Source organism: Cimex lectularius, unplaced genomic scaffold (assembly GCF_000648675.2).
Source record: "Cimex lectularius strain Harlan isolate CLEC.00 unplaced genomic scaffold, Clec_2.1 scaffold139, whole genome shotgun sequence".
NCBI classification, from domain to species: Eukaryota; Metazoa; Arthropoda; class Insecta; order Hemiptera; family Cimicidae; genus Cimex; species Cimex lectularius.
This window is the reverse complement of record NW_019392832.1, coordinates 1-241,988: the sequence shown is the minus strand read 5'-3', so window position 1 is coordinate 241,988 and position 241,988 is coordinate 1. Positions and strand designations below refer to the sequence as shown.

The 241,988-nt window shown below is 34.8% G+C and overlaps 13 protein-coding genes and 2 long non-coding RNA genes across 28 annotated transcripts; 8 read left to right on the top strand and 7 right to left on the bottom strand.

Annotated features, from left to right (window-relative positions):
- Positions 1–1,553: 1,553 nt before the first annotated feature.
- Positions 1,554–65,806, bottom strand: LOC106672569 (rab3 GTPase-activating protein catalytic subunit). Its single transcript, XM_014404095.2, has 17 exons — positions 65,373–65,806; positions 62,247–62,550; positions 62,053–62,189; positions 61,791–61,992; positions 61,318–61,547; positions 61,088–61,263; positions 60,984–61,031; positions 60,760–60,917; positions 5,027–5,081; positions 4,693–4,762; positions 4,210–4,412; positions 3,997–4,134; positions 3,680–3,779; positions 3,448–3,617; positions 3,231–3,383; positions 2,784–2,978; positions 1,554–2,698 (listed from the first exon to the last, which is right to left on the bottom strand). The coding sequence occupies exons 1-17, from the start codon at positions 65,599–65,601 to the stop codon at positions 2,471–2,473; spliced, it is 2,796 nt and encodes a 931-aa protein (XP_014259581.1). The 5' UTR covers positions 65,602–65,806; the 3' UTR covers positions 1,554–2,470.
- LOC106672570 (leucine-rich repeat and fibronectin type III domain-containing protein 1-like protein) lies at positions 10,199–58,792 on the top strand. 4 transcript variants are annotated; one of them, XM_014404098.2, is made up of 10 exons: positions 10,199–10,355; positions 35,826–35,854; positions 53,126–53,602; positions 53,676–53,895; positions 53,965–54,471; positions 54,527–54,869; positions 54,935–55,127; positions 56,070–56,502; positions 58,002–58,175; positions 58,364–58,789. In XM_014404098.2, the coding sequence occupies exons 3-10, from the start codon at positions 53,132–53,134 to the stop codon at positions 58,639–58,641; spliced, it is 2,619 nt and encodes an 872-aa protein (XP_014259584.1). In that variant the 5' UTR covers positions 10,199–10,355; positions 35,826–35,854; positions 53,126–53,131; the 3' UTR covers positions 58,642–58,789. The 4 variants fall into 4 exon arrangements, with proteins under 4 accessions (XP_014259584.1, XP_014259585.1, XP_014259583.2 ...); XM_014404099.2 differs by lacking the exon at positions 10,199–10,355 and adding an exon at positions 30,699–30,880 and having other exon boundaries at positions 58,364–58,792; XM_014404097.2 differs by lacking the exons at positions 10,199–10,355; positions 35,826–35,854 and adding an exon at positions 39,783–40,025 and having other exon boundaries at positions 58,364–58,790.
- A 1,908-nt stretch (positions 65,807–67,714) lies between the features above and the next one.
- LOC106672577 (protein CWC15 homolog B) lies at positions 67,715–70,953 on the top strand. 2 transcript variants are annotated; one of them, XM_014404112.2, is made up of 6 exons: positions 67,715–67,824; positions 67,893–68,025; positions 70,105–70,215; positions 70,278–70,440; positions 70,510–70,614; positions 70,702–70,953. In XM_014404112.2, the coding sequence occupies exons 2-6, from the start codon at positions 67,895–67,897 to the stop codon at positions 70,834–70,836; spliced, it is 645 nt and encodes a 214-aa protein (XP_014259598.1). In that variant the 5' UTR covers positions 67,715–67,824; positions 67,893–67,894; the 3' UTR covers positions 70,837–70,953. The 2 variants fall into 2 exon arrangements, with proteins under 2 accessions (XP_014259598.1, XP_014259596.1); XM_014404110.2 differs by having other exon boundaries at positions 67,716–67,824; positions 70,275–70,440.
- A 59-nt stretch (positions 70,954–71,012) lies between these two features.
- On the bottom strand, positions 71,013–77,101 carry LOC106672576 (conserved oligomeric Golgi complex subunit 4). Its single transcript, XM_014404108.2, has 12 exons — positions 76,912–77,101; positions 74,868–75,065; positions 74,630–74,807; positions 74,366–74,562; positions 74,152–74,308; positions 73,837–74,084; positions 72,367–72,599; positions 72,084–72,297; positions 71,763–72,017; positions 71,509–71,694; positions 71,231–71,442; positions 71,013–71,165 (listed from the first exon to the last, which is right to left on the bottom strand). The coding sequence occupies exons 1-12, from the start codon at positions 76,993–76,995 to the stop codon at positions 71,123–71,125; spliced, it is 2,205 nt and encodes a 734-aa protein (XP_014259594.1). The 5' UTR covers positions 76,996–77,101; the 3' UTR covers positions 71,013–71,122.
- Positions 77,102–77,192: 91 nt separating this feature from the next.
- LOC106672578 lies at positions 77,193–80,416 on the top strand. Its single transcript, XR_001341280.2, has 3 exons — positions 77,193–77,455; positions 77,534–77,610; positions 80,287–80,416. It is a non-coding gene; the product is annotated as an uncharacterized LOC106672578 (long non-coding RNA).
- A 1,055-nt stretch (positions 80,417–81,471) lies between these two features.
- LOC106672596 (phosphoinositide 3-kinase regulatory subunit 4) lies at positions 81,472–92,909 on the bottom strand. Its single transcript, XM_014404142.2, has 24 exons — positions 92,535–92,909; positions 92,296–92,476; positions 90,235–90,384; positions 89,988–90,160; positions 89,803–89,901; positions 89,439–89,741; positions 89,136–89,376; positions 88,935–89,075; positions 88,798–88,874; positions 88,493–88,683; positions 88,278–88,426; positions 88,066–88,218; positions 87,685–87,996; positions 87,501–87,629; positions 87,345–87,442; positions 87,121–87,290; positions 86,790–86,976; positions 86,493–86,705; positions 86,341–86,432; positions 86,177–86,281; positions 85,989–86,114; positions 84,308–84,465; positions 84,074–84,249; positions 81,472–82,063 (listed from the first exon to the last, which is right to left on the bottom strand). The coding sequence occupies exons 1-24, from the start codon at positions 92,624–92,626 to the stop codon at positions 81,850–81,852; spliced, it is 3,930 nt and encodes a 1,309-aa protein (XP_014259628.1). The 5' UTR covers positions 92,627–92,909; the 3' UTR covers positions 81,472–81,849.
- A 3,194-nt stretch (positions 92,910–96,103) lies between these two features.
- Positions 96,104–101,628, top strand: LOC106672603 (transmembrane channel-like protein 7). Its single transcript, XM_014404151.2, has 5 exons — positions 96,104–96,381; positions 97,851–98,023; positions 98,086–98,226; positions 98,296–98,396; positions 98,571–101,628. The coding sequence occupies exons 2-5, from the start codon at positions 97,855–97,857 to the stop codon at positions 100,482–100,484; spliced, it is 2,325 nt and encodes a 774-aa protein (XP_014259637.1). The 5' UTR covers positions 96,104–96,381; positions 97,851–97,854; the 3' UTR covers positions 100,485–101,628.
- Positions 101,629–102,923: 1,295 nt separating this feature from the next.
- LOC106672604 lies at positions 102,924–108,571 on the bottom strand. Its single transcript, XM_014404152.2, has 3 exons — positions 108,291–108,571; positions 103,520–103,740; positions 102,924–103,462 (listed from the first exon to the last, which is right to left on the bottom strand). The coding sequence occupies exons 1-3, from the start codon at positions 108,418–108,420 to the stop codon at positions 103,430–103,432; spliced, it is 384 nt and encodes a 127-aa protein (XP_014259638.1). The 5' UTR covers positions 108,421–108,571; the 3' UTR covers positions 102,924–103,429.
- Positions 108,572–110,685: 2,114 nt separating this feature from the next.
- LOC106672595 (calpain-A) lies at positions 110,686–171,586 on the top strand. Of its 8 annotated transcripts, XM_024228532.1 has the most exons (16): positions 110,686–110,874; positions 115,238–115,358; positions 162,909–163,088; positions 163,463–163,532; positions 163,965–164,217; positions 164,274–164,442; positions 164,500–164,681; positions 164,812–165,050; positions 165,109–165,272; positions 167,411–167,628; positions 167,692–167,734; positions 167,804–167,951; positions 169,490–169,582; positions 170,907–171,034; positions 171,116–171,311; positions 171,374–171,586. In XM_024228532.1, exons 1-16 carry the CDS (start codon positions 110,714–110,716, stop codon positions 171,457–171,459), a joined length of 2,451 nt encoding a protein of 816 aa, XP_024084300.1. In that variant the 5' UTR covers positions 110,686–110,713; the 3' UTR covers positions 171,460–171,586. The 8 variants fall into 8 exon arrangements, with proteins under 8 accessions (XP_024084300.1, XP_024084301.1, XP_024084302.1 ...); XM_024228533.1 differs by lacking the exon at positions 169,490–169,582; XM_024228534.1 differs by lacking the exons at positions 110,686–110,874; positions 115,238–115,358 and adding an exon at positions 121,939–121,974.
- A 16,186-nt stretch (positions 171,587–187,772) lies between these two features.
- LOC106672560 (aromatic-L-amino-acid decarboxylase-like) lies at positions 187,773–197,822 on the top strand. The gene is made up of 12 exons (XM_014404083.2): positions 187,773–187,828; positions 195,312–195,424; positions 195,487–195,607; positions 195,690–195,803; positions 195,866–195,985; positions 196,054–196,183; positions 196,252–196,400; positions 196,469–196,580; positions 196,720–196,837; positions 196,901–197,000; positions 197,063–197,263; positions 197,322–197,822. The coding sequence occupies exons 2-12, from the start codon at positions 195,345–195,347 to the stop codon at positions 197,607–197,609; spliced, it is 1,533 nt and encodes a 510-aa protein (XP_014259569.1). The 5' UTR covers positions 187,773–187,828; positions 195,312–195,344; the 3' UTR covers positions 197,610–197,822.
- A 3,593-nt stretch (positions 197,823–201,415) lies between these two features.
- Positions 201,416–219,872, bottom strand: LOC106672583 (interleukin-1 receptor-associated kinase 4-like). Of its 2 annotated transcripts, none has more exons than XM_014404118.2 (8): positions 218,992–219,872; positions 205,528–205,697; positions 205,314–205,470; positions 204,822–205,149; positions 202,059–202,214; positions 201,842–201,997; positions 201,723–201,785; positions 201,416–201,654 (listed from the first exon to the last, which is right to left on the bottom strand). In XM_014404118.2, exons 2-8 carry the CDS (start codon positions 205,694–205,696, stop codon positions 201,466–201,468), a joined length of 1,218 nt encoding a protein of 405 aa, XP_014259604.1. In that variant the 5' UTR covers position 205,697; positions 218,992–219,872; the 3' UTR covers positions 201,416–201,465. The 2 variants fall into 2 exon arrangements, with proteins under 2 accessions (XP_014259604.1, XP_014259602.1); XM_014404116.2 differs by lacking the exon at positions 218,992–219,872 and adding an exon at positions 209,166–209,441.
- LOC106672582 (elongation factor G, mitochondrial) lies at positions 209,441–220,606 on the top strand. Its single transcript, XM_014404115.1, has 15 exons — positions 209,441–209,622; positions 212,134–212,286; positions 212,346–212,478; positions 212,597–212,801; positions 212,865–212,981; positions 213,049–213,167; positions 213,227–213,419; positions 213,478–213,649; positions 215,763–215,909; positions 215,972–216,166; positions 216,227–216,379; positions 216,458–216,575; positions 219,900–220,019; positions 220,089–220,249; positions 220,311–220,606. The coding sequence occupies exons 1-15, from the start codon at positions 209,554–209,556 to the stop codon at positions 220,494–220,496; spliced, it is 2,241 nt and encodes a 746-aa protein (XP_014259601.1). The 5' UTR covers positions 209,441–209,553; the 3' UTR covers positions 220,497–220,606.
- Positions 220,607–222,183: 1,577 nt separating this feature from the next.
- On the bottom strand, positions 222,184–228,252 carry LOC106672597 (integral membrane protein 2C). 2 transcript variants are annotated; one of them, XM_014404143.1, is made up of 7 exons: positions 227,793–228,252; positions 224,072–224,263; positions 223,930–224,001; positions 223,732–223,857; positions 223,519–223,633; positions 223,312–223,458; positions 222,184–223,237 (listed from the first exon to the last, which is right to left on the bottom strand). In XM_014404143.1, the coding sequence occupies exons 1-7, from the start codon at positions 227,877–227,879 to the stop codon at positions 223,107–223,109; spliced, it is 870 nt and encodes a 289-aa protein (XP_014259629.1). In that variant the 5' UTR covers positions 227,880–228,252; the 3' UTR covers positions 222,184–223,106. The 2 variants fall into 2 exon arrangements, with proteins under 2 accessions (XP_014259629.1, XP_014259630.1); XM_014404144.1 differs by having other exon boundaries at positions 223,930–223,995.
- Positions 228,253–229,440: 1,188 nt separating this feature from the next.
- LOC106672608 (protein 60A) lies at positions 229,441–236,261 on the top strand. The gene is made up of 6 exons (XM_014404159.2): positions 229,441–230,019; positions 234,848–235,031; positions 235,104–235,258; positions 235,329–235,529; positions 235,636–235,718; positions 235,784–236,261. The coding sequence occupies exons 1-6, from the start codon at positions 229,656–229,658 to the stop codon at positions 236,042–236,044; spliced, it is 1,248 nt and encodes a 415-aa protein (XP_014259645.1). The 5' UTR covers positions 229,441–229,655; the 3' UTR covers positions 236,045–236,261.
- Positions 236,262–237,931: 1,670 nt separating this feature from the next.
- Positions 237,932–239,952, bottom strand: LOC112127478. Its single transcript, XR_002910590.1, has 2 exons — positions 238,754–239,952; positions 237,932–238,670 (listed from the first exon to the last, which is right to left on the bottom strand). It is a non-coding gene; the product is annotated as an uncharacterized LOC112127478 (long non-coding RNA).
- Positions 239,953–241,988: the final 2,036 nt, after the last annotated feature.

The following is a 241,988-nucleotide window of genomic DNA, read 5'->3' as shown; positions in this document are numbered from 1 at the left end:
AAATTTTTAAACATTAATTTAGGAAAGCAAATATATTCTTCTGTCCAGCCTTTTATCTATTTCTATAAAACTGATCTTTTTTTTATCTTTATACGTGGAAATATGTGTTTCCAACAAAAGTCACATGGTAACGTAATATAATTTACTACTTTGTTTACATATCCAGTATTGGAGTTTAATGTAAGTTGATATTTTTACGTATTTCTCCCTGATCAATATTTTTCCAATTTCCGGGTCTTAAACAATTCAAGGAATATTGAATCATTAATGTTATTTTTATTTCACATATTTTAAGAAAAATGAAATATTTTTAGCACAAATTTCTGTAATTTTTTAAACTTTTTTTAAAAAATATGACAGGGCAATGGGCAACCCCTTCTCCGCTGACTCCTGGTTAGGCTGAATTTGTGCAATTATCTGAAGATCTCTCCATCCAGGGTTTTTTGTCCAAACAGTCCTTCAATTTGGTCGATTAATGGTTCAATATTTACCATTAACCATCAACAAAACCTTTAATTGTTATGTATAGGGGACCATCAGCGAACAGACAAAAATAACCAAACTTTGTCAAGTAAAATGCCAGTTCCTTGCTAATATTTAGAAACTGACGTGAGCAAAATGCTACATTAGGGAGCTGCTGGCAAGATTATGTAGATTGATTAAAACACCCTTTAACTAGCCAGAGAGTTATACAAATAGATGAGGCAAAATAGATCTACTCAAGTCGAGTGCAGTAGGTTTTGCGGCCACCTCTTTTATTCCTTGTAAAATACCACTTGGCCCAAAGATGACCAACCACCCATTGGGTTTTGCGAACAAGGGGTCAGAACTCTTACAGGATATATGAAAAAGAGAGTTGGTGTTATAACACCATAACTTGGCTGGAGACAGGAAAAGAAATAAGTAGGATAAAAACATGAAAAGGTAGGAAAAGAAAGCAAATAATTGAGGGCTTCGGCGATGCCATGCACCAAGGTGGTTAATATAACTCGACAAGCATTGAAGTATCAATAACTTCCTACTTATCAATTATATCAAACAATGCTTTCCTACAAGTTTAAATTCACTTTTTAGTATGTAAGGATAATTGTAATGATAAAAACAAAAACCATATTCAGTTTTATTTTTTCGCAAAAATATATTCAATAAAATATAAATCTTTGAAAGTGATGCAATGCAAATTAGTAAAATAAAAAAAACATAAATCAGATATTTCATAATAAGCACAAACTTAGAAATAAGTTTTATTTGAGGAAAAAAGAAAACAATACAATGAAAGTCATGTGAAATCAGTAAAAAGTAACACTATTATTACAATAATAAATTATGATACACCTTATTTCGTATATACTTTGAGATTGAACTTGTAATAATATGAACATCTAATTTAAGCCTTTTCCATACAACATTTTTTTATTTAGACTAATTAAGGTTATAATAATATACGATTACCCTGCAAAATTTCCACTGAATTTCAATTTAGAACCAGATTACGTTTAGCAAAAAGACAAGTTTTTTAAACTTTTTGGGACTCGTGATGAGTTTTCTCCTTCTTTTTTTTTTTTTTGCACTTAAGACCTTTAGCTGGACACTTTTAGGCTGAGGTTGTATCCAATGTGTAGCAGAGACCTTGTATAAATTGACACCTCTCCTTTCTTACCCATCCTCATTATCCACAAACCACCATTTTTATCCCTTCTGTTCACAATCTGACCTCTCTCTCAAACTTTTGTGATGAATTGTGACACATTCTTTTTTTCTGTAAAATAATTCGGCCACAATATCTACATGTTGAGGGGAATGTTTCTTTTACCACTGCCCTTCCTAACCTTCTACTAATCCCTAACATCTACTGTATTGTCTTTCTGCATTTTCGCCTCTTGTCTGCCAAGTGGCCGCAGTTTTAGTTTTACTTGAATTAACATTCATAGTCATTTTTGAAATATATATTTTTTTTGTCCTTATTTATATTACTTTTTTTTCCCAACTCTGTACTCATGTGTAGCGCTCAGAGTTGAGATAAATAAACTTGTAATCAGCATTTATTTGGTTTTTTTCGTTATTATGTTTATAAATATGTAATTAATGCTTTTTGTGAAAAATACATTTTCAATAAAATACAACTTTTTTCCCCTTCCATTTATTTACTTCTACTAAAAACTATAAAAACTGAGGAATGTACTGTCAAATTTTGAACGGAATTGGTGCTCTTCAAAAGGAGCAAGAGTGATTCAAAATGGACGTAAAAATAAATTGCTACAGTTCACAACTGATATAGAGATTAAAGAGTTACTGAGCACATTAAAATATATATTTGTATATTATTATTATTATTATATAATACATAACTATAACATTAATAAACTCTAATGATATAGACCTTTTAAAACGAAACAACCTTTTTTTATGCAAATATGCAACACATAAACAACAGATATTTTAATAGGATACATTTGTATTGTACTAAAACTTAGAAAAAAGTTGTATCTTGAGAAAAGAGAGAAGCCATTGTGATATCAGACTTGGTTATTTTGGCAAAAAGACGTTGGGGACAGAGTTTCGACTGTTTTGTGGGTCTGGGAGTCAATGTTCTGAGTATGAACTCCTTCTCGTTGGCCTCTTTTAATATCCCCTGGTGGATGTTTTCCTTTTCAGGATTTCGTTTGGCATCTCCACTCTCTGACGGTACTTCATTATTCTAAAAGTGTTAATTTATTACTAAACGTGCGATTATGTCTGTTTGATTAAATCTGATGTAGTAGATTTTGTTTTGAATGGCTAACCTTCAAGGCATGGCTGAAAAGTAGTTTGATCCGTGTAGCAGTCAATGCGGCCGGCCCACCTGGAAGGGTGACTTCTGGTTCAGATACAAGGCTCCATGCAATCGATGGATCGACTCCTTCACAACAAACTTTGTGTTCCAGAGAATGCACTTGTGATATAAGAGTCTCAATTTGGCCTATTTCCCATGTTAATTCCTGAAATTATACTTTTTATACTATCTACTAGCAGTATTTATAATTTACAATCAGAATTTTTATATTTACTTATTATAAATTCATAGGATTTTGGAGTATAGGGCCAAATTTCAATTAGGAAATTAATAATATTTGAATTTTTTATAATTACATTGAATGTTTTGGCAATTTTAAGGTAGTTAGAAATTTGAAAATTTGTTTCTTATAGATGGGAGAGCATTCATCTAAAAAAAGCATTAAATGAAAACATACCTGATATCTTTTGGTGTCTTGGGGTGCTTGTCTGGTTATAACTTCAAGCTTTTTAGTAACATGCAGGACTGCAGTCTGCAGTGTCGGCAAAGGAATTGCAGCTGATTCTTCAGATATTTTCTTGATAGCTGCATGTGCAAGAGCTGGAAGCAGCTGTTCAATAAATTTAATTTATTTGTATTATATAAATATTTTTTTTTTTCAATTTAAGATTTACCATTGAAATGGCATCACCAGGGTCACAAGATTCTATCAGATGAAGCGCCTTTTCACCTTCAGTCGTTTCATCAAATAGCCGCTTCTGCCTATTTGCCGGGATGCCCCGAGCACTTGCCCAGACTTCAAGCCATGTGTTTCCTGGTAGCTTCATTCGTGCACTAAGTTGGCCTGATAACATTTTTTTAAATTATTTCATATGAAATAGAATTTCGATTATGATTGTACGATACCTTTTTTTTGACCAAACTCATCATCTGCATCCTCTTCGATCCAATCTCTAGGTGAACACCAACGGATAAAATCCTCGAACACAGCGCCTGGATTTGCAGCCTGTAAATTTGTGTTGAATTGAGGAAATTCAAGTTCAATAAAAGAAAATGGTAAACAAATTCCTTGGGATGATACTCAAGGAATGTGTTTACCTTTTTCTTATTTTTTATTATCAAGTGGTAGTATGTGGAATTAATATTTTTATATCATAAATTAAATAAACATTTTTAAAAGTTGGTTTATATATTATTATTATTAAAATGAATTGAAACTTTACTTTGAATGACTCCATGTCTGAGAGTAATGAAGCACTCATAAGTTTTGCTCTCAGCTGAGAACCTTCAGCATCGGTGCCCAATTGGATCAACACTTTAGCATCTTCTTCTGATTGATCTTCGGTTTTTGGTGTTGCACCCTTGCATTAAAAAATAAATAAATAAAATAAAAAATGTATTTATTACTAATTAACATTCATTAGGCAAAGCCTTACTTGAGTAATTGGTATGTACAGAGGCTGACCAGTCTTTAAAAGCTTCAGGGTTTCATGTTGAGCAAGCCGCCCACTTGGGGCATCTACGGATTTTGAGGATCTTCTGCTGGTAGAGTCGCCTTTTGCCCCTGGGTCACCACCGCCTTTCGTTTCACTTTCTTGATCAGATTCATCACAGTCAAAAAACTCATCTTCCGACTCGTCTGTAATCATTGGATTGAAAAATGACAAAATGTTCAGTTAAATGATGCAGAGAGTAAATTAACGCTGTGGTGGTCAGGTAGAGTGATTTGTTTAACAAAAGACGGAGAAACCACATTAGTTTTTTTTTTTTTTTTTTTGACACTGCACAACAGGAAATCAATTTAAAGTGGAAATTTATAATAATTATCTTGGATTTGTTAATTAGTTAATGCAAAATGCATGCAATAAGAATGACTAAATCTATAATTGTTTTAACTAGAATTATGTATATTCACACACCGGATTCTTTAGACCTTCTCAACAATTCCTCATGTCGCTTAATTCTTCTCTCAATACAACAGTTGATCATCTAAAGGACAAAAAATATTGTAGCAAATATCAGACACTAACAAACAATAAACAGACACTTATAACTGACTTAACCTGTAAGAAATAAAAGAAAGCTACTAAAATTATATTTTATAATGATTATGAATTGGACCAATCTGTAAATAATTTATAAAGCTTTTGGTTAATATGTTTTTATTGGTTAATTTAAAACAAAACATATTTTTATTTTATATGGCATGAAAGGGAATTAAAGATAAATTCATGTTGTAAATTTTTGTTATACCTGAAGTTTTTGATGTAGTAGACATGTCTTGGGGTCTGGGAAACCGGGTGCAACCCTGAAACATAAAAAACGATTAATTGTTATCATTTTGATCCTTTTTTTTAAATATATTTTAGATTTTACATATGTGAACATGCATGAGGGTGGGTGATTCTCAGGGAAGCATGGCCCATCATTTTTTCAATGTACACTGCAGATGATCATGCAAAATCAATCATGCTGCAAATACAATGATTCTTACATGTAATTCAGGCCCCTCCATAACACTCAACAGTTACAACAACACCTAAATGATTACAGTACGGTTCACTACGTAGAGAATAAAAATAACCTAACAAAGCGCGTATAGATAAATTTTTCTTGTGTAAAAAAAGCCCTCTCAGGGTGGTACAGTCGTGAATTGTGGGGCTCAACCAACGATTCCAATTCATGATGTCTCCAATCAGTTCAGTCAAAAATTTTCCGTCAAATAATAAATGCTTCTTTTATGTTTCAAATCATACTATTCATAATTACCTTCAAATCTTCCTTGTACATGATCTCATCAAAATCCACTATATAATTTCATAAATCAGTGAGCATCCACAATAATCTACAAGTATGATCGTTATTACTTCCAACCCTACCAGAAAATCCTACAAGGCAAGTGAAGCGAAAGTGGTCCCGAGGCTTTTCAGTGAGTGACTAATGACGAGGTTTCAGTGTGAGGAGTGATAGCCAATAAATGAATTTTGAATGACACAACCAGCATATATAGAAAATATTTACTTAATTTGAATTTGAATTTATATAGGCTCCAATCCACACGTTTTGTATATATATACACACACACACACATTGAGCCTAGCACTTCTTGCAGTCCACAGGCAATTCCAATTTTTGTAGTTTACTATAAATTACGAGCGCCCTTGAAAATCACCAACCGCGGGTGTTGGCAGTTGGGGTGAAACCTTAGTTTTATCCGTCCAACCACCATCTGATTCTCTCAACAGCTAGGTCCAATTCTTGCAGTTCTTATATCCAAACCTACTCACACTCTCATTCATTCTTAAATACATTCTGACAGCAAAAGTTCATGGAGTTCTCGATACACTACACCTATTGTATAAGTTACCTAATTAAGGGTTGATGGGGTACTCAATATTCTGTCATCAGCCCTCTCATACTACACATTCACGCTAATAAATACATTCCCTCAACACATACTAGGGACAAAAACTATATACAATAAAACAACCCAGTTTCCTCCAAGAATTGGAATAGAGGACTCAGATAATCGCTGCCGTGCTCAACCACAATTTTCATACTGGGTAGCATTCCTTCATGTATTTATTTAATACAATATTTGTAGATGTGAATAACAAATAATGTAAAAATATATGCAATTTAAGAAATTTAAGGGGGAAAACAATAGATCAGAAATTAATTTCTAGTAATTATTAGCAGTTATTTTTTATATTTATATATATATTTAATATATTTTTTTTTAAAAGAAACACTGAAGGCAAGAATTTAAAAAAAGTTTCTGCATTGGTGAATACACAGGTTGTTTGCAGTGATTGGTAAGGAAAAGAAGTGGCTGGATATGTCATAAATAGTTTAGGCCATGTTTAGAAGAGTTACTCCGTGATTAAGAGGAAAGCATAACTTAAAGCTCTAACGGAAAATAAAAGAGAAATTATACCATTGGAGAAATGACAGATGTTGCCACAATACAGAAGTTATAAAGACAAGACATCAAAGATTTTTTGTAACATTTAGAGATGATGGGTGGAAAAAGAATTCCATCCCAATATCTTGTACATCAGCAATATTGGTAAAGATTACAAAAGGTAAACTCTTGAAGCTGCTCATCATCATCTATATCATTTTTGGGAGAGGAGGAATCATCATAGGTGTTTACATATATATATAATAATTTAACATATTGATTGTCAATTTAGTCCATACATTTTATCGTGATTGTAACTGGCATTTTTGAAATAAAAATCTCGTTCACGTATAAAAATATTGTCACTTTACTGGAAGAAAGACTTTACAGCCGCCAAAACCACGATGATTTGAATTGGAAGATAAATGGGTGGTCCGTGAAGAGGTAGTTTATATAAATGGAAAACGGCGATGCAAATTCTGCGAAGGGAACAAGGTTCAGGAGATAATCTGTAGTAAACAGCGGGGCTCTACGAGCCTCTATTGAGCAAATCCTATAAAAAGTGCTCGTCGACTGCCATATCGACCAGGTTTGTCAGTCGAGCGTGAATCGCAAGTTATACAAGCCAGGGAAGTGAAAAGAGAAAATGCACAAAAATACCACATGTTGAACTTCGCGTGAAAACATTCTGATTCATTTTACTAACTACCAAGTGATCGTTGCCTGCGAAAGAAATGCAATAGGGCATAGATTGAATTTAGACTGCTCTTTTAGTCTATTAGAAAAAAACTCATCTTATTTTTGTGCATAAATTTTGAAAGAGTATCATTTCGAGTTTCTTTCAGATGGGTGTTCTGTCAATTTTTAATTTCCGCTAGAATAAATGATAATTATGAAAAGTAATACCAAATTTGTGACAAATTAACTCAAATTTTCGGCGAATTAAGCTCGATGGGTTATACTTTCATAACTGAAAAAATTGTAGATTTAAAATAAACTTAACATTAATGATATTCAGTAATTGATAATTTTAACTTTTGGGAGAAAGTTACAGCTCATATCTAGAGATAATAAAAATTATGCAACACATTTTACAAGTAAAAAAAAAAAATTAAAATTTCCCGTCGAATTATTTTCCGCCAGATTGAGAAAGTCTTGTCGTATCAAAACAAAACACCATTAAAAGGACCATCAGCGTCAAAAAGTTTTGACACGGTTTTCTAATTGATCTCAATTTTCGTTTTTTCCCCCCTGGAACCGCTAAATTAGATCAACCTTTGTAGAGTGAAATCGGGAAAATCGACTGGCCAAGGTGCTAATAAATAGTTAATGTGTCAATTCTTCGTCGAAACGTGACCTGTTTTGTTTTCAGGCGGCATAAAAGGATCCTCGTCCTCCTTTTAAAAAAAAAAGAAAAAAGACGAATGCCTATAAGGTATTATCAGCCTTCTATTTATCAATAGCTATTTGGGATATATCGAGTTTTTAAAAATTACGACTCTTGTCTGGATATTCTTTAATTAATACCATTAAGAGGAAATTAATCTTTAAGTGTGCAAAAGTAAGGGCTTAACATTCTTTTATATTTTATATGTTATGTTTTTTTTCAACTGTCACTGTCAAATCAGTGTTCTCTTCCTAACCAGAACTTCGGTACTCCGAACATTCCATTAATCCGATTTTGGAAAAACTTAAGAAGTGATTACTTGGAGATTGTGATGCGGTCTGGTGTGACGTAGGTTTTATAAAAACATATTCTTTATCGTGCCAACGTTTCGATCTTTACTGAGATCATCTTCAGAGCCTGGGATTTATAAACATTGTTTAAATTTTACAAATACATGTAGGATGTGGAAGAAAATATTAATTTTTACAATGCTAGACATTTTAAATGCAATCAAAGTATTTGTACTCACTCTTCACCAAATACTTTGATAGAATTTAAAATTTCTAGCATTGTATAAATTGATATTTTTTTCTACATCCTACATGTATTTGTAAAATTAAAACAATGTTTATAAATCCCAGGCCCTGAAGATGATCTCTAAAGATCGAACGTTGTCACGATAAAGAAAATGTTTTTCTAAAACCTACGTCACACCAGACCGCATTTCATTGGCTAACGGTCACTAAACACCACACAAAATTAAGAAGTCAAAATTTTAAAGAATACAAATGAATCTTTATTTAGGAGGACGAGGGAGAGAGACAGAGAAAAAGAAAGGTAGAAAAATAGAGAGAGAGAGAGAGAGAGAGAGAGAGAGAGAGAGAGAGAGAGAGAGAGAGAGAGAGAGAGAGTGTGTGTGTGTGTGTGTGAGAGAGAGAGAGAGAGAGGGGGGGGAGAATGTCTGTAGGGTTTGTTTTTATTTAAAAAGAAGGATAAAATAGTATTCTTTCCTTAATCCAACCATTCCCGTAATCCGAATTGTAAAAAATTCAAGAAGTCAAAAATTTAAAGAATACAAATGAAACTTTATTTAGGAGGACGAGGGAGAGAGACAGAGAGAAAGAAACGCAGTAAGAAAGAAAGAACGAGAGAGAATGGCTGTAGGTTTTTTTTAAATTAAAAAAGGATAAAACAGTACTCGTTCCCTAATCTGACTACGCCAGTAATCCGAATTGAAAAAAAAAAATTCACAATAAGTGTGATAAGTAAGTGATAAGTGAGGAGGGAGGGAGAGGAGAGAGAATGAGTGAGTGAGAGTGAGTGAAAGAGAGAAATACAAAAAGAGTGTGAGAGTGAGGGGAGAGAGTGAGAGAGAGGGAAATGAGTGAATGTGTGAGAGTAGGTGGGGGAGTGAATGGGTGGATGAGAGAGAGAGAGAGAGAGAGTGAGAGTGTGAGTGAGGAGGAGAGTGAAAGTGAGTGAGTAATGGAGCGAGTTATATGAAAGATCAAATCAGCCAAACCAAATTGTCGAGAATGTCTTTTGTTCAGTGTATCTCCCACTTCTTTCACTACTAAAAAATGAAAAATTAGAGCAATCTACGTTTTTCTTGGATAAGTATATACCTACTGCTTAAAAATGCGAGAACGTTAAATAAATTAAAAAAAACACTGATGTTTTAATGAAAAATTGACAGTATATATATGCATTCTAACAGGTTTACTGTTTTGTGCATGCAATAATTTTGCATGCAATTTTTTTTTTTTTTTACATATGTATGTATTTTTTAACACCCTCGCTAATCCGAATACAACCTTTTAGCAATTAATTCGGATTATCGAGAGAGCACTGTACATAAATTGAAAATATCGTCAACTTGTTAGTTACAGTTTTAGTAAAACAGTTAACGTGTAATTTATTTAAAGGAACCTCCTAGGTAGGAGGAGGTAGGCTGGTCCGTTTCGAAATTTGATACACCGTGTAATGGTCTAAATACCGGTACCCGATGTGACTTCTAGGACAGAACGTTCCTGAAAGGGTTGAAAGATGTAGTGGGAGAGAAAAACTGAGAGCAGGTCATCGGCCGACGGACACCTCCCTCTTGAGAACCTTTCGAATCTCTTTCAGTCTTTCAAAGAACGTCACCTGTGTTTGTGCGTCCCGGTGGACATAAAGAAATTAAAAGTCAATTAGCGCGCTGGCACACACGTGAATCCGTCCTTCCATGGCAAGTTAAGAAGACCAGGAATTTTAATTTCTATGAAAGCACCCGAACACTTTTAGTCTGGAGGGTAAGTTTTAATCAATTGTACTCTCAATCGTTTACAAATTTAAACTTAAAATGAATAATGTTTTAATCTGTTACTTTCATTCATTCATAGCAATATTGATTGATATATTTCCATTCAAAACAATGGATTCGGTCAATAAATGTTTTCCAGAAGAATATCAAATTGACCCTTAGTTAAACATATTTCGTCATTGTAATATAATTCCAAGGTGTTTTTAATTTATCAGGTTAAGCGAAGCCTGATCCTTTAGTATATTTCCTTGCTTGATTTGTTTTTTGTTTTTATTTGAGTATTTTTATTTTTGCTGTCAAATGAAATCACTTTGTTTCTGTTCTTTATCGACCAAAACTTCATAAACGAAAGGAAAACATGGCTATAATACAAAACGCAAGGGCTTGTGGAAGCACAAAACATGAATAGTTAAGGGCCATCTACACTACGTGGGCATAGTCAGCTCATTAGTGAAGTACACCTCGGCCTTTCAAGCTGAACTACATGCCATCAATGGTTGTGCCATAGAAAATTTTAAAAGAGGTTACACTGTCAAAAAATCCTCACATAATATCAGATAGCCAAACAGCTATTAAGTATTAACACGTAAAATAATCACATCCAAACCAGTAAGTCACTGGATCCAAAATCTCAATAACCTGAGGATGTCTTGGGTAACAGGACACACTGGCCAGAGGAGGATCTTCAAGACCACATATAGGCCCTAAACCTACTCTTGGGATAACAAAAACAAACATAAAATCCTCCATCACAGAATGAATCCAACAAAGTGAAAAGGAGAAGTGGATGTACTCTAGAAGTGCTAAACACTACGTAGCTAGAAGCTAAACAACCTTCACAAAGAATGGCAGTTAGAGAGGACTGAACTCATAAGAGTGATAGTACTATTTACCGGTCATCTGGGAAAACATCTACACTACATGGGCATAGTCAATGATGATCGCAACTGCAAATTATGCAACGAGGAGGAAGAAACAGCCACCCATATCATCTTCGAATGCGAAACAACGGCTCAATGGAGACATTACCTGGGGTACAAAGAAAACCCAGGAAAAGGAATTGAAGCAACGACCTAGTACTTATTAGGAGAAGGATCGAGTCGATGGCACTGAACTAAGTAACTAGGAAAGTACAATAAGCCAGAAGAAAAACTCCAAAAACTCCCCCTAGTATCCATCATCATCATTATCAATGCAGGCTAGAAAAACACCAATAGATATTTTTATTAGCTTGGTGGTAAAAAAGATGACAATCCAATCATTCACGGATGAAACAAACAAAAATTAAATTGTCTAGACCAGTTCTACTCTCGAAAAAAAAGTAACGGGTAACAAAAGACGGTTTTTTTACACAGATATACAAAGAAACTGCTCAATGAGTTTACAAATCTAAGATAAAGAATTTACAGTTACACAATGTTTATACATATTTATACAGGTAAAAGCCGAAGGACTATCTTTATACTGTGAGAAGTCCTTGTTCTACTGATTCGGATATTGCATTATAGGCTTTCCAAAGGTTGAGGAAGTCATTTCCTTAGATAAAACAGATTGACGAGAATCAAAGGATGTCATTCCGTTTTTATCTTACTTTACGCAATATATAATATATATAAAAAACCTCATTTACTACACTGCTATTGTACTAGTTAAAAAATAAATAAATAAAGTTTAGGCGAAAATATGAGGGCATATTTTTCATTGATAACTATTTTCAGTAAAGTACGCTAGATAATTAATAAATGTTTAAATTTTACAGGGGTTCAAGTTCAGAGGTTATACCAACGTCTGTTTTTGTTTGTTGAGTTTGTCTTTGGATTCAAATTCAGGGCCGCTGAGATTCGAACCCAGGACGATTCCAGTTGTCTATACAGTTGGACACGAGGTTCCATTTAAGTTGTTTTTATAGCGGTGGAAACGAAAGCCAGCAAGAAGGAAACAAGAAATTCTCACTGCACATTGTGCTGTTCGTAGCTGCCGGCTGTTAAATATTTATAAGTTATATAAATCTAACGGCACACGGCCGATTTCCTCGCCGCAATTCTTAAAATACACATAACAATGCCTTGTAAGAGTAAATACTCAGACACGAGGAATTCACAATTACTTTCTATTAGGTTAGGAATTTTACAGCTTAAATAATTAAAAATGAATTGTTTTTAAAAAAAAGGCAAAATTGTTTAAAGGAATGACATGTTGTTGCACAGCCGGGCGAACAATGGCATTGCAAATCAATTACGAAGACTTGAAAAGTTGTTTTGAATACCTTGCAATAATAAATAGGTCAAAAAATCTGCCCGTCAAGAATCAAAACTATGCACTTAATTAAAACCGGATATTGTATTATTGTACAAGAATTTTCCTTGTTTTTTTACATGAGAAAGAAACGAAAACATTGAGTAACAAATAACATATACAGTAGGACAGATAACTATCAAACAATAGGTTCATCCCCCAGACAGCATTGAAATACATGACGGGAAGACTAAAATCAATCCCAATGACAAATACGAAAATGAATTAAAAAGAAAAAATTAACAGCTAAAACATAAACACAATCAACAAAATAATAAACAAAACACGCACATAAAAACAAAACATCACCTTAAAAACAGACTCTACATGGGCGACATTCGCATATATTAGGAAATACACATACAAACTAACTTTTACAACAAATTAGACATAAAAACAGCCTTAAAAACACAAACAAGATAGGATGTTACTAAGACAAAACATGGACAAGAAAGACTAGAAGAAAACGGAATGTATACACTAACATGCGAATACGAGACAAATACATCGGAATATACTACAAACATACATACATACAGATCAAATCATTTAACATACAGATCAAATCATTTAGGGACGATAGAAATCAAATTACGCGAATCTGCTAATATAATAAAACAACCAAGAACCATCGACAATTCAAACAAGTATGAAACTACTGCACAACAAAAAGGACAGAAAATGAACATACTCAGAAGCATAGAAATGTATAACACATTCAACACACACTCATAAATGCACGAATTAACAAACATAATTAATCCAATTTAAAAAAGGAAAAGGGCCGAAAACCAAAAAGACTAACTAGAACAATCAAAAAGCCCCGACTTAATGCATGGAACAAACCTAAAAGCATTGCTAATACCTACCCAATATTGTACATTAAACATTAAACAACTCATAAGTAAATAAATTAACGATAACTCACAAACGGTTTACCCTATTAAAAACATTCCAAAAATTAAAAAGAAAAATGACCGACTAGGACAAACAATCAAAAAGACCCCGATTATTTCATCAAACACACCAACAAACAAAACTAATACTAACACTGCCCCCCACACGTTCCACGACCTCGTAACCAAAACCTTACAGAAATCACCCAAACATTGAAGATGGCGAAATACCGAAACGCGTCTGAATTAACAAAACTAAGCGAGGATTGGCAGTCCAGAATGATAGGTAACTGTGAAACAATAGATATACAGGGAGAATTTAACTTCTGTTTTCATTTTTTCGGTATTTTTCTGGAAAACTGAGGCACGTAAACTTTTATTTTTTGTCTAGTTTTTCATGAGGCAAAACGTTGTGATCTCTCTCTCTATTATTGGATAGCTGGATAGGAATAAGGACGTACTATTTCAACTAGCAAAGAGTTAGTTTAGAGCAAGAAAGTTTATTATAAAAAAAAATCGATTTTCGGAAAAACGAAATTTTCTCAGCTTTAACAACCAAGAATGTATTATTTTATTTTTTAATTGATAGTAAATTAATTGTTTCGCATGTTTCCAAACTTAGCAACAATTTCTTCGTATATCATTGACTACCAGCGATTCAGCCTGGTGTAACTTCTTAATTTAAAAGATTTAATGTTTGACAAACAAAATGTAAATGAAAGATTTTTTTGACACTTGAGACTGTTGAGTAGTCAATAATAAAATGATAACTAAATAAAATGGTTCATGGTTGAATGAAAAGTTAATTGCATGTAAATTAGGTACAGGTTGAACCTGGCGTACCCTCATAAAAATGATCGTTTTCGTCCTTTATTTAAATGCAACATATGTGTTTGATTCTTGGAGCAGAACAGCATCGGGACACAAGTATGGGGCTATAGGAAACACTGCAGTAGAGAAATTACAAAAATATTTTATACAAATACCGTTCTCTCTTCCAAGATGTACACCCGTTTACATAGTTTATTTGAAAACAGATCGACTACCTCTCTTTTATCACACCTTCCAGCTTCACATGTAAATAAAGTACTAACACAGACACTAAAAACACTAACACTAAAAAATATTTAACAGATTGTAACTAGGAAAATCGGCTGGTTTAAGGAAATGTAGGGTGTCCTTTTTGGATGGTCCGTCTGAATTTATTTGGAATTAATTCAAACAAATGGCAAAACAAAAACTTCGTGTTTAATATTTTTTAGTTTAGTTTCAAGTTTTTACCTTTTTTGGAGAAAAATTATGCAGAGTACGTCGGGCCCAGTTTAACTTCAAAATTTCAATTACGACCCCCTTAGTCCCTGGACAAGATCAGAGCGGTACGGCTTAAAATTTTTACTTAAAATACTTTAATTTTTTTAAACCTAAATCTCCTCGTCGAAATTACACTGCCGGTTTCTTTTTGTCATAACTTCGGGACTCTGGTTATGACAGGCATCTAACGTTCCTTGCACAAATGTCGATTTGGGAGCTGAAGAATACGTTTTTCCATAAATCCTATGGACTGATGAATCCAAGTTCACCTCTAATGGCATACTAAACTATTGCAATTGCCAAACATGGGCAGAGAAAAAAAAAAGAATTTCGTACTCTTGCCATCATTAGGAAGTTCACAGTATCAACGTTTAGTGAGGACATTTCGTAAATAAATAAATTGGGACTTATTTCTACATAAGTACATACCAAAATAATTTAAATGGTGCTCAGTTCCTCAATATTTTGAGGGAAGTTTTACCAACACTATTGGTTGTAGAGATGATGTTGCTCTACAACAACGAGAAAGAATGATTCTCAAGTTTGATGGATGCCCCGCATACAATTCTTTGCAGGTGAGTCGTTATTTGAATCGTAACATCCGGGATAGGTGGATAGGACCTCAGGGCCCGTTCTGTTGTTCTCCTCAGTCACCATATTTAACTCCACTTGACTATTTTCTGTGGGGGGCCATTTATAAAAACAATGTCTACGCCAAACAAAACCCAGCAACCTCAGTTGAAGAACTGTGGCAAAGGAGTTTGTCAATCCATCTCCCCAGACTCTACTGCTCTGAGCACTGGTGAATAGTGGTTGAAAAGAAGAAGTCTTTGCATCTGTACGCAAAGCACGCAGTTCAAACATGAAATGTGATTAATAAATAACAAACTAAATGACTGGTTTTTTCAAACTTTTTGCCATAACTTTGTCATTTTTTGGCCAATTTAAAATCCGATTGCACTATTGCTTTAAGCGTAAAAAACCTTTAAAATGATGTGTCAGAATGTATATATAGGATTATGTATAGGATAGTATTTACAATTTTGAAGTTGAACTGGGCTTTAGGTGCCATGTACAATTGTTCTCCAAAACAAGGTAAAAATTTCAAACTATACTAAAAATATTAAACTTTTTTTTTATAGCGTCATTGGTTCAACAGGAAGACAGCCGGGCCATCTAAAAAGACACCCTGTATATGAGTTATGCTGCAAATTCAATTTTAGCCGTATTTACGAAAAAGATAGTAATTATGTATATGATTTACTCGAAAAAAATTGTGGAGTCCACAAAAATTAGGGAGGATAGGCATACGACGATGATAGGTAATTATCAACCAATAAAAATAGATTGTATTTTTTTCTGTTGCTTTTTATTGAAAAAAACATACATTTTGTTTATGACTGTCCGATATATATATATATATATATAAAGCAATATTCGCAATGAAGTTGGAATCTTTGCTTTGACAACAGTTACGAAATCTTATATACTAATGTAAGAATAGAAAAAAAAAAAAAACGAGCCACTATGGAGAAATGTAAGTGAATTCCACTTTTTATTTAACGGTATCTGTAGGGAGTAGCCAGTTTATAATATTACGAGTAAAATACCCACGAAAATAATTTTACATAACGCCCTTCCGCCTCGGTGCCCGTGGAACGACCGGGGCTCAAGACGCGTGGTTGCTTTCACGCATCATCGGCACAAGTGAATTGCCGGTACAATTCTGGCATTTTGGATTCGGCCGAAAGAAACCGGCCGAATCGATCGGAACTCTATTAGAATGTCATTGGCATTTTCATCGTCATGTTTTACTAAATCCAGTTCAACTCCGTAACTGTTTTTGTTTGTCGTAAAGCGGATGAAAAAGGAGGGTTTCAAGTCAGGAAAAGAAAGTCGGACGTTGGATCAAAGGACGCCTCGCGCTTTTGTTATCGAAGGCCTTTTACAACACGATCCCGATGTTATATGCATGAAAATATTTTTGTCTGTTCTACAAAGCGAGCCTTAACTTGAGGTAATAAACGATTATTTTGTTTCAACTACTGAGAAAGCTAGTTATGTTCAGATGGCAATGGATTTAGGTAAAATCCTGTTCTTGAGAAGCCCCTGACACCATAAACCATTATCTTCTTTCTAAACTATTCCCTTTCCTTCTCATACTATTCTTCGATGGTTTCATCCCTTTCTCTCAACCTGTTCGCAAATAGTCACATATCCCAGACAAGACATTTTCCTCTCCCCTGCCCGTCATTAATGGTGTTCATCAAGGCTCCAGTTTATCTGCCTCCCTCTTTTGTTGTTATATTAATGATCTTCCTAATACCCTTAACACTTGCACCCCTACCCGGATGACTTCTACATCTATGCCTCCTTTTTACCTCATTTTAACACCGAGATCTTCCTTGATCAAACCCTATCTTCGAAATCCCGAATTTCCCAAATCTCACGCCGTAGTTTCTCCATCTCTGCCAATTCCGTCAGCAAGCCAACTCTTCCCTATCAGCAGCCCCAATCTCCTGGTGGTCTCCTCACCTGTGCTTTCTCATTTTGATTACAACTGTCGGTCTACCGTGGACCCACTCAAGATAATCTTGAACTGCTTGCTTCGGTTTATAATCAGCTCACCATCTTTCATTTGTGTAACATATATCGTGGCTTGAAATGGCTGTACCCCTCCTATCGCAGGAAATAGATTCTTGGCTCTTCCTGCATCAAACAATTTTTCCTATTTGTAATCTGTTACATCTTGTATATTCCCTCGCCACCTCGTTCCAGCCCTTCTGATCTCATACAAATCTACCGCTAGTAGTTGCTCCTTCCTTATCCGGTCCTTCAAACTCTGGAATTCCCTACCTAACTCCATTAGCTGTGCCTTCTAATTTAAGTCCCGTCTTTTTACCCCCCACTACCCCAGTACAATTCAACACCGAGGATGGTTAATTTACTGTTAATTTTTCCCCTTCTTATTTAATTAAATAAAATCCCTTATTTAATTTAATTTATTTTTATGCTATTACATTTAAATCTATATTTTTTCATGTGATATGCGATGTGCTAAATTTTGTACTTTTTTGTTATTCAAGGGGGTCTACACCCCAGAATAAAATTTGTTTTATTCTTCTGCTTGTTAAGTTAACGTGCCAATCAATAGCGATTACAGGCTAAATGGGGCTCATCATTGTACGTTCAAATATTTTAGTAGGTCTTTTACTAAAAAACATTCGTGAGAATCAGATGAACGGTTTTCCAATTATAACATATTTGCTATTGTAAATTATGTTTACATCCTAAAAGTCTAAAACCTGACGTTAATACCGATTTCCCCATCATTTAGTTAATAATTCTATTGCCGTGACAGTGTACCTTCCCACGCCGTTACAATTATGGTAATTAATGCGAATCTATGTCCATTAGTCCAATTTATGTGTCGAAAGTAAACATTTCTTTTTCTGAAATGTTAACGTTTTTTAAACAGAAATTGTATTATCGCTTAACTAACGCTTGATGAATTTATTATAAAGGCTTGGCAAAAATGACAAAGATTTTAAAAAAAATTTCATGTTTGTTACAATCTGTACCTTTTTTACATTATGTAACGAGCTGGATTTACAATATTTACAAATGGTATAGAACATGTACTATGACGGAAGTTAACAAATTGTTGTTCTCCCAATTTTACGCGAGGACTAATCACTGTTTAGTAGGTCGCAAGGCCTTCTCTTCAGTCGACTTGGGGATTTCAGAGGTGGTTTCTATCGAATGAGTATCGGGTAACTCGATAGGGGTAAAAGGAGAGAGGTTTACTGTGATAAGTGGAAAATGTTTTTGGGATTATTTTTTACACGAGGGAATTTTGAGGTCATTGCGAACGGTGATGTTGAGGACATAGTAAGGAGCATTGACCATGGTTCTGAGGACATTGGATTAACTGTATTTTTTGTAAGTTGGAAGGTAGCCCGTACGTCCAGATTGGTTTTAGTATTGTCTTGTAGATTATCGGTACCTTTTTTGTTGAAACGTTAGATTTACGTGCCCGTTGCTGTAGAATAGTCTGAAACGTAATTTTTGTCTGTCGTTTTAGTCGTGTGTGTTGATTCCAGGTGAGCCATAAGTCTAAATGGAAAATGGTATCGGACGCAGTCTGGTTTTGGGATGGGAGTATTATTGAGGAATATTGTATGAGGGGTTTTGCTTAGAAAGTTGAATGATGCATGGGTGTTTTTGCTTCCACTAAATTTTGTTTGTCCATTTGGCTATTTGCAGTACATGTGCCTGCAGCTCCTCCAAAACAATTATGGGACGGGATTAGACGAGAGCATAGTTTTTGTCGGGATATCTACGTTGTTGAGGAGGAAAAGAATCTGTGCCACTACGCTGCCCTATGGTATTACTCCTCCTAGAGGACAATAGTCGGAATAGGCCAACCTTTGGCGGACTCAGAAGAATTTGTTCGGTTTGGCGAAGATGTACGCTTATGACTCATGAACAATGCATCGCAAAAATATCGGTTTCAACAAATAACAGAATTTATGTAGTGTATAACCAAAGCTGACACACACGTAGAGAATATTCTCACAAAATTAATTCAAATCTTTGACTTTTTCAATTCGTCAAACTTAAAGCAACCCTGCTTATAGAGTGGATGACGCCTATGGGTTTTTCTTCAAGAAACAATCCCATGGTATAACATTTTTTAAAAAAATCTATAAATAAACTTTTATAGCTGCTTGGCAAAGCAGCTTTTTAGGCAAACACAATTAATTAAGTTATCAAACTTATCGTATACGTTACCAAAGTATAATGTGGGATTATTCACACGGACTAAAGACGGTAGATTAATTTTGTTTTTGGAGGGGGAATAATAAAAGATCATCTCGTCCAAACTTAAAATTACAATCATTGAAATATTTTACGCTATTTTTCTTTCCCGGATTAATTCGTGTGATAGAGAAAGGTAAAATATTTCACTTTTGAGTTCCTCTTCATATGCCAAGGATTTAATTCAGCACGAATAAAACAATATGAAATTTGTCAAGGATCAGAAAATCTTAGTTAAATTATTTAAAACATCCTTTGTGACATTAGTAACTAATTTAAAATAAGTAAGATAAACTGTATATTATTTCACTATATAGTTTTTCATTTGAACCTATCATGCTAAAACAGCGTGTGTGCAAAGGTGTGTGTGTGTTTTTTAATAGTTTACATAAGTTTCTTTTAGAGGAATGCATTTTAGATGAGAATACGTCGACTTATTTTATACAAAAAATGGAAAAATGCTAAAAGTTCTTTTGCTAGGTGATTTTAACATGAATTTTTTGAAATATTGACATGAAAACGTCAACGAACATAAATTTTCCGTGGTTTTCACCCAGAATACAATGAAAACAATTCAGAGCCAAGAACTTGGAATGGCTTTGATAGTATTTTCCTCTTCCGGATATTTTCTAAGACGTTCATCTTTTTACTTTCCTTTGAGACGTCGAGAAGAGGGACAGTGCAATTTCCCCTTCATCCTCGAATAATGAGACGATAACCGGCAGAAAGTGAAGAAAAACCAAAAAACCAACCTAATTTAGAATGGCCAGCGTGCTCATACAAATAATCATTTGAGTTCATCACGATTCATTTATCAGGAGTAAAAGTTGTATTTTCGTGTAAACTATACCTCTCTCGTAGAATGATTCCACAGAAACTGTAATTTTGGTGAAATCATCAAACTAAAGTTAAACTAATAATGAAATCAAGGAGTAAACAGCTGAACTTAAATTTTAAACCTTTTAGACCAGATTTGTGCCATCTTTGTTCTTTGTGTAACCTAAACAGACTTAACCGACCTTTAACATACTCTGAAAGTTGTAATTATCTAAACGGTAGAGACAGGGGTTTACTATGCAATTATTTCAAAGTTGCACTATATTATAGAAATTTACATGTCAGAGAATTTAATTATTAATAGGAATTCATTTTATTTATTTTTTTACCCTGTGCTTTCTTTCTTTTTCTTTTTATTGTAGTAATAAAAAAATAAAATTAAAATAATTAAATTGTAAAAAAATGTATTGCAACGCTGCTGACGTATTAGTATCCAAGCGAAAAAAAATTCGAGATATTGTTTTTTATTTTGTAAACAGTTGTATTAATCAACATTATTATTATGCTTATGGTGTATAAACTGTTGAACATTAAGTTGGATTAAATTGGTGACATTGGTACATGTCAATCCATTATCGCTGTTTGATACATTCCCAATGACAAAGATTTCATCGAGGAACGACGGACCACAATAAAGAAATCTTTTACTCGCCCATAAATTAATTATAATTTGAAAGCTTTGGACCGGATAATGACGTTGAACTTATCAACAGGAGGCACGACCCAGTTTTGATGATTGACTTATTTGAGTTCAAGAGCAAAAGGAAAATTACTTTCTATCGACACGTACAAATAAGAATCTTTTGTCTTTCCAACATTTTTTCTGTCTATTTTGGTCTTTGTGGCTAATTATAATGGAAGTGAAATTAGTACGTTTTTTCAGACAAATATTTTTTTTACAAACTGCAAACTTTCGACGACTTCTAAACAACAACCGTTAAATCACAAAGTTCAGAACAAAGAAAAGATCGAACAAGCCACGCGCTTAACACCAAGAAACTTATCTCCTCCTCCTCTCATTCGCATCATTCTGCCGTAGCTATCTATTTCTTCGTACTGCCCCCATGCTGTCATCATATCAAAGGCAAAATAACCCATGAACCGTAGTGGCACTTTTGTGTACCTTCTTTCTCTTCTACGCGGGTATCGTGGTCCTCTTGGTTTTCCCTTCCTGTCTGCTAAGGATGTGTTATAGTCATAGTTCACCTCAACATTGATTCCTCATTACCGTTTCCCTATTTATTCCATTCTTGGGTTGAAGCTGTCCACCTTATGTCAGCTATACGATGCGCAAGGCATCTACCCAAATAACTGGCGATAGTATTGTTGTTATGAGGCCCTATTACCATCTGGAGGTACATTTGTATTATCAAGCTTTACGTACATGCCTGGCAATTTATAAAAGTCCCAACATTTTATTGATATTGCTCTTCCTCTCTGCCAGATTCTTAGGGCATCTCCATTCATACTTGTTAATGTAGACTCTCATTGTAGTCTCCTCGTCTGTGCCCCTTGGAGTAAATTTATGCCAAAACACAATTTCTGGCTGAGAAGAAGAAGATTCTGTACCAACATGGGTCACTCTTCTTGCTTACTATGCTCTTCTTCGCTTCACTTTGCCGTTGTCATTTTTATCTTCAAAATCATTAATCTCGTCTTTTAGACAGCCTCAGTGGTGGGTTTGGGTAGGCATGACTGAAAAAATATAATAGACAGCGCAAAGACGAAAAGGAAAAACAGGAAAGACTGGCATAACCAACGATAATAGGCAGACTTCGGTGATCACAGATCATAAGAAGAAACTCTACAACAAAAATTGTTCTGTTTGCTTATTTATTTATTGAATATTTGTTGTTTTCCCATTTTGTTGTATTTAATTGCTTGTATTAAACTAAATTCATTACATTATTGCTTAAATTATTTTTGTTTACCATTAAAAAGACCTAGGCAATTGAACTTGTTTCATATAAATTGATGTTTCCCATTCTTGTCTCGTGTACTTTCCCCAAACGACTTAAATTGACTTTAACTTGTTTCAATTGCTAATTCAATCAGAACACGTCCCGATTTTAGCCTAAATAAAAATCCAAGAGAATTGCCAAGTAATACTAGAATTCAATTACCTAATTACCAAAAGAACTAGTTTAGCACTTCTATTTGCTACGAAGAATTTTATTATTTTTGCTCGGTTTAATATAAACGATGGGATGATTGTTGTATAGAAATGTTCGGCCGGTAAAATGCTTCGAATTCTTGTATCCAATGATTGCCTCTCTCAACCGGTTTTAGGTAACCCGAGCACCTGAGTACTCATCATACTGTTGCTTAAAGACTTAGATTTAATTTATTCAGCCAGAACTAGTTGAAACATTTTGCTATAAACATCTTTTGATAAACGATTTTCCAAACAAGACAAAAAATCGAGAATCTATTTTCACCAACTATGGATTAACTATGGAATATCAATAAATCATTTTCACTTTTCTAAAACCGAACTCGCAACAACTGTCAGGGGGTTTATTATAAATGAACCAAATATAAGAAATAAAAATACACGATAAGAAATTCAGTTGATAAAAACAGAACTAAAGTTGGTGAGCCAAGAAAGAAGTACGTACTATATTTAAGATTGAGACGATGAAGATAAAATAAACCTGCATCGTCTTTTGGAAAAAAAACTTTTTTAAATGAACAGAGATACTAAATCCCTACTATAAGTTGTGACCGTGGTGTTCGGTAACGGATCTGGAATCCTTCGGGAACTGGTCGCCGGTTCAATGATTCAACATGGCTTAAGTGGGCCAGTGGTATAACCCGGCAAGGTGAAGGCCTCGAGCACGACTTCGCCTTTCTAGCTCGGCCTAAAACTGCACAAAGGCAAAAAAAAAAAAAAAAAAAAAAAAACAGATAGTCTTTTCATAGTCGGGATTTTCACTGGGCTCCTGTCGTTTAGGGTTAAGGTTTAGACTTTAGACGGTTGAATCGTTTTCTCAGATTTCCGCGGGATTGTATTCAAAAATCCATTGTCCGCCGGGGTCTTCGGGTAAGAAAAGGGAAAGTTAACTTTGTACCTAAAACATCGCTTTTGGCTTTGTCTCGAACGATTACAAAAAGATGCATACAAAACTCGACCGGAGAAAAGATCGGAAAAAACAAAGGGTCCGTTAATTTCTATTATTCCAGATGAAATGGCGTCCTATTTTCTAAACCCCTCCTAACTCCTCTTCTAAATTACTGCTTAATATAACTAGAATAAGTTATTTTGAACTTAGCACTTTGGATCTGACTCGATATTTTTTTAATGTAAAATCTCAAGGAAGTTGCTCAAAACATTTTGTGAAATTTAATACCATACAGAATTAGAACAAAATAAAGTCCAATGTGTTAAACCGTATTAGATATTTAAACAATCATAATAATTTTAGTATTAGGTTGATTATAATTAATTGTTAATTTTACGGAGATCATGAGATGCGGTCTGGTGTGGCGTAGGTTTTAGAAAAACGTTTTCTTTATCGTGCCAACGTTCGATCTTTATTGCGATCATCTTCAGGGCTGAAAGTGTTTGTTTTCCGTTTAGATGTGTCATTCTTGTCTGTCGTGTTGAGAATAATCATTACCTAACGGTCACTAAACACCACATATTAATTATTAATTGATTACTTGATCTTGAACCCAAACCCTTAATTTTTTAAATTTGATATGGCTCGACAACTCTATCTTACAAGGGGACGATCATGTTGGTGGGTCACGGATATGGACCAAACTTTTTTTTGTGTCTACACTCCAAAATGTCGTACACGTATACCCCATTTTTGTGATTAGGGAAAAAAATTGAAAGTTGAAATTTTCAGTTTTTCAGTATTTTAATTTCGGCTTTTTAATTCCTCAAATCAACTTTGTGAATATATCAATTTATAGTATTTTATATGTAGATGTCCATAAAAATATAGTAAAAGCTATTTAAGTTTATAAATAACACATAAGATTTTTAAAAACCAAACTAGACCATCATTTTTTTTCGTGAAACTAATGTGAAATTTCGTTTTAGCACTTCTAGAAATCCCGAGACCCCTAAATATAATTTTTTTTTAATTTACATTTAATGATTTTTTTGATCATTGATTATTGATTTTTTGATCATAAAATTTTTCCGATTTTGGAAAAGTAGTTAACGGAATATCATTAAAAAACGAAAGGATTTACGTCAGATCATTTGAAAGAAGGAACTTTTTAACGACGTATGGACCATTAAAATACATAAAATATTTCTATAAGAAAACACAAAATAACAAATTATTTGTCAAAAATTAACCTACTTTTTGTAAAGGTAAATAATAGTCCGATTTTAATGTTTTATACATTACAAAATGCAATTGACAATTTTTTTTAAAACGACTTGTCAACCATGAAAATCGCTCCTAGTTTTTTCCCCTTTTTTACGAGGGTTCGCAACAGCAGAGGTCATATATCAGGGTGCCGGTGTTTTTGAAAAAAAGCCCATTTGTATGTCCGGGTTCGAATGCAGGGCCGATGGATTCGAACCCGGGACCTTTACCTTACAGTGGTGAGCGCCATATCAACGCCTAAACCGTTGCGGTCACCGACGCGCCTCTTGCACTTGTTGGCCGATATATGTAAATTGTACTTCCAAATCGCCCTAGAACGACGACCATTGAGTACGGTGAGACCGAGATCAGTGCAAAAATCCAAAACCGGAATAGCAAGTTTCAACATCAACGAGGAACTCGCCCAAGCTTTTCTCAGAAGATTCGTACGTTAAAGTCACCAGTTAGCATAATATTTATTTCACCGTGATAAGGTAAATAATTACAGGAAAATCAACTCCCAATTGGTACAATTTATTATTTACTCGAAGCTGGAAAAGAAACAGTCACATTTTGATTGTGTAGAAAACTATCCACTTGCATTGAACAAAATTTAATTCATATAGAATATTAAACTCAGAAACGAATAATGGTTGAATGGACGTAACTTTAAGCTAATTTTAAGATATGTCTAAAATTATACTTAACAGTTTATAAATTTTGTTGTTGTTAATTAACTGTAAATATCTGACACTTTGGTGACATTACACTATAACATAAGCAGTTAAATTCCATGTTATTTAGAAGGAAGAATATGTACACATCTGTGTAAGCAATGATAGAAACGTAAAATTGTAAAACGAACATAATGATTACCTTATTATAGTGTGAACAATCTCAATTACAAACAAATTTGCTACTAGTACTAAAAGGAACCTTGTTGAATGTTAGAGTGTATTATTTGAATAGAAAACTTCAAGAGAAACTCCATCAATTCGCTAGTTATGATTAATGATTACACACCTTTCTCTCTTAGCCCTGTCAAATACAAATGATAACGCAGTAAAGGAAAAAAAATAATACACAAGAGAAGGGCTGATGACTCCTTATTTTGGCGTACGTGATAGCCGACGGTCACTTTCTCGTTAACCACATCCAGGACCTTTTGGAACCGCAAAGACAAAGAAAACAACGGCATAATTTTGTCTAGTTAGGATCGGCTATTGGTCGGTGGGGTGCTGCTTTTCTTTTCCCTTGGAACGAACCGGCTTTTTCTGTCTTTGGCACGTCTGTAAACGCTAGATTGGCTGACAATAAAATCAGAATTTTTGCGACCAAAGCAATTGTGCAACTAAAAATGGGATTGGGGCGAACACAGTTGTAAACATTGTAAAACAAAAAATTAGGTTTTTTAAAATATAAAGTCAAGGTTTCAAGGTAACAAGTCATTTATACGTTAACTATGCCGTCCAATTTTGAATGAATAAACGCCGCGAATGGTCACCTTTCAACGGACAGAAAGACACCATCGGTTTGGTGACCCAGGAAGTCAAAGGTTGTGAAAATTGTGTTTGTCTATTCCTGCATTTTTCCTAACGTATAAATAACTTTATTCTATGAGAATTTTATGTTAAATGTCCTATGTTAAAACTGCTTTACCTGATCTCTCATAAGATCTTACTGTCAAAGTAAATCGATGGTTATAGATGACAAATTTTGTCATTTGATTCTTCTTTAATTGACCTTAAATTGGATAACCTCGGATGGATGGCTTTTCTCTTCACGCTTTCCACCTCTTTCTTCATTTGTTAATTAGCATTCTTCGAATACGCGCAAATGACGAACGAGGTCAGATCGAGCCTCGGACAGCAGTTTTCAAGGGCGGCATGGTAATCCCAGATTATTTATACCCGGGGGAATTCTGACACATCAGTGGAAAACTGTCTTTTTTTAATTAAAAAACAAAATCTGAGGGACGAGACATAGACTTACGAATGGGACGAGCTGGATTGACTTGCAGTCCTTGTGCACCTCTATGACGGATGAAACTTCAGTTCGCTTCAGAACGAAATACGGCTTCGTTCAATTTTAAATTGATAAGACAGATCAAAACGAAAACAAAGATTCCGAGTTCTAAGAAGCACGAGCTTTTCAGTCTTTTTTCATAAATCGTATAAAAAATGTCTTAATTGTGGGTAAAAACTTCGGAAGAATCCGAGAAAAGGGTGAATGTTCTGCACCTGCCGGACGGAACTGCTTCGGCTCCGTAAGAGAATTTCCTGTCTCTAATCTCTTCATCAAAATAAACTTGCCGTCCTTTTCGCATTATGTGGTACATCATGTCTTCTTTGATCTTCAGCACATGCATACCTTTTAAGACAATAGTAAAATGACTTTCTTGTGTATATATTTCAATTCGTATATTCAGCGTTACAATGACGAGCAATACGACGCTACCGTTGTACAGTTGTAAATATTATGCTATTAAGAATACGATTATAATAATACGACCTTCCAAGATTTTCACGTGAAGTGTTAACGTGTCCAGAAAAGTTTTCGAAAAGATTTTGTGACTTTGTTCGTGATTATTGTCAATTAATTGATTTTTTATATATATTTTAAAAGGCAAAGATAAGTAAAAAGAGTTGCTAAATTATCTGTTTCAAAGTTTCTCGTTACAAATCGTATGATCAAATTGAATTTTAACCTGCTTTTATGGAACTTTTTCCACACATCACCGACAATAAGCACATAGTAACATGGCAGCGTCGAGTATACTAATAATTCAGAAACATCCCAAAGCTTATAGATTTTAGCTAATTTTGTCTTGTTTACTGAACTTTTGTTTCAATTTATACATTTCCTATGTCTGCAGGGTCCTAAACCTTCATAACTACCGCCTTCACAAGAATACAGCTCTGGAATACATTGGCTCGACAATTTCAGCTGAATGACAATTTTTCCCTGGACAATTTTAAAGAGTGGCCACTTTTACACTCAAAATTGATTAACAATATCCGCACCTCTCACACAGTGAAATGTGTCCTTCATGCTCAAAATTCCTCTAGGTATTTGCTGTAAAAGACCTTCATATCAATCAACCTATCTTGAACATAGAGCAAATTTCTAAAATTCCGTCCGTTCCGCTAGCTCGCTGGTTTTTCAAAATTAGGTGCGAGTTACTTTATCCTAATTATAACCCCACAAGAGTCAATAGTTCCAGTAAGTGCTCTCTTTGCAACAGGTAGGCTCGAGAAGATTGTTTTCATTTTCCAGCAAAACGCCTAGTTTTAGCGGAATTCTGAGCAGGCATATAGCTTGCCCACGTTGACAGGAGAGCACCTAACCTCTTTATTAAATAACCCCGAGTCCTTAAATCTAGTAAAGTTGGCGATGGAAGCCTGGAAGTACAGGAAAATGCTTGTTTTTTATTTCAATTTTTAAATGTTCATTGTATATATCAGAGACACCCTGGTTATTTATATGTGCATAAGTGTTTGTAAATATATATAGATATGTAGTTTTTTGAATTTACTTTTTAGTTTTTTCTCTCTCTCTCTCTCTCTTTTGTTTATGCCTTGAGAAAAAATGTGTTCTTTGTTTATTAAAAATTTATAGTCCGACTCCGGCAGACGGTTGATAATCATTGCCGTTATGTGCTTTTTGGTTATGCACAATTTTTTACTCTCTTTTGTTTATCTAATAAAGTACTTTTTTCATTCATTCATTCATTGTCTTGTTTACTGTATCTCGGACAAGGTGAGCTCAAAATCTCGGAAATTATTCCTCGAGAGGGATTGTCTTGGGATAGGCGGTCGATACGTCCGACCTTGAACAGGACTCTCCTACCTCTTTTATCCACCCAGAAGCTCCATACCGCTTTTCATTTTGGGGATCACGGAGATACTGCGACGTGGGGCGCAACCTAAAAAGGTGAGCTTCATATTTGCGGGCTATTCCGTTCTCAATCTTTTGCGTCCTAAGATTATTCCTGAAACTGTTATCCAACCCCTTGGAAAGAGGGGTTTCCAGGCACTAAATAATGGTTTAGCGTGATGACCTCGCTAAAGCATAAGCTGCATTCGAATACTGGCGGTTGAAGAAACCGTCAGTGGAAGAACGGCGGGTGCGCTATTTGTCTCAAAATAAATCTTTACCGAACGTCTGGGCTGTCCTATGGGCGGTTAGCAGTCCACTTAAATCTAAAGCAAATGCCGTCCTGTCTGCCGGAAGCTCTTAGCTAGAACTCTCTCTCTTGTCGGGAGCAATGGAACGACAAATCCATCATCGGGAGTACGCCAAGAATGCCGGACGTCAATTATTTCAGCCCTTTGAGTTTCATATCGTGCGTAAATTTTGACCCGCCCAATCGGAAGGGGCAAGTGGGGAAGAAACTCGTCTTGATCCTTAGAGATTGAGACTATCTGTGTATGGAACTACACTCGTGTCTACGTACGTGATGATCTAAGTGTCCCAAGATATGTGTATGTCATCAAGTATTTCTCGCCATTTTCCCTGCAAAGTTAATCCTACTTTTAACCATGTCAATTAACAAGAGATTGTATTTTGACATTTCCCCTCCGCTATTTTGAAAAACACCTTCGGTATCACAAACTGAGATAATTGAAAATAAGTGTATTCCCATTCCCGATGGTGTGTTATTTAGAACATTTGTCAATAATTGGAGGTATAAATAGTATTTGTACTTGTCAGGTTAGATTATTAGGAGCAAACCTCATTACGATCTCCATCATTATTCAGAGTTCTTCGTTCAGCTTAAACCTTTTAATAGATCCAAAGTTTTATTAAAGGTTTTTGTGTTTTTTTACACGCTTTGGATTTTCCTCTCTTAAGAGGAATCTCAGCTTGCTTAGGCTTGCACAGCAACAGAAGACGTGTTCTTCTGTTTCTTCTTCTACCCGGCAATAACTGCACCGGATTATTTCTGCTATTGCGAGTCCATACATATGCCTCCGGAGTTAGCAGCAGTTTTACTATTTTTATATTCCTAACAGGTACATAGTTGAGTTGTCATTCCGTTAGTTTCTTCGATGGCCTTTTTAGAAACATTTTTTACACCACTGTCCACAACACCGAGGACTTATTTTTCACCCTTTGCCCGATTGATCTGCTATGTTAGTAATGTATGAAACGAAAGTGATTCAGGGTTGATAGGTGCCCTGACGGAACTCTTTTTGCCCTTGTACGTCCTGGTACGCCGACAAGGGTAATTTTGTACAGGTACAAGATGTGTTTTCTCACTTACAGAATAATTCAACGTTAAATCGGTTTCCTTGTTTTTAGAAATAGAAACTTACTGATTAATCGTCAAGAATAGGCTCAATAGTACGGAACAGACTCATTTCCATTTACAATTAAAATTTCCACTTCGAATCGGTCTATTTTATAAGGAAACGATTTCTAAACATCTTAACAACTCTTTCCTTCGTGTTTAATAACAATAATTGACTATTATATGAGTAAATCCACTTTCCTCGAACGCACGAGACTCGGTTAAATACAAAAGCGAGGAGAAATTAGTCGGTAAACAGAGCGAATCGGAAGATTCAAATCTAGCTTGGTGCATCATCAATAATAAGTAAATAAAAACAAGAGTTTTAGCAAACAATGATGCGTCTTTGTGGTCTCGAAATCGAATGTTTTGTCAGCGATTTATTAAATGAGGTCTTCTCCTGACAACCGGCGCCCTATATCAAAGTTTCTTAAGAATGTTTTGCTCGATATTTTAACAAAATTGGCTTACAGAACTGTATAATTAATTATTTACAACATAAATTCCGATTTCAAACGGGAAGTTGTTTTGCGGAGTAACGGGTCCTAAAGTGTGGGTCGCGTGCGGTATCCACTGCAAAACCGGCGTGGGCCGGCTTTCGACTCTTCTCGGACACATTCACCACGACAATTTCCTTTTTTTTTGTACATCACAATTTCTTTTTTTCTCCTTACAGCCCGCGATATAATTGAATACATACGAAGTCTTCGAACATCAACGCAGACGGTGTCAGGTATGCTTAGCAATACTTCGTTCTGGAATGTATTAGTATGATGCCCTAGATTAACATCCTATACAGTAATGCCTTAAGAGATGTTTGGATTTATTGGTCTATTATAACCACCCTGTGAACACTCGGTTTTTGGTTATTTACTCTGTGTTTTTCTTTCGTATTTACGTATCATTTGATCCTAAACTTGTCCCTCACTGTTTTGTCAAATATTTGCTCTCACAAATCATAACCTTCTTCATACTAAAAAGAATCAAAACACGGAAGATTATTTCCCGGGTGACATACATATGTCTACGATCCAGGACGTCAAAAAAAAGGCGATTTACTCGTAGTAGATTATTTTCCAAAACATCAGCCTATTGTCTTCACAGTAAATCAGCAGACCCTTGGTTAAACTGTAACAAAACTATTCACAGAGTCGATATACACTTTTTGATGTATATATCTACCTCATGTGAATTTGGGGCAGGCGAATTCCTAAGTCTGCCTGTGACCGTATGGGCTGAATAGACGATGAGCCTAACGGCGATTCAGGATTACAATAAAAATAACAATTAAATTTAGTCCTTTTCATTGATCGTTTCTTTCTTTTTGAGAATAAAAGTTGGTTCAAAACATAGAAAGATATAATTCTATGATTATTTAGAGATCGTGCGGTCTGGTGTGATCTGTAAATAATCATTAATTATCGGTCACTAAACACCACACATAAATAATCAAAATACTATTTTGATTTCACAAAAGTTCAAAAGATACAGTCTAAGTTGAACTTTATAAATGTATCCCGAAATCCTATCTAATCAGAGTAGGGCGTGGCAACGAGTTCTCGGAAGTCAGACACAAGCCGGCGTCCCAGAAGGGAGCATTCTTTGTCCTACCTTTTATATCGTTTACACTGCTGACATACCGGCACATCCTAATACCATCATCACCACCTACACGGACGATATAAATACCTAGATACATCCAACATCCAGAACACCTTGAGCTTATGGAAGACTGGTGCAAAAAGAGAAGGACAAGTCTGAATGAATAAAATTTCACACTGAAAAAACAGTCTTGCCCTCCACGGAACACCAATAACAAAGAGATAGTGATTTCCGTTCAAGTCAAATAATTAAGACTATACCTAGACAACAGACGTGGACTTGGACAACTACCAAGACTTCTAGGACCAAAACTAAACTAACCTTATACAATATTTTACTGCGACCACTTTGGTCATACGGAGTGGAACTGTGAGGTTCTGCCAAGCCATTCAAAATACAGCCCATTCGATTCGTCCAATCAAAATTCCTTAGACAAATCGTCAAAGCACCTTACTACTTCACTTACTATCCTCACTATTCTTAACGACTTCAACATTCTGTTTGTCAACGTACTGATCCGTTCCCGATTCCAAAATTTTCAACAACCAACCTCTCGATCTGTCCTAGCCCTACTGTTCGAGCCCTTTCTACATATTCCCATCTCAAGAACCCGCCACGTCGCCTTAATCGACGATGGCCTCGATACCTCCTTGCCCCTGAGTGCCAGCAATGGATGGACTTTCTTGGCAAGGGTCCTCCGGGTGCAGCTCTGGCCTTAGTGTTAGTGCTGTGACCATGTGAAAAAACTTATTGTGACCACATGAGTAATATTTACTAATATGTATAGGGTACATATTAAAAATATAAATAAATATTTCAGTAAGTTTCTACATTTGGGATGTATATAACTTATACACATTTTAAAACATGTGCTCAAGAAAAAGAAACGAAATTCCAATGGGCTTTTCTTCTAAAAATGTATGAAACAAATACTACAATGACCCTTAACACCAAAAGTGAATGACTAGATTGTTTATTTACAATTTATTGTTGACCGGCTTGCACGTTTCAACACTTTTTCCCGTCAAACCTTATCTCAGAGGTAGTAGCCACCCAGAAGTGCTAATTTATTTTTCTCTGAAAATTTACAACAAAATAAAGAACGCGAATTGTAATTTAGCACTAATACAAAAGGAGTCGGAGGACAAAGACGAAATTACAATGATTGCAAATCTAGTTTTGTATATGGCTGAATCTCATAAAAGGCTATTGAACTGTTGAAAACCTGCCTATACGAATAACACTGGATAATTACTACCTATAAAGCAGCCATTCTTTAAATAATTATTTTGATCTTTTAAAGTGAGCCATTCGATTCGGTAAGATGTTCGGTATTAAAGACAATATTAACACTACGTATAGAGTTACAACTTAAATATCATATTAGTCGTAATTATTTAACATACATCATAATCTCCTTCCGTGCTATTTAAATTCCTTACAGTCCAAGAGAAAAAATGTATAATAGGTGAGTCATTTTCACACAGAGGACACAGTACATATCGTGGTGAAATTCTACTTTGACTTGGATAATTAATGAAAATTTTTAAATAGATAATTTTAATAAAATAATTTGATTTCCACACTCGCACGCGGTATAGTAAAGGAAAATTTGTTGAAAGTTTTTACGCCTGGTGGTTCAAACGGCAGGCGGTTTTTCAATTTTCTTTATATTTTGTTTATCCAAAATCGTTTAGTTTTGGTTAAGTACACTAATTATAAGGCAGTTTATGGTTAACTACAGTTGGTACAAGTCGATTAAAACATAAATTGGGTAATCTTTTAGTGCTCATTTCTTGTAATTTAATCCTCAAACGGAGGATAAGTTTATCTAATTGTATTTCAGTGTGAATTCTGCCGGATTAAGCGTTTTATTAAAAACATTAGGAGGACTTTTGTAATTAGTAAAGAAAGAAAGAAGGATACAAATTGATCATTGATTAATGATTCTGAAAATAGGGGCGTACGTGATTTCTTTACAATATCTCTAAAGTGTTAAACATTATGCATACTTCTATTAGGTTTTGTGGTCCGATTGACCAAATAAAATCTTTTTCAATTAATTACGGCTTTGGTTGAGATAAAAAAGTCATTATGCATACACTAAATATAAATCGATCGATATAAAAGAGGCGGGCAAAGTACTCCTAGCATCTAAACAGATAATTACCATGCCTTTCTACTTTTGTTAAAACTCAGCTTTAGGATGTTGATCAGCTTTCGCGTTTGGTCGTACGACTAAATGGCGGCTCTATCGGTCAGGCTAAGTTAACTAAAAAGACAATTGTATCAGCACGAAAAGAGTCGCTGTTCTACTTTCAAAATGGGCACAATAAGTTTCCAAATACGACTTAAGTTCTTCTCAGCAACGTGGGAGACCAGGACAACTGTGTGGAAAAAAATTAAGACTAATTCTCTGGCACAATCATAGGGAAAACTGTCAGTTTGTAATAGTGTTGCGATTCTTGCATAGTATTTTGTTATATCAGCGTTTCTTTTGCTAGAAAGTTTTGTAAGATGTTAATTATATTTTGTGTTGTTATTTTTATTCATCTGATAACTTCTGCCCAAGGGAGAAAAGAGGTGAGCAAAGTGCTCCTAGCATCTAAACAGATAATTACCATGCCTTTCTACTTTTGTTAAAACTCAGCTTTAGGATGTTGATCAGGTCCCATTGCCTAGTCAGTGGCTCTTTTGTGTCGGGGACCTTTTTCAGTTTTGCAGAGAACCTACGCCTAGATATACTCGTTGACAAAATTGTGCTACTGTCTATAGACAAATTACGGATTTTGTCTACAGATAGTCCCCAACAAATCCAAAATGATCTAAAGACTTTGTCTCGCGTCCAGACGGACACATCTCAGCTAAAAAGTTTCTGAAATAGACGGGTGAGACTGGTATCTGCACACAACACTGCTGTGGCATTGCTGCTTGTTTTTTTAGTTACAAGTGTTGATCTGAAAATAAAAACATTCATGGTTGGCACGAGGATGGGGCAAAGCCTTCAACCTTCAAGGCTTGGAGAGAGTGGTTACCCAATGTCATACCGTGTCTTGATTCCAAACAGAGAGCAAGTAGAAATGTTAACTGTGCGCTTGGAGGTCTTCTATTCCGATCGTTGGAAGAAAATAGAAGAGTTGTATTAAAACTATTTATTAGAGTGAATGTATAATGGGAGAGGGCCAATGGCGAAATATTAAGCGAAGTTAATTATGCAGTCTGTATATAGGGTGATGAAGGAGAGTTCTCCTTCACCTCTGGTATGTGCAGTACGCATATAGGAAAATGTATTTAAGAATAAGTGTGAGTTTTAATAGGTGTTTAGATACAAAACTTGCGTCCAGCTAACGATAGCACCGGAACCTAACTTGGTTAGGAGATAGAAGAGTGAAGTTAGCCCCGGACTTCCAACACAACCGAAATGAAACTTGGCACTTTCTGATCACTTTCGGTTTGCCAACCCTCGCAGTTTTGGTCTGTAAGACGAGTTTCGGTTTTTCACTATCACCAGTGGTGGATTTGTGGGAAGAAAGAAGGCCAAAAATGGTCAGAAACGACCAATCTATACGTATCACGCTAGTTTGAAATAATTGTAATCGCCAAGTTTTTCTTTTTGATTTTTGACTGTAATTTATCTTTATTAAGAAACTCCATTGCATTGTGGGAATGAGCCGTGAATTTCCTTTTGTCGGTAAAAGTGATTTTTTTTTTTTTTTGTTTATGCTTATTTACACTCATTGTCGAAACGCCCGTGGGACTCCGTGAGATAGACAGTGGCGTTTTCTCCGCCGTTTTCGGTGTGTCCATTTGCCCTGGAGATTTCTCACGTGTTATACAATAGAGAAGATAAAACAAGTGTGGATGTCCTTTCTGTTCTACACTTAAGGACCTCGTCTACTTTCTACAGTTGGGCGTAAACTTTTCTTCCTATTTCCGCAATTTTACACAAGAACGTCAGTGTGGATGATCTTTTATGGCTGGGACGAGAATAAAATTATTGTTACGTCAGTTAATTTGAATGATAGCTAAAAAATAGTAAATGCGAATTATTAATATTCAATATATTTCTGTTTCAGGTAGAGCTGCCGCTGATAATCATAAGCTGGTAAGATATAAGTTATAAACTGATAGTATTAAATAATTATAATTGAATAGAATATATATCAGGAATAAGTAAGAAGCACGAAGTTAAAAAATCTATTTTGGAAGATAGAGATCCAAGTTTGTTGTTCTTGCTCAAGGACATTCTTCCCCGTACCTACTATCTTATCAAAGCTTCCTTATTGACCGGTACTTCCGAGACATCCAAGGGTCGGCGTCATCCCCAAACTACCCTACTTCAGGGCAGTGTTCTGGCCCCCGTACTGTACCAGGTTACCATAAAGCTCACCTCTCCATCCTCTGATCTACTGGAGTCAAGGTGTGAAAAAAGAATACAAATTAACCCAGAAAAATCCACACGGAAAGAAATTATGAAACATTACATTGTTCTTTCACGACTTTTTGATAAATTACCTCTTTTAAAAGGCTGCTTCGAAACACTATTGCGAAGCCATATGGACTTACGGGCTGGAAATGTAGTATCAGCCAAACATTCCAATATCCTCCGCATCTAAAGAGCTACGAATGTCGAACACAATTACCCATATAATATTCCTTTTGTCAATGATGTAATCACTCCTGTTATCGGCAATTTCATATAAACCTCCCAACCACCATACATCACCGATTACAGAAACTCCCGACGAATTGCCTACAACCCTCCTTGCCGATTAAAAATACGATGGCCGCGCGACCTTCTTTCCAGTGATAGTGAAACTATCCTCAATTAAGTTGAGAACAACTAATACCTATAGGAGTACTGGCAATGAGTAGTTTCTCCAGAGGAAGATTGAGATGGGAGCGCGAAAAAAATGGGATTTTTCAGGGTTTTTTTTTTTTTTGCCAATTTGTAACTCTTTATAAAAAATATATTTTCCGAGTTCAAATATTATGATCATCAACAAACATTAAGCAGGTGCACAAAACTTCATTAAAATTGTTCACGGTGGTTCCGAAAATAATGGCACCGAAAGGAAGCCAATTTTTTCAATTAGATAAGGTAGAGGCAGTGACCTCCATACAACACCACTAAGAATCTACCATATTTGAATTTTATGATGTAAACAAATCTTTTATAGGTCATATCCAAGCCAGATTTTTCACAATCTAATATCTTTATTAATATATTCGATCTTTGCCGAGATATACAATGTGTTTGACAAAATTCAAAGCCTGATGATACATATTTTGATATGGTTGGCATGTTTAATGAATAATGGATATAATTCGCTCTACCCAACTAGTGAAATCGCCAATTATCCTCAGAGCAACACACTTGCATCTTATTGTACATTTTTGCAAACGTCTGCTAAAAGAGACTCAGGATGGCTCCAGTAGCTTTATCACATTGAAGTAAAATTCTTTCGGACAAAAGAAGAAGAATGTTTTTGAGGAGTTCGTAATTCAAAATTGAGAAAAGTATCTTTCCTAGTTCTATTGATCGACCGGGACTGGATTATCCACCAAATCCTACGATGAATGAGACAGCCGTTAACAATACAATGCCAAGGATAACGGATTTTGCTATCCTTCCTAGTATTTTTTTTCAAAAACTAAATATGGATGAAACAGTTAACTTTTAATAATAAATAAATTTTGAAAAGTTTTATTAGATGAATTACTGAAGAATCGAATAGAAAACAAGAAGATTTATGGGATTAGTTATCAAACCCTATTACGAACTATCGTGATCTAAGGATTCTTCGATATTTATTTTTAATGTTTAACATACATCGCATTTCTGTTGGCTGTGATACGAGAGAAAAGTTGTAAAGTAGTTCCCAAGAAAAATAATTAATTAAACGAGAAAACTAATTATTATTATTGCTTTTCAGAATACATAACAGGCGGAAGGGCGGATTTCAAAACTGAAGTATTTTCTTTATTACGATACCTGTTCTTTTTGTTTTATCCTTGCTTTATTGTATTTAATTTGTAAAAAAACCGGCAGAGTTGTGAACTAAGATCAAAAGGAGGGAAAGTAAACCTAATGAAGCATTTTATTCACTTTCTTCGATAGGCTTTTCGCTCTCATAGTTGTTAACTACGAGGAATATAAAAATCGTCTAGGGACATAAACGAAAAAGGGAAAATAATTACATATAGACATCAAACACATGCCTTACGAAATGTTTAGCTCTTTACTTAGAAGTAAGTAATGGTACGTTTTCAGATGCAATAAATAGGCTATAGTCCGGCAGACGGTTTTATCCATGCCGTTATTTTTATGTTAAGGCATATGTTTTGTTTTTTAAACATTTTTTGTACTAATCTTGAAATTGTGGGTTTTTTGATTAGCAAATCAAAATTAGATTCGTTGTCCAGCTTATTCAGGTAAAAACGTGTTTTTAAATCTAAACTAGGTGTTGGTTGAACAAGCCAACAATCAACTTCCAATCTCAACCTCATAAGGTCCCTCCTGAAAAATGGCCAAAAGGAGGGAAAACTCATAAGGTGGGATTGAGATAGGAAGTTGATGTCCGAGTGGATCGAGGTCACGATAGCTCAAGTGGTAGAGCAGCGGCATATCTAGCCGAAGATCGTGGGTTCGAATCCCGCTCGTGTCATTAACTGTTTTTCATCTCAACTAAAAACCTTAATTAATTGTAATGTATTAATTGGTCAAGCGGACCACAAAATTAGTGAATTTAGTAAACACAGTATTTAATTTCAACTTATTCATTACATAAATTTTGGAAAAGGTAGTTCTGTTCAAAGAAGTTTTAGTCAGCTATCCGGATGTCGAGAAATAAATACTCATCACGTGTTCGTATCTGCTGCCTGATGATGAGTATATTACGAGAAATCCGGCTAGCTGCCTAACACTTCTATGAGTATCACCCAATCATTTCTATACATCGGTCTATAAAACAATAAGTATATAACATAATTATGTAAGCATAACATTGTAATAGTATTAAAAAACGCTAAGCACATAAAAAAACGCATTTTCTTCACTTAACGAAAAAACACTGAGTCATGAATATGTAACTAAATCGTTCATAACCATAACCCTGACTAACCAAACCCTCACCGTAATCCATCCGTAACCCTCACAGCAATTTATCCGTAACCCTCACCGTAATCTACCCCTAACACTCGCAGGAATCCATCCCTAACTCTCGCCGTAATCCAGCTCTAACTCTTACAGCAATCCATCCCTAATCCTCTCCGTACACCATCCCTACCTTATCGTAATCTATCCCTAACCTTCACCGCAATCCATTCCTAACCCTCACCGTAATTCACCCTTAACCTTCACCGTAATCCATCCTTAACACTCACCGAAATTCACCCATAACCCACACCGTAATCTATCCCTAACCCTCACCCTATTCCATTCCTAACACTAACCTAAAACTTTTATAGTGAAGGCAAATAGTTTTCAAGTGAGCAACACGACACTCAAGACTGAAAACAAACCCTTTGAGCCCTGAAGATGATCTCAATAAAGATCGAAACGTTGACACAACAAAGAAAATGTTTTTTTAAAACCTACGTCACACCAGACCGCATCTCACGATTTCCAAATAATCTTTAGAAAACTGTTAGGGTATTTTCAACTTATTAAAATTATGATTTATTTTTGTATTGTTTTAAGAATCATAGAGATGTAAGTTTTTGAAACTGGTCCAAACACTGAAATTTTACATTGCTAAATGAAGCAATATTTCAAGATAATAAGAAGAAATGCATCCTAGCACACTAATACAAAAGAAGTTATAAAACAGCATATTAAAATGATAAGCATTAAAAAAAGCACTTGTGAGCTCTCAATTGATCCAACCCAATAACCACGACAAATAAAAAATCCTATTAAGATTTAATGTAAGCCAAAATTAAGACAAAGGGAAAGGTTTCGGCGTGTTTAGAGAGCGTCACTGATCCTTCATGCGTTGTTCTCAACGGCAAGCCGAGCCGACGAAGAAAACATACGAAAGAGAGACATGCACTCGGGTCTGAAAATCGGCACGGGTTGGAAAGCATGGAATGTGGGCGATTCAAGTGCAAGGCCGAAATTATCAGTCCGTGTTATCCCCAGGTCTTGGGCAGAATCTTTGATAATCGTCCGGGGTGGAAGGGGGCTCGTCCAGGAGGAGGTAGACGTACCGCGATCAGTCTGTGTTGACGGTTTGCACGTGGAAGACTCCCGACTCATGGGATACCGGTATAAGGTAATGCAATTTTAATATTTTATTGTCACTTTTCATAAATCGCTTCCGTTCAAACGAAATTAATAAATGAAATTTTACACCACCATACCAATCATACAACGTTTTTTATGCTTCGTATAATACGACATCAAACTCTAAAATCAATTAACCCGATATTGCCAGTAAAATCCCAACTATTTGAATAAAAGTTACACAAATTATTCAAAATGCACATTTTTTCACAATTTTAAGCGAATTTCAACGAGATATTTCCAACTTAATGAGTTTTACACCTCGGTAAGACAGTAAGTTGACTGTAACGTTTATTCTTGATAAATTCCCGACTATTTCACAAATTAGAAATGGCCAAGTATTTTTCGCTTTCTAAACATTTATAACACAGCGGAAATAGTTCTAATTAGAAATGTAAAAGTTAATTAATAACGTCTGTAGGTGCAAATAGTCCAAAATGATATCGATTAATGATCAAGTCAATTATCTAGTTCAATCAACATCAACATTAACCCATTTCTATGCTAAATAATAAACTTTTTTTATTTCTTCCTTTTTTTGCAAATCTTAATACATAAGTATAGTTAAATATATAAATGTAACGTAGTAAAACAAGAAGAGTCTTTTTAGTTTTTGTATTGTACTTTACTTTTGGAAAAACACAGATAATTACCAAAGTAAAATATAATACAAAAACTAATAACACCATTCTTGTTTTTATAAAATAAATAAATTAATTGAAGAAAGAACACAACTTTTCATTTAAAGAAAAACATTTACATATGGAATTCAGGCAGACGAAGAATGGGATTTTAGAATGGAGAAATTAAATAATGAATTGGATATGGAATTTTATGTCATAGACCTGTGCTAGGTCTCATTTTTTTAGAAAATTTGACTCTAAATAAGAAGTCATTTTAAATGTTTTCCTAGCTTCAGTCATCCATCAGTAAATTCCAAAATTCGGGAAGATGTTAATTTTTGGACTTTTTACTAAAATTTTGAATTGAACTGTGGAGCCAGGAAATCTTTGGAGCGGCGCCCTATAGCAATCGATAGGAAATTAAAAAAATAAATAAAACCAGGTGGTCGTTTATTTTATTTATTTTTTGATAGGCAGTGTATACTACGGAATATACGTATTTTCTCGTGATTCGAGATTCGCTGTATTTAAATTTTATTATTTCTTTCTTATTTTCCACATATTGGTTAGTTTATGCAGATGAATAGTTAGGACTTTTCTAAGGAGGTACGCTTTCACTACCTTTTAAGGCGAAAAAAAATGTATACGTAAAAATAAACTTTAAAAGGAAGTGATATGTATTATTTAAAAAAGCCAAAAATATTATAATTATTTATAGATGGGTTTTTGGGACCGCTTCCCATAAAACCACCACTAACTAAATACAGCCATTACACATCTTAAATAATATTTATACATGATAAGTTCATTCTAGATTAAATCGCAATATTTTCTGTCGTCTATCTTGCCCGTTTTAAATGGACATTTTAAGATTTTAAGAACGTTTTTTTTTTTTTTTTTTTTTTAATAAACCGGACTTGTTTTGAATTTGCAAATTAAACGGGAAACCCACCGTAAGTTGTGTCACGTAAACACTAATCGGCAAGGCCAAAAGGTCGTCTCAGCCAATAAACAAATCTGAGCTTTTCGAAGATTTTAACATAGACATTACTGAGTGTCTGTCGCCTTCATTTCACTGTTACTAATATACTCAAAAATTCACTTTAGAAACACAATAGTACATTAAATTCTAAATCCAATTTCTTGCCCACGAGCACAAAACGAATAACACCATATTTTTTATGGTTCGAACAATAAAATCCTTGTCTTTTATGTTTTCACTTTAATTTGGGTTCAAGTTAAGTGACTATAATTAATTCCTTTAACAATGAAAATTGTGTCGTCTCAATCGATTCAACGCTTTTGGATTGATTTCTGGAAATTCAATCAGCCAAAACAGTTGTTGCACATCGCTGGATATATAATAACAGCAAACCAACTAACCTTATTGCCCGCGTCAAATTCATTTTTTACGCACTTATATAAAAGTTGGCAAATTAGGTAAGTCTGTAAAGGGCCATTCTTAAATATCTGTAATTTAAAATTACTTTGGGAACAGATTGCAATTTTAAAATATATATATATATAAAAAATAATAATAATTCCTGTCATACAAAGAGGGTTTAACGCCCAACTACCCGGTGGATGTCCAGGGAGTCAAACCATTACTTAATACATTTATCATCTCAATTAAAACACCATGGGCAACGCCGGGATTCGAACCTAGGATCGTTAGCTTGGCAAATACGAGTCGAACGCACTAACCAATCGACCACCGCGGTACTCTAAAATTTGCAATTTATTAATCATTTAGTTTGTATTTTATGACGCTCATAAAAATTCAAGCTTAATTGACAATAAAGTATGATTAAACGGGTTTTTATAGGGTTTCATTTATTAGATAGTACGTCGAATACTTGATTCGTGTCAATATAAATTTTAAAAATCTAGCATTAGTATTAACAAGTATAAATAATTTAAATGAAATTAGTGTCTAGTAAGAGTGTAGAATATTATTAGAACAATTTATTCTATATATTTGATTATTGACTGTAGAAATTTGTAATTTTCGTCAGAATCGAAATACAAATTTCATGTCCACTAGAGGTGATTTAAGACAAACAGAAAACTGTATTTTACACTACAGTGTACATAAGCAACAATTAATTTAAAAATCTGACGAGGTTATTTTTGGCAAGTCCAATGTCGGCAGCTTTCTCAGATAAGTCGTTATGTAGAACATAACATGTCATCCATCGTTCATTCCAACTGTCCAGCCTCATGTAGAGCATAGAGGAGAATGAAGCGTCATGAAAGGGATTGTTTGACGTTGTAAAAGTATGAAATGACAATTTCGCCCAAGCGTGTAACGGGGTCAGACATCAATAGCATTATAGGAATAATTGGGGATTATCGAAAATACTTTCATGTCGAGAAACCGTTAACCTCAAAGAAAAACCCCAATTATTCAAACTATATACGCTAAACTAAAATGTTAGTCATTTATTTTTTGAGAGAAAGACAGGGAAAGGGACGAAGAGAAAGAGAAAGAGAAAAAGAGAGATAAAAAAAGATAAGAGAGTTCGTGATGGTACCCTTAGCATCAACAATAATTTGCAGATAAAAAACAAAAACACTGGCTTTATTTTATAATTAGCAGGTCTATTATATAAAACTCATTCAAGGTAGTAAACTATTGACACAAATTTCCAAGGAGCTTGGTCTTATTAAAGTTCGACAAAATTTCGTCATGGTATTTTTGGTTTGTTTATCGACGTGCAATCTATTTTACCGAATTTCTCTGAAAATCTGGTTTAAGAAGATTGAGAAGTATGTTAATTATAGTGAACGATGATGTGATCCAAATGATCTGTTTCAATTTACGTTAAAGAACCAAAAAGTTAAACATTGGAGATCACAAATCATGTCGATATTTTCCTTTTTCAAAGAATTCAATTGTCTCGTTTTTAAATTTTGAAGTTGAAGTTTGAGTTAGGTCGGTGGGCACAGCACCAAACATGATCTGACTGCAGAGTAGATGAGTGCCAGCCCTGGGGGTGTGCACGAGTCGGCCCTGATACAAGATCCGATTTATCTGAGAGTATGAATCGCTGGGTTATAAACCGGAACAGGCTCGTAAAGAATCGACAGGTCCGAAACTATGAGGCTAAAAGTATGTTGAAAATGTTTGACAAAAAAATTGTTATTTGTCGTACGTGTAATTTGACAGCACGTACAAACCAGTTCCAGGCTCTTTATCTATCCAGTCACGCTAGTTTAGGAATAGGCATTCCGATCTTTCAATTGAATAGTAATGTTACCAGAAACGCTTTTTACAATTCGAACAATGCCAACATGTGCATGAATCAATGTTACACAAATGTGAAACCAACGTGGATTTCTCTACTCTTTATGTTTATGATTCGAAAACTTTCCCATTTTTAAAAACTTTCATAACATTGAATATTTATTACGAAACCGCTTTTTTCTCTTTTTGTTTAAATTGGATTCATATATTTCTTCAAGTGCGAGGAATCTTAAACAAGAAAATTAAGAAAAGAAAAAGCGTGACGCTATAGCAAAGCTACAGGTTTTCTTTAACTAACTAGAAAGATGCCTTGGAAATTAATAAAATAATTAAAAATTATCGTCGTGTAATAAAAGGTCGAGACAGGAAAGCGGATAAGAATGTGAAAGAGTCAATGGACAGAACGGAAATTGAATGGTTTCAAATCAGTGAGCAGCCGTCGCAAGGATAATCTTCAGGACGTTAAAACCTTTTGTTTGCTTTCTGTCAAGGCTATGGGAAAAAAAGGTCATTCTCCGTGAATTTCCCACATAAGAAAACAGTTGGTCGGGATTATAATTCCGTTGTTCATCTCGATTAGGTCGGACTGGTGGGTGGAAATTTTCTGGCAGGTGTGAACGCTTTTCCCCCGGCTGCTTAAGATCCTTCGCATTAATAGCTGCGCCTCACGATCCCCCAAGAGGAGATGAGGTCAACCTAAAGATATTTTACCCGTTCAAGCTCCGTTAAAAGGAAAGTAGCACAAAATATTCGGCTCTAATCGTAGTGTTACTACACCGACTTGCTATTCTAATCCGTAAGGTATTGCAACAAAAATTACTAACCGATCAACCAGAAAGGCATTAGAAAATAAAAATGCTGAACCTTTGTCTATCTTAATATGAACGCAGATTAAGTAGGAAATGCAAAACAGAAAATAGACGTTTACCAATTACAACACTTTAAACCGAAACAATCTGATTGTACTAAATTAATCGAATTCCGATCCCCATCATTTTGCACAGTCAACATTCGCTGTTTAGGCCTTTCAGGTGGATTTAAACTTCTCCCCACGAGCCTGAGTGGACAAGATTGGACAAATGAAATAGAAGAATTAGAAATTAGAAAAAGCAAAAGACAGGCATAACCAACAAAGGCAGACCAAGATGATCATAGATGATCAAACTAAAATTCATCACCCCACAGAACCTAGAACTAATCTGACATACAAAACAGTCTCATGTTAAAATTTCAAGGCCAAGAGTTCATCCAAAAATGTAAAATGATTTTAACATATAGAGAAAATTTTAATTTAATAGTAATGAACACTAAATAGGTCATGTACTTTGGCGGTTTCGCGATCATTTTGATTGATGTTGTTTTGGTTTTTAAGAGGGTTGCGGCTTCTCATCCACTTCAGTGGTTAGTATTATATATACCTATTCAGCTTATTGTTTTTGAAACAATAAATGTACGTTGATTTAAAAAAAAAAATTATACCAAGAGGAAATTAGAATACAGAGAGTTCTTATTATTCCATAAATTTATTGGTACGAAGGGCTTATAACGGATAATCGGGCTTAACTATTGGCACATGTCTAGTAAGTTATTCTCAATACGCTGTCCTATTAGTTGTCCTAAGATGACTTGTACCCTTGAGTCACCATTGGTTGTCTTATCCTTGCGCGCGTTTCGGCTTTCTTGAGGCGACGGTGGCGAGTTGTTCCCTAGTTCGACGAGAAGATGGTTAGGATGAGCAATGATTGACGTGTGCAGACTGTAGCGTAGATGAAACGTGTGAAATGTCCAGATTTCTATGGGGTGTAAAATTACAGACAAATCAAGGGACATCCTTCGTTAATCTCATACCCGATTTTGTAGCTGTGGATGACTTGTAAAATGAGAGTCGGCTGTGAAACTTCATATTCCGCAAGGGTACATTCAGAAGGATCGATCAAGTATCAAATATAAAAGTGTTTTCATAGAGAGGGTTAGGTTTGATCGCTTTCCAAAAAAACTTCGCAGTTGGTGTATACAATTTCGAATATGGACAACCAGGAGGTATGGCCAATGTCGGCTTCTTGTCGGGTATATCCTAGGTACATTTGAACAATGCGCCAAGGAAATAAAAAAACTAGGAATACATTCCCAGAAGATAGCCATTTTCTCTGACAGCCTGGCAACACTCAGGGCGAGGCGAAGGCAGTGTTTGGAACTGCATGGAGGCCCTGAAGGAAGTCAGCGACACTAACGACCTGATCCTGACATGGGTCCCTGGACACTCGGGGCTTAAAGGCAACGAAAAGGTTGACATGTAGCCAAAAAGGGAGCCAAAATGGACTCTCTTGGCCCAGAACCTTGCTACGGCCTTGCAGCCTGCCACAAAAAAGGATACATCTTAAATTGGATCCTTTATGAGTTAAAAACCTGGTGGAACAATACCATAGTATGAGGCACGCGAAGAGATTTATAGAAGGACCATCCGCAAAACTGACAAAAGAAATACTGGAAGACAACCGCAACCGAGCCAAGATTCTGGTTGGACGCCTGACAGAGCACTGCCACTTAAGAAAGCACATGCACCGGATAGGAGTACAGCCAGAAGAAACACTTCAGATACTGCCAGGAAGAGGAGGAGACCGCAGAACACGTTTTATGTTTCTATGGAGGTCTATGTAGGTGCAGGTAGAGTAAAATCCTAGAGTAGTACTAGGAGAGTAAAATCCGCAAAAAAGATCCTACACTAAGGAGCCGCTGGCAAAGCTGTGGAGGCTGGTTAATAACTCTAGCTGGCCAGTGAGTTATAAAAAACAGGGGAGCACCACAGATCAATTAAGGTTGAGATGCAGTAGGCCTTGTGGCCGGCTTTTTTATCCCTATCCCTCCTAGGTACATAATCGTTTGCAAAGTAGGGTTAACTTCATTGTTTACTACCCCTTTAGGAGAATAGGTTGGTATAGGAAAAGAGGAATAGAATAACTCCACAAATGCACCCAATAATGATGCGGAAATTGGCTTGATAGTAAGGCAAAAGAGGCACCGGCAAAATTTCGAAAAATTACTCAATTGCTCCCACAGAATGACGACAGTGCACGAGTACAAAAGTATCTCTTCCCACGTGATTGCCGCGCTTCATTGAGTTTCGTAAACTCTGAGATTCATACCGTAAGTTATAAATAGTTGAATGAGCGAATGACAAAACGCAATTTGCCTTCTCGACCTGAAAGAACTGAAAGACGTACGTCGTCAGAAACTCTTTTCAACGAAGAACACCGGGTAATGAAATTTTTATGTTACATCACAAAATGACTGTGCGAACCTTTTTTTTTAATTAATTCACCGCCTGCAACGGGCTCGTGGTTTCTACGTTCCCACCGTTCCTCAATCAAGACCCTTTGGGCATGAAAGAACTGAAGAAGAATACACCATTAAACCGTTCACAAATTTGTTCTTTAATATTGTTTTTCTTGAGGCCATGGTATAAGATAGCAGAAGACTGGTAATAATAGTCTAGAATACTGATTTAAAAAATAAATACGAGTCAATTCAAATGACAATGAAATTACTGAAAAATAATACTGGGTGAAAAGTGGAGTCTTGTACCCATTGCTGTTACACATTTGTTAAACCTAGGAGGGAATGAAGTACATTTTCAAAATCTATTATTTTAAGAAATAATGTTCATATATCTAGGATCTTCTAGTTGGAAACATTTTCATTCAAACCAAATTAGACTTTTTATTACACTATATTTTTCCAGATTATATAGTTTTTTAAACATACACGTAGAACGAAGGTCTAATGAATGAAATTGCATACAGCTCTACTTCTAGTTCAAGAACATATTGAATAAAACAAGGCATAATTTAAAATTGGTGACTATTTTTCCTTTGTTATCGTCACTAGCTGAAACGACTCGTGGAATAACCTTATTTCAACGGATCGCCACAAAAGGCCTGTCTCGGACTGATTATTTTACAAATTCCCTTTTTCACTACGGGACGACGGCCTTCTTCAGTTCGACCAGAACTCATTGGGGACCAAGATTATCCTTTGACGATTATTCGGGGCAACTCAAAGCACGCAATGGCCTGAAGACATGGGTAGCCACTTGTTTAAAAAAATATATCCTTTCATCACAAGCACTGTCGGTTTTAATAAAACTAGTGCCTTGAATGGAATAGTCAAAAATTAAATTTCCTCCTGCGGTGGATGGATTGATGGGTCAATCAGTAGGCCATCTTGGTCTGCAATAATAAGCGTGCAATAATGCTAACCAAGAAGATAGGTAACTATTAAACCAAAAATTAGTTGTTTAAAATAACATATAAAAAAAGAAACCCACAAAACGTGCTATTTCAACTACTTCTAATATTTTTTGTTGCTATTTTTAAATTTTATATTTTATGTATTGCACCGAAACAACTGACTATAAAATGACAGCACAATGTGATCCCTGACATTGAATAAAAATAGTAGAATCAATTTATGATTATTACAAGACTTCTTTTTGACTGATTCACTTACTGATTCGTCACAGTTTGTTAGTCAGAAGCGTCTAAACCTTTTGAAAATTGCACAAAGTGCTGATAACGATTCATTCCATTACCAGAACACTTGCTTATATGCAAATTATACAATTAAAAAAGGACCCAATTTTTCAGGTCAGATCAAAGCGAACAATGTCAAAAACAAAGTTTACCGATTAAAATATTAAATACAAACGGTTTTCGATTATCATTGTTTGTAAATGCTAGAAATTAAAAAAAAAATAGTTCGGCCGGGCATTAATAAATTAGGATCGATTTCCTAGTCGGGAGTAAAGAAGGATAAGAGGCACCTGCGAGTCCGAGGTCGTTCAACCGAAGAGACGTCAGGTTGTTGGTAGGACCGTTAGGAAGACATACCGGACAAATTTCATTCCCTCGCGTTTCGGTATGTCACCAAAACACGGAACAAAAAATGGGGCACACACGATAGCATCGTTCACGGCCAAAATAAACTACTTTTTAAGACGATAAAATCCATTAAATCACTTGACCGTGAAACAAGAGGAAAAATCACGATTGACGAAACTACATATATAGGTCTCAGATCGTAAATGGAGTAGCGATTCGTTGTGTTCTCTACTTATGTCACGTGACTTAAAACAACCTAACGGTTAGGACAAATAAATATCAAATAAAAAATTAGGTCAATGAATGAAATGGGACAGCTAAAAGAATGATTACACGAATCGAAATAAGAATACGGTAAAAGATTTCAGGGAAAAGCACGTAAGCTATAAAATTGTTTACGACATGCATACGTACAACATTTATGTCAATACTGAACTTTCAACCGAAGGGTTGCCACTCCTCGGCGTGCTGACCCTAGGGTCTATTGATACTTCGTTATGCGACTGGTCGCTAGTATCACCTTTAAGCCAGATACCCAGGGGATCGTCGTTTCCCAACCAACGGGTGACTACGCCGGGGACTGTCGACTTCTAGGCCATTTGAGCCCCAAGCACATGAAAACTATAATCTAACCTAATACTAATTAAATTCCATAAGTCAGTCTTACAAATAAATACGTATAAAGTTAGCAGTAGTGTTTTTAGAAAGAATGAAGATCGTGCACGAACGATGTTATCAGAAAGAAAAATATTTAAGCAAACGTAAGATGGAGAAAAACATGAGATATACAATAACAATGGATGAAGGGTAGATTTAGAAAATACTAGAATTGTTTACTTCTCTAATACTTAATTTATGGAAGCATTAGTTTATTATGCAGGAAGATTCACTACTCTTCGAAAAGTCCGTCAGGTGCTTCTATACCTCGAAATAAAAAGAAAAATTCAAGGTAAAAAATATACAATATACATAATATAAAATATAATACAATGAAAAAGAGACAACAAACATAGCGAACAACCAAGCAGAAAAATTGGACAAAATATCTACATAAAACACAAACAAAAAAAGAATAACGTACAGAAGTTGTAAAACCAAACTTTAACCTAATTTAAAAAAACGTAATTTTTCTGCTTTAGTATGAATTTTTCTTTTTCTTTTAAGGTATGGAAGCACTTGACGAACTTTGTCGTACGAGTAGAGAATCACCCTGTATAATCAACTTATGCTTACCCATAACATACTATATATTAAATATATGTCCACAAAGACGGATATTAAAACCTGGACGAAAGTAAAAGGGATTTTTATTCTCAAAACTATTCCCTTGCTGTCGCTCTATTACAAGATTTTTATTCTCACACGCCCTCCGCATAATATTATCGTTGATATTGTTGTTTACAATACAAATTACTCTGGCAACATCGTCGCGGGAATCATTTTGGAAAGTGTACTATCAATTTCAATTAAGACAACATATTGACGAGGGTTAACTTTACATGTAACTTTGCATTTATAATTGATTTTCGAAAGGGAATGAAAGCTTTAATTCCCTATAAAATAATTTTCGCCAACGTGTAATTAGAGATGGTTGAGGTGCTTAAAAATTAACTAAAATCCGACTTTTGTGTCTGTCTGAATTGAGTCTACATATACATATAAATGATAAGAAACAATTTAATAAGTTATAAAATAATTAATGCTAACAATAATTTTACTACCGAAACAACTTCGAGTGGACCAGGTAAAAAATACTACAAAAGCCAAACAAATTAATTATAAATTTCAAAATATTCAATTTCAATATACAGGGTGATTCACTACTCGTACGACAAGGTTCGTCAGGTGGTTCTACACCTCAAATACAACAAAAAAGTTGGTTTCTACCATGGTCCGATTTTCTACTCTTTCGCAGGTATTCAACTTTTTTTCTCAACTATCTGCGATTTTTTTCATAAATCTTATCATTAATTTTTCTATTTTTTTACTTTGTTATTTTTTATTAAGTTAAAGTTAGGTTTTACAACTTCTGTTGTTCTTATTTTGTCTGTGTTTAGTTATTCAGATATCGTTCTGTGTTTAGTGTAGATATTTTGTCCAATTTTTCTGCTTTGGTTGTCTGTTATGTTTACTGTCTCTTGTTAAGTGTTTTGTTTCATTTGTCTTTCTTTTTGTGCTTTTTATTAAGTTAAAGTTGTGTTTCACCACATCTGAATTGTTCGTTTTTTTCTTTTTTTTTTTGTCTGTGTTATATGCAGATACTTTGTCTAATTCGTTAACTTTGTTGTTCGCTAAGCTTATTGTCACTTTTATACTATTTTATTACATTTTTCTCTCTTTTATTTTTTATTTTATTTTTTTTTTTTAAGTACTTTTGGAAAATACAATTTGTTCAGGAGAAAAAGTTGAATTACTATGTAGATTAACCCCACTCCCCCTTTTTCATACCTTGGATAAAATTTCTGCATTTGTTACGATGTAATTAAAGAAAAGGTTTACCGCTAGAAAGATTATTAATCGAAGAAGTTGTTATGAAATTTGCCAAGCTCTACCATGAGCGTTGAGCGAAAGATTTAGTGTTTACCAAAAATTAAATTGAAAGTGCTAGAATGGTGCCTTTGAACGCTCTTTTCCAAGCTTATTTGGATTTCACTAAAAATGAATAGTTCATGAGCTACGAGTAGCTTTATGACGAAAACCGTAGATAGTTGGAAAAAAGTCGAATATCTGGGAAAGGGTTGAGAATCGGACCGTGGTTCATACGAACTTTTTTTGATACATTCGAGGTATGGAAGCACCTGACTAACTTTGTCGTACGAGTAGTTTTTCATCCTGTACATTTTGTATATTTGGTAGATAAAACATCAATTAGACAAAACATCCAGTTTATGGTTTTATTTAAATATGTGTATTGGAAAATCTGCCTCAATAATATTGGACTCTCTTTACTGTTAATATGTCTAATCAATATCCATTAGTCATAAAAGTGTTACTTGTATTAACAGATATCTCTGTTCATAGCATTGGTATAAATAACCCGACTAAGGTACTTTCTGAAAGTTATGACGAAAATTTGTCTATGAGGAAAAAAGGTAAACGGTCATGTCAACAATAGGTACGAGCCAAGAATTTGAGTTTAACATGAGTCCACTACGGCTTGTAAAACATATAATCTGACATATTTTTAATCAATGATGTAATTTCTTTTTTTCAGTAAAACATGAATAGAGTTACGGTATTTCGTTTTACGACTGTAAAACGTTTTGATCTAACAATTGTGACTATTTTTCTCGCCTGCGTAACAATCAGTACGTGATCGCGCCCCTGAACCCGTGGTTTTTGTATGCCTGTCTCTCCAGCTCAACGGTCCGACAATAAAAAAATTAGATTAAAAAAGTTGATATATTTTCACGCCTGCGTGCGTTGGAAAACTATTGAGAGATTGGTGTCGTGCTAAATGACTAGATATGTCTCGGGGGATAATAAAAAGATAAAGATGAGAAAACTACTCTGTCAAAAAAAAAGTTGTACTTTTTGCCGATTTGCTTAAACTACCCGACTATATACATAGTTTCAAATAAAAATTAAATCAATAAAAAAAACCACTGTAAGATCTACACGAAAAAAACTAGATTTAAAAAAATTCCTCCACAAACTTATTTTTTGTCTGTTTTTGCATTGACCTTTTGTCTTCGGCCATTTGTTTTGTTTTTTTAATTTGTTCGTTATAAATTGCAACGAGTTCGATTGACAAAATCGACCAGAGCTCGATAAACGTCGAAATCTTTTGTACATATTAAGAATTTATTATTGTAAGGTTTTGCGATTTTGCACTGGTCTATCGCACCGAACATAATCTTTCTTTCTTCATCATATCTTCTGCTATGATATACTATATGTTCCGCATTTTCTATTTGGTTGCATATTACATAGATCATTGTCTTTCTTTCCTATCAGTATGCATTACAGATGCAATGGTTTGACTGTAGTCTGACTATCGTAACAATGACTTGCCTTTCATACGTTTCTTAGGTGAATCAAGGAACGTATCTGACTTTCGGAAAGATGTATTTATACCACTGTCCATTGCTTGATTACCTATATCTATTCTGCCACTCTTTTAATAACATTGATGGCATCGTAATGGGATATTTTCAACTCTTTTTCTATTTCTGATTTTTTTGTAACTGACGGCCAGTTCGTTGGCTTTCTTATTTCCTTTCAATGAACAGTGGCCTCGTACCCATAAGAATAAATTCCACAAATTTAAAATAAACACAATTTTTAAAACAATTCCCAATAATCATTAAGATTGGATTTTATTGTTGTGTCAATGTTTTAGATTGAAATGACGGGAGGCGTTTTGTTGATGGTGGTCGGGTTCTGTCTGGCAGCCCAAAGCGTTGAAGTTTCAGGGCAGTGCCCTTGGGATCATCAAGTCACTGATCTTCAGTCGTCATGTATCTGTGCTTACAACTTGCTTCAGCAGCTGTCAGTACAGTGCGACATGGTAGACTTCACTCAACTTCTGAGGTCTTTAGATAAATTCAGCAGGGCACAACCTATTGATTTACTTTATGTAAACAATAGCTCGATTAAAGCGTTAGCCTCTGGGGGGTTCAAAAATCTCAGACTGACCAATCTGCAGTTATCAAGCTGTAGGATCAAGACTATCTCAATTGGTGCATTCGAAGGCCTTCATGCGACTTTGAAGAATCTTTATCTACAAGATAATGAGATTGAAGAAATACCAATTGATGCACTTAGGCCCTTAAAAAATCTAACTACTTTAGATCTTTCAAAGAACAAAATTCTAAAAGTGAGTATTAAATAATTTAGCAAATAATAAATTTTGAACCGTTACACATTTTAATCATATAAATTATTACCAGGTGCCAGATAATGCTTTTGCAACCCTTGAAAATTTGGCGACATTAAAATTAAATGACAATAATTTAACAGTAGGAAGAAATGCATTTAATGGCCTGGAAGCATCCTTAAAAAATCTAAATTTAAAAGCGACAAGACAGAAGAAAATGCCTGAAGCTGTCAGAAATTTGAGAACACTAGCTTTCCTCGACTTAGCTCAGAACGCCATAAGAGAGCTCCCAGGTTTTATTTTTTTAATTTTTAAAAGTTAATTAATAAAAATGACACAGAATTGACAATTTTGTTATTTAGGTCCAAGTGGTGCAACAATAATGGATGGTCTTAATTCACTCACAGCCCTAAATCTTGAGAGGAATGTAATCCAAACTATTAGTGACAATGCTTTTGTGGGAATAAGCGATACTTTGAGTTCACTCAGCTTACTGAATAATTTACTAACAGACTTCCCTACAGGAGCACTTAGGCCTCTGTCAGAACTTAGAGTTTTGGACATTGGGTTCAATTTACTCACAGAACTGCCATTAGATGCTTTTGTCGGAAATCCTTCATTGACACTCTTAGCACTCGATGGCAACCCTTTATCAACAGTGCCTGGTCCAGCAATTGCACACCTTAATAACACCTTGAGAGGGCTTTCACTGGGAGGACGATTTCTGCATTGTGACTGCAGGCTACGATGGGTGTCACAGTGGATAAGAAGGGGTGATCTTCAAGTCACTTCAAGGGAAAGAAACCCTCAATTTTGTGGTTCACCTCCAGGTTTAGTCGACAAGAATTTTTACAATGTTGAACCTGAAGGTATGAATTGAGAAAGCAAAATATTTTATAATGTTCTAAAGCAATCTGTTTTTAGAACTAGTATGCTCTACGAGTAAACCAGGAATTGCCACTGCTGTTGATGATAGTGAAGAAGAAGCCATACCTTTAGAAATAGGTGTTGGTGTTGGTTATGTTGAACCAGCAACCACTACAACAACTACCACATCAACAACAACAACCACAACCATACCTACTACTACTGTTGTAACTACAACCTCGACTACTACACCAAAACCAACAACCACACAAAAATCAACAACACCAAAGCCAAGAATCACACAAACCACACCTTCAAGGAGAGGTAGTGTTGTGCTGTCGAGGGGCACTACTTGGCCACAGCAAAACAGGCCTCCACTTGTTCTCGGTCACCATCCCAGGTATGGTTATAGTCAATAGTTCCAAATAATAATCAATTAATTATTTGATATATTTATATTTACAGGGTTCCTCAAGATGTTATCGTTCGCACAGCACATCGGCAAGATAATTCTGTTATAATACAATGGGACTCAGAAACAGCAAATATTCTTGGTTTTAGAGTAGTTTACAGATTATTTGGTGATAAAAGTTTTAAACAAGGACCTCCATTAGAAGCCAGTGAAAGAGAGTTCAAAATCAAAAATGTCCCTTCTCAGGTATTAATTTTTTTTTGTTTTGTGCCGGTGTTTTTGAAAAAAAAAAGCCCATTTGTAAGTACGTGTACAGTGTGAATGCAGGGCCGCTGACTATTTGATACTGGGACCTTTTACCTTACAGTGATGAGCGCCGTGTAAACGCCTAAACCGTTGCGGCCACCCCCTATTAAATTATTATTAAAATTGTCATTATCAGATTCTTTAAATCTAAATGCAAATTTTTATTTTTGACTAAACTTATACCTGACAGTATCATAATTGATTTTTAAAAAATAATTAAGCAATTTTGTTTCAACATTTATAAGATTAAATTTAGGGTAATGAAATAGATATTATTTTCAATAATCTCAGAATAAGCAAAGTTTTTACAATTAAATCTAAACATTTTATAACATAAATACTACAAATATTTTTCGGTATTAGTTTAAAGATATCTCGTCTTGTGTTTCTTTGTGTATATTGAGACTGAATGTATTTATTTAGCGGGAATGTGTAGTGTGAGAGGGTTGGTGGTGGAATATTGGAGTACCTCAATGACCTTTAATTAGATCAGTTATAATGTATGTATAAAAGATGATGGAGGAATATCAAGTACTCTGCCACCCTAAGTGAATGGTAGATAAATAGGAAAGAATGTATTTAAGAATGAGTGAGAGTGGGATCAAGTTTAGAACTAGAAACTGATTATGTTGGGCTGAAATGACCTAGCTGTCAATAACCAACACCCTGTAGGGTGATTCTCAAGTCTTGCTGTTAATATATTATAGTTTACACAAAAATCTGGAATTTCTGATGGGCTTCGGGAAATGATTCAGCTCTGTACATTTGTTTTGGTACATACATGTGCAGAATTGAGCCCATAAATCATTAATTTTCAATGTTAAAAATTAAAGCAAACATTTGTACTAGAAATTGAATTGATATAAAAATATTTTGTTTCAGGAGTGTATTGTTGTTTGTGTAGTATCATTAGAGGAAATAAATGTGGCTCCGGACACTGTTCCGTACTCCCAGTGTAGGGAAGTGCGTACCGTCAATTTACCCACAAACAATATGGACAAAATCACGATTGCAGCGTCAGCAGCCATTTGCGGCACAGTTGTAATAGCTGTTATTATCTTTGTTGCGACATCCAGGAGGAGGACGAGAAAACTTCATACGCTAGATGGTGGAAGTGGAGGACACTCTGGGAAAATGGGTTTGCCTGTCGGTGGGCTCCCTGTCGCTTGTTGCCCGGCATCTAGTCCTGGTCCTTTGTCTTCCCTTGCAACATTAAACGCATTCACATCGCACAAAGACTGGGACCAAGTGTCTGTCTACTCCAACAGAAGTCTTTCAAGACCAAGAGGGGTCTATCATGTCACCGATAGACAAGGTACGTACAACGAGGACCTCACTGACTTCAGGCGTAAACTCTACCTTAGCCTTCATAACGCATAATTACATTCTTTACGCCTTTTCTTTTAACTACAAAAAGGAGTGTTTTCTTTATTGTAAACACTTAGTGAAATCAGTGTTCTCCTATTGCCAAAAGTACTAACATTCAAATACCAAAAATTCATAACTTTTGTAGTGGTTTAAAGTCATTTTTTTATGGTTTATAAATAAATTAACTGTATTATTTATTGTTGCACAAGGACTGGTTGACGGAGACAAAGGACTGACAACAAGACAATCTATATCTTGGGACTGTAAGAAACTGAAAAGAGACCAATATGTCAACATTTATAAAAAACAAACACACAAATACTGAACTTGGACAGCCTTAACTATTAGTACAAGTTCAAACAAATATATCAGTTTCTGGTTCAAGAGATAGATCTCTGATTAAAAAATATATATAGTTGATAAAAACCGAACTATTTGGAAATAACTAAAAAAGAGAGAAATAGTTCACATTTATAAAAACTGATATATTTGTTTTATATTTATTTTTACAAATTACCAACATAATTGTAAATAAAGTATTTTATATTGATAATGTAAATATTAGATTTTTAAACTGTTCTTGACATCTATATTTCTGGTGTTGCTTTTTTAATACTTTCCAAGCCTGAATTAATATTTATTTTTGAAATGTATTTCAAACTTCGCATGTACGAGAGATAAATTGTAGATGAAAAACCCAATTGTGTAGAGTTTGTATAAATGATAATAAAAGTAACTTTATCAATTGAATTAACATTATTACTTTCTTTTATCATGCCTTTTTATGAAATTTGGCAAAATTAACCACCTGAAGAAATATGCAAGGAAGATATGAAGGAACTTTTCTTTCTAAGCTTTGGAACTTAAAAATGCATGGAGACTTTTTAAAGCTTTACTTCTAGAATTTTTGCTCTTCCACTGTATATATGCACAGGAAAGAAGCACAAGAAGGTCAGAAGAAACACATTCTTTGTATATATACAGTGGAAATACACAAATTCTATTTCAATTTGAATCTTGGGTCTCTTAAAAAATCAAAACTACTGAAAGATATTTTATATAAATAATTTTATGTTTTTCAAGTTGAATCCAGATGTATATGCAAAAATGTTATTTTAACTTTTTTTATGATAAAAGTTCGCTCTCAAGTTGTACAAAAGTGAATTTTTATTTGTGAAATATACTTTGCAAAATTGTTAGTCCATGAATTTTATGAAGTGATAAAACAGATTTTTAAACTTCAAAGCATAAATGTTTTAATTTAAAAAGAAAAAATGGTCTCTTATTATCAAGTAGAATGAATGTTTCCCCATATTTCACTAAAATATAAACTAATTATAAAACAATTAACTTTACAATAAATCTACCTGGATTCGACTTTAAAAAAATAATTAATTAATTAATACATATCAACGAAAAACCTGGTGTGTCTATTGCCACATCCAGGATCAATTTCAAGAGGTGGGTGTGTAAATGATGAATTGAGATACGGAGGACCTGGGCATAAATCCAAACCAAGATCTGTTGCTGACGGTCAGTCCCAGCATAGTTTCTCGAATAGCTCAGGAAGATTTCTTAACAGTGGAGCTTTTACATCGGGGCTTGTCAACTCAAGGCCAGGTAAATTGTAAAAGATTCAGCACGAACTCAGTCTAATGTAAATTATTAGTGAAATAAGATTAGAATACTTGTGAAACAAAAAGACAATGACTTTAAATGATCATGACATGACATTAGACTGGCTTCGACTTTTGCACCTTCAATAACAAACTGAATGAATTGAACAATAACCTATCCATGTATTGTAGAGCTAAGGCAATCTCGCCAGTCATTGGCCGTTTCTGACAGGATGAGCCGTGTGAGCTACCCAGCCAATGCAGCACACATACACCAGCAGTCGCAGCAACAGCGCAGAAGGTCACGCAACCAAAGAGAACATACGAGACCTTCAAGCCGATACTCAACAGCAGGATCGACCCACACTCTTAACTATTGTGGTGATACTTCAGACAACTGGACTGACCATGATATGGACATTTACATGGCAAGGAATCCTACTGCCAGGGGGGGTCTTGTTCCTTTATGAAATTAAGTCATATCTAAATTGAGTGAAATTTTTTATCAAGAATTCAAATGACAAACGTACGATGAATACATCATAACTAAGCAACATTTTGTTTGAGATCATATCAATTTAAAAGAAAAATCAATGAACAATCTCAATATAATCTCATTTTATTTTATTAAAATGAGATTCAATTTGTAAATATTTTTTATTTACATGAAATCTGTAAAATATATGTACAGTTCAAACAAGCTTGTAAGTTTTAGGAAGGTGAACTTTAAAAATGAAAATAAACTACCATATAATATAGTTAGAAATAGAATTGCTCACATATCTAAACATTGCAAGCTTGTAATGTAATTTTATTAATTTATGTGGAAAAAGAAACATCGCCACAGAGCATGTACTAGGAATATTTTATTAATATACTGTGTATTTATATTTTGTATATATTTAAATTAAATAAACTTTTTATAATTAATATCTTGTTGGTTCATTCCAAAATATGATCTATTAGACTTGCTAATGGTGGAGCAATTAGCAGCATTAACATAATTTATTTTTTTAATGATTTAACCATGGCATAGATTATTCCAGATCCATGTTTAATCAATCAGTTTTTCTTAAACATAAAAAACTCAACACTGCCATTTCTTGGTTTTTGGTCACACAAACTAATATACTATTGCAATAAACCTGCAATCGTTTGGTAAAATGTAATAAAACTTTTTTGTTTATTAAAGTAAACAGTAAGGAGGACTTTTTATATCCAACTATCTACTGGGTGTAGAGGACTAGACAATTCAACCCAATCCCTACTAGGTACATATACAGGGTGACTATAAGTGTCAAAACTTTCAGCAGGTGTTTCTACTCACAAAAAATTTTCCTATAACCCCTGTCCAAATCTCAATGGTGAAGAAGTAATTTCAGGTTTTGGTTTTTTATTTTATTTTTCGACTTAGGTCCACTAAATTGCTTATAAACTTCAGAATTACTGACTTAGAATAATCTATTTGTGCCACCTGAAAGAACATTAATTTGCTGTAAGAAAACATATTTTCATTGCAGAATTGTTGAAAAAAAAATGAATTTTTTTGAAAATATTGGCTTCTAAATTTCAACTATTTTGTTTTTTCTGAATTTTGTCATCAATTCTGCAATGCTAATCAGTTTGCTTACAGCAATTCTGCAGCAGTAATTCTGAAATTTATAAGCAATTTAATGGACCTAAGTTGAAAAATAAAATAAAAAACCAAAACCTGAAATTACTTCTTTACTGTTAGGATTTGGACAGGGTTTATAGGAAGTTTTTTGTTGCATATGGTGAGTAGAAACACCTCCAGAAATTTTCAACACTTATCGCCAGTCACCCTGTATATTTGGGCAGTAGCAACTTTCATATCTGCCTAAGCAAGAATATATTTGGTACGGTGTTCCTTTTTTCCCACACTACGCCCGAATATATTCATTTTCTAAATTGCCATCTCTTGACTTTTATTTAAAATACAACTTTTCTGCATTTTCTTCTAGAATAAGCACAAGGTTCTATTTTGTTGTTTCAAGCTATGAAATGAACTTACTGAGAAATATTTTACAAAAATTAACTACTTCATTTCATATTTCAAATGTTTCAATTAAATAAAATAAAAATAAAAATAACCTTTAAACAAATTAAACGAGTTTTAATGTTTTGTAAGTAAAGCAAATAAAAATGTAACCTTATGATGAAAATCATTCATCATCATGAAATCATTCACTGTATACAATACCTGTAAGACTTCTTAGATTTGAGGGAGTGTTCAACAGTGACACGACTAGTAAAGAAAGGGTTAAATCAACTGGGAAATCGAACCCAATATGACAGTACACATAGCAATATTTTATATGCACATGAACTCAACCACTATGGTTCTGAATTTATATGTCAAAAAAAGTCTCACATTATACTTACCCTGGGGGGGGGTCAGTGGCCGCAACGGTAAGGTGAAGGTCCCGAGTTTGAATCCAGCGGCCCTGTATTCGAACCCGACATACTTACAAATGTTTTTCAAAAACACCTGCACCCTGAGGGTTTATACAACCTCTGCTGTTGCAAAACCTCGTAAAAAAAATAAAAAAATAAAATAAAATACTTACCCTGGGATAAGGTTAGATGTATTCCAACGATACCGCAGTTCTTGATAGAATTCATGCCAAAGATATACAGTAGCTTTTAAACCTCCAAGTGAAGAGAGAGCATGGGCCAACACTACTGCAAGTCTCCAAACGAGACTGTCTACAGCACAAGTTTTCATCTACTGGGCAAAATGGGAGATGAAAATAAGCACAGAAAAGTATAAAATAAATACGATTCCAATCACCTGTGAGTTGCCTTTATTTATGTCACCTTCTGATGTATAAGGATGCTTCTAAAATTAATATTTAATATAGTACAAAAACAGTTATTGTTGCTGAAATTACTTACAGGATTGTTTTCTGCATCTGGGAACAAATAATAAATAATCGGAAGAAGGAACTTCATGCTTATCGGACCTTCACTCGAAATGCTCACTTTTCTTGAAGCATATTGGGTCAGCATATTTGATAATGATGGTATTTTAGATTCTGTCAAAACACTAAGGGGCTGAAGCATATCACCAGCTAAAACTCATCAACATCAATAAACTGCAGAGAGACTATTTTTTTCCAACTTACAATCCCGCAATCCAATTTCACTTCCAACTAATTCTTCTGTTGTGCTTGTTGATGTTGAGTGGAGGACAAACTCAGAAACGTAATCTGTAAGTAAGCACGCAGGATTTTCTGTTTTCACTATAGAAAGAGCCCATATTGGAGCTTCCATAGGGTCAAAATCACTGTATGCTTCAGAATCTACGACTACGGATTCGAGGATTTCAGGCCAACATGTATGTAACGTCATTGAGCTAAAATTAAATGAAATGACATTATTTACTATTCATTTTTTTTTTTTTTTTTAATGTAGGCATTAAAAAAATAAATAAACAAGAAAACATTAGCGTGGCACATGTGAGAAGGTTTTTGTCTAGTGTCCTTCATAGTTAAATTTTGCATGCAATTAATTAAAGAATCTAAAGAATTTCATATGACCCATTAAGTTCATATGCATGTATGCTGAACATGAAGGCTCATATAATGCTAATACTAACGTGAGAGGTTCACACAATGATCCAAAAGGTACATCCAACAATGCTTCAGGGAGATCCCCATTGTTTATTTCCAAATCGGGGGATTTCGCTGTCCATTCAAATATTGACCAGTCATTTAAAACGAAAGAAAATCTTGCTGCTACATTGACAGGTTCGCCCAGGAACGTCCCCCCAATTTTGGATTTGAAGATTCCCAAAAGACCTGATAACGTGCACAAAAATCATTATTATCATTATGTAAGTATGGAGAAAGTTTAAATACCTGTGAGGTAACGGCATTGCAGTGGAATTCTTTCAAGATGCACCATTTCGAATTCCCCACGAATACCTTTTCCTTCACAAATGCCCAAATAAAAGTGTTGCCAGAAATGAAGAGCTCTCACAAATATTGGCACTTCACTGTAAAAACATTAATTAATGGACAAAAATATCAACAGAAAAATAGCAGCCAATTACCATAATTTATTGCTAAGAGCAATGCAGACAGAACTCAGCAGCAATTTGATTTTGCTTTCTTGTAAAAGCTCATTTTTAATGGGTGTTATTACAACAAAGTCCCTCAGACCATACCAACGTGCCAATATATGTGGTTTTGTATCTTCAACTCCATTCTGAAACACCGTCTCCACAGGTAGAAAATCCAACTCGGAGCTCATGATTTCCTCCAGCGCCTGAGGCAACTGGGATTTTTTTTCTCCCTGAGCAGCTTGCTCATTTTCAGTTTCTTTAACAAAGTGGTGAGTTACGGTGAAGTTGACATCTACAAAAGAAAATGAATGAGGGCAAAAAGTAAATATAACTGTATTTTGTGAAATCTGGATTAAAATATTGATGACATCAATCCGTTTATAGTTGGTTTTCTGTAGTATGGTAATACACTGTTTAACTTTAGTGAAACTTTTGTAAAATGACATAAAATTAATTAACATTTTTAATTTACATTAAGGTATTCTCATCCTCCTACATCATCCTTCATAATTGGCTTCAAACCAAGATATCTAAGCAGACGAACAATTTACCTAGAAACCACTAGACTTAAACTTAAAAACTTTGATACATGCATCAAACAACTCTATTGACTAAATGACTGTATGCTTTGTCACCATCTAGTTTCGCAATGAATTATTAACAGCCAGTGTCATCAGTGAACATCCATTGGAATGTAAAAAAAAGTTAAAAAGTGATAACAATGTCCAACTACCATTGTGTCGAGAAAGAGGATCAAACCATTTAACAATATATTTTTCATACTATTTATTAAAAATTAAAATGCCATGGGCTCTGCTGGGATTTGAACCCAGAACCGCTAGCATGGCAAATAAGAGTTGAATGCCCTAGCCCCTCAGCCTTAATTGGTCAACGGGTATGTATGTTTGTCAAGTGCACATGAACCAAAGCTAAATTCAGTAAGTATACCCTGTGCTAAATTTTTATAGTTTTAGTTATAAATGACTACATAAAGTTCATATGAATGTTCATAATTAAATGCCTGAGAAAAATATAGCAGTGGCTATAAAAGTGGCTGACATGAATTAGTAAACAATCATGTGGAATTAGGTGCAGCACTTAAACCCATAAAGCATGAACCACTATTAGGCTCTAAAATATGCTTAAAGCGAAGCTGAATGAATGGATGCATGGAAAGAGATTCTCACATGCATTACATACTGAGAGGCCAAAAAAGTGATCGCCCTTAATATTTTTAATGATCTCTTAGACAATCCTCTATTGATTACATTACAACAATATTTGGCTCGTTTTAAAGGATTAGAGGTAAAAAATACAGATAAAATCCCCCATTTATGTTAACAATTGGTAAATAAATCTTGAATAGTCAATCTCTTCTTTACCAGCTTTTTTGTAAAGCTTCTTTCTAACATTTCAGTGATTTGATTTTTTAAACTGTACCACTTTTAAGTTTCAAATTTTTTTAAAGTAATGGTTTGAATTGATACAGATTCAGTTATCAAATCAGAACATTGACAAAAGATAGAAGAAGTCAAGGGTATGTGGCCAGTGTGCTTAACATTCCCAACACAACTGTTCAAAGGGTCTTCCATCGCTACCAAGATGCTAGAGGTCACTCAATAAGGCATGGATCAGATCGCCATCGGCCACATTTCAGAGAGATGATGGTTTTATTGTTTCAAATGTACTCCTTAATTAGCATTTTGTCACTACATAGATCAAGCAATGACTTCAACATGTTAAAAATGTCAATGTCAGTTCATGCACTGTAAGGCGAAGACTTTCAAAAGCTTAATTATGTGTGAGAAGGCCTGCCACTAGTGCAGAACTTTTAAGTTTCACAAAATCACATCAATTGGTCTGAGCAAAATTGATCTGAAATCTTGTTTTTGGATAAGTCAAGGTTTTGTTTGAGGTCTTCTGATGACCAAGAAGAACAGGAAAGCGACATATCCCTTAAACATTTTCACACTGGAGAAGCTGTGGAGGTGGCAGTGTTATACTATGGGCAGGGATTTTTATGGAAGGTCGCACCAACTTGGCTTGGAAAAGTTGTTCATTATATGCTACTAATTGGTTTTAATTTTTAGCTAGGATCTTTGGTGACTGAACAGACTTCAATTCAATGTCTGGAGTGGCCAGCTTCTGACTTAAACACTACCAAACACCTTTGGGACAAGTTATCAAACAGGGTAAAAAGTCGCCAAGTGATGCCAGAAAATTTGCAGGAATTAAAACAAGTGCTGTTAGAGGAGTATGAAAATTACATTCAAAACCTCATAAAACCGTTGCCATGAGGAAGAACTGACTTGAATATTTTCTTCATTGTTACCATAGCAACATTCTGAGTAAAATTGTTTTACTCAGTTTAATTTTTATTTAGCTACTTCTTATATTTTGCTATAAATATCCAGTAAACAACAATAACAATGCAAGCATTAAAAAAAAAATCTTGCCTTTCAGTGTAGTTACTGCAAACTAAAAGTAACTGTAATTGAAGAAAATCATAATTTTTACTAGTTAAACTGGATGACACTTGATCCCTCTACCAGGTCTGTCTGTTCTCTCCAGGGTTTAGTTACTCAAATTCAGCTCACACCATCTTCAGTAAAGAACTATTAAATTACCACCTCAAAAAATGTGCTAAGAAATAGTGACATCTAAGCAACTGACTATAAAACCTTAGTTTTGATACAGTACCACCAATAACAATGCATATAACCAAATGGCACACACAAAAACACTCCACTTTTTGAACAAAAGGTCACTTTTCATGGAGTTGACATAACAAAGGGTCACAAGATAAGTATTAGCAATGTGCCCTTCTCATAGTAAATTATTATTGATGATTATAAATCTCAATCAATCAAATCTACAAAATTCATTGCTTTTAATATGACAAGGAACAACCATGTGATTCTTTAACTTGCCTTAGCATTATTGCAAAATTCACCCTAGTAAATTAGACAAATTGTGAAGTGATTTTTTTGTCATTAAACAACAATAACGTTACTTGTTTGAGCCAAATACACGTTTATGTTGAAGATTTATTCAAAAGAAACGCATTTTATTTTTTATTAATTATTTCTAAAATATCCATTTATGTTGTCATACCAGCGAATGATATATTTTCAGTGTTGCTGAGCCAGACGGGTTTCACCTTCGTTTTGACATGGTGAACTTTCCTGTTGGGAAGATTCCAGTTAAGTATAACTTCTTCCAGTCTGGCGATGAAGACTTCCCACTCAGAGGCGGTGGTGAAGTCGACGTGGTGGAGGTACTCGATGTCTTCAGAGAGCCTGCGGCTCCTGTCATCCGAGACGTCCTCGCTGTTGTCTTCCATATGTTCGATTCAAAAGTGTTTTATGAGGTGATTTTAAAATATGCGAGTAACAAGAGTTCCAAGTCTCTTTCCACAAAGCTCAACCGCTTCAGGAAAATCGTGATCAGTCGATTTCGAGTTTATTTCATCTCCGAAACAATTTTACACGTTCCTTATCATCGAGAAACAACAACAAGAGTAACCTTCAGGAGGTCATATGGACCTTATGATCTCTGATGATTCCTAGACCTTCAACAAGTTGCCAGAAAGCGCGCGAACAAATTCAACACCAAATCAGCAATGATCGTTCCGAAGAACCAAATTAAATTATGACCAGTGAAAAAACACCTTCATAAAATTTATATGATTCAGGTAATTAGAAGCAGAATTTTCTGCTGAATCAGAGGGCATAAGGAACACCATTTTTTTTATAAAATTCAAAATTTTAACTTCAAGAAATACATGGTTGTTTAATCGATATGGAGTATTTAGTATGGTCTGGCGTAAATTTTTTTTTTCATGTGTATAAAATACAATTTTTCAAGCTAAATCATCACTGTAATTCACAGCTACTTATTTACAAATAGAGTTGCATCAAATAAATGAATAGTGCTGCATCTTCAAAAACAATGGTAGATTTAGCCCTTAATAACTTAAGCAAGTCATTTAGGTATATCAAGAATTAGGGTAGGGCCTAATACCGATCCCTGTGGTAGCCAGCAATTGCATGGAGGGTCGAGTTCCCATTTTCAACAAGGACTACCTATTGCCTATTTCCCAAGAATAAGGCTATCAATTTTACTGCATAGCTTGTAAGATAACTGATTTATTATTTATATATGCTCAACTCTGCACATATGCACAAGTATACAGAGATGAGCCTAGCACTTCTGGCAGTTTATCCAAATTAAATTTTGACTAGTGAAAACATACTTTTATAAAATTTATATAATGAAAACTTTTCTGCTGAAACAATCAGTAAAATAAGGAGTACTAAAACCAACTTTAGATAGATAGATAGATATAATAATTCAGGGTATGGTATACTGCGCCCTTTAAGAGCTATTGTATCCCCTGTGCTCTGCCTAAAGCACATCGGTGAGTCCTATTTCATCAAGAAACTTGATTAATAGGCCCGGTTTCAGTGGTTGTAGTTCTTTTATGGTCACATTGTACATCCCAAAACACTTCCTCCTGCGGGCTAGTGTAGCTCCGCAGTTTGTTAGTAAGTGTGTTGGTGTCTCTTCTGCTTCTTTGCAGAATCTACATGTGCCATCTTGGATTATTCCAATTTTCTTTAGATGTCCATTTAATCTACAGTGTCCTGTCAGGAATCCTGTTAGGATTCGCAGTCTGTTCCTGCTTCCTTTAACACATTCTGTGATTTCTTTCTTGCCAAAGTTGGTTAGAAAATTCTTGGATTGTCTGTGTCCAATAAGTGAGTTCCAAAGTTCGCTCATTCTCTTTTTATCCTTCTGTCTGAGGTATTCGTTGATAAAAAAAACCAACTTTACAAAACACAAAATTTTAACTTCAAGAATTACACGGAGACGGTTTTACTCGATATGGAGTATTTTGGATGGTCTGGTGTAAAGTTTTTTATTTTTATTTATTTTTTATGTGTATGAAATACAATTTTTCAGGCTAAATCATCACGGTAATTCACAGCTATTTCTTTATAAATAGGATTGCATCAAATACATGAAGAGTGCTGCATCATCGGAAAACAATGGTAGATTTAGGCCTTAATGACTTAAGCAAGATATTTAGGTATATCAAGAATTAGGGTAGGGCCTAATAACCATTCCTGAGGTAGCCAGAAAGACTATCATTTTTATTAGATAGCTTGAAAGATAATTGATTTACTGACTTTGAACAATATAAGCGCAAATCTACACACATGTAGATGAGCCTATCACTTCTCGCAGTTCGTCAAGATTAAAATTTGCCTAGTGGAAAAACACTTTTATAAAATTTATATAATTAAAACTTTTGTGCTGAAACAATGAGTAAATTGAGCACTAAAAAAATTTACAAAACACAAATTTTAACTTCAAAAAATACATGCGTCTAGTTTTACCCGATGTGGAGTACTTTCGATACAGGCGCTTAGACTCCATTAAACTATCGATAGATCTATAGTACTATCGACTATCGCTTATCCCTACTTGAAAGTAGTAGGTACCTCCGTCTTTCCTGTTTCTAGTGTCCGCCGTTCTATAGTTGTTGTCTTTTTCCTTCTTCGTAAGTTGTTCTACACAATTCAATTCTTCATTTGTGTCAATTTAGTTCTTACTCGTGTTAAAAAAAAGAAATGACGACTGCTGCAAGGCCGACGTTTGAACCAGCTAGGGGTGGTCAGGGCCGAGGCGAAAAGGACCTGAGTGCGATCTCAAAACAATACTCGAGCAGAGATTTGCCAGGACACACCAAACTTAAATTCAGGTAACTAACTTCAGAAATGTCTACAAGATAAAACGATTGAAGAATGGTATTATTTCTTTAAAGCTAGATGTACAACATGAACATCTTGTACAGCATAAAACTATGTTCTGTTGATATGTTTGAAATTCCATGTAAAGAGGAATGACTTTCTTGAGATTAATAAATACTTTAGGTAGCTTTGTTGACAATTTGTCAGCATTGATCACTCCTGTTCAACACCCACAGATATAACTGTGTACAACAATAATCAGTGTTTGATCTTTGAAAAGCAATAGCACTACACCAATGAATGATTGTTACACTCATTTATAAACAAACATTATAAAATGGACAGTATTACAAACTTTGGGATAAAGTCAGGCAACAACTATATTGTAGGACAAATCATTAACAATTTATAGGTTCTATCAAAAGGTGTGACTTATTTAAAACTTATAACTTATACTTGTAACTTATTTCTGTTGGGTTAGAGGACATTCAGTAGTAAAAAATAATGAGATATTCAATGCAAAGAGTGGCACAAAAGAGGGAATTCTGTTAGACATTCCTATTCACCTTGGATATTCAGACATTTTTTCACACCAGAATATGGAGCAAATGGCAGAGATCCGATTAGGACTTTTCTTTTAGACAGTGATACCCCAAATCTTCAAAATTCCTTAGTTCCATCGCACAAGCATGACAAAAAATAGTGCACCGTAATCAGCTGGCTAAGATGTAATCACGGAGTTTGCGCGTTTTTTTCTGCATCGTATTAGAATTAGGGAAACCCTGTTATGCTTCGACATGTCACGTCCTTGAGGGTGTAGAACACATGATAATGAACTACAACAAATATTATTCCCACAAAACTAACTTTCAATGTCCTATAAAGAATGCGAGATGTAGAGAAGCCATATAGTTACAATCAGTCACAATGTCGGCTGTGGAAAACAATACCATTTATAAAGCCCTCCAGAAATATATGTAGACGCGGACATGTCAATTTAAATTGAGGAGTGTAATTGTTTGAAAAAATAAATAAGGAATAAATTAAAGAACAAATCAAGAAAAAAGAAGAAAAGAAAGGGAGCCCCAGCAATTTCCGATAATAGAGTTATGGCCAATTGGTAATAACAAAGGCCAAAATGGGGGGAAAATCAAAACGTTTTCTAAGCATGGTTATCTGACTGACTGCCAGTCTACAAAAAATAACTAATATTAGATGTAACACTCGGGGTGAGTAAAGGTGGCTCCAGACATGCGGTATTCACTGAATGCCGATTGCCAAGTCCCTATATGCTTGTCTTGGCATACACACATGTGGGGTTTGTACAACCTCCAAGTTTGTGCAGATACAGCGAATACATATTTTCCATGTGATGTACGATTCTTCAACTTACTACCAATCATGTTGAACAACAGTGCAACTGTCATTGCTGCACCTGCGGTTTGTTTTGTTTGTGTGTAGTGGCTACAAACTCAGCCACAAATCAATCACAGAGTACAGTTGCCCCATCTTACTTTCGATACGTTTCCGTGCATCGCAAACCTTGTTCTGATTTTTTCGATTTGGAAGAGCAGCATTCCAAATTATTGGTTCAGCGTGGTACTGATTGAGGAACTCCAAGAATGTTATGTTAGGCCAATCCTTTTCTAACCAACAGAAGCAACACTTGTTCTTTCATTAATACATCTATACAAGTTAGGAATCGTTTATTATTTAAAAATAAATAGCTCTAAAAGAAGTAAATACTTACGGTTGATTTACGTACAGTACAGACATGATTCCATATTGTGCTTTGAATTTGGCTACTTCACAAATATTTTGTGAACTTTAGAGCGGACAAGAAAACCGACAATTAGACAAGCAAGGTGAGCACTGAATATTCGGCGAATAACTGATTTTTTAAATATGGTTGGGGGATGATGTAGAAGACAATTCATATGGTGCATAAACATGCTGTTCCTTCTGTAAATCGATGTCTACAAAATAAGCATTTATGTAATCTTAACAACTGATAGTCATTGTCTTTAGATATTTCAGAAACATTACGCATTGCATAAACATTTGTATTAATAATTGGTTGTAATTTAAAGGGAACATGGTCAAGGAACAAATGAGGAACTTAGAAACCGTGACTTTAGGCGAGAACTTGAAGAAAGGGAAAGGGAAAAAACTGCCACAAGACCTCGTCTTACTGAGCCTCAGTAAGTATTGAATAATTACTTTTCTCTTTATTAATTTTTTAAAAATATTTTTATTTTAGCAGTAAAAGGCCAAAACTTGATCAAGTGCCTGCAGCGAGTCTTGATGCAGATGACCCCCTCGATGACGAAGATTCAGACGATGCAGATTCAGATGATGACACTGCAGCACTACTTATGGAACTCACTAGAATTAGGAAAGAAAGGGCCGAGGAACAAATTAGAAAGGTTAATATTTATATTTTAAAAGAAAATGGAAAAAATGTACCTAAGCTAAATTGAAATTTTTGATAATAGGAACAAGAAAAACGCCAGGAAGAAGAAAGAATCAGAATGGAAAATATTTTGAGTGGGAACCCTTTATTAAATTATTCTGCTCAAGCTACAAAAAGTGATTTAAAAGTAAGTTCTTTTCAGTTTAAATATTAAAAATTATTGTAATGTAAAAATTATTGTTGTTTAGAGAGTCTTGTAACATTGTACTTACAGGTCAAGCGGCGATGGGATGATGATGTCGTATTCAAAAATTGTGCTAGATCCGAGCCAAAGGAGAAAGGCCAGTTCATCAACGATTCCCTTAGATCTGACTTCCACAGAAAATTTATGGAAAAATACATCAAATGATTTTTTTTTTCTTTAAACCAATGCTTTATTCCAATAGTTTGTTTGGTATTACTTTAGTTTTAATTATAAATATTTTCACAATTTTGTATACTTATTAAAAAAGGGTTACCTTCGTTATATCTTTTTTTATTTATTTTCTTTTTCCTTTTGAGTGTTGTACAATTTTATATGTGATAAATAGACATAATAATTATATATATAAATAAACATTAATATAACATTAACAAATACAAGCTGATAAACAATAACCAAAAGTATTTACAAGTAAACAAGTGTAAACAATTTTTTACAATTTTATCCTTGCAATTTCATCTGAAGTAAAATCAACCCTGCAAAAGAAATTTGTTTTTATAATAAAGATTCAATTTGAAAACAACTGTTTCTTTCGATTTACCTCAATTTCATAATTTTCTTAATGTCAGACAGCGAGAGGCGCCATGTGTGACTAGACGTTAAATAATCGGAAATTTCCGACGCCCTTTCTAAATTGAGAATTGTCGCTATCTGTGTGAGCCTTGTAAATTTTTCTCTCACTGACCATGAAGTTGTCGTGCTTAAATAACTTATCAAACCCCTGACTTCCTTGTCGAGTGCAAGACCGCCCAACTGAAATTAAAAACATCATGAGACACCTTTACTTCGTAAAAATCATACTTGCGAGTCAAACCATACTCTATTAAATTCTGATTTCATTATAACTTTTTCCAGCTGGGAATTGACCTCAGTAGCTACAAGAGTGACCAAACTTTCGTAATTAGAAGGCGTCAGAGACTGTTTAAATTCAGCAAGTAAATTGTTTATGTTGCCTATCAGTCCTCTAATAAATGGTTCATTCGCTTCATAACTTGAAAATTCTTCCTAAAAATAATTAATATAAATAATTTTTAAATTTATAACAAAGAATATTAAAAAAAAAAAAAAAGTACCTCAGTTAAATTATGAGAGAGGCTTAAGAAAACATCAAGCCAAGATGTTATTCTAGGTTTGATCACTATATTTCCAAGCTGCTGCAACCCTAGCTCCTGGGCCATTCCCATAGCTGCACTTACGCTACTCAAACCTGCTAAACAGCTCTCTAATTTGTTTCTTTCTAGGTCCGTTACACATTGTACTTCTGATACAAGGCTGCTGCACAAAGTGTCGACGTATTCACTGCCGACTTCAGTATTGTTCAAATAAGCCTAAAAGGTTAAAATATTAAATAATAAACAAAGAAAAAAAATATTTTCATTAAGCTTTTGACTTACGATGAATGTGGTTTTGACTTGCTCTGAATCTGAAGACTGCAGTCGTCCCCCTTGTATCATAACATTATAAGCTTGTGTTAAATCCAAATAACCAGATGGAAATCCTTGCCCCATGCTGTTTAGAAGAGTGCTGCACAGTTCAGTTTCAATAACTGCACAGGCGTTATTTATTACAGTGCAGACTCCGTCGATATTTGATGTACCACTTGCTCTCCTGAAATTGAATAAAATTTCTGTAAAAATTTTATACAATCATGCTGTTAAAGAATCTGATTCTGGATACCTTATACACTTTTTGACAATGAAAAACACATCATCAATCATGCTAGATGTTTGTGCTCCTGGTTCAACTGTGTCCATCGATATGGCTTTTCTGACACTTTCTTCCATAAAGTAATACTCAAACAGCAAGTAGTTGCTAAGAAGATCTTGCATCAGGCGACAAACATCAGATGACGCAAGTAGAGCATCAAGTTCTTTCAACCTTGTTTCAACTTTACCATTTGTGACATCACCCTAAAAAAATGAAATGTTATCTACATGTCTTCAAATGTTACTTATTATTTATTATTTGCAATGTTATATACCAGGTAACCAGAAAAGTTCATGTGGGTTTAATAATTGTCATAAAATTGGTTATTCGGGTACCTTTCTCCCAATGAATCACTAGCACAATTATGTTCTTTGAGTAAAAGTTTAGGTCTCGGGACTTTAAATTCAGCTCATTTTCAAGCAGTTGACGATTTTTTAATTCCTAATTGGCATATGAATGTCTATTGCTAAGACAAGGTGAAAGATGGGGTCTGGAGAGTACGGAGGGTGTAGCTTTCCAATCAAGCTGCATTATTACCTCCTTTGTCGTTCTGCCTGTATGAGGTATCATGTTGTCCTGGTGAAAATGACACCTTTTCTGTTTAAAAAAGCAGTTGCTTTTGGACCAGGGAAAGAAATACTCAGTCGACTTGAGTATATTTTTGTGCTGATGGTCAGGCCAAGTGGTTCATAGTGCACAATGCCTGTCGTACTTCACCAAACAAAAAGCATCACTTTTTGTCATTTTCAGGTCAACAGGGCAGGGTCATTGATGACAGCCAATGGTACTACATCCTGCTGTTACTCTGCAGGATCCATTTTCCGGTCAAAAAACATCTACTTTTGCAGCAATGAAAGGTTTAGAAGCCGTTGGTCAATTTATGAGGAACCCATCTCATCTTCCATGTCTACAAGTCGATGTAAGCTAGAGTGAAGGGATCATTGCTTACATTGAACTCTGGCAAGCTCCTGACATGTTTGACTTGAATCAAGTTTGATAGCGTAACACAATTAGTTGTCGTTCAAGACAGGCCTACCAAACCGTGGTTCATCTTCAATCCAAGACAACACACGTAGATCAAAGAAATAAACTTTTTGAAGCACTTTTGGGCAATGCACTCACTTATTGTTTCAGACCGAACACAGTAGAAATTTTACGAGCTGCCTTGGCCACCCTAGTACTGATATTATATTATTTATTCATATAATAAGCATGAACAAATTAAGGGCTTGAAGCATGAACAAATTAAGGGCTTGAAGCATGAGAAAGAAAATATTTCATTATTTGCAGTGAACTGTTTAAGACACTTTTTCTTCATGAACTGAGGCATTATCCTCTTGGTATTACGTGATATAAATAATAAATGAAAAACCATACGAACTTTTTCGGTTACCGGGTATAAACAAAGTAATTACTTAAAAAATTATAATAGATCTTTACAGCAATTTTCCTTCTAAGAAATCTGCAGTATAAATTATATCTCGATTGAGTGAAGGTGATTTCACCTAGAAGTTGGTCAAGGTCTTTTGGGTTTGGACGGTTGACTGCAGTAGACCGGTTGCGATCCTTCACTGCAGTAATTAATTTCTCCATTTGCCTATTTCTCCACATTTCATTGACTATCGTTTTACATTGGCGATCGCATTCTTCCTGCAATACTTTTACCACCTTCAGTAAATGTCCCGGACCTGTGAATCATTGTTAAGCATTAGCAAAGTGCGACATTTGCACTATTAAGCAAATTCATAGATTTACCGTAATAAGATTCAACCAATGGCTGATGTATTTCTATAATACGTGCGATATCTTCAAAAAGTAGTGTGATCACATCAGCATAAATTACACTGGCTCTTTTGTCTGAAGGTTTAATTTCATGAGCCATTTTTAGATTGTTTTTTGAAGAAACTTGTATCTGCAATTAGGCTGTCATTAATAATTGACTCAGTTAATTATAACTGACATATATTACTTTTGATGATAAATAGTTTGAATATTTTTCTAAACCATGATCGTGCATATCAAGTAATGGAAACAACTTAAAAAATCTCTCAACCGAAGCACTGTCTTCTGCTTTGATAGCTTCAGAAAATTTTGTGCTTAGGATGTCTCTTAATTTGTTTGCTGCTTCTTGGAGCACAGATATTGAATTGTTTACTGTCGCCGAATCTTTACAAAGAAAAAAAGGATTATTGAAAAAAAAAAAAAAAAATTCCAAAGGAAACCTGTACATTACCTTGGTTAACATCATCGGCGGTTTTTTCCAGGAGTCTTTGATCCATTGACAGATATCTATGAACATGAGCAGCAGCTTTTTCAAAATCACCCGTGCTCATTGACGACTTCACCCCAGCGCAACAAAGTTGCAGGTCCAACAGGTCATGCACCCTTTTCTGACATTCAGACACCCGGCTCTTTAAACAATTGGATAATGAGTCTTTTTAAAATGGCCGTCGTTTAATCTTAAAACGCACCCTAGCCGTATCTAGCTTTCTGACTTTGTAGCTGACGTTTTCAGCTAAGTTTGAAGCAAAACCAATCATTTCTGACAACTGAACGGCGTCTGAATTTACCAGTTCAAGATTTGGTAAGATTTTCACGATATTTTTCACCTTCGCCTCTAAGTGACAATGTCGAGAAAGCAAGTTCTGCAACTCTTTTTCTACATTTTCCTTGAATTAAACAAACAATTAGTCTTCTAAAAAAATACAATTTTTATTTTAAAGATAATTAAGCTTAAAAAACAATTTAAAAATAATTTATACACATCGTCTGGTTTGTGAACAGCAATACACTTTTTAGGTGATTCTAATCAGGGAGAATTATTTATTAAGATTGTTGATTCTGAATTTATCTAAAGTTAAAAGCTTCAAAAGTAAAAAAATTACACAGACAGATCAAGCTTAGAAGTAAAATTGAACAAATGAAAACAATTGAAAACAAAATGACCTCACACTGCAATAATTAACCGGTTGGAAAAAACCAAAAGAAGTTCCTCAACACCTCACCCATGAACACAAAATTCACTCTCTCTCTCCCCCATCTTGTGCTATCCTCGCTGGGTTGGTCTGTTAGACGAGTAAAAATAAAAAGTGATGGAACACTGTAAATGGCAAAATTCCACATCGCATCTGACAGATCAATCCAGATAAGATAGGCAAACCAAGATCGTATTACAAGCCTATTTAATTACTACCTTATAAAAAATGGGAAAAATTTAAAAACCTGTTGAATCTTCCATGAAACAGCAGACATTGTACAATGCCCAATAAGGTTGCAAAGTATTATCCTAGCCTGGAGACCATAAAGCCACTTTGCAAAGAGAACATTAACACCTAGGGAAGTTAGCGAAGAGGAATACTGGAACGTTCTCAACTACTCTGGGGTTTGAAAATAAAGCAAGATCAATTCCACTATAAATTTTTTAGGTTGCAAAGGACAAAAAATATATTTATAGCTACATTTAGACATCAGAGGCAATGGGGGAGGGGGGAGTTTGTAAATTTTTCGCATCTGTACATAACTCTGATGTTTTAATAGTGAGTGATAACAATTTTTTTTTTAAATTGTCAAACGTCTTTTGTCCTCTAAGCAGAGAGGTGGTTCAGCCACATTACAAAAGCCCATTGGTACAAAGACAAACTTGAACCCCTGAATCAATGAGGGATGTGGAGGTTGTGGCACAGCTTCTGTACATTCCTTGGATGGGACTGTGGTTCCATTATGTGAGAGAAACATCTTGGAGGCCCTTGCAAGGGCAAAATTGTAGCCTTGAACATGTGAGGAATGTGGAGATGGTGGCACACTATCTGCTCATTCTTCAGAAATTAGAAAAGTAGGTAAAAGTACAGGGAAAAAATTGTCTATCTTTAGTCCTCTAAGCTGCATTTCCATTGTGACCTATCAACACTGGAAGTGCCACGAAGGGCCTTACATGATTGAAGCAATGGAACTGTGAGAGATGTGGAGGTGGTGGCACAGCATCTCACATCCCTCGAAAGGTAGAAAAAAGGTGAAAGTATGAAGAAAAAAATTGTCAAATTTTTGTTGTCCTCTGGATAAAGCAGTGGTTCCATCAAACAACAGAAATGCCTTGGAAAGCAAAAATAAAAGCCCTAGGCCTTTGAAGAATGTGAGGTGGTGGCACAGTAATAAGTAAAAATGTATATCTTCTGCCCTCTGAGAGGGACTGCAGTCTTTGGATTCCGCCTGTCTTGCGTTCTCAATTGATGTGTACAAGGCATAAAATTACCCAAGTTCAACTCCTTTATTTAATCTAAAAGAAATTTTGGTTGATTCTATGCAATTATAGATTATCAAATCAACGCAAAGGGTGAAAAATTAATATGTGGGTAACAATATGAAATTTTGTGACCCTGGAGCGGGCAAAATTCTTTTTTGGAGACTACAAATTTTAATTTGACCTTCTGACCTTTAAATAAGAATAAATTCAAGATAGATCCATGAATTCCATAATAACAAAGTTTGTTAATAAGTTTTAGAAAAATCAAATTGTACCTCATCGTCACAAATTTTTAGGTACAGAGGCTTATATTCCTCTTCGATAAACTCCAAAGAAGGAACACAACGAGGTGGCTCCATGTTATCAAATGATTTATTAGAAAATTAAAGCAAATTGTCGTTTATGGTTTTATGTGGTAGATGTTTAAACATGACAACAAAAAAACCACAGGAGCATGACAACAGCGAAGAGGTTCTACTGTCGGCAGTGTCGACGTATTCACCAGGAAAATAAAAATAACAAAAATTCGACAAAACAATTAATTTATTTTAATCGCTTATAAAAATAGTTATTTAAATAATTTGAAACGTTTTAAAAATGGGTTTTTGCAGGATTGAGAAACAATTGCTAAAAGTTTGAAGGAATTTGATCATCTGCGTTTAAAGAAGGCATGTGAAGGGTCATGAACAGTCTTCTTCCGACTGGGCGAACCGTCCTCCATTCCTTTTCTCGTCTCGCTAGTTGATAGATCGGATCAAGCCCAATCTCGTAAATCTCTAAGTTTTTCTTCGGTTAACTCAAACCGAAATGAGAGCCAAGGTAAATACAAACTAAAATATTTAATTTTGAAATTTGTATTTTGAATTTTTTCGTTTTAACGAGTTTTGAATTTTTCAGTGGAGGAAGAAGAGAATGCGCAGGTTGAAGAGGAAAAGGAGGAAGATGAGGGCGAGGTCCAAGTAGACGTCTTTAAAGTAAGAATAATATATTTAAAAAATATATAAATAACCATTTTCTCCTTATAAATTGATATTCTGCCTGGCTTGTAAACGTGTAATGACTCCACATGGATGCCCTTTTGGCTGACCTCAATGCCTTACAATAAGCGCAAAGTCTATTTCAATCCATAAAAACCAATTTTGTTTAACGTAAATTACAATTTGTGGTCAATTTTTTGTTTTTGGACACATTTAAAATGACGCGTCTAAATTTATAGGTTACGCCAGCCATGTGGATAAACTTTGTAGAGCCATGTTGGAAAGTTAAATATAAATAGTAACATTATTAGTATATAAAATATATTCAATATTTTGATTATGTGTATTGCTTTATAATTTAAAATCTGACGGTTTTTTCTGAAATGTACAACCTTTGTTTTTAAATTGGCTTAAAAAAAATTCTTGGGTTAATCGGCCGTTGGGATTATCAATTTACTGTTTTGACCTAGTTCAATTTACGGTGTTTTTTTTTTTCCTTTTTGACTGGCTAACAGTTATTCTGCATTTCACATTTTAATACTTTTTTTTATACGTCTTTGTTCATAGCTTAGTAGACACATGGGCTCTCTCCATAGACATCTCGCACATGGCGAAGTGTCCAAATTCAAACATTATTATACCAACAGCACAAGTGATAAATAAAAAGCTATTCTATTCCTAACCTAACTAGGTTGACAAGTCTGCGGGTACTGTGCATTCTGCCACAGACCAGTCCATCCACACTTAGACTTCTTTCGGATGAGGGGACTAGTACGGAAGGAGTGAACGTGGTAGCAAAATGTTTGGGAATCACCCAAACCCAGTCAACTCATACACCCAGGCACAAGTGCCGCTCATGTCCTCATCCTTGACGATTGACTATTGACTCAACTCAAGACACTGCTCAGCATTTGCCTTCACACCAGTTGCTTAGTTGAGTCAACTGAGTTCAATATGGGGTAGTTCATTGAAGATATTCATATTAGTCCCATGATATGGGACTTGAGGTGTGAGGAGTATAATGATAAAATTAAAAGAATCCAAGGTTGGAGGGAAGTAGCACAACAGTACTTGAGAGAAAGCGTCTGTTTCCCAATTTTATAACGGATAAACCAACACTTTTCAATACTGGGTTTCCTCCTTTTTTTGCTTCTCTTTTTGCAGAAGAGCAAGCACAAGAAGTGTCCTCGGGTTGTAACATTATACTGACCTCCTGTTGGGAAGAGATGTTGATTCGACAAGTTGCCTGGTGTGAAACCAGCAGAGTTCACACGGCAGTAAACTAGTTGAAAGTAAACTGGGCAACTTAGTTGAATCGACCACAAACCGCCTCATCTGAAACAGGCCTTAACTACTCATGCAAATAGATATTCTCACATATAGAGCCTTTTAAACCATTTGTACATCTCCAAATTGGGGAAGCACCAGGGTATCCCTCCAATCCCACTGCATACATTCACTATATAGGTCTGTGGGGGGACTCCATGTTGTGTCACAGACCGGTCCATTATACTTATCAACATCTAACCTAGGTCATTTCAGCCTCCAGCGCAATCCGTTTCTAAATCCAAGCCCATTCACACTCTCACTCACTCTTAACGCTTGTACTGCTACCGCCATAGCAGAGTGTATCAAAATAAACAGAATTTTTTCAATTTTTCAAAGTGAACTGCTGACGAGTTTGCATTATCATGAAATTCGAATTAACAAAGGCCTTACTACATTCTTTGTTATTTATATAGCTTCACTTAGGGTTGTAGAGTACTTGATATTCTTCAAACACTCGCCACACATATGTAACTATTCTAATTGAAGGGTACTCGGTATTCTGCCATTAGCCCTCTCACTACACATTTACGTCAATAAATATGTTAGCCTCGACAACTAAGGATACAAAATACATATGTCAGTACCATATATGATAAACTGCCTCGATTTCCTCCCAAAATTATAATATGGGACAGAGGTACTCATTTACTGTGTTAAACCACAATTCTCATCAGGTGACATTATTATGCAATCTACGGAGCCAAGGAACGACACAGTTAAATTAAGTGGAACAAGTCAAACCTTATTTCTCTGCATACTGGACATTAATTAATCTTATTAATTTTCATTTTCTTCAATTGTTAATAAAGGATTCACACAGTTTGGTCATTCCCAATTTACTTTGTCAGATCTCAGCATTTTGCAATTTCCTCTGGGCAACACGTTTACTTGAGTTAACTAAAAACACTCCCTTAACATGAAAAATTAACTAACAACTGACTAACGAAAAATATATACTTTCATCAAAAACCCTTACAGAACTCGACTGCAAGATGATAAGTGAAACACATCTAGCAGAGAAAATCAATGAAGACAGGATGATCAATGCAACTGCAGAGTTTGTAGTTCGGTTGTTTCTGATAGTCGTGGTAACCTTTCCTTAATGATTTGGTCAATCTGCCATCTGTGGTTACTCTGCCCACAAATAAAATTCAGGAAGTTCTACCAAAACTAAACTAGGGATATTCTTTGTTAGGCTTAACACACTATCCCACAGTTTTAAATATTATTTTTAATAATTTGTGAAAGGAAGTCTTGTTAAATTTAAATATGATGGTTTATATAAGATATTTTTTATTTGTAATTTATTGTTTCTGTTTGGTCTAATCTGTTTTTGTTTTTTAGGTTGGAATGATTTTGCAACACTTTTATTTTCAAGTTATTTGATCAGCAGCTCCTCAACAGACATGAAGCATACATTTTTTGTAAATTTCTAATTTACTGACGATTAAAAATTGTTCCATACTTCAAAATAGTAAATGTCTTTTTATTTTCCTGAAAAATCCTTTTGCAGTTACCAGTTTTTTCTCCCAATTTTTTAATGCAAGAAGAAAAACAGTTTCCTTGCCCCTAGCACAACGGCGATGGCTTGTGACCCATGAATTGGGGCCAGTGTATAAAGAGCGAGCGCTTGTAAACTCCTCCCGAACCAGTATCCCAGGATCTAATCTCACCAGCCCCCTATATAATTAGAATCACTATCATAGCATATACAAGTTGGGCACTAATGACAAGGGTGGGGTCATAATCCTCCAAAGCGCTGTGATGGCTGATGGGTTACTCAATATTCCGGTTCTCGCTCCTTCACACAATGCACAACTGTATACAAACAAGTGTGACACTGAGTGACCTTTGACAAGGTACATCTGTTTGCCACAAATGTAGATGGCCGTATGTCAATCTGATGTAACCCATCCTAAATGGGTGAGCATAATACAGTTTTCTTGCATTTCAGACTACTGTAGAGCGTTGTTCAATCATGCAAACTTGCAAGAGCTTTTAGGACAATCCAGCATACTGATGCTGCTAACATTCTTTTATTGCATTATTTATTACTTATACAGCATCACCGAGCCAGGGTCCCAGTGGTTAGAAGTGCTTGTTGAATCCAAGAGGGTATATAATTTTTATATCTATTCAATGTAATGCACCTGCACTGAAGAGGGCTCAAGTAAGAGTCGAAAATGTTATGGAAATAAAATTAGTTCAAAACCTGTAACATATTGTTAAAGAACCTATAATTCGAAGAATATATTTAAAAAAAAAGCAAATAATAAAATTATGTAAAAATGTATAATTTGTAATTAACCTGAGGTCGGTCCCTCGCCAGTATTAATTATTGGAATTATACTGTATATATGAAACTGCATATTACAACAATCAGTAATTTTAAACAATTATAAAAGGAAATATGAATAAAATACATTAAAAAAATTTAAATGCTCGAAAGAAACTTCAAGATTAGAGTAAACAATGATCACGAAAAACCTTGTGATTTGATGAGGAAGGGATGGCACTAAAGAAAAGCTATTTACCAATAACAAAGTTTATTTACTAACATAAATATAAATATAGTCTTTTATTTTTAATCTCCCTTATCAGTATTTAAATAGAAGGCATACAACAAATCTGAACTTTAAACAGATTAACTAGAGAGATTAATTGTAATAAAGAGGATTAACCCTAAACCAAAACATTTCTTGAAAAAATAATATTTTCTTTCATAAAAAATATACAATAATGTGGTCCACAAATGTTTAATCGAACATTTATTTACAACAATGATTAAAACAGGTAACGGTCATTTTCTTTTAAACTTATATATATTCAAATGACTAGTTTAGCTTTATTTTAGGATATATTATATAAATATATATATTTTATCGGTTAAACGAGAAGCATATGTTTTTATTTCCATACTTTGATAACGCCGTCTCTAGCAGCAGTGACCATAAAGCACTGTGAAGACCCCTGGCACATTGTAATGTCCGTTATAGTGTTATGATGGCCGGTTGCCGGCTGGTCAGGGCCGGCTCTGGGCGATTCCTCAACACTTGGACCTTTTTGCTTACACTTTGTTTGTACCTCATGAACTACATTTGTACCATCAATTAAGCGACATCTGTAAGCAAAAAATAAATTAATTGAATTAAGAAGTGCATTTATTATGTTTAAGTAATTCTGGGTTAAATCCTTACCACTTGTACCAATCATTTTTACACTGTTACAATTCAATGCAATGAATATTGATTAGCCACATATTTGCTATTAATGTGATTAATTAATAAGCTGCATATATCATTTGAAAGTACGAAAACAACAAAAGTGCATCTTTTGATTAGCAAGACACAATTTTACTTTTAAAATTATGCAAAAATATTTTTTACAATGTTATTGAATTTTAGCATAAGCAGTTTTAGCGTGGAATAAAAAAGTATCATATTAAGCCATTTTAATTGCTGGGCTCATTTTGGGCTGTAAATGAGCCCCGGTGTTGCAAATTGCCTAGGCTGTGAGAACTGTAAATACAAACAAATGACCTCATTGGATAAAAAAATCCTACCACTATGCATATCTGTGAAGGCTTTGGCTGCATACTGCCCGAGCGATATCTTTCCAACTTAGGCTAATGGGGAAGCCCATAAGACTAAGGGAGACAACCTAACAGAAAACTACTCCAAGCTAAAGTGTTGAGTAATGTGCTAAGGGTTAAATGTCACATGGTAAGTTGCGGTCCTTAAGATTCTTTTTCAAACAAGACAATTAGTTAATTCAACTTAGTTATACGGGTAGGTGTAAAGAGTGTAGCAGGATAGCAAACTCTATGAAACCACCCGAACCCCTTTAAATCATCTACTTAGGTAAGCTAGTACGCACAAGTACTGCTAACATCTCATCCCCACTGGTTGATTCAACTCAAAAGACATTAGTTGCAATTTGGCATTTGCGATTTATACCTTCACCTTCAAATTGGAAAGTTTTTCATGAACCTAAATAATGTTAAGGGCACATGGCATTAACTAATTAAGAGCCAATCATGCATCTCAATTGAATCAATTAAAACTGCCTTGTGTGAAACTAGCCTTACAATTCCTCTGGAGGCAACAGGTGCTACCTTCTTGTATACTAGTCACCTTATCCTGGAGCTCTGAGATGGACCTTTAGATCCCTAGCTTCTCGTGGACCTAAGAGAACTAAAAAAAAAAAAAAAAAAACTACTAATATAAAACTCTGTGCGGGGTAGTGCCCTAAGTGAAGGCAGGAGGGTCCATCAACTAGAGCCATAAAGGCTAACTCCCTTGGGGGTTAATCTCTTGGTAGAAGAAGTGTTTTGTGCTCGACTGTCAGGAAACGCAAGGAAAAAGTGCAAGCCCTACTCAAAAGTTGAGTAAGTTGAGGCCAAAAGGTCTGTGATTCAGGAAAACTTCATTAGGACAGCTTTCCAACCAATGCAGTTGCCGCCTAAAAGGCCTCGGTCTGAAGGTAGCATGCCCAGCAAAAAGACCTCAAGCCGAGACTTATGTACAAAGGACCAATCAATCCTTTAGGGCCCTGGCTGCAATGAAGGTCACTACGGTTACTTTCTGCTAGACACCCTGAGGTCAAAATAGGTTGCATAAACTGGATATTCTTGGAGGCAGAAGTGACAAACAAGCCTGTGCAGATGCCAAGAAGAAGAGACAGCAGAGCATGTCCTCTGCTGGTGCAAAGGCTTATGAAGGGTTACTCCTGGAGAGGAAAAGACCGGGATGAAAAGGATACACACGGGAGTCCTTAAAAAAGATTTAGGAACTGGTAAAAAGCCTTAAGCTTAATAATGAGCTCTAGTCAATGATGGAGATGCACAATAGACCAATACTGGTTGTGGTGCGCAGGTCGTAAGAGGCAGGCTCCTACTATAATCCAAGTCAATTTTGGCTCATCTTATTTCCCAGTATTATTTCTATTGTGATCACTATATTTTAATTTTTTAAACTTTTTTTATTATGCAGGGCTATTTTTGAAACTTTTAAACAACATAAAGAGAATAATGAATGAAAAATTTGGAATACTTTGTCCAGACCTAATTAATTTGTCAAAATAGATATAACTGTGATTTAACTCTAAATTTTTGGCACAGGCGAGTACTTACTTGTAGGAATAGTTTATTTGTCCAGATATATCACCTCCGGCTGGAATAGCAAGGTATGAATTTGCCAAATTGTCGAGATCCCAGTACCTTATCCTGTGGTCTGTGCCTCCAGTCAGTAAAAAAGGTACTTTATCGACTATGCTTGAATACATGCCGCATATTGAATGCGTGTTGTTCTACAAAATTATAATGTTAGAAAATGAAATTCAAGTTGATATTTTACATGTGTATTACTTGAGTATTAGAAAGCGGTGGTGCACCACTGCCCCATAGAACCGCCTGTCTTGAACCGCTTTCAATGCACCAAAGTGAAACTTCGTTGTTGCCTTCGACGGCAGAGATGAGCCAAGAAGGTTGGCTTGGATGACCACATAGCCTTCTTATCCTAGCCCCTACAATAAACATTATAGATCTTAGTTCCTTCCAAGAAAGGAAAAACAAGAATTGAGAAGATACAAAATAATATCTGTTTAAAAATATATCTTTTAATTTAGTATATGTAATATTACAAAATAAATAAATATTGGGTAAAATATGTACTTCTTTGATAATGACTAAAAGCTTTCAATTGAGTCTGGCATCTGGGGGGCTCTGGAAACTCAAGGGCATCCTAATATCTATTCACTTCCTCATCGTTAAATTGTACCTAGCCAACAGGGTTGGATCCTCACTCTTTGTTCAGTGTGGACCCGGGAGACTCTCAGGGTAGTGTCCTCAACCTGCTACTGTACTCCGTATATACTTCTGATATGCCTTTCCAATTTCAACAACACTATCCTAACACACACTAATGACACTCCGATCCCATTATAGTTCACCTAACCCTCCAAACACACCTATATTCTATTGAACTATGGTTAAAAAAATGGCGAATCAAACCACAGTCCCTAAAAATAACCTTGATCCTCCGACGCATCACTCTACTTCCAATTTATTATAAGCTCACTGAAAACATCATCCGCTTCCTAGAGTTGTAATTCGACAACTGAATTTACGGCATAGAACTACGGGGTTCAACCAAACCGTCCAACCTCCAAAAAATCCATAATCTTTAGACATATCGTTAATGCCCTGTTCTATGTTTCTAACTCAACCAACCATAACTATCTTAACGTCCTGTTTTTAAATTGTAAAATCCAGCTACAAAAAATTCCATAATAACCTCCAATCCCGTTCTAATCCCCAGGTATAACAACATTCTTCCCGATCTCTTCCCATCAATCCTCTGTGATTAAAAATACAGTAGCCCCAAGACCTGCTCCGAGAAAGTGCGAGTGATTAAGTATATCTGATTTAGGAGTGCTATCACTAGATAGCTTTTCCACTCGATGCCTTTTTGCATTTTTTCTTTAGTATTCTCCCTCTATATAAGTTATAAATGTTGCTCAGTTACTCAATGAAAAAAAATAAATAAATAAATATATGTTTAGACGGTTTGTTGAGTCCTTATCACATTTAATCAGGACAAACAATCTGAACAATTTGTATTTGTGGTTTGGCCATTTCTGATCATTTTGGGCAACTCAACCAAGATTTATCATGCTGCAGACACCAAGAGGGAATCTCACAACTTTTTGGTTTTTGTTAAAAAAAAATAAAAACAATTCCATGTAGTTTGGGGAAAATTTGAAAGTTTTGGGAAATTACACCTATCATCAGCATTTTATATAACCTTTGTAATACTTATGTCTTTTAAAAATGAAAATGCTGATGATGGGAGTAATTTCCCAGAAGGTACAAATAAATGTTTAAACAAGTAATAAATTTACTTTAAAGAAACGCATGGATTTGTTTTGTTTTTTTAAAGGAAACCAAAAAATTAAAAAAAGTAAAATTAATCTTAAAAAAACCTACAATATTTTTTATTTTGGGCTGCTTCTTTCTAAATAAATATAACAGATATTTCTGTTTTTACCTGTTGGGTGTGTAATGGTTGCAATAGGTAAATGAAATCTCAGGTCCCAACTGGTTATGTAGCCACTGTTTGTCCCCACCGAGAGACAGCATTGATTAGAATCCATATGCATTGCAGTTACGACTCCTGAAATTTTTTTCTTATTATTTAAAAAACTATTACACAACAATACTAAATAAATAAAATACCGTGTTTAATATCATTGTCCAGTTTCCATGCCACTCCCGGGGCTCTTAAATCCCAGCCGATCAAACAGCCAAATATGGTCGAGTATACGAGAACGGATTGCGACCCTGTTAACATTTATACCAGTCATACGATGCTATCACTTAAAGAATTATTTTATAAATACCAGAATCGAAGTATGCAATGTCTACTGGAACGCCTTCCTCATCGAGGTCTAGCTGGCGAGTATCGAAGACTGATTTCTTATTCGCTTCAATCCTTTAAAATGAGTAGTTGTTACGATTTGTAACAAATAGTGAAAAAAGTTGTGTTATTTACTTAAGAACTATTATCGCTCCTGTTTGACTGGCTATGCCCAATGATGTTTTTGCGTTACACAATGCCATGCCGACCAAAGGTCCGCTATGAGAGTTGTACACCTGCCTAGCTCGATTTGCGATGTTTTTCCCTTCCATTTTTCCACAATCCCATATTCGTACACATCCGTCATAACTACAACTGGCCATTATTGCGTCTGGAAGGGGAACCAATCTAAAATTTGTCATAGTAGCTTAAATTATTTAACTTGTTCATTTAAAAAAAAAAATAAAAAAAAATAAAACATTATCTACAAACTTTGTCACAGGTCCAGAGTGTCCGTGCAGATGGGAAACAAGTGCAGGTCTTAATCTCCAGCCGGGTGGGGAAAAAGTGGGCCTCCAGCCACCTTCTCTCCATTCCCTGCCTTTCAACAATGCTCTATAAAGCATTTCCCTGTGTTTAATCAGTTCCCTCAATTCCAATCGACACGGTGCACATCGGTCTGAAAATTAAATTTTTAATATAGAGAAAAGAGAAAAGAAAAATACACCTGGTATACTTTAAACACTTCTGTCTTAAACTTAGTAAAACATAAATTTCACTAAGATTCTTTCCCCTCTCAAAATTAATAATGGTAAAAAATTACATTGGATAAATGATCGTTCTTGAAGGCTATAATCGATATCCAATGATTGCTGAGTTGAAGCGTGCTGGCCTGACTGGGATTTTTCCTGTCTTCCCGTACAGTTGTCGGCATTGCCGAACATGTGCTTCCATTCTTCATTCATTGTATTACTTGATTCCTCTGTCGGTCTCCTAAAAGAAATAATAATAATAAACAAATCATGAACAAATAATTTAACAACTGACCTATTAACTGGGAATGATGAAACATCCGGCTTTGTATCAACCTTTCCCAGATTGGCCGAATGACAAGGAACGACAATTTTCAATTTGCTGAGCTCAAGCTACAAATTTATGTAATTAAGACCATGATGACCTCATAATTGTTAAATTTACTTGTACCTTTCCATCTGACAGCCTTTTAGAGTCTTGAGAATGATAGCGATTAATCTTAATCAAAGTATTTGACATAAGTATAATTAAATCTTCTACATTTTCTGTCATACCATCAGAGCTCAGTCTTCTAAATATCTACAATGATTCATGGTTTAAAAAAAATAAATTAAGATTAACCTCAGATTAATACATTTTTGAGAATGTTGCTTTGCTGAGGAGAAGCAGGAAGGGCTGAAGGTAATGAAACGTGTGTCGTTGGTCCTCCTCGTGCACTATGCCGTTCTGCAAGAGTCTGCAGAAGGAGGTTTAACTCTGAGCATTTGATCAAAGAATCAAATACCGTACGTGGTATGCAGGGTTTTAACGCATTTAACACTATAACTTCATTTTGTAATTGGATAACCTTATGTTTTAAATAAGGTTCAACTTCCGACATAACTTTACATTGAACATCCACCATGTTTAATGTTTGAGCTAAGGCACATATAAAACCGACAACAGCCTAAAACAAAAAGTATCATCAAAGGTGTGCTATAAATTTATATGTAAAAAAAAAAATTATTAGACAAACCTGTCTAATCCATAAATTGGGGTGAACTAAAAATGGGGCGGTTTCTTCTAACAAAAGATATAAGGCATTTTTGTGAAGTAAACTAAGTTCTGTTAAGACTGTAGTTGCATTTATCGCTTTTCTCACGACAAATTCCTCTGAATCTGTTAGGCCCTAAAATAAGAAAAAAAAGTAATTCGGCTTTTTCATTTGTAGCAGTAGACAGTACTTACTTGCTGAAGCAGAGGGGCAAGAATTGGAGAGCTATGCACTCCGATATATGCAGCTACGCCAACTATACAATCAAAAAATGAACCACGGAGGTGCTTGTCATCTTTATCATTCAAAAATGTTATCATGTGAGATAACAGAACATCGTTTGCTGAAAGAAAAATGGTTTTGATAAAAAGAAAAACGAGTTAACAAACTATTAAAGATCCATGTCTACCTTTTTGTTTTCCAAAAAACACACATAGTTTAGTTATTCCATTTTCAATAAGCATTTGCTTCACAATATTCTCTGGATCAGCGAGCAAAGCAGAGACCATTTGCTGAACCATTTGGTGCAATGTCGCAAGTTCACTTTCATAACTGTGGCTAGGGGGATCATTATGATTTACTTGCCAATGTTCCAAAAGCCTAAAAAAAGAAGAACTATAAACTTATTTCCAGAATAAGTTGTAATTTAAATATTTAATAGTTTAGAGTTTATATATTTAATTGTAAAATCAAATTCTAAGGTTTATCTTGCACCTCAACGCTATTTCAGCTAATTCAGCAATATTTTCAGCAAAAGCCGTTCGTACTATCACAGCTTCATCATGAGCAACCTAAAATAAATCGTGTAGAATAATGTGTCTTGTTTATCCTCTTGAGATTTTAAAAAATACCTGAGATAATCCAGGGAGTATGTACTCGGGAAAGACATTAGTATCACTAGGAGGAACGATTTTAACGTATGAGAGAGCTTTTGTTAGCGTATGAATTGCATAAACTCTGACACGGGGGAATGGGTCCTGGATTAAATACATCTGTAAAATAAATATTAATCATTAAATGATGAACTGTAACTTTGCAGAGAAAAATATTACAATATAAGGTAAAATTCTATCAAGAACAGTTTCAGCGGATGTATGAGCCGATAGTTCTGCTAGTATCTCCAAGCATTGAAGTTTGGATGTTGAAAAATGCAATCCACGGATACAGGAGGTGATTAGAGATGTTATCAAGACGAGAGCTTCATACGAATTTCCACTCTTTTTCTCACTCTCAGCCTGCTTTTCTTCCTCGCTTTTAAGCAAATTGATAATATTATGAATATCTTTCTTCAGCCTAGAAATAATAACACAAATAAATTCTCAATTTGTCTCTACAAAAATATATTTATTGTTCACCGTTCAATTTTTTCATCAGGTGATAGAATCGTTGCAGTATGACAGTAAATTAGCATATAAGAATGCAAAAATGAGTAAAAATATTCAGGAAATAGTTTCCCCCTTTCTTGATCTAAGTACACTTCGGCTGAAAGTCGGGCAGATGGGTCTTTTTGAATCATGGATTCAATAAGGGCTCTGACTTGCACATCTTCAAGTTTACACAGATATTTATCAAGGGTATATTCCCCAGTCCTGTAAGCTAGTAGCTGTGAAAAATCAAAAGGTGGGTGCCCATCAGAAAACAACTCAGCCAGAGCACATCTAAAATTCAATAATGTAATAAATAAAATGACTAAATCTTCTATTTATACAATGGATCTACCCTGCTGAAAATATATCCATAGAGGGAGTCAGATCTTCCTTTTTCTCTTCTGTAAGCAAAAGTTGGCTCCCACTGTCAGATCCTAAAGTTTTGACAAACCTAACAAAAAATAATATAAAAGAAAAGAAAAAGAAAAAAAGGGGACATTACTGTGATTAAAACAATAGTCTATTTTTTTAAACTACCTTTCAGGCGCTATATAGCATGTTCTTCTTCTAGATGTGTCAAAAAAATATGAAAAATCAGCAGGATTGTCTTCAGGTAAATGTGTCGGTTTGAAAGAAGCAAAATCTGTCAGAAGAACCCAATGCCATGAAGTTATAACAATATTTTCTAATTTTATATCTCCATGGCATACCTAAATAGATATGTAATAATTTTGAATCAATAAATAATAATAATAAAGACCAATGTGAAAAAAATTCAACCCACCCCTACTTTGTGACATTGGTATAAGGCGTACAGTATTTGAAATGCTATCCATTTTTTCTCAATTTGCGATAGAAATGGTCTTGTTGAAATTCTATCATATAAGCTGTACTTGACATATTCTCTCATCAAAAATCCAGCTTTATCGCTTAGCTAGAAATAATGACAATGGCATTAAAACACAATTAATAAATCTTGATATAAATATAGAAAAGGATAAAGTAAGTATCAAATTCAAAATACTATGGGAAAAAGATTCGCAATAATCCAAAGAGAATTGGAGAAAGGGATTGTTTGGATTATCTATAGCGTTTTATAGTACAACAATTATGGATTGCATATTTTATTGATACAATATTATAATTATTATGTACATACAAACAACGAATTATAACTTCGTTTTAATTATTTATATAATTTGTTGAAGTCATGAGGAGCAGTTGAGAATGAGGCAGTTTTAAAAAAACACCTTTTTCATTTTTTACCAATGTTTTGACCTTTATTTGGGTCATATTCAAGGTCATACTCAAGTATAAAGTGTGGTGCTATTCTTACGTTGTCATATTGGTTTTGTGTGAAAGTAATGTGGCTTATTTATATAGTTGTAAAAATTCAGTAATTTTCTTTTGAATTTAGTTTCCAAGTACTGATGGAAATTTTCTCATGCAACTCAGCAATTTGATTCCCTTACTGCTCTTTAGGTTGTTCTTGGCCCATCTATTGGTTGTATTAAGCGCTTTAACAGCTTCAGCAGCATATGTTGTTGGATGGGGAAATTTTTTCTCTGTTGCTTCTTCATTAGCAGCAGAAAGCATAATTTCTTCATCAGTTAAAATTTCTTAATTTGCTATTTCTTCATCACATCCACCCGATGCCCATTTTTGACCCACGGATTCAGTTATGGTCGTGTTATCTTGGGTCAACTGAACGACAAGTAGTCACAGGATGTCATTTTCATTAAATGAAGGGGGTATCGTAACAGCAACCAAGTTCAGACCATTTCAGACTACCTATTTACTAAAGATTTTTCCAAGACATTTGAATCAAACACAGTGAGACGGATGACCGTCAATTTTTTAAGTTGAAATCAACATCTTTCAGATTCATTTTCTTTAAAGCTGCCATCAGATCAACTCCACTCTGTTCGCCTGCAAGAATGTTCAAGAGTAAAATTTTTCGATAGTGCAATTTCATGTTCTGGATTACATTTTGGTCCATGGGTTGAATCACAGTGTTGGCCCTATAAGTTGGTGAGGGACACAACCAAGCGAACCTGTTCAGATTACTGTTCCTTTGGATTATTGTGACCCTGATGAATACATACACAGAATTACGTGGAATTACGAGTTGTTGTGCAAAGGGTTATATGGCCTAACAGTTTTTAATTTTCCTTTCCTCCTCCACCATTATTGGGAAACCAATATAAAAGGGGATGATGTGAAAGCAAAGTCAGCCAACTGGATGGCCAGATGGAGGGTGAGTATAATGGGGGAGGGGGGGTATAAACCCGGCCAAGACACAACGTTGTTCAGGGCTGACGGGCTGAATCAAGTAGACTGTCGAAGAGCAGCCCAGTGTAAAAGTAAGTGTCTGCAAGACAACCTCATATGGGATATACAGTGAAGACAATCTCTCTCTCTTATGAACCTCTAGGGCCATCTATTGACAGGGATATGCTCTTGTTACATAAAGGCTTCTCTACCGATCCAGCCTATCAACAGTGCCACATTCTTTTAATCATGTACTTTATTACATTTATAATGTCATAAGGCTGGATGGCGGTGGCCATGCCTGGAGGTTGAAATGTTCCAGCCTTAGTAGGTGAAAACCTGTCATGCACAACAGTAACTGTGCTGAGGGTGCAGACTAGGTATGCAGAGCCACCATAGTATCGAATCAAACGCAATTGCGCTACATTGTGGCAGAAGTGAATAAGGCATACCCTTGTAATACACAGCGTATGCCACAAACCCTTGCCGGTCTTAATCCTGTCTGTGCAGACAAGGCAAAAACCAGTGTTTTATATAGAAGAAAAATCTTAAAAATATATTTTTATTTCCTTACAATTGCTTTCTGGAAGGTTAGACAGTTGACAGCTGATGAAAGGTCATTACGGATTTGCTCGACCCGAGTCTTGTGGGACGAGAGCGGTAGGCTTGGGTCGTGGATCGCAAAGACTTTAACGACGATAAGTCCCTCTTGAGACTTGGCCCTGGCCACTTTAAAAAATCTCGTGCTCCCGAGGCTGAAAATAAAACGCCATTAAATAAAAGCCACGTCAAAATTTGACATATTTAACTCACCTGACATCGAACTGAAGGTCTGAATGTTCTGTCAAGTAATGTTCAACTGGGAAAATTTGTGATGGAGCAATGCCAACCAATTGATTTCCCATTGCTGGTGTTCACCTAATGTTTTCATTAACATCACCACTAGATCCAGGGCTTAGCGATAGCATAAGTTTAATCACAAATATTAATCCCTTGTTTCTCATAAGTCATCCAGCTATTTTTTTTTTCACGATATAGAACGAAGTAAGTTGTCGCAAGCAAATCACTTTCAAATAAACTCCTTTCGCCTTATTTTATTAACGATTAATCGGGTCGTCCTGTTGTTCCACTCCGATAAAACAGTCAACTTTCTATTATTATGATAACTGTATAACCACCAATCCCGTAAGTCGAGGAACTCAATGGAGTTGGGCTTTGACGCAGGCGACATCATGATCGCCTGTGGACCCTTGATAAATGTCGTCATGATGAGCCAATGGTGAAATTGTGGGCACCTGCATTTATTTTTTGCATATACAGACTTAATACACAACATACTTAAACTACAGAGTGTCCTTCTTAGATGGCCCGGCTGAATTTCTCTTGAACCAACGACGCTATAAAAAAAACCCTTATACTAATTACTACCAGGAATGTCGAATACACTGGAGTTGTGAAAGTGTAATTTATTAGAGTGAATTGAGAAGCTTATCCTAAATTACTCCGAGAAATATCGAAACTATGGGGTAGTGTAAATGTAATTTATTAGTTTTCCAATTAATTAAGGTTTTTAGTTGAGGTAAAAAAGTCAGTGTCACGAGTGGGATTCGAACCCACGATCTTCGGCTAGATACGCCGCAACTCCATCCCCTTGAGCTATCGTGACCTCGATCCACTCGGACACTAGCTTCCCATCTCAACCCTACCTTTTGTATTTTCCCTTCTTTTTGCCATTATTCAATTTTAATTTATTAGCGTGAATGGAAAGGTTTATCCCAAATTACTCCGAGAAATATCGAATACCATGGGTAGTGGGAATGTAATTTATTAGAGTGAATTGAGAGGCTTATCCCAAATTACTCCGAGAAATATCGAATACTATGGGGTAGTGTAAATGTTATTTATTAGCGTGAATGGAGAGGCTTAGCCCAAATTACTCCGAGAAATAACGAATACTATGGGGTGGTATGAATGAAGTCTAGTGGGTAAATGTAATTTATTAGCGTAAATGGAAAAGGCTTATCCCCAAATTACTCCGAGAAATATCGAGGATTCTGGGGTAGTATGATTGAAGTCTAGTGTCTGAATATATTATATTAGCGTGAATGGAGACGCTTATCCCAAATTTTCCTGAGAAATATCGAGGACTCTGGGGTAGTATGAATGAAGTCTAGTGGGTGAATGTAATTTATTAGCGTGAATGGAGAGGTTTACCACAAACTACTCCGAGAAATATCGAGGATTCTGGGGTAGTATGAATGAAATCTAGTATCTGAAAATATTATATTAGTGTGAATGGAGACGCTTATCCCAAATTTCCCTGAGAAATATCGAGGACTCTGGGGTAGTATGAATGAAGTCTAGTGGTTGAATGTATTTTATTAGTGTGAACGGAGAGGTTTACTCCAAATTACCCTGAAATGTTTTGGTAGCGTCATTGGTTCAAGAGAAAGTCAGCCGGGCCATCTATATGAAAATGAACCACCTGTATGAAAATATGCATAAAATAATTAAGTGGAAATATATATATATATATATATATATACACGCATAATATTAACAAAGACTATGGAGAAATTCAAAAATACAAATATACGCTGATAAACAAAATTAACACACCACTCTAAATTTTACCGTATTTAGGTTTATTCATATTTTGCATACCAAAAATAGGTAAAAATAAGACATTTAAAAACAAAATCGATATTTCTCGGAGTAATTTGGGATAAGCCTCTCAATTCACTCTAATAAATTACATTCCCACTACCCCAGAGCATTCGATATTTCTCGGAGTAATTTGAGATAAACCTCTCTATTCACGCTAATAATTTACATTTATACTACCCAAGGGTATTCGATATTTCTCGGGGGAATCTGGGATAAGCGTCTCCATTCACGCTAATAAATTACATTCAGACACTAGACTTCATTCATACTACCCCAGAGTCCTCGATATTTCTCGGAGTAATTAGAGATAAGCCTCTCCATTCACGCTAATAAATTACATTCACCCATCACAATTCGTTCATACTACCCCCAGAGTACTCAACATTCCTCGAAGTAATTGGGGATAAGTCCTACATTCACGCGAATAAATACATTCGTTCCAGAAAATAACACATCACATGAAGGTTTACAATTAAAAATATTTATGGCCCTGAGATATTGATTCAGCGATCTGTCCTCAAGGCCTATAATAATTGTAAATATAATTATGTATAGTATAATAATTAATTAATTACACTTTTATTGTATAGTAATTATATTATTATAATAACAAAATTTGTTTGTTTTATACTAGGTCAAATTATTTCATTAATCAAAAAGTGTTAGAAAACACTATAAAAATGATAAAAAATATTATTTTGTTTTATTAATTTCTAAGAATTCCGCCATTCTTTCTAGAATTCTGTATTTTGCAATTATAGTAAACGTGTTATTTTCTTCTAATGGAAACGTTTCTTAAAATTAAAAGACCGAATTGTACCGACGCGCCCAGTGCTTGTTTCTTATTTGTTGCATACGGCTTGATCGATTGTATGATCCATAAGGCGGGGGAGTCAAAGACCGCCTGGGCACCACCCATACTCAGTCGAAACCATTTAGGTATCGATGATGTCCACTCGTAAAACCAATCGATACGAAAACTAACAATATAATTGAATTGCGATCATATCTGCGTGTGCTGACAGCCTAACAAAAAACGCAGACCAACCACTGAAAATGCCGAAACTTACATTATAAATTTTCAACTATATTTATTTAACTTGAATTACATTGATCCTTTATTAATTAGTAAAAATGCACAAATATTGTTAAACTAGATTTTTAACAGTTTTAAAATAAATAAAATAAAATAGTCTCGATGATTTATAGTCACTTAAACAAATTTGCGCCCCTTAGTTAGTTGTCATATACTATTCAGAATTTTTCCCCTATAATTTCCTAAAAATATAGTAGAAATTTTTTTACACTCTTTAAAAGCTCAACACTGATCTCTTTGAGCTAAGAATCAGATTTATTAACAGGATTTTTACTGACTTTATTACTTGTGCAGTTAATGAATAATAGTTGTAATTATTTATTAATACTGTTACTAACTCCAAAAAAATCTTGCGGTTTTCAAAAATTTGTCTTTCGATTCATTGAAATTAGAAACAACGCAATCGCTAGTGTTCTTGTCTGTATGACTTGCGATACCTTAATCGTTAATAAATTGGAAAAATAAAATAATTGAACATTAATAATTTTTTTTAAATCAATATTTCTGACTAGTATCGAGTCTAGATTTTATAGTTGTATTGTATAGGCTCGTATTATCGATAGGGCTCGTCTTTCTGGCAGCGATAAATCGTTGGGAAGAGTCGGAGGTCCCCCTCTTCCATTCCGATCCACTCTGAGTTCTGACCCTCGCCCTAATAAAGGGTTTGTCTTGGTTTTTACCCCCTTTTATCATGATATCCCGAAAGGAAGGGTTTCGCCTTTTTTCGAGCCGAATTCCGTGCGAAACGCCCTTAACGAAGGGCCGAACGGGCTGAACGGCACTTTCCGAACAGGAGACATGCTAAGTGTCAGAATTGCGTACGCGTACTATTGTAAACACAAGACGATGTTTTGATATTCGTTAGCTGAAAATGTATCTTTTGGATTAACATCAAAGGTAATACTAAGAACATTTTTTCTCCTTATTATTAATATAAACAAAAATTTGATTTTTAAATAAATAATATGCGACATTCTAATTAAGGCTCATATGTACTAATCCTGCAATACCGTCCGGTCGTGTGGTTTAGTATTTCAAGCGCCGTGAAACGTTTTTTTACAAGTCAGTCGGAAAATTTTCTTTCGTCAATAAATAATTAATAGCCAATTAATAATAGAAAATTTATCTAAATGAGGTAGTTACTGTAAATACTTTTTTCCTTCTTTTTCAGTTTTGTTCTTGAAATATCAATTTTTATTTGGTAGGTATTAAAGTTTGACAAATGTTTTGTAGATATGAGGTCATTGTGTACAACTACTTATAATTTTAATTACTCATTTCCTCGTCAAAAATAAAAATTCCTTTCAGTCCAGTGTCTAGTTATCCAAAATTACTTTACTTTTATTGTTACCAATAATTTGTGCAACACTTTTTGTGTTTCATAATAAAATAAACTAGTGCAGAAAGTATTTTTTGCCCTTGGTAGAGCAAATACCACATTCACACACTTTTAAATAAGCAGATTTTTTAATTACTAATAAAATAATTTATGGCTTTAGTTTTTAAAAGTTTGAAAATATTGTTTATTATATTTATTAATGATTTATATAAGCTCAAATCTGTACATGAATGTACATAGTTGATCATATCACTTTTCACAGTCCACCAGCAATTCTAGCTTTTGTAATTTACAATAAATTACTGGCAGGCACCACCCTGGGTGTCGATAGTAAGAGCTTAATTTTATCCATCCAGAATCCGAGGTCGAGCTCCAGAGGCTATCAACAGCTTTATGTCATTTCAGCCTGCAACCCAAACAGTTCCTAAATCTATACCCATTCATACACTCTTAAATATATTATTTACATACAATTCACTCAGTAAAGGTGGTGGAGTACTCAATATTCTACCATTGTTGCTTTCACACTACACATTCACACCAATAAATACACAAATATATCATATATCAACACTAGGTACAATAAAACAACCCTGCATTCTCTAAAACTCAGATCAGGGGACACAAATACTCACTGCCATGCTCAAGCACAATTCTCCTATCAGTGGCATTCCTTCACGCACCCTTTAACTAGGTGGGACATGTTCAGCAACCTTTCTCTACATGCTGGACACATATGTAGGCTTTAGCCCAAGTATTAATGTCCGTGTGTCAACCTAGTATGGCCTATTCTTAATCGGGTGAGGATGACCCTTCTTCTATAAGTCAGGTCCTCTGAGGTCTGCCTATCAACAGTGCTCTTGATATGCAAGAGCTTCTCTGCCAATCCGACCACCGACACTGCTACTTTTTTTTAATCATGTTTTTTATTGCAATTTTAGCATCAGGAGCTGGATTGCAGAGTTGGCCTTAGCTGCCTATTGTAATTATTCGTGTTTAATGCTGTGGAAAATTTTTCTGATTTCAGTGACATGTCCGGCGGGGAAAGAAAAAAGCGTATTGCCCGTGGTACTGGTTGGGAAGAGGCTGGAGGAGAATTTTACCAAGAGAGCTATCCGGGTGGTGAAATTGACTTAGAGGCACTTCCAAGGGACCCCCATTACTTTGCTACCCTTCTTCCGAGCAAACAGAACCGAGCAGGTACATTTTAAAATACGCCCGTACATTTATGCCTAGATGATTGTTTTACATGTTATTTACAGCAACGACGAGGAAGCCACAGAAAGCAGACCCAAAGGCTACTTTCAAGAGAAGAACTTCGACTAGGTCTCGTTATTATAACACCATGGGCCAGAACACAATCCCTAATGATATCCATGTCGCTATGATGCCTGATCTGTCAGGTATGACTTGATCTTTTTCTTCTTCTTTAGTATGATTTTTGTATAATTTCAATTTTGTTTTGTTTTCAGAAAATCTGGCGAACGAGGAGACAACTTGGGAAGAAATGATGTTAATTAAAGCAATGCCAATATCAATGGCTCAAAAAAAGGAAATAAAAGCAAAACTTCTGGTATGTACTGATGTCCTTCAACTTTATTAGTTAATTTTTATTATTTTTGTCTTATTATAATTGCATAAACATTAATCATTGTACATTATAATGAAATAAATATATAAAACTTAATGTTGTTAATAATTGTAAATTTAATTTAATTGTAAATATAGTCAAAATTTGTCTTTTCAGAGTGCTGACACATTTAGACTTCAAGGTTTGAAGCATTTTAAGTGGCGGAGGAGGAAGTTTTGGGAGTATATGAAAATAAAGAAGAAAGAATATTATAAAACCATTCAGTTGTGGAGGAAATGTCTAAGGGCAATTGAGGGCAACTTCGGTACTGGTGTTGTTGCGTTTTTCTTTTTTATAAAATGGCTAATGTTTTTAAATTTAACAATTACTGTTTTAATTGTCTGTTTTATAATTGTGCCCACATTGTTAATGAAAGAAACTGAAAACGACCCTTGTATGCCAAGCAATGGCACTATTTCGGTGGCATGTTGTTCACAGTTGTACTCAAACAACCTGTCTGATTTTGTATTTGACCCTTATGACTTTGCTCAAGGTACTGGTTGGGTAGAGAGGTCGTACATGTTTTACGGTGTTTATTCCAGTTCAATATTGGAGGACACACTTTTAAATTACAATTTGCCAGTCGCTTATATAGCGACAGCTCTCGGTTATTTCCTTTTGAGCCTTTTCGCCATCTTGAAAGCCGCTGCCAACGGTTTCAAAGAGAGACTGGTAGAAAGTGACGGTCAATACTACAGATACTGCAATATGATTTTCTCAGGCTGGGACTTTTGTATATATAACGAGAAATCTGCGAGTATTAAGCACAAGGGGCTGTTTTACGAATTGAAAGACAGTCTCGAATATGAGAGAAGAGAAGATGACAAAAAGAACAGAAGTAGAGATGAGTATTGTCGATTGATCTCCATTCGTATATTTATTAACATGATCGTTATTATTATTTTAATAGCTTCTGGGTCTTTGATATTTTTCACTTTTCAGTTTTCATTGAAAGAACTTGAATTGCACAGAGACAATCAAACAGAATACTACAGGCTATTGCTAGAGTTCATTCCTTCATTATGCATCGTGGGTTTGAATCTCATCATACCGAATATTCTAAACTATTTGGTCTCACTGGAAAATTATTCTCCTATCTTTGTTGTTAGGATAACACTCTTCCGTACTATTTTGCTAAGACTTTCCTCTTTAGGAGTATTGTTGGCTTCTTTTTATTCGTTGGTGAAATGTAGAGTTGGAACAGAAGAGGCCTGTGCTAGTACTTACTGCAGGACTCCCTTGTGTTGGGAAACTTACGTTGGGCAACAACTGTACAAGTTGATAATTTTAGATATTGTATCTAACGCCATAGTCACATTTTTAATCAACTTCCCTAGAATGTTGATTGCTAAACACATAAAATGCAAATTAGCACGGATCTTAGGAGCACAAGAATTTGAACTTCCGAAACATGTTTTAGACGTTGTTTACAGTCAGACGTTAGTATGGTTTGGGAGTTTCTATGCTCCTTTACTCCCAGCTTTGGCGACAGTATTGTTTTTTCTTGTATTTTACATTAAAAAGTTTGCTTGTCTTGTCAACTCTTCACCGTCGACTACTATTTATCGAGCTTCTAGATCTAACTCGATGTTCATGTCAGTGCTCCTAGTATCTTTCTCAGTTGCCGTTATACCATGGGCGTACACCATGTCGGAAATAGAACCATCTCGATCTTGCGGTCCGTTCAGAGGGAGGCCATCAGTTTGGTCTCTTGTAGAAGAGACTTATCAAGAATTCCCTTGCTGGTTGAAGAACACCTTCTCCAGTGTGACATCAGCGTATTTCCTTATACCGGCATTTTCTCTGCTAAGCTTTTCACTTTACTATTACTACATTATTGCAAAAGAAAATAAACAGATGGTGACTGTCCTTAAAAAGCAACTTGTATTAGAAGGTCATGACAAACAGTTTCTATTGGATCGTTTGAGTGCTTTCATTAAACAACATCAAGAAAGACACAAAGCAGCAAGATCCATCGATCCACCCATTATTCCGCATAATTCAGTTAATGGTGCTCATGGAAATGTTTGATTTGAAGAGTAAAAGCTGATTTGAAAACATGTATAACTTCAAACCGACCTTTTTCTATTTCTAAATGAAACAAAAATATTAGGCAAAAGCGAAAGTGATTTGATTTACTATTAAAATTGTAAACATACTGTACAAGCAGGTAAAAAAGTATCATTAACTCTGCAGCAGGCGCTTATATAAAAATTTGAGAAGTGGGTGAGTGGAGTACTCAGTTCCACATATCATTTTTTGCTTTTTTGTGTGTGTGGAAAATAATGACATGTCTAATAATATGAAATAATGACCATAGTAACAATTAGAATGAAAACTACTAGCATAAATATTTATAATATAAAAGACTTGTAATTAGGATGACTTAAATACTTATTTAAAAAAATGACATTTTTCTCAATTAGCATTGATTTATCATGAAAATGTATTGATCTCGTCAGAATCAAAAATTTTTTATGGCCAAAAACATCTAAAATTTGCAGACTGGAACAATCATCTAAAACAGCCATTATCTCATTTTTTTGTAGGTTTTGCATCTCTTTATTTTCTACAGTCTTTTGCTTTATTGGCATCGATGTAGTTTTTAGTGAAAAGTCTGTCATCAATTGCCTCCGTTGTGTTTGACAATTTCGCCAAAATATATTGAAAATTAAATTAAAAATATATTAATCTCGGTATGTAAATCCCATGTAACTCTGTTGGTACCTGGTAAAGTTTTTATATTTTTGCTCGAGTTTTATGAGGTAAGGTAGTAGGATTGCTCATCCATATTATATCATCTTTTCTAATGAAAAATGTATAATCAGTGTCCACATTTTCTACATACATGTCTTCATCTATTTCATCTTTACTGGCAGATTTCTCCAGTTCGCCGAAATGAATGTCTTGCATTATTTAATTCATTATCACTATCAACTGTACAATCTATGAAATAATAGGATTCATCCGAGAGTTGTTGGAGGGCCTCCAACATTTTTTCTTATTTGTTATACAAATTTTCAGACCTAACGGGTAAAAAAACAACAAATTACAAAAATTGAATAAAACTAAAATCATAGCTATAATCCAAGTAATATTAATATATACATATAAACATAAAAAATACCTATTATGTAAGTAGGTACATATTACAAAGTAATATAAATACATATTACAAAACAATAAAGATTATTATATTTATATGCAATTCCGAAAAAAACAGGAGTTTTATTCTTTAATGAATCCTTAGCAACTGAGATAAAGAAAAGTAAAAAATTACACTTGTCATTAAAATGTAGAGAATGAATACTAACCACTTTAAATCAAAATTGAAAATAAAAATACAATAAAAAAGAATAGTATCACTATGCGCCTGCTGCAAGTTAAATTATACTCTATACGTAAAGTCATATAAAAATCTGTGGATATTATTGTCAAACAGTTCATAGTTATATATTTGCTGACTACAAAAACAATTTCATTGTTTCCTTGAATTTTATCAAATACTGTAGAAAATCTCTCTCTTTCTGATTGTTCTTTTGAAGTTGAATATACCAACTTATGTAGTATTGTATATTATTTTATTTATATGTTTAACGTGTAAAAAAGTCCAAATCATTTGCTGCTTTATCTTCATGAAATATTGTATTACATAAATTTAAAAAAATATCTTTTTAAATATGAATAGTTTCACATCGAAAATTGCATAATGGACGATGAAAAGAAGGCACACCTAATACAATTGTACATATTCTTATCATTTGTTAATTCAAAAAAGAAGTCAAGAAAAATTGTCATTTATAAATCTGCTGCCACCACAAGTCGTTTATTTTTTAATTGTAAAATTGTAACGATTATTACTTCTTATCTCTTTAAACACTCAAATATAGGAAAATAAGCCTTAAGAACAGTTAACTATTAGTTTAGATTAAGAAAAAAAAAATTGTCTTTTTAAATTTTGATTTGTCTTTCAAAAATATACTAGAGAAGGAAGAGACAAGGAATTATGTATATAATGTAAAAAGATTATGGAAAATAATTGTTGTGATATTGTCTAGTCATTCTAAGTGTAAACATTATTGCTTAGAAAAATTTTCATTAGCATGAGATGATAATTTATATAAATATTTTATGAGGTTGTGAATTTAAAACAAACGTAAATTTAATGTGTGTCAAACATGCATGTGTCTCAATTAATACAATATGCTTTGAGTATTAATTGCTTTATGAATAAGATAAATAATTTGTACTAAACTGTATACCTGCCATTTTTTACATACTGAGAAGGGTAAGTTTAGAATAATGGGAAAAAAGGGAAGTAAATTGCACAAGTGGTAGTATATTTTTTATATGGTGACTTTTATAAACATAAGTTCGGTATACAAAAAAATAAATAAAAAAACTAAAGACATTTAGAGATCTAAAACTTCATTTGTATTTCTTTCTAATTATTACATTTATTTACAAAATCTATAAAGCCTTGATTTGAGAGTATATGACATACTTGTATCATTTTTATACAATTCATTGAATATTATGAGACTAAATTGCAAATTTGTGCCAATTTTTCGAGCTAGGAAATATGAATTTTTTTTATATATCCTTTGAATGTAAATATTTATGTTTACTGAATTTAAATTTATAAAAATTGGTAAAATATAACTTCAACTAGCAAAATGATTTAATCAAAAAATAGCTTGTATGTACATAGGACATATCTTCATGATTACAATAAATTAGATTATTTGTTATTAATGTAAGATTATACTAAGTGTATTGTTTGTATTTGAGATGTATTAATACTTAATTGTCTAGCAAAGTGACTTCTTAAACCATTAGATTTTCAAACGAGGTAATTTAATTTTTTAATGTATTTTTATTTATTATTGAAATTTTTTTGACTCCCCTTCCATAAAAATTGTAAAAATATGACATTTCAAATATAAACAAACAAAATAATGTCAAGCCGGATTTGTTTATACGTCTTCGATATCTATGGGGTCATGTATCTGTAAATTAAAAAAAAAATTAAATGATGGTACAATATGATTAATGACATTACTCACAGCTCCTGAAAGTGTTAGCCAATCCATGGTAGCGATAACTGGGTCATTTTTTGAAGGTGGTTTATCCCAATTCCAATAGGTGAAATTTTTAAACTGACCGACACAAGAATAACTTGATGGTTTTGGGTCTTTGCTGTCATTAAAAATAAATCCCTTGTACCCCTCCGAAAGCTCAAGTCTAGTACCGCTTAATGGGTATCCACGGAAAGAAGCTGTCAATTCTATTTAAAAAAAAAGGAAAAAAATGAACAGAAAACTTACAAAGAAAACATGTCATTTACAAAATATCAAATAAATTTCAAAATTTGTAAAAAAAAAGTATGGATACTATTGAACAAAACATTTTCATATATTCATGTCAATTATGGATCAACTGTTCTCTCTAATGCTAGGGGAGGGCATTGATATAAATAGTTGATGTTGAGTGTTGATTTGCGAGTTGGTGAACTCATGCTGAAGCTGAACTGGCATTGAAACGTCTTCTCTCAAGTTTGTCGAACTACACAAAAGCATTTCTATTGAGCGCCTCACTTAAGATGGCAAAATGATGTGTTGAGTAGTTCACAAACCTCCAAGTGAAGAACCCAATATGTGACCCAATGCCGGTGCAGAATTGATGTAAATAAGTTGGTGCAAAATCATTAATTATTTCTAAAACTGTGCCCCAGGGCAGCTAACGATTTTTGAATAATTGGCATTTCTAGTTGAGAAAACAAGAAAATCAATGCTGTACCCTAAGGATACTAAAAAACAAAAAAACTCATTTTAGCCCGAGGGTAAGGTATGCAGGGGTCCCATCGTAGGTATTAAAGCATGGTAACCAGCCTCAGCTGCAACTCCGAAATCAACCTAATTTTCAGGGGAAAAAAACAATTGGAAACAACCTATGCAGTCTGTATCAAAACCAAAAGTAGCAAATTAGATTAAAAGTAAATTATTCTTTAATCATCATCAGAGTATGGCTATTGACAAAAGTATCGTCAATAATAATAATGAGACAGTGTAAATTAGTCATTAACCATCACTTTGGCCTCTCCTTACTGGGTTGTTTGACAGATAACCCATCAGGATTACATTAGAGGATTCAGCCCCTTTACAACCTGCGCACCATGACCAGCATTGTTTTGGTCTATTAGGCATCTTTGAAGTTGTCGAGAGAGAGCTCCTTGTTAAGCTTAAAGCTTTTTACCCAAATACCAAACTTTTTCAAGGATTCTTTGTGTATCCTTCAAGGGCTTTTCCTCTCTCAGGAATAGGAATCTCAGCGTACAAAGCCTTCACACCAACAGAGAACATGTTCCACTGTTTCTTCTTCTTCCCGGCAATATCTGAGTCTATACATATGTCTATAGAATCTGGAGTGTCCCGTTAACGGTCCAGCAGTTGTCCTTTGATGAACTTTTTTGCATGCCTCTGTCCTGAGTTACATTACTATTGAGGACTTATTTGTAATCCATTTGCTGATGGATTACCTAGCAAGGACAGGCAGACAAAACCAATAGGTAAATTCCAATTTAAAGGTTACAGGTAGCCAAGTGGATATATATATATTACACAGGGCGGGCGACCAGGACCCGAGGGGTTAAAAGCCTGAGTAGGCCCGTACCCCATCCCTAGAAGGTCCGGGACCTGGTCGGCTCACGAGTCCTGTATAAACCTATTGGACCTATTCACAAACCCCAGGATTGTGGACCATTTTATCCTGGGGAGTGTTTTGGTTATGTCCTCTCCTTCGAAAGTATTAAATCTTTCCCTAGCATACCTATCGCATTCTGCGAGGTAGTGTCGGGCCGTTTCTTCTTTTGTTTCGCAGAAGCGGCAGAAGGGGTCTGGTAGAGTACCCATTATGAAGAGGTGTCTTCTCAAGGGGCAATGGCCCGTTAGGACACCTATCAGCCTCCTTATTCCCCTCCTAGAGTTAGAGAATAGCCATTTCGATTCTTTAGGTTTGATTTCCTTCAGAAACTCCTTCGATTGTCTGCATCCTGGGGACATATTCCATTCCTTAAGGAATTGTTTCATGCCCCAGCTACCTATACTCTCTTTTGCTGTGCTTAAAGAGTGGGGTAATACCGGTTGTGGTCCGACGAACTCAGTATTTGAACCTTCCTTGGCCAGGCTGTCCGCCTCCTCATTGCCATAGTGCCCCTTATGAGCAGGTATCCATACGAGGGTTACCCTATTCTCATACCTGGTGATAGTCCTATTAATGAGTTCAACGGTTTCCTCTACCAGTCTAGATGTTGATAGTTCTTTTTGTAATGATTTTAGACTGGCCTGACTGTCGGAAAAAATTTTAATATCTTTTCCCTTAATCTTGTTATCCATCAGTGTTCTACAGCAGACATTAATGGCCCAGACCTCTGCCTGAAAGACTGAGGTGTTATTACCAAGAGGATAGGAGATGCTGATCCCTAATTTAGGTATGTGTATTCCAGCACCACTTCCCTTATCCTTAAGCCAAGTGGATAGTGTGTTAGACTCTCAATTGCAAGTCCAATTCACACCATCATTTCTGTAATTTTCTTTCACATTCTTCTTCCCCCGAAAATATGTACTCAAATCAATCAGCATCCCTGGTTAATATGGAAAATTTGGATAAATCTCTAAAAGAAATTGGGACTTAAATGCAAATATTAGGAAAAGGCTTTTTTTTAAATCTTTGAAAAATCAAAATTGTTCATCAAATTAAGTGACAATTTACATATTCCACAATTACTGAGAACAGATTAAAAAATTATAAAGTGAAATATTTTGGGGGTCTGTAAAATGATAAGCCTTGAGTATTCACCTTCATTCGCCTTTTCTCACTGGTTATGTTAATCTGACACAGCCAGTCTTTTCTTCAGTGGGCACAATTGACAGAATAACACATAGACCAACCAATGATGAAATGAAATAAAAAATACACCAGAAAACACCTAGCAAATGGCAAAAATATATAGACCATGAGATAAAAAAAATAGTTGTTTAGAGGGTCTTGATACACCGATGGAAAAAATTAATACACCCCCCTTAAATTTTAATGTATTTAGGTGTATTCATATTTTGCATACCAAAAATAGGTTTGATTGTAAAAAAATAAGACATTTAATAAGCAAATGTTTATTATCTAATTCTAAAAAAACAATTATTTAGTGAAAAAAATTAAAAGAAAAACCTTTTGTCCCCTTTTAATATCAAGTTTTCTACCTCTGGCACAAATCACCTCAGTTAAAGGTTTGCATTTGCATTCCCTGGAAAAGATTTCTGATAAAATCCTGAAGAATTCATTTCCATTAATCAAAAACAGCCGTTTCCAACTCTTCTAGGGTGTTAGGACCTGGGACTGGATGCTTAAGTTGGCCCCAAACGTGTTCAATCAAGTTCAAAACTGAACTTCGAGCCGGCTACATCCAGCAATCTATTTCAACCTCATTTAGGTAGTAATCAACAATACATGCTGTATGGGGTCTAGCATTATCCTGCATTACCAAGAATCTCTCACAGATGTGCGGCACTATGTGTTCTTCAGTTGCCCTGTTAGCACCTCTGTGAAGTCTCGCACAACAACCAATTCGGTGTGTGAGAACAAGGAAGCCACCCCAGAATGTCAATGTAATGCCATCTGAGGAACCATACAGGATGGGGCATACCTCTCTCCTGTGTGTCTATATATGAATTTATGCCCATCTGAAGATTGAGGCAAAATCTCACCTCATCTATAAAGAGAATTCATCCCCAATATTTCAATGTTCAATTCATTAGTGAACTGAATGGCCATTTTCTGAGATGTGATAAGAAGAGGCCAACAAGCCAGGTGCCGGGCCCTGAGGTTATTTTCACTGCGCCTTCTTCTTACAGTCCTGGAGGATATCAAAACATTTCGGACTTATCTTATTAGATTTCTTATATCATGTCACTTAATGCTGTGGTTTTTTAGAGCCTGATGTTGGATCAATCTATCGTCTCTCTCGTTTGTAGACCTAAGTCAACCCTGTCCTGGCTTTCTAGTGTAAAGCCCTGTATTTCTCAAGTGCGGAAGAAACCTTCCTATGGTAGAATGATTTACAACCCCTGGTGATTTGCGCTGGCTGTATCCTTCCCCTAATAATGTTATGCCCCTGACACTGTCAAATACCTGACTGGAGCATGAAAAAGGTTTAAGAATAAGAGTAATATCAAATTAATTCAACGAAAGAAATAGGTTAATTGAGAGCAATCTTTAGGCATAGCAGAATATAAGGGCATAATGCTACTTTTTTGTGCAAATGGGATTAATTAGTATAAAAGTAAACAAAGCATTATTAACTGTTTATTTTGAGTAAAATAGCTCCTAATAACCTGTGGCTCATGTTGAAAGTATTGGATCTAATTTTAAACAAATAAATTGAGGGGTGCATTAAATTTTTCATCAGTGTAGTTTGTTAATCAAATTTATCGTTTCATCAAAGAAAACAAGTTGGCCCTGGAAAGGATGAAATTGAACTGATTTTCTTTATTTTTAATGTAGAGTATAAAAGGATTAGTAACACTGTAGAGTAAGCAACGAGTTATCAATGTTGTGTTTACAGTACCTAGTTATTTTGGAAAAATAAGCAAATAAATGCAAGTGTCAGGCTTTTTATCTTTTGAGTGTATTTTAGTGCTTTTGAACCTTTTGGTTTATTAAATCCATTACAGTTCGTGGCTCGATTGACCAATTAACTTTTTCAATTAATTAATCTTTTTGTTTATAATTATGTTGTATAAAACAAGGCCCAATTTAACAAATTTCCGTTCGGATTCACACCTTTGTCTGACACTTGAACAGGCTTGAAGAACGAGTCGACGTCGCTTTCCATATCCGCATGTATTTTACACGGCAAACTGTGCACGACGGCTTCTTTTGCCTCTTTCACGTTCTTCAACTTTATTGACATTTGGACAGATTTGTCGTTTAAAAATCTATTGGTTAAAAACTATAACTACGATACCGATACTTAAAGTTTTATTAGTTAATACTTAAGTCGTGCGTAGGGACGTACCGACACGAACAGGCAACAGGTACTTAAGTTTGAAAATTTGAAGGTTGAATAAAGGTTTATAGGTTCGTGTGAAGAGCGCGCGTAAATTCTTTGCTTATCACAGGTGGGTTCATCCAACGTCACTGAAAACGTCACTGACTGAAATCTGTCATGACTAAAAATCACCACTAAAATTCCTGTGCTTGCTCACAACAGAACGAGAATTTTAGATTAATTAATTAATCTTCCGTAGTAACAGGGGTGATGAGTAACCTTACTCGATTATACATTGACGGGCAAAAAATTCCACCCAATTGATTTTTTTTTCGATAAAACAAAATTCTGCCCTTAATTTGTTTTTTACCAATAAATATTTGTTTATGCTATATTTTAAATTGGGAATATCAATCAGAGGTAAACACACAATCCTTAATCCAAAACATGGACAAAGGATTTTTCTGCCTTCTTTTTACGGAATTTAAAATATTTGTTCAGTTCAGAATTCTGAAGCAATAAACTGTTTAGTTTTCATCTTTGTTTTCTTAATTTCAATTTTCAAACTTAAAAATGCCATGTTGTGCGTTGTGTGGCACTTTTAGATGATGGATGTACCATCAGATTTGCGGCTATTGCCATCGGAGTTCCTTACGAAACTCTGCGAGACGTTTTTGAGACACTGAATCTTACCATAGGAGGTCTGGTTCTAGACGCCCTAGGGTAACAGAACCACAGGATTTTAACGTTTTTTGACTTTGAGAATTTTGCAAAACCGGCACCTTACTGTTGTTCGAGCGATTCATCAGCTCTAGGAAGTTCGAGGTGACCAAATGTCTGAACTTACTGCTCGAAGAAGATTAAATAAGTATGTACATGTGGCTTTTTGCCCCGTAAAAGGACCAGAATTGACCAGAAAACATAGAGTTTCACGGCTGGCATTTGATCGAGAACACAGCTGTTGGTCTTTAGACAATTGGTCTGCTGTACTTTTTACAGATCAGTGTAGATTTGCTCTACGATCTCCAGATGTGTGGAGAAGGCGAAATGAAAGGTACGAAGCCTGCATTTTTCCCCAGAGCTAACCTTTTCAACATAGCTAACTGATGATGTGGGTGGGAATTTCAATGGAGAGTCGCACAGAGTTAGTTGTTGTTCGTGGAGGGTCTTTGACGACCACTCGCTATGTGGATGGAGTTTTGGAACATCACGCGTTGCCTATCCTCGATTAAATCACCGACAATCCTATCCAAATAAACGATGATACCCGTTCACATGTCGCTCGCTTAGTACAAACGCACCTTCAATAGCACAACATTATGGTCTTAGCCTAGCCAGCCCGTTCTCCAGACTTGAACCTTATCGAACATTTATGGGATTACTCAAAAGACGAATAACAGAACGTCCGTCACATCCTGATACACGCCACAATCTTGAAAGGACGCTTCGTGAAGAATGGGCTATAACCTCTAGCAACGAGACATTTCCAGACTCGTAGAAAGTATGCCGAAGCGTCTTCTAGTTGTAATTAATGCTTGATGAAGCTGGTAAAATGCATTGGTATTGCACAAGATAGCTAACCGTAAGAAAAACAACAAAAGGAAAACTTTGAGAAACGTGGCTCATCGGCTTTTCAACATGGAACGTCAGCTCAGCACAAATTCAAGGTCATTCAGGGTAATTTACTCCTGAAGATGACCCGAATACACGTCGAAACGTTGTTAAAAAGAATGAAAAAGGGTTTTTCTAAACTATCATATTCTTGACCGCTCTTCACGTCTTCAACAAATTATTGGTAAAAGTTTTAAATATACAAGACCATACTACTAAAATGTATTACTGACTATCATTTAAATAAAATGGTAATGAAAAAATAAAAATTGGCACTACTAAATGCATACTTAAGCTGTGAATTATGTATTATTTTGGTGCTACAATAGTGTGTAAGTAGATACTCGAAGCATGACGAGCAATCATTTCTCTGGGCTTCAAAGTTTACAAACTTCCGTTATTTATTGACACAACGATTGTATGTATTCACTTTTGACGAAGTGATCCGGCTGTAAGTCAACCGGAGTTACGACTTTTGAAGCAATTAAGTGACGTGTTTCGGGGAGCGAGCCAACGTCAAATATAGTGCAGACTGTAGGCTTACTGCCTTACTGCCTTCTTTCCCGTTCGCCCTCAGTCTCGGCCAGAGTAGCATGCAGAAAGGATGGCTTTCAATTATTTCTACAACCAAGTATCAGATGCTTTAGGCAACAGGGGCGGAGGCGGAGGTGGAGGAGGAGGCGGCTTTTATTCAAATTTCCCTAATTTCCCCAATCTGCCGAATTTGCCAAACATACCTGGTATAGGAAATTTGTCCAATTTCGGGTGAGTGATTCTATTAAATTCAAATTTCAATTATATTTAGTTTTTAAAAAAGGTCGAATTTGATTTTACATTTAAAGTCTTTTTTGCAAAGAAAAAAAAATCAGTTATAACTAAGTAACTAGTTTCTTCTTCCTCATAACCAACTGGGGTCACCACCATTCAATACATGTTGTGTAGATGTTTTTTCAGTTCTTTCACTTCTCTAACTGTAGCAGTGAGTTTGCCAATCTTTGTGAAGGTTGTTTTAGCATAAGCTTACTGTGTCTCGCACCTCGAAAGTTGATCTACTTATCCTTTTTTTAATCTTTTTGTTGTTTGTGTATGTTTTTGTTATCGCAAGAATAGACTCAACGCCTTTTTATATGGTCTTGCAGATCCTGCTCTAGGCAGTCTGTCTGCCATTTCGTTATCCAAAATTTGTGTCATGGTACCCAAGATATCATCAGGTTGTTGTGTACCGCCATATTTATTTATTTTTATTTACCACCAGACAGCAAAGGTTTTGGGTTAATTACTTCTCTTCAAAATGTCTCGCCTGGCATGGAGACAGGATGAGCATTTAATAGGCTGATCAAAATCAAGTAACGGTCGCAGTTAGCCTTCAAGTCGATATATTTCGGTCAGCGATGTGTCTTCTTCAGTTGTTATTCACTTTCAGATTTGCCATCTCTGGTTCGAATAGAAAAACAGAGCATATCTTGAAGGAAAAAAACGATCACATCGTTCGAAATCCTTGATAATTGAAACAGAAGGAGTGATTCAACATAACAATTTGAAGAGAGCCATGTAATTCATTAAAAGTTGCCTTTAGCGTAGACTTAGAAACGTGTTACTTAGAAAAGAAAAGCCGAAAAAACCTGCGCCACGTTGTCATAGTGCACAGATTTGGACCACTTTCGTTTTCCAAAAATGATGAAGTATTTTAACCGATAAATTGAAGAACACGAAGTTTAACACCGTTTAGAGAAAACAAATAAGCCTCAGGTGCAATAAAAACAGATAATGCAGATTAACAGAGTGATTGTAAATTGTAATTATTATTTAAAAAATAAACATGCAAAATATGGCTTGTGTAGTCATAAAATCTAAATGGAAACCTCATTTGTTTGTAATTATTGAACATAATGAAAGATCTATTGACTACATAAATAAATTCGAAGACAACAGGTCAATGTAAAAAAAACTTGATAAAACTAGTTTTATATTTTGAATTTGGGAATTGTACATAACGCAAAATGGGGTTGAGATAGGAAGTTGATGTCCGAGGGGATCGAGGTCACGATAGCTCAAGTGGTAGAGCAGCGGCGTATCTAGCCGAAGATCGTGGGTTCGAATCCCGCTCGTGCCATTAGCTTTTTTTCATCTCAACTAAAAACCTTAATTAATTGTCAAGTATTAATTGGCCAAGCGGACCATGAAAGTAGTGAAATAACGCAAAATATTAAATTTTGCAGAGGTAACAATTGAAAATAACTTAAGCAGTCAAAGAAAATATAGATATTTAAAAAATTTAAATAAAAAATCGACAATTTGTGAAAATTTTGAAAATAATAGTTAATGGAACGCCATTAACCTTTAAAATCGACTAATATAGTAAACAAAACCAAGTTAACATTTGTTTCATTCGTACATAACATAGTTACATGTTCATGAACCTAATGCCTATTAAAATTATCACTCTGGTGATTAGCTAATTTACGTCGCGTGGCAATAAAAACGACCATTGGCCAGTTATTATTCTGATTCTGTTTACTATAACGAGCTTGACACATTTCTCTTTAGAAACCACCAATTAAACAGTCAATGAGAGTTTGGTTTTCAGGAAAATTCACACGTGCCAAAAGAAATGTGTGCCTGAATTAGAGTTGGGTTTGCCCTGATTTCCTACACTTCACGAAATACATAGGAGTCGAATTTAGGCCATATCTTTATTGGCCCTCGCCCTATTTGTTATTAGGTTCGATTTTACCAATATATACCTATAAATACGATTTATCATCAATATATATTTATATATTCGTATATATGTATTTATTTAATATTTAAATTACTTCAAAATGAGGGCTGTTTTTTAAAAAATATTGAAAACTCATGGATTACTCCAATTGCAGATCAAGACCCCTGTATATAGATACTTCAAAGTTTGAATTCATAAAGTTGTTTAGTTTATGTTGTTTGTGATAAAATAATGTTATAATAAAAATTGTCATTTGTGTACACCTGAAATAATTTTGGATAATATAAGCTCAAATCTAATATATACACATGTTCAAAGTTGAGCCTATCACTTCTCGCAGTCCGCAGGCGATTCCAATTTTTGTAGTTCACTATAGATTACCGTCACCCCTCGAGAATCACCCAGCTGAGATCACCCAGAACCGTCCAGCCCTCCGAGGTTGGGTTCTGGGTGCTATCAACAGCTAGGTCAAATTCATGCAATACCTAGGTCCGAATTCACTTACACTCTCATTCTTTCTTAAATACATTCTTTCCTATTTAAATACCGGTCATTCAGAGTAGTCGAGTAGCTGATATTCCACCATCACCCTTTACACCTATTATACAAATAAACTTGAGGGTGGATGTTTCAATATTCCTGCTACACATTCACGCTAATAAATACACTTAACCTCAGCACACACTGGGGACACAAATCTATATGCAATAAAACAACACTGTTTCCTACATATTCGATACCGTGCTCTAGCACAATTCTCACATCGTTTGGCATTCCTACGCGCTCTCTATATGGACCCATTGCACCCCTCAACTAGGTGGGACACATCGAGCACCTTTCAGTCCATGCTGGAGACATACGCGGGCTTTGGCCTAAAAGTTTGTGCCGGTGTGTCAAGCTCGCACGGCGTATGCTTAATCGGGTGAGGATGACATTTTTGAAAATCGTTCTTGTTTCGTTAACAAAATTTTATACATTGGAGCTTCCTGTTTTAACGAATCACTATTAACGTTAATAATGGTTGAATTGCACTATCAAAATTCTGAAATAATAAAAAACTCAAGGGTAGTGCGAAGAGGCTGAAATGTCAAAGAATTTTGGGACCTGGAACTAGTCAAAAGAGGGATTTTTCAGATTAAAAAAAAAATCCTAGTAAATTTCAATAATATAAATAAATAATAGGGAAAACTGATATCGTCATAAAAAAAGAACAGAAATAGTACTTACTAGCTAGCAATATTGTGGGTTCCAAACCACAGTTTTTCAACTTTTAAATAATTATAAATAATTTTTTTTAATGCAAATAAATTATCGTAAAGGATGCGAATGTTTGCCTTTGTTCAGACCTCAAGTGCTTTAATTTATTTCCTTTCAATGCTTCTCAAGATAGGAAACCTTACTTTATTCGATGATTATTCGGAAATCGTGAGATGTGGTCCGGTGTGGTGTAGGTTTCAGAAAAACAGTTTTAAACACAAACACTTTGAGTGAGTAGAATACTTTATACTTTGATTGAATATAAAAAACTATTTTTTGCATTGTATAAATTCACTTTTTTCCACATCCTACATGTACTTGTTAAATTTAAACAATGTTTGTAAATCCCAGGCCCTGAAGATGGTCTCAATAAAGATCGAAACGTTGGCACGACAAAGAAAATGTTTTTCTGAAACCTACATCACACCAGACCGAATCTCACGATTTCTGAACAATCATCGACTAATCACCACACATTACTTTATTCGATTCATTTTAACCAAATTTCCGTTTCAGGTATGTTTAAACTTAGAATACAAATCCATAAAGTGAATCAATGCTAATCATTTAGGGTAAAAAGCTTTGTTGCTAACAATCATTGATAATTATTACTAGTCGACTAAATGAGATATGGATTTTTATACGGTCATAAATTTATAATTTGCGACTAAGACAAAAAATTGAGGGAATTAACTTCATTAAAGCATGGCCCTTCGAAGGTCCCGCAAGGAAAGGATCGCTTGCCCGTTTGAAGTTAGGCCATACCCGACTGACACCTGCGTTTTTTGCTACGTAAGTGTCCCGCTTGCAGAGAAAGGTTGTGTGTCACACTTGGTCGAGGTGTGCCGGGCCTTGGCCCCTTAGAGGGAGCGAGTAGGCATGGCACCCGACATAAAGGCACGAGATTGAGTTGTTGCGCCCCCTGTTTCGATTGTTAAGTAAAACGGGGGTGTTTCCTCATTTTAAATATTGTAAATATTATATATAATTATTGTGCATCTGTATAGTGTATATGTAAGCATATAGTTGTTCAGTTTCATAAAGGAAAGGACTAGATTTCAGGATATTTAAGAATCAAGTGTGTTTTATTTCATGTATGCATAGTTTCTTTCAAATTTATTTCTATTAAACTGACATCTCTATTTTCAGGAGACAGGCTGACGGTTTTCCACATTTCCCAAGACCAAATTTACGCGGTTCTTACAAATTCTCGAATCGAGTCCTTAAAGGAAACCAAAATACCTTCGATCCTTCACGATCCACCTTCCGTGTGAGTAGCCCTATTTTATTTGAAATAATTGAAATTCAAATCGAAAGAGACGATCTTATTTTATACAGAAATTCAATTAAGTAAATTGTCAACGTGAGTCACGACTGGGCGTGCCCTTTGTTTTGGCTTTACGTGTCTCAAAACAAATGGAAACAGAACTTTCCCAACATAAATAATGTGATGAATTTGATAACAGAAAAATTATCATGTTATAATACTATAATTGTAATTATATTAACATAAAATATGTATATATGTAAATACATATGTATATATTTTTTGACAAATAAGGACAAGGAAATAAAAACTGACTGATTTTTATTTAAGCTTTTGACGTACTCTGCCGATAAGAAATTGAAAATATTTCATTCACATTTTTCCACTTCAAAAGAAAGTTAACCGTTTAAAAGCGATTATTATTCTAAGGTTATTTAAAAACGCCCCATTACTAAGCATAGTGGGACTATATTTAGTATACACTTTTGACTGAATTTCTTAGTTTGCCTTTTGCTTACACATCAAATGTATCCCGTTTTGGGATTGTTTGATTTTAGCCGTTATGAAGCACAAAAACTGTTTTTTTATTATTACATATCATTAAACCATTACCATCTTTTTATTGGTACAATACCCTGTACGACCATCCTTTCAAACTTTTAACAAGAAATTAATTCAGTATTCTGTGAAAGCATTAACAACTATGGTATGAGTTCGTCATATTGAGAAAGGTTGATCAATGTGCCCCGCCTAATTGTAGGGTGCAATTTCTTTGTTCCATATAGAGAGCGTGCAGGAATGCCTCCCGATATGAAAATCGTGCTAGGAGCAGCGAGTATCTGGGTCCCCTGTTCCGATTCTTGGAGGATACAGGGTTGTTTTATTAAATATAATAATGATACCTAGCAGGTGTAGAGTGAATGTATTTATTAGCGTAAATGTGCGGATTGAGATAACTATCTATAAACAAAAATAAACAATAAATGCCATTAAGTTATCTTCCTAGAATCAAAAATTCACAAAACCAATATAAAATTAACTTGAAGAACGAGCATTAGCCGATGATTAAATTCGGAAGTCCAACTTCCGGGACCTGACCACTGTGATCCGGCCCTCTGACGGTAAAAAAGCAATTTTAAAAAATTATAAAAGGAAATGGCAGCGTCGGTGAATGGGATCGGAGGAGTAGCGCAGAATCGTAAAAGAGAGAACATTCTCACCGGATTAAGAAAGGCCATGAGAGGTTGACGCACGGCACTTACTTTTGAAGAAGATAAGAAAGATTGCTCAATGTGTGCCAATTAATTAAATATTAATTGAATAGTATCATTCTTTGGCTCCATATAGAGAGCGTGTAGGAATGCCACCCGATATGAGATTATCGTTGGTAGCAAATATTCGGTCCCCTGTTCCGACTTTCTGAGGAAACGAGACTGTTTTATTGTATTTATTTTATCTCATTTTTTGTTTATATGTCGGGTACTGAGATTGAGTGTATTTATTGGCGTGAGTGTAGTGACAGATGACGATGGTAGAGTATTAAGCACCTCATTGACCCTCAATTAGATTAATTATATAATATGTGTAAAGGGAGGAATATCGAATACTCCACCAACCTAACTGAATGAACTGTATGTACATGAGAGCTGCGACTATCAGGGACCCCCGATTATTGAAGGAAACAGGGTTGGGTAAGACAAAATATAGTAATTATACCTTATAGCTTGTGAGGAGTGAATGCATTTATTAGCGTAAATGATTAGTGTGAGACGGTCAATGGCGTAATTTGAGTACACCATTGACCCTCAATTAGGTTAGTCATATAATATGTGTAAAGGGTGATGGAGCAATATCGAGAACTCTGCCGTCCAAATTGAGTGAATGGCATGTATTTACAATGAATGGAGGGTGACTAGGTTTGTATACATTATTTGTATGTAACTGCATGCGTAGGGTGCTGACTAGACCTGGCTGTTGTCACTGTTTACTGTAAACAGAAAAAGCTCGAATTGCCGGTGGACTACTAGAAGCGAATAGGCTCAACTCGATACATGTAGATGTAATTTCAGGGTATAGTATACTGCGCCCTTTAAGAGCTGTTGTATCCCTAAATACAATGTAAGCCTAAAGCACATCGGTGAGTCCTATTTCATCAGGAAACTTGATTAATAGGCCCGGTTTCAGTGGTTGAAGCTCTTCTATGGTCACATTATACATCCCAAAACATTTCCTCCTGCGGGCTAGTGTAGCTCCGCAGTTTTTTAGTAAATGTGTTGGTGTCTCTTCTGCCTCCTTGCAGAATTTTTTAATTTTTTTAACTGGGGCTTCCGACATCTAGGTCATTTCAGCCCCCAACTATGTCTATATTCTATTTACCCTTTCAAACACTACATTCATACAAATAAATACATCCATACAATACACTCATTCCGTTTGGTCGGTGGAGTAATTGATATTCCTCCACCGACCCTATATTCAAACTAATCTAGATTGGGGTCGATGGAGTACTTTTATAAATATTCCGCTATCGACCCCAAACACACACTCTTACGCTCTCATCGTTCGAGGGGTGATGATGACGTTATATTTCACCCTCACCCCTCGCCATTCACGCTAATAAATACATGCACTCAGACAAAACATATAGACACACAACACATAAGACATACTATATACAATAAAAAAAAAACAATTTCCCCTAAAAAGCGGAACAGGGGACTGAATCTCGCTACCGTGTTCGAAAACTCTTCTTAAGTCCGGCGGCATGCCTACACGCTCTCTGTATGGAGCCAAGGGATGACACGCCTCTATTATGTGGGACACATCGAGCAACCTTTCTCTGCATAAGGGGCACCTGCGCGGGCTTTGGGCCAAAAGTAGGTGCCCATGTGTCAACCGCGTATGGCCAATCCTCAGTCGGGTGAGGACGATCCCTCGTCTCCTGCTCAGATTCTCTGAGGGCCATCTACCGGTCGTGCTCTTGACTCGCAATTATTCCTTATTATGACTGTATATATGTACAAGTGCGGATTTGAGTCTATACAAATCCAAATCTAAGATTTTCAATATTATTTTATAAATTAAAAAAAAAAGTTTAACGAGTTTATAGAACAAAATTTGATTCTTTAATACTAACCGTAACAAGTTTCTAGACTCAACATGTTACAAAAAATTTCATATATTTTTATAAATTTAATAAAATATATCATATTTTATGTTTAATAGGAAGGATAGAGAGGTTCTTTTAAAAAATATTAATAGACAAGCATCAGTCCCGAGACACGTGTGCCCCACATGTAGAAACAACTAACTATTTTCGGATGTCCTTTTAAAAAAACCTAACAAAATCACAAGATTTATTAACATTAATTTTTAAATAAAAGTAAACTGTTCGTTAAATTACTTGATTTTTAACGCTGGGTGTTATGTGAAAAGAATGGATTATATGCAAGATTTATGTTTATTTAACGCATTTTGGAACACACCTTTATTCCTCATCCTGATATAATTCACCTAATGAACCTGGTAATCCTATCTACCAAACCCCTAAAATGTTTTATGTTTAATGTATATTTTAAGATACGTAAAATGCTTCTTATATTTAATGCCGACTTGGTGAAAAAGTGAAACGTGTCAGTCCAAAGTACATCTATGTACGATATACCTAGTTTATGAATGGAAGTATTTATAGGGGTTTAAAAGTAAGAATCACTATTTGTAGGTTGTTATTTGTCTCGGATCATGTTGCATGACATCGCCAAACAGTGTTAAGATTTATTACTTAACAACTGTAATCAATTCATCAATGCCAAATATACGTTTATTAAGACCTCGATTTATTCAATTTCTGATAATTCCGGCAATAAAGGAATAAAATTGTCGATGAAGGATAGATCGTTATCGTTATGATTAAAACAAAAGGCACTATTAAGTTTATTTTTTCTTTCTTAATTGCATTTCGACCAAGGTTCACGGGATGCGTAGAGGTCTGATCGGTACACATAAACACAAGGATGGCTTGTTTTTACCTACGGGTGATTAACATTCGAACATTCGTAATTATTCAACTTTTTCGTCAGTAAAAGGTCGATAATAAGTAGAAGGTATATATAATTTTAAAAAATGTTATTATATATATATATATATATAAATTATANTGAAGATGATCTCAATAAAGATCGAAACGTTGGCACGATAAAGAAAATGTTTTTCTGAAACCTACATCACACCAGACCGCATCTCACGATTTCTAAATGAACATTAATTATGTATATTTTTCTTAATAAATAGGCCCTGATGATGGCAACATAATGTTGCCGAAAGCTTGGTGATCCCAACACTTTTGCATTTCTTTCACCTAGTAAAGACCTTAAAGAAGATTTGAACTCTACATTATATATAATCGGTTAGGTATTTCAAAGGGGGGAAAAAAAGCGTCCAAGGTCTGGAAGTCGTTAGGTCTTTATCACCCGGTTCTCACAAATTAAGTGTCGACTTTGATCGTCTTTTATCGACAGCCGTGTCCATTTTGATCTTTTAAATTCTATTTTGACTTCGACCTATCCTAAAAATTAAAGAGCGTAAACATTTCAATTCAAATACATATGTATTTTTATACATAACACATATGTATGTTTTACTTATGGAGCCAACTGTCATTTTTCAGAAGATCTCTGATAATCCTGGGCCGGCTATGCCTGTCGGTTGATCGGAGTTTAATTTAATTTTTTTAACTGTTTAAACGTACTAGATCAGAATGTTTTATTCCGTTATACGAACAAAAGGAATCTAAATATCTGACTTAAATCACATACATAGGCAATTTAGATTTAATGAAATACAATCAAAGACAAAACACGTTTATTTATTTTTCATAATAACTAGGTATAAAAATTAATAGTTGCCTTAAAACGTAAACAAAACGTTAATAACTTGTTGTTTACGTTTATAGTGTTACTAATACTTTTACACTCTTTATATTAAAAATAAAGAAAATCAGGCCAATTTCATCCTTTCCAGGGCCAACTTTCTTTAACGAAACAATAAAGAATAAAAAGTTATATTTTTCCTTTTATGTTGAAAAAATCTTCCCCGGACAGAAGCTTTGGCCAACGACGGACTTACCGTTCGTTACTAGCCCATGTCTTGGTGTGCCGCACTCTTCCATCCACGATGATCTACAACACTTTAAGGCCACCGGTCTCGATGGAAGAGAATGTAGTGATCGATCAGGTTGTACGACCGCTAGAGAATATCGTTTTATTGCTCTTACCGCACTACGCCATTTCCTTGATCGGTAGTCAACTCCAAACGGTCCGTATTGTAAGGATGAGCTCAGAAGGTTTCGTGATAATACCTAGTTTCTAGACGCACCGAATCAGGTTCTCGACTACTGAAGATGTATCGAGTAGAAAAGTGGCAAATCAGTATCACTCTTGAGCCTTGAACCCCATTGGTTTTCTTCACGGATGAGTGGCGGTTTGGTTTGTGGTAATCAGATGAAATTGATCTGTGTAGAGAACCCTTTACTTCGTGTACCATGTATGTCACAGCATTTTCAAAGATAGTTATTGGTATGGGGGGAGGAACGTTCATGCTCGTACTGAACTGATTAACATACAGAATGGACTTTGACTGCACTGAGGTACAACTGAGGAAGTTCTTCTGAAAGATGTGATCCCATTCGCTCCATTTATTGGGGACAACTTCGTGTCTATCCATGATAATGCTCGGTAGCTCGAACTGGCACCCATTACTTGGAAAATGTTGGGGTTACCACAATTAATTGGCCAGTACGTTCAGCATGAATCCCATGGGATATGATGAAGAAGGGTTAGTCATCGTTCGCCGCCTACAACAAGCGTTGAGCAGCTTCAAACAGCTCTTGAAGAATGGGATTCTGTCTCACAAGACGAAATCCGATCACTAGATAGCACTAGATGCCTATTTTTGGTGAATTTTTTTTTTCAAACCATCATAATTAAATAATTTTATTAATATTCATGAATTTCTGATCTCGATTGGTTTATATTAATATAAGAATTTCGATCAAAAATATTCGGTTTTTTGAATTAGTAATTTGGTCGTTACCGGTTATGTTGATCTGCGTGGTTTCCTTGTAGTGAAGTTTATTTTATAAGGTCTTGCAGGTACCCAGATCCAACAGCGTTTGACAAGCCAAACCAGCCAGCACAGGAGACCAACTTCACCAGTAAGACCAGATTAGAGGTGCATTATCCAGCCCACAACAAGAAATTTCACAATTTAGTAAAATTGTTTTTTTGAAGCTTACGAACTGATCATAGTTATTATTCATATTTCCGTTATTATTTTTAGGCTTGTCGTTAGGAAAGCCTGTTCGCAGGTCGTTCTACTCCACTTGAGCAGTTTCCTCCTTTCACTTAAGAAGGAAGGAGAAACTGCTAGATCAAAACGTCGAGGATAATTTTTGTGGTGAGATATTTCGTTTAGCCCTGGGAGGCGATTATCCTGTGGCTCGATTATCTCCGATCGACTTGGTCTGCCCATTCGAGAACCAGCGAGCTGGGTTTGTCTAAGGACATGATAGGCAAAATAACGCGCAGACCAACCAAAGAAGATGGAAAAATGTCAAAAACGGGTAAGTTCGAGAAACAGATTCCTCATAAAGCTTCAATAAAATATATTATAAGAGAAAAATTATTGTAATGCCAAGTTAAAGAGATCGAGGATGTCAAATTTTATTTTATTTTTTCAATTAAAATCTGTGAGTAATTCATGGAAAAAACGTTGACTGACTCGTTTCTGAACATTGAAAATTAAAATAAAAAATATTAAAAACAAAGAAAAAGAAAGAAAAAGATATATATATATATATAAAGAAAGACTCAAAATTCCATTCAGAGGGTATAAAGTTGCCAGCACGTTGGGAGAAATCTATTGACAACGGTGGGAGTATTTTAATTGATAAAAAATCATTTATTTAATTGTTGAATGCCCCCCAAAAATAAAGTGATAAATAAAAGTTAATAAATAAAATTCAATTAAAATTTAAATTAAATTAATTAATATTGAATGAATGAAAGTTTACATCTCTACATTACTAGAGTTGTAGTGTGATTTTTCATTGAGATTTCCTTACTAATAACTTACTACTACTTACTATTTACGTTTACTATTTTCTTTTATTAGTAAAGTAGTCTTAGATGAAAAAATCGGTTTTGGATGTTTATCGACCTGCAGCAAGTTATGTTTGGGTGATAAGATCTTCTTTAGAGGTCATATCGAGCCAAAACAACTTTTTAGGCTATGCCGAACTTTTCGGTGGTTTATTCAACCATCATCATAGCCTGTTTATTGAAAAACCAATTAACACAAATACACATTACACTAAAATCTGTTTGTTTTTAAATTGAAAAAATACAAAAAACCACAAATTGAAAGCAATAACAAAGTTTTTCGATTTGTGGAAGGTGAACTACACGAAATAATATATATTTCAAAATATTTTACATTTTGCTACACTTATTTACATTGACGAACTAATTGCACAAGTTTGAAGATTTCTTTACATTCTCTCTTTATGAATGAATTTATTGAGTTGTACAATTTAATCTATCCAACCAAAAGCCTAGATGCATTATAGGTGATATCCTTACTAATCCATTAGTTAGGGGATGGTTAGATTTCGTGGTCCGATTGACCTTCTTTCAATTAATTAATCTTTATGTAAGGTATTGGTTGAGATAAAAAAGCCAGTGTAACGAGCGGAATTCGAACCCGCGATCTTCGGCTAAATACGCCGCTGCTCTACCACTTGAGCTATCGTGACTTCTTGAGACTTGAGTAGTCACGATAGCTGAAGTGGTAGAGCAGCGTCGTGTTTAGCCGAAGATCGTAGGTTCGAATTCCGCTCGCGTCACTGGCGTTTTTATCTCAACCAATACCATACGTAAAGATCAATCCTTACTAATGATTACTATTTTCCTTTTATTAATAAAGTGGTCTTAGATATTAAAATCGGTTTCGTATGTTTATCGACCTGCAGCAAGTTAATTTTGGGTGATAAGATCTTTAGAGGTCATATGGAGAAAAAACAACAACTTATTCAATATTTTGATTGAATATATAAAATATATTTTGCATTGTGTAATTTCACTTTTCCACATCCAAAATGTAATTGTAATATGTAAACAATGTTTGTAAATCCCAGGCCCTGAAGATGATCTCAATAAAGATCGAAACGTTGGCACGATAACGAAAATGTTTTTCTGAAACCATCACACCAGACCGCATCTCACGATTTCTAAATAAATTAATAAAGGTTTTCGATTTGTGGAAGGCGAACTACATGAAATGTTATATATTTCGTAGTATTTTATATTTCTCTACACTTATTAATATTGAATTTATTTATAAGGGCTTAAAGGGCTTATTTTGAACTTAATGCACAGGCTTGAAGATTTTTTTACATTCTCTCTTTTTAAATGAATTTATTGAGATGTACAATTTAATCTATCCAAACAAAAGTCTAGCTACCTCAGAGATGAACTCTATGTTATTATTTGATTAGCATCACACCTAAACTGTTCACTACTTGCACTCTAATTTGATATAAAGAGTGATATAAAACGACAGAAAAGCTAAATTTAGGTTCGTTAGTCTAGATAAAAAGGCTTATATAAATTTGAAAAATGTATAATAGAAATATTTTTTCTGCGTTTAAATAATAATGACGAAGTAATTAAAAACGTTGTTAAAAAGAACAAAAACGTTATTTTTTTTGATGAGTTCATTGTCGCAACACGACGAGATAAGGCGGACGTTTTATCCGTTCGAATCTGTCCCAGTGTGTCGTTCGACCCTCCTCCAGCTTTTAGAGGCCTCCATCGCAATCAACCGACCAACGCCAGTATCACTGTCGCTTCCAATGAGGCAACTGCCTCGGCCGGTTCCAGCCCAGTTCTTCCAGCTAGGTACACCGCTGATGAAGTGACATGTACGGCGACAGGTCGACCAACGGGTGGTCGCACATCGCTAACGAGGACCCTCACCGACTGTCACTCGCTTCGGTATTGGAGGTCTGTTCAATTTAAATCGGATTACCCCACAACGTTATCAAACTTGAGATTGTCTAGGACAAATGATACTCGAAATTTCAATGGGACTTATTGACCTCACAAGGACCACTACACGACGCGGACTTTTTAATCAAAGTTAGTCAATATTATTCGCTTCACAAATAGATTTACATCGAATATAAATTTAGATTTTTTTCTTATTTGTCAAAATTATGAATTCAATATTTACACAACATCAAAAATCGATTTGTTAGTTAACTAATAATAACTAGAACTGACTAATAACTAGAAAGTTTTTACAAAAAACTTATTCTTCTTTTAAATCAGTAAACCAAGCAATCCATAGCCCTTTAATTACTAAATCGTTAAGTATAAGGGGTGGCAGTTCTACCCAAGAAAATGTCAGTCCTGTTTTTGTTCAATAAAAACTCGTAGAACAAGGAATAGTTTCATTATTCATTATATTTATGGAGTAACGCTTTTATAATTAAAATAGTTAATCCTTGATATCTTAAAAAAAACTACAATCGTAAATTTACTACTCAAACAATGTTTGTAGAAATATAAGTCTAGAGAATTAGATTAATAGGCTTTGAATACGTTCAGACGTAACATCAATAAAGATGACCTTCTCACATAGCTATTACACTTAACCGCAATAAGTAAAATAACTTTATTAGCATACTAATTTTAAAATTATTGAACTATTTGGAAAAATGTAAGTTATATATGTAGATAGACATACCTTTATTGATAAATGTATGTACATAATAACAAAAATTTTAAAAAAATTAACAGAAGTAATAAGACACGGATAGAGAATCTGTTTGCCGGAGGTTGTTGCCAAAATAAATTACTCGTCCTTAAAAAAAATAATAATAAATAAAATAAAAACAATATAGTAAAACGGCTTGCACGCAGACTAAAATCCAGGGTAAACTTAAGTAAACATAAGAAACCTGGTTATATGCAATCCCGTCCACTTTTCTTTGTTAACACCTAAATAGAGAATAGCCAAAATATTTGTTTTTATGAGAGTTTTCACCTCTGCCGGGATTAAGATCGACGTAATCCAATTCTGACGTTTATAACAGGTCCAGCTAACGTAAAACAGACCACCATTGTTGAAAGGACGTGATTAATTTTAAACGGTCGTTACTAGTTTCAGGTTTGGTGTTGACGGGAAGTCGGGCCCTAATAAAACGCAAAAATGTTAAAAATAATCTTTAAAAGTAACCACAGCTCGTTATCACGTACTGATAACAGAGTAGTTTCTGAAATGAAATTGCTTTAGGGCAACCCCTATACATCAGTTTATTAAAGCAAGCTTAAAGCTAATTTAAATGATTTTTTTTTTCAGTAAACCCTCGTTATCAGCAGTTATAAACTTGCAGGAAAGGAATTCTATAGAATTGTAATTAATTACAATATTAGAAAAATTATCTTACTTTTAGACAAAAAATTGCTATACTAACAGTTAAAGTATGTTTTGTTTTACCCTCGAATGATGAAAGATAACAGAGATAGTCAGATTTGTAAAGCGATGATAAATTATCCATTCATTACAGCGCCAGTCTATTTTCAATTAGTCAGAGAACAGCATGAAAGTTACTCTTAAATTGTCCTGTTTGTTTAGGCTCACAATTAGAACAAACTAGACCTATTTGTATTGAATATCTGCAAATGATTACCCTACTTTCGCTTTAACTGTTACAGGTATTTTTCCATTTGTAAAAATGGAATAATGTAGACTGTAAAAGTGAAAATATATACATAAATTAGTGCGTGTGTGTGTGTGTGTGTGTGTGTGTGTGTGTGTGTGTGTGTGTGTGTGTGTGAGTGAGTGAGTGTNAGAGAGAGAGAGAGACAGAGAGACAGACAGACAGAGAGAAGAAAAATAAAGAGGGCTGAAGAAAAAAAGAGTGTGGGAGTGAGAGAGAGAAAGCGAGAAAAGAGAAAGAAAAAGAGCTTGAGAAAAAAAAGAGTGTGGAAGTGAGAAATAGAAAGTGAGAGAAGAGAAAGAAGAGAGAATGCTGGAGAAAAAAGAGTGTGAGAGTGAGAGAGTGAGAGAAATAGATAGAGAGCGATTGATTTGGTTAATTTTTTCACGGAAAGTTAGGTCTCTTGGTACTTTCTGTCGCCTAATGTGAACAATACATGAGAGAAAGATATTTATACTGCTTTATTAAAAGAAAAACAGATTCATTACAGAACCCAATAGGACGAAATGATCTTCGACGACTTCGCCCAAGTTGTACACTAAAACTTGTCCAATCTAATTTTCACATAGAATTAAAAAATTATCAATAAATATTTACAAAATCAAATATTTTTTAACATATTATAAAACAAACAAACTTTAATAATTGAAGTAGAAAAAATTCTGGACTGAAAAATATGGGATTTGACAACGTTTCAGGTCTCTCAAAGATCCTAATTTTTCTAGAAGGATACGTTAGCCGCATTTAATTTGATATTTCAAGCGACACTAAAATCCCCGAATATCTTGAGATCGGTTAAGATGAGGGTGATACTTTTGAAGTTATTTTTCTGCTCGATCTAGATAAACAGAAAATGGGGTCGAGGGGCAATTCTTGAATGTCTTTTGAAGCTCAAATTCTATTCACATCAGATCGTTTAAGGCTTGAAAGAAATTATTATTAACAATGTTACATCAAGGCCGATCAGTTGAACAATTTCATATCCGTTAGTATAAAAAATATGACTTTTATATGACATATAAGCATTTAATGTACAATGAATGGTAATATATTTCTTTTTTTCCCTTTTTTCAACGGTTAAATGATTGATTCGTTCTTGTGTTTTGGTGATAACTGACGTATCTTGAGGTAGTTAAGTACAGTAATTATTGTATTATGACATAATCTCTTACATAGAACCACAAAAGTCGTTCTTGAGAAATATTACAACTTTATTTTTACCTATGTGATATTTCTGACCTATGTTTCTAAATAGGCCAAACATAGACACTCCTATGCCGGAGTAGATTAGCATTATCAGAAATTTGTAATAGCGATTATGATTGAAAAAATGTACGTCGTTTGTTAAAACTAGACTGACTTTTCGTTTGTGTGCACTGAATCACTTTTTTTCAGATAAAATATTTATTATTTGTATATTTTGTCATTTTGAAAATGAATCCCAATCTGTGCATATTTATCTATGTTACAGTAAAATGTGGGTTAAGTTGAAGATCGAAACACTTAAAAAATCGCGTTAAATTTTTTTCCAAAATTGAGTCGCAACATAAGTGTAGCTGCCATAAGTGTTTTTTTAAAAATATTTTCACGTACATTATTTAACTAATTTTTTACTAAAACTACCAGTAAGTATAGTTTCATGTTATTTAATTTTTAATTCGTTGGTTTTTAATAAGAAAAGCAGAGAAAGATCGCTCGATGTCCCTGCTGATTGAATGATGTCACGCCTTGGTTCTATATAGAGAGCGAGTCGCAAGTTACCCGATATGAGGACGGTTTTTGCGTAATATTAATTCTATACTTGAGATATTTCCCTGTGGGTTTTGAGGGTTGATGAACCTCTACATTCATCGTTACCAATCATTTTGGTCTGCCTGTCCTCACTGATTTCTACGACCTAGAAAAGTGTTTCTAGTATTTTATTTGGGGCCTGCCCTTTATCTTCTCGTGATGCCAATGTACCATCAAGCCCATATTATTTTAAATACTTAGATATCTGGGGAACGAAGTGGCCGAGTGGTTAGGATGTCCGACACCAAGTTTGGGTTGAGGTATGATCTTAACTGAAATTTTTTATTTTTTATTTTTTTTTATGGCCTTATGATCTTGCATATTTAGCCATGGTACGAATTCTTGTGTGATCAAATTGGGGGTTAGCGGGAAAAAAGGGCCAGAGGCGACGGTGGGAATCGAACCCACGACCGCGGCGTGAGAGTCTCTCATGCTAACCACTCGGCTACCGCGGTTAAAGTTTTTATATTAACTATATGTAATTACATAATTGTAGATTGTTAGTGGGATACTTAATACAATATCTAGCCATCTGTAACCGAGATATTTTGTTGAAATCTTCACAATTACTGTTAAGCTTGTCGTTCAAAATCTTGAAAAAGAACCGAGTCTTCTATTGTGTGCTAGAACAGTTTTAACTAGTTCGTGTAATGCATTTTAAGGTAATTTCGGCCCGTGAAAGTGGTGATAATTTGTAACAAGGGATTTTTCCAATGCTTGGAAGTTGTGCAAACGTTTGTTCGAAGCGAAAAAAAATTTCTTGTTCTTTCCAATTCGAACCAAGGTGATAAATGTTTCCAAAGTGTAAAACGATATGTTCTCTCGTTTTCAACGAGTTTAGTAACCATAAATGTCTTATTTCGCCCTATTTCCCCTATTACTTTTTACTGACGAGTTTATATAATAAGTGAATGACGAATTTAAATTGGCAAAGTTTTTGCAACATCAAAGTCATGTTGATTGACCACTGGTTAGACAAAGTTCGATCGGTGCTTCTATACACAAAGAAGTTCGTATGATTGGTACCGTACCTTTCGCAGATATTAAACGGTTCCCGTCATAAATCTACTCTTCAAATATTCATTTTTAGGGAAATAAAAAAAGTATTAAGTTAAATTTCCTTCACAAGACAAAAAAAATGTGGGGTTAATATAGAAATTAATTTTTTGTCCTGGGCAAAATTTATTTCTCAACTTTTACCTAATAAAAAAGCACAAAAAAAAACAACCCCATAAAAAAAACAATAAACATTGTGAACAACCAAAGCAAAAAAAAAAAAAAAATTACGATGGTTTTTCTGTGCTTTTTTATTATGGGAAAATTGGGTTTTAAAAGTTCTGCATTTTTTTTAACTTTGTTTATGGGTGATATTTTGTTCAATTTTCGAGCTGTGGTTTTTTCGTTATTTTTAATGTGTTTTGTTTCATTTTTCTTTATTTTCGTGCTTTTTATTATCGTTGAGTTTTAAAACTTCTGTATTGTTGTTCTTTTTTTATTTCGTCTTTGTTAAGTGAAAATATTTTCTTCAATTTTTCTGCTTTGGCTTTTCGCTATTTTTAATGTGTTTTGTTTCATTTTTCATTATTTTCGTGTTTTTTTTATTATCGTTGAGTTCTAAAACTTCTGTATTGATGTTCGTTCTTTTTGTTTCGTCTTTGTTTAGTGTAAATATTGTGTACAATTTTTTTGCTTTGGCTATTCGCTATTTTTGATGTGTTTTGTTTCATTTTTCTTTATTTTCGTGCTAATTTATTATGGTTAAGTTGAGTTTTAAAAGTCTGTATTTTTAAATGTGTTTATTGTTGATATTTTGTTCAATTTTTCTGCTTTGGTTTTTCGTTATTTTTGATGTATTTTGTTTCATTTTTCTTTATTTTCGTGCTTTTCTATTGTGGTTAAATTGGGTTTTAAAACTTCTGTATTGTTCTTTTTTTTTGTTTCAACTTTGTTTAGTGTAAATATTTTGTTCAATTTTTCTGCTTTGGTTTTTGCTATGTTTAATGCCTTTTTGTACGTGTTTTGTTTCATTTTTCTTCATTTTTGTGGTTTTTTATTATGGTTATGATGGTTATGTTGGGTTTTAAAACTTCTGTATTTTTTTTCGATTGTGTTTAGTGTAGACATTTTGTTCAGTTTTTCTGCTTTGGTTTTGTGCTATGTTTAATGCCTTTTTGTACGTATTTGGTTCAATATTTCTGCTTTGGTTTTTCTCTATATTTAATATCTCTTTTTTTTTGGGGGGGGGGCTTTTTTATTATGTTAAAGTTGGGAAATAAATTTTGCGCAGGACAAAAAGTTCACTTACTCCACTCCCCCTTTTTCACACAGCCACCGCTTTTTTCCATTTGGTATAAAATTTCTTCATTTTGGTGCAATTTAGTCAAAGAGAAAGGCATACCGCTAGAAAGCTTACTAAACGGTGAAGTTGTTATTAAATTTGCCAACCTTCCCCGTGAATTTTTCCAACGAGGTTGCAAATTTAGTTTTTTACTCATTTTAAATTTAGCATTTTTTGAAAGATTAGTATTTGTTTTTGTATTGAATAATTGAATTGAAAGTCCTACAAGCTTGCCATTTTCTTTTTTGTGGGATTCCCAAAAAATGAATAGGTCAAGAGCTACGAGTAGATTTATGACGAAAACCTTCATAAGAACTTTTTGTTTGTTGCGGAGTATAGAAACTACTTGACGGACTTTGTCGTACGAGTCAATCACCTTGCATAAAAAGCAAGTTCGCTATTTAACAAAATGGCGGCTCGTTATCCGCCCTTTAGCGATCAAAGACGTTATGATGTTTGTTGATCGACCTGCAGATAATCTATGTAGGGTTCCAATCTTCGTAGAGGTCATTAGACAGGTGAAAAAACGAACCCAAAACGCTTTTACAATTGTTTTCCATATTAATCGTTTTTCTTCATTCTTGGGAAAGTATGTATTTTATTACATTAATTTTTAATTGTGTTACTTCGTATTTATTTTAATTTGTAATAAAATAGGCCCTGATGATTGCACTATAAGGTGCCGCAAGCTCAGCGAATCCCGCAATTAGTCTTCTTTTTTCACCTGTCTAATGACCTCTACGAGATTGGAACCCTACATTGATCAGAGATGTGTTTATAAGGAAATATAAAAGAGCATAAAGGGGGTGGCAATGCCTAAAGAACCTATCATTGCAAACAAAAAAACATATGTTGTTCAAAAGCAACTATAGGACTGTAAAGAATAGGATGGGTTTTAGTGTCAGTTGATTGCTGTTCAATTTAAATTATAGCTCAAAAATTGTAGAAAAATCTAAAAGCAATACGTTTCAATTAATTTTTAATAATTCTTCAAATTATTGTTTTTCTATTTTGTATTTGGAATGGAAAGAACTATGCCAAATACCGAGTACGTGGTGGACGAGTCTAGTTAAAGACGTGGAAGAGAGATAGCGACTGCGTCCTTCATCCTTCGTTGTTTACCATTGCCGATGAAGAAGTGGGAGGCACGGGTTCTGCCGAGTCTCCCGTCGGCCAGCATAGTTCAGACATCAGTGACAGATAGTCCTTCTATCTGGGTATAGTTCTAACATTGTCACAGTGATGGATGGTGATTTCGGTGCGTCGATCGTCAACGGGATCGGGGAGGCGTTGAAGGACCTGGCAGCAGGGAATCTTTCAGCAGACACCTTCATAAGGGCGGCTTCCAAGTTTAAAAAAACTCTTCCGCCCAGGCACACCGCTGTCAAAGTGGTTAGTGAGACATATCAATCATTCCAGCTTATTTGATAATTTTAGAACAAAGTTTTATGTGTACTTCGGTCCTTTGGCCGTTAACTACCAGTTAAGTACCATTTGTTAAATAGTACTCGTCATACAAAACCTGTTTTTTTTTACAGTAAACTAATACTACAAAAATAAATCTGAACTATGATTCTAGTTCGTTTTTACACTTGACAGAAGTGTTGTTTAATTACAATCTTATAAACAATCGTTTCAGAAGCATCTAGGCCAGTAATGTTTAGTCAGGCAAATGGAAGTAAGGCGAACACGTGTACGGGAAATAATACTGAATTGCGTCCCGCTTGCATTGTTTATGTATTTCGTGCTTATGTGCTTCGTTGAAATCACTGACCTTGTGGCAAAAATACCTGTTCTACCTAGAAGATATTCGCTATCGCCAAAACCAGAATTTTCATTGGGATTGTATTAACTGTTAGTTCTTTTTAACTTTTCCCCCTTTTTTTAAAATATAAACATTTGAGGGTGAAATCGAATCGAAAAAGAAAATGTTTTACCTCTCTTACCAAAATTAATATGACGAGATACATTTTAATCTTAATTTCAGAATTGGACGAATATCTCCATAAAATAAAGGTAGACGATTTGATAGAAAATAAAATGTATGCTTTGGATAACATTGTTAAAAAATTCTGCGAAATACAACCCGAAGACTGAAACTACTCCTAGACTGGCATGGTTTGATAGGGAATTTGATGAAGGACGTAAATAATCTATCTCATTGCTTAAGAAATTTAAGTAAACCAATAGTACAATATTGGTTTGATGTATTCGACCATTTCAACTCGATCTCAGATACCTATTGCTTCAAAAATTGTACCAATTATTTTTTAAAAAAATCCGAAACTACTGAAACACCTAAAGTACCAAAAAACTTCCCAAAAGTGGATGTTTTAACCGGTTTTTAAATTTTCAACCACTGGTTGAGGTGTGAGTACGAATCATGATGTATTCTACTATTTCAACTAGATCTCAGATACCTATCGCTCCAAAAATTGTACCAAATACGTAAAAAAACTTTCGGAAACTACTGAAAAATCTAAAGTACCAAAAAACTTCCAAAAAGTAGATGTTTTAACCGGTTTTTAGATTTTCACCTACGGTTGAGGTTTGAGTACGAATCTTGATGTATTCTACTATTTCAACTAGATCTCAGATACCTATCTCTCCAAAAATTGTACCAAATGCGTAAAAAAACTTTCGGAAACTACTGAAACATCTAGAATACCAAAAACTTCCAAAAAGTAGATGTTTTAACCGGTTTTTAAATTTTCAACTACTGGTTCAGGTTTGAGTTTCGAGTTTTAATGTATTCTACTATTTCAACTGGATCTTAGGTACCTATCTCTCTAAAAGTTGTACCAAATGCGTAAAAAAACTTTCAGAAACTACTGAAACATCTAAAGTACCAAAAGCTCCCCAAAAGTAGATGTTTTAACCTATTTTTAAATTTTCAACTACTGGTTGAGGTGTTAACGAGTTAGGGTTTTGATGTATTCGACTATTTCAACTAAATCAAATTGTACCAAATACGTAAAACAACTTTCGGAAACTACTGAAACATCTAAAGTACCAAAAAACTCACCAAAAGTAGATGTTTTAACCGATTTTTAAATTTTCAACTACTGGTTGAGGTGTTAACGAGTTAGGGTTTTGATGTATTCGACTATTTCAACTAAATCAAATTGTACCAAATACGTAAAACAACTTTCGGAAACTACTGAAACATCTAAAATACCAAAAAACTTCCAAAAAGTACATGTTTTAACAGGTTTTTAGATTTTCACCTACCGGTTGAGGTGTGAGTTGCCATGTATCATTTAAATTTAAAAAATTTTTTTAAAAAGAAATATATACAGAAAAAAGAAAGCAGCACTTCAAGAACATTGTCGGCAAAATTAATATCTCTAAAAAGTACAAGGAGTTTTGAAAAGAGATTAAGGTGGCCAAAAAATCAAATAAATCAGTTCCAGATAAAATATCAGCGGAAGAATGGACGGAATGTTTTTAAAAGTTATACGAACCTGGGGTATAAGTTATCAAGATACAGTATGCCGCACCTTAAATAGCTAATGAAGAACTAAAAGACTAGGATAAACACTGTGACATGGTTGAATTAAATGTAAACAAAAGCAAAAATCGCAAAATTTTTCTTGAAGTTTTCTTTGGCCTATTTAATGAAATATTTGAAAACAGTTTGGTACCAACAATGTTTAAGGATGGAATAATATTCCCACTTTATAAGAAAGGTAATAGGAACCGGATAGAAAATTACCGGGGCGTCTCGTTTAATAATGTTGATGACAAGCTATTTGAAAGACTGGAGTACGAGACATCGTCTAAACGGGCAAACAGAGGTATCCTCAAGGAATGGCAAGCTGGATTCAGACTGGATGCCCTTGCACTGACGAATATGGTTAAAAATCCTTCTTTTTGGATTTCTATGGGGCGATGGACCCAGCTGATCGCCACTCTTTATTTTGGGAGTAGAAACTCGTGTAATTCAGTATTTAAGCCTCGTTCTGAGAAACTGACATAATTGCAAATATTTACCCGTTTACGTTTTCGTGGTCAATTGACCAAGTTACTTCTTTCAATTAATTACCTTTCTATGTAAGGACTTGGTTGAGGCAATGGCAAAAAGAGGGAAAATTGGAATGGTTGTAGGTTGAGATGGAGAGTTGGTGTCCAAGAGGATCGAAGTCACGATAGCTCAAGTGGTAGAGCAGCGGCGTATTTAACCGAAGGTCATGGGTTCGAATCCCGCTCGTGACACTTAACTTTTTTATCTCAACCAAGACCTTACATAGAAAGAATAATTAAGTAAATATTTACGTCTAGCCGGAAATGATCTAATTATGTTTATTTATTTGTTTTAATAATCCGAGATAATATGCAAATATTACAGTTTAAACTAGTTTTTAAAAACCTAAATGACATTGATTGATTACAAAAGATCCTTCCTTTGAAAAAAAATTCATTTTAACACGACTACGCAATTGAATCTGTACAGCCACTTATACGATTTCGTTATTTCCCTTGATTCTAGTTAATTAAAACTATTGCATAAGTGCGACTGATATTCAGATCAGCAACCACTATTGGCTGTCAGCTTCTATTCAGCGTTTGTACGGGTTTTGTTTGTTTTGTTAGTAGGCCGCTGTACAAACCTCTTTTCACATAAAATTTATCATTGTTTAAAAGTTTTACGATAGTTTAATTTCTACGGTATATTCCTCATTGTTTGTCTTGTTGGTTTATTTACAAGGAAGTGAGCGTGCCGGCAATAATACGCATGTAAAGACATTAAATTTTTCCAAATACTATTTATGTATAGGTTTAAGTTCCGTTTTGTAATTACTAATTTTTTGAACATGAAATTTGAGATAAAATAAGGCAATGACACGGATGGGATTCGAACTCACGATTCCGAAGACCGTGGGTTCGAATCCCATCCATGACATTGATCTTTTTAATCTCAAATCTCGTGTTCAAAAAATTGGCATTAATTTTTCCCGAAGTCCTGAATGGTTATGTTATAAACTAAGTTTTTTATTATAAAGCCACAAATGGTAATAATTTAGAGACTTAGCCTTAAACCAGTAGACAACCTAAAAACAAGTAAAATATTAATATAATAAAACTGTCCAAATAAGGAAATGGAGAAATATTAACATAATAAAATTGTGTGATACCGATCCAGTTTTACCTACCGAATTGACTCTTTTCGTGCAGTGCGAGCCAGGAAGAGAACCAGTTGACCCTGAAGATCCTTTCGTTTTTTTATTAACCTGTTATATAATGATTTTACGAACAGGTTCGTGTCAAACGACGGTTTTCTTTGTTAAATTTGTTTATTTTTTTGTTTGTTTATATATATACATGTATATATATATATATATGTGTGTGTGTGTGTGTGTGTGTGTGTGTGTGTGTGTGTGTGTGTGTGTGTGTGTGTGTGTGTGTGTGTGTGTGTGTGTGTGTGTGTGTGCGTGTGNGTGTCTGTGAGTGAGTGAGAGAGAGAGAGAGAGAGAGAGAGAGAGAGAGAGAGAGAGAGAGAGAGAGATGGGAAAGTAAGTGTGAGCGAAAGAAAAAAAAGTGATATAGAGAGAAAAGTGAGAAAGCGAGAGAGAAAGATGAAAGAATAAGGACGATAGTAAGAAACAGAGAGAGAGAGAGGGAGAAAGAGGGACTTCACCTCTTTGAATTTACATTACGTGTACATTTTTGTCCTTTCTTATATAACAAACACAGTGTTACATTGCATTTAACTATACAGGGTGTATCAACATCTACAGTCTACCCATTTAATTAACTTTACCAAAAAATGGTCTTATACAAACCCAAGTTAATTTTGGCTAGGAATCGCATTGTGGTAACAGATTTGACATAACTTTCCCATCTAGTTCGGAAATGACAAAAATTTTGTTATTTTAAATTAAAAATCCCATATTTTTATTGTACAATTTTATTCTGGAGCTTTTTATGCAATTTTTACTGAAGGGTAAAATTTGATAGGATAGTCAATTTCTGAGTCATGACCGACGGAAGAATCGTGATGGGGAATGCTTTTTGTAACAAGATGGTCCTCCCCGTTTATTTCGAAATCGATTAGCATTAACCTGTTAATTTAGGATAGGACTCGTCTCAGAATAGGATAGGGATCATGGTGAGTTGCTTTTATGTTTAGAATAAACTAATTTTTGAGAAAAAAAGAATTTTTTTTTATAAATAAGGATTTTTTCATCGAGTCCATTCTATTTTTAAAATGACTTATAACTTATGTTTATAATAAAACCAAAAGGCACAACATAAAATCTCTGCATTTTAATTCTAAACCGAGGAGGGTCATCTTGTTACAAAAAGCCTCTTCACGCGTCTTCCAACGGGCATAACTCAGAAATGGTCGATCCTAACAAAATTTTCCTTTCAGTAAGAGAGGCAGAAAATAAGATCTAAAATTACAATAAAAATATGGGTTTATCATTTAAAGTAACGAAGTTAGTCTCATTTCCCAGCTAAATGAGGAAGTTACGTTATTCCCACGATGACAAGCGGACACCTAGTTTCTTCTTTAAATAACCCCCAGTGTTTAAATTTAGTAAAGTTTGCGAAGGAAGCCTGGTCCTACAGGAAGGAAATAGTTTTTTATTTCAATTATTAAATGTTTATTACATATATGAGACACCCTGGACTTTTTTCATGCATATACATGTTATATATATTTTTAGGTGTATACGTATATGTACGTTTAGGTAAGTGTATATATGTGTGGTGATTAGTGACCGTTAGTCGATAATTAGTAAGATATCGTGAGATGCGGTCTGGTGTGATGCAGGTTTCAGAAAAACATTTTCTTTATCGTGCCAACGTTTCGATCTTTATTGAGATCATATTCAGGGCTCGAAGTGTTTTCTGCGTAAGTGTGTCATTCTTGCGTGTCGTGTTGAGAGGGCACTCTAACAAACACTTTGAGCCCTGAAGATGATCTCAATAAAGATCGAAACGTTGGCACGATAAAGAAAATGTTTTTCTGAAACCTACATCACACCAGAACGCATCTCACGATATCTGAATAAATTGTATTTTTTTCTTTTACTTATTTTTTAATAACAAATTTTATTAAATTCACTAATTTCGTGGTCCGCTTGACCAATTAATGCATTACAATTAATTAAGGTTTTTAGTTGAGATGAAAAAAAGTTAATGGCACGAGAGGGATTGAAAAATGGCAAAAAGGAGGGAAAACTCATAAGGTGGGGTTGAGATAGGAAGTTGATGTCTGAGTAGATCGAGGTCACGACAGCTCAAGTGATAGAGCAGCGGCGTATCTAGCGTTCGAATCCTGCTCGTGCCATTGACTTTTTTTCATCTCAACTAAAAACCTTAATTAATTGTAACAAATTTTATGTTATGTTAGCTTTTAAAACTTATAATCCGACCTCCAACCGACGGTTGTAATTCACTGCCGTAATGTGCTTTGTATTATAGTCATGTTGTAAAAGATAATTTTCATTGGTTTACTTAATACAGTACTTTTTTCATTCATTCAAGTTATGTAAAATCTGTTACCACCACTCGATTCCTAGCCAAAATTAACTTGAGGTTTGTATAAAACCATTTATGATAATCTTAATCGTTTCCGAATTAAATGGGTGGATGCTTGCTATTGAGTTTTCGTATTGAATATTTAAATTGTTGAAATTGAGTGTTGTCTCAAGTATAAGTGATTTATTGAATACTGATGTTTTATGTTTAGGTACACTTATTTTATTAACTACACCTCTAGAGAGAGAGAGAGAGAGAGAGCGAGAGAGAAAATGGAGAATGAAACAGTAAGAAAGATATTTAACAGGAACATATGAAAGAAATAAAGAGCAAGAGGAAAAAGAGGCTAAGGCAGATTGAGATAGACAGGCATTGATAAATGGGTAGGTAGAATAAATGAATGAATATCGCTTTATTTGAAAAATCTCGCAAACTTAGACCGCGGACGACCTGACTTACAAATAAGGAGATCGATTGATTGAAAATAAATCTTGTTTTTACACCACGCAGATCTAAGTCACGTGGACCTTTATTCTACTTTGTGTGTGTGTGTGTCTGTGCGTGTGTGTGCGTGTGCGCGCGTGTGTGTGTGTGTGTTTATGTGAGAGAGAGAGAGAGAGAGAGAGAGAAAGAGAGAGAGAGAGAGAGAGCTCACGCGCGCGCACACACACTCCATATAATATCGATNGGAGTGGGAGAGGGAGAGGGAGAGGGAGAGAGAGAGAGAGAGAGAGAGTGTGAGAGAACAAATGGCGCAGTTTAATGTGAGTAAACAGCAACACAGATAAAGAATAAAACTACTATAAAGTAGTAGATTCCATTTCAAAAGCTACGAATTTAACGTTTAATTAGTACTGTCCCTAAAAAAGAATCAAATAAAACCACCCAATTGTTTACCAATTGAGATAACATTGATATCCCGATTAAAACAACTGATATTGGGGAGAGAAAAAAAACAATACTGGACAATTTGGCACATTGTGAACTTCTTAGCTTATTATTATTATTAATTATTAATTTAATTATTCATAGCACAATACCGTACGCAGGGGGCGAAAGTGCGGCTGTTGCTTAAGGTCAAAGTTCTCTGAACCTATTTCATCGAAGACAACCACTTATTTTTAACTTCAATTATATTAAACCATTTACCCCCAATCAAACTGTTCTTCTAATTTATATTTCTGTTCTTCACTTATTTATTACGATCATAATTATTTTATTTACTCTAGGGATTGAAATGAATAGAATAAAAGAGATGCGAGTAAATGTTTATTTGTTACACATCCTTTTCGTTGAGCTATCTGGTAATATAATACGAGTTTGTGATTCAAACAGACACAAAATGGATTATTGTTGATAACATCTTTTTATGTCGAACAATTCCATGAAATTCCGTAAAGATATGACAAGGTGCTTCTCAGATTTCAGTAAAATTCAGCCTTCTTCTTTATAATATTGTAAATTTTGTTCAACGGTTTAAATAGCGGATTAAATATGTAAACAGAGCGAGCGTAATTTAATCACCGCCAATGACCCATTTCTATTTCATAATATAGATTATCCGTTTAATCAGAATATTTTTTAAAAAGATAATGATAAAACAAATATTCTTGCAATATTTAAATTTTTCGAAGAAATAATTCTAACCTTTATTGTTTCGGTCACTTATATTTTCTCATAATGTGAATTTGGTAACTCTAGAAATAAGTAAATGCAAAAAATAAAATAATGATCAAACAAGCATGTTAAAAAGTGTTTGAATAAAACGTACTTACATGAAGTTTGAACAACCCGAAGACTGTCATTTCTAATAAAATCTGTGGTTGATTTCAAATTTATAGAATTTTTGTCAATAAAGGACTATTTATTTTACAATGAGCCTAACTAGTCAACAATACTAGTTCTAAAACTGATCTATAATCCGAGCCAACAGATCGGCTAAAAACAGCGAGAAAGAGCGGACCAAAGAACGAACTACCTAGTACTGGCAATAAAAAAATATTTATACCCCTTTTTATAGCAAACTACTATAGGACTTAAATTAAATGCTACACTATTATTTATATTCCTCGGATAATATTAGAATGATGCGTTGATTTATAAAGGCTCAACTCTACTTATGACTTCACCCATTTCGGATTTTGGCAATCTTACGTCAGACCTTATCTTATCCGACCTGACGCCGAAGTTAGGTTTCAAGGGGCTTTGATAGGTCATTTTTTAAACTGCACTCTCACTCATTCTTAAATACGTTCTTTCCTATTCTAATTAAGGGTCGATGGGGTGCTCAATGCTGTACACTCACGCTAATAAATATACTCTCAAAAGATGAAAAAGGAGACATATAACCATGCTTCAATCGGAACAGGGGACCAAAACGATTGCTGCCGTGAGCAAGCACAATATTCTCATATCGGGTGGCAGAAGTTCGACACGCTCTCTATACGGATCCAAGGAATGACATTCAATTAATATGCAATTAATTGGTAAACATTGAGCAATCTTTCTCATCTTCGAAAGTAAGTGTCCGTGCGTCAACCTCTCATGGCATCATTCTTAATCCGGTGAAGATGATCTCTCTTCTACGATTCTGCGCTACTCTTCCGATCCGATTCACCGATGCTGCCATTTCCTTTTATCATTTTTTATTGCATTTTTGCCGTCAGAGGCCGGATGGGCGTTCCGGACTTAAGCCGCCTCAGAATCATCGGCTAATGCTCGTTCTTAAAATTAATTTTATATTGGTTTTGTAAATATTATTTGATTATAGGAGGCTAGCTTAATGTCATTTATTGTTTATTTTTGTTTATAGATAGTTATCTCTTGTTTTTTTATGGCTTCTAGTTTTTTTCTTGTGTTATATTATTCAGTTATTATTAAGAGGGGAGGAACTTTATTCATCTTGTATTATTTCATTTAATTTGATAACAATTTATAAAAGCTAAAAGGTCGTTTATACATTTATTTATTATGCTTATTTTTATGTTAATCTTTCTACTTCCAAACAATGATTCAGGCCACAACAAATCTCAAATACTTGGCGTATGTTGTATTTTTCATGGAAATATCAAAACATGATTAGTATAAATTATTCTTATCAACTGCTATGAAATCATTAACATGGAAGATGTTAATCAGTAATTATTATTGTTCAGTTAAACAATATGCTTATGTTTGCTGTAAATGTGGTTTCTTTGAAGAAAAAAATTCCTGTTGGTTTAACAAAATTTTTTTATAGATTACTTATCTATTGTTATTTATTAGTTATCTACTTTGTGTTTGTAGCTTATTTTTTATTGTCTATGAGAGCTCAGTTGAATGTAAAAGTAGGAGGGGACGCTTGAGTTGTCAATGAATTATTACAGGCAGATGAAACTTTTGGTGTGATGGACTAACAAAGAACTTAATATTTAAATTTTTTTAAATCCTAAAGACGTCTAGATATCCTGACATAATAATCATCATCCTTACACTCTTATTAAGGCGCTGATGTTTTCCGAAATGTTTTTGCAGTATTATGACTATGTTAATGAATACAAATGCGACTTGGATATCAAAACGATACACTTGAAGAAAAAAAATTAGAAGCAATTATGAATTATGCATGAAAGAGGGGAATATGTTTGCATCGTGACGTTTTCGCCTCAGTAGCTCCAAAAAACAACCAATGTCTGAGGGTCAAAATCTTGGAATGCTTCCATATGTTTAGTATATTTTGTAAACAAAAATGAACCATTGTGGATCCAACACGGAAATTATCTCTACCCGTTAAAATTTGGATCAATTAGTTCCCATTGTTCCGTTTCACATGTTGTTCAACCTTTTTAACGTTCAATATTGAATGTCGTCTTTCCTCATCCAAGTCCTAGATCCCCTGTTGTTACATTAAGAAGCATTTTATAGCAAACATTTCCAAAGTTTTTTTACGTTTTGACGAGTGTCGAATTCAAAAGCACCAAAACCAGTTTTCGAAGCTTCCTTACTACACTCAATTCTATTCAAACCTGACTCAATGTTCCGTAAAAGGGACCCCCAAGGCCGAAGTTGAAACCTTGACATCTAGCAACTTCAAAACCGGCGTTCAAATTGAACCTGGAACAATAAAAAAAGTTGCACTGTTTTCACTATAAAAACAACGATTTCTAATTTTATTGAAAATGGTTTATTAAACCTGTTGATGTATTCGAACGCCCATTCCTATATTATAGAGGAAAACAAGAACTTTTATATTGGGAATTGAAAAGAGCAGAAAATTTATCCTGCTTACTTATTTCACGAAGCATGTAGATGTAGATGTACATGTAATGTTCGAGGCAATATACTGCGCCCTTTCATAGTTATCAAGAAATTTAATTACTAGGCCCGTTTTAGTGATTGAATTTCTTCTATAGTTGAACCAATGAGTATTATATATATATACGTTGCACAACCCAAAACACTTCTTTCTTGAAGTTTCTTGAAGTTGGGCAAGTGAAGTTTGTTGTAGCTGTACTTCTTTCCAGAATCTGCATGTGCCGTGTTGGGCTATATCAATCTACTTCAGATGCCCATTCAGTCTGCGGTGTCCTTTCAAGAATTCTGTCAGGATTCGATGCTTTTCCTGCTTCCTATGATGCATTCGGTTATTTCTTTCTTTCCAAAATTTGTGGAATTGTTTAGTGAATATTGAATTAGAATGAGTGAATGCCATTTTCCTCATTTTCATTTCTACCTTTTGGTTAAGATACTCATTGATAGTGTGAATCCCTAGGACACGGAAGGGCTCAGGAACTATCAACAGTATAGCAGCCCCAATATTATTGTTTTTGAACCCTTTGTTCGAGTAGTCGAACCGGGTACATCTCTCAATTGCATGGAATTAATCCGGTAAGATCTCGTTGATTCCATGAGTTCTGAGTGTTTGGTTCCAGGACGGAATACTTCTGCACCCGTGCCTTTCTGCTTTCCAGATCCGTCAGTGTCCCAGCATATGGTGCCGTTCTCAACGGAAGGTTTTTCCTCTTTCTCATTCTTTTTTGTACTTAAATTTGTCGTATCTTGGGGCAATGTGTACCGGATGTTCCTTCCTTAGGCTGTTACTATCTCTCCATTTTAGGTTTAGCGTTGTTGGAGGTTTTTCTTTGATAATGTCATTAATAGTTAATAAGCATACGAGTTTCTAAATTTTCATGAGTAATCTCTTTTGTTATCTGCTATACTTTATTGGCCCAGGCTATTGCGCCATGTGTGAGGATAGGTCATGGTGTACATCCGGATTGATGAAGCATTCATAAAGATGATTTTTAAAATGAGATTTTCGATAAAAATACATGAGGATAAACTCAGGATTTCTCGATTTAACCCCTGGTGTGATAATGTTTTCTATTCACGTCATCATCTTTGTTATTCTAGACAGTCGGCCGAGTGGCAGCCGTAGTTTAAAAATATTATGCAGATCAACTGAGGGCCAATTCAATCCAACATCCATCGGATACTCTTGAAGCCATAAATAAAAATGATCTTCTGACAGAGAATAAACGTAAATAGCAGAAAGCTGCTGAAATGGAGGGCCATTTGTGAAACTTTATTCAAGAAATTCTGCATAATTAGTTGGACAACTGGTTTTAAAACGAAAATTACACAAGCTTGTGTTTTTTGAGCTTATTGTTTAATTCTGAACTCATTTAATGAATTAAATGTCCCTCAAAGGGAAAATCGATGCTTAAATTCTTAGCGAAGGCATGGTATCGAGAAGAATGGTGCCAATATTTTTCTTGGAGGATACGACTTTGGAAGATAACGATTATATAGATAATAATCAAATATAAACATTTTAATCAAATCACTTATGTATTTTAGAGATTATGGTAAATAACAATGTTGAGTATTTATATTTTTGAGATAGAATGGAGAGGGAAAGAACCAAGGATCTAATCGAAATTTCACAATGGTCACATTTTATAGATTAATCTGATTACAAATATTTATAGTTTCATCTTAATTACTTTTTTTATTAAATGTTTTATTTAAAAAAAATTGTTTCCGCTTAAATATAACAAGGTGGAGAGATTTTTGAGCACACTTTGATAAAAATAAAGTCGATAGTGACATTCTTGACTAATGAAATCATAAAACTTGACAAATGTATAGTTTATTTTTATAAAATGTTTTGATATTAAACAAAAAGACTTTTTGGAATGTATTTTTCCACTTGTTTTAAATCAGGCAACTAAATGTATTCGTTAAAAAATAGGTCAGTAATAAACGTAGAAATGATGGCCCAAGTCTTAATTATATCATGCCATAATCATTTTGTACGTCACACGACTTCTAATAATAAGGCAATTATAAAGGAATTTAAATGAAAATTTAATCATTTATCGTTCAAAGTTAGATTATATCATCTTTGTCTGCCTATCCTCGCTGATTATTGTTATCTTCAGGATACTCTGGATCGAGGTGTGGTCCTGAAGAAGAACGTAAATTTAGTTGTTCATCATATTTTTAGCTTTCGACCTATTTTAAAGTCATCATCAGAGCTAAACAGTCTTAAATATTTCTACACATTGGCTTAACTTTAATTAAGTTGTTTAAAGGCGATCACAATTTTTTTGGAAGACCGACTCAGTCCCAAAATTGCCAAGGGCTCTGTTCATATTATATATATAATGTGNCATTGACATAATTAAGTTGTTTAAAGGCGATCACAATTTTTTTGGAAGACCGACTCAGTCCCAAAATTGCCAAGGGCTCTGTTCTTATTATATATATAATGTGTAACATATATAAAATATGTAAAAACATATAAAAATGAAAAAGATCTTACAAGATCTTCAGGATAGGCAGACCACGATTATAGGTAACTATTAAACTATATTAAATCAATTATATTTAGTGATCTTATTTACTAAATTACTTCTTTCAATTAATTAATTTTTCTAAGTAAGGTCTTGGTTGATATGAAAAAGTTAGCGACACCAGCGGGATTCGAACCCACGACCTTCGGCTGGTTAGGTTGTGGGTTCGAATCTCGCTCGTGGCGCTAACTTTTTCATTTCAACCAAGACCTTACTTAGAAAAATTAATTAATTGAAAGAATTAAGCAATATGTCACATCACAGACTTAAGAATTCACTAAAATATTGTTATAGGTTTTTTAAATAATGTAAATTTTTAAGGCTTTATCTTGTTTAATTATTTGTTTTTTGTTAAAAAAAACAAAAAAAAAAACAATTCTATGGTGGGTTTTTAAGGAAAATTCAGTGCTTATTTAAACTTTATTTAGTCGTTTCGGGAATGAACATCCATCATCATCATAATCATATATTTTTTAAATTATAATATTTTTCATTATATACAGTTTTTTAAATGGTATATGAATTTATAGCAAGATTTCCTGCATTGTGAGTTGTTTGATGTGTACCTTTCCTGGGTAGTACTTTTTCCAAGTACATTATATCATTTTTGGATTAATTTTTTCTTATAGATTTTTTAATAATTTGGAAATTTTGAAGTCTAAAAGGTGAATGAGAAAAAGCAATAACTTTTAAAAAAGATACTGATGATGTATGTAAATTCCCGAAACGTAAAAAAAATGTAAATAGGATATAGAAACGAAAAAGGAGACAGGGGAGCGAAACATTTGTTGATGTGCACGAGAATGACAACTTTCAATTAAGTGAAACAAGCTGAGCAATATTTTGCTACATTCCGTACACATATATGGGCTTTAACCCACAAGGCTGCTAGAGGTCAGCTAGGCCATTTTGTAAACTTAGACTCTCTCACTCATTCTTACATACGTTCTTTCATATTTATGTACCATTCAGGGTGGTGTAAGACTCGATATTCTATTATAAATTAAACAAATAATAAATTTACTTAAAAAACCCCCACATGGAATTGTTTTTTTTAAACAAAAACCGAGAATAATGTTGTAACATTGTTTTATGGTGGGTGTCTTTTGATCTCCGAAACTGATTGATGTCAAGATCAAGTTTTTGAATTAATATTAACTTAAAATAATTTGAAAATCTTCAGATTTGTTCTTTTCATATGCTGTATCGACCTGTCTAGTATGAAACAAAGTGGAACGGAATGTAATTTTAAAAGGGTGTGATCATGAGTCATCTAAAAGAGGGTTCAGAGGTGGGAGGTTGTGATCAGTCAGATCGTTATATCGTCATAATCTTATATTATTACGCATAGGCCGGAGAATGTAAGTTTGTTTGGGTTTTGCTAGGTTTAAAACGTAGAGAACATTAGCCTGTTGTGGATTTGTGGGAGAAGGATTCGTCCTTGATGGCAAACTCAGTCGGAATGTAAAGCTGACTGGGGCCCAACCTTGAAAAGAGGCTCGGAATCTTTAGTAAAAACCGTTTGAACAAATTACCTTCAACAATGAAAATAAACCTATCAAACATTTCCTAAATATTCTCAAAAATTTAAGTTTTACGCACTCAGAGACTCATAAATTAAAAATATGCAATATCCTTTAAATTTGGAGGAGTGTACACAAGAGGAAAAGCAATAGCCTTATTTACTAACGATAAAAAGAAACTAAGAAAGTAGAGTAAATCATGACGAGGAAAACAATAACAAAATTTCCACTTCTACTTATTGGTAATTAAATGTGTTAAAATTTGAGATTTTTTGAGCATTTTCTTAGTGCCAGAAAGAATATTGTTAGTATCGTTTAATCCACTTATACAGGAGGACTTAAAGTCCCCGTTGAGTGGACAAGGGGTCAAAACCACTTTACATTACAGTTTTCATACTATTACCAATTAAGAAGCAAAGGTTCTGCCGGGATTCGAACCCTGAACCGCTAGCTTGGCAAATACTCGTCGCTCTAAACACTCGGCCACAGTTGTCCCCTGTTTAACATATTAATGAGACAAAGTTAACAACATAATTTGCAATACTCCTCTTAAAGCAATTAATACACATAAAATCACTCATTCTCACCAATTGGGCTTCCGTCCTCACCATACCACAATCCAACAAGGTTTCAGAGTTGTCAACATCTCCTCTACTCTAGAAAGTAAAGAATATTGCTTGGGTGAGTTTCTAGATATAGCCCAAGCTTTTGGCTTATATAAAACTTAAAACCTTCCTACCCATTTTCTATTGTCTTATCCTGAAATTCTACGTAACCGACCTCTGCTTCTGAGCGAGGTGCGGCGAGTTCTCGGAAGTCAGAGAGATACAAGCCGGCGTCCCACAAGGTCCCATCTTTTATATCATTTATATTGTTGACTTACCTGTACACCTTAATACCATCATCACCACTTACCCGAACAATACCGTAATTTTGTCCTTTAACTCATATCCTATCCGAGCGCTACGTCAAACATCCAAAAATACCTTGAGCTTATCGATGACTGGTGCAACAAAAAGTGGAGGATAAGGCTCAATGGGAAAAATATACTCGGTGTAAGCTCTCACATTGAAGAAACAAACAGGCCCTCCATTGTCCATCTTCAAGAAAGAAGAACCGACTTCCATTCAAGTCAGATACGTAGGATTATAACTAGACAGCAGACTGACGTGGAATCTTCACACAAGACGTAAAAGACAACAACTTAACAGAAGATTTGGACAGGTACGAAGACTACTAGAACCAAAATCTGCCTTCACTGTCAACACTAAATTAACCTTATACAAGTCTTCACTGCGGCCACTTTGGACATACGGAGTGGAACTGAGGGGTTCTGCCAAGCCATCTAACATCCAGTTATCCAATCAAAAGTCCTCCTCAATCGACTTCAATATTTCTTTTGGCAACTGGTTCTTTGCCGATTCAAAAAGTTTCACTCGATCATTTCGATCTGTCCTAGTCCTACTGGTGAAGCCCTCTCAACACCCATGTTACAGCGGTGCAGTGCTTGCATTATGTGTTAGTGTTGTGACCGTGTGAAAAAAAAGTTTTATCAATCAAATTTGAAATATCTCTAGGTGTGTATAATATGTATAGAATACAAATAAAATAATATAAAAGAAAATTATAAACGTAGATATTATTACCAATTTTTATGGAAATTTGCAATAGTTAGGTTTTGCTTGTCCCTTCTTTTAACGAATTTATAAATTCTTCTTCACTTCTTTTCTCACAATTCTACTGGAACTGAACACACCTTCTCATGATTTGCAGTTCACATAGAGCGATTTCTTTGCTTTCTTTTTATGGCTAATAGTCTAAGTTCAATTAGCCTCAATTAATTTTATAATCCACCAAGCATCTTTTAACGACATCTTCGCTAAATTGTTCAAAGAAATTAAAGAACTATTTCTTCAGAATATGGGACCCATTTTATTAAATATTTATAATTCAGTTGTAAAGTGAACTTGAACAGGGATTTATCTTGGTTTCTTAGTTGTAGGAATGTTCTACATTGAGATTAATGTTCATTTTCTTTTATAAATTTGTCACAAACAGTGTGCTGGACAGTTTTCTGACCTTACAGAGACCTTACAATTTTCATAATTTCTCTGGAATTCCGAAAAGGCCAGATCTTTATTTCCCATTAGTTTTTTCCATGTGAATTTAAACTCTTTTTATTTATATAAGCAGAATATAAACAGATGTGGCAGGACATTGATCCGATCGTTAGGCGGGATAGTTAGAAGTAAACGTTCGTGAATTTTGGAGAACGTGTAGGCTTAATCATGGGGCGTTGGCAATTGCATAGGACAAGAGAGATGCGAAACCTATGACTGGGAAAGATCAACGACCTATTTCAAAATCTTCGCCAGCCGGGTCGGTCCCTTCTTTCAAGGGTCCGCTGACCTTTCGGCAAATAAAGGAACCGTTAATGAGACAGCCCTAAATTAACAAGGGTGATTTTTATATGGATTTGACCGTCATTGAAGATGGGCTCCGTTCCCCAGGCCATTCCATGTAATTTTCTGAAGGGATTTATAATGTTCACGTTTAGATAATAAAAATCGTAGTAATGACATATAGTTAGCCTCTCAGTGGAACATTAACTAGCAAAATAACAATCTTATTTCAACCATTCTCGCCGAATGCGTCGGCATTTCGCCCTGTTCGATGGTTGGATCTGTCTTTTATTTCTCACATTGGTCTTTTTTTAAGTCATTGTGGGACTTCTCCTTGAGGGCGTACAGTTTGATCCTGTCTACCATCACTGATTTGGTCCGTCAAGCACGTCTTACAGAAAAAAAATCAGGGTGAATAAGCAAATCAGGATGATCGGAATTAGCCAATGAAATACGATAAGCAGTAGCTCAGATCAACCAAAATTTTGCATCCATATGTTTTTTTTACTACAAGCCCTCTTCTCGTCACACAATCGATGACAAGTATTGCGCTTATTTTTTCTAGAATTGCATTAACTTATTTTTCTTTGATAACATATCAGTTAGTATACTTTTAGGGTGTTTACACCTTTGCGATAATAGGGAAGATATCATTGAGTCACAACAAAATAGTGCGGGTGTTTTATTTTGGATCTTGATTCCACATTTGGTTTTCCTTTTATTTTTAGTATTATTTTTAGTATCCTTCTCCCAGACCATCAGTTTGGCTTCCGACCTCAGAACTCCTCTACCCAGCAAGTGTTTCGCGTTGCGGAACGAACAACCTCATCCTTCGAACGCAAAGAATACTGTGTAGGGGCCTTTCTTGATGTTTCACAAGCGTTTCACCGTGCCCGTGGCATGAAGGCCTCCTGTTCAAACTAAAGTGCGTCCTACCAAACAGTCCCTACCTAATCCTTCCTTCCTACCTAACTGAACATTCTTCAGTCGGCCAAGGATCAGCCTACTCCGAATAGTGTCTTCTGGGATCGGGAGTACCTCAGGGTAATGTACTTGGACCGTACTCCTTTACCTCCTCTATACCGCAGATATCCCAACTTGACCCTCCACCATCCTTGCTTCATTTGCTGCACAGCTTTGCTGACCTCTCATACCACAACTGCTTCGGAGGAGCTCCAGGCACATCTGTTAAAAATAGACGAATGAAGCAAACACTGGTATATAGAGCTTAATGAGAGAAAAAGCACACACATGTATAATGATATTCACTCTCCGAAGGAAAACCCCTCATACAATATTCCCATCCCAAAAACAGGCTCCTTACTACGTACTCTTCACATCAAAATCCCTTCGTGCAAAAAATAATTTCCAAGACGTTTTCCACTAAACTTTCATCTCATCCCAACCGAGCTGCCCAATATTAGATAAGGATCCAATAGAAATCACTAAAGAGGTGATGACCTCGGACCTACTGAACGAGGATGCCTTGCGTATAGCTGGGAGAACAACAACCTAAAGACACATGATCCATGCGTGATAGATAAATATATATTTTTTAAATTAGTTACTTGCATATATTATAGACAATTGTTGTGTGCTATAAAAATACGTTTTGCCTAAACATAGGTCGCATAGTCCTGTTGTACTTCTCACGGCTTCGTTTTTCCAAGGCACAGCACTCCCTCCAAAAGCCGTGATATTTCTGTTTAAGTTTTGGTCTTCAGATTGTCTTTTTCTAAATGTTTACAATTCGTAGCTTTTTCTCGTTTATTTTTAATATTCTTTATTACTGTTGGGCCAAAATCCACTTGACATTTGCATAAATCGAGTTTCGTTTACTTCCCGGACGTCAGGGTTTCAACCGGTCCATTTCTATTGTGCTTTGTTCGACGCTTAATCTACTGAGGACTTGTTTGGTCAGGTTCCATATTTGAAAAATGTAAGCAAGGTTATTTTATTTATAGAGACTTTAAACTCCACTGCTTTGATTTCCTTCTTTGTTCGATCGTCAAAACAAAGAAATCGTCCAAGGCAGATATTTTCTAGGCATCGTCACTTTCTAAGTTTCTACTTGGATCTCTTTCGCTGTTTGACAATGAGATCGTTTTCCCCCAACTTTCTTTTCCGTAACGAATCTTGCATCTAACCGAATAAACCTGCATTTTTTCTGAGAACTGTAGCAAGAGCTTGTAAAGAAATGCTTTACGTCTTGTCCTTTTGCCCAATAGGAATGCTATACTTTACTGTTGAAAATTTCCATACGTTGTCTTTTGTCAGGTGCATCGACAAATGAATGCACATTCTTACCCCTTAATTTACCCTTCTATTTCTATGTTTGTGAAATTTTGTTAGCACTAGACTTAATATCCTTCTTAATTCGCCTTCTCCTCTCGAAAATTGGCTCTTTTCCTTGTTGGTTCACAGCACTGAAAACCAGAATTCAAACCACCGCCTCAGACTCTTCAGGCAAGAGTCTGCCTCCTTCCAATGAAATGCTTTCCCAGTATTGTGCCCTCAATCATATTGTTTAATGAATCAATTTGCACATAAAGCAATAAAAAGTTAATGCTCCCAGGCTTAACTTGTGGTTTTCTACCTGAATACTTAAAAATTCAAGGATTACGGTTTTGCGGAATTTGTGGTATGCAAGTCATGTACTAAGTAGGTACTTATATATTATTATATTACTGCTACTTATATATTATTATACAGGGTACATTTCTTAGGTTCATTGTTTCGAATTACTTGTTCATTCGCTGATAGAAATCAAAATTTCATGATATGCAAACATTCTGTTTCCAAAATATTAACCTTTATCTTCTAATTCTGGTTTTCTTTTTATTCGTTAAGGTTAAGTTGTCCGTATTGATTATACATACATGATTTTCCAAGTATGTATGAGGTTCGCCCTGCAAGGAAGTCCCCAGGTTTTGTGTACCTTTTCCATAAAACAGAGATAATAATTATCTAATTTCTTTACAATATTAAATGTCTATATTGTGTAAACACTTAAGAAGGAAAAGTTATGAAATAATTTGTCATGTTTTTTGTGTGCCTGTGTTATGTGCCGCGTACAAAACCGCATTCGGCACATTTGCTTTAAAACCCGAATGTCAGGGGATTTTAAAATTTTAAAATTGCGTTTAATTTAAAGTAAGCAATTTGGAATAATCAGTGGGTTTTTTGCCTAAAACACGAAACGTTTAGCAGTTCAAACGAGCTAGCGCTTATCGGCTGCCTACGCGATGAACTTTCTTAACAATGGACACTTCGGAAAAATTCATTCCTTCAATTCTAGCCTTGCTAACACACAACTTGACGCGAACTAAAATTAAGCCACTTGTGAAAGAAAAAAAAAGAAGTTATTAATTGCTTTATGGTTGTCAGCTTATCAGCAACTGTTCAATTGACGTTTTATTTCTATGTATTTACTGCAGTGCTGGCATTTAATTTTCAGTTTATAGTAGCGAGCTACGTTTTATTAAAAAAATATCGCCAGTTTCTTCTCTGTTTCGAAATTTCGGATTGTACAATTTTAAACGACTAAGGCAGGAAATTAGGCGGTCAACCTTCATCTCGAAAATCTGCGTCTAAAACGTTACATTTATATTCGAAAGTTGGGGGAGTGAATGTGACCAGACTTCTATGTTTTTATCGAGTGTTGGGTTTGTGTTAATTTATTGTAATGAATGTACTTTATTGGCGTGAAAGGAAGGGGGTTGCTTATAACCCCGCCCCGAGGAATATCGAGTACTCTGGGGTGAGTGTATGAAGTCTGGAGAGTAAATGTTATTTATTAGCGTGAAAGGAAGGGGGTTGCTTATAACCCCGCCCGAGGAATATCGAGTACTCTGGGATGAGTGTATGACGTCTGGAGAGTAAATGTTATTTATTAGCGTGAAAGTAAGGGGTTACTTATAACCCCGTCCCGAGGAATATCGAGTACTCTGGGGTAGTTAATGTGACCAGACATCTATGTTTGTGGTGATGTATATATATTAGCCCATGTTTTTGTACTATTCTGTATTTGACAACCTTAGGTATAAACGAGAGTCTAGCATTCTATGATATCAACGTAGTATATATTTGAAATCAGAGAGTCAGTAACCAGATCGAGACGCTCAAATGGCTGCAGATTAAAACAAACTTCGCGTGAAAGAAGAGAAAAAGAAGGAAACCACGCAGAGGGCCGGCGATGACCTCAGCTGTTTGTCGGCCTATAAACTTCCCACTTAATTATTTATTATTTTCGAAAGAAACTATTTTTATAATAAAAACAGACTGGCTTAAATACTCTAAAAGCATAACAGATGAAATATAAATTTTATGTTAGTTGATAAAAGTTCCCTCTTGATTGAAAGTCGTGGATCAGACGAAAGACCTTGGAGATGATTAAAGGTCTACGGTTGCCCGGAGGGATCATTTGGTTTTATGATTATCTCTGAAAATCGCATTTGTCTTTTTTCTTCGTCTTGTAAAACCTTTTCTTTTTGTCTATAATATCTCGGTAAATTGCTTGATATTTTTATGCCGTTAAATTCAATCATTGTGTTGGTAGAAAAAATAGAATATCCCTGTTTTTGGAATACATTCAAGTCCTGTCAGTACGTTCAAATATTTTTGAACTTCGACTGGACAAATTCCTCGTACAATTGGCTTAGGGTCAAGCCAAATTTAATCAAATAGAAAGTGCGATTTTCAGGAAATCTTCCAAATTATCTTGTGAACTTTGTGTTCCGTTCTCATTAGTGGAATGATTTTCGTCTTTCCCACGACACCTGTCGAACTATCTGTTAAATCAAATCTGCTTTACATACGGAAATACCGATTTTTAGGTAACGTTCCTTAGTGATGACAAAAATCTTCCTAATTTATAAATAATTGTCGATAAAGTGAATTAAATATTTAGGAAATTAATATAATATTATAATTTAATTAATTTAAAAAGCAATTATTTATCAAACAGGAACTTTTTATTTGAAAACGCCAAATATACGATAATAAATCAGCAATAAGAGCATAAAGTCAGGGGTCCCCAATAGTCAGTTTTGGGTCCAACCCTATTAATATTTACATCAACGTTTTCTTCAAATTCAATACAAAATCTGTGCTGGCTTCATTTGCCTACTGCACTGCCTTTCATGTGATCTAGTTTTCTTTTCCGTGTAAAAGCGACTATGGTTGTTTTATTAGGGTTGATTCTAAATCAGCGGTTTTACACCATTCTTCTGTGATTTTTAATCCCTCTTGGATTATATCACAGAGAATGTCCTCGAATTTTCCCCTTGCAGTCAGGACTATGTCGTCCTCATATCCCTGACATTTTATCCCTTTACGATCCAGGGTCGTTTGGACTTACTATAAGAAACCATACCAAAATGAATAGCTCTCCTATATCATGGGTGAAGACTTGAAGATTACCTCGGAGGGTACTTAAACTCGAAACTAGGAGACCACGATGGACGCCACGCAGAGGTCCTGGGTTCGAATCTCGGCCATGGTTATTTAATTATAAATTATGGTTCGGTTATAAATTGATTGCATTGGTCTTATTAAAGAAGATCTGTCTTTAATTAATTAATGTTAGTGAAAAAAAACTAAATTTTTTTAGAGTATATAACGTTATAAATCAACCAAATTGGCTATTATTTTAAAGATATTATAACAGGCGAATCGATCCATTTCTATGGCTTTAATGCACGTTATACTTGGCAGGCCTGCTGGGCGTGCCTCTAATTTTTAGGCCTTGGGTCTTATTCGTCGAATTAATAATAATGCCCAACTCGTCTCGGTGTCTGGATGCGAGTACCGATATTTCAAAAGCATTTGGGTCAAGTTCGTCCTATTTCTGCGTGTAAACGTTGGGAAGGTGAATTCAATTGAATTGGCCTCTGGGAGCGAAGAGGAAATTCTCATCGTTTTCTCGAGCGGAAACTAATTTAAAACTCAGACTGTTGGGTTAGGGCTATTTTTGCAAGCTGATTCAGAGAAAGGGGTTTGTAACAAACCGTCGGAGACTCTGTCACGAGGTTAATTAATTATTTTATTTACTTTATTTCTCTGAGATATTCAATGCAAGGTAAACAAGGCATGAACTCTGAGCCGAATTCAAGTCAAACCCATTGTTTGGTTATTTCATAATTTTAGCGATGAAACATTGAAACCAGAATTTAAAAAAAATGGTTCTCATCAACCTAAAATTTTTTTTCTATATTTTATTACAATCTGCAATTTCTGTTAGATCTGATTTACATATTTACAACTAAACAGCTCAAAAATGAATAGGAATATAGCCAATTTTGCAGTATTTACTTTCCCTAGCATTTTTATTATAAATTGCATTAAAATTTATTAAAAATTATTATGTCTAAGTGAAGGAAAATTTAATTAAGGGATTTTGAAAAATAACCAAATGAAACGTTTTAATTTTATAATTTTGTTTATTGAACATGATAATTTTTTTAAACCAATAAAAACGTGTATAATGTCCTCTGTTAGCTAAAACCTTACTTTTACTAAGGTTGTCCCTGATTTCATAAGAAATTTCACTCCATAGAGGCAATGCTGTACTCAGTTGTTGCAGCCAACTGGCTGTGGATGGTGATCGAAAATCCTTCTCTGCAACGCGTCCCACTTGTGCTCAATGAGATTGAGATCTGGAAAAAATGGGGGAAGGGGCAGATTGAAAATAACCAAGGTTTTCTAAACATTGATGAACAACTCTTCCTCCATGAGGTCTGGGCATTGTCATCCAAAAATGGAAAATCCCTGACAATGTGATCCCTGGTTAAAGGGATGTATTCCTCGATTTCTTGGACATAACGGACTGCATTGAGGTTGCCTTCAACAACTCCGGTTCGCCCTCCCAGCCCAGACCATTACACTGCCTGCTCCAAACTGCACCAAAGGGTGCAGGACTGGGGTATTGAACACATCCCCTGTTGCCGTTAAATTCTTCGGCGCCTGATATCACTATACAGACAGAAACACGAGTCATCAGTAAAATAACAGCACTCCAATTGGAGTTCTCTTCTAGGCGCTTGAAGCACCATATTCTTCTGGGTTGCTGGTGGCGTGCTGTTAATGCAGATCGTGAGGCCAACTTCCCAGTATCAAATAGTACTTGATAAAGCCCTTGACCAAACATCTTGTATTTCAGTTAGGATCTGGCGGGCACTATGGAAAGGGTTCCTTCTTTCAGCAGCCATAATATTCCTGTCTTCCCTTACCTTCGTAATGCGCAATCCATTACCAGGCCTCCTATTGGTACTTCCAGTCTCTCAGAATCGGGCTCAAGCCAACTGCCTCTGCGATATTCACTTGCCGGTGACCTCCATGACACAATCTCACAATAATATTGCGAACTTCTGTTCCAAGATGATTGTCTTTCCATGGTTAAATAGAATACAACTCGATTAAAATGGGGAAATGAGGAGAAAAGGTGTTTATTTACAAGATGACTAATCTTCATGTTTGCTATTCTTAAGTAAATCCGTTATTAAAAGTGAGGAACATTTGTTTGTTTTTTTCTGTCTTTTCTATTTTGTTTTATCCAACTAACAAGAATATCGGTTAATTTAATTAAAATTAATAGAATAAGAATAAATTACAATTATCTCTATTCATTTTTGAGCAGTTTATTTACATACATATTTACAGCAAATAATCAATACTATTCTCCCACTTCACTTCTTACTCATCAGAAAGGGGGTCGCGGGGTCATTTCCTCTTAAGACGCTTGATGGGATTAAACTTGGGCGAGATTGTTGGGGTGAAGAGATTATCGTGGGACTTGGTAAATTTTTGAGGAATTAATTTTTGCATAAACGGGATTTTAAAATCGATGCGGAGGTTAATATTTGAGAGAAAATACGGAGCAATTATAATGGATCTGAGGTCTTTAGACAGAAATAATTGGAGACGTTGGATATTGCTGATTTTTTGCAAGGCTGTTAGTTTTTAATTATAAATTTTAGGTTCACTCATTTATCGGGTCTCCAACATGTAAAAACTAAGAAAAATAGATCGTTATTCGGTCGAACGCTTCATTTAAGAACGTACTGAACAACAAAATTAAGCACGATCCTTAAAGAAAAGATTTTTCCATTTTCAAAAAAAAAAAAAATCGATAAACATTTCCTTTTTTTACAAAATAGAAGAAAAAACATATCCAAACTGTTTTAACAAGTAATTTACCAGTTTCGACCATTAGATCCGGCATCAGCGTCTTTTTCTCTTTAATCGATCCTTAGCACGGAATCGACGAGAGTGGTAGGGGTTTTTCTGTAACTATAGCGATCGATCCCATGACTATCAACCCCACATTTCACCCTCCCCCGACTGTTCAGTCTTTGCTAAACCATTCAGTCAATGCCTTATGCCTTACTCCTTCGGCAATTTTTTTATCTATCAGGTAACAAAGGAAACAATATTCGTCGCTTTTGCTTACTTCACGCTTACACTGACAATAGAGGAAATTTTAGCACATTCGTCGTGTTTTTGCCTAACAAACGTTATTTTTTTACTGGCTCTTACTGTTTTTGTATGAGATGTCTCTTTTTGAATTTATACCGTTCAAATTTCCAATTCTATGGTCGAACAAACGGCTTAAAGAAGATGTACAGTCTCCGAGAAGAAAAGGAGGATAGTGTTAAAACTTTGATGAAGAAATGGTGGCAAAAAAGTCGATATTTTTAGTGTTTTTCTTTTCTTACAATTATTATAACTTAAAATAATATAAAAAGTAGTAGTGTTAGTTTTAAATAATTGCCATGAATTTTGTTTGGTGTGAACGACAAAAGTTTGTTTCCCAAGTTCACACACTTCCTCGCGGCCAAGTTGAACACACATGCGCAAATCGGTTTTGACTAATTTGTGTTTAACAATTATAAACACAAATTAAAAGAATAAATTATCCCGCAATGCAGTTCTGTTATGTATTATCTATGGTGAACTTTCACCTTTTGGAAGAAGGCTCTTTAAATTTGGGGACGTTGTCTAATGAACATCCGCATTAGCAAGAGATAACAAATATTTAAAAAAATTATAATTTTTTTTCGAAACGATTTAACGTAAGCCGAATCTCAAGAACTGTCCTAAATCACTTTATATCAATTATATCAATTTCATTCGATCGATTTTTCTAAGAAAGTTTCTAAATATGCCACGGGGTTTCGTGATATTATTTTATTTTGTGTTTTCGTTTTTGGCAGCTTCAAGAGTAGATTGTATACAAAATAATTTGAAATTAACTATACTACTACTAATTCTAAAGTTGAAATATGTATAAATGCTAAATATACAGTATAAAGTTGTAGTACTTAGTTCTTTCCTAAAAGCCGATAAGGTCAAGTTAAAAAACAAAAACAAATACATACATAGACGCATCGCGCTACTGTATGATTTATTACACTATAAGCACAGATAATTTATATGACTTTAAATTTGAAATGATTTATTTACTAAATATATACAAAATGTCAGTTAAAATCAACAATGGTCAGCCAGTTGTCAAAAAGTTTAAGATTGCAAACTCTCAAACGTTTGAGTATTTCAACACTTTTTATTTTTGTTCATTAGACGCCAGAAAAAAAATCTATATCAAGCATAAAACCAAAACCAATATTCTAATCTCAATAATATTAAAAGCAAGTGCTTATAAATCCTACAAAAAAACAAAAAACCAACCAAAGACAAGTAAGATAAAAAAATTAGTTTTAATAGTTTAAAAAAAAATGAACTTGTAAATCATAGATAGGTGACATGAGTGACGTGAAGTCAGATAACTAAGAATAAATTTTACAAAATTAGTAAATAAATGAAACAACTCAGATGAAACATCTATCGAAAATCTCTATCTCAAAAATCTGTCGATTAACATTTGTTTACATTAAATTTAAACAAAAGTCTTCCTATATTTTTTTCTTGAATGAATATGCTTTAGTAGAAGACGTGTTTAACCGTGTATAGTAATGACAAGAGTAGCATTAATTATAGTAGTAATTGTATTTGTGATAACATGATTAATAGTATGACACGAGTAGTAGTAATAACGGGAATATTAGTAATAGTTGTGATAACAGTACTGGTAGTAATATGAGTTTTAATGTTGAAGAAACATTTTACCAGCAACCATCTTAAAGATTGTACAGATAGTTTTATCAAACCGTAGCATAAATAATATTATATTTATATTAATACAATTATTTTAATCGTTTTAATGATAGCAATACTACATTATATTGCAAAATATACCATATTGAACTAGGAGAGATAGAATATTACTAATAAATATAATATACAAGCTTTAATTATGTATTTATACAGAATATTAGTAGTAACCCACGATCTTCAGCTAGATACGCCGCTGCTCTACCACTTGAGCTATCGTGACCTCGATCCACTCGGACACTAACTTCCCATCTCAACCCCGCCTTTTGAATTTTCCCTCCTTTTTGCCATTTTTCAATGGCGTATCTAGCCGAAGATCGTGAGTTCGAATCCCGCTCGTGCCATTGACTTTTTTATCTCAACTAAAAACCTTAATTGATTGTAATATATTAATTGGTCAAGCGGACCACGAAATTAGTGAATTTAGCTATTTGTAATGTTTAAGCGAATCTTTATCTGTAACCGTTTTAATGATTATACAGTTACTTTTATCAATAAATAATAGTATAAATTGTAAAATTCTTATAGCAGTAAAATTATTTTAATCATTCTAATGATAGCAATAGTACAAAATAACGAAAAAATTATTATACTGAACTAGCAACAACAACTGAGGTAACAATATTACCAATAAATTTGAGTATATGCTTTAACTTTTGAATTATGTATTTATAGAGATAGTATTAGTAGTAACAATAGTAACGTTAACGTGATTAGTATGATAGTAAGAAGTAATTCGATTTTAGTCGTTTTAATAGTTATAACGATAGGATTGGTTCTTAGTAACAGGTTTTAACGACTATACAGACAGTGAAGTAGTAATGTTAGTAGTGATAACAAGAGTAGTAATAACTGGATTATAAGTAATAGAAGTACTAGTGATAACAAGACTAGAAGTAAAATGATTTGTAATGTTTAAGCAAATATTTGCCTGTAACCGTTTTAATGATTATACAGTTAGTTTTATCGATAAAATAATACTATAAATAGTAATATATTTGTAGTAGAATCATTTCAATCGTTTTAATGATGGCAATAGTAAAACAAGTAGAAAAAATTCTATACTGAGCTAACAAAGATAATATACTACTAACGAACTAAGTTACGTGTTTTACCTGTTTTAATTTTATATTTGGTGGAATCGGGAATGTGGTCTAATGTATGTTGTGCATTGAAACTGTACCATGCTTTCCGTGTTTTATTTCACCTTCCTCAGGGCTAAATTACCAGTCAATTTCAAACATTATTTTCTTTCAATTAATTAATCTTTTTACGTAAAGTTTTGGTTGGAACGAATAAGTTAAGTGTCACGAGCGGGATTCGAACCCACGATCTTCGGCTAAAACGTAAAACCTACGTAAAAATATTAATTAATTGAAAGTAATTTGGTCAATAGACCACTAAATATAATGGATTATTTTCTTTTTTCAACATGTATAAAACTTTGTCTCTTTTTTACCATTTATTGTTTTTTTTTTAATTCTAAATATAACGGTATTTTAATAAATATATAAATAGCACTTTTTATAAATTAATATCATAGATTAAGTCGAAAATTTAAGTTGACAGCTCTTTGTTTTCGTAATATTTTCGGTTTAGTATGTGGTATTAATTTGTAAAATAGTGATCCGACCAAATATATTGTGAATAGTTTCTGGTCGATCACCTTTACATAATTATTTTAATTATACTTTTATACAGATATTATCAGTAGTAATAATACTAATGACAACGGGAATATAATGATAGTAAGAAGTAATCGATTCTAGTTGTTTTAATAGTTATGACCGTACGATTAATTATAATAGTAACATGTTTTAACGATTATACAGTACATTTAGTAATAATAATGAAACTAGTTGTTAGTAGGAATAATCGTGGCTGTTAAAACATCATTTAAACTTATTAATAATAAAAGGAACCAGTTTACCATAACCATAATTAAAAGTGCGATACTGTCAAGTGTCTTGATCTTTTTTTATACATGATACCTATTTAATTTTTTTTATAAAACAATACTTGACTAACCTGGACAGCCTGCAGTCATAAAATTTACAAAACCGCCATCAAATTTGAAATAAGGGAGGGCGAATGAATGAATAGAATTAGGTCGCCGGAAAGGGTTGGGTGGTTCGGGGTGGTTTGCGCAACGGGTCCCCTGCCAAATGGATGCTGCCGAAGTGGACGAAGTGTCCTTTGTCAGAGGAAAAGCCCCTGAGGTAATTATAATCGTTAATCTACGTTAATCGTAAATAAATTACGATCGAATCCTCTTCTCTTAGTAAATACATAAAATACAATCTGACATAACCGTGTCGTCGTGTTGCAAATAATCAGTCCAGATTGTTGTCTTATTTATTTAATAAAATTTCTATTTATTCCATTTTTTTTAAAACTAAGCAGGAGAAAATGGTATTTTCAAGACTGGTAAATCCCCCACCGAAACTGCAAAATAAAATCTTGATCCTAGTTCTTTTTTACTGCTGCTGAATTTGTTTAAACCGTCATAGACATTTTATTGCTAGAGGTACTTTTACAACTGCTTGATAATATTTGACCTATTGACCCATAAAGGGCAGCGCCGGATATTCTAGAGTAGTTCGCATGCTATACTTAATAAACTGGAAATACTTTTTTCCTAGCCCTTCCCAGCAAATATCATGAGATTTACTTTCGTAACGTAATAATTATAATTAAACCATAAAAACTTATATAGACGTTCGGTCAATAAGTGCTTAAAATGCTCCATGATGAAGCTGAAAATGGAACAATCAAATACTTATTCATTAATATATTTTAAAATGAAATGTTAGAAGGACAAATCGAATTATTTTCTTTTATTTCAGTACATCTATGGTTTCATTCAAGCCAATTACAATATCAAAGTTTTAATCAAACAGAACATTTGAAAACAACAGAAGTTGCAATTTGAAAACATAAACCTGACATTTCTCATGATCTGATGACGACTTTTACATCAGAGTTGCCAAGACAACCAAGGTAGCCGAAGCATTTTTGTTTTAAAAAAATGCTTGCTAGCATTAACAAACTGTGGAGCTGAAAGGAACCCCAAATATGTGAAACTTCTACCAGAGATCTAAAGTTATCAGGCTTTAGACAACCTTAGAAAACGCCATAGCACACATTATATCAACTAAGTTGAGGTCATTAGCATCAAAGTAATCCTTAAGTATGATCAAGTTTGCTTAAAACAGTTTTACTATACATCATATATTCTACAATTTAATAATAACAGTTTTTCATAAAATCATGGATCAATATATTTAGTATTGATATAATGCCGCAATAAAATAATCATTGCATATATAATTTTTTAAATCCTTGATTATATTATTGTGGAAGATTGCCAGGTAAATAGCTATACAATTTTAAATTGTCCTTCATTGAATCTATAGTTATTATTTAGTGCTTATTGGCATTTACAATCCAATGTGGCTTTTATGAGCTCTCTCCAGTTAAAGATTCTCATCGTCCTTAAATCCTTTTCATCATCTTTCCATCTGATTCTTTGTCTTTCCTTCCTTCTGGTTCCTACCACCTTCTCCTTATATATATTACTCTTGGTAACCACTCCTCTGATGGAGTTTCTATGTGTCCCAACGTTCTCATCTTCTCTGCCTTAATATGGCGTACATCTTGGTGTTCATGTATATCTGTTATTTCCCTATTATTTCTACATCACTCTCCACTTTCGAATTTGGCTCTGTATATTGTTAATAAATAAATGAATTATTAATTTTTTGCTGTCACACTTATTTAAGGCTATGTTTCAGCACCATTTAATTAATTAATAATTAATACTTTGACAGTTGTACCTTTCTTTATTATGATAATTATATTATTGATGAACAATCAAAATAAAGAAACTCCATGTTAGCAAATTTTGTTAGCTTCAATCATACTACATTAAGAAGTTTTTATTCTGTGTAAATCAATTTGTCTGTCTAATTTACTTATTGACATGCATCCAAAATGTAATAATTTTATCCACAAAACTTTTTTTTTAAATAATACTAAAATTATCTAATAAATCAGCTATCTATTCAAACATATTAGCAACTGTTTTTATCAGGTGGGTGTGTTATTATATTATGGAGGGAGATAATAAACGATCGTATAAAACTGACAATACCTTTTACAACGTATTTCAAATAAAAGTTTTGGAAAATTGTATGAGATTGATTAACTTTGTTTCGGTTTACAGTTGGGAGAGCGAGGCTCTGGTCTAAGGCCGAGAAGTCAACAGATACAAGACTTCACAAAAATCAGAGATGATCTTTTGGCGAAAGGAGAACTGTTCGAGGACCCGGAGTTCCTGCCAGTCGACTCTTCGATATTTTTTAGCAAGAAACCTCCAAGACCGTTTGTTTGGATGCGGCCTACTGTAAGAAAAACATTTTTGACCCTGACTTTTCTACATTTAATTTATTATTATAATATTAATTCAATTACATTATATATAAAATAAATACTGATTAAATGTTGGTAATTAAATTGTACAGAATTACTGTTTTAAATTAATTTAGAATCAAATTCGTTTAAAAATTTATGATGTGTTGTAAATATGTTTAATGAAAATGCTCAAATCTTTATGTTCACATTCTCAGATTTGATCATTGATTTATTTTAGGAAATATCCAACGTTCACTGCCTATTTATTGAAGGCCTCAATGTTAAATATTTGTGTTTTATATTTTCACAGTTAAAAAATATTTTTTCCAGCCTGACCCAAATGTGATCATTGATTTTTTTTTACAGGAAATATCCAACGATCCTCGCCTATTTATTGAAGGGGCGTCTAGGTTTGATGTCCAGCAGGGAGAACTTGGTGAGTTTTGTTATCTGCTTTACTCAGAGAAACTTTACTCGATGGCAATAAATTTTCGTTTAATATATAAATTTGACAAATGTCCTATTTATTTTATGGAAACAATATTTTCTTTTTTTACTCTTCCTGACAAAATGGATTTGTGGATAACTCTCTTTATTTCTGACAGTACAAATATAAGTTTTAAAACAAGTAATTCCTGTCATATACATATAATCACCTTAAAAACCTACCTGCCATGATTCAAACCCAGCATGGCAAAATACAAGTCAGATGCCCTTACCGCTCAGCCACCGCAGTCCCCACAACACAAATATAAAAACCAACAAATTCTTTCTTATTGAAAATGGAACAATACATATTTATACAAAGATTGCAGTCATTGACATACAATTTAAAAAAAGTTGTAATGGAATTTTTCATCTTTTTTAGGTGATTGTTGGCTCTTAGCAGCAGTAGCAAATCTTACGTTGAACGAGGAGTTGTTTAAACAAGTTGTACCTGACGACCAGAACTTCAAAAATAAGTATGCAGGGATCTTCCATTTTAGATTTTGGCAGTACGGTAGATGGGTTGATGTGGTTATAGATGACAGGCTTCCGACGTACAATGGTCAACTGATTTTCCTCCATTCTTCTGAGCCGAATGAATTCTGGAGTGCACTTTTAGAAAAAGCCTATGCCAAGTATGCTTTGCGAGTTTTAATGTTATACATTGTTTCAATTGGTTTTTGATGTGAAGGCTTCACGGATCTTATGAAGCACTGAAAGGAGGCAGCACCAATGAGGCGATGGAGGATTTCACCGGTGGCCTTGCAGAGATGTACGTTCTAGAGGAAGCCCCATCAAATCTCTTCCAAATCGTCCTCAAAGCTCATGAAAGATCTTCGCTATTGGCCTGTTCAATCGAGGTGACATGTTAAATATTTGGGTCTTTTATTTTCATGTTTGAAAGGTATTTTTTCCAGCCTGACCCAAATGTGACAGAAGCGCAAACATCTCAGGGTTTAGTCAAAGGGCATGCTTATAGTGTTACAAGGATCCAATATGTTGATATACAAACGCCAAACGTTTCAGGGAAAATACCTCTTCTTAGACTTAGAAATCCTTGGGGAAACGAAGCAGAATGGAACGGAGCCTGGAGTGACAAGTAATTATCAAATTATTTCTCAGCTTTTAGTTAAGTAAAGAATATTATAGATTTTAGGACTTGGGATGTTTTTGCATGTAGTAAATTAATCATTTTTACTTTGGTTGAATTAATCTAAGTTCCTTTTCAGGTCACCGGAGTGGAGATATATTTCAGATGAGAAAAAAGAGGAGATTGGCCTGATATTTGAGTCTGATGGTGAATTTTGGATGTCTTTCAAAGATTTTATGAAGTATTTCAGCCGTTTGGAAATATGTAATCTTAACCCAGACTCCCTCATACACGATAACAAAAAGAAATGGGAAATGAGTGTGTTTGAAGGGGAATGGGTCAGAGGTGTTACCGCCGGAGGCTGCAGAAATTTCCTAGGTAAAATATCATTCTAAGCGAACCAAAATGCAGTTAATCGGTGAATTTTTACTTACAGAAACTTTCTGGCACAATCCGCAGTATACCGTGGAATTGACAGAAGCTGATGAGGATGACGAGGATAACAAGTGTACCATGATAGTTGCCCTCATGCAGAAAAATAGAAGGGCTCAACGTAAAATAGGAGTGGAGTGCCTCACGATAGGATTTGCAATTTATCATGTAAGTCTTCTTTTTGAAACCAGATAACCAGGAAAGTTAATTTTGTGTGTGTGTGTGTGTGTGTGTGTGTGTGTGTGTGTGTGTGTGTGTGTGTGTGTGTGTGTGTGTGTGTGTGTGTGTGTGTGTGTGTGAGTTTTATTAAATATTGTTAATCAACATTTCTATTTACATGGGAGGATTAAGTGTAATACCAAGAGGATATTGTGACAGTTCATACTAAGTAATTTTTCAATAAGAGAAAGTGTTTTGAAAAGTTCACTATAAATTATAAAATATTTTCTTTCTCATTATCCCATTTTCCCTAATCTCATAACTATATGTGTTTATTGAACAAATTTTATGTACTAGGGTGGCCAAGGCAGATTGTAAAATTTGCGCTGCATTCAGTGATATGCACCGCCTCAAAGTGATTCAAAAATTTGCTTTTGATAATGAAGGGATTGAAGATGAACCAAGGTCTTGTAGACCTTCTGTCTTGAATGAAGATGAATTAAGCAAAGCTGTAGAACTTGATTCAAGTTAAACATGTCAAGAACTCGACAGAGTATTCAACGTAAGTGATGAAATCATTCACTCTGTCGTACACCAACGTGGAAGCTGAGCAAATGGGTTCCTCATAAAATGACCGATGGTAGCAAGCTCCACTGTCTAAACATTTGTCTTTCATTGCTTTCACAGCAAAAAGTAGTGACTTTTTTGACCAGGTTGTCACATACGGTAAAAAATGAATCCTGTATTCCAACACCAGTAGGTCGCCAAATGACGGCTAAAACTTTTTTTAATCACTTGTTACAAGTGAACACGAGAGGAAAACAAAATTTTTTTTTGCACTGGGGTGACCAGACTCGGGCAGAGGCGAGGGTGCCCTCGGCAAGATCGAGCGAGGTCTGGAAGAAGCTGAAGATGCACGGGCGGCATTTGGAAGACGAAGGAAGCCCGGCCAGGGCTCAGCGGGGACACTATCGAGGAGTGGAGTCCGACGGGAGTGGACAAGGAGGCCTCAAGCTGGGAATGGTCGGTGTGGACGAGCGAGGCGAAAAAGTAAAACGTGACAGTGTATAATTTATTATTTTTGGGACTTTTCTCATCGTCGTGGAGTGGAGGGTTTGCGTGTGCGAGGGGAGAACCGTTCTGGAACGATGAGAAAAAGGACGTACACGTGGTTCGAGCTTTTAAGTTATAAGATTGGTTTCTGGACAGTTTTTTTGTTTTAATTCTGAAGAGACTTCTTTTATTTTTTTTTTAATTTATTTATTTATTTTTATTTTTTTTTTGTTTTGTTTTTGTTTTACATCTTATTCTTAATACAGAGGACATTAATATTTTATTTTCTTGTGTTTTTTTTAATATATTTTTTATTTGCTATTTTATTTCACCCCGAGGGTTTCACTGTTTTTCTAAAGGAAGAAAATAAAATAAAAACAGTGTGGTGCTCGATTATTCCCCTTTTGGAGACGAAGCGGCCACGGGAAAAAATCTCCACTGAGCCGCAGGTACCCGGCGACCGTGTGAATTGCCAACGGTCCGGCGAGGAACCGTAACACACTTTTAAGCAGTGCACTCGTTTATTGTTTTATCACCAAATGCAGTGCACATTTTACGAGATGCTCTGGCAACCCTGGTACTGAGCTTAAATTCATACAAGTACGCACGAACTAATGATTTTGATGTCATGATAAAGAAAATATTTTATAATTTACAGTTAACTTTTAGAACTGACACACTGTCCTTTTGGTATTACATGATGTAAATACCTAATTATCTTATGTAAATAGAAATTTTGATTTATTAAACAATAACAGGCTAAAAACCGCACACAATTTTCTGGTTACCTGATATATAGGGTTTTGTCTAAATAAGAAATGAGTCTAAAAACTTTTAAAAAATGTATATGATAGTCTGATGGCATTCATGTCAACAGTAACGGTAAATTCTTCAGCTGAATTTAAAGGTCTAGAATATAGGCACAATTACTTTCCTAGCACTGTTTATAAAATAGCAGTTGTGTAGTGAACTACAACTAACTCTTGAAATTAAGCATAGTACCTAATAGTAACTATAATTATTAGTAGAATTGACAATTATAATTAATTAAAATATTTTGAATGAATTGTTAAAAATATTTTCAACTATTTTAGCTTGAGGATCCAGACAAGTTACCAAGACCGTTAAATCTGAATTTTTTTAAATATAATGCCTCTGTGGCGAGATCTCCTTCTTTCATAAACTTACGTGAGGTAAGCTGTCGTTTCAAGCTCCCTCAGGGTACATACTGTATTGTTCCGTCTACTTTTGACCCTAACGAAGAGGGCGAGTTCCTCTTGAGAGTGTTTACAGAAAAAGCTTCCCATATGGAGTACGTATAACACAATATCTTTGGTACGTTTGTTTGAATGTTTTATTAATTAGATTTTTACAGAGAAAACGACGAGTTGATCGGAATCGGAGAAATCGACACGAGGGTTATTATTGTTCTTTTATGTGGTTTATTTTTTGTTAAGTGTAATACTGAAAGTGGATTGGATTTTTAGATCAAAGAGGCCGAAGATCAAGAGCCTGATGATGTCAAGGAGGAGAAATACGATAAAGTCAAAGAATTCTTCAAGAAACTGGCTGGTGACGATGAAGAGGTCGACTGGATAGAACTTAAAGAAATTTTAGACTATGCCATGCGAAATGGTACGTATTGTAACATTCACTTTGTGAAAGGTGTTTAATAAATTCATTCAAAATTAAATATTTTACGCAATGAAAGAATTTTAATAATTATTCAATTTAAAACAAAAATTTCATTGTGCTATAACAGGAAACTATCAAGTTTTTCAAGTTCAAATTATTGTATCAAGAAAATGAGTTTTTTGATTGAAGTTTTTGATGTGTTATTTTGTAATAAAATAACTGACATTATGATGGAAACTTATGATCTAATTATAAACAGAAAATCTACAAAAAAAAAATGGAGAACAAACTTAATTTAATTAACACAAAATACATAACAGTATAACACACTGTTCTGACAAATTAACTTTTGGCTGTAATTAAATAAATAAGCATGGTTTTTTTTAATACAGGGTGAGTTTAACTTCTGTTCCCATCTTTATATATATTTTTTCTTTTTTATTGGGTTTTTTTAAAACCCCGAGACACATAAACTTTTATTTTTTGTCTAGTTTCCCATGAGCCAAAACATTTTAATCTAACTCTCTGATATAACAGGATACAAATAGAATCTGACTTATTTCAAATAGCAAGATACAAATCAATACACATATTTTTGAAAGGTTTTTTGACGCTGATTAAATGTTGAAAACTGTATTTAATTTAGAGCAACCATTCTCGAGCTATTTGCAAAAATGTTTTTTTTTGTGAATAACTTGAGAACGGTTAGTCTAAATTAATAACCATTTTCACCATTGGATTCGGCTTCAAAAAACCTTTTAAAAAATTTATACCGATGAGCATGTAGACAAGCTTTTATTTGTATCCCATTATTCTGGAGAGTTAGATCCAAACTTTTTGTTCATAAGAAGCTAGGCAAAACATAAAAAATTATGTGTCTCAGGGTTGTTTACAAAAATTCCCCAATAAAAAACTTTTTTGGGGTTAAACTCCCCCTGTATATATTTGATAATAAGTACTCTAATTAGGTAGAAAATTTTTATGCATGGTTAGTTCTAAACATGAAAAAAATATTTATTTAAATTAAGCTGTGGTAGCTATTTAGCTATTAGCTATTCATGGCTACAAAGTAGGGTCTCTATTTTCATTGCAGAAAATTAAATGAATTGTTCCACCATTGGAATTATTTTTGCTTTGTAACATCAATAAACCATGAGTTTCTTATTCCCCTAGTTTTGCAATACATTTTTCTAATTTTCTTAGTAATAAAATGTGTCTATTGACTAGTGAAGTTCCTAAAAACAAAAAAACAATACATATTCTACATGATTTTGATAAATAAAAAAATCAAAATTCATTCTTCTTAGAAACAAGACCATTTTTACCTTGACGTAGTACCTTTGATATCACATAAAAATAACCATAATCAAGTTTTGAACTCATACATTTTCTTTATTTTTACTTGTAATTTTTATTTACATGTTTATGCGATGCTGCGTTAACAATTTTTGTTTTGTTATGTTTTTTTTTGTTTTTTTTTCAAAAGTGTATGTAATCAATCAATGGTTAACCATTAGCTTGTGTGTTTCTTGTGATAGACGTACCGAGAGGCGAAACTGACTTTATTACTGGCCTATTATCCAACCTCTGTGGCGCATTTTGCCGTGATACTCCTTTTGCCTCTCAGTTTGGTAAGCAAGCCTTCACCCAGCAAATACTAATTTGTTATTAACATTGCTCTAACACTCAGCCTTACCTTGTTTTATTACATACTTAACATCGAATACATAAATTTTCATATACTTTTATGTTCTTTCATATATATAAATACATCACATATGATTTATTCTAACATTATTCTTGTTTTCTCATTTCAGTCATCAAATTTGCATAATTCTCATGGCGATAAAATAGAAAAGTCGTGCCTATTTAGACGAGTAACAATTTCAAGGCATGTCTGTCACAAAATATAATTCCAAGTGTAACAAATTATGTCATCCAATCTATATATTATACATATCTTCATTAAAAGAATAGTGCAAAATGTTGAAATTTTAAAATTAATAGTTTATCTTTATGACTTGTCTTGCCATGGACATTAGCTTTTCCTAAGTGATATTAGAATTTTATTTTTTAGATTCCTTCTTTCTGAAGGAAAAGGGTAAGTCGCTTGTACCTTTCCATATGGATGGTTTTTATATTTTTTTCAAAAAAAATATTTTTTATTAAATAGTTTTATTTCAATGCTTATTACCTGGAATAGTGATGTTTTTGTTTGCTTAAGCTTCTTTGTTTGTTTCTATGTTAAACAAAGATTATAACGATAAATAAAGGTGGTATTTAATTTTAAGAAAGATACAGTGCTTGCTGCTTTTCTTCCAATTTTGTGCAAATTACATAAAATCATTTATAGTAGCTACAATGTTGCAGCGTCTGCATTCCCAGGCCAGCTTTCAATCTCTAACTGTATGTATGTTGAAGCAGAAGTTTTGTTTTGTCAGTGTTTTTTTATATCGAAGATGAGATAAGAAAGTTAAACGTCCCAAATACGTATTTATAATCATGTCTCAGGGGGGGCTAATTTTTACGTTAAAAAAGTCCTCTTTTTTAAATAAACTAGCATTTTGTCTGCATCGTTTGGTGTAAAGGATTTGCAGTTTTGAGCACTAAAAGTGCTAAAAAAAATTGAAAATTTGACCAGAAATTTTGTTATTGAACTACATTTGTTATATCATTCCGCATAAAAGATTTGCAATTTTACAAATAAAAAAATTTGAAAATTTTGATGTTTTAAAAATGTAAAAAAAATTGTTTTCAATGATAATTAATTTTTATATTAATATTTATAGTAAGCAAATTATCTTTTTTTTTACAAACCAAAATCATTTATCTTCAAGCGAAAGTTCTGAGGTAATATATAATGAATTATGCTGGCAACAAAAACGAATTACATCATAACTATTTAAATTTGTTTAAACAATTATGCTTGGTTTAAAATTAGTTTCAATTTTTTAGAGCTCAAAGTTGAAGGATTTTCAAAAGATGTTTGCCGCAGTATGGTCGCCATGATGGACACCGATCGTTCAGGAAAATTGGGCTTTGAAGAGTTTAAGCATTTGTGGGTTGACATCAAACATTGGAAGGTTGTTAATTTTTATTTTTTTAAATTGTTTATCCATGAAAGGTACAAAAAGGATGCCAAATTTTAAAACATATATTTACAGAATGTGTTCAAATTATACGACAAAGAGAGCACAGGCTACCTCAGCCCGTTCGATCTAAGGCAGGCTCTCAATTCGGCCGGGTACAGGCTGAACAACCACATTCTGAACGCCCTTTGTCACAGATACGCTGGTAGAGATGCAAGGATAGCGTTTGACGATTTCATGATGTGCGCTGTTCGATTGAAATCAATGCTTGGTAAGAAAGAATTAGTTAATCCTTTTTAACAACAAATTGTAATTATTTTTTTTTTTTTTAAGAAATTTTCCAAGAAAGAGACCCGACTGGCACAAATAAGGCTACTTTCACTATGGAGGAATGGATTGAAAATACACTTTACTCATAAAAAAATGCATTTTTGTATTAATTTAAATTTTTTTTCTTGAGTGCAAAGCAGCTGAAACCAAAAAGCAAGTTATTATTCTTGCTGTATCTTTTTTGCATGCTGCGATTATTACATGAAATAATATTACTACAAGTATTATATATTATTTTTGGAAATATTTTCTATTTTATGTGTATATCAGTGTACAAAATAAATAAAAGATCCAAAAGTTAAGATACATTGTTTTGTAATAATTATTCAGTGCTTCATGCCAAGCTATGTGTGTCGTAATTTTGTTACGACAACAAATTTAAGCAAAGCTATATTTTTATATTGTAAAATAAATATAAAACTGCCATAAATGAGGTGATCGACTATTTCAATTTATATCAGAAAATGTCTTTATTTAAATTGTTAGTTGTTAAATTTTGATACTTATGGTGCTAAAAATGAACAATTTTTTTAAACGTTATTTTTTGTGAACAAGTCATTTATTATTTGAATTATAAATGGCCTTCCATACTTAAAGTTAAACTTTTAGCCTTTAAGATTGCACCGTTTATTCTCAAATACAAATAAAGCTTTTAAAAATATTTAGCCTTTTTTTTTTTAACTTTGATCCTTATCTAATAACTTGAAGTTTACTGTTTTCATAAGTATGGCGGATTTGAATGCAGGGCCACAGGACTTTTATATTACAGTGACAACACCTAAACCGTTGCGGCCACCAACACCCCCACCATTCTACTCTTATTATTATTATTATTTTATTTGATGTTGTTTTTTTGTTTGTTTTTTTACTCTCTCCTGTAACATACAATTTTTCATGCTTAAACTACTCGACAGACAATCAAAACTCTCACTAACAAAGAAAAGAAAACTTTACATTGCTCTCCTGGGCCCCATTTGGACATACGGACTTGAACTTTACAGGACTGTTAAGCGTTCCAACCTCAATCGAATCCAATTCCTTCAATCCAAAATCCTCAGAACAATAGTCAACGCCTCTTTCTATGTATCCAATCACACCATCCATACCAACCTAAATGCCCCTCTTGTTACCAAGCTAGCTGAATCCCGCTACAAAACGTTCCATTCCAAACTACCCCATCATCCGAACCCTTTCTTCAAAAACCTGTCATCCACACTACCTAATAATCCCAACAGAAGACTGAAGCGTCAGTGGCCCCGCAACAACCCTAACATTTGACATCGGTCTCCTAGGACGGAGTCCATCTCGTTCATCGTATTGGTGTACTAACTGGTACCATCACTGGATTGTAACTGTTTACAGCTTTTATGATGTTATAATTGTTTATGTGTTATATGTTGTTGCATCGCAGAATGCAGTTGTAAAAAAAAAAATTTTAAAAAAGTCAGACTATAAAAAATGAAAAAACAAAAGAATTACCTATCACACAGAAGGGCTTAATCCATTGGGTTTTATGGACAAAGGGTCAAACCATGTTTCAATAGAATCCAAATGAGTCACAATTAAAAATCCATGGGCTACGCCGGGGATTCAAACCACTAGCATGGATCCTAACCACTCGGTTAGGAACAACCATCAAAATACAATCCTAACCACTCAGCCACCATGGTCTCCTGTGAAAAAGATTAGTCACAATTATAGATATAAACTGTTAGAAGTTGAGGTGATGGCATCATCTCTGATCCTGGCTTTGTCAGGTGAATTTCACCATCTATGCTTGCCGTACAAAACAATTAATGGCACATACAACATGATTTTTAAAAAAATATATTTTATTGTTTTAATTATATACAATGGGGCTCGTAGACCCCGCGGTCGTGGGTTCAATTCCCGCCGTCGCCTCTGGCCTTTTTTTCGCGTTTCCCCCCCCCCCAAATAAATACGCATAATAACATTGTCATTGGCTAAATGCTAGAACATAAAGCTATTTAAAAAAAATATATATATATATAAAATTTAGCTAATTTAGGAGTGGCAGTCATGACACAATTACAAATTACAGTAATAAAAATTGTTCAGGCCAGAATGATAGACTTTTTAAAATTCTTATTTTTGTGTGGTGATTAGTGACCGCTAATCGATAATTATTCAGAAATCGTGAGATGCGGTCTGGTGTGATGTAGGTTTCAGAAAAACATTTTCTTTATCGTGCTACGTTTCGATCTTTATTGAGATCATCTTCAGGGCCTGGGATTTACAAACATTGTTTACATTTAACAAATACATTTAAGATGTGGAAAAGTGAATTTATACAATGGAAAATATATTTTTTACATTCAATCAAAGTATTTCTACTCACTCAAAGTGTTTGTCTTCTGTGTAATTGTGCCATTCTTGCGTGTCGTGTCGAGAGTGCCAGTGAGATTTTGCTGTTTTATGTTTATATACGTTGGATTTTGAAGGGGTGGGGAAGGTGATCTCAATAAAGATCGAAACGTTGGCACGATAAAGAAAATGTTTTTCTGAAACCTACATCACACCAAACCGCATCTCAAAATTTCTGAATAATTATTCTTATTTTTCGTGAAAATTGTATTTTTAGATAGTTTACTCATTATATTGCAAAATTTACGTTATCGCTAGCCAGGAGGGGAACAAAAAATACAAATTCAAACAGTTAACAATATTGAGGAGATTTGTTACTTCAACTAAGAAGAACCCCTCCGCCCAATCAAAAATTCTATTTGATGCTAATTTATACTTATTTCAACCAAGGCCTTACATAAAAAGATTAATTAATTGAAAGAAGTATGGTCAATCATACCACTAAATATAATGGGGCTAATTTTTATTTTAAACAAAATATGCCCATGAGAAATAAAATGGAAGAGGGTTAATGGATATTAATGCATTTTTACCATCAGACGGCCGGTTCGCGGTAGTTAAGTCCGCAGCAAGTTTTGTAAAATGCAGTATTATTGATATATTTATGTGAATTTTGACCATTTTTATATCGTTATAATATTTTCAATGGGCTTGAATATATACTTCATACTCAGTTATAAATGGCATCACGTCTGTTGAAAATGTCTAACAATCTAAACAAAAACGTATAAAAAAAATACTCAAAAGTTGGTTTAAAAATGCACATGTATGATTTACGATTTTTCGCCACCATTTTGAAAATGCCGTAATTTTTGGTAAAACCGGTTAAATTAGGCGGTTAATCCGAAAAAATTGCAATCAATTGGGAAAATTTGCGATTTATTCCAAGAAACTATTCGACCTCATTTTGATTCCCGTTAACTTGAACTTCTTTGCCAAGGATACTTGCTTGTCAAGACGTGTTCAAAAGTTTTCATTGTTCAATTTAATTTCAACGATAGTTTAATAACTTTTTAAATTTTTTTGTACACTATAAATATAAGAACATATTATTACAAATGTGAACACAAGACGTTTTTCACACGGACACAGCACTAGCACTAAGGCCAGCGCTGCACCGTGAAGATAAATGCGATGAGAAACCAGCCAATACTGGCACTGATTGTGAGGGATTAAGGGCCAAGAGGTCTCGAGGCCATCGTCGATTAAGGATGGTTATGTCTAGATAGGGATAAAGCAGAAGGTTTAGGATAAATCGAGAGGTTGGTGTAAAACTTTTGGATTCGGAAAATGGCGAATAGTGAAGTTAGTGAAGTAGTAAGGAGCTTTGACCATTTGTCTGAGGACGTTTGATTGAAAGCATGCACAGGATGTCGGATGGCTTGGCAGAATCCCGCCGTTTCCACTCCTTATATCTAAAGTGGTCGCAGTAATGTCTTATATAAGCTACAATTAATTAAGGTTTTCAGTTGAGATAAAAAAAGTCAATGGCACGAGCGGGATTCGAACCCACGATCTTCGGCTTGATGCGCCGCTGCTCTACCACTTGAGCTATCGTGACCTCGATCCACTCGGACACCAACCCCACCTTTTGAATTTTCCCTCCTTTTTGCCATTTTTCAAATGTCGTGTAACCTTAAAAACTGTGTACTAAAAACCTTATTTAATTTAATATATTAATTGGTCAAGCGTACCACGAAATTAGTGAATTTAATGATTTAAAATGAAGTATACTTCACTAAAGCTCTCCGTGGCCATTTCATTTGTCGTCGAGAATCCAATCCGATTACACGACTTTTGAAAAATGGCAAAAAGGAGGGAAAATTCCAAAGGTGGGTTTGAGATGGGAAGTTGGTGTCCGAGTGGATCGAGGTCACGATAGCTCAAGTGGTAGAGCAGCGGCGTATCTAGCCGAAGATCGTGGGTTCGAATCCCGCTCGTGCCATTGACTTTTTTATCTCAACTAAAAACCTTAATTAATTGTAATATATTAATTGGTCAAGCGGACCACGAAATTAGTGAATTTAGGTATTAAAGTTGTTTTTTTCCATCATTCATCATTTCTAAATATGAAAGCTGTTTTGAGATTATAACAGCCGAAAAGTTACATATGAAGATGAAAACGTCATCGTTTGTTCAATTTTCGTCCATCTTTATAGTTTACAGATAATCGCGTAGTTCCTAGGCTTATTGAGAGCTATAGTTTGTCCTCTCGCGTTGTATGAAAATTTGAATGATTAATTGCAAATTTGTTATTTGTACAGAAACCTTATTTATTGATTCGGTTCTTCGACCAGAGACTTTCACGGAATCAACAACTAAACTAAATCATACAAAGAGCAAAGATTGCCATTGGCAGGTGCAAACGCCTTTGTGGGAAAAGCTGGGGACTGAATCCAAAGCTGGATACACAACGGTCGTTAGACCCATGGTAACCAACGGTCAGTGGTTTGGTGGACTAAGACCTGCAACTAAGATTGGTCCTGGATCCTTAGTACTGCTCAGAGTGCGTGTCTGAGCATCCCTGGAGCGATGAGATTTTTTTAAAATGGAAATGAGATTTTAAAAAACAAGTAGATTTCCAGATTACTTGTTAAATACAAACCAACATTCTCTTTGATGATATTAGTATAGACAATGGCTTCGAATCCGAAGGAAATAAAAAGGACAGAATAATAATTGTTAAAGTTGCTCAGTGCGTCGCATCTGATCTGTCTTGGCCCCTTACAGGGAGCGAACAGTCATGACTCCTGACATAAAGACGGTACTCGGGCGGGCTGTTTCCTGTTCCGCTGTTTACGTGTAAACGTATGTATAAATGTATATGTTTCAATTGTGTGTGTATGTGTGTGTGTGTGTGTGTGTGTGTTTATTCCTTTTATTTTATTGCCCGACCCCTTAGTAGAACAATACAAATTTACATACAAGGATTACATACTACGTACAAAGTTACATTTTATACAATTGGCTTTATTTTTACACTCTTGCAGCACTATAATGATTTACATACAAGTGTACATTGTACACAATTGGCTTATTTTTTTTCGCTCTTATAAACACATATTTATTTGTACATATAACTTTAACAATTAACAAACAATTATCCACTCTACACAGTATTTTGTGATCAAAGTTTCTTGCGATATAGGCCAACTCCCTGTAGCGTGATATTTCTTAACAATGTATGTATAAACATAGTAACATGTATGCTTTTGGCACCTTTCTAAAATTAACTTCTAGGTCCTCATTTACATCATTAGCGATGTTGTTGTTATAATTGATGTTACTGTATCTTCATAGTTCCCTAGTCCAGTGCAATCGGCTCGATCCTTCTTCTAAGAAGTATTAAGTTATTGTCTGTCGCTGATGTCATTCCATTCCCTGCGTTTTTATTGTGTCGCAGGTAATGTCTCCATTGAGTGGTGGCTTCGCATTCAAAGAAGACATGGATAGCTCTTTATTTCTCCTTGTTGCATAATCTAGGAGTAAGATCATCATTAATATTCCCATGTTATGTAGATGTTTTCTCTGATGCCAGTGGCTGGTAGATAGTACTATCACTCCACTGAGTTTGGCTCTCCAATTGAAGCATTGAGTTTGTCCATCTTGTTGAGGGTTGTTTTCGCATATGTTTACTGTGTGTCGCGCGCCTAGAATTTATCCATCTCATTTTGTTTTTTTTGGACGCCAATCTGTGATGGGGGATTCTGCGTTTGTTTTTGTTATTCCAAGCATAGGTTCAGGGCCTATGTATGGACTTGCAGATCCTCCTCCTCGGCCAGTGAGTCTTTTCGTTACACAAAACCCCCTTGTGTCCTGGCACCCAAATATCATCAGGCTATTTCCCCAGGTTTGGAGGTTTTGGATGTATTCACTGACTAATTTTGATGTGATTTTGTCCACGCTAATGCTTTAATAGCTGCATAGTAATTCGAGTATTGATGGCATGTATTTCTCCTTGAAAGACCGAAGCGACTTCCCTGAGTTTGATTGCTCATGTTTTGAGCTTGAACAAAAAACGCCTGATTCGGTACCTTCGTTGGTTTTGGAGCTATCTGTATACAATATCATTGTATCTGATATTCTCTTGATTCTTCTTCTCCTTTGTAGAATGTTGAGACTTTACACGATGCTGAGAAGAGTGTTTCCGGAATCATATAATCAGTTCCCATTTCTAAGAATGGGTGTTCAATTTTATTGAATATTGCTGTGATCCTGAATTGTTTAGTTCCCATCCAATCTGATGTTTCTGGAGCCCAAATGAGCTTCTTGAATCGACGTTTCCAATGGAGGTAGGTTTGGCAGAATTCTAGTGCAACTGAGGGGATCTTTTTCTATTTTGTTTCTATGCTTTTCTTTTGTATGCTCCTAATTTTTGGGTAGCTTGTTTTTGTTGAGCTTTAATCTACCAGATTAGTGCCTACTCGTGGCGCCTCTGTTAGGGTCTCTTAGGAGGCTGAGCAAAAAGAGGACCGCAACCTGCTCGTTTCGATGAAGGTAGTGAAGCAAATACTGATGGGGCGGTCGTGTCTGGGTGTAGCGGGTGAATCCTGAAAAGGTGAAGCTCGTGAAGCCTGGAGCAACCGTCCGTCCGCGACTTCAGGGGATGGTTGCCTCTTGGAGGATCTCTTTGGAGATGCCGCAGAAGAGGGAATCCTGAAAAGGTGAACTTGTGAAGCTTGGGTCGGCCGTTCACCCACATCTCTGAGGGACGGTTGTCTCTTGGAGGGTCTCGCCCGGAGACACCTCAGAAGAGGGGGTGGATTGTTCTCTTGGAGTTGAATCGGAATATGTGATAAGGACGGTAGGTTTCTGGGAGGAGAGCGAGTGTGACCCGAAAGGGGGAGCTCGTGAAGCCTCGGGAACCGCCGGGCCAGGAGGCGGCACAATGTGGGGGCTCTGGAGAACTGATGTTACTAGGTACGTTCGCTCACAGAATGCTAACTTGCATAGTGTTCACCCCAGAACTACGAGGTGCCCTTAGTAGGATTCTTGTTGGAAGAAACGGCAAGAGATTGAACCGAGTCTGGGCAGTTGGTCTCTGGTGTTCAGTGGGCGTATCATGAAAACGTGAGCTTGCGATGCGTTGGGAACTGACTCAAACTTAGCACGGCGGGGAGTTGCTTTTTGGAGGATCTCAATGAGATACCGCAGAAGAAGGGTACTCTTTCCGTCAAAATTTTATGTTATAACGTCGAGCGATCAGGTGGGATGCGTTTGTGGGCAGCGCACGACCACTAGTGTGTGTGTGCGTGTGTGGGGTGGCTTAAATGGCTTTACTGTTGGCAGAACCTGGTTAAAAAAATAAAAATGAAACATAAACAACTGAGTGTTTTTAATTGGTAAACAATGAAATCAAGTGGGATGATCTATAATGGATTTCCTTGAGCCTTCAATTACTCCAAGCAATAAATAGATTTACCCATTGTTACTATTACCATATAAGATGGATATGAATGCCAAGGTTAATTAACGGCTAGGCCTTGAATGGACAACTCCTTAGGAGGTTTTTTCTTGTTTTCTCTTATTTTTTATGACGGTACAATTTTGGAGACAAAGGGGCCTAAATAAGACAATGTGTTATTTTTGATCCATCGAGCCTCATCTGATTGTTCCTTTCATATCCTCTAATTCAAATACAATAAATTATCGTAAGATGTATGAACAATAATGAATCTTATATTTTTAAATCGAGAAACGGTTTAAATGCCGATAAACACTCAACATACTATAGATCAAACAATACAATGAAAATTGTATAAAATTTACAAACAAAATCCGCATAGATAAATAGCAATTTATAATTCATATAATAGACTGCTCAAAAATGAATATGGGTAGGGACAATTTTGTAATATTTACTTTCCCTACCAATTTTATTTTTTTTTTATTAAAAATTGCACTAAAATTTATTAGCAATTATTGTTTTTTACGGAAGGAAAATTTAATTAAGTGTTTTTAAAAAATAACAAAATAAAAGGTTTTAATTTAATTTTTTTTATTGGATACTATTTTTTTCCATAAATTAATACCATGTGTAATGTTCTCTGTGCACCTGTTAAGCATACTGTTAATACGGGTGTCACTGATTTCATAAGAAATTTCAATCCATAGATGTTGCAATGATGCACTCAGTTGTTGCACATCAACTGGCTGCGGATGGTGATCGTAAAGCCTTCTCCGCAACGCCTCTCACTGTGCACAATGGGATTGAGGTCTGGAGGAAGTGGGGGAATGGGCAGATGGAAAATTAATGCCCAGGTTTTCTAAACATCGATGAACAACTCTGCCTGTATGAGGTTCTCATTGTCATCCAGAAATCGAAAACCCCTGCCAATGAGAACCCTGGTTTAAGGGATGTATTCCTCGATTATTTGGACATGAAGTGCGATGAGGTTGCCTTCAACAACATGGACTCCAGTTCGTCCTCCAGTGTAAATCCCCAGCCCAGACCATTACACCGCCTTTTCCAAACTGCACTGAAGGAAGCACCAACTGGGGTATTGAACGCATCCCCTGTTCGCGGTAAATTTTTCGGCACCTGCTATCACTATACAGACAGAAACACGAGTCATCAGTAAAATAACAGCATTCCAATTGGAGTTCTCTTCTAGGCGCTTGATGAACCGTATTCTCCAGAGTTGCTGGTGGCGTGCTGATGCTGCAGATCGTGATGCCAATTTCCCAGTAGTAAATACTACTTGATAAACGCCTTGCCAAAACATCTTGTACTTCATTTAGGATCTGGCGGACACTATGGAAAGGTCGTCTTGCAGCTCCCACAATATTTCTGTCCTCCCTTAGCATCGTAATGCGCTGAGGCCCACTGCCAGGCCAACGACCAAACGACAACTGACTCTGCGATATCCACTTGCCGGTGACCTCCATGACACAATTTCACAATAATATTTCGAACTTCTGGTTCAAGGTCTTTCCATGGTTAAAGAAAACTCGATTAAAATGGAGAAATGAAGAGAAAAGGTGTTTATTTACAAGATGACTAATCTTTATGTTTGATTTTTCAACTCTGCTAGAACGTTATTTAAAAACCTGGATATATCGACGTAAAGCATATTAGATGAAGAAGTTTTTGTGAAATTTGACAAGTTGTAGGTATTTTTTTAACCTCAGTTAAAAAAACCTTAACCGTATTAACCTCAGTAGAACGTGCAATCATGACCAAAATTTTAAATTTTGTAATTTTGACATATTTCAACTGATATTGGCTAACATTTTGTCATTCAGATTTTTGCAAATAGAAGTATCTTACAGCAAATTTAGCGTTCTTTCAAATGATGTAATTGGATTTATTGTAGTCTCAACATTTTGGAAGTTGGAAGCGTTTTTTATGCGGTACGGTAGTGAAAAGTTGAAAAAACCTAAATTAACGATTATCTTCAAAATAGAGAACATTCCGAAAATTTTCTCCTGATCATGTTTTGCTCCAAACGAAGAGTAGAATCGATTCTCTGAGTTTCGTCAGAAGGAACTGGGACACTCTGTATAATATTATTTATTTTATACAAAAAGTAACATCATAAACATATTGCAATAGGATTCAAAAATCACACAAATGTTTTGTTTCTTATTAACATTTTGCTTTAAATTAAATTAGATATGGGCCATTTTTTCCTAGACCAATGAAAATGAAATAATGGTTTACTAGTTAACTGCCTAATTTTTTTTAATTATTATTATTATTTTTTTTTAATTGGCCTTATGATCTTGCATATTAGCCATAGTACGAATTCTTGTATGTTCAAATTGGGGGTTATCGGTAAAAAAGGGCGTAACTGCCTAATTTGAAATTTTATTTAAGTTATTTAATTAATTATTTTCCCGTGTAACTTCAGTGATTGCTGTTAATTTCAAAGAAATCTTGGCATATTTGTAACAAAAATTTAAGAAACGCCTACGGTTTCAATTATTATAAAAAATTAATTAATATGATCTTTTAAACGAAAGAAATTAGGTTTGAAAGTACCGTATATGAGAAAAAAATCCTAATGAAAAAGGGATTTTTTCAAATTATGAAAACTTTTAATATACTGCTTGGATTTGAGCCAATCCGAGCTTAAAAGTTACATGAAGAATCTAGCTCCAAAAACCAAAAATGTGAAAATCCAATAATGAGGGGCGTAGTTAGGAGGGAGAGAATTAAACAAACAGAGCTTTTGTGCGGGAGAATACGCAAAAATGGCAAAAATTTTGATTAAATTTTTTACTTTCATCGCCTATAACTCTTTTTTATCACATTTATTTGATATTTACAACTACATGTATTGTATTAATATGTTCATACATGTTGAATTTATCATTTGAGTCTCCTATAAGAGCCTCAATGATAAAATCGACATATATGAACATATTTACTTAATACAATACTCGTAGTTGTAAATATCAAATAAATGTAATAAAAAAGAGCTATTAAACGAAAGAAATTAGGTTTGAAAGTATCGTATTTGAAAAAAAATCCCGATTAAAAATGGGATTTTTTCAAATTATGATAACTTTTAAAATACTGCCTGGATTTGAATCAAACCGACCTTAAAAGTTACAGGAAGAATCCAGCTCAAAAACGGCACCAAAAATGCCAAAATCCAATAGTAACGGGCGTAGCTAAGGGGGAAGGAAGTTAAACAAATCGAGCTGGTTGTTGTGCGGGAGAAAACGCAAAAATGGCAAAAATTTTGATCGAATTTTTTATTTTAATAACTCTGCGACCCCCAGTCGATTTGGCTGAAAAGCATCCCAACCGTCCTTATAGGATTCTTTACCACCCAGCCAAATTTCATTAGTATGCGATCAAAAATGCGACCGCTGGAGAGCGCTAGATTTTTGAAATAAATCTACCTAAAATTAAACATCAACTGGTTTCTTGATATCAAATCGAATGATCGAAGTATCGAACCGGGAGACAAAAACGCCAAAACGTGACAAATTAAGAGGAAAGTGATTTAATTTACAGAAGGTTTATCAGAGATAACAGATCAAGGTTCATATAATCCTGAAATATAAGCCTCTTCGCTTAATTAAGGCTAAGGTAAGACATATAACATATAACACATTCACTTGCCTCCGGGGGAGGGGGGTGTAAATCCGATCGATCACACTACGATCCACTACTGGAAAGGCAAGATTTCATCAAAAGCTACAAAATTTTTACAAATAAATCCTTCGCCTCAACTTTTCTTTAAAAAACAAATTAACTTCACATAAAAGGGGTGTAGGTTTCAGAAAAACATTTTCTTTATCGTACCAACGTTTCGATCTTTATTGAGATCATCTTCAGGGCTCAAAGTGTTTTTCTTCTGTGTAATTGTGCCATTCTTGCGTGTCGTATCGAGAGTGCCACATATCACCACACATTAACTTCACATGTTGATAACTTTTTAAAAACTGTATTTTTAAAATACAAGTTTAAGACACAAACGATTGCGTTTCCAGGAGGGAGAGAGTGCTGAGTAAAATACTAGGAAGAACACTCGCAAATAGATAAGAAAGACAGGTTCTGGGCCCGCTGCCACCTTTCTCCACCTTACACTTTCCACCACCACCTTACCCTACCTCGTAGCATGGACACGATAGCGTGGACTACCATCTGCCACACCAACCCCCTAGGACTGCATCTCTCCCCCATGTCACAGGAACGGAGATTAAAAAAGAAGCGACCTCGAGACTCACAGGTTGATTTCCTAATTCACCTTCTCCTCTCGAAGGTTGGGGATCCAATCAACTACCTTTTCCTTGTTTGTCTCACCCCTTAAAACGTCCATTGATCCATCCATCCAAACGAACATCCAAACCATCGCATCAAGTACTTCAGCCAAGAGTTCTGTCACCTTCCGATGGTACGCTCCCCAGTTGCCGTCCATTATTAATCTGAGCAATTCATAGCGTTCTCCACGCATCACCTGTCCCATATACTAGACATGATAGATCAAAATCTGTTATATTATTAATGCATTTATCACCATGTTCAATTTTACAATTTGAAATAAAAAAATGTAAAATTGAACATGGTGATAAATGTTCATAAATGTTAATAATATAACAGATTTTGATCTACCTCCCATTTTAAATATGTACATAAATAATATCAAACATCCAAATAGTTAAACTAATTATTTTAATTGTTATTATTTGTATAGTAATTTATAGTATTATGTATTTCTTATTCTAATATTTATTTGTGTTATAATTTCCGCGTTTCGCACGTTCAAATTGAGCGTCATTAAAAAAATCAGCTGATAATTGGAACGTCTCGTTGGCGGGGGTATCAGCGGTTCACTTTGGCAATTCATGTCGAGAGACGTGCTTGTAGAAGTCCTTCGACCTGATGATGAGCTAAAAGGCTCGAAATCTGGACGTTGCAAGGCAGCTTGCTGTGAGTGGGAACTAGCCTTTTTAAAGGTATTGTCCCATATACCGTGTTTTTCTTTATTTGATCGTGAGAGGTTACCTGGGCTTGCTTATTCTACGAAACACTTCTTCATTTTTAAACCTCTGGATTCACCTATGCAGAGTATAATGAGAAATAAAACATCAGGACCATGCGTGTACACACATGAAAGTGGGTGTAGGGAAGGTAAAGGGTAAAGTACTCAGAAGAAACGACAAAAGTTTGTCGATATTATTACTTTGATAGGCTGGCTTTTTTGGGGTGGAGTCGGTAACTTTGATCTTTTCTTTTGAGTTCTCTCTAGTTATCGATTAAAAAAGAACGCACTTAGCCGTAGTAGATATCATTGCATTGAAAAGCTAATTTTTTGGAGAGGGGTTTGGAACTTGGCCTTATTTCTACGGACGACCGTAACATCGTATCATTCTCATTCTCAACTCATACGAAATAATTGCTTCTCTTCTTTTCCTGAAAACTGGAAGACGTTTTCAAAACCGGTGCCCTTCCATAAATGCTAAAAGTACGACTTTTTTTAAAAGTGGACATGATTTAAGACCAGACTGGGCAGATTGTAGGCAGTTTATCGTTGCATGTTCTTCCTAGATATACTTTAGTTTGAAAGCAAGCCTGAGTACCATACTCGATCGAAGGTCTGCTCTAAATCAAGAAAGACACCCAAAGAATGCTGTTTTTGTTCGAGGGAAGAGGCGGAATTGTCAACACGATGCAATTGTCAAATGAAATGAGCGCAATCCAAACTGATGATCTGGAATAATATTAGAATTTTCAATTATAGGCAATAATCGTAGGAGAAGTAATTTTTATAGAACTTTGGCACGGATAGAAAGAAGCCTAATGGCCTAAATTTTGAAGATCAGAAGGTTTATTAGGTTAACCATTTTAATCATTGAGAACTTCGATTGCAATGGGAAGTATGGGATCGTGAGAACGCATTGTATAGGTATTTTAAATAAAGTAAGCCTCTGTGGGACAAACTATGTAATAAATGTGTTGTAATGATCATATCCTAGAGCTTTTCAAGTAGGTAGTTGGTTAAGTGATGTATGTCTGATGGAGTAATGTTTTAGGAGGAGGAGAGAGTTGCAAGGAATTATTCAACTCGTGTTCAATGTTATGCCGGTGGTTACGGTCAAGTATATCATGATGAGGAGTGAATATTGTTGAAAGAAGCTTTGAACATAGCTCCATATGTTATAGGACTGAAAGGGGAAGTATGGTCCTTAAATCGCAGGACCTTATGGGTACAGAACCGCAAGTATTTTTCTGTTTTGGAAAGCGAAGTTGTACATTGTTTGTACATTTCACCCCTAAGTTTAGCCAGTCCTTGTTTAAGTTTTCTCTTGAGTTGGTTCATCCGGCGGATGCCCAGATTGCCCTGGCCCTTCGCTTTTCAGTTAGGAGTAGATGAATAATAATTGTTGATTATTTCGAGGTGTAAGTAAGGAGGTTGGCACTATGATGCATGCTGTATTAATTTTGTAAAATCGTCTACATCTTTCTTCTGCGCTTTGTAGAGATATATGTAGGTTAACATTAAACTTTGATTTCCAATACAGAAAAATCCTTGGGGTGCTGTTCCCGTAAGGTCCTGCGATAGACCACACTCCCCCTGTCCTTAGTGATAACATATGATATAGCTAAATTGTTTTTCAGAGCATCTATCAACAATATTCACTCCACATCACGATATACTTGACCATAGATCAAATCTTTGCGTCTTTACGCAAGGCAGGCAGTTCGAACATGAAATGTGATTAATAAAAAGCAACCCAAATGACTGTTATTGTTTTTTGCAAACTTTTTGCCATAGCTTTTTCATTTTTTGACCAATGTTTTCCTCATTTTTCGGTCGTATACCTTTGGTTGCTAGACGAGCCATATGTTTATTAGTATTTTGATATTATTATGTTTATTTACCTTTCTTCCACACGCAATATTCCTAGAACACTTATTACACAGATACATACACACTCATGCTACAACAAGATTTTAATCTAACCTATGTTTGGCAGATCTCAACTAACCTAACAACTGGGAGTCGGCTAAGTGAGAGTCACCTCGCCAACCACTCGTCATTCACGCCAATAAATACGTTCATTCTGAGTAACCTTTCATGCCATATTTACGATTAAAACTGGCAATACACCGCGCATACATTTTTACATTCATTTTTATTTGCCACCCTATCACGCTCCATAACCTCGCTCCTTAACCCAAGTTTTTGACAAATATATTCCTCGGCAGACCCCTCCACTCATACTTAGCCACTCACGCTAATAAATACATTCACAATGGACGGGTCCAACGGATGCATCCTGACATCTCTCTACACATATTAAATTACTTTAACCTAATTCGGTGGGCTGTGGGTACTCAAATCTCCTCATAGCCTCACCCACGCATACTTCATCATTCGCGCTAATACATACATTCATGTATAATAATAGTGCGGAATGTTTATATGTGCCCAATTACTGATTTTAATTGTGCAATGAGATTATCTTTATAGTCGCTGTCAAACCTCAGAACTCTTGACAAATCTTCAGGTAGGTCCTAACATACTCTGTGTGCCAATCGTTCGCATTATTCTAGAACGTGTTTCACTGTTACAACTTCCTGGGCCCTTTTCAATGAGGAGATGACCGTGGGTAAGGCGAGTATGGCCTATCCTGAATCGTATGAGAATAATCCTTTCTCTCTTTTTCATTTTTTCCGGGGCCCAGGTGCATTAATAGGAGTACCTAATTCCTCGCACTCTGCTATGTGCTTTACATATACTTATGTGCCGCATAAAGGGTCATCTCTATGGTCTTTCATTGGCTAGATATGTCAACCGGATGTGGCCTATCCTCGGGTCAATGTGGTTCTTTATTTTTATCCCCATGCTCCACTATCAGACCGACGGTTTTATATCGTGTAATTCGTCGGTCATAGTGGTCCAGCTGTTCTGCCATTCTTTCGACCATTGGTTATACACAAGTTATTCAGCATAATTGTAATATTCCATCTAGAATAATAAAATTTGAAAAAAGAGGAAAAAACAAAGATCCGCGCTAACATGTTACAAAGATAATTGAAACGTAAATGTCGTGCACAGTATCCTTAAAATTATAATAATTAATACACGTGTTTTCATGAAATTTTATATTGTAATTGCTAGGGGTGCGTAGGGGTAGCTCTGTGGCATAATAGAGAGACCTAAAGCATAAAAAATATTCAACATTAAGTACTAAAACAAATCTCTATTCAGAGAGAATAAATACATGCTGTGTGTATCATTTCTTAATTCGCTGTATAAAATAATTACAATACAGTTCAATGAAAAAGTGCCAAAATTGTCATTAGACCTAACGGTTCCACCCCCTGTTACAGTATTAACACCGTAATCTATTTACGAATGAGTAATGAAAGCCCAAAAAAATGACGACCTACGATCTTTATTAAAATGCCCACCACTGTCTTAAAGCCCACTTAAAAAGGCGATAAAAAAACAAAAAAACATCAGGTATGTTCCCCCTTCTTTGTGCTCTTTCGGTCTTCAAAGAAAGCCTTTGAAATAGGACATACCACCTACGGTTCGGAGTATATAAGACTCCAAGAACTTACTCCTTAGGAATTAGTCTAACAGCACCGACCTGATTAAGACGAAGGTACGTCCCTTGTTCATTGTTGAAATTAATTGTACAATAAATAAAGATTGGCCCGGTTTCAGACATTTAGAGTTTTCATTTTAGATCACGAAAAAAAACTTCAATTTCAATCTATACAATCTGTAGTTATCTGTAGTTACAGTAAAAAGTGTGTTAAGTCAAAAATCAAAACACTTAAGAAATCGCGTTCAAAAGTTCCACATTTGTTTCTAAAATCGAGTGGTGATGATTCTCTGATTCTCTCAACATAAGCCTCCTTAAGTGTTTTTTTCATGTACTTAATTCAATTTTTACTAAAACCACAATTTATTCAGGTTCATTTTATTTAATTTTTATTTCGTAGGGTTTTAATAAGAAAAATAATTATTACTAGGAGGTCGTGAGATGCCGTCTGGTGTGACGTAGGTTTTAGAAAAACATTTTCTTTATCCTGCCAAAATTTTTATCTTTATTGAAATCATTTTCAGGGCTGAAAGTGTTTGTTTTCCGTGTAGATGTTCTTGTCTGTCGTGTTGAGAGAGCCCTCGGACGGAAAACAAACACTTGAACCCTGAAGAGGATCTCAATAAAGATCGAAACGTTGGCACGATAAAGAAAATGTTTTTCTAAAACCTAGGCATGTTAGATTTGCGTCCAAGCAGTTTGTTTATACAGTAGTCCGAAGCGTTTGTTCAATTTCTGTCTTATTTGTATGAATCGGTTCCAGGTTAAGCGTGAGTCAAGATAGAACGCAAGGTAGCGTACGCAGTCGGTTTTAGGGATATTAAGATATGAGGGGTTTTGCTTCGGAAGATAAATTAATTGATCTTTATCTTCCAAAGTTTGCTCCATTTGGCTATTCGTCGTGCCTGGAGCTCCTTGTTGTAGGATCGGGTTCAGAAAGCAGGCTGAGTTATCGGCAAAGGATGCTAGGAGGGTAGAGGGTGTAGTTGGGATGCCTGAGGAGTAAAGGATTGGTCCGAGCACACTGCCCTGTAGCACTCCCGCCCCCAGTCTCAACCCTGACGAACTCGTACGAATCTGAGAGATAGGAGCGAAGGATTAGGTAGTCTAGACACGTCTAGAAATGTCCCTATACAATATTCTTTACGCTCAAGGATTACCCTCACCAACATTAATTTTATCGTTCGTATAATTTGCTCCATCGGCTCACTAGAGTATACGGCATATGCATAGGAAATAACGTATAATGAAAGTGTGTGTGTGAATATGAACTTTGGTTTAAATTTGTAGTTTTGGAAACAAAAATGACAGTCGATAGCCCCGGGCTTAACTTGGCGTGCAGGACGAAACCGAGGTCATTTCTTTACTGAGGATTACCCGACGTCGCAGTTGATTAACACGGCAACCCGTGATAATCTTATGCTGTAACATCAATATTTAACAGATATTTCTCAGAGACCGATCCGATTAAAAATCTAAGTAGTGGTCGATTTGAATTCGACATTTTTTCTTATTTTATTAACTCTAGTTAATTTATGCAGTTTATGTAGTAAAAAATTTCTTCTTAGGGGTCTGAATAGTGATGATTCTGCAGGGAACGACCAAGCCAAGTACAATTTTTTATAATGAACGATGGTAAGAAATTACATGACCCTTTAGCAAATCTCCAGTTCAGAGAAATGTAATTACCAATCGAAATCAAACAATTTTAATTGTAATTTATTTTAAAATTTAGAAGAGGTAGAAAAGTCTTTGGGGTGGTGTACTTGCTTGTTGCTCCTTCTGGCTTCCGACATTAAACAGATAGAATCTTCAATCGGTAAAGTACACTGTTACATTCAAGTCTATTGAGACATTCTGAACGTAAAAAAAATAAATTTTTGATATTCTGGATTTTTTGACACAGAAAACGGAAGGAACCCAGATTCCGCATTTGTAGGCCTAAAGTGGGCGAATAACAGTCACCTAGACCAATTGCTTTAGATCGTAGGTAGACTTTCACATTAAGCAAATATTTTAATTGTTTAATTCGATAGATGTCAGTTTTCTTCTAGGACTAAGCCGAGATATTTTAAATTTCACCTTAGGAAACAATTTGGTCGTTTACATATATTGATTTATACGGAACTTTCTTTTTAAGTAGGAATTTGGTATTTTTTTGATTTGCCCTTATTCGTTTCAACTCGTCAATAGCTGTTCCCTTCTGCTTCTACGATTTCCAATGTTTCCTGGCACTATTGTGTAGTCAGATGAGTACCATCAGTAATGAGTGACATTGGGCCAACGCAACCTCCCTCGATATACATCCTTTTCACATTTATTTATTTTAATTATTTATGACTAAAGTTGATGGTGAGTGTTGGTTGAACCTCCCTTCATCAATTGTTTATGAAGAACCGGTCACTTCATACTGAAGATGGCTAAGACTAACATACCTCGAGGGTCTACATAGACCCAGTAAGTGACCACAGTGCCGGTTCGACGTGTTATTTACAATTGTGAGATTTATCCACGTGGTTTGTAGGGGGATAAATTGTAATTTGGCCGATTCGATAAATTTTGGTCTATCTATCCTCGCAAGTCTGTCAGACGCATTTCGCCATCTTCAGTTTTGGCACTGGGTCTGGACAGACCAAACCAGCGAGGAAAGGCAGAAGAAAACTGATCGGTAACGACCAGATTATTAATAACTGTTTCTTTTTACGGCCAATTTAAAAACTGAGATAGTTTTTAAAAAAATTAGTAGGAGAGTATGTAGTTAAAATATATTTTTATTAGCGTTTATATGCTCCTTTGTGTGAAAAAAGATATAGAAAATAAAGATCAATTTATTAGTTTTACATTTTTTACTTGGCATAAAGCACAATATTAAGCACATCTTTTGGTTCAAATGGTTTCTATTCTTTTTCTACTTACCATTATAACTTTTCTTAGCTTTTGTTCTTCTACCATTCTCTTAATTGTATAATATATATCTTTTTGCGAAGTAGCCAACTTATCGAGTTACTTAAACATTTAGCCGGACTCCGGGACGTCTGCTTATCCAGACATTTCAATTGAAACAAAACTCTGCGTAAATTCTGTTGAAGTCCCGGTTCCAGAGGTTCGTGAAGAGCCTGAGCAACTGAAGATCCTCCGGAGTCGAGGCGTTTTGATCAGGAGGAGCCGACGTCATCCAGTTGAGCCCTTTGTACGCTGAAATAAACGTCCTGCACGTGAGGGTCAACGTGAAGGTGAGCAAGAGCCAGAACGCGAACTGGCCGGTCTTCTCCACACAAGAATTTGGAGGAGGAAAGTCAGGGTCGAACCTGGTCTTTTTCTTGGGTTGGTCCATCGATCACGACCAGCCTTGCTAACAATCACATCAAATCACGTAAAAAAATAGCCCTCGATTCTGTCAGATTTGGAACACATATGACTTTGTTGTCTTAAGATTTAAAACGATCGAAATATCAACGTTTTTTAATTTACATTTAACCTTACACGACGAAATTTATGTACATGCCAGCTGTGCAAAAACCAAAAATCTATTTGTAATTTTCAATTTTAGAACCACAAACCCCAAAAATGAATAACAAGAAAAAATAAAAAAAGCAACTCCAAAAGTTATGTTTGCTCTTCCTGCAATAAGTAGCCATTTCACTGCCGAGCTCGTTGTTCTCAATAAAAATTTAAATATTTTTTGCCCTGTCACACAAAAACTGGTCGTGTGCACAGTCATACAGAATCAGTTCTCCCTTAATCCCGTAATTCAGGAAATATTCGTAGTCCTGAGGGAATTTCGGATGATATTCGTGGCAACATTCTTGCTGACGCGGAGGCCAAATCAGGGGTCACAGAAGGGATCTGGATAAATCAAGTATCTGGGGAAGACTTTCTCACTCATATCAAAAGAACAATTTGGGAAAAGTTGCACGATGTATGGCGTGAAATGACCCTTAACAAGCAAAGACAAATAAAGGAAGATGTAACATAATAGTCCACTGCCAATCGAACCTCCCGTAAGGATGAAAGGGTCCTAGCTCGCCTCAGTATAGGTCAATGCAGACTCACGCATGGTTTTCTCACGGCGATATGTCAAGGATATCAAGAGCCGCTAACAGTCCTTACTGTCTACTCGATATTACAGGGTGTATCCCTAAGTTAATTTTGCCTAGGAATCGCGTGGTGGTAACAGATTTAACATAACTTTCTCATCTAGCTGGGAAATTACACTAACTTTGTTATTTTAAACGAGAATCCCTTATTTTTATTGAACAATTCGATTCTAGAACTTATTTTATGCCACATTTACTGAAAGGAAAATTTTTGATAGGATCGACCATTTCTGAGTTATGCCCGACGGAAGACGGTGAGGGGTATGCTATTTGTTATAAGATGTTCCTTCTCGTTTTAGATTTAAAATGCAAGGATTTTATACTGTGTCTTTTTGCGCAGGGGTCATTTTTGATTTATTATAAACTAAATTTTAATAAATGCTCAAATCTATAACAATACATAAAAGTTAGTGTCATTTCCCAGCTAGATGAGAAAGTTATGTTAAATCTGTTACCACCTATACTATCCATTCCTAGCCAAAATAAACTTGGAGTTTTGTATAAGACCATTTTTGGCTAAAGTTTCAGAATTAAATAGGTGGACTATAGAAGTTGATACACCCTGTATATAAATATAAGACTTTTCTCACTTTAAACGCTAAAAAACGTTTATCGTGCATAGCCATCTACATATATTTATTTCTTTTCCAATACTCTTATTGAACTACTTAAAATAAATTTAGGCGTAGAATTATGAAATTTTAAAAACCACGTAGCATTACATAAAACTACATATCAGAAAAGTAATAATCCTTTAGGACATATTTAAAATGTAAATTTTCATCTTAAAAATTAGTAGTAGATTCAAAGTTCATTTGTTGGAAAGAACGGAACCCCACAGAACTCTTATGACCCTTTTAAACAGTACAATACACACAGGGCTTTACCGAGTAGGGGTAACTTTCTAATCACAATTTCAGCTGATGTACCGCAAGGCTTTATTCTTGGACCTTTACTTTTTTCCATGTTCCTAAATAATCTTCCATTAGTTCTCAAATTCCTCTCGATGTCATATGTTGATGAACTCAGCTTTACATTCGATGTCATTTAAGATACTTCTCTGAAACTATTTTTCTGCTAAATATCATAATGATCATACTGACCTAGACTCTCAATCGGCTCATCAACGCCTCCAAATTGCTTATCAATCCTGCGTTAGATACTGATTATCTTAAACCAAAAGATCATAGTTCTTCCTGTACTAACATCTTCAGCAATGTTAACATTGTAAGCACTTCTTAACATTTTTATCATTAGAGTTTTAATGTACTTATTTAAAATTAAATAACATTTTTCCCTATATTCCTTATCCAAATGCACCAATCAAGCTTTCAATAATCCTACTAAAACTTTAGCCTTATCCTTTAGAATTGCAGGGGCAAGACTATGGAATTGCTTCCCACAGGAGTATGTTCTGCTTTGTCAGTCGCTAGTTTTAAGTCCATGGTATCTGAGTTTTTAAAACGACATGAATCCTCTCTTTTATCTATTTCTTCCCTCTTCCTTTTCTTTCCCACATTTTCTTTTATCTTCTTTCTTGTTCTGCTTTTTTCCATAATGTGGTTTCTTTTTTATCTTTCCCTCACCCACGAACTCGCCATGCCTTAGGTAGCCCCTATACTGGCGGAAAACTAAAAACTAGGTATGAAACATGAAAAGGGGGTTATTGTTTGAACTTATCATCCTTTTGGGTCTTGCATTATGAAGGTGAGGCTCAAAGGTGTAGGGATTTATTTTCCTTGAATATAATTTATCCTAAGCTAATAGATCTCCCCTTGCTAATTTCCTCTTTATATTTTTACTTTTTTTTTTAAACAATTTTGGCTAGTATAATTACAGGGTTCGCAAAATCAAGGAGGGAAAACCACCCTGTACTATCCTTATGAACCTATTAAAGCATATTGTACCATTGATTAAATAAATATATACTCTCTATTTGCTCTCTATTTTTGACAATATTCAGGTTTAATATCTTGAGCACCTGCAAGTGGTTTCAATCGTGAACAAGTTTGCTTAAAATTGGCGGATAACTGTTGCGGAAGCGGGCTTTAGGTTTTGTTCACAATGTCATCATCGGTAGTGCATTTGATGCATAAAGAGCTGTTGGATCTTTTGTACTTAAAAAGTTATCCCAAGAAGTTGCCATGTCCGGTCAAGCTGTGTGGGGCCCAGAAATCCGAAGACACCCACTTCTTTTGTGCCATCTCCTCATTATCTGGGAAGTATTTGTAGGTGAGCCTTCCTTTGTGGCTTCACCATTCGATTATAAATAATTAATATTTTAAAGAATATATCATTTATTTTCTTGATTTGGATATTTGGATTTTTTTTTTTTTTTTTTGTTTATGCTGGCATATTACCCATGAAGTTTTCTTCTATTTTCATTTTACTGTCGAGCGTGATCGGCCGACCAGGGCCAGGTCCCCGCCACGCACCCGCACCACTCATTCAGCTCCATCATCTTCTCATCTTCTAAATTTTCATGCTTGAAAATAATCAAAAAGAAACTTTTTGCCATTTTTCAAATGTCGTGTAATCGTGTAATGCAAAAAGGAGGGAAAATTCAAAAGGTGCGGTTGAGATAGGAAGTTGGTGTCCGAGTGGATTGAGGTCACAATAGCTCAAGTGGTAGAACAGTGGCGTATCAAGCCGAAAATCGTGGGTTCGAATCCCGCTCGTGCCATTGACTTCTTTATCTCAACTAAAAACCTTAATTAATTGTAACATTAATTGGTCAAGCGGACCACGAAATTAGTGAATTTATGTTTATAAAACTAATTTATTTTTAAAATATGTGCATGGAGGCTCAAAATAAATAAATAATCATCATTGACTCCTCCTCCAAGCTCACTGAAGAAATCTTCGTCTGCAGAGGCACCACTGATGCCACATGCTCGTCTGTCTCACAACCAACATACATTTTATTTATAAGTTGGAAGTCTGTTAAGAATTTGCATATTTTGTTTATTGATGCTGAATTAATGTAGTGAGTCTTGGTGATTTGACAATTCCGGTATAGGTTCATAAAGGACAATCAATTATAACATGGGATATAGCGATAAGCATTTTGGGCACATGGGTTTAAGGTCCTTTCAAAGAAGAAATTTTGGTAAATATGGGTGAGCCAGGAGTGGCCAATTCAAAGCCAGGGCAGTTTATAAGTATAACATTTTTGTTCTAAACTCATACAAGGAAAAGCGTCACCTGCATTTAACCCAAAATACTTATAGAGAGTAAAAAGCAAAGAAAAAGAGGTTGTGAAGTTCATGTAATATTGCGATCACAGTATAAATTTGAAAGTTGTTTAAATTTATAAAAGTATAAGAGTTAAAAATCTTATAATAAATTTCATGTTTTGTTTTGGTTAAATTCTTTATATAAAATATAAACTTAGAAACTTTTGTTTAATAATAATTTTGACATTTTATTTTACATTGTTGTAGTGAAATGAGCAAGATATAAGCGTTACTACTAAAATGGATCCGAAGGAATTTAAAAAATTTGCCAAAGAAGCCATCGACTATGTGGTTGAATACAATGAAAACATAAGGGACAGGTATTAAATCTCTCCATCAATTTTGAAACAATCAGTTATACATTTTTTTTTTAATTTTTCAGAACAGTTTTGCCAGATATCAGTCCAGGATATTTGCATACCTTGCTCCCTGAAGAGGTACCCAAGCATCCTGAGCACTGGACTGAGATAATTCCTGACATTGAACGGTTTATAATGCCTGGTGTGAGTTGGCCAAAACCGTACAAAACATTAATTATTATTAATAACACTTTATTCAATTATATAAATAAAGCTTGTTCGCTAGATCACCCACTGGAATTCTCCAATGTTCAATGCATATTTTCCAGCCGGCCAATCATACCCTAGTATTGTCGGAGATATTTTAAGTTCTGGAATTGGTTGTATTGGATTTAACTGGGTATATATTTTTATTTATTGTTGCAACGATGTTTTAATGTTTAACAAAAAAAATTTGTGTAGATGACAAGTCCTGCTTGTACAGAACTTGAAGTTATTGTGTTAGACTGGCTGGCAAAACTTATGCACCTCCCTGAACACTTTCTTGCAAAATCAAAAGGACCAGGAGGTGGAATAATCCAGGTAATTTTAATACCATCTACTTTTAATAATTATAAACTAATTATTATTGATTATATTTGAATTTTCAGGGCTCGGGGAGTGAAGGAATACTAGTAGCACTGATCATAGCGAAAGACAAAATGGTGAAAATGGTCAAGAAGAACCACCCGGATTGGGACGAAGAATTAATAAAGACAAAACTTGTTGCTTATTCTTCAGGTAAGTTGATTCACGCAAAATACATTTTATTTATAAATACACTAAACTTATAAATTTTCACTTTTAAGATCAATCGAATTCATCGATAGAAAAGGCAGGCCTTTTAGGCTCAATGAAGACGCGACTGATCCCTTCTGACGAACATGGCAGGCTCGATGGTAACTCCCTGAAAGCTGCGTTTTTGGAAGACAAAAAGAAAGGTCTTCTGCCATGCTTTGTAAGTATTCAATTTGTTTTTTAAATTGATGAGTTCTCAAAACTTCAATATCAACTCTATCTATTCAGGTCGTCGCAACTCTAGGGACAACAGGGACTTGCGCCTTTGACAATCTTAATGAAATTGGTCCTATCTGTCAAAATGAACATGTATGGCTTCATGTTGATGCAGCATATGCTGGTAATTTAATGTTTGTTATTTTAATTATTAAAGTTCGGAATTATAAAGATTAGATTTGGTGTATTTTGAATATATAAAGATTATTATATATATGTTATAGTTGGACAGAATTTGTCAAAAAAAAATTTTAATTTGACAGGTGCTGCGTTTATTTGCCCAGAGTACACATATTTAATGGGTGGAGTAGAATATGCCGACAGTTTCAATATGAACCCGCATAAATGGCTATTGATCAATTTTGATTGTTCCGCGTTCTGGTAAATGATCAAATTTCTAATTAACAAATATGTTTAAAGAATATGGATAACTTCATTTTCCAGGATTAAGGACCGAAATTGTCTGATAGACGCTTTTTGCGTTGATCGCATCTATCTCCAAGAGAAGTGTAACACTGACAAAAAATGGTGCCCGGATTTTCGTGTGAGTGTCTTGTTTGTTAACTGTCGTGTGTTAAATATTCATTCGAAACGATATTTCCACAGAATTGGGAGATTTCGTTGGGAAGAAGATTCAGGGCGTTGAAGCTGTGGTTGACACTCAGACTTTACGGTACATTGAACCTACAGGCATACATAAGAAAGCATATTTCTCTTGCTAAACAATTTGAGCTATATGTGAAGCAAGATAGCAGGTTCGAACTGATAACCCCAGCAAGCATGGGCCTTGTCTGTTTCCGAATAAAAGTAAGCATTTAAAATGTCAGCATGTCAATTGAAGAAAGTAACTAACTTGAAATTTCAGGGAGAAGATAAGATTACAAAAGACCTTGTAACCGCATTAATTAACAAAAAACGCATATATGTTAATGCGGCAACTTTCAAAGACAAATATTTCATCCGCTATGCGATTTGCAGTAGGTATATGGAGCAAGAGGACGTCCAGCTGGCTTGGAAAATGATAACAACAGAAGCAAGTTTGATTTTAGCAAAAAAGGAAATTAAACTCGATGAATTTATAGCCCATGATAAAAATGAAAACAATTTATGGGGGAAAGTTTTGGAAGAATCATTAGTGCCTTATCTCATATGAAAAACAAGATAAAAGAAAATTACAATCATTAATTTCTTTAAGAAAAAAATACGTAAGAATTATAAACAAATTTGAAATTGTATTTGAACTAAATTTGACTTGATTTTCAGTTATTAGCTTATTCGAAACTGTTTCTTGGTGAAATTAAAATAGCAGTAAATGTAGTTTTATTTTCTATATTTTAACGCTACCACAATAAATTCAGATTTTCTCGTTTTAGTTTAGAATAAATAAAATTTTAATAAAACATTGACTTTTTAATTTTTATCAACTTACAAACTTGTCATAATCCCTTCAATATAAATGAAATATTAAATAAAGAATCTCCTAGAAAAAATGATCTTTATTATATATGACTTGTAGAAGAACAGTCATCCTAACCCGATTAAGAATAGTGCAAGATTGACACAAGGACACTTACTTTTGGGTCAAAGCCTGTGAATGTCTCCAGCAAGCAGAAAAAGATTGCTCAATGTGTCCCACCTAATTGAAGTGTGTAATTTCTTGACTTCATATAGAGAGCATGTAGGCAGCAGGTATTTACATCCCCTGTTCTGATTCCTGAAGGAAACAGGGTTGTTTTACTATATATGTAGTACTGTGTAGTTTTGTGTAATTAGCCTGTGGTGGGAGTGAATATATTCATTAGCTTGAATGTGTAGTGAGAGAGGGCCAATGGTGGAATATTGAGTGCCCTATTGAGGTTAGTTATATAACAGATGTAAAGGGTGATGGAGGAATATCGAGTACTCCACCACCCTAACTGAGTGAATGTGAAAAGTGAATGAGAGTATAAATTGGTTTGTTTTTAGCAATTGATTGCATTGAAGGCTGAAATGGCCTAGCTGTTAGTAGATTCTTGAGCCCAACCTCGGTGGCGGAAAGGTCAAGACCGAAGTCTGACCACAGACTGTCAACATCCAGACTGGGTAATTCTCAGCGCTTGCCAGTATTTTATTACAGAAAAACTGGAATTGCTGGTTGACTGCAAGAAGCAATCGGCTCAAATCTGAATTTTTTGAACCATTGGGGTGCCGGTGTTTAAAAAGAATTGTAAGTATGTCAGGTTCGAATGCAGGACCGCTGGATTCAATCTTACATTCCTTGGGGAGACCTTTACCTTACAACAATAATAATAATGCTTTATTAAACATAAAAAAAGGAAAAAAGACAATTTAGATTTTAAAGCATTTAAGGCCATGGATCTTGGATCCGTCTGCCAGAGGTCGTTGATTAAACAGTCAAAAACAAAAAAATACACAATAAAATAAAAGTTATAGCCTACACAATAAAAAGAAAAAAAGGAGAAACAACAACTGCCAAAATGCGAAAGAGAACAAAAAAAGAAAACAGGTTATACAAAATAAATCAAAAATTAAACTCATTAATTAATTCATATATGTAATTCCATGCATGCCTATCGTATCGAATTAAGGGCCGCGAATTTGAGCCACTCAAAAACTGTAACAGGTCAACCCTGGGGAGAGTGAAACGTCCGAGATGCAACAACCGAATCTCACCCAGGATTGAGCACTCCGCCAAGAAGTGGGATACAGTTTCAATAGAGCGCGAATTACACAAAGAACAGATTCCCAATTCCCCCTCTGATCCAAACAGCCGAGTTTAAGTGCAAAACCTCACTTCTTAGCTTAAATAGCCATCGCAACTCATTGAGACAAAGACTGTCAAAATTATCTTCATGTAGGTCGAACTTTTTCTATTGCTTCAAACCTCTAGTATCCCCACATTTGACAGCCATAGCACAGAATTGCACGACTTATCGCCTTAAAAATATTATACTTGACTTTAATAGGGATAGTTTCTTTGAGTAGGAAGGCTGACCATGTGTTAGTTAGACCTAATTTAGCCACTGATGCTTTCCAAGAGAAGTGCTTTGTCTAATTTAATAATAAGTAATATTTATATTTAAAAAAAAAAAACCGATCCAGAGAACTCAATCTACCCCCTCTCCTAAATACCATGATTTTCAACTTCTCTAAATTAACTATGAGGTTCCACTGTTCACAGTAATATTCAAATAGTTTGATATTTCTTTTTAAGCCAGTTGCACTATCCGATAGGATAACTATATCGTCCGCATACATTAATATTTTAATTGACGTATTACCTACACGGATGCCACATTCCAGGACATTTGGGAGGTCATGTAAAAAGAGAGCGAATAAGATTGGGCTCAACTGGCAACCCTGACGCACTCCACAATGCACTTTAAAAGACTCTGAAATACCCTCCTACCACGCACACTCGCAGAAGCCACAGAGAATAAGGATTTTAAAGTGTTGACCATCATTGAGGAAAATCCTAAGTCAATGAGTTTTAAAAACAATCCCCGACGATCTACACCATCAAAAGCAGCTCTCAAATCCACAAAGAAGCAATACGTCTTCTGCTTTGGTTTCAACAGTCTTAAATTGACTACGTTGGCCAATTGGCAAACTTGTCATCCAAAAGAGCCAAACATAAACAAAAATACAAAATTGAAGTTTATTCAGAGCCATTTTTTAAACTTAAGCTTTGCTTTAGTAGACATTTTTATGGAAATAATTAGAATTAAAAGTACACACTCGAGCTTGCCTTTGCTGAATATGTCTTAGTTTACTTAATGGTACATTAAATAAAACTTGGTATCATTCCTATATAAAGATATTTATTTAAAAATATAACAAATTAAATAATATAAAAGGTATCCTTAAAAAAAACTACAAATATTCCACAAATATATGGCCTTGCATTTCCCTGGAAAGTAGGGGTAAGTGAGGTTTGTATGTTGTTTTTAATTTTAGGCACGATTCCAAGTTCTCATCGATAAGCCGATTTCTTTATCTACTCTTGATAAAGTTCATGCTTGAAAAGTTCGCATAAATATGTAATCCCAAATAAGGAAAGAACAGCAAATGTTAGTTTCTTCGGTTGATCATCATCATCCAGGTGTTAAAAATCTACATATCTACCCTTGCCAGATTTTTCAAAGCAGACCATTTGTGTTGTAAACTTAATTCACATTTATTTTTCACCATAGCTGTAAAACGGTTTAAAGACACTCGAATTTTGAGCTCCAAAATTATTTATTTTTTAAATTCAGCAACTACATTTCAAAGCTGCCAATATCAATATAAAAAGGCAAAAAATTAATTTATGTTACCGTGGCATTCAGAGGTTTTTTTTTAACAAAGGCTAGCGTTGCTTTGTTGTTCCTAAAGTCTTTGAACCTGCTGAGCAAATTTCTTCAGGAAATGTCTGAGTGAGGAAATAGTGTTTCCTTATGAATAATACAATGGTAAGTAAGCATCTCATGATTAATTTTTTCTTTAAAATTAATTTCTTGCACCTGTAATACTTTTCACTCTGTGTCTGCACCAAACATTTAATGAAAGAGCCACAGCCAAGAAGTCAAAGAGCTGCATGCGGTTCACGAGCCGCGGTTTGCCAACCGCTGGCCTAGATCATTACGGCCTCCGACACCCCTACAGTAATCTTTATTCTATATTAAATCAAGACGAAGTAAAAACGTATTCATGAAAACTTGAAAATGGTTTTGAAATAAAAAGGAAAGATGTTGCAGAAGTAAGAATTTTAGTTTTTTTATGTATTTTCACTATCAGATTTGTGAGATAATTAAAGTGTGATAGTGCTGAACCTGAATTCTGAACATCCCTGATTGAGGGTAGCCTTTCTACCATTCTGCTGTACCAAACCAGCGAGAAAAGTAAGGCCCTTAGGTTATTCAAACTTCATATTTAGTTTAAATAAAGTGACTAATAGTTTTTAATAAAATATTTTTATTTAAAAATATAATCAGTATATAAAAATATAGGCACACGTTTAAAATTAACAATCAATCTTCCAAATAATTATAAATCTCCTGCAACATCTTCAATGTATTTGTCATGTTGGGTCGAGCTTTTTTCTCTAAAAGACATTTTTGGGCTATGTCGAATAAAGGTTGTACTATAGTTTTATTTTTTTCTCCTGGTCGCACATCTATGAGTGTTTCCCATTCGTCAGCCTCATCCACGTGTGTAGCCTTGAAACATTTTTGTTTTCTTTTAAATCGGAAAGAAACGATTTGGAGTGGAATAAAAATAATCTTACCAAATCACAACCTTCACGGTCACTGTCAAACGGTGGTAATCCTGTTATTAATTCTAACAAGACCTAGAGAAAAATTTTATTCAATTTTATGGCTTTTTCTTTTTGCCTTAAATACTTACAACTCCAAAACTGAACACATCCATTTTAACTGAGATATCACCTCTGAATGCTTCTGGCGCCATGTAGGCCGAAGTTCCCAGAACGGTAGAAGTCAAGGCTACCGTCTTTGTACTTTTTGCATTTGACCCATGTCGAACTAATCCAAAATCCCCTACCTACATTATAAAACTTAAAATAAATATTTAAAAAATATTATTACATTTTTTTATTTCCTACCTTAGGAATGTAATGTTGATCTAATAAAATATTAGCACTTTTTATATCACGATGCACCATTGGTTTTTCTGTAAAAGTATGAAGATGGACAATGCCTTCGGCGGTTCCACAAGCAATTTTGTACCTTTTCTTCCAGTCTAAACAATTTTTTCCAGGCTATGAAACAGAAAAGCAGTATAAATATATTTAATGTATTTTTAGTGCTTAGAGATTGATTTTTTTCTTGATCCCATGATATGTTTTAAAATATATATGTTTGTACATAAGTTATAATTGACTCAAATATTTATTTATTTTTTAATATGTACCCTATACATTTTTTCACGCGGTCAGAGCACTAACACTAAGGCCAGTGCTGCACACAGAGGACACATGCCATGAGAAACCAGTCAACAATGGCACTCAGTGTGAGGGATTAAGGGCAAAGAGGTCTCGAGATCATCATCAATTAGGGCAACATAGCCGGTTCTCAAGAAGGGAATGTTTAGAGAAGGATCTAGCAGTAGGGTTGGGTTGGATCGAGAGGTTGATGTGAAACTTTTTGAAATCAGGGAAAGATCAGTTTGTGGAGAAAAGGAATGTTGAAGCCATTGTGGATAGTAAAGAGCTTTGACAATTTATCTGAGGGCTTTTGATTAGAAGTAGGGGGATATGCTGGACGTTGGATGGCTTGACGGTTCTGTCAATACAGTTCTACTCCATGTGTCCAAAGTGGTCGCATAAGTCTTGTATAAGGTTATTTTAGTTTTAACGTTAAGATGGATTTCGGTCCTTGAAGTCCTTATAGTTGTCCAAGTAAATTGTTGTCTCTTAAATCTTCCATGTCAATCTGTTGTCTAGGAATAGACTGTAAGTATTTGACTTGAAGTTTGTATCTCTTTGATGTTAGTCTACAGTGGAAGGCCAGACTGTTTCTTTCTTCTGAACATGCGCTGAGTACATTTTTGTTCTTTCAGTCCTCCACTTTTTGCACCATCTTTGATAAGTTGTATTCTTGAATGTTGGCGGTAGCTTGGATGAGGTTTGAGTTACAAGATAAAATTGCGTTTCGTCCATACAGGTGGTGGTGATGGTATTAGGATGTGTACTTACTGTGTTAGGTCAGCAGTATAATTGATTTAAAAAATGGTAGGACCAAAAGTGCTCCCTTGAGTATCTATCTGTACTGTCTAACTTCTGAGAACTCGTTGTCGCACCATCTGAAGCAGCAGTCAGACAGGATTTCAGGATAAGATAAAGAGTGGGTAGGGAGCATTTAAGTTTTTAAAGCTGTAACCCCTTTTTATTGGGTCGCCCCCAAAAAATGGCTCACCAAATTTTCTCCAGGTTTTAAGTTTAAAATTAACAAAACAAAAGATTCTTTGTTCAAAATATATTATAAATTTAAAAGAGTGCACATTAAACGTGTAATTAGCTCGATATAATTCATATCAGGCTTTAATGTTATAATGTGGCAAAAAACTATAATATATAAAANTAAAAACAACCAAAGTACAGTTTCATTTAAAAGAGTGCACATTAAACGTGTAATTAGCTCGATATAATTCATATCAGGCTTTAATGTTATAATGTGGCAAAAAACTATAATATATAAAATATAATAAACAATCTCAAAAGGATAAAAAGGAAAGAAAATACTTTATCTGAAACAAATAAATAAACTTGGAAATTAGAAAGGGGCACGCCTTGACTCACCTTGACAAAGAGTGAATTTTACTTTTAAAAATTGTCCCGGACAGCAGCAAAGAGAGGTCAGGAGTGAATTCCCCCACCCTGATCATAAGAACAAGGGGGATAATCCCACCTATCGGTAATGGGTACGATTAAAGATGTGACAAAGCAAACCAGAGTGCTAGGTCGTATCAGATGCTCGAGCTACATCTAGGAATGTACCCAAGCAATACTCTTCATTCTCCAGAGTACAGGCAATATTGACAACTCTGAAACCTTGTTGATCTGTGGAAAGATAAGAACGGAACCCAAATTGGTGAGAAGGGATGATTTTATGAGTATATAGGATAGGTATTAAGCACTTTAGGAGTCTTTCAAGTATTTTGGACAATGAAGGAAGAAGGCGGAAGAGGTTTTTGCATTTTAGCCAACACAGCTTCTTTTTTTTTTTTTAAATGGCCTCTTTCTTTAATATTAGCCAGAGCACAATAAACATATTTTGGAATTATGTTTTTGGGCAAAGGGGAGGTAAACAAAAGGCCTATGGCTATGATGGGACCTGAACCCTTGATTACTCTGGCCCTCTAATTCAATTTTTTTTTTTTTTTTTGTGTGTACTAAAATGTAGAATTAGTTCATTAATTTAGCAATTATTCAGATATTAATAATCTGTTGATAAGTGTTTTGATAATCCCCAATCACACCCTGGCAAGCTTGCTGATTTTTTAGACATTTCTGTTTTCAGAATTAGAAGTATCAACTACTTTTTTACTCACGAACACTCTGGATCAAGGTATGGGCTTGAAGAAGAATGTAAATTCAGTTGTTACTGCCAAGCTTTCAACCTATTTTAAAGTTACTATCAGGGCAAAAAATCTTAAATCTATCTGCAGATTGACATAGTTGACATATTAAAAAACTTAAATATGTCCGCCTGTTCACATATTTAAAATTGTTTTGCCCTGATGACCTTAAAATAGGTCAACAAATCTGACAGACCAAGCCAGTTACAAAAGTCATATCAGGATGATTAAATCATAAGTAATTCATCTCATGCCGATCATACTACCTTAATTGTCCACTCAGACTTACTTTAAGGTTTTCTTCAAGGGAACCGTTTTCCATGTACACATAAGCAAAGCATAAGTCAGGCCCGTTTGAAGAATAGCCGATGAGCTGAAGGAGGTTTTTATGTGAGAACTGAGTCACGGTGAGGAGTTCGTTGCGAAACTGGCGACCAGATAATCCTGGAATTGCACTTGAGTGGTTCAGCTTTTTCACGGCGATTTTATCTCCTGAAGGCAAAGTGCAGAGGTACACAACACCGAAGCCACCTTCACCGAGTTTGAGGCTTTCTGAAAATCCTGAAGTGCCTTCATATAACTCATGATAACTGAACATCTTGACTTCACAAACATCTCTGAAAAAGAAGTTCAAGTTAAAATAAACTAGACTTTTTTAATTATGAGCAAAACAGATCAATTTATTTATACAGTAAATCAATTTAGTAACATATTAAAGCCAAAATGAGTATTTATTTAACAAATTTATTTTTCAGATTATTTTAACAAAAATAAAAAATACCTAACATCTTCATGGCAAAATATTGTTGTGCCTTGACAATTGTTGACTACAGTGTCTTCATAAAGACTTTCACTTGAGAGAGGAGGAGCGGTTGGTTCATTTATATATCCATGATGTCCAAGTACTTGTAAATTGCCGAATAGTGGTGGTGTCACACCTGTTATTAAAATAGAAAATGTTAAAACAAATATAATAAATAAGATGATTTGTCTACCTTTCAACAAATTTTCCAAAATATAATCAGCAGCTCGTATCATTTCGGATTGTCTGAGTAGGTTGTACAGGGTGCTCAATCTAGGGCGAATTCTCCCACTCGTACCCCACTCTTCCAACAGTATCTCCGAACATAATCTCTGTTGTTTAATTGCAGCATCTTCAACCATCCTAGAAACAAAATTGTCTTCAACTTGAATTCACTAATTTCGTGGTCCGCTTGACCAGTTAATACATTACAATTAATTAAGGTTTTTTAGTTGAGATAAAAAAGTCAATGGTACGAGTGGGATTCAAACCCACGATCTTCAGCTAGATACGTCGCTGCTCTATCACTTGAGCTATCGTGATCTCGATCCACTCGGACATCAACTTCCTATCTCAACCCCACCTTTTGAGTTTAAAGTTAAAAATGGCAAATAGGAGGGAAAACTCAAAAGGTAGGGTTGAGATAGGAAGTTGATGTCCGAGTGGATCGAGGTCACGATAGCTCAAGTGGTAGAGCAGCAGCGTATCTAGCCGAAGATCGTGGGTTCGAATCCCGCTCGTGCCATTGACTTTTTTATCTCAACTAAAAAACCTTAATTAATTGTAATTATTTATTGAGTTCAGGTGTGGCTATAATGGCTTTTAGTGAGAAATAATCATTTACAACCTTCTAATCTCATATTTTATTCATATAAAATTTTTTTGTACATTTTCCACCAATGAAAGGTGCACTTGTTGGGTTTTAATAGACAATTATTAAACTTTTTTTTAAATATGTGCTCTTTTTGGAGAAATGTCATGAACTGGAGCGTCTGGGTACCCCGGGTACATCTGGAGGGTAATGAAAAGGTGGATGAAGTGACTAAGGCTGGGATGTCCCAATCTCTAGAATTAACCACCAAATTCCAGCCCTCTGACGCTAAAATGCGTTAAAAACATGATTAAAAGAAAGTGACAGTGTTGGTAGGATGGATTGTTAGAGAAGCTCTGGTATATGAAGAGATGTTTGATAGGTAGCCCTCGGACGATTTGACTCATAGGTCATCCTCAACTGATTAAGAATAGGCCATGCGTGGTTAGGCAAACCTTAAAACTTACTCTGCATAACACTGATTTCTTCAATCCTCAGCGATTACAATGGCAACTTGCTCGATGCTTTCGGGCATTTTTGTAATTGTTTTGTATTGTGCTACCAATACAACAGTGAATAAAGGCATTTTCAAAAGATTGTTGATTATTTACATTAAGGATTTTATATCAAATTAGGAATAAAGTGTTTCTGCTTCATAATTGGCGATAAAAACAAATACTTTCCGTCTATTTATAATTATTAAATCATTTTTAAAGTAGTGAAACAAAAGAAATTGTTCAAAACCTTGTCAAATTTAAAAAAAAAGAAAGCACAATTTCAAAGCACATCATTTTTTGTGGCGCAGTGTATAAATCTCACGCTTATAGGGGTGTCAGTGACTGCAACGGTTAAGAAGTTGACTCGGCAAATCTCTGTGAGGTCCCAGGTTCGAATCCAGTTTTTCCTATAAGCTTAAGCACTTTCCACAGTGCCTTTTTGCATGCCTCTTTTGGCATGAGAATTGCCTTACCGAAGTGGCTGCACTAATGAAATTTACATTCACAATGGATATGTTCTTGTTTTTCTAGACAGAATCAGCGTGTTTCTCTCTCTGCTTTGCCCATATTCTTTAGGTGATATTTAAAATGGCAGTAGCCAGTATAGTGTGCTGTAATTTTCCTTAAATCCTGTCTGCTGAGAGAAAGGACTTTTTTTGCCTTCCTGATAATTTTGTGTCCCTGTGTATTGAGAGGGAATGTATTTACTAGCATGAAGGTGTAGTGTGAGAGGGTCGATGGAGGAATATTGACTCATCTCAATTATATTAATTAGTTATATGTGTAGAGGGTGATGGGGAAACATCAATTACTCCACCAATCTAACTGAGTGAGTGTAAATAAATAAGAATGGAATGGATTTAGATGATAACACTGGGGGCTGAAATGACTTTTTATGTCTGGGGGTGGGGGGGGTATTAAAGTCATTTCTTTCTTTTACTGCGTATATGTATTGTGTAACTGTATAAATTATAGCCTACCTTGGAAAGCGCACTTTTTTCTATAAGTTTAAGCACTTTCCACGATGCCATTTCATTTATCTCTTTTGGTGTGAGAATTGCCTTACTTAATTGCCTTACTTGTTGCCAGTCTAAGGCTAAACATTCACATTAAGATATTTTAATGTGAGAGCCAAGATTTATTTATTATTATTATTTTTTATGCTACACATTTATTCTGAATTATGTTTGTTTATTTGTTTGTTTTTCGTTATGCTTTTGTAAAGATATATTCTGTTTATTTTTCTCATGTCAAACTGCCCAAAAACTCTTGCTGTCTAGTACATGCTTTGCTTTTTGACAGCAGGCAGAGGATGTACCAAAAATATTATTTTTTGTTGTAAATTTATATATAATGTATATTCTTGCAAATAAAGATTTATTATTATTATTATCAATAACTACTCCACATGTAGAAGGTATAAAGCTTTTACAACTAAAAAAAGGCACAAAAAAATTAAAAATTCTCTTGCTAAAAAGACTCCAGGATATGCCTTATCACTGAAGAAATACTAAAAATAACTAAATAAATAAATAAAATGCTGAAAATAGGGGATAGTTAAACTAACATACATATTTAATGCTGCAATTAGGCTGAAATATGTTCTCAGCATCTGGAAGTTTGCAGAAGTCATTATGATTTTTTTTTTAAACTTGGGTAGCCACTAAGAAAGGATTTTTGGATTTTTTTTTGTATTTTACTTTTTTTCCTTGGCCACAAGTGTTATTGTTATATATTGCAGTTATTATCTAGTAATCTTTTTTTTCTGGGACTTCCAACATCTAGGTCATTTCAGCCCCCAACTAAGTCTATATTCTATTTACACACACTCATACGCTCTCAAAGTTCAAGGGGTGATGATGACATTATATTTCACCCTCACCCCTCGCCATTTATGCTAATAAATACATGCACTCAGACAAAACATATAGACACACCACATAAGACCTATTATATACAATTTAAAAAAAAAATTCTCCTAAAAAGCAGAACAGGGGACCCAGAAATCTGCTGCCGTGCTCGAGTACCATTTTCAGATTAGATGGCATGCCTACACGCTCCCTGTACAGAGCCAAGGCATGACATGTTTCCAGTATGTGGGACACGTCGAGCAACCTTTTTCTACATAAGGGGCACCTCCATGGGCTTTGGCCCAAAAGCAGGTGCCCATGTGTCAACCGCCTATGGCCATAATAATATATTCTTTTTATCTAATGCGAAGTTTTTAAATTCTAAATTATTATGTTAAGTTTTTGTACTACTGACTGTTCAGTTTTGAGCCGTTTGACTGGTTTGAACTGCAATAATATGAATAATAATAATAAATAAAAATAGCCAATGTCATGGATGGGATTTGAACCCACAGTCTTCGGAAGTGTACCCTGACACTATCCACCTGAGCGTCCTATATGCATTAATGATAAAAAGGAATTGTTTTCACTAATACATTGATTACGTTGGGCTATTCGAAAATAAATTTAAAAATTAAACAAAATCGATTTACCACAAAATTTATTAATATACCTGATCTGTTCGGTGGTGTATTTTAAACAAGTTGGATCGTTTTCGCTTGGAATTATTGACATGAACTCCTTCCAGGCCTCTCCCACTTCCAGTATCCTGCTCAACTCGAGGACATTCCTTTGTTCCATTTTTCTTATTTCTATGTCCAACTGTGGATGTTCTTGTATCACAGACATGTTCCCTCTTTATCATGTTCTTGACAGTTAAGTTTTGCGTTAGGTTTTTTTCCCCGTGGTTACTTTGGGCGGTTACTGTAAGGTTCTAAGTCCACGGAACTCAGCCGCACGAGTGATTAAGGAGTAACCTCTCTTTCTCTATTAACCGGTGTGCAAGTGATCTTTTCTCCCTTTTAACGATTTAATTACTTATTAATAAATTTAAAATAAAAATGCTGTCGTTGATAAACAGAAACGTTGCGTTTAAAACTCAAAGTTTTTTAAGGAAAGCAAACGTCAAGGTGAGTTTTACACTTACAGAACTGTCCAATTATTAGAACAGAATAAATCTATTTTTTCATTAATTCTTCTCTTAATATTGTCGAATAATAGCTGAAAGAATAATCTTCTAACAAAGACAAATATCGTACAAATTCTTAATATCTGAAAAGTATTTATTTTTTAACCATAATCAATTATGGTCTTCTTGGCCTTGGATAAATGTGTTAAAATTCAAAATTTAGACCATTTCTCAAACGTATGTTCATCATTATTGACATGTAATGATCTTCCTTATATTGTATTAAAAGAAATTTTGTTCTTTTTTTCACATAATAAACTATAGAAGCGTAGATGCTTTTTTTTTTTTTTCCATGACTTCATGAATATAAAGTTCATCTGGCAGGTTTTCTAAAATTAATTTATATTGTCAAATAAATAATAAGCAAGATTTGCAGCAAGGCTTGTAAAAGAAGGGTAATCCTTATCCGATTAAAGATGGGCCAAAGCTTGCTTATAATTCCCGCATGAAGAGAAAGGTCGCTCAGTGTGCCACATTTGGTCGAGTGCCAGGTCTTGGCTCCTTACAGGGAGCGCTTAGGAATGCAAGCCAATATGAAAATATTACACTCTTGTAAGAGAGATACCATGAACTGGAGCGTTTCGGTAAAATGGTGGTTGTTCTCTGGGTAACAAGATAGCTCAGACTGAGACATCCCCACTCTCAGATGCTAAAAAATGCAATAAAAACCATGATTTAAAGAAAGTGACAGCATCAGTGAGTTGGGTCAGTAGAAATCTCTTATCAATAGCACACTTAGAACTGTCTCTATAAGAAGGGCTATCCCACCTGATTAAGATTAGTGAAAGATTGACACATGGATACTTACTCTTGGGCCAAAACCCCTGTATATGTCCAGCTTGTAGAGAAAGGTTGTTCAATGTGCCCCTCCTAATTGAAATGTGCAATTCCTTGGCTCTATGTAGAAATGACGTAAGAACGCCACCCAATATGAGCATTGTGCTTGAGTATGGCAGTACCTGGGTCCCCTGTTCCAGTTCTTGTAGGAGACGGGGTTGTTTTATTGTATATAGTACTGATAGTTTTGCGTCCCTAGGGTGTGTTATGAGTGAGTGAATTTATTGGCATGAATGTGTAGCGTGAGAGGGTCGATGACGAATTATTGAGAACCCCCATCGATTCTCAATTTTGACAGATATAAATAGGTGTAAAGAGTATTGGAGGAATATCAAATACTCCACTATAACTGAGTAAATGGTATGTAAATAAGAAGAAATGAAAGAATGAGTAGGTTTGGGTTGGCACATGGGCACCTGCTTTTGGGCCAAAGCCCGCGCAGGTGCCCCTTATGCAGAGAAAGGTTGCTTGATGTGTCCCACATAATAGAGGCGTGTCATCCCTTGACTCCATACAGAGGGCGTGTAGGCATGCCGCCGGACTTAAGAAGAGTTCTCGAACACGTTAGCAAGTTTCAGTCCCCTGTTCCGCTTTTTAGGGGAAATTGTGGTTTTTTATTGTATATAATATGTCTTATGTGTTGTGTCTATATGCTTTGTCTGAGTGCATGTATTTATTAGCGTGAATGGCGAAGGGTAAGAGTGAAATATAACGTCATTATCGCCCCTCGGACGTTGAGAGCGTAAGAGTGTGTGTTCGGGGTCGATGGCGGAATATTTATAAAAGTACTCCATCGACCCCAATCTAGATTAGTTTGAGTATAGGTCGGTGGAGGAATATCAAGCACTCCACTGACCAAATAGAATGAGTGTGCTGTATGGATGTATTTATGTGTATGAATGCATTTATTTGTTTGAATATAGTGTTTAAAAGGGTAAATAGAATGTAGAATTAGTTGGGGGCTGAAATGACCTAGATGTCGGAAGCCCCAGTCAAAAAAAAAAAAGTAGGTTTGTATTTAGGAACTGATTAGGGCTGAAATGACCTAGCCGCTTATAACCCTTGGAGCCCATCCTCGGCAGCTGGACAGATTAGATCAAGGTCCAACTTCAAACTGCCAACATCCAGGGTGAAGATTCTTGAGACCTGCTGGTAATTTATTGTAAATTACAAAAACTGGAGTTGCCGGTGAACCATGAGAAGTGATATGCTCAACTCAACAAATGACGTGTGCATATGTACACCCATGTGGAAATTTTACCTTATATAAATCAGTAATCAATGTCTCTTTTGTTCCTTTCTATTATTGGTGGATGTTCAATTTCTTGGTTTATTTTGGATATGCCTTTTGAGAAATGTAGTAAGGCGAATCCAGTTTTTCTGGTGTGCCTGTTCTTAGTTTTATCTGTCAGATTACCTGAGACCCGTCAAGTAAAGACAAAATACATGAGGAACTGGCAATGACCTTACTAGTTAGCCATCTGAAAAATGGATAAAAAGGATCTGAAAAATCTTTAAGAAGAATTAATATAATAATAATAACGTTATATTTAACATAATAATTTAACAAATAACAACAAAATCTTTACAAATTATTGTGGTTTTAATTTTTCAGACAAAGATACATTTCTCAAGTTTATCCGATGACGTCCATAAATCCTTGGAGACAATCCGTAATATAGGTATTTCGGCGCATATCGATTCGGGTAAAACCACATTAACAGAAAGGATTCTATTCTATACTGGGCGGATATCTGAAATGCACGAGGTATTTATTTTTTAATTGTAACTCTTGTTCTATGGTAAATTGTAATTCTCTGTGTTCAGGTAAAAGGTAAAGACAATGTTGGAGCAACGATGGACTCGATGGAGCTTGAGAGACAACGAGGAATAACGATTCAGTCAGCAGCAACATACACTATTTGGAAACAGCATAACATTAACATCATAGATACTCCAGGTAAATGCTATGAACATTATTTTTCAAGGGTGAAGAGAACTTCTTTCATGGTTCTCAATTCCTATTCAATAATTGTAATAAGTTGTTACAATCTTTACCATTGTAAAATTACTTTTAGGTCATGTAGATTTTACTGTCGAAGTTGAAAGAGCTCTCCGAGTATTGGATGGAGCAATTTTGGTGCTGTGTGCTGTCGGTGGGGTTCAAAGTCAGACTTTGACTGTGAATCGGCAGATGAAACGATATAATGTGCCTTGTTTGGCTTTCATCAACAAACTAGATAGACAGGGTGCTAACGTAAACAGAGTACTCGGCCAGATGAGGTGAATAATTTTAATAAAAAGCTATTAAACAGATTTAAAGACAGAGAGGACATGATATTTTAGGTCAAAACTTGGTCACAATGCAGCATTGCTTCAGCTTCAGATCGGAAAAGAACAAGATGTTCAAGGCATTGTGGATATAGTAAGCAGAAAGGCATTGTATTTCACCGGATCTTTTGGGTACATTATTATTTTTTTTAAATGACTTGATTTTAATAGATGTCAAAACCGTAATTGTTTTGTTTAGAGAGACTGTGGAGGAAAGAGATATTCCCAAAGACATGGTGTCTGAAACTGAAGATAAACGCCAGGAATTGATTGAACACGTTTCCAATGTGGATGAAGTACTCGGAGAGATGTTTTTAGGTTATATTCGCCTAACATATAACAGCATTCACAACTTAATAACTTTAAAAAAATTGCAGAAGAAAAGACACCGACTGAAGAGGATATTAAAGCAGCGATAAGGAGAACGTGCTTGAAACGAATTTTCACACCTGTTCTTGTTGGGACTGCGTTGAAAAACCGTGGTGTTCAACCTCTTCTTGATGCCGTTCTTCATTATCTACCTCATCCTGGTGAAGTGACAAATTTTGCGAATAACAACGATACAAAAAGGTAAATTAAGTATGTGTTAAATAGTTACTTTATAACATTCAATTCTGTACATTTATAGTGGGGAAGCTGAAAAAGTTCTGTTGAACCCTGCGAGGAACAATGAAAATCCATTTGTAGCTTTGGCATTTAAGCTTGAAGCGGGTCGTTTTGGACAGTTGACTTACATGAGGTGTTATCAAGGATGCTTACAGAAAAGTGAAAATATCTATAATGTCCGGAATAATAAAAGGGTAAATGAATTTTAAATTGTCATTAAATAATCCTTATCAATTTTATTTATGATCATTCCTTTATGTGTTTTACACATTAGGTACTAAACGGTCGTATTACAGTGCAAAATCAGTAGGTTTTGCTTGCTACTTTTGTTGCATGCTTATTGTAGTTGAATAAATCCATATTAAATTTACTGAAAAATCATTATATGAAAATAAAATAATTCAATAAAAAATATATTTCTTAATTAGACTTGGATGAGGGAATATCAGTTTTCGCCTCTTTATGGGTGGAGCTAAAACCAGAGGAATTGTATGAGATTTGGCACACATTTGAGGAGATTCAAGACGATGGTGGCTCCGCTTACTAGGTCAACTCTCTCCTTGGTTTCTTGTCAGAAAGATACCATGAACTACATCTCTGCAAACTAAAGTTTTTGTCTGGGTAACACAGCTAATGCCGGGACAACCCAACCCCCAGACCTAACAACTACGATCGAGCCCCCTCATGTTAAAAATACAATAAAAACATGATTAAAAGAAAGTGGCATCTTTCTTGGTGGGCCAGATTGGCAGAGAAGTGCATGTCGATAGGTGGACCTCGGAGGACTTGACTCCTAGAAGAAGGGTCATACTCACCTGATTAAGGACCTTGCTAGGTTGACAAGGCCAATTACTTTTTTTTTTATTTACAGTCCAAACAAGTTAGGTAGGCATAGGACAGTCAAGCAACACAACAAAACAATCATTATAATATAAACTACTAAAAAAATGATATAAAAATCAAAGAAGCGCTTACACTTTTAACAAAAAATCAATATTATAAATAGATTAATAAACAGCACAACAAAAGTAATAAATAAACCCTCAATTGCATTTTAAAGCACGTTCAATACTTTTTTAAAGATCTGAAGGGACGAGGAGAAGGGGTCCGCACTGATAGCGAATTTATTTAAGTAATGCACAGCTGTGGAGATGGAAGACTGTATTCCGTATTTACTGTGCTGTGAAGTACCGAACAACTCATGGGTCTGTAGTTGATGCTGAGAAACCCTAAAGTCAATACAAGATAATAGATCTGGGGAGTCAATAAAATTATTTAGGATCTTCCACAGAAACACAACGGAAGCCAAAACTCTTCTATCCTCCAGAGAATCCAGGCCTACTAGAGCAAGTCTGGCTTCATAGGAGCAATGATGGTAGTTCCTGTGATTGCATAATTTGTAATACAGGTATTTCGTGACTTTTCTCTGTACCCTTTCTATCATGTAAGACCCATCTAAAGAACTCCGCGACCAAACATTGGCATACTCTAGGTGACTGCGCATCAGAGATTGATAGAGAAATTTTATGGCAAAAGGGTTCTTAAAGTCAGCAGTTTGCCTGAGTACGAATCCTAAAGTTTTAAATGATTTATTTCTAATGGCATGGATATGGTCCCAAAAATCACAATTCTTATTAAAAACAACCCCGAGATCTGAGATAGCATCTACCTCGTCAATGTGATAACCTTCGATACTATAAACGAATTGGTTGTAATTGTGAATTATTTTTTTCTTGCTGAACTTTTGGGGCAAACCAGCATAAATGTTCGGCAGGTAGAGGAAGGTTGCTCGATAGGTAGGGAGCTGAAATAACCTAACTGTTGATAGCCTCTGGTGCCCATCTTCAGCGGCTGGATGTATAAGACCGAGATTTGACCCTGGACTGGTTTGAGGTTTGCTATAAAGAACACCAAAGCTGGAATTGTGGCAAGCTGTGGAAAGTGATAGGCTTAACTATGTACAAGTGTACATCTACGTGCAGATATGAGCTTACACAAATCAGTAATCAGTTAATTGGTAAAATCACTGTCCTGTTCCACTCCAGGAAGGCCTGGATGAAGAGGAAGGAAGTAAAGAATGTTTGAGCAGTAGTAGTAGTACATTTGAGTTTGTATGGTTTTGTGGTCATTCTCATTTTTATAAAAAGAAACACAAACCAGTTTTCAGTTTTTGTCCTGTATTACATGAAATCAGAATAACTAGTAAAAGATAGGCTTATAGGCTAATAAATAACACTGTACCAAACATTCATAATTTTATTAAAAAACAAAATTGTCGATTGCAACATATGCACATTATTATTACAGATAAGAGTAGCAAGATTGGTGAGAATGCATGCTGATCAGATGGAAGATGTAAACGAAGTCAAGGCTGGTGATATATTTGCTCTTTTTGGTGTCGACTGTGCCAGTGGGGATACTTTTGTGACCAATCCAAAGCTCAATTTAACTATGGTAATTAAACATTTTAAATTGAATTTAAATTAAATAAATGCTATTCTCCTTTGTTATTTCAGGAATCGATTCATGTTCCAGACACTGTGGTGTCGATGGCAATAACACCGAACCATTCAAAAGACAGGGACAGTTTTAGTAAAGCGGTTGCCCGATTCACCAAAGAGGACCCGACATTCCAGTTTTCGTACGACGCTGATAACAAAGAGACCATTGTTTCTGGCATGGGGGAATTACACTTAGAAATATACGCTCAGGTGTATAAAATAAAAAAATATAAATTTTTGTTCGCAACGCTAACACAATTTTCTTTCTAGAGGATGGAAAGAGAATACGGTTGCCCTGTAACCCTCGGCAAACCGAAAGTTTCTTTTAGAGAAACATTGGTATTTCCTTGTTCGTTTGATTATCTTCACAAAAAACAATCAGGTGGTGCTGGTCAATTCGCCAGAGTAATAGGCGTTGTAGAAGTAATTTTTTTTTTTTAATTTAAGATTTTTGAATATAATTTTGTTTTATTGTTTTTTAATATTGATTTATGTTTTTAGCCATTACCACCGAATCAGAACACTTTGCTGATCTTTAAAGATGAGACTTCTGGTCCCAATGTACCGAAACAGTTTATACCTGGTGTAGAAAAGGGTTTTTATCAGATGGCACAAAAAGGTAAAAAAAATATGCCCCAAAATTATAATTTTAAATCATGTAACTGTTGACTTTTCTTATTTGGTATTTTTTTAAAATTTTATTTTAAATTTTACACAATAGTGCTAACACTCAACCTATCTTTTAACACTTTGACTGCTTAAGACGCAACATGTCCATCATCTTCTAAGTGCTAGATGCACGATTTGCTTCCTACCGTTTGCACCTTTTAAACTCTTCCTTCACTTATCTGCAACACAATTCTGTTCGAAATGCCTAATGCTAATTTTTTCCCTTCGCTTCGTAACCCTGGAAAAACGGTGTTTATTGTCATGTACATTCCCATTCCCCAAGATTAGATCCCTAACCATCCCTAAAGATTATGGAGGCCACCTTAAAATGGGAGTCATTTTTTTCGTTTTTCAACTGGAATTTCTTTGTTTTATTTATTCAGTGAAAACATTGCAATTTGCTTTTTTACGGTTGTGTTTAATTAATTATTTACCCAGTTTATATAATAATAGTAATAATAATAATTTCTTTATTGAACATAAGAATGGAAAAAAGACAATTTTGATTTCAAAGCATTTAAGGACATGGATCTTGGATCTATCTGCCATAGATCGTTGATTAAACAATCAGAAATGAAAAAATACACAATAAAATAAGATAAAAGTTATAGCCTAGGCAATAAAATGAAAAAAAAAGGAGAAATAACTGTTAAAATGCGAAAGAGAGAATAGAAAAACAGATTATACAATACAAATCAAAAATTAAACTCCTTAATTAACTCATCTGTAGTTCCATGCATGCCTAGCAAACAAATTAAGGGCCGCGAATTTGAGCCACTCAAAAACTGTAACAGGTCAACCCTGGGGAGAGTGAAACATCCGAGATGCAATAACCGAATCTCACCCAGGGGTACCCAGTTTATATGATTACATAAAATAAAGGAAAAATTATTGTAATTCAATAAAGTTGAATTTTATTAAACTACATGCCCAAATTGAACAAACTTTCTGCGAGTTGCCCACTTCATTTAACGCTGTGAGGGACACAAATGTCCCGACATATAATTTATATCTCTTAGATAAACGTAATGAAAATAAAAAATCATTTTCATTATTTTTAAGTGCCACATAGTTATTTTACCTGAACAATTGGCTTCTGTCAAATGTAACCAAAATGGCCAGTCAACATGTCAAACCTAGTCCAAGGTCTATTTTTACCGTTACCATTTTTAATGTTCATATGTAAACAGGCACTCTATGTGCTTATCACTAAGTAATAAGAGTACATTCAGCATAATGCTTAACTACTTTTTTTGTAAGGTGCAAAATTATAATAAACCAGAAAGGTAGTACATAGAAACATTTCCACACTGGACCATCTTTGGATTGTAACCAACCAATAGTCAAAAAGTCAAGTAAACTACAACTCGAGGGATAAATTTATTTACTAGAGGTCTTACTCCAAACAATGCTCAACAGCACCAGCTTCCCGCAACTTTCTGGATCTTAGACAGTCGACTTTATTCGACTTGTCACTATGTAAGGTCCTTGCTGGTTTAGTCCCCGACTGAGTGTGGTTGATTGACTGCTGATGACTGAGTCCTTAGATCAACTGACTGCTTTTCAAATCACCTAAATCACCTTTTTATACCGTTTTCACAATCAGTAGGATAGGAAAAGCACAAACCGTTGGGCCAAATTGTCAGCTTCCTCCCTGCAAGGGTCGATAATGACCTGGGTGGCCACACAATCTCTCGTAAATCTCAGGAGTTTCCTCTAGTCCCAGGTCAGAGGATTTCCTGCAAAGAGTATACAACGACCACCCAGGCTGATATGACCCTAAATTTATGGTGTTCGACAGCTTGAACTGTGTCTGCGACAACCTTTCCACACTAAAACTCCTCAGTGTGACGAGCGGTTTCCCTTTTTCCGTGAGCGCGGCTCGCGGCTAGTTCGAATACCATCTCTCGCTAGGGTGCTCCGAGAGGGTAGCAAGCTACTCCACTCTAGGCCCGTCAAGCCTTTTAGGGGTAAGATTTGTCAGGTTGCCCGGCTTGACGGGTGAACACCCTTTACTTACTACTAACTCTGGACAAGGAGATTTGGGGGAAAGGTACACCAATTCAGCCAGAACAATCAGGTCCCTTTATTTGATATGACTGTACAATTCCCAATATGTATAATCAACTAGTGAATAACGCCCTAACCCTTCTTATAAATAGCAACCCTTATTTCCTATTAAACAATTCATATGCAAAACTTATTACTGGAAGACTAATTCTAGATATAACTAATGCTCTTACTCTCTATAACGAAACCTTAATATTAGGGGCTTAGTTATTGGGATTGTAGTACTAAAAGTAGCCCGAAATCGCCCAACTGTTCTCCAAATCTCCCGCAAACCAATTGACAAAATTTGTACTCACAGGACTGGAATACGTGCATCGGTTTCGTCGGTTCGGTAGTACGGATCCTGCAAACTACGCTGACTAATCTGCCGCACCAGTTCCCCTTTTTACTCCGTTTGACAGACTCACTCGTCGTCTCCACTGGACACTCTGACTGAGTCAACTGCAGACTCTCTTCGGACTCCACCCGGATTCTCTCCTCGGACTCTGCCCGGATTCTCTCTGATTGTCTTTTTTATATCAATCCGTTCAGGGAGGAGGTGGGGAACAGTTGCATTTCGAAAATACTGCTATGCTTCCGGGTGACCCGATTGTCCTTTGTCCTCTCCAGGTCATTGAGCTATTTCGGATGAGTCCGGGCATCAGCTAATCCTGAGGGTTGAGCAATAAGGCCACTCGTCAGCACAACAGCCAATTTTTCTAGGGTGATTGCCCCGGGATCGACCCACATTTCTCAATCGGGAACGTCCAGCTGTCATTATTTTGCCAGCTTTTTCTTTTGTTTTTTAGCTGCGTCTGGAGTTCTCAAGAAGGACCGGGTCGGCTCCCGCGATTCCAGGCCACCTCCAGTTACTCACCCTGGCACAATACGCTTTCCCAACAATTAGCTAACCTATTTCTATGTCTAATTTTAATATTTATATCAAACTTAAATTTTTACAACCCCGTTTAAGATTCCCTTCTGGGGATCTTCACACTCAGCTTTTGTTATTTAGTGGGACTATTTGTCTGTCCCCAGGTTTGTGGGAAATCTCTCTTCGCTCAATACTGGGTGGGCAACTAGATTTACAGCCTTATTTTCAACAATATTTGAAATGCCTTTCAACTATTTTTAACTTACATTAAACTCTATTCCTAACTTATGTTGAACCAGCTTACAATATGATGCTATTTGAAATAATGTCAGCAATAATTAATTTTTAAAGGCCTTCTCTCGGGGCATAAATTATCTGGGCTCTGTTTGAAACTACAAGACGGTGCTCACCACATCGTAGATTCGAGTGAACTTGCTTTTAACTTGGCTATTCAAGGAGCCATAAAACAAGGTACAGCACTTTAATCTTTTATGGCTGATCGCATAGTCAACTTTTAAACATTTTTCTTTCTTCTTTTAGTTTTTGAACAAGGTACTTGGCAAGTCCTGGAGCCCATAATGACTGTTGAAGTCACCGTCCCGGAAGAGTTCCAAGGTGCTGTCATCGGACAGCTGAACAAGAGACACGGCATCATCATAGGAATTGACGGGATTGATCAATGGGTCACAATCACGAGTGAGGTAGATATCATTACTTATTTAATATATTTAAAAAGTCTACAAGAGACGTTGAACATTTTAGGTCCCGTTGAACGATATGTTCGGCTATGTCGGGGAACTGAGATCTATGACTCAGGGCAAAGGTGAATTTACAATGGAATATTGTAGGTATTCACCGACTCTCCCAGAGGTTCAAGAAAAGTTAGTCGAAGCCTATCAGATTGCATCTGGCATTGAAGTACCACAACAAAAAAAGAAGAAAAATTAACAGATTTAATTAACTGTTTCTCTCCTCACTGTACAAAATGTATATATAAATTAGATATCATCTTTAGTTACCAATGATCTTTCTATAAAAATTAAATGTTTTTACAATTATTTTTGTTATTTTTCTACAATCTCAAGGCCTAGCCTAGGCGTCAAGAACATACTGCTGTGTATTCTGCATGCCAGCAACCAATCGAAATCTCATAGTAATCTATATTTAATGGGATTCTTCATGACTGCACATTTTGGAAGAGATCAACCTCTTACAACAAGAATCCACCACCTGGAATTAGTTTTAACAAGCCCCTGCAACCTTACTAGCTTCAGGTCGATCTACTGCTCTTTTCAAAAATCTTAAAACAACTATTACGTTCTAAAAATTGATCATTTTTTACTCCTCTACTAATATCCAATATGGGTTTAGACCACTACACTCCTGCCCTCACCAACTGCACTGAATCAGATAAAATTCCCAACACCTATGAAGAAAAGAAGATATGTCCTGCAATGTGTATTTCCATTCTGAGAAGGCACTTGTCAAGGGCAGCTATTTGAACTAAAACCCTAAAACCACATTTACTGGATTGCCAGGCAGAAAGCAATATACCAAATTTTTTATATCAGGTAGCTTCTTGGTTTACAGTAGTCATGAACATTAATAAATCCACACTGGTAACATTAACGTACAGAAGAAACATCTCTTTCAGCGACATCAACATTTCCCTAAGCGATCATGTCCGATACCTGGGATTTATGTACTCAAAACCATTCTGGGCACATCAGGTTTGAGAACTGTGAGCAGATTACACAATTTCAGCTAGATGATGGGTTAACACTACCATTTGCTGTACGTAATGTTTCTTCACCCAATATGTCCTTGATCTATAGGGAATCATCAAGACATCCAAAATAAAGTGCATCACCTAGCCATGGAAGCCCAATGGTACATCCGGATTCTTTGCTGTACAATGACCTGCATTTCCCGGAACTAATTGAAATTATAATAGAAATTGTACGCTACAACGAAGAACAACTAGTAAGCATTCAAATGAAGCAATCATGATCATGAAGCTACCTCCACATTGCTGCTGGATCGTCGGCTGAACTGTTTTCATTATGCTTTGTTTTGTTATGTCTTCATAATTACTTCATTATTCTGTTATTAGGTCGATCGAAGGATGATTAATGATGCTTTACTAAATGAATTTTTTTTTTTTTACGAGGGTTCGCAACAGCAGAGGTCATTATAAACCCTCGGGGTGCCGGTGTTTTTAAAAAAAGCCCATTTGTAAGCATATCAGGTTCAAATGCAGGGCCGCAGGATTCGAACACGGGACCTTTACCTTACAGTGATGAGCGCCGTGGCAATGCCTAAACCGTTGCGGCCACTGATGTCCCTTGAAATAATTATTGTTAAATTTGCTCCGAGACATATCCGTTATAACCTTATGATGAAGATTTATCTATTTACTGATTGGTTTTTATTGTTCATAATGGACAGCATGTTTATCACATTAAATTCTCCTTCTCAATAAGTAATCTCAAATACTCAATAACATAAAAATAACGTATAGTGGAAAAGAGGAATGAACTTCAAATAAAAATCCTCTCTCCTCGCACCCAAAGAAAAAACAATAAAAGTAGCCTTAAAAACTAAAAATATAGAATAACCATATTAAACAAAAGAATAATCGGACAACGTAATATATTTGCATAAAACAACAAATTATTAACTGAATTTGATTTTTTTTCACAATTGAATAACATTACGTGTTATGTATTTTAAGATGTCTTCTTTATTCCGTGGGTTCAATTTGTTACAATTTTACAATGCATTAACAACAAAAATTGTACAAACAATAATGACCTGGTTAAACAAACTTCTACACAATTTTTTAATAAATTTTACAAAAATTGAACAACACACAAAACACAGCCTTAATCTTTATTGAAAACCAAACTGGAGAATCGATTGCAGGTACCTAAATTACAATTATCAGATTCAACATGTTTAGGTCAAACGTATGCAGGTAAATTTTTACAGTTAGTAGTAAAATACTACAGTAAGTAAAAAAGTTTATTTTTTCTTCGTTACCCTAAATTACTTGCATCAATATTTTTTGTGCACAATATTTATTACAACATTAAAGTATACACGGTAAATATGTGGAATGGAATACCTACACCAAAAAACACTAAATGCAATATCGAGTAATAAGCCCTCAATAGAAGATGTAGGAAGGGTACATAAACAACACCCAACAAATATAATTAGCTCACTTTTGTATTCAAAAATCTATAAAGGAAGGATGAATAAATATAAGACTAATACGGCAACTCCTACTTAGTACTCAAGAAAATACTTAAATTTTAAATAAAAATTTGGTTCAAATTAGAAAATATGGAGCTAAAAATGTCAAAGCCACCATCAGGGAACTGTGGATTAACAAACAAAATAAGATATGTATTTATTTTCTAATAACATCTAAAACACATAGCTAAAAAGTTTCTCACTATTTTTATTTTTTTTATTTTTATGATATGATAACCTATTGTGGATTAAAGTTTAGTTTTTATAAAATGAATAATAAAAAAGACTCATTTTTTCCCCTTATGCCATTGCAACGGGTACTTGCTCTTCATGCGTCTCAAGCTCAGCAAAGTTGACTATATGAAGTTCTTGTGTATTTTTGCCCGCAAACGCGACAAACTTGATTTCAGGCTCTGCGCTCCTTTTGTAAACTGTTGACCAAAACAAATTTTTATTCTCTGTTTTCTACTCTAAATAATAAACATGGTTGAGTCAGTATTACTACCTCTGGAATCGAATTTTTCCAGTCTATAGATTGCATAATCCTGGCATTCTTTCCTTATGTAGATGCCGAGTGACGATCGGTCCTCAATCGCAGGCAGTACAACTCTCATTGTATCTCTAATCACCGCCGTGTTTATTTCGTAGTATCCTAAACAACACCGTAAAAATATCAAACGTACGTTATTCGATAATGTTTATGTGAACATACCATCTTGCATTTTTTTGATGAGATCGTAAAGTGTTTCTGGAGGCAAAACATTGGTATGATTCAATGGCATAACAAAGCATCTTTTGCCATCAACATCAACAATGCCAGTTTTGTTCTAAAAAAAAATATATAATTAAACAACTGACGCGCCAGTGAATTTTCATTAAACTTTCACAATGCAAAAATAATCATGTTTATAAAATTTCAGCCTACCTGACTGAAATCATGAATAAATTTGCTGTTTCTGCTACCGCTGAAATCAGGTACATTGATCTTTTCATGGCTGTAGTCAATCTCAAAGTCTTCATGGAAATATCTCTCCTTATCATCTATCTGTTGCTAAAATCGAAAGTGATTTATTAAAAAGTGTTAATAACGGATTAAAGCCACAAATATGATCGATGTACTAACTAAAGGCATAGCAAATTCTTCGTCACTGTGGAGGATGGTGCTGTAAGGGATTCGGCATGACAGAAGCTGCATCTAAAATAATGTACAGGCAGTGTTCAAAATAATTAACAGACGTAGGCGCTGTAGGTGGTATCACGGTTACCTGTGCTGTCATCAAACGTCCGAACTGACTGTAGATGTGAAGACCGGTGATTAATCCACAGCTCAGGACAATCAACGCCGTGACATAAAGGCATGCTGACGTCGCTGCATTCACCCTCTTCTTGCGGACTACGAATGCAGGTGGCCTAACTGCAGGTCGTGGGAATACTGGCAGTCCCTTTTCAGAGTCATTCTGTAATTAAAGGATACCTATTTTTGTTTACAGTATTTATACTTTTTCTGACAGGGAACCAAATATAAACAAAAATTTTCAAGTAAACAAAAAACAAACAAAAATGGACTATTTAGACAGGACTATTTATATTAAGAAAATTTAGTCCATTCCTTCATTCATTATGTTACATTCTTTAACACTCATATTTATTCTTTAATATTAATATGTACTTAGTAATGACCCCGAGTAGAATTAATCTAGGAATTTTGATAGTGGGCTTGAAAGTAGCCATGGCTGTTGATCCTTGAGCAACACCAGGCAAGTTTCCCATCCTACTGTAAACAGGTAGTTTGAAGACATTTTAAAATGGTGCAAAAACTGCAAAAAAATCCCTCAATTATTACCCTAGACAGACTATAAAACGAGTTAAAGTATTATTCTGGAAAAAAAATTCTTCTGGAAAATCCAGTTGATTTTCATTAACAAACTGGGACTATTAGGTAACAAAGAGGGTCAGATCGTTGTGGTGGTTAAGTGTGGGGGTTTGATATCTTAGCCTCGGTCCCATCGTCAACCTTTTTGTTACCATCAAGACATAAGTGCTCGAGTACCCTAACAACAACCACCACCGTTTTGCATTCCCATCACTTCAGAGATATCTTTAACCATAGCACAATGGGTCAGTGCAGACTTGGTAAACAGAGCCACCATTGTCTCGCATCGCTTAAAATGCCAAATCACTTACAATTCTGCCGTGAAAATGCTGCCCTGAGGTAGAAACTGTGATTAAATAAATTGTACAACAACAGGGTTAATTTAATTACTATCTATTAACTTATTTATTTCCAATATGAAAAAAATTATAAAGTACTTCTTCCTGTGGGAGGATAATGTATATTAGAAATCTGTTTTATTTCAAAATGTGGCATGACATTGTAAAGCGTGATAAGATATTAACAGCACACTGTGATGTCTAGAGATTCTAAATTCAGTTAGAATGTGTAGTGATTAGTGACCGTTAGTTGATGATTATTCAGAAATCGTGAGATGCGGTCTGGTGTGATGTAGGTTTCAGAAAACATTTTCTTTATTGAGACCATCTTCAGGGCCTGGGATTTACAAGCATTGTTTAAATTTAACAAAAACATGTAGGATGTGGAAAAAAATTAATTCATACAATGCAAAAAATATTTTTTTATATTCAATCAAAGTATTTATACTCACTCAAAGTGTTTATACAGAAACAAACACTTTGAGTAGAAATACTTTGATTGAATATAAAAAAATATGTGGTGATTAGTGACTTAGTTGATAATTATTCAGAAGACCGCATCTCACGATTTCTGAATTATCAATAAAAAATATTTTTTTGCATTGTATAAATTAACTTTTTTCCATATCCTACATTTTTTGTTAAATTTAAACAATGTTTGTAAATCCCAGGCCCTGAAGATGATCCAATGAAGATTGAAATGTTGGCACGATAAAGAAAATGTTTTTTTTGAAACCTACATCACACCAGACCGCATCTCACGATTTCTGAACAATCAATAAATTAGAATATTTAATGCTACTTTTGGTTTAATCGTTATATCAAGCGAACAGCAATACAATCTTTTTTTTTATTAGCTTGAAAAGAATAGATTCGCCAATTGAAAATAATCACCTAATGATAACAACAAACTTTGATAAAATTTAAAAATTAAAACGATTAAAAAAAAAACAACGATAACAAATTGTGAGAATGATGAATCCTGCTTTATCTTCGAGACATGACTAACTTACTCTAGAAGAAAAATAAAAAAAAATTTTAAAAAGCAGATATCGTGTATATGCTGTGAGCAGATACGTGAATAAAATACATTTTCAAAACGGCCTCTTTTTTTTTTTTTTTTTTTGTTATTTGCTCATTAAAATTCAATCAAGAATTTTCCGTTCATGAACACTTGTTAGTGCAAGCTCTATCATTTCCTTTTAATTTTGTAATGCCACCGAAGTGTCTTTTGAATTAAAAAAAAAAATTAAATTAAAAAATAAATAATATAAAAAACAATAAAATAGAACAAAAAGAAAAATTTGAGTAATTAGGTTTTCACAGTTTATTATCTCTAATTTATGTGTTTTGTTTGATCTTTACTTTTTTTTTTTCTTTTTTCTGTTTATTGTAGATATGCACATAATTTATTGTAAATATTTTGTCCAATTTTTTTGCCTTGATTGTTCCCTGTTTTCTTTATTTTATATGTTTTATTTCATTTTTCTTTTTGTGTGCTTTTTTTTACTATATTAAAGTTATGTTTTACGACTTCTATATTGTTGTATTTTTTATCTTTTATCTGTGTTTATTGTAGATACTTTGTCCAATTTTTCCCCTTTGGTCGTTAGTTCGCCATATTTATCGTCTCTATTTTATGTGTTTTGCTTCATTTTTATTTCTTTTTGTGCTTTTATTATTAGCATATTATTTTTATTAGGTTAAACATGGGAAATAAATTTTGCCCAGGACAAATAGTGTATTACTACATTAACCCATTCTCCCTTTTATTACACTGTCACTACTTTTTTTCCCACTGTACATAAAATTTCTGCATTTGGTTCGATGTAATTAAAGCAAAGAGTATACTGCTTGAAAGCTAATTCATCGCAGTTGTTATACAATTTTCTAAGCTCTACCATGAATATTTCTAATGAGATTGCGAACTTAGTTTTTACAAATTTTAAATTTAGTAGGTTTTGAAAGGTTTGTGTTTGTTTGTTTTTACCAAAAATTAATGGTGTCTTCTTAAAGGAAACTTAATGCACTTTTCAACGCTTTTTTTTCCTAAAAACGAATAGTTCAAGAGCTACTTGTAGAGTTCTTTCAGAAAACTGAAAACTGCAGATAGTTGAAAAAAAATTCTGAATATCTGCGAAATGGTTGAGAATCGGACAATAAGAACTTTTTTGTCACCATGGAGGTGTGAAATTCATTGGGAAAATTTGTGACCTGAGTAGCTTGATACCCTGTATAATAATTAAACTAATTAATGTATTTTCACTACAAAATAAAAGAAAATACATTAATTTAATTACAAATACATAAAAAATACATTAATATAATCATTAAACTAATATATATTCATAAAAAAATAAATGATTGTACTCTTGTTATTTTTTATAGGGTATGTTTTAAAAGTAGAGTATTTTATAAGTGTATTATTTTACAAGGTACCATGACATTGTAAAAAAGATATTAATGTTTACCTTTCAGTTATGAAATGCTGCTATCAATTATTTTATAAATAACATTTCACTGTGAAACAACGTTAACAAATTCCTCTGTGAGTTTCAACAAAATAAATATATCAAATAAAAATATGGAGGAAAAAAAGGAAACTTAATGAAATAATCTTTGGCGATTACGATTCGTTACGTAATAATTGACATGAAATAATTGAATTAATATACAAGACACAGTTAATAAACAAAACAAAAAAAAAATCGTGAATTGGAAGTCAGTCGAAGATTCGTCGTCACGACTGACTTGCCAAAGCTGACGGATACTCACAGAAACGACATCGACATTGAACCCGTCGACGAGAGGCTCTTTGTTCTCGTTTTTCTTCTCGCTCAAAGGTTTCGTGACGATGGTCATTTTAAAAGGATTGCCGGATTTTTCAAAACTATTGAAGAATGCGTGCGGTTGTCTTCAACTCTACTGAAACCCGACGGACGATTTGAAAACAGATTCGGTACCAAACTGACAACTACGTCTTACACAGAGGGTGGAAATTTATTCCCGACTGCCTCGGCGATAACGATTGACGAAGAAGGGCGATGCCGCTAGTGGAAGTGGGAGAACCTCTGATGAGGACGTTAAGTTCTTACAGAGGGCAGCAGGCGTTTCACACGGCGTCATGACAAATTAACCAAATAGATTTTCAACTATAATTTTAAAATTATATTTAACAGCACTATAGAATGTAAATAATGCAAAAGGATTTTTTCTTAAACAGTTGTTTGTTTTATTTAAGTACATCATTCATTAGAAAACGTATTGAATAATTTTTAATTATTTTAACAATGATGATTTAAATGATAATATTAAAGATTTTTATTCTATTCTAAATGATGGTATAAAATTATATGTACCATCTTCTAATGTTACCAATACAAGTAATCCTGTCAGGTTTAGCAACATATTAAAGAAATATGCCCATAAACCATGAAAAATTAATAAGATAACAATAATTTTTATGTTTTTATGTAAGGTTTTGGTTGAAATGAAAAAGTTACTGTCACGAGCGGGATTCGAACCCATAACCTTCGGTTCAATACGCCGCTGCTCTAACCACTTGAGCTAGTGTCATAATAGCTCAAGTGGCTAGAGCAGTGGTGTATTGAGTTGAAGGTCGTGGGTTCGAATCCTGCTCATAACACTAATTTTTTCATCTCAACCAAGACCTTACATAAAAAGATTAATTAATTGAAAGAAGTTATTTAGTCAATAGACCACTAAATATAATGGATTATGAGCCGTGTACAGCTTATTGTTTCCTTTCTTCAACCGATGAGCCTAACAGTTATAACGTCACCTGAATGGAATGAAGCGATAAAAAAGAAATTAAAGTCTCTGAATCACCTCAATACTTGGTATCCAGCAGAATCGCCCCCAGGTGAGAAAGCAATGAAACCAAATGGATATTCAAGATTAAGGAAGATGGGACAAAAAAAGGCAAAAGGTTTTCAGATTTCTGAAAAAGGGGAAGAATCATGCTGACTGGGGAGGCGATCCGCTGACTCGCAAGAGTGTTAGTGGATATGTTGGTTACTATTAAATCAACTAAACTTGTGTATTTCCTTTTTTATTTATTTAGAAAAACCCCTTTTACTCATTGCCCTAACGATCACCTCCGCTTTTCCTCCTTACAGTCCTTATTATTTTTGACCCTTTAATACATTGGTCAACAAGATCAGTGAGCCATAGGATACTTTGGCTCTTATTGCTGCCTAGAGTTCTTTTTTTGGTCATTTGCGATATTTTGCTTTTTGGACGTACAGGGGCTTGATGGTAATTTAAAAAAAAGGGAGTGAAGGAGAGCGGAACTGTTAATTTAAACCAGTGTGTGCCGTGCGGTTGGGGATTTCAACTAAGATTTTCTACCTGCTGTATAATGACCTTGGTAACGGACCACCATCACGTTTGGAATTTCGGTATCGATAGTGTTTTGACTCGATGCCCTCTTCACTTGTTTATTTCCATTTCCCTATTCCGCGACAGTTAAGTGTGAACAGTCAACAGTGAACAGTCTCTCGTCGACCCGTCAGTTACTTCCAGGCAAGAAGATAGTCGAGTGTCTCTTTTTAAACAGTCGGTCACATGTGCCAACGTTCAGTTTCTCCAATCATCCAGTGATTCGAGGAAGAAATAATGGGATCTTTAACGTTGGTGAAGCTGCTGCTTTGCCAGTTGGTCGCTTTGTCGGCTGCGAGGCTTTCCGGTCTGTACATAGACAACGGGATCGACCAGACTCTGATCCAGAGGGTGCTGACCCGGCAGGAAAAACGGGAGGTGCAGCATGAGATCCTGAACCTGCTGGGACTCCCGGACCGGCCTCGTCCTTCGGGAAACAGGATCGACCGCGGCTCGGCGTCTATGTTCCTCTTAGACGTCTACAAGTCTCTACTCGACTCGGCCTCTGAGACGAAGACCAGCGGCAGCCAGTTCAACATCAGCGACAACGACCTCCAGGCCATCGACGAAAGCGATGTCATCATGAGCTTCACGAGTAGGCGTAAGTATACTTTTGTCAGCTTGCCTGTCCTCTCTGTCGTCCGTCAAAATGCTGGACACGGTCATCCAAGATATACACTTCCTTCAAACACACTTTGTAACCCGTAATGATTTTTTTTTTAAGAGAAACATAATATCAAAGAACCTTTAGGTCCTTGTCATCTCCATGGCACTTAGGTTCACACTCAGCCTGCGCTCATATGGACAGTGAGTGCAGCTTTTTAGCCAATTACCCTACGAATCCAGCTGTTGAACAGAATACCTGAATGCGATGGACGCTGGCTAGGATGACGATACATGGCACTCGACCTATCCTGTATTTTTTTTTTTTTTTTTTTCTAAGACAAACACTAATATCAAAGAACCTTTAAGTCCTTATCATCTCCATGACTCGAGGTGTAGGTTGCCGTTGAAACTCTCTACCGGTTACGGGATGGGACGTGTCTCCAGCCATATATTGTTATCACAAATGAGGCTGGTGTATTTGTCCTAAACTGCACAATGGTGTATGTAATTGAGGATGCATTTGATCAGATGGCAGACTTCAAGGCCCAAAAATAAGGAGTATGGAGGTACACTACAAAATATTTTTTAGAGCGATGGGTGTATTAGTGGGACAGGAGGATGTGTACGTAAGCGTATTATAAGACACTCAGGGAACTCGGGATCAATCAGCTCTTGAGAATGCTCCTCACCTTCTCCCCAATGGCACTGAGGTTCGCACTAATAGCCTGCTCTCATATGGACAGTGAGTGCAACTTTTTACCACTTAGCCAATAAATCCCGCTTTTGAGCAGAATACCTGATTGAGACAGACCCTGGCTAGGATGACGATACATGAAATGGACCTATGGTGCAGGAATGTTGGGGTGGGTGACCTGCACCAAAGAATGTGAAAACAAACAAATGCCAGAAAGAGGTTTATAATTTAAGTTAAAATCAGAATTGTTTTGTTAGAATGGCATACAACAATTTTTAATACTCATTTAAAATACATTGGAGTCATGCTAATCCGAACATGTTTTGGTAGGCGGATTGAAATGTTAAAAAAAAAAAAAAATCCAAATTGGTCCAAAGTGAGATCCTTGGGGGACACCAGATGTTGCTTTAATGGTTCTGAAAAGTAGACCTGTAAGCTTTACCTTAAAATTTCTCTCGGAGAGAAAGGATCTAATCCAAGCAAAAAAACTGCCACCAAACTTGTTCAAACTTAACCAAAAGCCATCTATAGTCATTCGTATTGAGAGCTTGAGCAATATTTTGGAGGATGTGGGGATGCTTTTCTCTGTACAGTTTTAAATGTAATACAGTATTTTGTGTTAAATATATTTCAAGATTGGGTATATTTATTGGCGTGTATGTGTAGTGTGGGAGGTGCGGAATATTGAGTACCCATCAGCCCTCAGGTAGATTAAAAAAAGGAAAGTATTTCCTGTCAAACAAAAGGGATTAAGGTATAAACCCATTGGGTATTATGGATGAGGGTTCAAACTACTTTACAATACTTTTTTTCACATTATTTTCAAATTCAATTAAAAAGTCATGGGCTATGCCAAGATTTGGACCCAGAACCACTAGTGTGCAAATAAAAGTTAATTACTTTATCCTATCAGTCTCCACCTGAGAAATTATGCTTATAGGAAAGAATTTACGCTGACAGGCAAAAAATTCCACCCAATTGATTTTTTTTTTTTTTTTTTTTTCGGTAAAAGAAAATTCTGCCCTTGATTTGTCTTATTGTTTTTACCAATAAATATTTGTTTGTTCTATGTTTTAAATTGGGAATATGAATTAGAAGAAAATACACTTAATCCTTAATCAACAGATAACGGATTTTTCAATGTTGTCTTTTTACGGAATTTTAAAAATCTCATTTGAATTCTGAAACAACGTTAAAAAATGTGAAACTTTGATATACATATATCAACTTTTATTACAAGTGGGTTGAATTTTTTTCCTGTCAGTGCATATAAGAATGAGTGTGAGTATGCTTAGGTTAAAAACTGCATTTGTTGAGGCCTGAAATGATAGCCTCAGGGCGTTAAGCGGTTTGGATGGATAAGAATAAGGTCTGATCCCTGACTGCTAAAACACCTGAGTAAACAAACTTTGAGAAGTCTAATTCTGTAATATATACAGTACACAAATATACACTTCTTTACTTGCCCCAGGCATAATCATAGCTTGTTTGAGTATAAAAAAATGATCCATTTAGATTTATTTAGGTCACTTTATATTACAATTTTTCTTATGGAATGAAAGTTTATTTACATGAAATACAAGGCTGCCTGCGTTTTGAAATATGTTTTTATTAAATTAGTGTACTTAAACTAAAAATTATTTAAATAAGCAAAACAGTGGGAGTCATTTTTTTGCTTGCTATATGTCACCGAGTCTTGTGGCCAAATGTTATAGCAAAAATAAAAAGATGGTCATCAGCACAGGGTACCCAAGGCCTGTCAAATTGGGGATAAATATTCAATAAATAGCAGCATGTCTTATAAAACATTTCTGATTCAATAAAGGCTGCCTTTCTATAAAATTTATCAAGTGTAGATTTCAGTGAATAAAACAACAATTTCTTGGGATACTTCATGAACTTTCAATTGTAATTTCCAAGTTTTAAAAATAAATAAAATAATTTTCATACAAGAATATGTAATTTAGTTTATCAATTATATATTTTTTTAAATGATTATGACATTCCTTAACCATCACCTAGAATACACTCACTACATTCATTGTCTATCCACTATCCACAGGCAAATTTGGCCCAAATTAGCATCCCATAAAAACAGAATGAATGAAAGTATATTTATAGTGGTTGGCAATAATTTTGATTTGGCTATCTAAAGACTGTTTAATTATTTTTGATTAATTAGATACTAAATCTATCTTTGTTTTCTATCTTCCTGATATCAGTTCAATTAATAAGGCGGTGATTTAATATTACCAGTAAAATATTTTACGTATTACTGATAAATTAATTCTAAACCACGCTCATATTACAATTCAAAATTTATTCTCTATGGCTTTACCATAAAAAAAAGATGGAAAAAGAATTTGGGTTGAATCATGACTGTTTATAGAGGAAGGTCTGATTGAAGAGCCTTGGCCCCTTACAGGGTGCGAGCAGGCATGAGTCCTGGATGGTTCAAATGTTGGGTCCCCTTTTCTATTATTTCTTAAGGGGGGGGGTGTTACTCACATATAGAAATTGTATAAACTGCGTTTATGTGTATGTTTATAAGTTTTGTCAATAAAATTAGGAAGTACGACACAAATCTTGCTTTCTGTCAATATTTTCCACACTGATTTTTTTCTATCCTCCCAGTCAGTCTATTCCTAGACTCTCATGCTTTATTTGTATTTTGTTGATCTTTCCGACCCTTAACTTATTATAAAATTGAACCTTTAAAGTTTCATTACACATTTTTTTATTTTATTTTTATTTTTATGGAGTTGGTAAACCTAAATAACTAACTATATATAATGTGGAATTTATAAATAATTAAACTATTGTGAGAGTGTAATTAATGAAATTAATGAGATGATTGATGGCGGAATATTGAGAGGGGGCTGAAATGATTTCATGTTGTTCGCCCCATTTAAAAAAAAAAAAAAACATTGCTGCAGTGATGAAAATATAGTTTGATCATTCCCATTCTATTTTTTAGCTGTTTATTATTATTATAATTGTGTAGTATTTAGTGAACATTAATTAAGATTATTTAGATATCGTGATGCAGTCTGGTGTGATGTAGAAAAACGTTTAAAAAATGTTTTTCTAAACAATCTTACAGCACTGGCTACCCACCATTTTGAACACCAACACAATTTCGACTTCAATCCAAAAATATTACATACAGAACAAAACAAACATAAACGTAATTTCTTAGAAATGTTTCGACTTCAAAAATCCAAAAATATTACATACAGAACAAAACAAACATAAACGTAACTTCTTAGAAATGGTTTACATCAACAGAGTTAAACACAGCATCAATTACAGAATTGACACATGTAAACTCAGTCGCAGCTACGCTAATTAGTCAAATTCAATATCAATAACATACATGTATCATCATCAAATCACACAAAACATATAACATATAAAACAATCATTACAGTCCTCACATCTAACGTATAATCCTGAAAGGTTAATCAGGCCAAACCATTACCCATTCTTTTCCATTGTTGGCTCCTTTCACCTCAAAGAAGCCGTACTCCTCGTATAAAAATGTTTTTCAATCCCTACATCCTTCCCCACTCCTTCAAAATCCAACGTATCTATACATAAAACATCAATATCGTACTGACACTCTCAACATGACACACAGTAATGACACAGCTGCATAGAAAACAAACACTTTGAGTGAGTACACATTCTTTGATTGACTCTAAAACTTCTAGCATTGTATAAATTCATTTTTTCATATCCTACACGTATTTGCATAATTTAAACAATTTTTTGTAAATCCCAGGCCCTGAAGATGTTGTCAATTAAGATCGAAACGCTGGCATGATAAAGAAAATGTTTTTCTAAACCTACGTCACACCAGAAGGCATCGCACGATCTCTAATTAATCATTATTATAATTATTATCAAATTTTATAACAGCTTAATAAAAATGACATTTGTACAAAGGATATTTTGCTTATCATGTCCACAATACCAAAGTATCAGATTGATCAGTTCATTGGGGGCAAAAGATTTGTGGTCATTATTTTACAGTTAAGTCTTTTACAGAACAAACCTTTCACTCATGCTTTAATATTGTTTAAATAAAATATCGCTATATTTTTTATTTAATTTTGCACATTTTCAGATCAAGATTTACCAAATATGAGGCATGAAAAAGGAAAACGGCTCTTATTTGATGTGTCTGAAGTCTCGCCAAGCCAGACGATAATGGGGGCTGAGCTCAGGCTTTACCAAAGTTCTAATTACACAATTAAAAGTGATAATCTATTTACTGTGTCAGTTTACATGGTTCTCTCGGAAAAAGAAAAGTCAGTATATTTCAATTAAATTACAAACTTTATCGCACATTAAGAAGTTAAAGTTTTATTAAACGATTGCAGCAAAAATTCACTGGAGTTTGTCGATTCTGTAAATACGACTTACGACAATGAAGGTTGGCTTATATTCAATGTGACTGGTGTGTTCACCAACTGGGTAGCCTTCCCAGATTCAAACAAAGGACTTTATTTGAGAATATACCCACATGATTCTCCAGGTAATTATCAAATGGAAATAAAATACTTAAAAGGTTTGTCACACTAATAACTGTTGTTTACTCTATTCAGGTAATATAATCCATGCAGAAAAGCTTGGAATCACAACTTTACCAGGGAACAAAGACAACAACGAAATAGACAAACAGCCATTTATGGTAGCATTTCTCCAAGGCGGTACGGAAAGCAAACAGAGAGTCAAGAGGCAAGTGAAAAATCGAAAAAAGAAGGCAGACCAGTCTGAAAATCCTTATAGCCGTAGTCCTCTTTTAGGTAAAAATAGTACATAAATAATTTCTGTATTATGGATGTTGAGTAAAATTTTGGAAGAAACAATGACCACCCGTTCTTTTATCATTTATGTGTGTTTTTTTTTTAGAACCACCTCATATATGGCAGCATAGTCAGAGGAGCTGTCAAATTCAGACACTTTACGTCAGCTTTCGTGACCTCGAATGGCAGGTATGTTAAATCGTGACCAAAATTGCCTCAGGTTTAACTTTAAGCAAAACCGTTTACATTTACAGGATTGGATAATTGCACCTGATGGCTATGGCGCATTTTATTGTAGCGGTGAATGCAATTTCCCTTTAAACGCCCACATGAACGCTACAAATCATGCTATCGTTCAGACGCTCGTTCACCTGATTAACCCGCTCCAAGTTCCAAAGCCATGCTGCGCTCCGACCAAGTTGACGCCGATATCTGTGCTGTACTATGTCGATGATTCAAATGTGCTGCTTAAAAAATATAAAAACATGGTCGTTAAGAGTTGTGGGTGTCATTAAACAGTAACTTGCCTTAGTGCCTTGTATGTTGTGATAATCTCAAAATGAAGACTTACCTATTTTTTATTGAGCATGTACTCTTTTAAAAACATTTTTTTTAATAACCTGTGCCATGCTTTTATATTATGAAATATTTGTTTACTGTGATAGCTTTACAACTAATTTTAAATGTTTTACTTAAATATTGAGGAAATCTTTGTATTAAATTTGAACAAAATACTTCTGTGCCTTTAGTATTTTTTATGTCATAAAGTTCTTGAATTACTCCTTTCTTTGAATGTATTTTGAAAATAAATAATAATTGCACTGCAAATGTATATTATATTAACTGTATTTCTTTTTTAATAGCCTGTGGGGTATTTAATATTTCCCATCTACCTCAGAACATACATTTATGCTAAAAAAAATACATTTAACAAATACATTGAGACACAAGCAACTACGGAAGTCTCTAAATGAGCTCTTTTAAAATTTTAAGGTCGTCAACAAATAGAAGTAACTGATTGTATGTAAGAACATCAATGAAGATCTGGAATAAACAGGGGCCAAGATATGGACATTGGGGGATATTTGAGGAAGCAATAAAAGGCAAAGTCTGATGAGATTTTAATTTGACAAATAGTTTGCTAATGCTAAAGGTGGCTAATGCTGCTGAACATTTGCCAAGTCTCGCGATGCTCGTCTTGGCATTCGCCAAATAGCATGCTTATGTATGCACATATACGGGGTTCATGAAGTTTGAAAACATTGAAAATGTGTAATATGTGCTAAATTTGACACAGTTGATGTAAACCATTTCTAAAAAGTTACTTTTTTGTTTGTTTTGTTCTGTGTTTAATATTTTTGGATTGGCACGATAAAGAAAATGTTTTTCTGAAACCTACATCACACCCGACCGCATCTCACGATATCTGAATAACTATTTTTGGATTGTTGAAATTGTGTTGGTGTTCAAAATGATGGGTGGCCAATGCTGTAGGATTTTGTTTGGGTTTTTTGGAATCATAGATATGTTGTTTTACCCTCTTATTGGGATATAATTGTGATGTAAGTTGCTGGAAAAATTATACAATTGATTTTGTAAATTACATCAGGCTTATTTGTTACAGGTGTGGGATTTTTAATTTTGGAAAAAAGGGTGTGAATAGTTTTATAATTTTTGAAGGCTAATTTAAAGTTATCAGAAGAATACTACACATTCTATTCTATATGTAAGGTATTGGTTGAAATGAAATTAGTTAATTGGTAAATAATTGAACTAAGTGGTTTTGGTCAATTGGAACACGAAATAAAATGGATTATATTCTATGTTTATCTGAAATTAATTGTAATTGTTTTGAGAGTCGTCGCAGCTTTTTCTGCTGGCTCCAAGCTGATCCATGGAGGATTGAGATGTTTAGAACATTATGAATTTCATTTAGTTGGTGAGAATCTTGCGGAGCGTGAAGTTTTGCTTGAATTCGCATCCCATATTGCTTTCCCAATGCGTTTTTCGTTTAGAGTTTTTTGTTTCTGAATTTATAATTTTTTCTTGAAAAATTCGTATTAAATAATATTGCAGTTGTTGTACAATGTTGTTGCTGGTGGTGAGCGGACTTTTTTTGAATGTCGTAGTTTGAGCGGGAATCTGTGGAACCGTTCTTCGTTCATGTCGCCGCATAGATGGCGTTGAAGTTTTTATTATCCTTCTCTTTGCGCCAGCGACCACCTCCACTGGACTGGAGAGATGGGACAGTAATGCCGGAGGATGATTCACATTAAAAGTCCAAAGAAAGTGTCCGGAAAAAAGTTTTTGGTGGCCAGATCTTCGAACGGCATTGCTAAACGGTCTTGAATGTGTGCCGAGTGTCAGGACGGTTAAAAGGATCGGCTGAACAGCGATTTCTAGTTATGTGATTTCTCCAACTTTTCACCTTTTGATAAGTCCCAATCGTTGATTTATTTCGTTTTTTTCCGTTTGTCCCTGCGTTCGTCGATTCTTAAGTTTCACCCCGTTGAAAAATCCAACGTTGTCCTCCCTTCTCGCCGGTAAGCGATTCGGCCAATTTATCAGCGACTTTTCCCGAGCATAACCTAACGTGTCATGATAGGTGCGAACGAGAAAAGTTAAACATCGAAGAGACGATTACCCTCGGACGACGGGGCCTATTATGATATCCGAGCCGTGAAGTTTTCATGTGGAACGCGTTTTCGCGTATTTTCAACAATAAGAGAAAATCCAAGGGTCCACACTCGGATGAAGAAGACTGCATAATGGAGAGGCTGGAAGGGAAGAAATATCAGGAATCCGAAACGACCGGAACAAGACAGGTATGTCAATAGTTAAGTTGTTCATTTAACTTTTCACCCATTTTTCAACTTAGGATTGACTCTTCGGTCACAATGCAACGAATCCCATTAACAGTCCGAACCTCTTGTTAAACTTCTTACACGTTCAGTCGATTTTCTATTGTCACACGAATCACACGATTGTGATTCTTACACAGAAGAAAGAAGACAAGATTCTGAAATTCTTCACGTCGTTGTCACGAATTCCCGAATGTTCTATCTTCTAGGTCGGAACAATCTAGGGTTAAGGCATGAGCCCATAAATTTCGGTTAGGGTGAGTGCATATGATGTTCGGCCCTGAAATCCCCCCCCCGTTATTAATTCATGCTTACAAGATCAAATAATTACATCAATTCTAAAAATAATTTGTAAATATATACGAATATAAATCGGTTGTTCAATGGGTTTGTTCGTAGGTAGGTTACTTATGCCCTCCTTCCTAATAACTTTTTCATTTCTACATATTTCTGTTCGCAATGACATAAACTGGAGTCTCAATTCTGCTGATAGGTCTTCAGCTTGCACATGCCAGAAGTTAACGAATCTTTATCCATGTTATATAAAAAGTTAGCAGCATATACACTATTTGATCCAATTTGAAGTTTGAAAACACTGAAAAAGTCTGTGTGCTAAATTTGAAACAGTTGTTTAAAAACATTTTTTTTAAATTTCATCCACTGGAGTGTCAATTATACTGTTAGGTCTTCAGCCGGTTCATGCCTGAAGTAATTGTTCTTCAGCCAGGATGATTGATGTCGAATTTTATTTATGATATTAGCATAGCTGCAGCTGAGTTTACATATATCTGTTCTGTCTGATGCTGTGTTTATCTCTGTTGATGTAAACCATTTCCCACTAAGAATGGCTATGTTTATACAGTATTCAAATTTGAAATTTGAAAACACTGCCTTAATTTATATAGTAAGGTAATAAATTTATAAAATTGAAAAAGCCTATATGCTCTAAATTTGACACTGCTGAATCATCTTGGTTATTTCAAAACATTTTTTTTTAATTTCACCCACTGAAGAGTTAATTTTGCCTTCAGCCTAATAACAACTGAAGTTCACTGATCTTCAGCCAGGTAATCAATGTTAAGAATTTCTAAATTTATACAGTATTTGACCCAATTTGAAGTTTGAAAACACTGATAATTTAGGTATTGACTGAAGATGAAGAAAATTGAAAAAAATCTAATATGTACTTAATTTGACATCAATGAATCTCCAACATTCATTATATACATTAAATTTCTAGTCTCTTGAGTAAAAAAAATTAGATTTGTACATTCTCTGATGTGGATTATTTGTGATATGACCAGTTTGAATTTTTGACTTTCTGGCGTTGACAACATGAAGTAACACTATAGTCATTGCTGTAATATTTTTGTCGTTTAAGGCATAATGCTTTTTCTGTTCATTAACAAACAAATGGTTTAAAAAACTAAGTTTGTCAATATGAAGTAATGCTTAAACAGTGTTTTTAATGTGTAGTATTTAGTAAGCAGTTTTTAATGTTGATCTGTCCATTGAACTTCAGATGTGATTTATGCAATTGTTACTACATAATTTTCAGCTATAAAAAGTTAACTGATAAACAGGATTGGTAGAATGGAAACAAAAGAACATAAAGAAATAAACCTTCCTTAAAAGTAAAATTATGCAGACAAGAATTTTTCAATCTATGGCCTTCAATAATAGTAGAGCATAGTTTTTGGACTGAGAAAAGAAAAGATTGAATTGGAAGAGTATTGAAAGGTAAAATAACTATGTAGTTTCCAATGGTTTCGACATATTTCATTTCTGATTTGGTGTCGCTTCGCCTTGTTTGATCAATCCCTTTAAAAATTACTTAAATGATTGCAAATATGTCCTGTAGGTAATCCCAACTTATTTCTTATGAGAAAACTTTAGACAAATGTTATCACAACGATGGAGAATAAATGTACAAATGATGAATTGGAACAGGGTATTTTTGAAAAATAAATATCTCTAAATTGATCACTTCACCGCACTAGGAAGTTCAGCGTTGCCCTGTGTTAACTTTCATTAACACTGTAATAACTTCAAATATTCACAGACCTCTGGTATTTACAAATTGGGTTGATAACATTTGTGCAAGACCTTTGGGAAATTACTTTTTATGAATAAATTATAAAAAAGCATTTCAAGACATAAAACTCTTTTCGAAAGTTTCACAACCTTAAATAAAACATATCAACAGATTTAATTGTGAAATAAATTTATCCCAGAAAAAAATACGTTTCACTATTTAACTTTAAGTGCAAATTTTAAGTATAAATTGAGCAATACACAGGCATCATAGAGGACAACAGTTGAATAAAAAACGAAAATACATGTTTATGAAATAGGGACATTGAGAACTTCTTTGCCCTTTTTATGCATTGGCTGACCTTTTCCTTTCCTACACAGTGATTCTATTGATAAATCCTCAAAAGGCCCACTAGTCTCAAACTCAATAAAATTGTCAAGGGCCAAACATCTGCCCTAATCAGATTTTACTATTACTCCACGACTTCGTTTCTCTATTGATACATATCTATTTGTGAAATTAAACCCAATATAAACTTGGGTCAAATAAAATAATTAAGTTTGTTTATAATTGTTCTTATTCAAAAGATTGCTTCTTTTTAAAGATTTTGTTAGTTACTTGCTTCTGAAGAACATACACAACCTGATTGCTTTTTTTATAAATTGCATATATTTCAAAGCAGCCTTGTTTCCTCTTTAACAAAAATCTATATAAAACAATTTAATGAGTACTGTTGTTTTTTTGATATTGTAGTTAGTATTAACTTTTTTCTAAGTCATATTGATTAAATTATGTTATTGTTTAAAATAATATTTTTGAAGAAAAGGTGATCAAGGATGAGGCCTTTTACTCAAAAGAATCCTTAACATTATATTTTTATGTAAGTCCAAATTAGTCAATATTTTTTTATATATGTAGCTAACTAGCAAAGCCAGGAGAACCCACACTACTAACAATAGGTATGTAAGGAACATATGGCCTGTGAAACTTAGGAAGACACTTTTGGATCTGTGTGCCTTTAATAAACTTTAGGTGCTTTTTTTAGGTGCCTTTTTTTTTTATCAATGCGTATATAATTCATCCAATAGCTTGTTACAACGTTTTTCCAAATGATGTGTGGAATCTCGTGTTCTAATTTTATAGATATCATTTAATAGTGTGGACATCCTTTCTGTACATTGATCTTCATAACAATCACAGTTTTACCACCTTTATCTGCCTTAGTAATTAACAATTCATCATCATCCTTCATGAATTTCTTTGTTTTGCCAACCGTTACTAACAAATCATTATTCCTCCCCGAGTTTTGCCTAAGTTTGTTTAGACCATTTTGTACAATATTAACTCTGGATTTGAGATTTTATTGGGTACGTGGTCCTACCCAATAATCAAATCCAGAGTGTATCAAAGTTGGTTGATAACAAAATAAGATCGTACTTTTTCTATTAATAATTATGTTTTGTTGGTTTTGATCCCTTACTTCAGATACCACACTTTCTATGTTTGTTATTATTATTCTCCAATGGGTATATTTTTTGGTATGGTAGGGAATATTTACTTTTG

Bases quoted from the DNA above. Each gene is read 5' to 3' on its own strand.
- LOC106672570 (XM_014404097.2), top strand. From the start codon at position 39,798: ATGCACTCGGGTCTGAAAATCGGCACGGGTTGGAAAGCATGGAATGTG. The intron at 53,603-53,675 runs GTGAGTATTAAA...AATTATTACCAG, and splicing joins CAAAGAACAAAATTCTAAAA to GTGCCAGATAATGCTTTTGC. The intron at 53,896-53,964 runs GTTTTATTTTTT...TTTGTTATTTAG, and splicing joins CGCCATAAGAGAGCTCCCAG to GTCCAAGTGGTGCAACAATA.
- LOC106672569 (XM_014404095.2), bottom strand. From the start codon at position 65,601: ATGGAAGACAACAGCGAGGACGTCTCGGATGACAGGAGCCGCAGGCTC. The intron at 61,264-61,317 runs GTAAGTTGGAAA...GATGAGTTTTAG, and splicing joins TGAAATTGGATTGCGGGATT to CTGGTGATATGCTTCAGCCC. The intron at 2,979-3,230 runs GTATGTTTTCAT...GTATAATTTCAG, and splicing joins AAGACACCAAAAGATATCAG to GAATTAACATGGGAAATAGG.
- LOC106672577 (XM_014404110.2), top strand. From the start codon at position 67,895: ATGACGACTGCTGCAAGGCCGACGTTTGAACCAGCTAGGGGTGGTCAG. The intron at 68,026-70,104 runs GTAACTAACTTC...TGTAATTTAAAG, and splicing joins CACACCAAACTTAAATTCAG to GGAACATGGTCAAGGAACAA. The intron at 70,441-70,509 runs GTTAATATTTAT...TTTTGATAATAG, and splicing joins CCGAGGAACAAATTAGAAAG to GAACAAGAAAAACGCCAGGA.
- LOC106672576 (XM_014404108.2), bottom strand. From the start codon at position 76,995: ATGGAGCCACCTCGTTGTGTTCCTTCTTTGGAGTTTATCGAAGAGGAA. The intron at 74,808-74,867 runs GTGCGTTTTAAG...AATTGTTTAAAG, and splicing joins GAAAGCTAGATACGGCTAGG to AGCCGGGTGTCTGAATGTCA. The intron at 74,309-74,365 runs GTAATATATGTC...GCCTAATTGCAG, and splicing joins CAAACTATTTATCATCAAAA to ATACAAGTTTCTTCAAAAAA.
- LOC106672596 (XM_014404142.2), bottom strand. From the start codon at position 92,626: ATGGGAAATCAATTGGTTGGCATTGCTCCATCACAAATTTTCCCAGTT. The intron at 90,385-92,295 runs GTAAGGAAATAA...CATTATTTCTAG, and splicing joins TAACCTTCCAGAAAGCAATT to CTAAGCGATAAAGCTGGATT. The intron at 88,684-88,797 runs GTGCAAGATAAA...TTCTTTTTTTAG, and splicing joins TTAGCTGAAATAGCGTTGAG to GCTTTTGGAACATTGGCAAG.
- LOC106672603 (XM_014404151.2), top strand. From the start codon at position 97,855: ATGTCCGGCGGGGAAAGAAAAAAGCGTATTGCCCGTGGTACTGGTTGG. The intron at 98,227-98,295 runs GTATGACTTGAT...TTTTGTTTTCAG, and splicing joins TATGATGCCTGATCTGTCAG to AAAATCTGGCGAACGAGGAG. The intron at 98,397-98,570 runs GTATGTACTGAT...TTGTCTTTTCAG, and splicing joins AAATAAAAGCAAAACTTCTG to AGTGCTGACACATTTAGACT.
- LOC106672604 (XM_014404152.2), bottom strand. From the start codon at position 108,420: ATGTCAATAAAGTTGAAGAACGTGAAAGAGGCAAAAGAAGCCGTCGTG. The intron at 103,741-108,290 runs GTGTGAATCCGA...TTTTTTAAATAG, and splicing joins TGTTCAAGTGTCAGACAAAG to AATTGACAGCTTCTTTCCGT. The intron at 103,463-103,519 runs GTGAGTAATGTC...TTTAATTTACAG, and splicing joins GGCTAACACTTTCAGGAGCT to ATACATGACCCCATAGATAT.
- LOC106672595 (XM_024228532.1), top strand. From the start codon at position 110,714: ATGGCTTTCAATTATTTCTACAACCAAGTATCAGATGCTTTAGGCAAC. The intron at 163,089-163,462 runs GTAAGAAAAACA...TTTTTTTTACAG, and splicing joins TTGTTTGGATGCGGCCTACT to GAAATATCCAACGATCCTCG. The intron at 165,273-167,410 runs GTAAGTCTTCTT...CAACTATTTTAG, and splicing joins TAGGATTTGCAATTTATCAT to CTTGAGGATCCAGACAAGTT.
- LOC106672560 (XM_014404083.2), top strand. From the start codon at position 195,345: ATGGATCCGAAGGAATTTAAAAAATTTGCCAAAGAAGCCATCGACTAT. The intron at 195,425-195,486 runs GTATTAAATCTC...TTAATTTTTCAG, and splicing joins AATGAAAACATAAGGGACAG to AACAGTTTTGCCAGATATCA. The intron at 195,608-195,689 runs GTGAGTTGGCCA...CTTGTTCGCTAG, and splicing joins AACGGTTTATAATGCCTGGT to ATCACCCACTGGAATTCTCC.
- LOC106672583 (XM_014404116.2), bottom strand. From the start codon at position 209,341: ATGTCTGTGATACAAGAACATCCACAGTTGGACATAGAAATAAGAAAA. The intron at 202,215-204,821 runs GTAAGTCTGAGT...TCTGTTTCATAG, and splicing joins CCCTTGAAGAAAACCTTAAA to CCTGGAAAAAATTGTTTAGA. The intron at 201,786-201,841 runs GTAAGTATTTAA...ATTTTTCTCTAG, and splicing joins ATGTGTTCAGTTTTGGAGTT to GTCTTGTTAGAATTAATAAC.
- LOC106672582 (XM_014404115.1), top strand. From the start codon at position 209,554: ATGCTGTCGTTGATAAACAGAAACGTTGCGTTTAAAACTCAAAGTTTT. The intron at 212,802-212,864 runs GTGAATAATTTT...ATGATATTTTAG, and splicing joins AGAGTACTCGGCCAGATGAG to GTCAAAACTTGGTCACAATG. The intron at 215,910-215,971 runs GTAATTAAACAT...TTGTTATTTCAG, and splicing joins CAAAGCTCAATTTAACTATG to GAATCGATTCATGTTCCAGA.
- LOC106672597 (XM_014404143.1), bottom strand. From the start codon at position 227,879: ATGACCATCGTCACGAAACCTTTGAGCGAGAAGAAAAACGAGAACAAA. The intron at 224,264-227,792 runs GTGAGTATCCGT...CTTTAATTACAG, and splicing joins TCAATGTCGATGTCGTTTCT to AATGACTCTGAAAAGGGACT. The intron at 223,858-223,929 runs GTTAGTACATCG...TTTCGATTTTAG, and splicing joins AAGAATTTGCTATGCCTTTA to CAACAGATAGATGATAAGGA.
- LOC106672608 (XM_014404159.2), top strand. From the start codon at position 229,656: ATGGGATCTTTAACGTTGGTGAAGCTGCTGCTTTGCCAGTTGGTCGCT. The intron at 230,020-234,847 runs GTAAGTATACTT...GCACATTTTCAG, and splicing joins CATGAGCTTCACGAGTAGGC to ATCAAGATTTACCAAATATG. The intron at 235,032-235,103 runs GTCAGTATATTT...AAACGATTGCAG, and splicing joins GTTCTCTCGGAAAAAGAAAA to CAAAAATTCACTGGAGTTTG.